General features: G+C 47.8%; 5 protein-coding genes and 1 non-coding gene across 17 annotated transcripts; 2 read left to right on the top strand and 4 right to left on the bottom strand.

Moving 5' to 3' along the window:
- The first annotated feature begins 4,651 nt into the window (after window positions 1-4,651).
- On the top strand, window positions 4,652-104,972 carry SIN3A (SIN3 transcription regulator family member A). Of its 7 annotated transcripts, none has more exons than XM_066278240.1 (22): window positions 8,653-8,896; window positions 31,559-31,639; window positions 41,921-42,141; window positions 49,039-49,218; window positions 54,002-54,108; window positions 55,593-55,875; window positions 56,863-57,114; window positions 57,743-57,895; window positions 58,035-58,193; window positions 60,889-60,978; window positions 64,690-64,808; window positions 65,843-66,053; window positions 66,903-67,019; window positions 70,920-71,158; window positions 74,803-74,986; window positions 76,241-76,814; window positions 79,743-79,912; window positions 84,162-84,335; window positions 85,459-85,551; window positions 87,065-87,159; window positions 100,581-100,788; window positions 103,622-104,972. In XM_066278240.1, exons 3-22 carry the CDS (start codon window positions 41,953-41,955, stop codon window positions 103,850-103,852), a joined length of 3,828 nt encoding a protein of 1,275 aa, XP_066134337.1. In that variant the 5' UTR covers window positions 8,653-8,896; window positions 31,559-31,639; window positions 41,921-41,952; the 3' UTR covers window positions 103,853-104,972. The 7 variants fall into 7 exon arrangements, with proteins under 7 accessions (XP_066134339.1, XP_066134340.1, XP_066134337.1 ...); XM_066278239.1 differs by lacking the exon at window positions 31,559-31,639 and adding an exon at window positions 31,378-31,509; XM_066278242.1 differs by lacking the exons at window positions 8,653-8,896; window positions 31,559-31,639 and adding an exon at window positions 4,652-4,731.
- Window positions 72,042-72,149, bottom strand: LOC136337010 (U6 spliceosomal RNA). The gene has a single exon (XR_010731732.1). It is a non-coding gene; the product is annotated as a U6 spliceosomal RNA (small nuclear RNA).
- A 1,825-nt stretch (window positions 104,973-106,797) lies between the features above and the next one.
- On the top strand, window positions 106,798-120,225 carry MAN2C1 (mannosidase alpha class 2C member 1). 4 transcript variants are annotated; one of them, XM_066278244.1, is made up of 26 exons: window positions 106,799-107,220; window positions 107,451-107,576; window positions 108,259-108,382; window positions 110,064-110,134; window positions 112,310-112,487; window positions 112,775-112,964; window positions 114,421-114,527; window positions 114,713-114,823; window positions 115,165-115,257; window positions 115,384-115,500; window positions 115,718-115,813; window positions 115,919-116,064; window positions 116,420-116,543; window positions 116,871-116,992; window positions 117,110-117,195; window positions 117,310-117,465; window positions 117,646-117,743; window positions 117,910-118,004; window positions 118,225-118,329; window positions 118,423-118,579; window positions 118,671-118,814; window positions 119,179-119,288; window positions 119,391-119,470; window positions 119,593-119,741; window positions 119,831-119,940; window positions 120,019-120,225. In XM_066278244.1, exons 1-26 carry the CDS (start codon window positions 106,835-106,837, stop codon window positions 120,143-120,145), a joined length of 3,408 nt encoding a protein of 1,135 aa, XP_066134341.1. In that variant the 5' UTR covers window positions 106,799-106,834; the 3' UTR covers window positions 120,146-120,225. The 4 variants fall into 4 exon arrangements, 2 of the variants coding, with proteins under 2 accessions (XP_066134342.1, XP_066134341.1); XR_010731463.1 differs by lacking the exon at window positions 119,593-119,741 and having other exon boundaries at window positions 106,798-107,220; XM_066278245.1 differs by lacking the exon at window positions 107,451-107,576 and having other exon boundaries at window positions 106,798-107,220.
- Window positions 120,226-120,601: 376 nt separating this feature from the next.
- On the bottom strand, window positions 120,602-128,536 carry NEIL1 (nei like DNA glycosylase 1). The gene is given in 12 exon segments (XM_066278233.1): window positions 120,602-120,852; window positions 121,006-121,097; window positions 121,099-121,189; window positions 121,332-121,394; window positions 121,557-121,584; window positions 121,931-122,058; window positions 122,430-122,529; window positions 122,767-122,830; window positions 122,921-123,040; window positions 126,431-126,887; window positions 127,719-127,890; window positions 128,432-128,536. Coding segments are annotated over 11 exon segments (1,332 nt in total). The 5' UTR covers window positions 127,837-127,890; window positions 128,432-128,536; the 3' UTR covers window positions 120,602-120,781.
- A 17,705-nt stretch (window positions 128,537-146,241) lies between these two features.
- Window positions 146,242-151,456, bottom strand: COMMD4 (COMM domain containing 4). Of its 2 annotated transcripts, XM_066278231.1 has the most exons (8): window positions 151,376-151,456; window positions 149,045-149,116; window positions 148,785-148,850; window positions 148,540-148,579; window positions 148,213-148,332; window positions 147,981-148,061; window positions 146,884-147,060; window positions 146,242-146,781 (listed from the first exon to the last, which is right to left on the bottom strand). In XM_066278231.1, the coding sequence occupies exons 1-8, from the start codon at window positions 151,376-151,378 to the stop codon at window positions 146,741-146,743; spliced, it is 600 nt and encodes a 199-aa protein (XP_066134328.1). In that variant the 5' UTR covers window positions 151,379-151,456; the 3' UTR covers window positions 146,242-146,740. The 2 variants fall into 2 exon arrangements, with proteins under 2 accessions (XP_066134328.1, XP_066134329.1); XM_066278232.1 differs by lacking the exon at window positions 146,884-147,060.
- A 31,648-nt stretch (window positions 151,457-183,104) lies between these two features.
- C4H15orf39 (chromosome 4 C15orf39 homolog) lies at window positions 183,105-194,015 on the bottom strand. Of its 2 annotated transcripts, none has more exons than XM_066278227.1 (3): window positions 193,857-194,015; window positions 186,839-189,474; window positions 183,105-184,510 (listed from the first exon to the last, which is right to left on the bottom strand). In XM_066278227.1, exons 2-3 carry the CDS (start codon window positions 189,420-189,422, stop codon window positions 184,272-184,274), a joined length of 2,823 nt encoding a protein of 940 aa, XP_066134324.1. In that variant the 5' UTR covers window positions 189,423-189,474; window positions 193,857-194,015; the 3' UTR covers window positions 183,105-184,271. The 2 variants fall into 2 exon arrangements, with proteins under 2 accessions (XP_066134324.1, XP_066134325.1); XM_066278228.1 differs by having other exon boundaries at window positions 184,374-184,510; window positions 186,787-189,474.
- Between the last annotated feature and the right edge of the window lie 10,263 nt (window positions 194,016-204,278).

Here is a 204,278-nt window from a genome sequence, read left to right as displayed (position 1 = left end):
AAAATGCTGGGCATATTTTGTTTTTAATCTCACAGCCCACTGCAGTAGGTATTCTTACTCTTAGTGTACAGGTGAGAAAAGCAGAAGGATAAATAAACGACCTGTTAAAGACATTTAGCTAAGAAGTGGGTAAACAGGGATTCTGAACAATAGCTTGAGCTTTTCCCCTTAAACCTGTCAGGCACTTCCAGTTGGGACTGGGGAGCAAGCTTCAGACCCCCATTATCTTGATGTTCTCTAACTGGCAATGGTAGGTCTGAAGCAGGAAGAGGCTCTGTCAGCAGGGCACTGACATCTTCCTGGCTCGGACATCTTCCTGAACAAAGTCACTGAAGTTCAGGGCTTCACTGTCTCAGTAATCCTGACCATCAGCACCTTGAGTCTTTTCTGTGAATGAGGGTGGGGGATGTGAGTGTGAGATGTCTGGGTCTGTGAGACACAGGGTGTCTGATGGTGTGACAGTTTTGAGTTTATGGGAGCTGAGGAAGACACATGTATGTGTGCCTGGATGACAAATCTTGCTTCTTCAAGGATAATCTTTTTGGAAGGGCCAGAAATCATTTAGAACTGCCTGGAGGAGACAAACTGCTCTTGGAATTAAGGAAGAAATGGATGGAGCACAAAGGGAGGCTCTCCTCCAGAAGCCCCAGTCTAGACAATGGGCCTTAGTGTATGTGAAGACAGCACAGGGGGGATTGTTCCAAGTTCAGAGTTTGGGCCCAGACACACTTGCCTTGGTTACTTGGGCAAGTCACTCTACAACTTGGAGCCACAGTTTTCTCAATTACAAATAGGATAGTCATCCCTAACACAGAGGAGGCCTCCTGGGAATCAGAACCTGGTTTCCCAATGTTGACTTCTCCAAGGAAGGCCCTCACCCTCATCCACTCACTGGTTTGTCCTCATGGAGAGGGTACAGGAAAGAAGGGTAGGATGGATGCAGCCTTCAATGCTGCTGGACGGCCAGTGTTGCCAAACCACATATTTATTCCTTTTCCCAAAGATTCTAGCACTTGCTGTGCTATGCAGGCATTGATAAACAGAAGCAATTGCTAGTCTCCTTCCAAGAGGCCTCCTGTGCTCAATTGTTGTGGTGAATTAGAGTGGTTTGTCCTAGAGAGGAACCAGGGTGGTGCACTTAGGAAAGTAGAGAGTATCAGTGAAGCCTGGTTTTCTTGGGTGGGAATAGCTATTCTAGTTGTAAATTCTCAGTAAGTCATTTCATCCACAGTATAGCATGTGCCGTCCAGGCTTATAGTCAAATAATTGGGCCTTTGGCCTTCACAAGAGCTCAGAACCTCACCAGGTGTATTAAATATCATTGCACTTGACCTTCATAACAGGGCAAAGATTGCTATGTTATCCTGTTGTACAGAGCAGGAGGCTGACCCAGAGACCGTGAAAGACCAAGTGGGATTCATGAGACTCAATTTTTTTTTTCTTCTTTTTCTGAAGTTGGAAACGGGGAGGCAGTCAGACAGACTCCCGCATGCACCTGACCAGGATCCACCCAGCATGCCCACCAGGGGGCGATGCTCTGCCCATCTTGGGGCACCACTCTGCTGCAATCAGAGCCATTCTAGCGCCTGAGGCAGAGGCCACAGAGTGATCCTCAGTGCCTGGCAAACTTTGCTCCAATGGAGCCTTGGCTGCGGCAGGGGAAGAGAGAGACAGAGAGGAAGGAGAGGGGGAGGGGTGGAGAAGCAGATGGGCGCTTCTCCTGTGTGCCCTGGCTGGGAATTGAACCCAGGACTCCCGCACGCCAGGCCAACGCTCTACCACTGAGCCAACCGGCCAGGGCCTGAGACTTGATTTTTAATGTTCTTTCTGCTCTTATCACTCTGCCTCATGTCCTGTTCCCAGAGTATCTGGTGTGCCTTCATCTAGGCCACAGCCTTTTGGGAAATGGAGCAAGAATCTGCTATCAGGTGATCCCTATTCTGATAAAGTAAAACCTGGTCCTCACCCTACAGAGCCCCCAATTCTGAGAACAAATCTTGACCTCCATGGCCCTGCCAGGCACTGGGTCTCTCACTGAATACACAGTCCTTATCTCCTGGCCTTTCCCCAACATACCCTTTCCCTCAGTGATTCTGTCAACCAAGCTCTCACCCGGATTCTAGTCCCCACTGCACCTGTACTACCCACTGCCCTTTCCAAATCAGTATCTTTTTCCACCTGCTCTCTCTCTCTCCTGAGTGTTGAGCTTCCTTCTCCATTGGACGTCCGGCCTTGCAGACTCTTTATTTCAAAATTCATTCATTCATTCATTTTAGAGAGGGGAAAGAGAGAGAAGGGGAGAGGAGCAGGAAGCATCAATTCCCATATGTGCCTTGACCAGGCAAACCCAGGGTATCGAACTGGCAACCTCAGCATTCCACGTTGACGCTTTATCCACTGTGCCACCACAGGTCAGATCCCTGTGGACTCTTGAGTGAGGGAAGGGTCCTTAGAGCCTGTCTTTCTACTTCAATTTCTACCCCATTTCACAGGGGTAAAAAGAGACCCAGAGGGAGGAAGGAACTTGCATAAGGATACACCACCAGTCACTGGCCATGTTAAATCTAGAATTTAACATGATTACCTAACCACGAGTCTCAAGTTCTTCTCCCTCTTCACACACCAGGCCACTGACTCCTTCTCTTCTGTTACCCACACTGAATCAGACACCCAGTTCCCTTCGGTCAACGCTTTACCCACTGTGCCACCACAGGTCAGGCCCTTCAGACTTTCTCAAACATGTCTCTTCTTTTTCATTCTTGCTTATCTATTGCTACTGCCCTGGTTATATCTTTATTACATCTCAACTGAATTGTTGGGACAGCCTGACAGCAGGCCCCCAATTAAAAAAAAATTTATTGTGTTTATTTGAGCCAAACTGATGATATACACTGGGGAGAGCAAGATAGTAAATGTTCCCCAGCAGGCCCATATTGTGCCCAAAGGACTCTAGGGCCCTTCACGTTCTGGACACATGTCCTCATCTACACTGCCCACCTTTACTGGGTGCCTCAAACTATAGGTCTTTCTTCCTTTGTGCCGTGGCCTCAAGCTCAGCTCTGTTGAGCACAGACATGTGAGGTAGCCTCTGCCCCTCAGAAACTCCTTTTGGTTGAAAGTTATGACAAACACTGCAAATAATTCGAAGAAGAATCTGAGTCAGAGCTTTGGCTTGAGGGCTGCTGAAGGTATGGAAGGCTTTCTGGATTAGGTGGCTGAGAGAAAGAAAATAAACCTCTTGGTTTTCACTGCCTAGCTCTCCCACCAGAAGATGTACCTCTGCAGTCTCCAAACCCAGTATTACAACAACAGCTTTTGTGCCTCCCCTCGCTGCCTGTAGGTACCCCTCACTTAACCTGCCCTCAGAACCCACCCAGATGCTGGAATATTGAGTATCTTAAACCATAGTTTTGGGCCTGTGGTTTTATAACCATACTGCCTGCACATTGTTATGCACGCCTAAGACTTAATCAGATATTAAAGTACTCTGCTGTTCAGTTTGTACTTTCTAATCCTGATTTTCATGACTACAGCCCCACTTGAAGGTCCTTACTCCTTTGTGCCCTTCTTGAAAATGCCTTGCCCTTCATTTCTGCCTGATAAAATCATTTGAGACCCACCTTGAGCCCTGACCCAGTAGCTCAGTTGGATAGAGCCTCATCCCAATATTCCAAGGTTGTGGGTTCCAGCCCTGTCCAGGGCACATACAAAAATCAAACAATGAATGCATAAGTGGAACGAGTCAGTGTTTCTCTCCCTCTCTCTAAATCAAATTTTAAAAAAAATTTTTAGAGACCCAACTTGAATACCACCTCCTCTATGAAGACGATTCCTCTAGAATATCTCTGCTCTGAACTCCTATGGATACCTATTTATATATATATTTCTTGCCTTGCTGTAGTTTTTTTTGATTTTTTGTTTTGTGGCGGTTTTTTTGTTTTGTTTTGTTTTTACTTATTAATGTTAAAGAGAGGGACATCGATCTGTTGTTCTACTTATTTTTGCACTCATTAGTTGATTTATGTATGTTTCCTGACCGAGGATCAAACTGGCAACCTTGGCCTTTCTGAGCCAACTGAGCTAGCTGGACAGAGCCTGCTCTGGCCCTTTCTGTGGCTTCTCGGCTGGGTCTGGAACCCTTGGGGGACACAGACTCGGCCTTCACCCAGCCTCTGCAATCGCACCCAGGAGCAAGTGCAGTATGAGTGTGTCTGTCTGAGCCACGGTAGGTGCTTGGAACGAGTTCCTGTTGCTCTCAGCACAGGACTTCCTGCTTATTCGTATTTAGTCAGACACGGTTAGGTTACACCGCTAGGGTAGTCGGGACATTCCAGCGGGTCCCTAAGGTGTCCTTACCGCCTCCCTCCGCCCAGTTCCGAATAGGGTGCGCGAGTGAAGGAAGCGGGTTTGGGAAAGCCCTGCTGGCTCCTCCTCCGCGCCTCTGCTGCAGACCAAGTCCCAGAGGATCTCACCCCGACCCCAGGGACTCCAGCAACTCCAGATGGCGGTGCCGGAGAGACAGGGCACTCGGCCACAGAAACGCCTCCCGTGCGCAGCGAGTTTACCTATTTATTATTATTATTATTATTTTGGACAGAGGGCGCGTTCAATGAAGGGAAGAGGCGGGGCGAGTGGAGGAGGCGGGCCGAGCGTGATTGACGCGGGCGCCGGGGAGCCAATGGCCCGTGGGGGGCGTTCTCCCCATTCAGGACTCCTCGCTTGGCTCGCAAGGTATGTTAAACAGCTGCTTTTAATTTGGTCTCCCCGATCTCCGATGTTTGGGGGGCTGGTTCTCTGGCCGGTCGGTCCTGCCGGCCCGCCACGGTGCGGGCGCCGCGGGCCTGGGCAGATCTAGGGGAGGCTCAGGGTCCGAGGGAGGCAAGGCCAAGCTGGGAAGGAGCTCTGAGCGCCTTCGCTCGCCAGTGTGCGTTCCCCGCCGGGCCGGATCCGTGGGGAGGGGTCGACCGGCCCGGGGTCGCCGGCACGCAGGCGTGCTATCTAGGTTATTTCACCGAACCGTCGGTTTCGGTAGGTTGTGGCGGGGAACTGGGTAAGTGGCGGGCAGGAGGGGATTACCGCTTGCTCCAGAAAGACCTTAAAAATTATTGTAAAGATTAAAAAGGGGACAATTCCGCACACTGACTGGAGCCGAGCCCGGGCTGCGGCGCGCGGGCTCGGCAGGGGCAGCGGCCCGAGCCCCGGCGCCAGAGCGAGTTGAGATCTGGAGTTTGCTATCGAGCCGGGTCCGCGGCTTCCCGGCTGACCACGCAAGGCGAGTACGGCCGCCGCCGCGGGGTTTCATATACGGAAACTGGCGGAGGGCGGTGGGCGCGCTCCAGAGCCGCGGGTGCCGCGGGCCCGTGGTTGTTATGGACTCTGGGGGCGGGGGCTGCGCGGGCCTGCGGGAGGGGTGGCCGGGGGCGGGGAGGCCGCCGGAAAGCGCCTCCTGCGCCGGTTCTGGCTCTCCCAACTCCCTAGCCGTGGCAGTAGAACAGGCATTGGGCGCTGGAACCCGCCAGGCCGCGAGCCCGCGCCAGCTGAGTCGGAGGCGGTGGAAAAGCTCCAGCAACTCGGTGGCTTCAACCCGTGCTCCAGCTGATCCCACAAACAAGGAGCAGCCTCCTTCCCCGCCCACCCCAACGCGGCTGCGAGGGGGCGGGGGCGCCGCGTGTTAGCGCGCCCACGAAGGGGTGGCCTGAAAGGGGCAGTGAAGGTCGGAAACTGGGAAAACAGTCCCCACGCTCGGACTCGGGAAAAGGAAATGCATCAGCGGGCGGGGAGGGGCCCGGGGGCGCGCCTGTCAGTCGCGATGGCGGCCGCCGGCTGGTAGGCGAGCGCCGGCGCTACCCGCTGCGGTTGGGTGGAGCACCTCCGAGGTGCAGGGGCGGGGCCCACCGAGCGCCCGGCCGCTCCTGCCTCTGCTCCTCGGCCTGCCCTGTTTACTATCTACTCCGAAGACCGCCTGAGCAACCGGCGCGGAGGAGAGATGAGGGGCGGGGCCTTGTACTCGCTCTTCAACCCACACCGGGCTCCTCCAGAGGGCCCGCCTTCTCTTGTCTTCCACTGGCTGGGGCAGACTCCTTTTTTTCCTTCTCGGTTATTGATGGGATGACCTTCTCTCGAGCTCCGCCTATCGGACGCTGGGCCGGAGTTTAAGTTTTAGGATTTTTTTCTTTCTGGGCAAAGGATGGATACTCTCGGCTTACGCGAGGAGTAAAGTCCCGCCCCCCACTTCTGATTGGTGGGGTAGGTAGCCCCGCCTCCTGCGTAGCGAGCCTGATGAGGGAAGTCCATCCCCGTTCCCTCTCCTGAGTGGTGTGCGCGCTCCGCACATGGGTGAGGCTCGCCTTGCTATCTCCCGCCGGGAAGTCTTGGGCTTGAAGTCCTTGGCAAGGCGGGGCCAGGAGAGCCGAGAAGACACACAATGATCCATTCCTCCAAAGTTCACGGTTTTGTAGCCTTTATGATGAAGTTAGGGGGTGATGGTGGAGTGGATTTGGGGGGCTTAGCAACAGGTCTTCTGCAGGGGTTGGGAGGAGGAAACGGGATCAGCTCTTTCGGACCAAGTACTAAAGTTCTGACCCTGCGCCCTGACTATTCCTGCTCTCCTTGACTTGATAAAGTTCGCCGTGAGAACGCTGCGGACGCTGCCAGTGTGGTTTATTCCAAGCGTAAGGCAGCCACTGTCTTTAGTTGTGTTTACCTAAAACCTTTAAGCAACCTAGGATTGGTCTGAATGCCTTGGGCAAGATCCAGGATAGCTTATCCCGTTGACAGAGAAGTCGGGGGTGGCTGAATTCTGCTTGGGTTCGAAATGGTTCATGTCAGGTGGGAGCGCAATGTGACACGCAGTTCACGGAGCGGGGTCTACCCAGCGTTAACGGTAGTCCTTGGTCACTTACGCAGAAGTGCCGCTTCCTCGAAACTTTCTAAGGGTTTGGCCCGGGGTTTGCGTTCGTCGGTGTAACTTTTATTTTAGAGCTCTGGATTGGGACAGGGCTTGGTCCCGGAGAAGCTGCTCCCATTTGTCCGCTGCTCGTGGGATTCACAGCTGCCTTGTCCTTGCGGCCCAAAGCCATTCTTCGAGTCTGGCCCACCTGTTGCCAGCGCTCCTTCCTTGCCGTCTCCGTCTAATTGCGTAGGGAGGACACGTTAGGACTTAGGTTCCCTGAGGCTTGGCACTTGTAGAGTGGACTCTTGGAGTAACCTTTTTGCTGGAGAGAGCGGGAAAACTCTAGTCCCGCCCCTTCCTCTCTAGGCGCTCAGTGAGCGTCCTCCAAAGCTAGCATCAGTTCTCCGCCCTATTTGGTGAATAAATAAAAGCAACCTAGGCACTTCAAGCACGTTGTGTTCAAAGCAGTACAGTATAACCGACAGAGGGCATAGGGACTGCCGTGAACCCTTGTTGTCCAAGGAGGAGGTGAAGAGCCGTTCTTACTATCTTTTGTCCCCAGCTCTAATTTTTATCCTTTTCCTGAAGTTTGGGTGAAGGGTTATTTATGCCATGGACTGTTTAATCTATTTCCTCAGTTCTTCCAGTCTGAGGATGCCTCTAGATCTAACCACCTGGAGATCGCGAGTGCCTTATGCTTCACGATCTGCCTTTCGTAGGCTTGTCAGGGCCCTGGCTGTTAGGGCCCTGCCTTCATTTTGATTATCTCCGCTCTTTTAAGACTACTTATTCAGGTTTTGGGAGTGTCGGTGTTTTAAGTGTAATGCGGATTAGCAGACCCCTGGGGCTATTTCTCGGGCTTTGGTCTCCAGGTCTTAACTGTGCACCCTACTTACTGAAAGAAATTGTCGGTAGCTCCGGATATTTGTGTTTAAGGAGGCAGCGTGCGGAAATGTAAATTGCAAAGAGAACGGGATAGGAAGGATGAGGTTCTTTTTTTCTGTAAGAGGTAGTCATCCATAGTGGTAATGCTGCTGCCTCTCCCCTTCAAATCCAACGGATAGGATCTCGACTGTGGAGCTAAGTGGCACCTCCTGTTTCGGGCTCTGGAACTCTGCCCTCAGTCTCTAGTGTAAACATTCCACAAAAGGACTGCTAAGGTTCAGCCTCCTCGCGTGGGGCGGAGTCAGCTCCTTCCTAGACAGGCATACCGGCCAATAGGGGTTCCTACCGGGCGCGAGCTATCCAATCCAATGACTGTGGGCGGGGCCTGTCTTGGCAGTGTGGTAGGAGGAGCCTCTCTCACGGACATTTTACCCCGCATTGGTTACTTACCTTCCTAGGGCACTGGGAGAGCCAGGGGTAGCCTTCCAATGCGACGATCGACGAGGGCGAGAGCTGACTTGTTGGGTCTGTGGCTGAGACGGCACGGGGCATCGGGGAGTCCTCCAATGAGACGTGAAAAGCTTTCCCGCTTCTTCCAATAGTGTTGCGGCTTGGGGGTGGGATTCAGCAATTCATCTCCAATAGGCGAGGTTGAGTTCGGGAAGCTCCCCGCCAATAGGGGCGTGGAGAAAGTGAGCGGCTTCCCCTCCCCTCCTTGCCGAGGGGGGTGGGGCGGGCAGACGGCAGGCACTGTGCAATGATTGGCTAAACCTTTGACAGGCGGGTTATCCGGCCTGTAGCGGAGCGTAGTTCAGTCTTTCCTCTGAGGGGTGGGCCGGCGGAGTGGGCGGGATTTCCCGGGTAACAGAGAAGCGGCCGCGGCGGTAGAGGTGGTGGAGACGGTTTCTCCATCTTCCCCCTCCCCTTCCCCTTCAGAGTTTCCCTCCCTCTCCTTCCTAGTCTGGGCGCCGGGGCCTGCGACCGCTTCGTTCGCGACGAGAAGGCTGCTGGTCCTCTTCAGCGAGCCTGCGCCCTGCGCCATTCGCGGGGCCTCCCTGCTGAGCCTGAGGCTCACGCTGGGAGGGACACGCAGTAAGGAGCTGCCAAAGCAGCTTTGCGGTGAGAGCACGCCAGGCCGGGGAGTCTGGTGGCGGGTAACGCGGGACTTGAGGGTGTGTATTTTTAAGCGGGGGACTGACCTCCTTGGCTTCCCGTAGAGCCGGCGGGCGGGAGGCGTGTGGCTGTGTGAGGGGTGGGGGGGCGGAGCGGGGTTGCTCCGTGAGGGAGGGGGAGGAGAGCTTAGTGCCGGTGCGCGCGGAGAGGGCGGGCTCTCGCGCCGCTGCTCAGGGGCGGGGTCGGCGCGCGCGTGCGATTGTGGAGAGAGGGGCGGGGCTGCTCCTCCACAGAGTGCTGTGTGTGGGTGACTCCCTGCCGTCCTTCCCGGGGGGGCGGGGCCTCGTCTGGGTGCCCGGACACCGTTCTGCTGGGGTATGGATCGAGAGGGGGGTCTCCCGCGCGTGTCTTCGGAGCGTGGCAGGGAGGGGGCGTGAAGTCTGCCTTCCTCCGCCTTCTCGGGATCCGGTTGGCCCGAGAGGCCGTACGGAGCCATGATGCCACGCCTCCTGGCCATTCTTCCCCTCCCCCCGGTTTCCGCCTCCTTGGCAAGTGAGGCGGGGCTCGGAAAAGCCCGCTGTCGGTTCAGGCTTGGAGTCGCGGCGCCTAGATTTGCCCCGCCCTACGTCTTCGGGGGTGGGAGGAGCCCCCGCCGACCTAAGCTGTGGTAGTGTCCCAGGATCTACTCTGTTGGCTTCGCGGTGCCTTTTGCTTGGGGCAAGAGGGTCTAATGCTGGAGTTGTTGTCTCTTCCTTGGTCCTTGAAGTGGGAATGGCACTGTGCAGCTTGAAGAGTGGGAGCATGGGTCGTCGCCACCCTCTTGGTTGTAATTTTGGGGGTGAGGTGCTCAAGGTCCCTTAGTTGAAGTCTGCGGTCGAATGCTGCTCGTCTGTGACCATGGTGGGACGAGGGACCGAGAAAGTCGTCAGAGATTATAAATGTAGTCGGGGACAGCCGTTTCTGGAGTTCCCCTGATGTTCAGTTACCGCGGTTCTAAGGGGTGTGGGCCTTCCTTTGAGCCATAGCGGTGGTGGGTGGTTAGATTCAAGCCGCTGTTTTGGTGCCTTGGGACTTCAAACACTAGTAACCATGGAAAGGCTGTGGAAGCTTCTGCTCTTCACAAGACTCAGATTTAGAAAAAGAAGGTTGGATTTTATATTAAAATTGTCTGTAAAACGTGATTTATTTAAAAACTTATACATTATATAAAATACTGTGCTTCATTTTTAAATACTTGATTTGTACGGTGGTTTTTCTGTATAAGCTATAATTCCACCAAGAAATAAGTTGCATTTTAAGTAACTATACGTGTTCTTGAAAAGTCTTCTGGTTTTATGTAATTCTGTACAATATCTCGATCCATTTCTATTTATAATCTGTAAAATAAAATGTTTTTTTGCCTTGTTTTATTACAGAAAGTAGGGTGAAGTTGAGGATTAGTATAGCATTGTTTGTGACATGTAGTGGTGTCCCTCCAACGTTTATTGGGATTTCCTTAGGACATTTCAGGTTTAATGAACCATTTTAATTGAGATTTTTGCTCTGACTTGATATAATCTCTTTTCTTAATAAATCCAGTGTTTTTGATAATTTTATGAGAAAATAAACATTGAATGAAATGTTTATTTACTAACATCCAAGCAAGCCCTCTGGTAAACTGTCTGAACTTGTTAAATTCTAGATTTGTTTTGCTGAGTTGGAATGAGAGCATGGTGCACTGTGCTAGACACATGTAGAGAGAGTAAACTTCACCTTCTCAGCTAAGGATGTAGGAGTGGCAACTGTAGCATTTTAGTTGAGTTAATGGTGGTTGTAATATAATTGGTCTGGAGACTAAAAACCTGGGTGTTTTTTCTGATGCTGTTAGTTGACAAAGATAGTGGGGATAGTGGAGGATTTATCCCTCAGGAAAGAGGTTAACACATGGTTATTCCCACTTATTTGTTGTGCTGTATGCTGGGAAAGGGAAGGCCTGATTCTTGCCTTTAGAGAATATGTTGTTTATTGATGCACGGGGGTCTCAAGTCCTTGCATAGGCTTTAAGGATTCAAGTAAGAACCTGGATGGATTGTCCTGGGAGTTTTCATAAATGCTTCTTGCCTGTCCCAGTATCAGTATTATATACTATGTACTTTGTCACAATTAAAGATCCTAGATAGATTGCATTTTGTAATTAAGAAGGTAAGATTTATAATTAAAGAGTAAGATTTCTTTTTTAAGGCAGGAGGTGTGTAGTAATTGGATAAGGTTCCTGGAAAGCATAATTCTCTTCATGTCATCAGTGCAGACCAGATACTGGAGAACTGTAAAGCAGATGTGAGTTTTAGTTGAAGTTTAATCTTTTATTTTTATATGAATAAATTTTTATTTTAATGGGGTGACATCAATAAATCAGGGTACATATATTCAAAGAAAACATTTTCAGGTTATCTTGTCATTTAGTTCTATTGCATACCCATCACCCAAAGAGAGATCGTCCTCCGTCACCCTCTCCCTCATTCCCTCCTCCCACCCCCGTAACCACCACACTCCTGTCCATGTCTCTTAGTCTCGCTTTTATGTCCCACCAATGTATGGAATCCTGCAGTTCTTGTTTTTTTCTGATTCACTTATTTCACTCCGCATAATGTTATCAAGATTCCACCATTCTGCTGTAAGTGATCCGATATCATCATTTCTTCTAGCTGAATAGTATACCATGGTGTATATGTGCCCCATCTTCTTTATCCAGTCTTCTATTTTTTTTTACAGTGATTAAAAGCCTTTAAGCAAACTCTTGGCCAATACAGCAAGAATCCATAAAAGAGTAGTGTCCTTAACATGTTCACCAAGTCCAAGTTGGCCCCATCACCATGCCAAATCCCTGAAAAATGCAACCCAACCACAGTTCAGTCTGTTGGGAGCTGTCACAGGGAGCAGGAGTCCAGGAAAAGTCCACATCCAGGAAAAGTCTGCATGGCACTGGAATTGTCACCGTTCTATACTTTGCAGCTCATGTCCAAGTTCCAATGACCGCTGCTTCTAGCTGGTAATGATTCAGGTAGACTGGAATGAAGTTTAATCTTTTCATGCTGAATGTTCACAGCATTCAGTAATTTAGTACAGTGCCTTAAAAAGGCTTTCTCATTAACTCCCAACCAAGAGTTTTAAGTCGCTTGCTGTAGTTCTTACAAAAATGATAGTTACATGCTTTTTCAAACAAACTGTACCCTCTGTCTTCTTAAATGATATAAGAATTCAACATTTATTGAGCCCTTACCATGTCCCAGGAACTGCTTAGGTACTGTACATTTATTAACCCATTTTAATCTTCTTGGCAATGCTGTACAGTGGAACTGTCGAATCCGTGTTTTAAAGATGAGTGGCATGCAGAGGTCAGGCATATGAATAGTGGTCAAGCCAGAATCTTGATGCAGGCATTCTGGTTCCAGAGTTCATGCTCTTATTTTTTTTCCTTTTAATTTATTTATTGATTTTAGAGAGAGAGAAACGCCCATCTCTTCATGTATGTGCCCCGACCTGGGATCAAACCTACAACCTTTGTGCATCAGGTGCACTCCATTCACCTGAGCTGTCCAGCCAGGGCAGAGTTCATGCTCTTAACTCGACACTTCAGCTGCGTCTAGTCTAAGGATAGTAAACAGAAGAAACATTGTTTTTTTTTAATTGTTATTAAAAAATATATAGATACATAACTATATATCTGTATATATATGAAACTTAAAGCTTAGTATCCTAACCATTTTTAGAAGCATTAAGTATGTTCACATTGTTCAATCATCACCACCATCCACTTCTAGAATTTTTTCATCTTCCCAAACTGAAATTCTGTCCCCATTAAACCAGTGGTCCCCAACCCCCGGGCCGCGGACCGGTACCAGTCCGCAGAGAAAGAATAAATAACTTACATTATTTCCATTTTATTTATATTTAAGACTGAACGATGTTTTATTTTTAAAAAATGACCAGATTCTCTTTGTTACATCCACCTCAGACTCTCTTGATGGTCACGTGATACATTTATCCGTCCCACCCTAAAGGCTGTGAAAATATTTTCTGACATTAAACCGGTCCGTGGCCCAAAAAAGGTTGGGGTCCACTGCATTAAACAATACACAACTCAGCCTGGCCTGTGGTGGCGCAGTGGATAAAGCGTTGACCTGGAAATGCTGAGTTCGTGGGTTCGAAACCCTGGGCTTGCCTGGTCAAGGCACATATGGGAGTTGATGCTTACAGCTCCTCACCCCCTTCTATCTCTCTGTCTCTTCTCTCTCTGTCTCTCCCTCTCCTCTCTAAAAATGAATAAATAAATAAATTAAAAAAAAACAACAAAAAAAAATACACAACTCTTCCACCAGCTCCTGACAACCACTTTTCTACTTTACATCTCTGAAGATGACTACTTTAGCTACATCATAGAAGTGACCTCTTACAATATTTGTCAGTTATGTCTGGCTTATTTCACTTGGAATAATGTCTTTAAGGTTTGTCCATGTGTCAGAATTACACTGATGGTGAATAATCTGTTGTATTTATATACCACATTTTGTTCAGACATCGACGGATATTTGAGTTTTGGTCCCTGGCCAGTTGGTTCAGTGCATAGAGCGTTGGTCTGGTGTGCAGACACCCCAGATTTGATCCTCAGTCAGGGCACAGATGTGAAGCAACTATCTGCTTCTTTCCCCCTCCCCTCCCCCTCCTCTCACTCTTCCCTTCTCCCAGCCGTGGCTCAATTGGTTCAAGGGCAGGCCCTGGGTGCTGAGGATGGCTCAGTTGATTTGAGCATCAGCCTCAGACTGGGGTTGTTGGGTGGGTCCCAGTCTGGGCACATGCAGAAGTCTCATCTATTTCCCCTCTTTTCCCTTACAATAATAATTATTATAATAATGCTACTTTGAACATGGGTGTATAAATATCTCTTCAAGTACCTGCTTTGAATTCTTTTGGATATACCCAGGAGTGGGGTTGCTGGATCATATGGCAGTTCTATGTTTAACTTTTTTTTTTTTTTTTAAGGTTTTTTTTTTAATTTTTATTTATTCAATTTTTTAGAGAGGAGAGGGAGAGAGAGAGAGAGGAGAGAGGGAGAGGAGAGACAGAGAGAGAGAAGGGGGAGGACTGGAAGCATCAACTCCCATATGTGCCTTGACCAGGCAAGCCCAGGGTTTCAAACCGGCGACCTCAGCATTTCCAGGTTGACGCTTTATCCACTGGGCCACCACAGGTCAGGCTCTATGTTTAACTTTTTGAGGAATTGGCAGTGTGCTTTTGAAAGCAACTTTGAAGGAAAAGATCGGGACTCAGATTATAAAGGTGAACCAAGTCAACACTCATTTATTGACCACCTTCTTAAATAGCTCTACACTGACAGACTCTTTGTCTCATAGAAATTTACATTGTTAGAGGGATAGACAAATATACACACAATTTTACTATACATCAGTGTAGGTTGAGTGCCATAGGAGTCAGGTACAAAGAGCTGTAAGGAATCCAGAGGAAGGAGAGTCAGTCCACTGTTGAGTGGAGGGTGAGGGGACAGTGAATGAGAAAAGGGAGGATGGAATCTGAAATCATAGATCTAGTTGAATCCAGTGATTAAATGACCTTAGACATCTCACTCAAAGTATGCCAGAGAGTACTTTGAAATGTTAGAAGGGATGGCATCATGTTGAAATTGGCAAGTGGATGGTAGTCTCTCTTGCAGACTTTGTGAATCTTCTTCTCTTCAGCTTGCAGACTTAACTGCTGCTGCTTTGGAAGGTTAGGACTCACAATGGAGAACTTACAGCGTTGGCATGTATGTTATTGTTACAGTGTCATTAATAGGGTCAACTATTATTTCCTAAATCTTTTCCTTCACATGGTGGTTCACATTTCTGCTGACAAATGAGTAGTAGCAGTAACATCTTGGAGTTTTTAGTCTATTTTTTTGTTGTTACCGTTTAAGTGATTCTGCATATTTGATTTCTGTTGAGGTTTAAGGTCAGTTAATGAAATTCATCCAGCAGCATACTTGGGTAGTCTGTGAATTAGGGTTTTGCCATTATTAAATTACATTATTTCCAAATATTTCAAGCAGTTATATTTTCCTGACATTTTTCCTTTAAAGTGTGACATCTAGCTCTGGTCAGATAGCTAGTTTGGGTAGCATTTTGTCAGTATGCCTAAGTTAAGGGTTCAATCCTTGGTCAGGGCACATACAAGAGTCAACCAATGAGTGCACAACTACATGGGACAACAAACTGATACTTCTCTTTCTCTCCTCTCTCTAAAAATCAGTAAAAAAAAAAAAAAGTGAATTCTAATTGTTTTTAGACAATTACCTAATGGTCTTTGAACAACACATTAAAAAAGAACCACAAAATCTTGGCTTCCTTTAATTATGTGACTTTCTTTTTGGGTTTCTTTCTCCAGAAGACATGCCCAGTGGGATTTGTTGTCAGTTACGGTCAGATGCAGATAGTTTTCAGGGCAGCCACCTGATACTGATGACCCTCAGGGAGCAGTGTACCAGAGGTGCACAGTCTGTCTAGATTGGGACTTAACTTTCCTGATAGCCTCAGTGGTTAGGACAGTGCTGGGACCAGCAGATGATAAATAACTAGTTTACAAACCGAACTTGAATGGCACTTTAAAGTTTGTTGCCTAGAAACTGCTTCTGTTCAGTACAGTTGGCTTCAAAGTTAAGCATTTATTGGTAGCAATTTCTAATTGATATATCTCTTTTTTGCCCCGGTCTTTTTTTACTTTTGTACTTCACCCCTTTCTGGCTTATGTGCCTGCATGTCATTTGTATTTATGGGCATAATGGCAGTGATGCTTCCCTAGACCTGCTAGTATCCTCCAGAGCTAGGCTTGCTGACTTGCAGGCTGTTGAAGTCTGTACAGGTCCATGGTCCCTTATCTGCAGCTCTGAAATGCATGACTTTTTTATTGTTGATGGGTTGGTAAGTTTCTACAACCAACTTAGGGGCACAACTGAATCTAGGCCAGTGATGAGCAATCTTTTGAGCTTGGTGTGTCAAAATTTGCCAAAAAACCGAGCATAACTCGGGTGGTGTGTCACTTCAAGAAAAACCCCCATAATTTTGCAATATTTATAGTTTAAGTAACAAAAATGTGTAATTGTAATATAGAACTGTATTTAATAAACCAAAAACTAATTATTTAACTTACCTGCTTAGTGACTTCTTTGTTCATCTGTCAGTCGGTTTCTTTTGTTGGTCTTGATATTATTTAACTTGTGTGGGGTGCCGTGAACTAAGATAAGTGAGGGGGAATTCTTTAATCTGCCTATCAGTGACTGTTTTGTTGCTGAATTTCATTGGCTAAATCTTCAATTGAAGGTTGGTATTTTGTACACTTCAAGCCCAAGCAAGTGTTACTAACTTCATCTGTCAATCTGTTTCTTTTGTTGATTTTGATATTATGTAATGCTGAGAATAAGGTCTCACAAAAGTATGTAGAGGGAAAAATTGTGAGTAAAACCATTGCTATATTTTTCAGGGTGCTAAAAGTGTCTGGTAATCGGTTCCAGGCACTCCAAATTTCCTGTTCGTAGTGGCACTCCTCTAGATTCTCTAAGCAGCACCTTTCCAGATTCTCAAGCTTTGACCTCAAGTCGACAAACACCTGAGCCCAGATGCTGTCTGAAATTCTGCAAGTTGCATCCAATGTAAATTAGATAGCTGCCGCTATTTCTAATGGCGAGAAACGGCACCCTCGCCTCTCCCAGCCTCCCCCTCACTTATCTCAGTAATGATGGTCAATTAGAAGTCCACGACACCCCAGAACAGTAGATTGAATGATGGTTGCTATGGTTATGTGGTTGCTGGTAATGGTGATCACAGGGCCCCCAGAGATGTGTCCCCTGGCATTCCGCTACATTCCGCTGCCCCCTACTCCGCCGGCCGGAAGTGAGGTCAAAGATCCCCCAACGGCCTAACCGGAAATCCCAGAACTAGACACTCTGTGCCAGAGTTCTGTTGTTTTGGCCTCAAGCCTCTGGCACAGAGTGTCTATACTACAGCAAACGTTTTATCCTTGGCTATTATACCTGGCCGTGCAGGAGCCTAGGATGAAACGTCCTTCTCGGCATGAGACCCCATACTTCTCTGGTATGCGCTGCATGCGGCCATGTGTCATCAAAAATGGCTACGCATGTCAGTGCTGACACGTGTGCCATAGGTTTGCCATCACAGATCTAGACTGTCCCACTTGGTGCAGAAATGTGAATATGCTTGATTTTGGAGAGCTTCTGTGTGCGCTTTCTAAAATCCAAACAAAGTTGATAACTCAAATTTCTATCCCTGACTAGGGTCCTCTCTATAGACTAACATACCCACTTCTTCATATTTCCTTTTGGATATCTACTAGATATCTTAGACTTCTTTCTGTACCTTTTCTTGTTTTGTTTTTAAAGATTTTATTTATTGACTTTAGAGAGAGGAGAGAGGAAAGGATGGGAGGAGTGGAAAGTATCAACTCATAGTTGCTTCTTATCTGTGCCTTGACCGGGAAGCCCAGGGTTTCAAACTAGCAACCTCAGTATTCCAGGTCGGCGCTTTATCCACTTTGCCACTATAGGCCAGGCTCTGTCTTTTTTATATAAGGTCAGTTGTCAAATCCTGTTTGCTCTGTATCCAGAATTTGGTCATTTAATTTCTTCTAACCCCAGCCTGACCAGGCGGTGGCGCAGTGGATAGAGCGTCGGATTGGGATGCAGAGGACCCCGGGTTCGAGACCCTGTGGTCGCCAGCTTGAGCGCGGGCTCATCTGGTTTGAGGAAAAGCCCACCAGCTTGAACCCAAGGTCGTTGGCTCCAGCAAGGGGTTACTCGGTCTGCTGAAGGCCCGCGGTCAAGGCACATATGAGAAAGCAATCAATGAACAACTAAGGTGTTGCAACGCGCAATGAAAAACTAATGATTGATGCTTCTCGTCTCTCTCTGTTCCTGTCTGTCTGTCCCTGTCTATCCCTCTCTCTGACTCACTCTCTGTCTCTGTAAAAAATAAATAAATAAATAAAAATTAAAAAAATTAATTTCTTCTAACCCCAGCGACAGCAATGGGTACCACAAATATCTCTAGGTTGGATTATATCAGTATCACCTTAACTGTTCTCTCTCCTTTGCCACTCTTTGGTGTACTTCTTTTATTTTTCAATCACAGTTTACATTTAATACATATTTTCTTCAGTCTATTAACACTGTAATCCATGTGTTTCTTATAAAACCTATGTTTTTTATTTTTTTATTTTTTATTTTTTACAGAGACAGAGAGCGAGTCAGAGAGAGGGATAGACAGGGACAGACAGACAGGAACGGAGAGAGATGAGAAGCATCAATCATCAGTTTTTCATTGTGACACCTTAGTTGTTCATTAATTGCTTTCTCATACATGCCTTGACTGTGGGGCTACAGCAGACCCAGTAACCCCTTACTCAAGCCAGTGACCTTGGGTGCAAGCTGGTGAGCCTCACTCGAACCAGATGAGCCCATGCTCAAGCTGATGACCTCGGGGTCTCGAACCTGGGTCCTCTGCATCCCAGTTCGACGCTCTATCCACTGCGCCGCCGCCTGGTCAGGCTAAAACCTATGTTTTTTATAAGACCATGTTATTTCCCTGCTTTAAATTCTCTAGTGGCTTTCCATTTCATTCTGACTATTAAATTAGAGTCCTTAATATGACTTAATGAGAACAAACATGATATGCTTCCTACCTTCTACCCTGAACCCCATTAATTCTCTGAGTTCATATTCTATTAGTCTGTCTTCCATTCATTGTAAGTACCCTGTCTTTTTGTTGTTCTTGGAAAGTGTCTAGCATGTGTACACATCAGGGTCATTGCACTTGCTGGACCCTCTATAACAGGCGTCCCCAAACTTTTTACACAGGGGGCCAGTTCATGTCCCTCAGACCGTTGGAGGGCCGGACTATAAAAAAAAACAACTATGAACAAATCCCTATGCACACTGCACTTATCTTATTTTAAAGTAAAAAACCAAAACGGGAACAAATACAATATTTAAAATAAAGAACAAGTAAATTTAAATCAACAAACTGATCAGTATTTCCATGGGAAGTAGGCTCTTTTCACTGACCACCAGTGAAAGAGGTGCCCCTTCCAGAAGTGCAGCGGGGGCCGGATAAATGGCCTCAGGGGGCCGCATGTGGCCCGCGGGCCGTAGTTTGGGGACCCCTGCTCTATAATGCTTCATCACTGATTCCCACGTGGCTAGCTCCTCATTGTCTTTACTCAGAGTTAACTTATCAGTAAGGTATTCTTTGGTCACTCTTACATAACATTTTTAAAACCTCTGCTTTAACTTAACAGTTGTCACTGATAATACTTGATTATCTTATCCTTTCTCTCACTAGAACGTAAACTCCTGATGGAGGAAGTTTTTTGTTTTGTTTACTGCTATAGTGACAGCTTGGGTACAATGTTTGGCACATCGTATGTGCTCAATAAATATTAGAGAGTGCATGCCATGCATGAAGGGTTTGGTTTCTACTACAGACACAGCAGTATGCTGAGCACAGTGGAGAATACAAAGGTGATTAGAGGAGTGTATGCCCCAGGTCTTTGTATGGGCAGATATCATATATAGCTAATACGATAAAGGCAGTATGAGGTGAGTGATAGATACATCTACCTAGCCCAGGGGTCGGGAAACTATGGCTAGTGAGCCAGATGTGGCTCTTTTGATTGTTGCATCTGGCTCGCAGACAAATCTTTAATAAAAAAAAATGTTAAAAATATAAAACATTCTCAAGTATTTACAATCCATTCATTTCCTACCGCTCATGTTCATGGTTGCGGGTGGCTGGAGCCAATCACAGCTGTCCTCCGGGACAACACCAAATTTTATTGGATAATGTGTAACATACACTGATCGTTGTGAGGTCAGGAAGTAAACTTCCCTCTTTTTAATCAAGTAGTCAGCTAGTTAATTGCAGAAACCCTTTTTTTTTTTCCAGAGAGAGAGAGGAATAGACAGGGACAGACAGAACAGAGAGAGATGAGAAGCATCAATCATTAGTTTTTCATTGTGCGTTGCAACACCTTAGTTGTTCTTTGATTTCTCATATATGCCTTGACCGCGGGCCTTGAGCAGACTGAGTAACCCCTTGCTGGAGCCAGCAACCTTGGGTTCAAGCTGGTGGGCTTTTTGCTCAAACCAGATGAGCCCGTGCTCAATCTGGCAACTTCGGGGTCTCGAACCTGGGTGCTCTGCATCCCAGTCCAACGCTTTATCCACTGCGCCACCACCTGGTCAGGCCAGAAACCCTTTTGATGAAGAAGATGACTAGAAGAAAAAAAGATGAGTATTGTACTTTTCAGCAGGAGTGGACAGAGGAATTCACCTTTGTGGAGAGAGCAGGTTCTGCAGGGTGTCTAATATGCAATGATAAAATTGCATCAGTGAAACAAATATAAAGCAGCACTTCCACACATGCCATACTACATTTGCTTTGAAATATCCAGCAGGGGACAGCAGGAAGAAAGCATGTCAAGAGCTACTGTGCAGAGTGCAAGCTAGTCAGCAGCAATTCCGTGTTTGGACCCAACAAGGTGACTGGAATTGGGCTAGCTTTGCTGGTGGTTTAGGAATTGTGAGAAATGAAAAGCCATTTACAGATGGGGAGTATGCCAAAACATTCATGCTTGATGTTGCCAGTGAACTTTTTGATGACTTTTCGGATAAAGACAAGATAATCAAATGAATACAAGACATGCCTCTGTCGGCAAGAACTGTTCACGATCGAACTATCATGATGGCAAATCAAATTGAGGCAACACAAGTGAAGGACATAAATGCAGCACCATTCTTTTCTCTTGCTTTGGAAGTGTCAACAGACGTAAGCCATTTATCCCAGTTCGGTGTGATTGCAAGGTATGCTGTTGGTGACACACTATGTGAGTAAAGTCTTGCTGTTTTGCCTATGAAAGAGATAACAAGAGGGGAGGATTTATACAAGTCTCTCACTGAGTTTGCTAAAGAAAATATCTACCGATGGATAAACTTATTTCGGTGTGTACTGATGTTGCACCGTGCATGGTGAGGAAAAACAGAGGATTCGTAGCGCTTCTTCATGAACATGAAAAGAGACCCATCCTAAGTTTTCATTGCATCCTACATCAGGAGGCGTTTTGTGCTCAGATGTGTGGCGAGCAGCTTGGTGAGGTGATGTCACTGGTCATTTGGGTGGTCAACTTGATTGTTGCCCGAGCTTTAAATGATCGCCAGTTTAAAACACTGCTGGATGAAATTTGGAATAATTATCCTGGTCTGCTTCTGCACAGCAGTGTGCGTTGGTTGTCAAGAGGGACGGTACTCGGCTGTTTTATGGCAGAGAGAAATCCAGACTTTTCTTGAAATGAAAAACGTCGAGCATCCTGAGTTAGCTAACACCTGAGTAGTGGCTCCTGAAGTTCTACTATCTCGTGGACATGACTGAACATCTGAACCAGCTCAATGTGAAAATGCAAGGCGTTGGAAATACAGTCTTATCCCTTCAACAAGCAGTGTTTGCATTTGAAAACAAGCTGGAACTCTTCATCGTGGACATTGAAACAGGTCATTTACTACACTTTGAAAAACTGAGAGTTTAAAGATACATGCACAGCAAGTGACCCTGCTCAACATCTTGATCTCCAGCAGCTAGCAGGTTTCACATCTAATCTCCTGCATTCATTCAAAGCACACTTTTGAGAATTTCATGAGCGCACTCGTCTTTCTAAGTTAATGACCCATCCACAAGAGTGTGCAGTGTACAGCGCCGACCCGAGTTACATCCCTGGTGTCTCCGTCAGAGATTTGAGCTACAAGCTGCTGACCTGAAGGCCTCCGACATGTGGGTAAATAAGTTCAAGTCACTGAATGAAGAATTTGAAAGACTTGCCGGACAGCAAGCAAACACAAGTGGGGAGAAATGAAAAAACTTCAACCCGCGGACCAGCTGATTGTCAAAACTTGGAATGTGCTTCCCGTCACACACCACACACTGCAGCTGCACTGACAATGTTTGGCTCTATGTATGCATGTGAGCAATCTTTGTCACATCCATAGAACATTAAGACCAACCTACGATCACGTTTAACAGATGGAAGTCTCAACATCTGCATGAAACTTAACCTCACCACATATCAACCAGACTACCAAGCCATCAGCAAAACCGTGCAGCACTAGAAGTCACATTAATGGTAAGAAGTAATTTATTCATCATTGGTTAGCAACAGCATAACAACGTTATTAAAAAGAATTTAGAGACTTGTTGTACTTTAAACTTTTATGTAAGACCAACACATAAAACGCACGCATTTACTTGTATTTAGTATTAAACATATTGTATGGATCTCACAGAATTACATTTTAAAATATGTGGCGTTCATGGCTCTCTCAGCCAAAAAGGTTCCTGACCCCTGATCTAGCCTCTTAAGAACCTCCTCAGATCCTGCTTTTGTTTTTGTGTTTGTTTCTTTTTTTTAAGAGAGATAGGGAGAGACAGCAAGGAAGAGAGATAAGAAGCATTAACTCGCAGTTACAGCATTTTAGTTCATTGATTGCTTTTCATATGTGCCTTGACCTGGGGCTTCTGCCAAGCCAGTGACCCCTTGCTCAAGCTGGCAAGCAGGTGCTCAAGCCAGCAACCTCAAGGTTTCAAATCCAGAACCTCAGCATCCCAGCTCAATGCTCTAGCCACTGCTCCACCACCAGTCAGGCTCCGGTCCTCTTCTTTATAGCTTTAGCCAGCATATATTTTGTTACACTTAGTCTGTTTTATACCATTCTCAATTAATTTATAGAAATCTCATACAAACTAAATCTTTTTTTTTTTTAATTCAGTGAGAGGAGTGGAGGCAGAGAGACAGACTGCTCCAACATGTGCCCCAACTGGGATCCACCAAGCAAGCCCACTAAGGGGTGATGCTCTGCCCATCTGTGGTTTTCTTAGAGCCTTAGGCAGAGACCGAGGAGCCATCCTCAGCGCCCCAGGCCAACTAGTTCCAATCGAGCCATGGCTGAAGGAGGGGGAGAAAGAGAGAGAAGCAAGAGCGGAAGGAGTGGAGAAGCAGATGGGCACTTCTCCTGTGTGCCTCGACCAGGTTAAACCTGGGACTTCCACATGCCCGGCCATTGCTCTACCACTGAGCCAGGCACCCAGGGCACAAACTAAATCTAAATGTCTTTGAGAATAGGGTTACACATGATTTCCTTGTTTTATATTTCCTCTGTGATTACTACTTAAATGTTCTTAAAGTTTTCATTTTGAAATAATTATAGGCTTCAAAAAAGTTGCAAAAACCTGACCAGGTGGTGGCGCAGTGGCTAGAGCATTGGACTGGGACACAGAGGACTCAGGTTCAAAACCCTGAGGGTGCTGGCTTGAGCAAGGGGTCACTTGCTCTACTGTAGGCCTCCAGTCAAGGCACATAAGAGAAGGCAGTCAATGAACAACTAAGGTGCTACAATGAAGAATTGATGCTTCCCATCTCTCTCCCTTCTTGTCTGTATGTCCCTATCTGTATGTCTCTGTCTCTGTCACAAAAATAAAGTTGCAAAAATAATACAAAGAATTGCTATATAACCTTCACCCAGATTTCTCAAATGTATCTTACACAAAACTATTGTACACTGTTCTAAGTCAGAAAGTATACATCAATACAATTAATAATACCTTTTGAATTATACTGGTTCCCTGTTCATTTATTTTTTCTTTCTTTCTTTCTTTCCTTCTTTCTTTCTTTCTCTTTCTTTCTTTCTTTCTTTCTTTCTTTCTTTCTTTCTCTCTCTCTCTCTCTTTCCTTTCTCTCTCTCTCTTTCTCTCTCTCTCTTTCTCTCTCTTCCTCTCCTCCCCTCCCCTCCATTTCTTATTTCCTTCCTTACTTCCCTATTTAGAGTAAGTGGGAGAGAGACAGGACAGAAACATCAGCATTGATCTGTTCCTGTATATGCCCTCACCAGGGATTGAACCCACAACCTTTGTATATATAGGGACGGCACTCTTAACCAACTGACCTGTCTGGTCAGGGCTGTTCATTTCCAACCTATGTATATAACATCAATGTCCATTGGAACCAGTTTTAGTTTTTGAATGCTTTTTTTTTTTTTTTTTTTTTTTTTGAGTTTTTTTAAATTTTTTTTTTTGTTTTTTATAATTTTATTTTTTTAATGGGGTGACATCAATAAATCAGGATACATATATTCAAAGATAACAAGTCCAGGTTATCTTGTCGTTCAATTATGTTGCATACCCACCACCCAAAGTCAGATTGTCCTCTGTCACCTTCTATCTTGTTTTCTTTGTGCCCCTCCCACCCCCTATCCCTCTCCCATTCCCCCCTCCCCCCCGTAACCACCACACTCTTATCAATGTCTCTTAGTTTGAATGCTTTTTTAATCAGTACTACTTATAAAAATTTTTATTTCACGACTTACTTTCTTTAATGGAAGGCTTCAAAATAACAAAGAGAAAATGTACTTTTTTAAATGGAATAAACTCACTTTAGTTATTATTATCATTTATACATCTGAGCTATATTATGAGATCTTAATGGTGTTAAGGCTTCCTACATCTTGAGACATTTTTGTATTTCATCATATTCATCATTATTCCCAACTGTGCTAAAACGACTAAAATAAGAGAATTGAAGAATGATGGAATTGCCTTATAAGGATGTTGCAATAGTAAAATAAATCATAGCTATTACACTTCAGTTTTCTTACTGCTTTTTGCCCAAAGCATTACAGTGTCTTTCAAGAAAGTATAAAAGAAGTTGTGTTGTACTATCTTAAACATTATATAAGATGTTAACCTCTGGGAATCTACTGAGGAATATATAAACATTCTTTATACTACCATTTTTTAAAACTTTATTGAACATATTTGATAATCCATATTTTTCACTTTCCTCCTATAATGGTAAAGAGAAGAAAACTAACAGGAAGACATCTCACAAGTATTAGAGGAACTAGTGGATGAATACAATGCAGTACATAGCAGCACTGTAGACTGTAATGTTGATGGTAAGTGATTGTTGAAGTCAAGTCACAGATTATGAGTCATCAGATGAAGATCTCCTAGATGAATTTTCTCAAACTGAAGAATTTATGAGTAGACAATATATTTGGAGGGAAAGAAAATAAGGGTGTCTTCATATTTCTTCACGAGTGACTCATTTACGTACTGTCATTCAGCAGGAAGGACTTCAGAATGCAATATTTTCGATAATAAGCAAACTATTTCAATTTGCTAAAGGATCTAAAATAGTGTTCTTTCATCTTTTAAGATGTTAGTGTACCGAAACTTACTTGGTGGATTCAGATGGACTCTTAGGGTGAGAGGAGGGGAGATAGTAAGGCAGACTCCCACATGTGTCCCAATTGGGATCCACCCAGCAAGCAACCCCTGGCTGGGGCCAATACCCAAGTACTGAGCTATTTTTATTGCCTGAGGCTGAGGGGCCATACTCAAACCAGTCAAGCCACTGGCTATGGGAGGAGAAGAGGGAAAGAAATGGGGTGAGATTGAGAGAAGGGGGTGAGAAGCAGATAGTTGTGTTTCATGTGTGCCCTGACAGAGAATCAAACCTGGGACATCCGTACACCAAACTGATGCTCTATCTATCCATTAAGTCACCAGCCAGGGCCTCAGATGGTTTTATAAGTGGACTCAGGTGTGTGTACAGAGGTGCTTGGAAGAGGGAACATGACATAGAAATGAAAAATAATCATTGGATTGATTAATTGATACTGGTCTAAAACAGAATATTTACAGTGTGGATTAAAGAAGCTGATTGCCCTCTTTTTAACCAAATGAGGAACTGAGTTTCCAGTGTATTGGTGTTTGATAATGCAAGAGCAAAGAAAAAAAGAGACCCCAAAGTGATAATAAGCTAGAAATTTATTAGAGATGTACCTGAAATGGGAATCAGAATTTATAAAATCACAGTTGATGACTTATCAGTTACATTTTAATGAATATTGCCTATTATGGCTATTTAGATCTTCAAAAGCAGGAAAACTTGGAATAATAATTTGAATTTGCTGTTTAAATTCTTACTAAAATGTTTAATAATTGTTTTTCACCAAAATGGTCAACAATTATAAGTTTTACATGTCATAAAGAAAGCAGTGACAACCAAGATGATTGTCCTGAACCACCTTGGTAAATATTGTCATACCACAGCTCACAAAAAGTATATGCCAAATGAGGTGATCATTATATTAGTTGGGGGTCTCTCAACCTGGGCATCATTAATATTTGGGGCCAAATAATTCTTTGTAGGGAGCTGTCCTTTGGTTAGTAGGATGTTGGCAACATCCTTGGGTCTCTCTATTCATAAAATGCCAGTAGCACCCCTCTTTCCCCAGTTGACAACCAAACATGTCTTCTGACATAGCCAGACATGCCTCAGAGTAAATACCTCCCCATCTCATTAGGATATAAAACTGAGTTCAGGGGAGGCATGGGTATTATTAGATCTTGTGTTTTGAGAATAATTTTTCTTTTTTTTTTTTTCTTTTTTTTTTTTCTGAAGTTGGAAACGGGGAGGCAGTCAGACAGACTCCCGCATGTGCCTGACCGGGATCCACCCGGCATGCCCACCAGGGGGCGATGCTCTGCCTATCTGGGGCGTCGCTCTGCCGCAATCAGAGCCATTCTAGCACCTGAGGCGGAGGCCACAGAGCCATCCTCAACACCTGGGCAAACTTTGCTCCAGTGGAGCCTTGGCTGCAGGAGGGGAAGAGAGAGACAGAGAGGAAGGAGAGGGGGAGGGGTGGAGAAGCAGATGGGCACTTCTCCTGTGTGCCCTGGCTGGGAATCGAACCCGCGACTCCCGCACGTCAGGCCGATGCTCTACCACTGAGTTAACCGGCCAGGGCCGAGAATAATTTTTCTTTTAGAAGAGTGGGTTAATTTTGTTGAGCTATTGTTCTGAGTAACGTGGGATATTTAAATAGTTTGCCCTTTGCATTTATTTTGGAGTAGTTTTTATATTCTAGCAGTTAAATCCAGAAGTGAGGTTTTAGACAGATTTTGAAGTAGACTATGGTGGGCAGTTACACTGGGTTGAAGTAATTGCATTCACTTAATGCTTTGATAAAATTTATTTAGCTTTGGAGGAAAAACTCTTCCCATTTTTTCCAAAAGTGTTTGGGACATTTTTTATTTTTTTTAAGACTTTATTTTAGAGAGGAAAAAGAAAGGAGGAGGAGCAGGAAGCATCAGCTCCTATATGTATGTGCTTTGACCAGGCAAGCCCAGGGTTTCAAACCGGTGACCTCAGCATTTCCAGGTCGATGCTTTATCCACTGTGCCACCACAGGTTAGACTCTTAGAACACATTTTACATAGATTTATGTTATACCACCAATAAGGGAGAATAATTTCATAATTTTTTTTAAGGGAGAGAGAATGAGACAGACAGAAAGGGAGAGAGATAAGTATCCACTCAGTTGCCTCACTTTAGTTGTTCATTGATTGCTTCTCATATGTGCTTTGATGAGTAGGTGGGTAAGATAACTCCAGCTGAGCCAGTGACCTTGGGCCCAGGCAAGTAACCTTGGGATCATGTTGATCCAACACTCAAGCTGATGACCTCGAGGTTTCGAACTTGGGCCCTCAGCATCCCAGGTTGATGCTCTATGCACTGTACTACCACTGGTCAGGCAGGATTTTATTATATAAATAAATAAACTTTAAAATGTGTCTAATTCAGGATGACTTCAACCCACAATTAAGAGGCACTAAGGGCCAACCATAAATTAAATGCATTTCAAAAAAGAAAGTATACTGTTTATACTTAAAAGCATCCAGAATAGGGTAGTTCCATACACTATTATTCTGAGCTCATCTTGACTAAAATAATTCTACTGTCTCCATTTAAGCCAGTTTATAAAATTTAATCTAAATGATAAGATTCTCTTAAATTTTCAAAATTGATTTTAGAGAGAGAGGAAGGGGGGAGAGGGAACCATTTATTTGTTGTTTCATTTTTATATGCATTCATTGGTTGATTCTTGGGGATCTCAAATCTGCAACCTTGGCTTGTGGGGAGTCTAACCAGCTGAGCTGCGGAGCTGATAAGATTCTTGAAACTTGGAATTTTCCATTTGGATTTTAATAATCATGGGAAAATGTCTGGATTTCTAAGAGAGTAACTATTGTGATTTAGGACATTTCAGGTTGTAAAACTAGAAAAGTATTTTATGTTTTTCTTATTTTGAAAAGAATTAGCTTTTACCTCTGCCCGTCTGACATCTGTCTGAAATCTGTCCCCTTCACTTCCCAGTTCAGCCCCACTCCAGAAGCTGGCCCTACAGGGTCAGATCTGCCCTCTCTGCTTGCTTTACTTGGACATTATGAGTCTTTTACAGGATGACTTTGGAGCTGTTCCCACTTTATATTATCACACATGGCCAGGTGACTTTTTCTTAGGTGACTTTTTAATGTTCTGTTGACATTGTTCACATAAGTCTTTCGCACTAGTTCCAATCCCTCAAAGTGCTTTTTTAAAAATTGTTTTCATAGATGAGTTCTGATCATAGTATAAGGTCCAAATCTGAAACAGTGGCACATGAAAATCATATCAGCAGATATTCGAATACTTTATTGTCTGGATTATACTGTACCTCTCTGCAAGCAGGATATGATAGTCTGTCCCATTCTTCTCCAGATTGGTCATGCTCTAAGAAGTTTAGCCGCTTGTTCCTTGAGCTTGCTATGTGACCTTGAACAAGTTATTTAATTTCTTTGAGTGTCAGTTTCCCACAAAGTAGGACTATTGTGAGGAGCACATCAACTGGTAGGAGTCATGTCAGCGTGGTTGTTGTGAGGTCGGCAAGTCTGTCCAATCACTGCTAGAGCCCCAGCGCTAAACACAGGGCTTGCGCATATAGACACTGGGGAATTATACTATGTCAGATAGATGAATTGGCAAAGATTGTAAATAACTATTTGTCACATATGTCTATAGTTACTGTGATATTTTAATTTCATCCTGTAAAATCCATGTCCAAATTCATCCCTAATTTTCAAGAAACAACACCATTTATAGTCTTGCAGTATATACTTCCCTGCTCTTGTCCAAATTTGTAGCACTGTACCTCTTGTAAACTGATTTGTATTGTTAACATTTCCTTCCAATATATATATATTATTTGTTTGTTTGTTTATTTATTTATTTTTTACAGCAACAGAGTCAGAGAGAGGGATAGATAGGGACAGACAGGAACAGAGAGAAATGAGAAGAATCAATCATCAGTTTTTCGTTGCGACACCTTAGTTGTTCATTGATTGCTTTCTCATAAGTGCCTTGACCATGGGTCTACAGCAGACCGAGTAACCCCTTGCTCGAGCCAGCGACCTTGGGTCCAAGCTGGTGAGCTTTGCTCAAACCAGATGAGCCCGTGCTGAAGCTGGTGACCTCAGGGTCTTGAACCTGGGTCCTCCGCATCCCAGTCTGACGCTCTATCTACTGCACCACTGCCTGATCAGGCTCCTTCCAATATTTTAACAATTTTTAAATACACAGTACTGACAGAATTTTATAATGAACACCTGTATATGCGACCACTTAGATTTTACCATTACCGTTTTACAATACTTACTTTATCATATATCCATCTATCTACCACTCCCATCTGTTAATCCAAACTAGTTTCATATTCTCTAGAATCCTTTATTTTATTTAAAGCTTTTTCCTTTTGATGCAAAATTTGCACATAGTAAAATGCACAGATTTTAAGGAGTACCTTGTGTTGTTGTGTAGAGATCACACTGTATACATTCTGTAGCTTGTTCTTTTCACTTAGTATGTCTTAGCTTTCCTTGTAAATAAACCCTAACCTTTCTAATTGCTACATAGTTTTCCTAATACAGATGTGTCAAGTTTATGTAGCTGTTGATAGACATTTAGATTTTTCATACTATGCTGCAGTAAATATACTTGGCAGATAGGTAAGATAGAGACCTAGAAATGAAATTGCTGGGTTAAAAGGTATGCACATTTTAAATTTAATTAAAAATTTTAATACATGCTTGCAAGTCGCCAAATAGTCTGTACTGACTAAACTTCAACCAAAGAGCTACCCACTTACCCACACTGCACATCATCATTCTTTTAGCCAGTTCCTTTGGGGCAAGTATGTATCATTTTACTCTCTCTATATATATTTTTACTACTAGTAAGGCTGTATAGGGTCTTGCTACCTAGTTTTTAAGCTTTTATAGAACAAGGGCCAAGATCATCTGCCACCTTCATATCTGCTCACTGAATATTTGCTAATTGAATGAATGAGTACTGCTAAAGCCTTACTGTTTTATCGGTTTGTGGCTGAAGAGGGATGAATGAGCTAAGTGTGAGAGAGTTAAAGAAAGCTAAAGTTACTTGAACATGTGTGCCTTAACTAAGTGAAGGGGGACTCCAATCCTTCTTCCTTCATTTTTTTCTCTTCTGTGAGAGGTGGGTGAAGAGTCCAGGCTCTGGAGGCACAGTGCATGGATTTGTTTCTTAGCTCTGCCTATAAGCTGTGAAGCCTTGCACAATTCACTTAATTAAAACAGAGAACCTTGCTTGGGATTAAATTAATATTTGTAAATTGTGTAGAATGGTGCTTAGCACTCAGTATATGCTAACTATTGTTATTGTTAACTATTATGTTACTCTTCCCTTTTAGTGTATACAGTGTTTGAATGTCAGATGTGTTAGGACTGGGGAATGCAGACAAATTTTAAAGGGACCCTATCTTGAAAAAGCTTATAGACTTGAGCCTTGTTTAGGGAGTAGGGAGACATTTAACAGAACTAGACGAGAAGGTGGAGACTGGGAAAGACAATTAGTAAGTGAAATTACCCCTCAACCAAAAATGAAGAATTATGTAGGCAAGACTAAGGAATTTGGATTGTTATTTTAAGTTATGAGAAGCCAGTAATGAATCAACAGGATTGGATTTGCATTTGAGAGTGACTGTTTTGAAAGCAGCCTAGAGAGAGACTGGAAGGGGTTGGCAACAACTGAGGTGAGGGGTTATGAGAGCCTGAAATAAGGGGGTAGCTGTGTGTTTAGAGAAGAAGCAGTTTATTTGAGAACCATTTAGGCAGTATAACTAAGACTGGTGATTGTCAAAGGAGTCAAGTATGGTCCAGAGGAAGTACAAATCCTATGCAACCTCTTCGGTGTTGTGGAGATGGTCTGGAAGGCAAACTCTTTAGAGCAGGGGTCAGGAACCTTTTTGGCTGAGAGAGCCATGAATGCCACATATTTTAAAATGTAATTCCGTGAGAGCCATACAACGACCCGTGTATGTTACGCATTATCCAATAAAAATTTGGTGTTGCCCCGGAGGACAGCTGTGATTGGCTCCAGCCACCCGCAACCATAAACATGAGTGGTAGGAAATAAATGGATTGTAATAAATGAGAATGTTTTATATTTTTTTTTGTTTGTTTTTTAACTTTATTTATTCGTTTTAGAGAGGAGAGAGAGAGAGAAGGGAGGAGCAGAAAGCATCAACTCCCATATGTGCCTTGACCAAGCAAGCCCAGGGTTTTGAACCAGCGACCTCAGAATTCCAGGTCGAAGCTTTATCCACTGCGCCACCACAGGTCAGGCGAGAATGTTTTATATTTTTAACATTTTTTTTTTTTATTAAAGATTTGTCTGCGAGTCAGATGCAGCCATCAAAAGAGCCACATCTGGCTCTCAAGCCATAGGTTCCTGACTCCTGCTTTAGAGGCAAGTGAAATTAAATACTTTGTAAAATCGTAATCATTTTATAAAGGAAATTATATTTTAATAGCAAAAAGGGCATGATCTGAGAATAAAGCATTTAATACAGTGGTTCTCAAAGGGTGCTCCCTAGAAGATTTTCAGGTGCACCTCATGGTATTCCAGAGAGATATGTGCCTGTTGGGGACCAAAAAACCAACAGGATTTTTGGAATTTAGATTTTTAGGGGACAGAGATGTGGGGAATTTGCTGTAAGCTGACAGTCTACACAACCCCCCACCTCACTTGCCTGATTAGGTTGCAAAAGGCTGTTAAGCTGTGGTGCTGGATTGTTTACACTACCCCCATGTTCCCCGGGAAGACTGAAGGCAAGTTTCTTCTATCCTTTGGTGTAAAGTTAAGATGATATGTATGGTGGGGATTTTGGATTAATGATTAAACATAAGGAATTGTCTCTTGAAACCTTTTGGATTTCTGTGAAAGAAGAATATGTGGCAATATCTAAAAAAGCTTTGTACATTTTACTACAATTTTCAATATCCTATTTATGTGAATTAGGATTTTTTACCCTCAAGACAATTAAGAGTAAAAAGAGAGGAATTCTTCAATGCATTGATGAGAAAATGAGAGTTTGCCTTTCAGATATATGCCCAAACATTGAAGAAATCTCTAGGACACATCAGGCTCATGTTTCTTATAAACACAAGAATGAAAAAAATTAACATATCTGCGCCAGTACCTGCTGAATTCAATAAATCTTACTAAGAATGTATCTATATATATATAAAAAGATAATTTTTTTGTCATTTTTAAAATTTTTAACTCTTTTTTACGAATTCTAAAAAGCGTAACTCAAAAAATGTAACATAAAAATGTTTTTTAAAGTCAAAATTTAATTTTGTCGTATTTATTTCGTTTACCATAAAAGCACACTTGGACTTTATATTTTTTTCTTTAATATTTGACTTGATTATTATAATCTATTTCTCAGGAATATGTATATAGTGCGCCTACAATTATTTGTAGAATTTTAAATGCGCCCTGACTTCAAAAAGTTTGAGAACCACTGATTTAATACTACTTAACCTATAAAAAGCTCATCATCCTTTTTCCCCCCTTTTTTCATTTTTCTGTAAATGGTCCAAATACCAGCATTTAAAAATCACTAATGTAGTCTAATCAACTCCTTTTGCAGATCAGGAAACAGGACCAAAGTTAGAGAGCTTTGAGTCAGAGTTTGGATTAGAATCCAGATATTGACAGGTACTCGTCTTTTTATCCATAGTCCAGTGCTGTGCTCTTCTGATCTAAATTTGGTTTTCCAGCCCTAACTGGTTAGTTCAATTGGTAGGACATTGTCCCAGGTTGCCAAGTTTGTGGGTTCGATCCCTGGTCAGGGCACATACAAAAATCAACCAATGAAATAACCTGTAGTGGCGCAGTGGATAAAGTGACGATGCGGAACGTTGAGGTGGTTTTGAAACCCTGGGCTTGCTGGGTCAAGGCATATATTATAAGCAACTGTAGGGGGACCTTGGGTTAAGACAGTCTTGACATACAATGTTTTGAGTTACAACGCTCCCTCCCATTAAAACTTTTTTTTCTGTGACAGAGCAGGACAGATAGGGACAGACAGAAAGGAAGGGAGAGAGATGAGAAGCATCAGTTCTTCCTTGCAGCACCTTAGTTGTTCATTGATTGCTTTCTCATATGTGCCTTGACTAGGGGGGCTACAGCAAACCAAGTGATCCTTTGCTCAAGCCAGCAACTCCATGCTTAAGCTGGTGAGCCTGCGCTCAAGCCAGCAACCTTGGGGTTTCAAACCTAGGTCCTACGCATCCCAGTCTCATGCTTTATGCCAGGAGTCGGGAACCGATGGCTTGTGAGCTAGATGTGGCTCTTTTGATGTCTGCATCTGGCTCGCAGACAAATCTTTAATAAAAAAATGTTAAAAATATAAAACATTCTCATGTATTACAATCCATTCATTTCCTACTTCTCATGTTCATGGTTATGAGTGGCTGGAGCCAATCACAGCTGTCTTCCAGTACAACACCAAATTTTTATTGGATAATGCGTAAGGTACACGGGTCGTATGGCTCTCACGGAATTACATTTTAAAATATGTGGCGTTCATGGCTCTCTCAGCCAAAAAATGTTCCCGACCCCTGCTCTAGAGTATGATTTTACAACTGTGTTAGGATAGGTAAGTGACTGAGGCTACAGTGTGTTTTGATTTACTCCAAAATTTAGGTTTCGTCACTGTCTTAGGAACTGAACTGTGTTATAACCCGAGGCCCCCCTGTGCTATGTGTTGATGCTTCCCGCTCCTCTCCTCTCTCAAATCAATAAATAAAATTGTATTTTTTTGTTTTGTTTTGATTCTGTTTTTGTGACAGAGAGAGGGACAGACAGGCAGGAACGGGGAGAGAGATGAGAAGCATCAATTCTTTGTTATGACTCCTTAGTCTCCTTAGTTGTTCATTGATTGCTTTCTCATATGTGACTTGATGGGGGGGGATTACAGCAGAACGAGTGACCCTTTGCTCAAGCCAGTTATCCTGTGCTCAAGCTGGTGAGCCCCCACTCTAGCCAGATGAGCCCACGCTCAAGCCAGCAACCTCAGAGTTTCGAACCTGGGTCCTCCGCATTCCAGTCCAACACTCTGTGCACTGCCCTGCCTGGTCAGGCAATAAATAAAATCTTAAAAAAACAAACCAGCCTTGGCCAGTTGGCTCAGTGGTAGAGCATTGGCCTGGCTTGCAGGAGTCCCGGGTTCGATTCCCAGCCAGGGCACACAGGAGAAGTGCCCATCTGCTTCTCCACCCCTCCCCCTCTCCTTCCTCTCTGTCTCTCTCTTCCCTTCCTGCAGCCAAGACTCCATCGGAGCAAAAAGTTGGCCCGGGCGCTGAGTATGGCTCCGTGGTCTCTGCCTCAGGCGCTAGAATAGCTCTGGTTGCAACAGAGCGATGCCCCGGATGGGCAGAGCATCGCCGCCTGGTGAGCATGCCAGGTGGATCCCAGTCAGGCGCATGCGGGAGTCTGTGTGACTGCCTCCCCGTTTCCAACTTCAGAAAAATACAAAAAAAAAAAAAAAGAGCCTACAATCAAGACTTCTTTGTACAGCAAGGCTATTGTTTAAAACTGAAGGAGGACAGAGACCACCACGTTGTTGTAGAGAAAGGAGGAGACTATGTTGTCGCAGGGCGGAGAGGCCACGTGGAGGAGAGGAAACAGCCCAAACGGAGGCATGCAGAGGGGACTGAGTGAGGCTGGTGAAGCCTTGGATTCTAGAAAAACCCAGAAAGATTCTCCTGGTTGTGGCACAGGAAAACATGTGAGTGGGTTTTGGTGTCCTGTGTGTTTGTTTTTACTCGTTGGCCGGTAGGAGTCTAGAATAAAGGAAACCCGCCCACTGAAAAAAAAAAAAACAAAAAAAAAAACTGAAGGAGTAATAAAAAGCTTCCCAGACAAAACACAAAAACTCAAGGAATTCATTACAACCAAACCAATGCTGCAAGAAATCTTAAGGGGCCTGTTGTAAACAGAACAAAGGGGGGGAGATTCTAGTAAAAGAGAAATGTAGATTTAAAGAATAAAATGTAAATAAACAACTACATATCAATAATAACCTTAAATGTAAGTGGATTAAATGCTGCAATCGAAAGACAGGGTAGCTGTGTGGATAAGAAAACAGCACCTGTACATATGCTGTCTACAAGAGACCCACGTCAAAACAAAAGATAATACATAGACTAAAAGGGATGGAAAAAAATATTTCATGAAAATGAAAATGAAAAAAAAAGCTGGGGTAGCAATACTTATATCTGACAAAATATACTTTAAAACAAAGCCTATGGTAAGGGATAAAGAAGGTCACTACATAATGATAAAAGGAGCAATCCAGCTGGAAGATATAACCATTATAAATATCTATGCACCTAATATAGGAGCACCTAAATATATAAAGCTGATTTTGATGGACATAAAGGGTGAGATCAACAGCAATACTATAATAGCAGGGGGTTTCAGTACCCCACTAATATCACTGGATAGATTCTCCAGACAGAAAATTAACAAAGAGTGCCTGACCTGTGGTGGCGCAGTGGATAAAGTGTCGACCTGGAAATGCTGAGGTCGCCGGTTTGAAACCCTGGGCTTGCCTGGTCAAGGCACATATGGGAGTTGATGCTTCCAGCTCCTCCCCACTTCTCTCTCTCTGTTTCTCTCTCTCCCCCTCTCTCTCCTCTCTAAAAATGAATAAATAAAAAAAAAATTAAAAAATAAATAAATAAAAGAAAAAAGAAAATTAACAAAGAAACAGCAGACTTAAAGGACACACTAGATCAACTGGATTCAGTAGATATCTTCAGAACCTTTCACCCTAAAGCAGCAGATATACATTCTTTTCAAGTGCTCATGGTACATTCTCTAGAATAGACCCCATGTTAGGACACAAACCGAGTCTCAATAAATTTAAGAAGATTGAAATCATATCAAGCATTTTCTAGGATCACAATAACATGAAACTAGAAATCAACTACAATAGAAAACCTGAAAAACACTCAAACACTTAGAAGCTAAAAAGCATGTTATTAAATAATGATTGGGTTAACAATGAGATCAAGGAAGAAATCAATTTCCTTGAAACAAATGAAAATGAGCATACAACTCAAAAATCTATGGGACACAGCAAACGCAATCCTGAGAGGGAATTTCATAGTATTACAGGCATACCTTAAGAAGCTAGAAAAAGCTCAAAGAAGCAATTTAAACCTGCATCTAAAAGAACTAGAAATAGAACAGCAAATAAAGCCCAAAGTAAGTAGAAGGAAGGAAATAATAAAGATCAGAGTGGAAATAAATGACATAGAGACTAGAAAAACAATGCAGAGTTTCAATGAATCCAAGAGCTCTTTCTTTGAAAAGGTAAACAAGACTGATGAACCTTTAACCAGACTCACCAAGAAAAAAAGAGAGAGGACTCAAAATTAGAAATGAGAGTTGAGATGTAACAACTGACAACAGAAATTCAAAGGATTGTAAGAAAATACTATGAAGAATTATACGCCAAAAATTAGACAACCTAGGTCAGGCATGGCCAAGTTTTTGCCCCCAGGCCATGTTAGAAAGGAAACTTTTCACAGGCCAAACGAAATATTAAAATTAAAAAAGGTGACAGAAGACAAATGGACTTTGGGTGACGGGAATACAGCATAATCAAATGTCAAAATAACCTGGAGATTTTTCTCTGAACATATGTACCCTGATTTATCGATGTAACCCCATTAAAATTAATTTAAAAAAATAAAAATTAAATAAAGTGGAAATAGGAAAAAAACGATTCATTTAAGTAAACAAATTTTTATGTAATTTGTTTATGAATAAATGAAAAAAATTTTAATATGCAATATTTTAATAAAAATATATTTTAATAAAAGTATAATTACATACCATCTAAATATCCAAACCGTATCACAATCAATCGAAACAATAATTAATAGAATGAGCTGGAAGGGGTTATATCACAAATAAAACAATTATTTTGTTTTACAGACGGCCTGCACACGTTTTCAGTTATCAACTGCAGCGATTGTCTATGCTACAATGCCACTTGATTCAGCACACTTGACCACAAACATAACAAATTGTTTAACCTTGAGTGCGCGCTGGCAAACTCCGCCTAAAAGAATGTGGGTTTCACATCACCTGGAAACGTCAAACGGTTCACATCGAGTACAGACGAGTACAAAAGTTGTAAATTTTTATAATGGAATTTTTTTAAAAATAAAGAAGTATCGCGAATCCATTCGACCAGTTATTAAAAGTTAACCCTAGATTAGTCACACACGGAATTCTTTTCCGTGTATTGCTGTCTTCTTAAATATCTCAATTTCCAATAATCAAAGACACTTCTGCTTCTGAGTAGCTGAGATTTTATAGTAGTGGAGAATATTAAAAATTTAATGGCAGGCTACATAAACTCATTATGTGGGTCGAATGTTGGCCTTGCCTGACCTAGGTGAAACGGACAAATTCTTTGAAACATACAATCTTTCAAATATCAATTTGGAAGAATCAGAAAACCTAAGTATAGACGGATTACAACAAATGAGATTGAAACAGCAAAAAACTCCCAACAAACAGAAGCCCTGGGCGAATTCTACCAAATATTCAAAGAAGAACTAACTCCTATCCTTCTCAAGCTATTTCAAGAATATTAAAGAGGAGGGAAAACTTCCAAGCTCCTTTTATGAGGCGAGCATAATTCTGATTCCAAAACCAGGCAAAGTCAATACAAAGAAAGAAAACTATAGGCCAATATCCCTGATGAATTTAGATACTAAAATTAAAATAGTAGCAAACTAGATCCAGCAATACATGGAAAAAATCATCCATCATGATCAAGTGGAATTTATTTTGGGGAGGCAAGGCTGGGAAATATTTGCAAATCGATCCATTTGATTCATCACATAAATAAAAGGAAAGATAAAAATCACACGATATCAGTAGATGCAGAAAAAGCATTTGATAAAGTCCAGCACCCATTTATGATCAAAACTCTCAGCAAAGTGGGAATACAGGGAACATACCTCAACATGATAAAGGCCATCTATGATAGACCCACAACTCACATCATACTCAATGAGCAAAAGTTAAAAGTAATCCCCTTAAGATCAGGAACAAGGCCTGACCTGTGGTGGCACAGTGGATAAAGTGTCAACCTGGAAACGCTGAGGTTGCCGGTTCAAAACCCTGGGCTTGCCTGGTCAAGGCACATATGGGAGTTGATGCTTTCTGCTCCTCCCCCCTTCTCTCTCTCTCTCTCTCTCCCCTCTCTATAATGAATAAATAAAATCTTTAAAAAAAAAAAAAGATCAGGAACAAGGCAGGTGTGCCCCCTTTCACCATTCTTTTTTAATTTTTCATTTTAGAGAGGTGAGGGAGAGACAGAGAGGAGAGACAGAGAGAGAGAAGGGGGGAGGAGCTGGAAGCATAACTGGACCTGATAAAGGAATTCAGCAAGGTGGCAGGATATAATATTAATATTCAGAAATCAGAGACATTTTTATTCACCAACAATGAACTGTCTGAAAGAGAAATTAAGAAAACAATCCTCTTCACTATTGCAACCAAAAAAAATAAAACCTAGGAAAAATTTATTCAAGGAGATTAAAAACTGTACTCAGAAAATTATAAAACATTGATAAAAGAAATCAAGGAAGATACAAACAAGTGGAAGCATATATCGTGGTCATGGGTAGGAAGAATAAATATCATTAGAATGTCTACTATCCGAAGCCATATATAAGTTCAATGCAATTCCTATTAAAATACCAACGGCTTACTTCAAAAATATAGAACAAATATTCCAAAAATTTATACGGAACCAAAAAAGAATACAAAATAGCATCAGCAATCTTGAAAAAGAAGAATAGAGTGGGTGATATCACACTTCCTGATATCAAGTTATACTACAAGGCCATTGTACACAAAACAGCTTGGTACTGGCATAAGAGCAGGCATATAGATCAATGGAGCAGAACAGAGAACCCAGAAATAAACCTACACCTTTATGAATAACTGATATTTGACAAAGGAGGTAAGAGCATACAATGGAGTAAAGACAGCCTCTTCAACAAATAGTGTTGGGAAAATTGGACAGCTACCTGCAAAAAAATGAAACTAGACCACCAGCTTACCCATTCTCAAAAATAAAATTCAAAAGGATAAAATACTTAAATGTAGGTCGGTAAACCTAATCATCTTGGAAGAAAACATTGGCAGTAAGCTCTCTGACATCTCTTGCAGCAATATATTTGCTGATTTATCTCCATGGTTAAGGGAGATAAAGGACAGGAGGAAGAAATATGACTATATCAAACTAAAAAGCTTTTGCACAGCTAAAGACAATATGAACATAACAAAACCACAGAATGGGAGAACATATTCAACAATACGTCTGATAAGGAGTTAATAAACAAAATTTATAAAGAACTTGTAAAACTCAACACCAGGAAGATAATCCAATTAAAAATGGGCAAAAGAAATGAATAGACACTTCTCCAAAGAGGACATACAGATGGCCAGTAGGCAGATGAAAAAATATTCAACATCACTAGTTATTAGAGAAATGCAAATTAAACCACAATGAGATTAACAGCTCACACCTGTCATAATGACGCTCATTAACAGAACAACACATAATAAGCGCTGGTGAGGGTTTGGAGCAGCAGTTTTCAACCTGTGGGTCGCAACCCCAGTGGGGGGTCGAACAACCAAAACACGGGTCACCTAAAGCCATCAGAAATACATATTTTATTTAAAAATGTATAATATGTATTTTATTTAAAAATGTATAATAAATACGTATTTTATTTAAAAATGTATTGTATAATATATATTTTCCGATGGCTTTAGGCGACCCCTGTGTTTTGGTCGTTCTATCCCCACCGGGGTTGCAACCCACAGGTTGAGAACCGCTGGTTTGGAGAAAAGGGAACACCGCTGCACTGCTGGTGGGAATGCAGACTGGTGCAGCGACTGTGGAAAACAGTATAGAGATTCTTCAAAAAATTAAAAATGGAACTGCCTTTTCACCCAGCAATCCCACTTTTGAAATATACCCCAAGAACACCACATCACTGATTCAAAAGAAGAAATGCACTCCCATGTTTATGGCAGCATTGTTTACAATAGCCAGGATATGAAAACAGACCAAGTGCCTGTCAGTGGATGAGTGGATTAAATAGCAGTGGTACATATACACAATGGAATACTATGGGACCATGAAAAAGGATGAAATCTTACTTTTTGCAACAACATAGATGGACCTGGAAACTATTATTTTAAGTGAAATAAACCAGGCAGAGAAAGAAAATCTCATATGACCTCACTCATTTGTGGAATCCAATGAACAATGTGAACTGAGGAATGGAATAGAGAGAGGCGGGATCAAAGGGACCAGAGGGAAATTCCACAGAGGAAAAGGAGATGATAGGATGGGATCAGAGAAGGGAAAGAGATGGTTGAAATTGTATACACATGACAGCATTATAGAGAGCAGAAAAGCAAATAATGGAGGGATGGAGGGGAGTGCGTTGAGGGATGGGGGCAAATGGGATGTGGGGAACATGAGTGGGGGGATTCCTTTGGGGGGACTGTAGAATCTATGTAAACAATAAATTATTTTAAAAAAAGAAGTCTTGGTTGTAGGCACTTGTTTTGCATTACTTTGAATATTTCTTGCCATTTTCTTCTGGCCTCAAGAGTGTCTGTTGAAAAGTTGGATGTCTGGCCCTGGCTGGTTGGCTCAGCGGTAGAGCGTCGGCCTAGCGTGCGGAGGACCTGGGTTCGAATACCGGCCAGGGCACACAGGAGAAGCGCCCATTTGCTTCTCCACTCCTCCGCCGCACTTTCCTCTCTGTCTCTCTCTTCCCCTCCCGCAGCCAAGGCTCCATTGGAGCAAAGATGGCCCGGGCGCTGGGGATGGCTCTGTGGCCGCTGCCTCAGGCGCTAGAGTGGCTCTGGTCGCAACATGGCGACGCCCAGGATGGGCAGAGCATTGCCCCCTGGTGGGCAGAGCATCGCCCCCTGGTGGGCGTGCCGGGTGGATCCCGGTCGGGCGCATGCAGGAGTCTGTCTGACTGTCTCTCCCTGTTTCCAGCTTCAGAAAAATGAAAAAAAAAAAAAGAAAAAAAAGAAAAGAAAAGTTGGATGTCAGCCTTCTGGGGTATATAGTAGTAGATTTTGAGAGGAGTTAGGAAGAAGCACTTGAATTTTTTTTATAGCATTTGAGGATGTAATAAATATTAGGAATGATGGCATTTGAGGAAAAAACTAGAGTATAAAGAGAAGAAAGATGTATTTGTGTTTTTGAATTAGAGGTTAATTTTCAACTCTGCAATACCAAAGTAATTTCAATTACTAATGTTTATTTATTTACTTTTTAGTTAGAAGGAAGGATATAGACATATTCTATATTTTAAGAGAAAGTGAGGAAGAGAAGGAGATGGTTGCTTCTTATGTGTGCCCTGACTTAGGATTGGGTCGATACTATCCACTGATAAAATTTTTATTTAAATTTTGTCTTTCAGTTAATGATAACCTATTTATATGTGGTGTGTGTGCACAAGCATGTACTTACACTATCTGAGATCATTCCCATGATGAAATAGATAAATGGGTTCTGGGAGGGGAGCGTATATTAAATCTAGGGACTGGTCCTATATTGTGTACATGGCATGGAGTTTTAATTGGTGTGCATGTTGTTTGTTATTTCTGCAGGTTGTTAGTGCATCCCCGAGCATGAATACAGAATGAAGCGGCGTTTGGATGACCAGGAATCACCAGTGTATGCGGCTCAGCAGCGGCGAATCCCTGGTAGCACAGAGGCTTTTCCTCACCAGCACCGCGTGCTCGCCCCTGCCCCTCCTGTGTATGAGGCTGTGGCAGAGACCATGCAGTCAGCCACGGGCATTCAGTACTCCGTCACTCCCAGCTATCAGGTGAGCTGGTGCCGCGAGGCACTGTTCCAGGGCTGACATGAAGGTTTCATCCATTTAGAGTCGTTTTTGTTAAGTGTCCAGTTAGATATACAGTATTTATAGGATATGTGCAAGTTACGAAAATTATGAAAACAAGGTACGCTTTTGCATATTCACCACATACGTTTTTTAAAAAGAAGGTTATGACCTTGATGCTTACTGTGTATTCCTCCCTAACCCCCTTTTTCTTTTTTACTTCCTTCAGAGGTAGTCATGATCTGAACTTTGCATTTATCATTTCCTTGACTTTATGTTTTGTGAGTCATTTAGTTTATATTCCTAGAGAAAATAAATTGTTTAGTTTGGGTATTTCTGAATTTTTATGTACTCTCTTTACAAAAATTACAGGATCAGGGAACGTGCAGATACTCCCATATTTTCAGACACTTGTGTAGTGCATTTTCACCAATGAAATAAATGTAGGTTTTGCATCTCATTTGCATAATCAAACAACTTTCTTTGACTTGTTTGATTTTTCTGATGTTCTTGTTTAATAAAAAATATCAAGTGCTTCTTTTTTTTATCGCTTCATAGTCATTTTGAAATATCCCCTAATTTTTGTGAACAGTATAAATGAAAATGTATATTTTTTTTCCTTGACTCCTTTTTACTTTACTCAATGTGGTTCCCAAGACTTAGCCATAATTTTGTGTGTAACTTAGTCATTCATTTGCAGTCTGTTTTACATGAATATATCCAATTTATTTATTCTCTTGATGGTCAATCAGCCTGTTTCTAGATTTATGCTATTATAAAGGTGCTTCTGTGAACATTCTAGGTTGTTCTGTAGTTCAGTAGTACCCACAGTGGTGATTTGTGACAAGGTAAGCTTTCACCAGAATCTAAATGAATGTGCAACTTTCTTCAAGGGAGTCTTGCTGTATAGGGGGAAACAGCAGCTGAGTTACACAGTGTGTTTATTGGTAAAATAATTGGTTTGCATTTGTCTTCTTGCAGACCACTCAGCAGGTTTGAGGGCACTTGAGGAAAAGTTGCACACATATCTAGGAGATGAATTGCTGGATCCTAGGGTGTGGTGTGCACAGGTGATCTCAAATCAGCTTTCATAGTTGTGCCAATTTTGTGTTTCCGCCAGCATTGTATATTACTCTTGTTCTACAGCCTGACCAACTATAGCCTTCATTCATCTCTTGTCTGTTCACTCTGTTTTGCAAAAATGGAAGAAATTTAACTTTTTGCCTTTTTAAATTTTGAAAGTAAATAACACCATTAAAAAAAATAAAGATATCCTGGCCAGGTAGCTCAGTTGATTAGAGCATTGTCCTCATAGATAGTCAAGGTTGTGGGTTTGACCCCTGGTCAGGGCACATACAAGTGTCGAACAATGAATACATAAATGAGTGAGGCAACAAACCGATGTCTGTTCTCTTTCCCTCCCTCGTCTCTCTTCCCTTCTCCCCCTCTCTGAAATCATTAAAAAAAAAAAAAAAAAAAAAAAAGATATGAGATTACCTTTTCTTCTGGTCCCTCAGACTTTATCCCACTGGAGTATATCTTGGGTTTCCAAAATCTTGTATGCATATACAAGCACTGCTATATTTACTTGCCTAGCTATCTAGGCAAGTATTCTCTTTTTATACAATTTGGATCATATAATAAATACTGTTTTATTTTCCCTTTTCACTTAATATATAGTAGACAAGTTTCCACTCAAATATATATGTATAGATCCAGGTGATTTTATTTTTTTATTTAAAATTTTTTTAATTATTATTATTATTTTTTACAGACAGAGAGAGAGTCAGAGAGAGGGATAGATAGGGACAGACAGACAGAAACAGAGAGAGATGAGAAGCATCAATCATCAGTTTTTTGTTGTGACACCTTAGTTGTTCATTGATTGCTTTCTCATATGTGCCTTGACCGTGGGCCTTCAGTAGACTGAGTAACCTCTTGCTGGAGCCAGTTACCTTGGACTGAAGCTGATGAACCATGCTCAAACCAGATGAGCCCATGCTCAAGCTGGCGACCTCGGGGTCTCGAACCTGGGTCCTCCGCATCCCAGTCCAATTCTCTATCCACTGCGCCACCGCATGGTCAGGCAAATTTTTTTTTTTTTTCCCATTGATTTGAGAAAGAGAAACATTGATCTGTTCTTCTACTTATATATGCATATATTGGTTGTATTTTGCTTTTCAGTTTTTAATCAAGAGAGACAGAGGGGAGAGAGATGAGAAGCATCAACGTGTAGTTATGTCACTATTTGTTCATCAATTGCTTCTCATACATGCTTTGACGGGGGGCAGGGGGGCTCAAGCCAAGCCAGCGACTATGGGATCATGCAGATGATTTCCACACTCAAGCTGGCAAGCTTGGGCTCAAGCTGACAACTTGGAGTTTTAAACCTGGGACCACAGCATCCCAGGTCGACACTCTATCCACTGCGCCAGCATCAGTCAGGCAGTTGATTTTTTTTAATTGATTGATTTTAGACAGAGGAAGGAAGAGACAGAGAGAGAAGCAGTCATCCATTATTCCATTTAGTTGTGTGTTCGTCATTTCCCGTATGTGCCCTGACTGGGCATCCAACCCTCAACCTTGGTATTTTAGGACGATGTTCTAACCAACTCAGCTAACCAGCCAGGGCCCCATTGGTTGATTGCTTTTTTTTTTTTTTACAGAGACGGAGAGTCAGAGAGAGGGATAGACAGGGATAGACAGACAGGAACGAAGAGATGAGAAGAATCAATCATTAGTTTTTGTTGCACATTGTGACACCTTAGTTGTTCATTGATTGCTTTCTCATATGTGCCTTGACCGTGGGCCTTCAGCAGACCAAGTAACCCCTTTTCGAGCCAGGGACCTTGGGTCCAAGCTGGTGAGCTTTTGCTCAAACCAGATGAGCCCTCGCTCAAGCTGGCGACCTCGGGGTCTTGAACCTGGGTCCTCCACGTCCCAATCTGACGCTCTATCCAATGTGCTACCACCTGGTCAGGCGATTGATTGCTTTTTAAAAAAATTTTTTCCATTGATTTGAGAGAGAGAGAGAGAAGCATCAACTTGCTGTTCCTCTTAGTTCCATTTAGTTGTTCACTCATTATTTTCCTCTCAAATATGCCCTAACCAGAGGTCAAACACATGACCTTTGCACACTAGGACTGTGCTCTCTCTATACACTGAACCACCCAATCAGGGTTAGAGCTAAGTAAAGTTTTTTAAAAATCACTGCATTAAAAAATAAAAAGAATTAGCCTGATCAGGTGGTGCAATGGATAGAATGTCAGCCTGGAACTCAGAGGACCCAAGTTTAAAACCCTGAGGTCTCCGGCTTGTGTGCAGGCTTACCAGCTTGAGTGCTGGGTCGCTGGCTTGAGTGTGGGATCATAGACTTGACCCAGTGGTCAGTCGCTGGCTTGAGCAAAGCATCACTGGCTAGGCTAGAGTCCTTGCTCCTGATCAAGGCACATATGAGAAAGCAATCAATGAACAACTAAGGAGCTGCAGCGAAGAGTTGATGTTTCTCATCTCTCTCCCTTCCTGTCTGTCCCTATTTGTCCTTCTCTGTCATTGTCTCTGTCTCTGTCTCCCATTACAAAAAAAAATTTTTTTAATAAAAATTAAAAATAATTTTTAATCACTGCATTTATAGTATTTCACCCTAGGTCATTTGAAGCATATTTTTTTTTTGAAGTATAATTTATTTAACTGGTCTGGAGAGGCCTTCTTCAACATAACCTGTTAATGACTTTTAAAAAGGTATGACTGACCCTGGCTGGATCATAACCTGGTTGGTTGGAGCATCTTCCTGAAATGTAGAGGTTGCTAGTTTGATACCCAGTTCAGGGCACATACAGGAACAGATGGATGTTCCTGTCTCTCTCAAATCTATAAAATAAACATATGAAAAAATAAAACGTTATGACTGGTACTGGGAATATAAATTGGTATTTTATATATATAATTTTTTTATCTTGAAAGAGAGGGAGAGACAGTAAGGAAGAGAGATAAGAAGCATCAACTTATAGTTGCAACATTTTAGTTGTTCATTGATTGCTTCTCATACATGCCTTTACTGGGAGGCTCCAGCCAAACTGCTCAAGCCAGTGACCTTGGGCTCAAATCAGCAACCATGAGACCTTGCTTAAACCTGAGACCTCGAGATTTCAAACCTGGGACTTCAGCATCCTAAGTTGATGCTCTATCCACTGTGCCACCACTGGTCAGGTGGTATAATATTTTCTTGAGAGCAGTTTGAAAGTTTGTGTCAGATTCTTTAGTTATAACAAAACAAAAGGAAAGCCACTTAAAGTAGGTTAGGTAATTCTTCAGGTTTGTTACTCTTCTTCAGTAGTCCCCCTTGAAGCAGTATAATGTCTTCACAGACTTCATGTAGTGAGGACTGCTGCAGATCATTTCTTTACATGAGGACTTAGTAGAGAGAAAGGTTGCTTGTTTTTCTTGACTGATTACTTATCTGAACAGGTTCAAGATTGTTTACACGAGATAAGTTTCATTTGTTATAATGGACTATAATTTGCTTATATAAAAATCAGCTATCTTGCCTGACCAGGCGGTGGCACAGCAGATAGAGCGTTGGACTAGGATGTTGAGGACCCAGGCTCGAGACCCCGAGGTCGCCAGCTTGAGTGTGGGTTCATCTGGTTTGAGCAAAAGCTCACCAGCTTGAGCCCAAGGTTGCTGGCTTGAGCAAGGGATTACTCGGTCTGCTGAAGGCCCGCGGTCAAGGCACATATGAGAAAGCAATCAGTGAACAACTAATGTGTCGCAATGTGCAACGAAAAACTAATGATTGATGCTTCTCATCTCTCTGTTCCTGTCTATGCCTTTCTCTGACTCTCTCTCTGTCTCTGTAAAAAAAAAAAAGAAAAGCCTGACTTGTGGTGGCGCAGTGGATAAAGCGTTGACCTAGAATGCTGAGGTCACCAGTTCAAAACCTTGGGCTTGCCTGGTCAAGGCATATATGGGAGTTGATGCTTCTTGCTCCTCCTCCTTTCTCTCTCACTCTCACTCTCTCCTCTCTAAAATGAATAAATAAAAATTAAAAATAAAATCAGCTATCTCAAATAATTATAAGCTCCAATTAAGTCTTAATTTAATGCATGTTAGATTTAGAAGCTCAGAATAATAAATTTTCTGTGAGATATATTAGAGCTTTTAGAATTGTCTAAATAGTTTCTTTTTACTTCTAATGTGTATTTTATTATTTCTGTGGATGTACAAGTAATTGCTCAATTTCTCTTTCTCCCCTCTGCCAGGGTATTCTTTATAAATTGTTAGGGACTTGGAGGGGGTATCTTTTTTTTTCTTCATATTTTTCTGAAGTGAGAAGTGGGGAGGCAGAGAGACAGACTCCCACATGTGCTTGATGGGATCCACCCAGAATGCCCACTAGGGGATGATGCTCTGTTGCAACCTGAGCTGTTCTAGCTCCTGAGGCGGAGGCCATGGAGCCGTCCTCAGTGCCTGGGCCAACTTTGCTCCAGTGGAGCCTTGGCTGCAGGAAGGGAAGAGAGAGAGAGAGAGAAAAGAGAGGGGAAAGGGTAGAGAAGCAGATAGGTAGTTCTCCTGTGTGCTCTGTCTGGGAATTGAACCCGGGACTTACACATGCCAGGCCAATGCTCTACTGCTGAGCTAACCAGCCAGGGTGGGGGGTGGGGGAGTCTCTTTTTTTTTTTTTTTTTTTTTTTTAAAGGTTTTCTTTTTTTTTTTTTTTTTAGAGGCAGAGATAGACAGGGACAGACAGACAGGAACAGAGAGAGATGAGAAGCATCAATCATCAGTTTCTCGTTGCGCCTTGCGACTTCTTAGTTGTTCATTGATTGCTTTCTCACACGTGCCTTGACCATGGGCCTTCAGCAGACCAAGTAACCCCCTGCTGGAGCCAGCGACCTTGGGTCCAAGCTGGCGAGCTCTTTGCTCAAGCCAGATGAGCCCGCGTGCGACCTCTGGGGTCTCGAACCTGGGTACTTCCGCATCCCAGTCCGACGCTCTATCCACTGCGCCACCGCCTGGTCAGGCGGGGGGTCTCTTTTAAGTGTAGTATACAACTTACATTGTTTAGAGAAAGTTTTTATGTTTTTACTCTTCTTTATTTTGGAGATGTGGCAAATCAAATGTAGTTGTCCTAATTCTGAAATAGGAAAATTTTAAAAGGCTTTGGAAATCTTATATAGTATTTCTTGAAATAGAAATAGGAGGAAAGGGGCTTGTGTTTTGATGTCACCCGTAAACTTATAAGGGGATGAGAGCAGGAAAGAATGAATATGAGTGAGAAAATAGAAAAGATATCTGAGGTCAAACCACCAACAATTTGGAAGAAATTTTTGTTTTATTTTAGAAGTAGCAAATGATAATAAGCAAAATAAACAAAGTAAAAATCTCTAACTTACCACCACAAGATAAAATGCCAACATAGTACTTAGTATTATCAGTACTATTTAAAATGTAGTTCACAGATGGCTGCAATACATAGTTTCTTACTAACCTGTATTAAGGTAAGTAGAAATTTATTATGTAGAAACTTTTACAGAAACTAGATATTGTAATTATATCTCTGTAAAGTACAATAATTAAAATTATGTCTTATGTATATTTTATTTTACTTTTCTAGTAGTTCATTTTATAGAAGTAGTGGCCTGTGATGGATTGAAATTTAAGACAAAATAAAAACTGGTGCTTACTCACAGATAATTTGAAAAGTGTACTTGGCTATATAACAGAATGCAAGGAATTTTGTTATGAATGGGCTTTAATTCCAATTCCATCTTGTGGGAAATTTGGGTTTCTAATTATCTTTGTGCATGCATGTTCTTTAACCACGTCTGGGGAAGAATGCACAAGTCTTGAACTTTCATGTATCTATTCTGTCCACCTCAGGTTTCAGCTGTGCCACAGGGCTCCAGTGGTAGTCATGGACCCACCATAGCGGCGGTTCATAGCAGCCATCACCACCCAACAGCTGTGCAGCCCCACGGTGGCCCGGTGGTCCCGAGTCATGCTCATCCAGCCCCACCCGTTGCACCAGTGCAGGGACAGCAGCAGTTTCAGAGGCTCAAGGTGGTATTCAGCTCTTTTCCTTTGATCAAAAAGTTTCTCTCATAGCAGGCAAAATTGGCTAGTCTGTTATTAGTGGTATTACAACTTTTACAACACTGGCCTAGGGCTTGAGTCACAAGAAATTTTACTTTGTTTTTGTTTTGAAACCTGCTTAGATTCCCCACCTTAACACCAGTGCCTGATCCAGAGAATGCATTCAAGAAGCATTTCTGGAATTTATGAATGCATTGTGCTCAGATGGATCAGGATTGAGGGGCCATTTTCATATGAAATCAACGGAGTTCATTTTTTGGATGCCTCCTTTGAACACTTAGTTCTTAATTCTCGCCATGATGTAAAGTGTGGTTGAGAATACGACTCAGTGCTATCCTCTGGTTAAATCTTTTTATTCCTGTTTATGGACATTGGCATCTTCATAAAACACATACTCTTTTGGAAGGAACCTTTATAAACTTTGGGAACAAGTATAATTTTGAATGAAGTGTTAATATTTTCATCTATTCTGTTTGAATATATGCCATAGGTTTTCAGTGCTTTGAAATTCATGAGGTATCTGTGCAGAAGTGAACTTTGTGTTCTAGCTAACCTGTCTCCTTGAGTCCTGTTTTTTAAAATGTGTGCTTGATGCACAAGTATTCCAGACTTCAGTTTTTCTCTTTTTACATTTATATAAAACTTAAAGAACTATAAAGAGATGAGATGTTGTATCTTTGTTTGGATTCAGTTCTGTCAGCCTAATTATATATATATCGAGTACCTTGCAGGTAGGAATGAACAAGTATACCCTTGAAGGACATCATGTGTGGCAAATATCTTACCCTTCTGCTTCCTTGATTCCAAGCCCCATTCTCCCTGACCCTTCCCTCCTTGATTTGGATTCTCCAGAGCTCGTTTGCTATTGGCCTAAGGGAAGTACATGCCACATAACTAGAAAGCATACAGAAGCTGAGCTGCGTGGAAGGACTTTGTAAAATTTACTTTGTTTATATTACCTTAAGTAACAAAGAGTTGGCTATATTTAAGCATAGTCTTTAAAGAGAGTACAAATTATTTGGGCCTGGAACTTTACTCTGGGCTCAGTCTTTTAGGAAATGTGTTATTAGCTATATAGTTTTCATTATAATATTTTTACTCCCTGCCTGTAGGTTGATGTCTGTACCAAAATATATTTTGCTATAGATTTAACACTTCACCAAGCCCTGAAAATACTGTTTTTAAATTTGGTTTCATGTGATTTAATTCCATATTAGTACTGTATTCAGCGGGTAATCCCTAATGTTACCTACCAGAGAGCTTATATACGTGGTATTACAGCTTTTGTCAGGCAGCTCTTTCAAGCACAGGACCTGTCTTATTACCTTCCTCACTCAGGTAGACATAGACTGTGCTTTATCTGTTTTACAGAAAGTATAAAGGAAGCAAGAAGGGGCTTTGGAATTGGGTCAAGTTAGGACTTCTCACTCTGTTCTTTCAGTTACAAGCTCTTGAATGTGATTCCTGAACACTGTGACTTGTTGCATTTTATTTCCAAAGAGGAGAGGTAAAGTGCTTTTTGTGTCTTCATGTAATTTCTTTCCATTTTCTCACATTGCCTGCTATTTTTGATCAGTCTTAAAAGGCTTTACAAGATTAGAATCCACTTCAGTAAACTGTTTCTATTCTGCAATAAGGGAGTGTCCAGTGAAAAGGCATAGGCTATTTCAAGTATCAGCACTGTGCACTGTTTTGTCTTTGGCATATTGATGACCAGGAGGATTTGAATAATTTGAGGTTTGCTTGGTGTGATTAAGATGTTTATTGAATGACAGCAACATAGATATTTGGCACATATTTTGTGTCCCCCCCACCCCCATAAGATTAGGAACTTCAGGAAGTTAAGGACTTCAATTAAACACCTGTTGAAGCCAGGAAAATGCATCAGCAGAGTCTGAAGGTCTCCCCACTGCTTACATTGTAGCTTCTAAATGGTTCATGTGGTTGTTTTTTAAGTTGCTGTTCCCAGAACTGCAGACTTGCTTTTGAACTATATCTTCCCCTGGTGGGCAAACTGCAGCTCACGAGCCACATATGGCTTTTTGGCCCCTTGAATGTGGCTCTTCCACAAAATACCATGTGCTTGATAAGGAATGTACCTACCTATGTAGTTTAAATCTGAAAACTTTGGCTCTCAAAAGAAATTTCAATCGTACTGTTGATATTTGGCTCTGTTGACTAATTAGTTTGCCGACCACTGCGTAGGTAATGGGAGAATTTCCTCACTATTTTCACATGCGGCTATCTCATGATATGGGTGTCAAGCTGGTTTGATAAAACATTCAGTAGTGTTATTTTCTAACTAATTTTTCAATAGGAATTCCCTATGACATGTTCCTTTTCTTCCAAACATGCACACATCACATGTCATTTTTCTTTTTAGGTTTCTGCACTTTTTCTCTCTCTAGTAATTATATTACACTAGAGTGTGTTTGTTTCTTTTGTTTGGTGTTTGTTTCTTTTTAACAAATCCTCCTTTGTCCCATGATTGTGAATGCAACTTTAAAATATCTTCCAAAGTCTTTGTTCCTTTGGTAACCTCAGTGAGTTTTATGTTCCATCAGCTTATTATTGATGAAACATTTCAATATGGAAAGTTCTGAATATGAATTAAATAGTTTATTGAATTGCAACAGAAACAATCATGTTATCTGTAAAGAAAAACCAACCATCAAATAAGGGGGTGTAAGTATATAATCTGTGCTTTAGCAACACCGAAACACCTTGACTATGGCTGAATGGAACTCTTTATTTATTTTTTACATAGAGAGAGGGACAGATAGGGACAGACAGACAGGAATAGAGAGAGATGAGAAGCATCTCATTAGTTTTTCGTTGCGACACCTTAGTTCACTGATTGCTTTCTCATATGTGCCTTGACCGTGGGCCTTCAGCAGACCGAGTAACCCCTTGCTTGAGCCAGTGACCTTGGGTCCAAGCTGATGAGCTTTGCTCAAACCAGATGAGCCCGCGCTCAAGCTGGCAACCTCGGGGTCTCGAACCTGGGTCTTCTGCATCCCAGTCCGACGCTCTATCCACTGCGCCACCGCCTGGTCATGCTGGGCAACTCTTGAAATGTCATTTAATGGTTTACTTGAACATAAATGTTTTATTTTACAATGTTTATTGCAAGAGTAGAGCTTATCAAATCAATCAGATGTTTATTTTTGAGACTTACCTGAACTTGATATTTTGTATAATTTAAAATAAACCCAGAGTATACAAGAAACACCTAGTAGGTAATTTCCATGGATATCTCTTGAGTAACTAAAATTCAGTTGTAAATCAGAATCAACTTTTTCACCCTTTAAACTGTTCCTCTTTGTGAATGCCCAAATAATTTATAATTTAGTGAGTACTTCTTTTTTATGTTTCATATTCAGTCAGTCCCCAGTACCTGTCATATCTGGGTCCTAAAAAGCATTTGAATCTTTGCAGTTCTCCCTGTTCCCTTGGTCAGTACTCTTAATTCAGGCCATGATTATTCACTTGCGAGTTAGCCTTAGTGCATAACTGGTTTTCCTGCCTCCTTTCAGTCTGTCCCTTGTACAGTTTGTCTCAGCACTGTAAACAACTCAAATACACTAAAATGCAGATAATAAAAATCTGAATTCTTTTCTAACAAGTTTTAAAGGCCTTTTGGGGTCAGGTCCTGTTTCCTCTTCTGTCTCATTTCTTGTTGCTCTTCCTGCTGCCATTCCTCCACTTCACCACAAGTCCTCTAGCCATAGCAAACTGTTAGCCATTTTCCATGCGCACTGATGGTGTCCTGTACTGGGTTTTGCCCATGCTGTCTCCTCTGATTTTCTTCATAGGTTTTCATTTGTGCTGACTTGTACTCATTTTTAGGACTTAGTTTATAGTTACTTCCTGAAAAAAGAGAAGCCTTTGTGTCCTTCTCATGTGCTGTCTGGGTGTTGAGTGATTTCCCACTTATCCCACTTTGTTAGGCTTTTTAGCTAGATGTGAGTGAACATCTTTAGAGCAGGGACTGTGACTTACTTGTCATTGATTCCTTAGGACCCTTCGTTGGGCCTGGTATAGCATATAGTAGCTTTAGTGGGTATTTGTGAAATGAATAAATGAATTCGTGAATGAGGTATTACTGTGTATTCTTCGGTAATCATTCTCTCTAAAACTAAAGCAAGGCTACAGATTTTTTTTTTTTTTTTTTGTATTTTTCTGAAGCTGGAAACGGGGAGAGACAGTCAGACAGACTCCCGCATGCGCCCGACCGGGATCCACCTGGCATGCCCACCAGGGGAGACACTCTGCCCACCAGGGGGCGATGCTCTGCCCCTCCGGGGTGTCGCTCTGCCGAGACCAGAGCCACTCTAGCGCCTGGGGCAGAGGCCAAGGAGCCATCTCCAGCGCCCGGGCCATCTTTGCTCCAATGGAGCCTTGGCTGCGGGAGGGGAAGAGAGAGACAGAGAGGAAGGAGGGGTGGGGGTGGAGAAGCAAATGGGCACTTCTCCTATGTGCCCTGGCCGGGAATCGAACCCGGGTCCCCCGCATGCCAGGTCGATGCTCTACCGCTGAGCCAACTGGCCAGGGCCGCAAGGCTACAGATTTTGAGTTGATCTTTATTTGAAGCTTGAGTTTTATTATTGGTATGCATAGTAATTTTTAATACTTTAATGTATATTTACTATATGTTTCTATTTCATTTACTATGTTAATTTTACTTAGGCATAAGTCATTTGTGTTTTTATAATTCCTGGTTTATTTTCTTTTTTATAACCTATCTCAGGTGGAGGATGCACTCTCCTATCTTGACCAGGTGAAGCTGCAGTTTGGTAGTCAGCCTCAGGTCTACAATGATTTCCTTGACATCATGAAGGAATTTAAATCACAAAGGTAAAAGATATATGTGGTGGTACTCAAGCTTTGTGCTTGGAATGTTAATTTTGAAAGGAGGACATAGCTTATTTTTGTCTCCTGAAAGATAATGGAAGTTTGGGGGTTTTATTTTCAGGGCCATGATTTAATTAACACTGCTCACACAATTAGGGATCAGGAAAGGTGCAGATACTCCTGTACTTTCAACCTTTTGTATAATGTATTTTCACCAGTAAATAAAAGTTGGGTTTGCATCTCATTTGCATAATCAACTTTCTTTGACTTCTTTTCTTTTTTTCTTTTTTTTTTTAACAGAGACAGACAGAGAGTCAGAGAGAGGGATAGACAGGGACAGACAGACAGGAACAGAGAGAGATGAGAAGCATCAATCATCAGTTTTTTGTTGAACACCTTAGTTGTTCATTGATTGCTTTCTTATATGTGCCTTGACCGTGGGCCTTCAGCAGACCGAGTAGTGACCCCTTGCTCAAGGCAGCAACCTTGGGTCCAAGCTGGTGAGCTTTTTACTCAAGCCAGATGAGCCTGCGTTCAAGCTGGTGACCTCGGGATCTCGAACCTGGGTCCTCCACATCCCAGTCTGACACTCTATCCACTGCGCCACTGCCTGGTCAGGCACTTCTTTGCTTTTCTGATGTTCTTGTTTAATAAAAAATAAATCAAATGCTTCTTTTTTTATTATTGCTTTATATTCATTTTGAAATAACCCCTAATTTTTGTGAGCAGTATATATGTATTGATTAGACAGAATGACAGACAGGAAGGGAGAGAGATGAGAAGCATCAGTTCTTTGTTGCAGTTCCTTAGTTGTTCATTGATTGATTTCTCATATGTGCCTTGACAGGGTGTGGGGGCTGTAGCAGAGTGAGTGAGCAAGTGACCCCTTGCACAAGCCAGCGACCTTGGGCTCAAGCTGGGGAGCCTTGCTCAAACCAGAGGAGCCCACGCTCAAGCCAGTGACCTTGGGGTTTTGAACCTGGGTCCTCTGCATTCCAGTCCAATGCTCTATCCACTGTGCCACCGCCTGGTCAGGCAGTTTTTCTTAACTAAAATTTTCTCCAGGAAGTAAACTGGTAATGATTAAGTTACTTGCTCTTTGATATAGGATAGACTAATATTCTGGCATGGTTCACTATTATGAGAGTTGCTAACTGATTGCAGCACTGTAGACACATGCTGATTTATACTGCTGTGTCATGGATTGGGTCTTGGATAGGAATCGCAGCTTTATATTTACTGAGTGTCTGCTTGTAGAACTGTTACCATGAATGTAGAATGTTCAAAATTGTGACCAAGCTCTTTGAACATGAAATAAATATTTATCTTTGAAATTTCAGATTTCTTTGTATATTCTTAATTTTGTAATACGCAGGTTGATTTTTATCTGCTTATCTGTTTAGAGAACATAGTGCAATGTGAATTTTTTTCTTACTGAGTTTTTCAAGCTTGTCACTTTAATTTTGTTTGGTTTTCTTTTCTATCAGCATCGACACTCCAGGAGTGATAAGTCGAGTGTCCCAGCTGTTTAAAGGCCACCCAGACCTGATCATGGGCTTCAATACCTTTTTGCCCCCTGGCTACAAGATTGAGGTGCAAACCAATGACATGGTGAATGTGACAACTCCTGGCCAGGTCCATCAGATTCCCACCCATGGTATCCAGCCCCAGCCTCAGCCACCACCCCAACATCCTTCCCAGCCTTCAGCCCAGTCAGCCCCAGCTCCTGCCCAGCCAGCTCCTCAGCCCCCACCTGCCAAAGTCAGCAAGGTGAGCACTTGGAAAACTTTGCATCACATAAAATGCATCCTTAGAAAGCACCCTCCTTTGACATTTCCCCTTTATATAAGACTAAATACACATGATATAGTGATTTCATCAGCAAAGGTGCAGAGTCCCATCCTGTAAAATGGTTCATACTTACCACATGTTTAGATCTCTGTTTAAAATAAGACGTCAACAACCTCCAAAGACTCCTGTCCCCAACTTCTTGCTTATTGGACCTAGGAGCATCCCAGTAGGCAGCACCTTTGCTTGTGTAGAGGAACTTCAACAACACAGGCAGAAATGGTTGTATTATGATCAGATTATGCTACTGCCTGCATGGCCTCATTTTATAGAAGTTCCTCCATTTACCAGGTTAAGTCATATCAAGCAGAAGAACTAGATGATAATGGGGATAGTTGGTCTAGAACTGCACTGTCTGATAGAGTAACCACTAGCCACATATGGTGATATTTAAATTTAATTTATAAAAATTCAGTCTTTCAGCTGTACCAGCTCTATTTTGAGTACTCAGTAGCCTCATGGCTAGTGGGCGTCATCTAGGACAGTGTAAATAAAGACTCCATCATCTCAGAGTTCTGTGGGACAAAATTTGTGTAGAAGACTGATGTGGAGTTGCTATAACATTGAGTTGTCTCTTTTGACACTAAAAGTATTTATAGAATGAGGGGTTTTTTTCTATTCAGTTTGTGACTTTTGAGCTAGTGTACTTAAAATTGCATATGAAAAATTATTCCGTGTCTACTTTTTAGGCTGTACTTAGAATTTTGAGATTGAAATATTTGTATTAAAATTATGAGCCCTCTACACTTTCTACCCCTGCCCAGTTGATTTCAGTTGGGCTGAATTGGCCTGGCCAGAGTGAATAAAGGATATGTCAATCAGACACCTTGTTTCTCTTTAGTGCAGACTTTCTTTCCTATGTCAAACCATCTGTGTTCCTGAGGAGAATAAAGACTTTTTTCTTTTTAGCCTTCCCAACTACAAGCACATACTCCCGCCAGCCAGCAGACCCCCCCACTCCCACCATATGCATCCCCACGCTCTCCACCTGTCCAACCTCATACACCAGTGACAATCTCGTTGGGAACGGCCCCATCCTTGCAGAACAATCAGCCTGTGGAGTTTAATCATGCCATCAACTATGTTAATAAGATCAAGAACAGGTTCCAGGGCCAGCCAGACATCTATAAAGCGTTCCTGGAGATTTTGCACACATACCAGGTAAGAGAGCTGCCCTTCCAACTTGCCTTAACCAGGTTGCCCTCTGAGGACATCCAGTCCATGAAGTTGAATAAGTATTATTTGTGTCCTCTAATTCTTACTGGGAATGAACCACTTAGAAACTGTAATAAGTATTTATAAAGCATTTGATTGCCTGACTTTAATCACCTTATAGAAGATAGTCAGGAGTTTTAAAGTTACTGCCCTGTGAAATGAACACTTATTATGTGGGAAGTTTAGAGGGTAACTTGTGTGTAGTGTACTTAACCTACAATAGAAGCAGGAGAAAGTTCTCTAATGTTTTGTTTTTTATCAGTTGATCATGGTCCCCTGTGCATTCACGTATTAACTGCCCTAGTTTTTAAAGGAATTGTCAGCCACTGTCTTCCACTCCTTCCTCAACTTAAAGCTTACAGTCAAAACAGTTGCTAAGAATATAGACTCCTTTCTTAAATGCAGCCCAAGTAGATAACATACAGTTATCCTATTAGACATCTAAAAAAATGTGCAAAAGTAAGTATCCAAAATAAAAGTTGTGCCCCTCAGGACCTCATGTTGCAACGGTAGCACTTCTGACTCCAAAACAGTTTCCCTCCAGTATCATCTCCTTCTGTTTGCAATCTATCAGAAAGAGCAGCGAAATGCCAAGGAAGCTGGAGGAAACTACACTCCAGCACTGACTGAGCAGGAGGTATATGCCCAGGTGGCTCGACTTTTTAAAAATCAGGAAGATCTGTTGTCAGAGTTCGGACAGTTTTTACCAGATGCCAACAGTTCTGTGGTAAGTTTTATTTAGAAGAATTACCCTATTTAGAATTATTCTCTTAGATAAGTAAGTAAGCTGGCATCGGAAGGGCATTTTTTTCTAAATGATACTGGCTTGCTTTGGTGAGCATTACTCTTTCATGTGTCTTAATTAGCTTTTAAGCAAAACAACTGCGGAGAAGGTTGATTCCGTGAGGAATGACCATGGAGGCACTGTGAAGAAGCCACAGCTGAACAACAAGCCGCAGAGGCCCAACCAGAATGGCTGCCAGATCCGGAGGCACTCCGGCACGGGAGCCACCCCTCCCGTGAAGGTGAGAGCAAGCAATGGCTGCTCCCTGACCTTCAGGAGCAGTTCTGGTGGACAGTGCTCCAGGGTGGGTTGTGTGTCTTAGCTAAGCATGTGGACAGTTGGGTCCTGGATATTGGGAGTGAGGGCATATGTCACAAAAATTCAGTGCTAAGCTTCTTACCTGGCTCTGTAAAGAGTGTAATACCACTAACAACTGAAGTCATATGCTTTTTTTTTTTTTTTTTTTTACAGGGACTGAGAGTCAGAGGGAGGGATAGATAGGGACAGATAGACAGAAACAGAGATGAGAAGCATCAATCATCAGTTTTTCCTTGCAACACCTTAGTTGTTCATTGATTGCTTTCTCATATGTGCCTTGACCGCAGGCCCTCAGCAGACCAAGTAACCCCTTGCTCAAGGCAGCAACCTTGGGTCCAAGCTGGTGAGCTCTTTGCTCAAACCAGATGAGCCTGCGCTCAAGCAGGCGACCTTGGGGTCTTGAACCTGGGTCCTCCACATCCCAGTCCGACGCTGTATCCGCTGTGCCACTGCTTGGTCAGGCAGTCATGCTGTTTTGAGATTTTCTTTTTTCCTTTTTCCTCAGCCCTTCTACCCTTTTTATTTTTATTAAAATTTCTCTGTTTTCTCCCTCTCTCTCTCTCTTTTTAAGTGGGAGGAGGGGAGATAGTAAGACAGACTTCCTCATGTGTCCCGACCAGGATCCACCTAGCAACTCCTGTCGAGGGCCGAATCAACTGAGCTATTTTTAGCACCTGAGGCTGATATTCAGCCCAACCAAGCTATCCTCAGCACCTGCAGTTGATGCTCAAACCAGTCAAGCCACTGGCTCGGAAGAGGGAGAGAGGGAGAGAGGGAAGGGAAGAGAAGAGAAGCAGCTCTGTGTGCCTCGACTAGGAATCGAACTTGCGATGTCCATATGCTGGGCCAACACTCTATCCACTGAGCAAACTGGCCAGAGCCTGGAATTTCTAATAATAAGAAATGTCTGGAGGGCTACAGCAGATGGAATGACCCCTTGCTCAAACCAGGTGAGCCCACGCTCAAGGTGGCCACCTCGGGGTTTCAAACCTGGATCCTCTACGTCCCAGGCTGATGCTCTATCCACTGCACCATTGCCTGGTTAGGCTTGTTGACACTTTTGAAGGACTATATTTTGGTGTGTAATGGTTTCTCCTTTGAGAGCAAGTTGAACATAGTAATATTTTCTATTTTTTCACTTTAGTAAAAAGTATTTATATGGGTAGCAAGAATCAGTCAGCAAATCTGCTCCACTTGTGAGTTGGTCTTCTCCCGCTTGTGCTTACCCACAGGTGAAAATACTACATGAGGGTTAGAATTCCTTCCCTACTTCCTGCTGTGGCAGCATGAGCAGTTCGTCTGGCTCCTCAGGAAGAGCGCTCTAGCTGCTTCTCCCAGAGTTTATGCGTTTCTTCACATACAGTCGCAATGTGGTTTTTTAAATGTAAATTCTTGCCAGACAGTTATGTCATGGCCTATTTGTTCTCTTTGAGAGATCAGTCTTAAATTGATCTGAGTGGGTGTTGCTGACAAGGTAGTTATTTTCTGTTAAGAAAATAAACTATGGCCTGACCAGGTGGTGGCGCAGTGGATAGAGCGTCAGACTGGGATTGGAGGATCCAGGTTCGAGACTCCGAGGTCACCAGCATGAGCACGGGCTCATCTGGTTTGAGCAAAGCTCACCAGCTTGGACCCAAGGTCATTGACTTGAGCAGGAGGTTTTATTCGGTCTGCTGAAGGCCCACGGTCAAGGCAAATATGAGAACAACTAAGATGTCGCAACGAAAAACGGATGATTGATGCTTCTCATCTCTCTTCGTTCCTGTCTGTCTGTCCCTATCTATCCCTCTGTCTGACTCTCGCTCTGACTCTGAAAAATAAATAGATAAACTGTTCCTTTTATGAGTTTTTATATTGAACTATAATTAAAGGTTAAAGATGGATTTCTGTCTACTCTAAGCAGTCTACTCCAACTCTTTCTATAAACAAGGACTTCTGCCTCCACAGTGAAGAAGATAGGGCAGTGGCATTAGGTTCCAAATAAAACTACCTTTGACCCATGGAAAAAGTGAGAATATTAATTCTGTGACTGTTTGTAAAGAGAATATTTGGGGAGAATGATCTGAATCTCCAGAAAATAACGACTGGAAACTGAAATAGAGGACAGATGGCAGTCTGGTATATGTATAGCTAGTCAGTGTCAACAGTGCCCTCATTTGCTGCAAATAATTATCAGTGGTTAATAAGGAAACTGTTGAATACATGGAAATATGTAATACTCAGAGGAATCCACTGTTTGAATCTTTTTTTAGTGAGAGGGAGGGAGGGACAGATAGGGACAGACAGGCTGGAAGAGAGAGAGAGATGAAAAACATCAGTTCTTCATTGCAGCATTTTAGTTGTTCATTGATTACTTTCTCATCTTTGCCTTGACTGGGGGACTCCAGCAGAGTGAGTGACCCCTTGTTCAAACCAGTGACCTTTGGGCTCAAGTTAGCAACCATAGAGTCATGTCTATGATCCCACGCTCAAGTAGGATGAGCCCGCACTCAAGCCAGCAACCTTGGGAATATGAACCTGGTCCTCATTATCTCAGTCCAACGCTCTATCCACTGTGCCACCGCCTGGTTAGATCATCCTTTGAATCCTAACATGTTTGTATTTTTCATGTTTTGCAGAAGAAACCCAAACTACTCAGTGTAAAGGATTCTTCTATGGCAGATGCCAGCAAGCATGGTGTAGGAAGCGAGTCATTATTTTTTGATAAGGTGAGTAAATGAAAGAATTAGATTTAATAATGGCCATTAGTGCCAAAAGAAAAAACCCCATCCTCAGGATTTTCTCTATCGGCATCAAGCTGATTTAGACTTTCTACTGTTTAACATACTTTACAAGTTGTAGGTCCTTTCAGTCTACTGGATTAGCACAGCTAGAGAATTGGTAACATTGTCTGCTTTGGTTTGTGAAGTAATTTGCAGCAAAATGCAGCATTTTCCACTATGGAAGACAGCTTTAACAAAATGGATGACATTAAACACTCTTAGAAAGATGTTTGGAGCTCCCTGTAGCAGGTGTCCAGCTCTGTACAATGGGGAGTGGGGACTGTTTGTGCACCAGTTGTTGAGGACTTATTTGCTGTATCACATACAAGGTTCCTGAGGGTTCTGACTTAGCTGTAGGCTCTCAAAGCTCCTCCATGTGGTTCTAGTGAGTAGTCTGAGATGGTGATCACTGGTGTCAGCTATGTTTTAGGGTGTGTTGGTTTGACCTTTCTCCTGTGTCTGACTTCAACCTTGGAGTCAACTTGATAATTATCAAACTACTTCATCAGGGTAGTTGGCAACTGTCAAAACTTTTCACTGGCAGGAGCCAGTTTGGGTTGATCTGCTGCTGATTTATTCTGTCTTGCAATTTGTGGTTTTTGCAAAAGGGCAAATGATTTAGCATCTCCATGATTGGTGCCTCCTGATCTCTCTCTAGCCTGCTTGCCTGTGTGAGCTGTTCTGCAACATAGTCAAGTCCCTGGCTCTGACTTGAATCATTTCTGAGAGCTGCCTGGTCACTTGCAGCTTTTAAGGGAGATATAGAAGTCCAGGTCACAACCAAAAAATGGCAAAGAAAGGGTGAGGGTGGGGCTAAATAAGCTCCAATTTTAAAGAGTGATGGTATTTTCTTTTTTTGAGTACTTTTATAGAGTTGCATACTGAATTAGGTATATCAGATGAAATATCTGAAATTCACTGTAAAATTCATTAGTGGAGAAATGAGTATAGATGAAACCACATTCACTATATATTGGTCATTAAGGCTAGGTGAGTACATGCGGTTCATTAGACTATTCTGTCTACTTTGTGTATATTTAAAAGCTAATAAAAATTAAAAGTAAGTAAATATGGGCCCTGCCGGTTGGCTCAGTGGTAGAGCGTCGGCCTGGCGTGCAGGAGTCCCAGGTTTGATTTACGGCCAGGGCACACAGGAGAAGCGCCCATCTGCTTCTCCACCCCTCCCCCTCTCCTTCCTCTCTGTCTCTCTCTTCCCCTCCCGCAGCCAGGGCTCCATTGGAGCAAAGTTGACCCGGGCGCTGAGGATGGCTCTTTGGCCTCTGCCTCAGGCGCTAGAATGGTTCTGGTTGCAACAGAGCAATGCCCCAGATGGGCAGAGCATCGCCCCCTGGTGGGCATGCCAGGTGGATCCTGGTCAGGCACATGCGGGAGTCTGTCTGACTGCCTCCCTGTTTCCAACTTCAGAAAAATACAAAAAATAAAATAAAATAAAATAAATATGGTGCATAGTACAACAATAAAGTGTTCTTTCATCCCTGGCTTTGAAAGTACATATTTCATATAGTGTCTACTGATTAATGGTTATGGAAAATACATGGGAGCCTAGAGAAGGGGTTGTTGATAAACCGCTTCTGAAATTGAAACTTCAGCTTGCTTATCTAGCTATCTACCATTGAACATTTAAGGTTTTTGGATATTAAAATGCTCAGTATTGCCTGACCTTAGGTGGCACAGTAGATAAAGCATCGACCCAAAATGCTGAGGTCACTGTTTTCAAACCCTGGGTTTGCCTCGTCAAGGCACGTAGGAGAAGCAACTGCTATGAGTTGATGCTTCCTGCCCTCCTCTGCCCCCTTTAAGAAATTCAGTAAATAAAATCTAAAAAAATAAACATTTAAAAATACTTAATATACTGCTCACAAAAATTAGGGGGTAAGGGAACATGCAGATACTATAGTACTTTCAGCCTTTTTGTTTAGTGTATTTTCACCAGTGAAATAAAAGTTGGTTTTGCATCTCATTTGCATAATTGAACAACTTTCTTTGACTTGTTTGCTTTTCTGATGTTCTTGTTTAATAAAAGAAAAAATCAAGTGCTTTTTTTTTTTTTTTTTAAGATAAATCTGGAAACGGGGAGAGACAGTCAGACAGACTCCCGCATGCGCCGGACCGGGATCCACCCGGCACGCCCACCAGGGTGCGATGCTCTGCCCCTCCGGGGTGTCGCTCTGCCGTGACCAGAACCACTCTAGTGCCTGGGGCAGAGGCCAAGGAGCCATCCCCAGCGCCCAGGCCATCTTTGCTCCAATGGAGCCTCGGCTGTGGGAGGGGAAGAGAGACAGAGAGGAAGGAGGGGGTGGGGGTGTAGAAGCAAATGGGTGCTTCTCCTATGTGCCCTGGCCGGGAATCGAACCCGGGTCCCCCGCACGCCAGGCCGACGCTCTACCGCTGAGCCAACTGGCCAGGGCCTCAAGTGCTTTTTTTTAAATCACTTCATATTCATTTTGAAATATCCTCTAACTTTTGTGAGTGTATTATAAATGGAAGAAGGAAAAGGATTGGGTCCAAGTACACAAGTATTTTATTTAGAAGGATTACGCCCTAGCAGGTTGCTCAGTGAATAGAGCATTGTCCCAGCATATGGACCTTCCGGGTTGGATTCCCAGTCAGGACACACAGAAGAAGCCACCATCTGCTTCTCTCCCCCTCCCTGTTCTTCTCTCCCTCTTCCTTTCCTGCAGCCAGTGGCTCACTTGGTTTGAGCATCGGCCTTGGGTACTGAGGATGGCTCTGTTGGTCCAAATGCATTAGCCTCAGGCACCAAAAGATAGCTTGTTTGCGAGCATCTGCCCCACACAGGGTTGCCCAGTGGATCCCAGTCAGGGCACTTGTGGGAGTCTTTCTATTTCGCCTTCTTTCATCTAAAAAAAAAAAAAGATCATTAAATAAGTTGAGTTTGAAAATAGTGTTGACAAGATTCTTGCTGTAAATGTCTGTTAGGAGAGGAAACAAAAGCTTGGGTAACTCTGACTTTGGTTTGGAGAATCAAGCAGATGAGAAGGTAAATATCTTATTGTATTTCCCCATGTATAAGATGCACACTTTCCTGAAAAATTTGGGGTCTAAAAACTGGGTGTGTCTTATACAGTGGTTGTAGATTTTTTTAATTGCATTTCCCGCTTTTTCGTACTTGAGTAGTTGTATGAATTTTGTGATGAATAAAACTTGAGTTCAGTGACTTTATCGAATACATTTTTTCCCAAAAAAATTTCGGCCCTATATTTAAGGTATGTCTTATACATGGGAGCGTCTTATACATAGGGAAATACAGTACTTCCGTATCTCCTTTTGAATCTCATTTTATTATGGAAAATTCTAGGCATAGGTGAAATTGTAAGAGAGCAGTCGGCTGACCCTCACTTGCTAGTCAGCTGGTGCTGGCCCTGGGCTGCTGTCATGTTGGTCTCGTCATCCCCCCAAGCCACTTGCACACAAGTCCCAGCTGTTATACTACTTCATAAGCATTTTATTAAGTATCCTTTGAAAATAAAACCTTTTTCCAAATGTAATCATTACATCTGAAAAACTAACAATTCCTTAGTATTATCAGATAACTTCAGATTTTCCTAATTATTTAAAACTGATCCAGGATCTCCTTATTCCCCACTTAACCACTCTTCTGGTTGTCTCCATAAGGTTCGAAAGGCTCTGCGCAGTGCAGAGGCCTATGAGAATTTCCTGCGCTGTCTTGTCATCTTTAACCAGGAGGTGATATCTCGGGCTGAGCTTGTGCAGTTAGTCTCTCCTTTCCTGGGGTGAGTACAGCTGAGGGCTTAGCCCAGATGCATGGGATGGATGTGCACTAAAATTTAGTTTCTGAGGGTTTATAATATGCAAGATTAATTTGGTTGTGGTGGGTCAGTTGGCTCATAAACTGCCAATCAACGATCTTCTGGGAAATCTTCTATTTCAACTCTAGAGATGAAAAAACAGCATCAGCCAGGACTCCTCCTGATCCCCTGATCAGTGTCGGAGAGGTCAGTCTCTTTCAGGGTTCTAGAATCTTGACTGTATTTGACAGCGTAGGAGTGACCTGAATACTAAGGCAATATCCTTGATTAGAAGAATGGTTGGTTTTGTGTGATTTCAATGCACTGTTTCCTCACCATGTTAAGTGACCTTAGAGCACTCTAAAGAAAAGAGAAAGCTAGCCCTGGCCGGGTAGCTCAGTCAGTTAGAACATTATCCTAATTCACAAAGGTTGCGGGTTTGATCCCCAGTCAGGGCACATACAGGAACAGACTAATGTTTATGACTTTCTCTTTCTCTCCTTTCTCTCTAAAATCAATTTAAAAGGGAGAGGGATGGGCACAGATGTTCAGAAGCAATACCATATTTCCCCATGTATAAGATGCTTTCATGTATAAGAGACACCTTAAATTTGGGGGCCAAAATTTGAAAAAAAAAATTACATAAAGTTATTGAACTAAGTTCTCTTCATCACAAATTTCATACAACTCCTAGTCGGTGTCAATACTCCCATCCATTAGGTTGTCTTCATCTGTGTCTGATGATGAATGACTGTCTTCGTATATTGCCCCGTCCTCAGTTCCATCTATGGCATTTGAAATGCCATACTCTACAACCATTGTATAAGACGCACCCAGTCTTTAGACCCCAGGTTTTTTTGGAAAAGGGTGCATCTTCTACATGGGAAAATACGGTAATTGCCATTGGAATATGTTTCTGGCAGCAGAGTTCTGACCCAGCACCAGATAGTGGCAGTCATACCTCAGGATAACTGTGTCGTGCTTCTAATAGCTCACCAGTTTTTGTTTTGATTTTTCAGGAAATTCCCTGAATTGTTTAATTGGTTTAAAAACTTTCTGGGCTATAAGGAGTCTGTACATTTGGAAACCTTTCCAAAGGAACGAGCCACAGAGGGCATTGCCATGGAGATAGATTATGCCTCTTGTAAACGGCTGGGTTCCAGCTACCGAGCCCTCCCAAAGAGTTACCAGCAACCCAAGTGTACAGGACGGACTCCACTCTGTAAAGAGGTAAAGCCTTCCCCAGAAAGGAACAACCTGGATCTTCAACTTTCTCTAGAAGGGAATGGTCCTAGGTATCAAGAATTTACATCAGTGAGGACATTAAGACCCTTCTGGCCCTGGCCAGTTGGCTCAGTGGTAGAGCATTGACCCTTCCTGTGGATGTCCTGGGATCAGTTCCCAGCCAGGGCACACAGGAGAAGCACCCATCTGCTTCTCCACCCTTCCCCCTCTCCTTTCTGTCTGTCTCTCTCTTCCCCTCCCACAGCCAGAGCTCCATGGGAGCAAAGTTGGCCCGGGCACTGAGGACGGCTCCATGGCCTCCGCCTCAGGCACTAGAATGGCTCCGGTTATAACCAAACAACGCCCCAGATGGGCAGAGCATCGCCCTCTAGTGGGCACGCTGGGTGGATCCCTGTCGGGTACATGCAGGAGTCTGTTTCTCTGCCCCCCCACTTCTCACTTCAGAAAAATACAAAAAAGCCTGGCCTGTGGTGGTGCAGTGGATCAAGCATCCTAGAATGCTGGGGTCTCAGGTTCAAAACCCTGGGCTTGCGTGGTCAAGGCACATGTGGGAGTTGATGCTTCCTGCCCCTCCCCCCTTCTCTCTCTCTCTCTCTCTCTCTCTCTTCTCTTCTCTAAAATGAATAAATAAATAAAAATAAAAAATACAAAAAAAATATCCTTCTGGTCTTATTTCAAAAAATGTTTTACAGTTATATTCAGAACCTTTTGTGTCCTCTAATATCTTGTAAACTTGCTAAAGGTGAAACCTGTAATGTTCATCTTACAAGCTTTGTAAGCTTTGTTATAAAGCTTTGTTAACTTTTGTTTAAATTTCTCTTCTTTTACACATAGGTTTTAAATGATACCTGGGTTTCCTTCCCTTCCTGGTCTGAGGACTCCACCTTTGTTAGTTCCAAGAAAACTCAATATGAAGAACATATCTATCGTTGTGAAGATGAGCGATTTGAGGTACAGGCTTCTTTACCATTTGTAGTTCGGGAAAATGAGAAGTGCTAAACATGTTAAATGATAAGATATCTTAAATACCTACCTGTCAGGGCTTGCTTTTAAGACTGAAGAGCCAGAGGTTCATATTCTTTTGTGGTAAATGCTTGTGGTTGTGCTTACCAGTCATTAATAAGAGTTTGTCAAATATCAGGTCTACCGGAAAGTTCTGTTCGTTTCTATCACAACAAGTTTCGACATGTAAGCACGTTTATTTGGCGCATGTGTGCCTCTCTATTTTTATCACTTAATGTATACATACTGATGTAGCAAATTAACTAAAACAAAGTTGATTCACGTTAGTCTTATGTGTGAAGCAATAGTGTACCCATAGCTACTGATAAAGTTCATTTACACCACTGTAATTTTTACAAATTTCAACAAGGAAGAAATGCTACAGAAGCATGTAGAAATTTGTTGAAAGTGTTTGGTGAAGATACAGTTTCTGATAGGACATGCAGAAGATGGTTCAAAAAATTCAAAACAGGTGATATCGACCTTTCTGATAAGCCACGTTCTGGGCGACCATCTTTGATGGATGACAATGTTGTTAAGACCATGTTGGAGCAAAATCCTTTTCTGTGAACATCGGAGATCGCAGAAAGGCTTAATTCAGCTCAGCAAACCATTTCAGACCATATTCGGAAGACAGGATTGGTGTGGAAATATTCAAGATGGGTGCCACATGAATTAAGTCAGAAGAATTTGGATGATCGAGTCATCATTCGCACATCTCTGCTTGCTCAGAACAAAATCGAGCCCTTCTTGAACCGGATGATAACTGGGGATGAAAAGTGGATTACCTATGAAAACATCTGAAGGGAAAGGGCATATTGTGAACCCGGAAAACCTAGCCCTTCCACCTCTAAACCAAATTTGACTCTGAATAAGAGAATGTTGTGTATATGGTGGGACATTCGAGAACCAGTACATTATGAGCTTTTAAAACCGAACGAAAAGCTCAATTCGGAGAAGTATTGTCAGCAGCTGGATAATTTAAAGACAGCAGTCCAAGAAAAGAGGCCGGCGATGTTCAATAGGAAGAACATCATACTGCATCATGATAATGCCAGGCCACATGCTGCTTTGGGGACTTGTCAAAAAATTGCAGAACTAGGCTGGGAAATTCTGTCTCATCCACCATATTCCCCGGACTTAGCACCCTCCGACTAGCACTTGTTTTTGTCCTTACAAAATTTTTTGAAGGGCAAAAAATTCAAAAATGAAGAAGATATCAAACAAGCACTGGTTCAATTTTTTGCATCAAAAGATAAAACATCTTTCAAAAATGGGATATACAAATTGCCCTTACACTGGCAAGAAATCATTAATAATGGTAATTATATTATTCAATAAAGTTTATTGACGGTAAGAAAAATTTGTATTTTGTTTTATTCCAAAAACGGACAGAACTTTCCGGTAGACCGTATATGTTAGTAATATTTTTATGGCAAATGTGACTTACCTAGGCCACCTTACCCCTTTTAACTGAAATTATCTATTGACAGCTGAGCCTGACCTGTGGTGGCGCAATGGATAAAGCGTCGACCTGGAAATGCTGAGGTCGCCGGTTCGAAACCCTGGGCTTGCCTGGTCAAGGCACATATGGGAGTTGATGTTTCCAGCTCCTCCCCCCTTCTCTCTCTCTCCTCTCTCTCCCTCTCTGTCTCTCTCCCCCTCTCTCCTCTCTAAAAATGAATAAATAAAATAAAATTAAAAAGAGAAATCAATACAAGACAGCTGAAAAATAATTTGAATTTCTAATGCCATTTTAAAGATTATGTTTTACATGGTATGTAAACTTAGGCTGGACTGTAAGGCTGGACTGTCTTAAAGTTGCTTGAACTTATTTTAAAGTGTATTGTTGTTCTTCGCAGGTGGGTAGAAACCAGCTCTGTGAGAACAAAAATTCTTTCATATTTCTGATGTTGATGTGGCTCCCTTTGAAAGAAAGATAAATTAGGGACTTTATTTTAAAGTAGCTGGTAGAGAAGGGCTCAGGTGAATATATGAGCTGGAAGAATCTCTGTGCCAGGAGTAGGAATGCTGTAAATGGGTTCTGAATGCTCCATATTCACTGATACTGTCCACAAGAAAATGGTAATATATATGTCTAAAGAAGTCATATTGCATGTATGTTATTTAATGTGTTTATTATCTAAAACTGGCCCTACTTATCCTTGTGGGTACAGCAGTGTGTCAGTCCACACTGACTTAGCCCTCTGCCAGTTTGCCCCTGCTCTCATTCTACTCTCTGGTGTGTTCTGCATAAAGAGCCACTGGCAGGTAACTGGCCATCTCTGCCCAGAGTTGCTGAGGAGCTTCAGCCATTTGCAGGAAACTCAATCATGAGAGATGTTAGCTTCTGTGGAAAGTTGTATCAGCCTAAAGGAAGCATTTCTTTGTTACTTCTGTTTGTAAGCTTAGTCGAGTTAGAAAGCAGAGGTTGTCATCTGTTTTGCTAGAATGTTCTTGTTCTCAACTGGTATGCATACAAATGAGAGGCAACATTCTCATTTCTCATTTGTGATTATAGGAGTGAAGGTGACAGAAGTGTGGTGTGTATGTGTTTAGGCTTGGGCGAGATGGGTTAGTTTTAAAATGTTCCTTTATATATCAGAATAGGTGAGGGATCTTATAATGCAGTCAACCTTCAAGACTTGGTGGCTTAAAGAAACAGATTTATTACTTGATCTTGGTACATGTACATTGAGGTTTAGCAGGGGGTTCTGCTCATTTGAATTACTTGGAGAGGCTCTCGCCAGTGGTTCAATGGAAAGCGCATTGATCCAGCATATGGACGTCCTGGGTTCAATTCCTGGTCAAGGCATACATGAGAAGCAACCATCTGCTTCTCCCTCTCCTTTCTCTCCCCCTTTTCTTCCTCTTCTCCTCTCGCAGCCAGTGGCTCGGTTGGTTTGAGCATGGCCCTAGGCGCTGAGGATAGTTTGGTTGATTCAAGCATCGGCACCAGACAGGGATTGCCAGGTAGATCCTGGTCAGGGCACGTGTGGGAGTCTACCCCACTATCTCTCATCCTCTCACCTAAAAAAAAAAAAAAATAAATAATAATAATAATAATAATTACTTGAGGAACCAGGGTGACAGAATGCCACTGTCTTGATTATTGCCCATCACTGGAGGCAAAAAGATTGCTCAGAAGGGTCTTGCATCATTAACAGATCTTGCCTGGAAGGGATAAACATTACTCTGACCCACATGTTCACAACTCAATTGCCAGAACTAGTTATATGGCCCTATCTAATCACAAGGGAGCCAGGAAGTAAAATTCATCTTTTGTCCAAAACCAGGGAGAAGGAATCTGTCATAGTTGACAAAGTGACTACCACAGTCCCAAAACTAGAAAACTTAGGGAAACTTGTACAGATATAGGGTCCTAGGCCCTTTGAACTGCTCATTTACTTGGTTTTCTGTTTCTCATTTAGAGAATCTTGTGTTAAGACTAGGAAAAAGGTTAACAAACAGGCTGCCAGTCATTTCCTCATCCAGGTCAGACCAGCAGTCCCTTACCAGAAAATAAGTGCCTCCAATCTGTGTTTGGTGGTCCTGGGCCAAGCACACTGGTGGTGGTGGGAGTAGTGACTACCACCGACACATTGGGTATTGTGTTTGCTGTGTGCCAGGCATTGCGCAGAACCCTTCATGTGGATTGTATCATTTAATCCAGAAAGCAGCCTTATGAGAGTGGTGCAGCTATTCCTGTGTTACTGGAGAGAAAACAGGCTCCTGTGGCTCTTAGGGCAGAGCCAGGGTTCCATTCCAGGGAGTTTGCTCTTCACCTCTAACTCCTGGCTTCTGCTCTGTTCTGGTTTGGTCCTGAGCACACTTTGTTTTTTCCTTTAGCTTGATGTAGTTTTAGAGACCAATCTGGCAACGATCCGGGTTCTGGAAGCAATACAGAAGAAGCTTTCCCGCTTGTCTGCCGAGGAACAAGCCAAGTTCCGCTTGGACAACACCCTTGGGGGCACGTCAGAAGTCATCCATCGAAAAGCACTCCAGAGGATATATGCTGACAAAGCAGCTGACATCATTGACGGTCTGAGGAAGAACCCCTCCATTGCCGTCCCCATTGTCCTTAAAAGGTATCTGAGCCCATGTGCTCTTCGTGTTCTAACATGCTTCAGGACAGAGTTGGTGCCCCACTAGATAAAGCTCATTTTTTACTTTGTTATCCCATGAGACCTCCGTTTATTTCCATTCTAGTTGTTGGAAATCAAGTACAGCGTGGGATAATGGAACTTCTTTAGGATATATATATATATATATATATATATATATATATATATCCTGACAAGGTGGTGGCACACTGGATAGAGCATCATCCTGGGACGCTAAGAACCCAGGTTTAAAACACCAAGTGCGCCGGCTTGAGCATAGGATCATAGACATGACCCAAAGGTTGCTGTCTTGAAGCCCAAGGTTGCTGGCTTTAGCCAGGGGTCCTTGGCTTGGCTGGAACCCTCCAGTCAAGGCATGTATGAGAAGCAATCAATGCACAACTAAATTGCTACCACTATGAGTTGATGCTTCTCATCTCTCTCCCTTTCTGTCTCTCACTTAAAAAAATAAAATAAAAAATATAGCCTGACCAAGCTGTGGTGCAGTGGATAGAGCATTATCCTAGGATGCTGAGGACCCAGGTTTGAAATTCCAAGGTTGCCAGCTTGAGCACTGGCTCATCTGGTTTGAGTTCAGGCTTACCCGCTTGAGTGCGGGGTTGCCAGCTTGAGCATAGGATCATAGACATGACCCCATGGTTGCTGGCTTGAGCACAAAGGTCGGTCGCTGGCTTAAAGCCCAAGGTTGCTGGCGTGAGTCAAAGGTCAGTGGCTCAGCTGAAGCCCCCTGGTCAAGGTGCATATGAGAAGCAATCAATGAACAACTAAGGTGCTACAACTATGAGTTTATGCTTCTCATTCTCTCTCCCTTCCTGTCTCTCTGTCATGCAAAAAGAAGTATGTGTATATATAGATGGAATGGTCCACAAATTTACACATCATCCTCGTGCAGGAACACTGCAAACCTTCTCTGTATTGTTCCAATTTTTAGTATATATGCTGCCGAAACAAGCATGCTGATGAGGCACTTTTTTTTTTTTTTTTAATGTGAGAGGAGGGGAAATAGACTCTCCTGCATGTGGCCTGACCAGGATCCACCTGGCAACCCCATCTGGGATCAATGCTCAAATCAGCCGATCTATCCTCAGCACCTGAGGCTGATGCTCAGACCAACTGAGCCATCCTCACTGTCCAGGGCCAGCACTCAAACCACTCGAGCCACTGGCTACAAGAGGGGAAGAGACAGAGAAGGGGGAGAGGAAGGAGGGGGAGAGAATGAAATGATCTCTTTACCTGTGTGCCCTGACCAGGGATCAAACCCAGACTTCCACGTGCCAGGCTGATGCTCTATCCACTGAGCCAACTGGCCAGGGCCTGGCAGGGATTCTTTGTAACCAACAGTAGAGGACACCCAGGAGAATGCATGCAGCTTTGTGTTTGAGGCCATGTTTTAAAGTACAAAACAGAGAAGAAAACCACTAATGTGCCTGCTATTTAGTGCTAACTGTTGTAATATCTTTGGGTTTTGTGAGGGATTTTTTTTTTCTTCAATTTTTTCACTGATTTGAGAGAGAGAGGAAGGGGAGGGGGAGAGAGAGAGGGAAGCATCAACTCATTGTTCCACTTAGTTCCATTTAGTTGTGGACTCATGGGATATCTTGAATATGTGCCCTGACCGGGGATTGAACCAACCACCATAGCGCACTAGGACGATGTTTTATCCACTGACCCCGACCAGGGCTACACCATCTTTGGTTTTAAGTAGAGTCACCCTTTGTCTTTGTTAAAATGAATAAGTATTATTTTATAATACCTATTACAAGATGTATATTTACATTCCTACCAAGAATTTTTTCTCCTAATTGTTTCTTATTCCTTACCTAATAAGCCTTCAGCCTGAGGTGTAGAGGGGCTGTTTTGCCCATCTGAGGTCAGGCATCAAGGAGGAGCCAGAGCCAGGCTACGCCCTAGGTTCCTCCAAGTCCATAGCACTCTGGACCACACTGTGAATCCCAGCTAAGAACTCAGTATCTATCACCTGGTAGAAAGGAACTTCTGTCTTCTGCACAGAGGTCCAGTTTTATTTTATTTTTTATTTTTTTTAAAGAAAGTTGTTCAATTTTTTTTCTTTTTTTTTTTAAGATTTTATTTATTTATTATAGAGAGGGGAGAGAGAGAGAAAGAAGGGGGGAGGAACAGGAAGCATCAACTCCCATATGTGCCTTGACTAGGCAAGCCCAGGGTTTTGAACCGGTAACCTCAGTGTTTCCAGGTTGACGCTTTATCCACTGCGCCACCACAGGTCAGGCCAGAGGTCCAGTTTTAGTGTTTCTCCCTGGTCTTCCCTTTAAATACTGCCACAGGTTATTTGTCTTTTTGTCAGGAGCAATTTAACATTTGGCTTTGGGATGTGAACTATTCTCCAGTTTCTATGTTGGGTGTTTATTGTTTTTGTTTTGTTTTTTTGTTTGTTTTAACAAGAGAGATGGGAAGGGAGAGAGATAAGAAGCATCAACTTGTAGTTGTATTACTTTAGTTGTTCCTTGATTGCTTCTCATACATGCCTAGACCAGGGGGCTCCAGCCAAGCCAGGGACCATAGGGTCATGTCAATGAGCCCATGCTCGAGCTGGTAACCTCAGAGTTTCAGACCTGGGATCTTAGCATCATCGACACTCTATCCACTGCACCAACACCATATTGAGTCAGGCCCATGTTGGTTTTTTTAAATTTTTTTTTGTATTTTTCTGAAGCTGGAAATGGGGAGAGACAGTCAGACAGACTCCCACATGCGCCCAACCAGGATCCACCCGGCACGCCCACCAGGGGCGACGCTCTGCCCACCAGGGGGCGATGCTCTGCCGTGACCAGAGCCACTCTAGTGCCTGGGGCAGAGGCCAAGGAGCCATCCCCAGCGCCCGGGCCATCTTTGCTCCAATGGAGCCTTGGCTGCGGGAGGAGAAGAGAGAGACAGAGAGGGAGGGGGGGTGGAGAAGCAAATGGGCACTTCTCCTATGTGCACTGGCTGGGAATCGAACCCGGGTCCCCCGCACGCCAGGCCGACACTCTACCGCTGAGCCAACCGGCCAGGGCCACCATGTTGGTTTTGATTTTACTCTCCTCTCTTCTAGAGGGTTAGGATTAGTTATTCTCATCAGAACTTCCCAAACTATTTCCAAAGGAACATTGCTGTGTAAGCTCTCTGCTCTTGTATTTTTGCATTTATGTTAGCATAGTAAACGTTCTTAGAGGTTCTGTAGCAATGACACTTGTTTAACTTTGTTTTAGATGGCCAAGGACAAGAACCTCCTTTATATAGGGGTATTCTGTAGAATGCTGGTTGAGAAATAACTATTTTAAGTAGGATTTCTGACTTTGGACTTTGGGACAAATTACTTCCTCAAAGTCTTGAATGAGAAATTTCCTCATGTAATGAGGTTAAAGACTGGTTTGAGTAACATTTATCCCGAGTTGCCAATAATTTTGACAACCCTATTGTCAAAAGCCTATTACATCTTTTGACTTTTGAAATAAAGTAAGGGTGACATATTTTTCACTTCCAAACTCTTATAAGAGTAGGTGCTATTACCCCATTTCATTGGTAAAGAAATAGTCTTCCAGAGTCTTTGACTTCCCACCTTGTTTCCACCCCACCTCCACACCCTATAGGTTGAAGATGAAAGAGGAAGAATGGCGAGAAGCTCAGAGGGGCTTTAACAAGGTGTGGAGAGAGCAAAATGAGAAGTACTACTTGAAGTCTCTAGACCACCAGGGCATCAACTTTAAACAGAACGACACCAAGGTCCTGAGGTCTAAAAGCTTACTCAACGAGATTGAGAGTATCTATGATGAGGTGAGTTGGAGGTCTCTGCACCTGTAGAGGACTCCAGTCTTTGTATTATACATAGCTTTGATTTCTCGAAATTACCATTGTTATATGAAAGCAAGACCCTCTAAGATGTGTTGGTTCTTGCTTTGTAGCTGTTGTAGACTTCTCTTCTCAATTCTACCATTTTAATCCTGCCTGACCCTCACCTTTCTACCTAAGTTCTCGTCTGCTTTCAGTTGACAACGCTGCCTCTCCCCCATTCGTTGTCCTCAAGCCGTGCCTTATATACTCAATTAGACTGTCTCAGCTTCCCTCCACTTAAACTCTTCTCACTGATCCCCAAACGCTAAGCCTCGTTTATTCAGTGTACCTACAAGGATTATGAGTAGTGTAGGAGTGAGGATACAGAGATGAATAAGGAAGTAATGCTGCTTTCTTTGTGCACATAGTCTTTGGTGATGGATAGAAATATAAGCGCAGTGTGGTTGAGAATTCCTAGGAGGGATATAGTCTTGTAATTTAAAAAGCTTTTTAGTCCCTGGCCGGTTGGCTCAGCGTAGAGTGTCAGCCTGGCGTGCAGGGGACCCGGGATCTATTCCCAGCCAGGGCACATAGGAGAAGCACCCATTTGCTTCTCCACCCCCCTCTTCCTCTCTGTCTCTCTCTTCCCCTCCCGCAGCCAAGGCTCCATTGGAGCAAAGATGGCCCAGGCGCTGGAGATGGCTCCTTGGCCTCTGCCCCAGGCACTAGAGTGGCTCTGGTCACGGCAGAGTGACACCCCGGAGGGGCAGAGCATCGTACCCTGGTGGGCGTGCCGGGTGGATCCTGGTTGGGCGCATGCGGGAGTCTGTCTGACTGTCTCTCCCCATTTCCAGCTTCAGAAAAAATACAAAAAAAAAAAAAAAAAGCTTTTTATTGTAAAAATGTCAAATACACAAAAGGGGAGAGAATAGTAAAGTGAGCTCTTATGTAAACTTAAATAATCATGTTTATTTTGCTGATGTTGTTACAGCTAACATCTCCTGTACTCCCTCCGCAGATGCACTTAAATACTAATTCAGAATTTTAGAAGATGGTCCCAATTTTGTCCCATTGTCCCCTATAAGTCTTCAAAAGTCTAGAAGGCACCAATATTTTGTTCTTAAACAATATCTTTCCCATTACCTTATTGTTTCTGGAAGTATTAGACTGGGAATGGGAGGTGCTCAGGTGTGTCTCATAGGTCTGTGTGCTGATGCTCTGGACGTGGCACTTACTCTTCTCTGTCTCTCCTGGTAGAGGCAAGAGCAGGCAACGGAAGAAAATGCCGGCGTGCCTGCCGGCCCGCACCTCTCACTGGCCTATGAAGACAAGCAGATCCTGGAAGATGCAGCTGCCCTGATCATCCATCATGTGAAGCGGCAGGCCGGCATTCAGAAGGAAGACAAATACAAGATCAAGCAGATCATGCACCACTTCATCCCAGACCTGCTATTTGCTCAGAGGGGTGATCTCTCAGATGTGGAGGAAGAGGAAGAAGAAGAGATGGATGTTGATGAAGCCACGGGGGCAGCCAAGAAGCACAATGGTGTTGGAGGCAGTCCCCCTAAGTCCAAACTACTGTTTAGTAACACAACAGCGCAGAAACTGAGAGGGATGGATGAAGTGTACAACCTCTTTTATGTCAACAACAACTGGTACATCTTTATGCGACTGCACCAGATTCTGTGCTTGAGGCTCCTGCGGATTTGCTCCCAAGCAGAGCGACAGATCGAGGAGGAAAACCGGGAGAGGGAGTGGGAGCGGGAAGTGCTGGGCATCAAGCGAGACAAGAGCGACAGCCCTGCCATCCAGCTCCGTCTCAAAGAGCCAAGTAAGTACCTGCACTGCTGGTTACAGACAGTGTGCTCACTTTGGGGGGGTGGGTAGGGGTGGTGACCTCTGGCCTAGTCAGGCTTGTACTGTTCCCTTTAGTATGTGGAGTGCAGGGATGCCTTAGGAGCTCAGATTCGAGTTCTGCAACTTACTGCTTATGTGACCTTACTTAAACTCTCTGAACCTATTTACCTGTAAAATGGAGGTGCTTCTTGTCACTTTGTGGGGTCTTGGGGAGAATTGGAGAAAATATGCAAACTACCCTGTGCAGTGCTTGGATCGTGAACACCCAGTGACTGGTGACTGCATACCAGGGAAGGGGTGTCCTTTGCCATCAGCTTCCCAAATGGCAGATCTCTGGGTTATTGCTAGGTGTTTCAAAGGACAGAGAGGTACTAAAAGGGTGCACAGTTGGTTCCACTCCATGACAACATAAATTTCTAGTTGTTAGTGCCTAAGATTGATGCAGATTATCTGGTGTATTCGGGCAGAATTTCTCTTGAACCGCAGGTTCATGGCTTATCCCTAATAAATAGAGGTTGTAGAAATGAGATTGGAACTGACGAGGTGGTGTGAGACAGCAAGCAGAACAGGTAAGACAGGAGTGGAGACAGAACTGGGGAAAGGAGAGCAAATGGGGGTACGGAAACAGGCGTGCACTGTAATTCTCTGCCACCTAACTTCTGGGTGACTGTTCATTTCATAAGTATACTTTTCACAAAAATTAGGGGATAGGCCTGACCTGTGGTGGCGCAGTGGATAAAGCGTCGACCTGGAAATGCTGAGGTCGCCGGTTCGAAACCCTGGGCTTGCCTGGTCAAGGCACATATGGGAGTTGATGCTTCCTGCTCCTCCCCCCTTCTCTCTCTCTCTCTCCTTTCTAAAATAAATAAAAAATAAAAAATATATTTAAAAAATTAGGGGATATTTTATCATATGAGTAACATTTATCATATGAGTAAAATATCCCCTAATTTTCGTGAGCAGTATACTTGAGCTGTCCAAAACTTTTTCATGAAGCCTTTTTTCTGTGCTCTTGAAGAAATAGCTAGTCTGGAGCGAATTATCTATTTTTTAATTTTTTTTTTTAACTGTTGCTGATTTAAGAAGCCCATGTGTGGCCCTAGCCTTCAGTCTGTTGAAGAGCTAATGACGTTGGGAATTAATTCTGAAAACCATGATCTGGATTAATACTAGCTTGAGGGAGACTACTTTTGGACCTTAGTATGATAATTCCATCTGCTTGGGGTAGAAATAAGAGAAAATGGCTTAATCCTGGCTTGACCACTGACCTCCCTTGGCTTGGGATTTAACATCGTTTGGTCGTGAGAGATAGTGCCAATTTCACTGAGCTGCGTGCCCAAGTCTGTGGTGTGCACCCAGAGCTTTCTTCTGGCGGAACTGCTCATGCCGTGTGTGGCTCCAGCCAAGGTGCTGCTCTGTCTGATGAAACTCAAGCCAGTTACTGCCTTTCAACAGTAACTGTCCTGTTTTACCCGTCTTGACAGGGTCTGTCACACTGCAGACAAATGGACACAGACTCAGCTTTTGCTTTTAGCCTTTTTGCTTCTGTACAGACTTTACAAGCTGGTAACCAAATGTCAGTGACAAAGAGTTCCTTGTGTGACTTATTTTCATTTTAGTGAGTTTTGTGTTTTTTTGTTTTTAATTCAGTGAGAGGAAGGGAGGCAGAGACAGATTCCTACATGCACCCTGACTGGGATACACTCGGCAAGCTCACTAGAGGGTGATGCTTTGCCCATCTGGGGCATTGCTCAGTTGCTGAGCAACTGAGTTCTTCTTAGCACCCCGGAGACCATGGAGCCATCCTCAGCACCTGGGGCCAACACTCCAGTTGAGCCATGGCTACAGGATGGGTAGAGAGAGAGAGGAAGAGAGAAGCAAGAGGAGGAGGGATGGAGAAGCAGATGGGTGCTTCTACTATGTGCCCTGACTGGGAATTGAACCCAGGACATCCATGCTGTGCTGGTGCTCTACCACTGAACCAGCCTGCCAGGGCCCATTTTAGTGAGTTTTTTATTGAAGCATAACACGTATATTGAAAAGTATACAAATCTGAATTGTATAGCTCAGTGAATTTTTACAAAGTGAGCACATCTGTGTATACCAGTACCTGGATCAGGAAACAGAACACAACCAATACCCCAGTCACCCCTATGGCCATGGTCAGATCGTTATGTTTTTGAGCCCCATGTAAATGTATGGGTCTTATTTTCGTGAGCTGTGGCAGTGTCCTTTCTCTGCTGCTGTGCATTCTGTAAGCTGCCAGCATCTCTGTAACAACTGGAGAGGTGCCAGCTGGTGGCAGAAGTGATCCCTGTACAGCTACAGGTCTCTGTGCAGTTTGTGAAGTACAGCGTTGGGAATCCATTTTTAAACAAAAAGCTTTGACAAGTGCCAGTGACTTTACTATTCATAGATGATTTATTTCATTTGCTCACCTTTTTCTGTTCTTGGGAGGTTTCCCAGTGCTAGAGTGTGGCTCTGCTCTGTTGGCCTCATTCCATTGCCTTCTGTGCTTCAGGGACATAGTTCTGTGAGCAGGGGATTCTTGCTAGCAGGAGGTGGATTCCTCTCAGCAGGAGAGCAGCACTTTTTGTAGAAACTTCTTCCCTGGGATATTTTGTTCTCCTATCATGCAGAGAACAGCCTGTCAGTACGTGTCTTTCTGACACTGTCAAAATGGTAGGAACTGCTGGTGAAGTTGCAGAGTCACTGTGCTCTGATTGACAGTGCTAACTAATTGTAGCCTCCTGTCAGACTGGGTCTCTGCAGGTCAAAGGGCATGTTTTGATACCTAGAGTTTGTTCTTTCAGTGCTCCTTAGGCTAGCTGTGGGACCCACCCTGCCTCTCCTTATCTTTCCCTAGCAAGGTGAGGCCTCACTTGTCCCATCTCTCCCACAGTGGATGTTGATGTAGAGGACTATTACCCAGCTTTCCTGGACATGGTGCGGAGCCTGCTGGATGGCAACATCGACTCATCCCAATACGAGGATTCCCTGCGAGAGATGTTCACCATCCATGCCTACATTGCCTTCACCATGGACAAGCTCATCCAGAGCATCGTTAGACAGGTGAGACCCGGTGGGGCAGGAAAGTATCCTTGGCTACATGTGGGCCAGGCGCAGGAAAGGGTCTAAGGATGTCTGTGTGTGAATCCTTCTGCAGAGGGGAGGCTGTACTGTGGGGTTCTTGTGAACAGGGTGGCAGTACTTCAGCCATGTGATGACTCCTCTGCTCTACTCAGTGTACCTCACGGTTGGGTGAACCTCCCTCAGACCAGATGTGCGGCTTTCTTGCTGATCTGTTGGGCCTATGTTGGGCCTGACCCTGCTCTCTGCCCTGCTGGCCCAGCTCTGCCTTTGCTCTCCCATAGGTGCTCGGAATTCAGCACGCTTTCCTCACTTAATATTTGAAGTTCTTTTTTATAGGAAAGGTTTAATATATTTTATAATATATTGCCCTTCACTGTCTGAGGTTCCCTCTGAGTTAGGTTTATGGTTTATTCCTATGGCACCCTAGGAGTTTGTAACTATGTTTGGTTTTGCCAGCAGTGATAATTTTATAGCAAAGAGCATGCAGTAGTGTGGTTTCTATTCCTTTGCTTTGAGTTCTGAACTCCCAAAGAGTCTATAGTTGGTGCACTACTTTCTTTAAAGTGAAAACTTAAGTCCTGGCCAGACTAGATAGCTCGGTTGGTTGGAGCATCATCCCAAAGCACAGAGGTTGCTGGTTCGATTCTTGGTCAGGGCACATACAGGAACTGCTCAATGTTCCTGTCTCTCTCAGTGTGTCACTCCTCGCTTCTTTCTCTTAAAACAAAACAAAACCTTGTTAAAAGAAACTTGTACTTCTAGAGTCACACTGGCACTATGGAAGGAAAAGTTTGTTGCTCAGGTGTTTCTTGGGGTGAAACATGGACTCCTTTGTAGAATACCCATGCTTTTATGGGAGAGGACGCATGGCTCTCGTCTCTCTCGCCGATCTTCTCAGAGAAGAACACTTCACATAACTGAATTCTGGTGTCTTCACGAAAGTTGTCACGCCGACTGTTTTTTCCCTGAAGTTGAATTTACTAGGCCTTGCCTTAAGATGTTCAGATGGTGACTGGTAAAAATCGATGTATGGAGCCTGCTCTGTGGTGGCGCAGTGGATGTCGACCTGGAATGCTGAGGTTGCCGGTTTGAAACCCTGGGCTTGCCTGGTCAAAGCACATATGGGAGTTGATGCTTCCTGCTCCCCCCTCTTCTCTCTCTCTCTCTCTTTTTTCTCTCCCTCTCCCCCCCCCCCATCTAAAATGAAAAAAAAATAATTGCATGCCTATTTTTAAAAAAAGAAAGAAAAATCATTGTATGGATACAATTAGCTATGCTCATAATTTTTTTTTTTTTTTTTAAATATTTTTTAGGTGAGCTGCGGAATTTTTTTTTTTTTTTTTTAATTCATTTTAGAGAGGAGAGAGAAAGGGAGAGGGAGAGACAGAGAGGGAGAGAGAGAGAAGGGGGGAGGAGCTGGAAGCATCAACTCCCATATGTGCCTTGACCAGGCAAGCCCAGGGTTTCGAACCGGCGACCTCAGCATTTCCAGGTCGACGCTTTATCCACTGCGCCACCACAGGTCAGGCCTATGCTCATAATTTTTGTGAGACTAATCCTGCTAACATCCCTTAAAAGTTGCTCTGTGCTCATGTTCTGATTACAGGCTTGCTGATGCTACAGCTGATAGTAAGCCAGCACAGCTTTTTTTTTTTTTTTTTTAATTTTTTAAATATTTTCTTTAAAAATATATATATTTTCTTTATTGATTTTACAGACAGGGGTGAGGTGGGGTACAAGAAATATCCGCTCATAGTTGCTACACTTCAGTTGTTCATTGCTTGCTTATGCTTGTTTTAGGTATCTTGACCAGCAAGCCCAGGGTTTCGAACCATGGACCTGAGTGTTCAGGTTAATGCTCTATCCACTGGGCTACCATAGGCCAGGCCTGCCAGCATGACAATAAAACTTTTTATAAGCTGAGATTAGTTTTTTGAAACAGTGGATGTAATTAGTACATTTATTAGAACCACTTAGTTACAATTTTGAGCCATTAATACAGTGTTCAGCCTTTTTGTTGTTGCTGTTGTTTTTAGGAAAAAAGTTTCATCTAGAAACCCAGATTTAGTATTTTTAAAATGCATGTTCATGATTCTCATCTTAACCCCTTAATTGGAGGCATATCTTCTCTCATTTACCTTACTTCATTTAGTATTCTCCCAGACTTCATTTATCTAAGCTTTCCAAGCTAGTTGAGGAAAGTTTTGTTTGGCAGTCTCATAGATATCTAGTAGAGAACTTTGTATGCCCAGGCCACACATAGGTGTAGGACTGGGACACTTTCCCCTGGCCTGCATGCCTTCTTTCTGAACACCTGCTTCATTCTCGTGCTTTTCTCTGCATAAGGACATTGGGTCTACCACACTCCTCAGGCTTGGCTTCCCATAGTAGTGCTTCTGGCCACACATGACCTGCTGTTTCCATTCAGGTGCTCCTCTGTCTACCAGGCACACGCAGAGTGTCATTTCAGATTAGCAGCAGTGAGAATCTGACCAGCCTGGCTTGGGGGTAGAGTGCCTAACTGTCCCTGGATTATAATGCTGCCCTTTTAAATGACTAGAAGGGGCTAGATGTCCAGGAAGACGGTGTGAGTGGGGAGTTAGTGGCCTGATCTACTTCGACAAGAAGGTGTAAAGCACCAGTTCTATGAGGTAGAGACCAACTTTGGGTAGCCTTTCTTTACACTGCTGTTTTCTCTGAAACGTTAAGCTTTTCTGTGTTATCTTATTGTCATAGCATTATTTTAGTGGTTCATTAGAATCTGTTGTCTGGACTAATTGTAATTTATTTCATCTTCTCCAATTGCTGGTTTTTCTACCGCCATCAAATCACTCACCTTCAGACTGGCACTGTGATCATTTACCCACAGATACACGCATACTTGTCACTTAAGACTTTTCTAAATATCAAAAATAAGTAGTTGTAGTTACTAGCACTCAAAAAGAATATATCTTCCTAAAAATAGAATGGCTTAGTGGTTATGAAAATTTTAAAATAGATAAATTGATATTGCAGTTAACTTTTTGCTTTCTGTTTAATGGACAGTTCCATTTGAGAGAATTTTTAAGTCACAAAAGTTATCATAGGCAATCACGATAGGCGTGTTGAAAATGAGTTAATTTATATTATATACAATTTAAGTACAAAACTTCCTGTCAGATGTAGAAAAATAGGTGGTGTGTTAGAAAGAACATTGGCCCTCAGTGTCCTTGAGTCCTAACTTCGCTCCTTCACTGAATGCCCCTGGCAGTTAATTCAGGAACAATTTCTTAGATACATTTCAGATTTTCTATTAGGGCTGGGGATATAGATCTGCATCTCACCTTCATGCTTATCTAAGGTGAGACATGCCTTCTTCTCACCTGGGCACACAGTTTTCCTGTCTAACATTTACATTTGCTTCATACAGCAGGACACCCCTCTCCAGCCTCTTCTCAGGGTAGTTGTGTGGAGCAATTAAAAATATGTATGAATGCAAATTGTGAATGGTAAAGAAATGCTGTAAAATAGGAAGCCATGAGAATTTTCTTTCATATAAAAATGTCTTTTAAGTTCCTTAAAACTTTAAGTGAAGCCCTGGCCAGTTGGCACAGTGGTAGAGCATCGGCCTGGCGTGTAGAAGTCCCGGGTTCGATTCCCGGCCAGGACACACAGGAGAAGCACCCATCTGCTTTTCCACCCCTCCCCCTTTCCTTCCTCTCTGTCTCTCTCTTCCCCTCCCGCAGCCAAGGCTCCATTGAAGCAAAGATGGCCCGGGCGCTGGGATGGCTCTGTGACCTCTGCCTCAGGCGCTAGAGTGGCTCTGGTCGCAACATAGCGACGCCTCGAATGGGCAGAACATCGCCCCCTGGTGGGCAGAGCGTCCAGGGGGCGATGCTGGGTGGATCCCAGTTGGGCGCATGCGGGAGTCTGTCTCTCCCCGTTTCCAGCTTTAGAAAAATACAAAATAAATAAATAAATAAAGTTAACAAAAAAAAAACTTTAAGTGAATAGCATATTAATAACTATTGCCTATGGTTTTGCTTTTAAATAAATATGAAAATTTTACTCATGGACTAGTGATAATGGTTGAAGATTCAGCAAGAAAACTTTAAAGTGTTTTTGTGTGACCAATTTCCAAAAAGCCTCGTTTTGAGCTGAGTGACCGAACTGTCAAAGAAAGGGCAAGTATGCGGCAGGGAGGAGTGTTTTCTTGGTTCACTGTCGACTCGCCTTTGCTTGATTCCAGCTGCAGCACATCGTGAGCGATGAGATCTGTGTGCAGGTGACTGACCTGTACCTGGCAGAAAACAGCAACGGGGCCACTGGGGGCCAGCTGAACACGCAGACATCTAGGAGTGTCTTGGAGTCAGCATATCAGAGGAAGGCCGAGCAGCTCATGTCAGATGAGAACTGTTTTAAGGTGAGAGTTGTGTAGTCAAGGACTGTGCTGGTGACAGTGTAAGTTGTTGGGACTGTCTCTCCACCAGAAGTCAAAGACAGACCAGGGGGCTTTGACCTAGTGATTCCACTCCTGGAGCTCCTTAGAGTTCCTGTGTGTTCACTGGAGGAAACACACAAATAGAAAAGTGGAGGGAATTTTTCCCCAGGGAGGGTTCTCCCAAGGACAACCTCCTCTTTCTTGCCTTAAAAAAATTATTTTATATGATTCTCACAATTTTTTATTCTGCTTCTTTCTTTGAATGTCTTTAATATGATAGTGCTTTGCAAGTATATTGTTTAAAAATGTAATTCTTGATTGTTGTAGGAAAGATAAGAAATGCGAAGAAAAGAAAAATTGCCTGCAATTCTTCCCAGATATAACTATTGATGACATTTCTAGACTTTTCTGTGCTTTATATGTATTTTGAAAGAGATCATATTAGGCAGGGTGTGCTGTAAGTTACATTGCTCAGTTACCAATACCTCTTGAGTCTTTTCAGCATCTTTTTGTGACTTTTTGGGATTTCATGCCTGTCTTATTTGACACCTGGGTTGTTTCCAGTTTTCCACCATTGATTGTAGTAGCTAATTTGAGAAACGTATTGCTGAGGCCCTGGCCAGTGGCTCAGTGATAGAGCGTCAGGCCAGCATATGGACATTCTGGCTTCAGTCTCCAGTCAGCACACATGAGAAGTGACCGTCTGCTTCTCCATTCCTCCCTCTCCCCCTTCTCTCTCTCTCTTTTTCTCTCACAGCCAGTGGCTCTATGGGTTCAAGCAGCAGCCCTCAGCACCTGAGGACAGCTTGGTTGATTCAGTCGAGCATTGGCCTCAGATGGGGGTTGTGAAGTGGATCTCGTTCAGAGGGCGTGTGGTAGTCTGTCATTCTATCTCCCCTCTTCTCACTTGAAAAAAAAGAAAGAAAATTATAACAAAAAGTTTTGCCTTTTAATTGCCTACCTCCTAAGCTTTTGAGTAGCTTCCTCCTCTCTTCCATTGGAGCAGTTGTATGACCTTTTTGCCTTCACCGCCCAGCCCTTGAGAAGAAGCTGGGTTGTAGCTTTGGGGTGGTCTTTTGTTTATTCTTGGGTTTCTTTTTTGCAGCTTATGTTCATTCAGAGCCAAGGCCAGGTTCAGCTGACTATTGAGCTTTTGGACACTGAAGAGGAGAACTCAGATGACCCTGTAGAAGCAGAGGTATGACAAGTGTGCTGAGGGAGGTGTCATGTCCTGAGGGACTGCCCATTGATGGTCTTCTAGAACGCGGAGACAGCCATGGGCTTGTTTAAGGGTCAGCACCTGAGGCTTAAAGTGCCTGTCACTCCAGCCACATCTCCAGCTAAAGAGAGGCGCTGCCTGGCGTTAGCTGTTTTGGGTTGGTGGTGGTATGGTCTAGCTCCTAGTAAAGCCATCTCCTCTAAGGAACCCTCCTGGTTGCCACCTTAACTATTTTTCTCCTCAAGTGTAAGAAACAACAAGTGAAGCACCATCTGCCTGGCCTCACCTTGAGTCTTTGTGTTGCGTGTACTTTTTATTGGGTAGATGAAGCCAGGCGCTCTCACCACAGCTATGGTTGTCATAGCTGTTCTGACTGTTATAGCTGTAATGCTAGTGTGGGGTACTTGCCATGTGTGTGATGTTGAGGACATGGAGGGGAGACTGCCGTTTTGTGGGAATATTGACTCATGGTTGCCAACTCATTAGATTTTTTTAGAGATGCCAGAAGTCCAGATTTTAATTGCAAAAGAATAATTTTCATAGATTTGCCACTAATATTTTAGTCTGGAACAAAAATACTCTCTCTTTAAGGAAATAGAACTTGTCAGTGAGCCGTCTTCTACACATTTATAACTTCTGGTAACTTTTAAATATATCAGAGGAGCTTTAGCTTTTGCTCTTTAACAGCAATTTCCAACCAGTGAGCCACAAGAATTGTTAAAACACGCAGTACCTGACTCTTTAGTCAGGGGCACTGACCTCTTTGCCCTCAGATTGTCAAATTAAAAAATGACAACAGCCAACATTACAGCCTTTTGGTGTGAGTGAATCAAAATTATACCTATTTTTTGTTTCAGCTTGGCAAAAAAAAAAATACCTTTTTTTTTTTTTTTAATTTTTCCTAAGTTGGAAACGGAGAGGCAGTCAGACAGACTCCCGCATGTGCCAGACCGGGATCCACCCGGCACGCCCACCAGGGGGCGATGCTCTGCCCATTGGGGGTGTGACTCTGTTGCACCCAGAGCTATTCTAGCGCCTGAGGCAGAGGCCATAGAGCCATCCTCAGCGCCCGGGCCATCTTTGCTCCAATGGAGCCTTGGCTGCGGGAGGGGAAGAGAGAGACAGAGAGGAAGGAGAGGGGGAGGGGTGGAGAAGCAAATGGGCGCTTCTGTGTGCCCTGGCCGGTAATCAAACCTGAGACTCCTGCATGCCAGGCCAACGGTCTACCACAGAGCCAACCGGCCAGGGCCAAAAATACATTTTTTTGGTGTGCAAACTTAGTAACTAATTAGCTTATGTGCTATGAGATGAAAAAGGTTGAAAATCATTGTTCTGGCAGAATTTTAAAGCTGTGTTTCCATACCAAGTAACAACATGTCATTATGGGAAGAGAATTTTTTATCTAGACATTTTAGTTATAGAATTTGTTGACATGGATGGAGTTTAGGCTTTGTGTTCTTTGCCCACCCCTGTTTTGTGTTTGTGATACCAGCGTTGGTCAGACTATGTGGAGCGCTACATGAATTCTGACACTACCTCTCCTGAGCTTCGTGAGCACCTGGCACGGAAACCAGTATTTCTCCCAAGGTGAGTGAGCCAAGTCATGTGTCGGCAGGATACACCGGTGCGTGTGCAGCAGCGCAGAGTTAAATGGCTTTCAGGTTCTTGTTTGTCATTCTATTAATCTTTCTGTCTGCTGGGGATACTGGTCAAGGTTTGTGTTGCTGTTAAACCAGAAGCTTGCCTAGGACTTGTGCAGAGCATTAGGGAAGTGAGAGTTTTAGAGAATCTGCAACAACTTACTTGCCTTGTGTCAGAGGGGGGAATGTGTAAAAAGCTGAGTCAGCAAAGGGAAGAGGCACCTGTGAAAAGATCAGAGCAAGCCAGGCAAAAGTGTCCCAGAATCTTCTTCTACTAGAGTCACACAGGACACTCTGGGTTCCTCCAGCAACAAACTGTGACCATCTTCCAAGTTCTGTCAACCAAGGAAGCTCATTAGGTTCTGTCTCAGTGCCATAGTTCTTTATTGGTGCTAGTCATGTAGGAACCCTCTGTTTGTCATGTACCAAAATTCCAGATTCCCAGAAGGAAAGCACAGACCATATATTTTGTGCAAAGTTTATATACAGTGAGGCCACTCTTGTCATTTATGGAATGGTACAAACTCTCCCAAAGTCCAAGGTCCCAAGCTGAGGTTCTGAAGCCTTTTGGCCTTGAGCCCCTTCACTCTTAGATACTGAGCCACCTCCCAGAGCTTTTATTTACATGGACTGTGTCTAGTAAGATTTACCACATTGGAAATTAAAACTGAGAATTGTCTAAAAGAGTTATGGATTCTGTTTAAAAACAATAATACTGCCTGACCTGTGGTGGCGCAGTGGATAAAGCGTTGACCTGGAACACTGAGGTCTCCGGTTTGAAACCCTGGGCTTGCCTGGTTAGGGCACATATGGGAGTTGATGCTTCCTGATCCGCCCCACTTCTTTCTCTCTCTCTCTCCCTCCCTCTTTCTCTCTCTCTAAAAGTGAATAAACTCTAAAAAATAAATAAGTAATTTTAACAAACCAACAATACTAAACCTATTAGATCTTATCATAAATAATTGTTTAATGAAAGGCTATCCGAAAACAAAAATTAGGGGAAAGAGTGGCATTGCATTACAATTTTAAACTTGTTTGGTGTCTGGCTTTATAAGAGAAAAACCGGCTCCTTATTCAATCTACTGCATTCTTTTTTTTTTTTTTCCCCTTTTTAAATTAATTTTACTAGGGTGACATCAATAAATCAGGGTACATATGTTCAAAGAAAACATGTCCAGGTTATCTTGTCAATCAATTATGTTGCTTACCCATCACCCAAAGTCAGATTGTCCTCTGTCACCTTCTATCTAGTTTTCTTTGTGCCCCTCCCCCTCCCCCTTTCCCTCTCCCTCTCCCTCTCCCCCTCCTGTAACCACCACACTCTTATCAATGTCTCTTAGTCTCGCCTTTTTTTTTTTTTTTTTTTTTTTTTTGGTATCTTTCTGAAGCTGGAAATGGGGAGAGACAGTCAGACAGACTCCCGCATGTGCCGGACCGGGATCCACCCAGCACACCCACCAGGGGGCGACGCTCTGCCCACCAGGGGGCGACGCTCTGCCCCTCCAGGGCGTCGCTCTGCTGCGACCAGAGCCACTCTAGCGCCTGGGGCAGAGGCCAAGGAGCCATCCCCAGCGCCCGGGCCATCCTTGCTCCAATGGAGCCTCGGCTGCGGGAGGGGAAGAGAGAGAGAGGAAGGAGAGGGGGAGGGATGGAGAAGCAGATGGGCACCTCTCCTGTGTGCCCTGGCCAGGAATCGAACCCGGGATCTCTGCACGCCAGGCCGATGCTCTACCACTGAGCAAACCGGCCAGGGCTAGTCTCACTTTTATATCCCACCTACGTATGGAATAATGCAATTCCTGGTTTTTTCTGATTTACTTATTTCACTTCGTATAATGTTATCAAGATCCCACCATTTTGCTGTAAATGATCCCATGTCATCATTTTTTATGGCTGAGTAGTATTCCATAGTATATATGTGCCACATCTTCTTTATCCAGTCTTCTGTTGAAGGGCTTTTTGGTTGTTTCCATGTCCTGGCCACTGTGAACAATGCTGCAATGAACATGGGGCTGCATGTGTCTTTACGTATCAATGTTTCTGAGTTTTGGGGGTATATACCCAGTAGAGGGATTGCTGGGTCATAAGGTAGTTCTATTTTCAGTTTTTTGAGGAACCACCATACTTTCTTCCATAATGGTTGTACTACTTTACATTCCTACCAACAGTGAATGAGGGTTCCTTTTTCTCCACAGCCTCTCCAACATTTGCTATTACCTGTCTTGTTAATAATAGCTAATCTAACAGGTGTGAGGTGGTATCTCATTGCAGTTTTGATTTGCATTTCTCTAATAACTAAAGAAGATGAGTATCTTTTCATATATCTATTGGCCATTTGTTTTTCTTCCTGGGAGAAGTGTCTGTTCATGTCCTCTTCCCATTTTTTTATTGGATTGTTTGTTGTTGAGTTTTATGAGTTCTTTGTATATTTTGCATATTAGGCCCTTATCTGAGCAGTTGTTTGAAAATATTTACCATTTAGTTGGCTGTCTATTTTGTTATCAGTTTCTCTTGCTGAGCAAAAACTTCTTAGTCTAATGTAGTCCCATTCATTAATTTTTGCCTTCACTTCTCTTGCCTTTGGAGTCAAATTCATAATGCTCTTTAAAACCAAGGTCCATGAGTTTAAAACCTATGTCTTCTTCTATGTACTTTATTGTTTCAGGTCTTATATTTAGATCTTTGATCCATTTTGAATTAATTTTAGTACAAGGGGACAAACTGTAGTCCAGTTTCATTCTTTTGCATGTGGCTTTCCAGTTTTCCCACCATTTGTTGAAGAGGCTTTCTTTTCTGTATTGTGTGTTGTTGGCCCCTTTATCAAAAATTATTTGACCATATATATGTGGGTTTTTTTCTGGACTTTCTATTCTGTTCCATTGGTCTGAGTGTCTATTTTTCTGCCAATACCATGCTGTTTTGATTGTCGTGGCCCTATAATATAGTTTGAAGTCAGGTATTGTAATGCCCCCAGCTTCATTTTTTTTCTTTAAGATTGCTTTGGCTATTCGGGGGTTTTTATAGTTCCATATAAATCTGATGATTTTTTGTTCCATTTCTTTAAAAAATGTCATTGGAATTTTGATGGGAATTGCATTAAATTTGTATATTGCTTTGGGTAATATGGCCATCTTGATTATATTTATTCTTCCTAACCAAGAACAAGGAATATTCTTCCATCTCATTGTATCTTTTTCGATTTCCCTTAACAATGGTTTGTAGTTTTCATTATATAAGTCCTTTACATTCTTTGTTATGTTTATTCCTAGGTATTTTGTTGTTGTTGTAATCGTGAAGGGGATTATTTTTTTGAGTTCTCAAATGTTTCATTGTTGGCATAGAGAAAGGCTATGGACTTTTGTATGTTAATTTTGTATCCTGCGACCTTACTGTATTGGCTTATTGTTTCTAGTAGTCTTTTTGTGGATTCTTTGGGGTTTTCGATGTATAGGATCATATCATCTGCAAAAAGTGATACCTTTATTTCTTCTTTTCCGATATGGATGCCTTTTATTTCTTTGTCTTGTCTGATTGCTGTGGCTAGAACCTCTAGTACCACATTAAATAACAGTGGAGAGAGTGGACAACCCTGTCTTGTTCCTGATCTAAGGGGGAAAGCTTTCAGTTTAGTGCCATTTAATATGATGTTAGCTGATGGTTTATCATATATGGCCTTTATCATGTTGAGATATTTTCCTTCTATACCCATTTTGTTGAGAGTCTTAAACATAAAATTGTGTTGTATTTTATCGAATGCCTTTTCTGCATCTATTGATAAGATCATGTTGTTTTTGGTTTTTGTTTTGTTGATACGGTATATTACGTTAACCGTTTTACGTATGTTGAACCATCCTTGAGATTCTGGGATGAATCCCACTTGATCATGATGTATTATTTTTTTAATATGTTGTTGTATTCGATTTGCTAGTATTTTGTTTAGTATTTTAGCATCTGTATTCATTAGATATATTGGTCTGTAGTTTTCTTTTTTTGTGCCATCCTTGCGAGGTTTCGGTATGAGGGTTATGTTGGCCTCATAAAATGTGTTTGGAGCCTGACCTGTGGTGGCGCAGTGGATCAAGCATCGACCTGGAATACTGGGGTCGCTGGTTCAAAACCCTGGGCTTGCCTGGTCAAGGCACATATGGGAGTTGATGCTTCCTGATCCTCCCCCCTTCTCTCTCTGTCTCTCTTCTCTAAAATGAATAAATAAATAAATTTTTAAAAAATGTGTTTGGAAGTATTGTTTCTTCTTCAGTTTTTTGGAAGACTTTCAGTAGAATAGGAACCAAGTCTTCTTTGAATGTTTGATAAAATTCGCTAGTATAGCCGTCTGGGCCTGGACTTTTATTTTTGGGGAGGTTTTTTTTTTTTTTTTTTTTTTTTTTTAATTTTATTTATTCATTTTTAGAGAGGAGAGAGAGAGAGAGGAGAGAGAGAGGGGGGAGGAGCTGGAAGCATCAACTCCCATATGTGCCTTGACCAGGCAAGCCCAGGGTTTCGAACCGGCGACCTCAGCATTTCCAGGTCGATGCTTTATCCACTGCGCCACCAGAGGTCAGGCTTGGGGAGGTTTTTAATAGTTTTTTCTATTTCTTCTCTAGGTCTGTTTAGGCTTTCTGCTTCTTCTTGACTCAGTCTAGGAAGGTTGTATTGTTCTAGGAATTTATCCATTTCTTCTAGGTTGTTGAATTTAGTAGCATAAAGTTTTTCATAGTATTCTACAATAATTCTTTGTATATCTACGATGTCCGTGGTGATTTCTCCTCTTTCATTTTGGATTTTGTTTATATGAGTTCTTTCTCTTTTTTTCCTTGGTAAGTCTTGCCAGGGTTTTTTCAATTTTGTTGATCTTTTCTTTCTTTTTTTTTTTTTTTTTTGTATTTTTCGGAAGCTGGAAACGGGGAGAGACAGTCAGACAGACTCCCACATGCGCCCGACCGGGATCCACCTGGCACGCCCACCAGGGGGCGATGCTCTGCCCCTCCGGGGCGTCGCTCTGCCGCGACCAGAGCCACTCCAGCACCTGGGGCAGAGGCCAAGGAGCCATCCCCAGCGCCCGGGCCATCTTTGCTCCAATGGAGCCTTGGCTGCAGGAAGGAAAGAGAGAGACAGAGAGGAAGGAGGGGGAAGGGGTGGAGAAGCAGATGGGCGCCTCTCCTGTGTGCCCTTGCCGGGAATCGAACCCGGGGCCTCTGCACGCCAGGCCGACGCTCTACCACTGAACCAACCGGCCAGGGCCTTGTTGATCTTTTCAAAGAACCAACTCCTTGTTCTATTAATTTTTTCTATAGTTTTTCTGTTCTCTATTTCATTTATTTCTGCTCTGATTTATATTATTTCCTTTCTTCGGATGGTTTTGGGTTGTCTTTGTTCTTCTTTTTCCAGTTCCTTAAGGTGTGAAGTTAAGTGGATCACTTGGGCTCTCTCTTGTTTGTTCATATAGGCCTGAAGTGATATGAACTTCCCTCTCATCACTGCTTTTGCTGCATTTCATAGATTCTGATATGTCGTATTGTCATTTTCATTTGTCTGTATATATCTTTTGATCTCTGCGCTTATTTCTTATTTAACCCATTCATTTTTTAAGAGTATGTTGTTTAGTTTCCACATTTTTGTGGGGGGGGTTTCTTCTTTTTTGCAGTTGAATTCTAGTTTCAAGGCTTTATGATCAGAAAATATGCTTGGTACAACTTCGATTTTTCTGAATTTGCTGATGTTGTTTTTGTGGCCCAATATATGATCAATTCTTGAGAATGATCCGTGTACACTGGAGAAAAATGTATACTCTGTCACTTTGAGATGAAATGTCCTGTAGATGTCTATCATATCCAGGTGCTCTAGTGTTTTGTTGAAGGCCATTATGTCTTTATTATATCTTTATTGATTCTCTGTTTGGATGACCGATCTAGAGCCGTCAGCGGTGTATTGAGGTCTCCAAGTATGATTGTATTTTTTCAGTTTTTGTTTTAAGGTCAATAAGTAGCTGTCTTATATATTTTGGTGCTCCTTGGTTTGGTGCATATATATTAAGAATTGTTATATCTTCTTTTTTTTTTTTTTTGAAGCTGGAAACGGAGAGACAGCCAGACAGACTCCCGAATACTCCCGACCGGGATCCACCTGGCACGCCCACCAGGGGCTGCGCTCTGCCCACCAGGGGGCAATGCTCTACCCCTCCGGGGCGTTGCCCTGCCGCGACCAGAGCCACTCTAGCACCTGGGGCAGAGGCCAAGGAGCCATCCCAGCGCCCGGGCCATCTTTGCTCCAATGGAGCCCTGGCTGCGGGAGGGAAAGAGAGAGACAGAGAGGAAGGGGGGGGGTGGAGAAGCAAATGGGCGCTTCTCCTATGTGCCCTGGCCGGGAATCGAACCCAGGTCCCCCGCACGCCAGGCCGACGCTCGACCGCTGAGCCAACCGGCCGGGGCCAAGAATTGTTATATCTTCTTGATTCAGTGTCCCCTTAATCATTATGAAATGACCATTTTTGTCACTGAGTACTTTTGCTGTCTTATAGTCAGCATTATCAGATATGAGTATTGCTACGCCTGCTTTTTTTTGGATCTTATTTGCTTGGAGTATTGTTTTCCAGCCTTTCACTTTGAATTTGTTTTTATCCTTGTTACTTAGATGAGTTTCTTGTATGCAGCATACAGTTGGATTTTCTTTTTTAATCCATTCTCCTACTCTGTGCCTTTTTATTGGTGAGTTTAATCCGTTTACATTTAGTGTAATTATTGACACTTGTGAATTCCCTATTGCCATTTTATAGATTGCTTTCTGTTAATTTTGTGTCTTATTTGATCCTTCTCATTCGTTTTTCTATCTTTTGTTTTTATTTGGTTGTATTCCATACTTCTTTCCTCTGTTGCTATCTTTTTTAAACCATGTGCTTCTGTAGTGGTTTTTCAATGGTGGTTACCTTTAAGTAATGAAAAGGGTTCCTACCCTGTTCATTGTAGTGCACTATCTTGTGAGTACTTTTGCACTCCATCGTCCTTTGCTACTGTTTTTTTTGTTTGTTTGTTTGTTTTTTTGTTTTTTGTTTTTTGTTTTTTTTTACAGAAGCAGAGATAGACAGGGACAGACAGACAGGAACGGAGAGAGATGAGAAGCATCAATCATCAGTTTTTCGTTGCGCGTTGCGACTTCTTAGTTGTTCATTGATTGCTTTCTCACATGTGCCTTGACCGCGGGCCTTCAGCAGACCAAGTAACCCCCTGCTGGAGCCAGCGACCTTGGGTCCAAGCTAGTGAACTCTTTGCTCAAGCCAGATGAGCCCACGCTCAAGCTGGTGACCTCGAGGTCTCGAACCTGGGTCCTTTCACATCCCAGTCCGACACTCTATCCACTGCGCCACCACCTGGCCAGGCTCGTCCTTTGCTACTGTTAATCTCCATCCTCTCCCCTCCCCTTTTTTTTGTTGTTGTCACAGTTTAAATTTGGTTTTATTGTGTTCTTGATGGAGCTTTTACTTGTGGTTTTGGGTTTTTTTGTTTTGTTTTGTTTTTTGTTCTTTGTATCTGGTTGGAGAACCCCCTTTAGTAATTCCTGGAGTGGGGGTTTTCTGATAAATTCCCTCATCTTTTCTGTATCTGTGAATGTTTTTATTTCTCCTTCATATTTGAAGGATAGCTTTAATGGGTATAGTATTCATGGCTGAAAGTTCCTCTCTTTCAGGACTTTAAATATTGGGGTCTACTCTCTTCTAGCTTGTAGAGTTTCTGTTGAGAAATCAAATGATAATCTAATGGGCCTTCCTTTATATGTTGTATTCTTTTCTGTGGCTGCCTTGAGAATTTTTTCTTTGTCATTGGTTTGTGCCAATTTCATTATGATGTGCCTTGGAGTAGGTTTGTTGGGGTTAAGAAAACCCGGAGTTCTGTTTACTTCCTGAATTTGAGGCTTTAATTCTTTCCACAGGCTTGGGAAGTTCTCATCTATTATTTGTTTATGTTCTCCATTCCATTTTCTCTCTCTTCTCCCTCTGATATACCTATTATTCTTATGTTATTCTTTTTGATGGAGTCAGACAATTCCTGTAGGGCTATCTCATTTTTTTTTAATTTTTGAGTCTCTTTCTTCTCTCTATTGTGCCTCAAGTTGCTTGTCTTCTATTTCACTAATCCTACCTTCTATCTGGCCTGTTCTATTAGCTAAGCTTGTTACCTCGTTTTTCAGCTCATGAATTGAGTTTTTAATCTCTATTTGATTTGTTTTTATAGTTTCAATTTCCTTGGTAATATATTCTTTGTGTTCATTGAGTTGTTTTCTAAGCTCCCTAAATTGCCTTTCTGTGTTTTCTTGTATATCTCTGAGTATTTTTAGGATTTCTATTTTAAATTCTCTGTCATTTAGCTCCAAGGTTTCCAATATATTAAATTTTTTCTCCATAGATTTTTCCTCATCTATCTGTGTTACCATTCTTTCTTTTGTATTCATGATATTTGATTTTCTCTTAATGGCATCTGAGGGTGGTTTTGTTGATAGTATTAATGAGATTTAATAAAGAATAAAAAGTTAAAAAAATTAAAAAGAATTTAAAAAAAATTTATTTCCCCCCCTCTTTTTTCCTTCTCTTCACCTCTCCCCTTCTTCTTGAGAAAATCTTGTGGTGAACTGTGAATTATATTGTGCTAAATAGAACAAACAATACCTATAATAGAGGGCCTGAGTTGGGGAGAAGTAATAAAGGGGCAAAAAAGGGGGTATGGACCCACAAAATGCAAATAAGGAAAAAATTTGGGTCAAGAATAAAATGATTTGCTTTTAGGTGTTGGTTGACTAAGAGATATGATGAGATGAATAAGAGGGAAACAGGAAAAAGGGGGGAAATTTTTAAAAATTACTATTGTATTTAGTGGAATAAGAACTAGATAAAATGGAGAGCCAGGGTTGGGAGCACTGCTAGTGAGTTAAAAAAGCAAAATAAAAAAACTCCAAAGCGCCACAAACATAAGTTTGAGTCCCAGATAAAATAATTTGTTCGTTATTGAGGATTGAATGAGAGGAGACGTAAAGGAGAAAGGAAGAAACTAATATAGAAGGAGAAAAGAAAGAGAGGGAAAAAAAGAGGGAACCACTAAAAGAAGAAAAAAGAAAAAAAAGGAGAGAGAGAGAGAGAGTTAAGGGTTTTGGAATGCAACCCTCATAGAGAGAAAGGAAGAAGACAGAAAAGATAATGGGAGATGTAACACTTATGGGTAGTGTAGTTCAAGGAGAGGAGAAAGTAAGACCGGCAGAGAATTAAATGACCAAATTGGAAGAGGAAAAAGTAATCAAGACATGAAGATAAGAGAAACAAACGAACAAATATAATAAAATGGGATAGTTTATAAAGTCTGTGGATTATTCTTGATTTTGAGAGGTTATCTTCTTGCTCCTTCTTTTCTCTCCCTCTTCCTGGTCGGTGATTCTGTACCCCGAGTTCTGCCCCTTTGGCACGCTCAGGTAGAGGTTTGCAGTTGATAAGTCTCTATGGCAATGTCATATATTGGGCTTCAGTCTCGTTGGCAGTTGAGGTTCATTAGCATTTGTAGGCTCCGACAGTGAGAGAGTCCGTGTTCCCGGAGCCTCTCTCCTAGTCTTTCCTTTCTGAATTAGTAGCCTGATGATCTAGCTATGGGGTTGTTGCTGCCTCTGCCTGGAGAGCAAGAGGCTCAAAGAGCTGGCAAATCCCCACTGTATTCCCACTCCGTGCAGGACTCTGGGTAATGCTCAATCAGTCAGAGCTGCTAGCATAATCAGGCGGGGCTTCCGCCCACACAAAGACCTCTGACTCTGCCCCTCTGTCCGGTAACATGGGCGCATGGAGGAATCTCTCGCTCACTATTTGCGCTCACCAACCAGGATATGGAGCAAGCCGCCTCTCACTCCGAATGAGACCCCCACCCGCACGGAAAAGTCTCAGCGTTGGAATTAGCTCTCGCTCCCTCCCCGTGCGCGGCTTTTTCAGTGTGCTGGGGCGGCCCGAGATTCTGCTTTCGGCCCACACAAAGGCCCCTGACTCTGCCCCTCTGTCCGGGAACATGGGCACCCACTCCCGGGGCACTTGGAGGAATCTCTCGCCCACTCTCCGTGCGTGCTGACCAGGAGATCAGGCCAGCTGCCTCTCACTCTGAGTGAGACCCCCACCCACATGGAAAAGTTCCTGCATTGGAATTAGCTCTCGCTCCCTCCCTGTGCGCCGGCTTTTTCAAGGCGCTGGGGCGCCCCAAGATTCTGCTTTCGGCCCACACATAAGGCCTCTGACTCTGCCCCGCTGCCAGGTAACATGGGCGGCCACTCCCGGGGCTCTAGGAGGAATCTCTCGCCCACTATCAGTGCGCGCTGACCAGGAGATCGGGGCGGATGGCTGTCCCGAGTGCCTTTCTTTATCTGGATTTGGCACGAGCGTTAGCTTGTATTGACTGGGTTGCCACAAGCACAGTTTTTCCTCGGCTTGGATGTCCGTGCCACAGCCTGGTTCGGCCGTTTGTGCCATGGCCTGGATCTATTCACCCCCTTTGCCCGCTTTAGTTCCTATACTCTCAGTTCCCAGTGAAAGCAGTCCTTATTTAGGTTAGTGAGGAAGGCGGAGTGTTTCCCCCTCCTTATTTCCTTCGGGGTTTGATTATATATTTAGCCAATTTTTCGCTCGACCATACCTTCACATGTATTGCGGAACATCTGGAGGCTCCAAGGATAGATTTTTCTGTTTCTGGTTGAAGATCTTGTTGAGTTTTTGGGGAGATTTATCGGTATCACTCCTTATAGCGCCATTACTCTGACGTCATTCTGCTGCATTCTTTTGTTTGTGTGAAGTAGGGGAGAAAATCTAGCGTTACTCAGATATGCAGTCAGAAAAAATTTCATGTCCTTTTATATAATTGTGGCTATTCTTTGATCTGACAACAAAACTCTTTAGGTAGTAGTCCATTCAAGGTCACTTGCAGTATCAATAAAAATACCAATGATCTTTTCATACAGTTATGTCAGACCCTTGGTTTATCTAGTCATTTCAATTTTTTTATGCATGATTTAAAAACTTGATGCAATTGGTCATTTGGAAAATAATTCACTAAGTTACACAGACCTACCAACTGTTTACACATTTTCATTTTACAGTATGCAAAAAAATTACATTTTTTAATATTGCCATTGACCTCATCAAACACATCATTAAGTAATGGGAATCTGTCAGCTCATGGTGGCAAGAACCAGTTTACCAAGCTCAGTTTCACTTGAAAGTTTAAATACTATTATTGGCAACAAAAATGTGCAGTTATTTTCCTTAAAGTGCCAAGTTCCCATGTTCATTTTCGAGAAAATATGTACCCAGTATCCTAGACTGACTAGTCAGTTGTACTTTGAAGTAAAATTTGTGAACCATTTGCAATGTAAGCAGAACTTAAGTGACCTTTCTTCAAGGGTTCTGTTGCATGTCAACACACAGAAGTGCTTCCTGTGTGGTCCCCATTGCACCACACAGCATACTAAAACAATGTGAATTGAGGTGATCGGCTTTAAATTTTTTATTATGATTTTAGAGAGAGGAAGGGAGAGACAGACAGAGGCAGGAACATCGATCTGTTCCTGTTTATGCCCTGATTGGGGATTGACAGGATCAAACCAGCAACCTTTGCACTTCTGGATGGTGTTCTAATCAACCAAGCTATCCTGTCAGGGCAAGGGCTTTATTTTTTAAATGTTACTTCTTCATTAAGGACATTCTTTTATTTCATTGTATTTTTTACTCTTTTTTTTTAATTGGATTTACTGGGATCAAAGACTTTTAATTTTATTTTTAGAGAGCGAGCCAGGGAGACAGGAAGGGAGAGAGAGGGAGGAGAGAGATGAGAAGCATCAACTCATAGTTGCTCCACATTAGTTGCTCATTGATTGCTCCTCGTATGTACCTTGAGGGGTGGGGGATGTGGAGCTCAAGCTGAGCCAGTGACCTTGGGATCTTGTCAGTGATCCTGTTTCACTAAAGCTGAAAACCTCGGGGTTTCGAACCAGGGACTTCAGCATTCTGGGTTGACTCTCTCCACAGCACAACCACAGGTCAGGCTCAAAGACATTCTTATTTTTTATGTGAGAGCAAGAGAGAAGGGAGAGAGATTAGAAGCATTAACTCAACTCATAGTTGCATCACATTAGTTGTTCATTGATTTTTTTTCTGGTAAGCACCTTGACGGGGTGGGGGCGGCTCAAATCAAGCCAGTGACCTCTTGCTCAAGCCAGAGACCTTGAGATCATGTCAGGGAGCCTGCACTCAAGCCAGCGACCTCAGGGTTTCAAACCTGGAACCTCAGCATCCTAGATTGATGCTCTGTCCACTGCACCACCAGCAGTCAGGCCAAAGGCATTCTTAAGTGAAGCCATCTTTCTTTTTAATTGCAGTGCATAGCCAGAGAAGAATACAAGGATGTCTAAGGGTAGTTGGGTGCCACCACCAGCATTTTATCCACCATTACTTTTGCACTGCAAGTGCAAATATTAATGCAGTTAAAAATAAAGCAAGTAATGTTTTAGTAGTATTATGAAAGTAGTTTTGATTTTACAGACCTCCTGAAAAGGGTTTTGGGACTGCCAAAGGTCCTTCCTTGGACCAGAGAACTTGCTGTCCTACAGAAATAGATGTATACAAAGATATTCACTGAAACAGTGCTTTTAATAAAATAACATTGCCAACGGTATAATTGCTTAGTTAACAACCTTTCTCTGCTTATTGCTGGAGAATTAATACCTACCTGGTATTAACAACTACCAGGGTATCCGTTGGTGTTTATTTCCTTTCCTATGTATGTAGAATAGTATTTAGTTATGTACTATCTTTGGAAGACTTGAACAAATAGGGCATTCAAATAAGTTTCTGTGCTCTGGTTACGATGCAGAAAACCTAACTGATTCCTGTTAAGGAAAGATTCAATTCAGGCACATTCCTCTGCAGCCAGTGAAGAGAATGAATGTGTCAAATCTATGTGTAGTGAAATTTTAAAAATCTTTATAAGAATTGGTGAAAAACTGAGAATAAAAGAGTGTGATCTGATTTTGTTGTGAACAAATTCCAGAAGGAGGACCATAGCAATGATTACATACATTATTTCAGAGAGACCATTGAAGCTGCAAACAGGCTTCTTCTGCCTGGGCAAGTGGGATTTGAAGAATCAAGGGTAAAAAGTGGTTGACTCTTTCTGCTTTTTATCCTGTTTATCCCTGCAGGTGAAAGGTTTTTTTACAATTAAACCATTTATACATGTTTTGTATGTGTGTCACTAAAATTGTGACAAGTGCAATGAAGGAATGTAATAAAGAAACCTCATGGGGGTGTCATGGGAATCTGTATGGACCAGCTCTTATCTTTCAGGGCTTTCTGCTTTGTAGGAACTTGCGGCGAATCCGGAAGTGTCAACGTGGTCGAGAACAGCAGGAAAAGGAAGGAAAAGACGGAAACAGCAAGAAGAGCATGGAAAACGTGGATAGCCTGGACAAGCTGGAGTGCAGGTTTAAGCTCAACTCCTACAAGATGGTGTATGTAATTAAGTCTGAAGACTACATGTATCGAAGGACCGCCTTGCTCCGGGCACATCAGGTGAGAACCTCTCTCAAACCAGTACCCGCTTACTCCACAGGCTTCTGTGTTTTTTTCCTTTATGAAAACCTCCATTTGGGTTTGAGAACTGTTGAGCGAGCCAGTTTATTGGGTTATTGAGCTACAGACTGTGTGACTTAAACCACAGCAATGTATGGTCTCAAGAGTTCAGAAAGGTAGAAGTCCAGGGTTCAAAGTGTTGGCAAAATGGGTTTGAAATGTCAGAGGGTGTGGAGGAGAAGGTTTTGCTTGCCTCCTCTAGGCTCTGGTGGCTGGCTGGACCCGGAGGTGCTCCTTGGCTTGCAGATATCTGCCTTCATCTTCACATGGCATTGTCCCTGTGTGCGTGTCTCTGTCAAAATTTCCCCCACTTACACTGCATTATGGGTTCATTTGCTAACAGCGTGACCTCACCTGCAGACTAATGATTTCTGCAGCAACCTTATTTTCAAACAAGGTCACATTCTGAGGTGTATTGAGAGTTAGGACTTGAGCATATGAATTTGGAGGTGGGGGACAAATAAACCCATAACAGCTGGTGGCACTTTCCAGCGAAGCTCCAGCATTTACTTTTAGGTGGTGGTGCTTGTGTGAAGCCTGTTTACAGGTGCCGCCCACGTTGTGAAAGCTCCCTGGTGCACTTATGTTCCGGGTGCTGAGCCAGGCCCTAGGACTGCAACACCAAGTAGAGCGTGTGCGGCAGTGTGATGTGCGCCGTCAAGGAAAGAAGCTGGGTGAAATGAGCACAAGTGATAGTCATGCAAGCCCAGCTTTTGTTGGGAGAGACCTCTTTAAGGTATTGCTTGAGGCCTGAGCAGTGAGTGATAAGGATCCCTCCTGGTGAAGAGTGTAGGTTGATACTTTCTGGCACAGGAAACTAGTGCAAGGCTGGGAAGGAGGAACGCCTGAGAAACTAAAGCCATCAGTGTGGCTTGAGCCTTAATGTGAAATGTGTGCAGATAGAAGGGTAGGTTGAGGCCTCATTGCTTAGTCTTGTAGGCCATGGTTTGGATTGTCTTTGAAGTACATTGGGGCATGTTGACAAAGGTGGCTTGGACGGCTGTGAGAAGACTGGGACTCTGGACACAAAGCTGGAAGGGCAGAGGCCACTCGAGACTACTCTAGTCCAAAGGTGAGATGATGTCCCGGGCTAACCAAGAGGTAGCAGTGGAACTAAGGATTAGACAGACTGGAAATAAAATGTTGGAGACACAGTTGTCAGGTAATGATCAGATTCCCATTTGAGGAAAGAAAAGGAAAACATCAAGGATGGTGCATGGCAATTTCCGTTGAGTTTATTTGTTTTGCTTAAGTGGGAAGTTTCGGGATACATCTGTTAATAAGATGAGATTACCATGTTTCAGGGGCAAATCAAGTACTTTTTATTTTTTGATCAAGCACTGTTTTGAAACTGGTTAAGTTTGAAAGGACAATAAAACTTTGAAGTGGGGCCCTGGCTGACCAGCTCAGTGGGTAGAGCATCAGCCTGGCATGCGGATATTCTGGGTTTGATCCCCGGTCAGGGAATACATGTGAGAAGCCACTGTCTGCTTCTCTTCCTCTCCCTCTCCTCCTCTCTCTCTCTTCCTTTCCCGCAGCCAGTGGCCCGACTGGTTTGAGCATTGGCCACGGACACTGAGGTCAGCTTGGCAGTTGCTGGGTGGATCCAGGTCAGGGTGCGTGCAAGGTGCATGTCCACGCTGGAGTCTGTGTCACTATCTCCCCTCCTCTCATAAAGGGCGAGAGGAAGGAAATTAAAAAAAAAAACAACATTCAAGTGGAAGAAGCTAGGCAGATTGGGGGGGGAGGGGTTAATTGATTTTGGAGAGAGGTTGAAGCACAGATTTGTTGTTCCGCTTATGCATTCATTGGTTGATGCTGGTATGTGCTTTTGACCAGTAATCGATCTGTATCCTTGGCATATCAGGATGATTCTCTGCCTAACTGAGCTACCCAGCCAGGGCTGGATGGACAGTTTAATTCACTTCTCTCATGGTGCTGTGTGCTGTATATCTGTGTCTCTGATTATTTGGAGAGTTGGTCAACCCCACATTTCATCCTTTTACCCTACTCTGCCTTGAACATGGCACCAATAAATATTTTCAGGATTCATAGGTAGGGACATAAACTTCCACTGCAGATCTGCTGTACCTGGCACTCTGCTGGGCAGGGTGGGGTAATGCTGTGAGGGAGAGTGGGTTTTGATTTTTTTTTTTTTTTTTTTTTTTTTTTAGAGAGGGGAGGGGGAGATGGGGGGAGGAGCAAGAAGCATCAACTCCCATATGTGCCTTGACCAGGCAAGCCCAATGTTTTGAACCGGCAACCTCAGTGTTCCAGGTCGATGCTTTATCCACCGTACCACCACAGGCCAGGCTGGAGAGTGGGTTTTGAGCCGTTGACTTTGTGTCTTGTTACTTAGTGGTGGGTTGCCATGTACTGATAGCAATGACTGACAGCCATAGCTCATGTCTCACTTGTTGCTAATTTTGAACTATAGATTGATGGAAACAAGGAAATCTGTATTTTTATCAAGTTCCCAGGTGATACTAAAGAATGCTAAAATTAAGCTTGTTCTGCCCAGACCCTATGTTGGCCTTTCTCTGGTGGCTGAGTGGGTTCTGACTCTTTATATAAGCTCTATGTTCTAACCCTCTTTCAGTTCTCTTCTTTAAACACAGATTCCTCTTGCCCTCCACCCCCCGATAGGAACTTGAGCCCACATCTTTCCTTTGCTCTTTAAGGGGTTAATTGGGATTTGTATTTGAAGGGGTTTTTTTGGTTCTAGTTCACATTTTTTTGTTTGTTTTTTTCTTTTGCTTGTTTTATTTTGCAGTCCCATGAGCGTGTAAGCAAGAGGCTACATCAGAGATTCCAGGCTTGGGTAGATAAATGGACCAAGGAGCATGTGCCCCGTGAAATGGCAGCGGAGACCAGCAAGTGGCTCATGGGTGAAGGGTTGGAGGGCCTGGTGCCCTGTACCACCACCTGTGACACAGAGACTCTGCATTTTGTGAGCATTAACAAGTACCGTGTCAAATACGGCACAGTGTTCAAAACCCCATAACTGCACAGCCAGAGCAGACAACTTGAGGGTGGTGTGTGTGGGGTCCACGTGCCCTCACACCCACTGAAGAAATGAGGAAGATGCCTTTCAAGCCTCACCGGCCTCTCTGGGACATGGCACCTGATTTGTGTGTGCAGCCTGGCACCAAGTGGGCTACATGTAATTAACATGGGTACCTTACAAAGCCGGATCTGGGACTTTCCCAGGGGTTGGGTCATGTCCTCCTGCGCTGGAGGGAAAGACATCCGTGCAGAGACACGTGGCTTGCTCGCACACACCAGCAGAGCTAAGACTGGGGTCTCCCAGGGCCTGTTCACACCTCGGCTAGATGAGCATACATTGACAGACATCCTGGGGAAGGACTCCTGCTCAGATGGGTTGTTACTCTGACGGTCTCTGCTCCTCTTCTCCCCTCAAAAGGGGAACAAAACTGGATTTTATTTTTTCCTGGTCACTCAAGCACATCTAGAGCATCTGTTAGATTTTTATCTGGGACTCACAGTTTGGCTTTGGGAGTGATCATCTTGTGGTTTTGAGTCCTGATGAGTCCCTTGCTTGCCTCCCTTTTACTCCTTCCTGGTTATCAACCTCAACAAGCTCACATCGGTCCTTTTTAGCTCCCATGGGACTGTTTTGTACCTGCTTCTTTACAAGTCTGCCCTAGTGCCATCCACCAGCTTTACTCTCTTCACACACACAATTTTAACTTGGTTTCCCTTTTTTTGTAAATAATGTATATACTGTCAATTTTTTTATTAAAAGAAATATGCTTTGATGTGCTAGCATAACTGCTCTACCTTCTTGTGTATCATAGTTCTGTGTGGCTTCAGATCCTAGTACCTTGAACAGGTGTGCAAGACAGCTATTACACTTCTTACCAAAGGGAGTTCCCATTGTAGTAATTCTGTGTAAAATTTGTCTTTCTCTTGCTCCAACTTTTTTTTTTCTTTTTCTTTTTTTGTAAATAAATAAAGCTTGGTTCTTAAGGAATAAACTTGCAACCCAAGTCCCTTTTCCTCACCAGAGAACTACTGTGGAACAGGGATTTGGGCTCAGTTCCTTATCCACGGTTTACCAGCATGCTTTTTGCTTTAGTTTAGTAGTCAATTGCTCTTATCTCAAGTCAAAATATTCCAAATTTTTGAAGGAGAATACTTTATTCTTTTAGTACATGTGTTTCTCTGGGTAAGTTGTCTAGCTATATAGTTTGTATTTCTCTGTGTTTTTTTGTTCCTTAATCTTTATCGGAATGGGGCAAAGAATTCAGACACCAAACCAGTATTTGGAAAGAAGAGTATATAAGGCATGTATGGTATAAGTGGGGGGTTGGGAGGGAAATTACTTCCTGGAAATGAAATACATATTTTTTAATTACATAAATTTAAACTGGTAGGCATTTAAACATGAGTGATTACGGTTTTTATATGTTTATATGAAAATCTGTTGGATTTTCCTCCAGGAGCCATTTACCTTAATAATAGTTGTCAAGTAACCAACAGTGTTTCCTATGGTTTTGTTTACTTTTTTGATTTATACTGCCCCCCCCCCACACACACACACACACACCAAAAACTAACAGATTTTTGGCTCTGGACTTCCAACATACATCATGGACTTCTCTGACGTTTTTGTTTGCATATGGCAGTGGGATGAAAAGGTGACACAAGAGACTGAACCCAGAAATTCAGGGTGGCAAAAGAGCCTCTGGCAGGAGGTTGTAGGGTGAAGCTGGGGCAGGACCTGACTTGGAGATAGAGTGATACTTACTGGCTGTGGAGGGGAGAGCTCCGAGTTCCCCAGTGGTATCTCACCTATTCCCCACTGCTTCTTCAAGAATGATCAGGATGGGGCCCCAGCTGTTGCTGTCCCTGCACAGGGTCGCGTTCAGGGGACCTGCTTGCCGGCCAAGAACAGGATTTCAGGGTGAGTTCAGGAGAAAACCCCATCCCAGCATTGCAACCAAAAAGAAGTGGCTACTTCACCTACAGGCAGGGTTTTTTGTGTTTTTTTTTTTTGTGTGTATTTTTCTGAAGCTGGAAACGGGGAGAGACAGACAGACTCCCACATGCGCCTGACCGGGATCCACCTGGCACGCCCACCAGGGGTGGAGCTCTTCCCACCAGGGGGCGATGCTCTGCCCCTCCGGGGCATCGGGGCATCGCTCTGCCGAGACCAGAGCCACTCTAACGCCTGGGGCAGAGGCCAAGGAGCCATCCCCAGTGCCTGGGCCAGGGCCATCTTTGCTCCAATGGAGCCTTGGCTGCAGGAGGGGAAGAGAGAGACAGAGAGGAAGAAGGGGGTGGGGGGTGGAGAAGCAAATGGGCGCTTCTCCTATGTGCCCTGGCCGGGAATCGAACCCGGGTCCCCCGCACGCCAGGCCAACGCTCTACCGCTGAGCCAACCGGCCTGGGCCACAGGCAGGGTTTTTTCACAAGCAGTTTCTATCCCTCGGGTGGCCTGACACCCAGCCTGTAGTACAGCCGGTTTTTTATTCTAAATTATGTTGGATATTGTGTCCTCAGTTACTTGTGATTTGCATTTGAAGTGTAAATTTGATTTGGTCAGTATTTTCCTTAAGATACAAGGGCTAGTGCTGTGTATATATTTTTCTTAGTTGTGGTTGTATAGACAAGAACTCTCCGAGGATCCTAGGAGGGGGAAAGCTGCCAGTGGGTTGCTAGGGTGACGTGACAGTGCAATTAGAGGTGTCTGGCGTTGCACCTCTCTGCGCTCCAGCCCTGTCTGTAACTGTAACAAGACCCCTGTCTATCGGGGTCTTGGATGCCATGACTAACGGGCCATCTCAAATCAAACTAGTTCCAGCGTCCTTGGTGACGACCGACAGCCGTACACACACAGCGGGTGGTGGAGGAAGTGGAGGTCGCCCGGTACACGACCCTGCCTTAGCCCTGCATTCTCGGAGTTCCGGCTCTCGCGTTAACAGTGGCCACGCCGGGACTAGAGGGCCGGGCTCCCACCGCGATGCCGAGACTGCGATCTGCTGCAGCCGCGTTTCACGGTTCCATGTCTGTCCCGGTAGTTTGGAAAAACCGAGTGCCATCCGACCCGGTGACCTGCCCGCCCGCGGAGCCAGAATGCCCCGGAAGCGCCTGCGCGCGGCTCACAGTTCCGGGCAGCGTGCTTCCGACAGCAGCGTGCTTCCGACAGCAGGGGTGCTGCATAAAGGAGGCCCGCAAGCTTAGACCCGGAACCTTGGGACAGCCGCACTGGTGGGGCCGGGACCTTCCGGGGGAGGGCCACGCGGCGGCCATGGCGGCGCCGGCTTTGAAGCATCGGCGCACGGCGCTGGAGCGGATAGAGAAGTTCGTGTCGCCTCTCTACTTCACCGACTGCAACCTGCGCGGCAGGTGTGGCCCTGTCCAGGCGCCGGCTGCCGTGCCCGCGTCCCACCGTCCTTCCCGGGCGGGCTCAGCCGGGGCCACAGCACCGCCCTCGGCGGACGGCCCGGCCTGGGGGAGAGCGGGAGGGCGGGACGCCGCGCGTGGGGCAGCGGGGCGGCGGTCGCGCGTCCCACCCGCCGGCTGCCCATGGCAGAGACCAGGCTCCGAGCGTGCGCCCACCGGCTCCTCCTGCCCAGGCTCTTCGGGGACAGCTGCCCAGTGGCCGCGCTTTCCAGCTTTTTGACGCCCGAGAGGCTTCCTTATCAGGTGGCGGTCCAGCAGGACTTCCGCCCTGCACAGGTCGGCGACAGCTTCGGACCCACGTGGGTAACGCCCAGGACCAGGGCGGGGCCGGGGAACGTCTCTGGACTCTCAGGCTACCGGCCACACCTCCGTGGTCTGTCAGCCCTTGGCCCTGAACAGCCAGTTGGGGCTGCGCAGCACCCTCTGTTGGCTTCACGGAAGAGTTCCTAACCCCTTTCTCCCGGGGTCTGGACGCCCAGTAGGAAATTCGGCATTCAAGGGCAGCTCATAAAGCCTGACTCCTCTGCCTTATTCCCCCACCTTCTGCATACGCTTTTTTTCTTCCTTCCTTCCTTCCTCCCTCCCTCCGTCCCTCCCTCCCTTCCTTTCTCCTTTCTTTTCTTCCTTCCTCCCTCCCTCCCTCCCTCCTTCCCTCCTTCCCTCCTTCCCTTGACTGGGGAGCTACAACTCTGGGGGGGGGGGGGCTGCAGCAGAACAAGTGACCCCTTGCTCAAGCCAGCGACCCCGCACTCAGGCTGGTGAGCCCGCACTCCAGCTGGCAACCTCAGAGTCTTGAACCTAGGTCCTTTACATCCCAGTCCGATGCTCTATCCACTGTGCCTGGTTAGGCCACCTTGCTCCTTTCTTGTCAGTCAACTCTGAATACCTTGTGATGCACAGAGAAAGGCTTAAGCCCCTACAGACTCTTCATCGAAGAACAGGGCTTCCACCCTGAGGCCCGTCCAACTGCCTCTCTTGCAGGTGGTGGACCTGTTGGTTCCGGGTGGAGCTGACCATCCCAGAGGCATGGGTAGGTCAGGAAGTTCACCTTCGCTGGGAAAGTGATGGAGAAGGCCTGGTGTGGCGTGATGGGGAACCAGTCCAGGTAAGGGGCCTTGAACTGGGTACAGGCATGGCCACCTTTCAGCTCTGGGCTCTATCTGCAGGGCAGTATCAGGATTTCAGGATTGGGGAAGTTGCTGCTTCAGTCCCTCTAATATAGGGTAGGTTAAATGGATGGCTTTTGGGTCACAACATAATTTAGTCCTAAACCAACCCTGCCATTCAGTTGCCTACCTTCTCATTCTGGGCTGAAAATAGTTACTAATCAAGTACCATAATAAGTACAGCAGATCCATTTATTAACCCTCTGCTAGGTGCCAGACTGCTAGCTTTGCAGACCACATCACTTTTTATTTTTAGTTTTTATTGCTTGTTTTTATTATGTATAATATTTACTATGGGGAAAACTTTCAAACAGTTCTGAATAATATAAAGAAATTTTTTTTTTTTTTTTCAGAGACAGAGTCAGAGAGAGGGATAGACACGGACAGACAGGAACGGAGAGATGAGAAGCACCAATCATTAGTTTTTTGTTGTGCGTTGCAACACCTTAGTTGTTCATTGATTGCTTTCTCATATGTGCCTTGACTGCAGGCCCTCAGCAGACCTAGTAACCCCTTGTTCGAGCCAGCAACCTTGGGCTCAAGCTGGTGAGCCTTTTGCTCAAACCAGATGAGCCAGCACCCAAGCTAGCAACCTTGGGGTCTCGAACCTGGGTCTTCCCACGTTCCAGTCCGACGCTTTATCCACTGCGCCACCGCCTGGTCAGGCGGAAAAAAAAATTTTAAGTGAGAAGAAGGGAGATAGTAAGACAGACTCTCACATGCACCTGGCTAGGATCCACCTGACAACCCCTGTCTGGGCTGCTGCTTGAATCAACTGAGCTATTTTTACCACCTGAGTCTGACATGGACCAACTGAGCCATCCTCACTGCCCAAGTCCAATGCTTGAACCAGTTGAGCCACTGGTTGCTGGAGGGGAAGAGGGAGAGAAAGGGGAGGTGGAGGGAAGAAGCAGATGGTCCCTTCTACCATGTGCCCCGAGTAGGAATTGAACCTGGGACACCCATAGGCCAGGCCAACACTACCCACTTAGCCACCAGCCAGGGCCTAAAGTAAAAATTAAACCCCTCTTCCCCAGATAGAACCACTACTAAGTGTCTTGTTTATGCATCTAACAATATATTCATAATCCTATGTGCTGGATTTTTTTAACCCTTTATAGATTAAGAAGCTTGAAACATGTAGAGGTTAGTTCACTTATTCAGTTCGCACAACTTCCAATTGGACTTTCAAGGTAGGGCTATTGTCCTACCTTTATGACAGAGCCCTCTCTCCATTGGCTCAGTGGATGTCTCTTGAGTGCCCTCTCCGGGTTAGGCCCTATACTAAGCACTGGGGATATAGCAGGGAGTGAGAGAAACTTGTCCCTGACTTTATAGAGTTTCTCTTTAGATATCTCAGGAGTACAGAGGCCACCAGAAGCCATACCAAGTCTCCTGATGCCTGCTGAAGACCCTTTCCATAAGACCAGGGGCTTTTCTGCTGGTACCATTTGATAAGTCATGGTGCTGGCTGCCATCAGGATTGGGGCACCTGGTACCAGAAGTCCCTGAGTTATCAATCTTGGCCTTGTCTGGAAAAGAGAAGACAAAGCTAGAGACAGGTAGGGGGTCTTGAACTGTTCAAAAGCCTCAGGCCCTCTTTCATTCCATTTCCATCAGGGTTTGACCAAAGAGGGGGATAAGACCAGCTATGTCCTGACTGACAGGCTAGGAGAAGGAGACCCCCGGAGGTGAGTGAATCCCTGTGCCCTGGTTGACCAAGGGCTGTGGAGGAAGGGACATCAGTGGGGGAGGACACATTAGTGGAAGGTAGGGTCTGGAATGATCTTAGATACACACTCACTTCTAGTACACTCTAGTTCACTTCTAGTACATCCTCAAATCTCAAAGGTTTGTATTGTTTTGTTTTTAGCAAGAAAGAGGGAGAGGCCTGACCTGTGGTGGTGCAGTGGATAAAGCGTCGACCTAGAAATGCTGAGGTCGCCGGTTCGAAACCCTGGGCTTGCCTGGTCAAGGCACATATGGGAGTTGATGCTCCTAGCTCCTCCCCACCTTCTCTCTCTGTCTCTCTCTCCTCTCTCTCTCCTCTGTCTCTTTCTCCCTTTCTCTCTCCTCTCTAAAATGAATAAGAAAAGAAAAAGAGAGAGAGAGAGAGGCAGACAGGAAGGGAGAGAGATGAGAAGCATCAACTCATAGTTGCAGCATTTTAGTTGTCCATTGATTGCTTTCTCATATGTGCCTTGACCGGGGGGCTACAGCAGAACAAGTGAGCCCTTCCTTAAGCCAGCGACTTTAGGCATAAGCCAACAACCTTTGGGCTCAAGCCAGCTACCATGATCCCATACTCAAGCTGGTGACCTCAGGGTTTTGAACCGGGTCCGCAGCATCCCAGGTCAGTGCTCTGTCCACTGCACCACCACCTGGCAGGCTCAAAGTTTATTTTTTAACTTTTTCTTTTTGTTTTTTTTACAGAGACAGAGAGAGAGAGTCAAAGCGAGGGATAGACAGGGACAGACAGACAGGAACGGAGAGATGAGAAGCATCAATCATTAGTTTTTCATTGCACATTGCAACACCTTAGTTGTTCATTGATTGCTCTACCATGTGCCTTGACTGCGGGCCTTCAGCAGATCGAGTAACCCCTTGCTTGAGCCAGCAACCTCGGGCTCAAGCTTGAGCTTTTGCTCAAACCAGATGAGCCCGCACTCAAGCTGCCAACCTTGGGGTCTCAAACCTGGGTCTTCCGCATCCCAGTCCGATGCTCTATCCACTGTGCCACCGCCTGGTCAGGCAAAGTTTATTTTTTAAAAGCAGGATTTTTGTTTCCTGGCTATAAAAAGAATTTGCCTTCTTACAAGAAAAGCACAAAGAAGTAAATACCTCCACTTATCCCACACCTAGAGATGACTATTCTTCACATCTTATAACATTTATAGAACACTGTGTCTGATGCTTTCAGACTCTGGGACTGTGCTGGAGACTGATGTGGGCCTCTACCGCAAGGGGACTTACACATGCGTAGACGATTACAAAACCAAATAGGGCTCTAAGAAGACACTGAGGGCTCACTGTGAGGACTTTGTTCCAGACCTAGCAGTGGGTGGGAAGGGGTCAGGAATGGCCCTGATGCCCAACATGCTACCCCAAAGAACAGCCTGCCCTCTGTTAACCAGTGGGTATCTGCTGTGGGAGGTCTACACATGTTTTTATAATATTTTTAATATTTTTCTGAAGTTGGAAACGGGAAGGCAGTCAGACAGACTCCCACATGCGCCCAACCGGGATCCACTCGGCATGCCCACCAGGGAGCGATGCTCTGCCCATCTGGGGCATTGCTCTTTCGAGACCAGAGCCATTCTAGCGCCTGAGGCTGAGGCCATGGAGCCATCCTCAGCGCCCAGGCCAACTTTGCTCCAATGGAGCCTTGGCTGCAAAGGGGAAGAGAGAGAGAGGAAGGAAAGGGGGAGGGATGGAGAAGCAGATGGGCGCTTCTCCTGTGTGCCCTGGCCGGAAATCAAACCCGGGACTCCTGCACGCCAAGCCGATGCTCTACCACTGAGCCAACCGGCCAGGGCCTCCACACATGTTTTTAATATGCAAAGAGTTCTGAGACTGAGGCAGTGCTTTGTAAAGCCAGCTTTGGGAACAGGAGGCTGAATGGCAATGTGGCTCCCACGGTCCCAGTCTGGGCTGCTTGTTCTTGTTAGCCATGGTAGAGCTCTCATCACCACGTGGGCTCAGGCTGGTACTCCTACTGGGAATCTCTTGCACACAGACTTGACCTATTGTGGGATCCTGGAGGTCAATGGGGAGGGTCATCTGGATGCCTCCTCCATCCTCCCTCCCCATTCCCCCAGAGGTTTCTGCCAGTCTGTTGGCCTAAGACTGCTTACCCACACTTGTAGCCTGACCCTGTATGTGGAAGTTGCCTGCAACGGGCTCCTGGGGGCTGGAAAGAGCACCCTGATCGCTGCCCCAGATCCAGAGAAGAGGTTCCAGGTGAGCCGGGCTGAGCTGGCCTTGTTCCACCGGGATGTCCACAAGCTCCTGGTGGATCTGGAGCTGCTGCTGGGCATGGCCAAGGTACTGGACACTCTACCCCTCCTGGTCACTCTCTAGAACTTCAGCCAGGTTGTTTCTTGGGTCAGATTGTCAGGAATGCAGGATAAGGAGTGTTTCTGGCTGCCCTAGAGTTGGCAGGCTCCCCTGTGTAAAGGGGAGAAGGGACATAGTCCTGAGCAAGGGAACCAGCATGAATGGGTAAAGTAGGTAGGGAAGAGCTCGGCTGAGGACCCTTGGAGATCAGCTGGGCCTAGTTCTGGGGATTCCGCCTGCTAGAGATGGGGATTAAGAGACAGACCCTGCTGCAGGGCCTCGGGGAAGACGATCAGCGCAGCTTCCAGGCCCTGTACACAGCCAACGCAATTGTGAACGTCTGTGACCCTGCCCAACCCGAAACCTTCCCGGTGGCCCAGGACCTGGCCTCCAGGTTCTTTGGCCAACATGGCGGTGAAAGCCAGCATACCATCCATGCCATGGGGCACTGCCACATCGACACAGGTAGGGGGGCAGCTAGCCAGGTTGGCTGGGGCAGGCAGGAGTTACCACAAAGCCCTGGCTGTGCTCTGGGTCCTCAGCGAGTTCTTGCCCCTCTCGGGCCTCAGCCTCTCTACTTGTAAAATGGGGAAGCGGCTGAACTGTGGGCTTTGCTAGGCATAGTTTCATTTATTCTTTCAACAAAATCTGATGCCCCATGTGACCCACACTGGATACTGGAGGGCACTTTTTTTTTTTTTTTTTTTTTCATTTTAGAGGGGCGGGGGAGCAGGAAGCATCAACTCCCATATGTGCCTTGACCAGACAAGTGCAGGGTTTTGAACCGGTGACCTCAGTAATCCAGGTTGACACTTTATCCACGGTGCCATCACAGGTCAGGCCTGGAGGGCATGTTTATAGAGACTGATGATCAAAATGGACACAGTTGGGACCATGATGGAGGGAAGTATGGGGGACTGGAGAGCCCAGAAGAGGCATTTAACCCAACTGGGTTGAGGGAATTCAAGCAGGGCTTTTCGGAGGAGGTGGCCATGAGCTGAGTGAGGACGACTAAGAGTTTTTTTGAGTGCCCCTGTCATCAGAGATGATCAATGTGGAAGTCATAGAGGGGTTTTCTTGGAAGGGTCCAGGGTTCAGTTCTGAACCTAATGAATTTACAGTATCTATGAGACTTACAGGAAATCCACTTTTTTTTTCTAAATGAGAGGAGGGAAGATAGACCCCCACATGCACCCTGACCAGGATCCACCCAGTAACCCCGTCTGGGGCCGATGCTGAAATCAGCCAAGCTATCCTCAGTACCCGCAGCCAACACTCAAACCAGTCGAGCCACTGGCTGTGAGAAGGGGAAGAGAGAGGAGGAGGAGGGATGCCCTAACCAGGGATCAAACCTGGGACATCCTCACACTGGGCCAACGCTCTATCCACTGGGCCAACTGGCCAGGGCCAAAATCCACAATTTTTCATGAGCTCCCAAAGGTGCTGATTCTGATGCAGCTAAAGCTTCTGGATAACAGGATAACAGAGTGAGGACTTTCTCTGATATGCCAATGTGTTGGGTGGAGGGTGGTGGCTCTGGCCTGGTGATCAAGGAGCTGAGGTGCTTCATCTAGGACTACTGACCAGGCAAGGTCCATCTTGGTGAGTTGTGCCCTCTGTTCTGGGATAGCCATCTGATAGGATTCTCTCTGGGGGCATCTAACCCTCATGGATGAGGCTAGTCCAGGGTTTGGAGCCTCCCTTTCCTACCCCTGCTTCCACCTCACAGGGGTGATCTGAAGAGAGCAATGCCACAGGGCTTTGTGGGCAAAGTGGCTGGGATAGGAATAGGACTAGGGAGACCCTAGAGGCCCAGGCTGGGCCTGCTCGGGCTGCTGGAGGACAGAGGTGGCTCTGGATGTCTGTGTAGAGCTGAGGATTTTGGTGTCCTCCCTCCACCCTCTACCACCTCCCCATCCAGCCTGGCTATGGCCCTTCAAGGAGACCGTGCGGAAGTGCGCCCGGAGCTGGGCAACAGCCATGCAGCTCATGGAGCAGAACCCTGAGTTCACTTTTGTCTGCTCTCAGGTCAGAGGGGTGTCCATGTGGGCACACCCAGAAGCCCAGCAGGTCCAAGAGTGGGGTTCTGAGGGCCACCCCAGCCCAAGGGACAGGGTTCTTCCCCACCCTCCACTGCCCACTGGGCCCAGATACTTGACCCTAGATGGGGTTCTGATCACTTCTGGTGTAACTCCTGCCCCTGTGCCTCGCAGGCACAGCAGCTCGAGTGGGTGAAGAGCCACTACCCTGGCCTGTACGCCCGGCTTCAGGAGTTCGCCTGCCGTGGTCAGTTTGTGCCCGTGGGGGGCACCTGGGTGGAGATGGTAAGTGCAGTCTGCACACCCTCAGCGTAGGGCCACAGTGTCATGGATTCCCCTCCTCGGTGTTCTGCAGGCCCTTAACAACCCCTCTGTGACAAGGCCTGGGACTCCTAGAGGGAGGAGGGTCTTAAGTACTGTGGGGTGCTATCTGCATGACCCATTTCAAACTCACCTCCAGCAGGTAGATGGTCAGATGTGAAGCCAGGGGATGGATGCTTCCTGGGTGCTAGCCATAAGCCCTGGGTCAGGGCCCAGGGTTCTCCTGATGGGGTAGGGCAGCCTGAGCTCCTGCATCTTCCCCAGCTGATGCTGACCCTGGCTGACCCCTCTTCCCTCACCGCCAGGATGGGAACCTGCCCAGTGGGGAGGCCATGGTGAGGCAGTTCCTGCAGGGCCAGAACTTCTTCCTGCAGGAGTTTGGGAAGACATGCTCTGAGGTAGGCTGGGGGCTGCTGTGCCTTCCAGCAGGTGAGACTGGAGCCTGATCTGGAGAGAGGGGGGCTGCGGCAGGGCTATTCCAACAGGATCCCTGTTCCCATGCCCCAGAGGCCCTTTTCCCACAGTTCTGGCTGCCAGACACATTTGGCTACTCAGCACAGCTTCCCCAGATCATGCGCGGCTGTGGTATCAGGCATTTCCTGACCCAAAAACTGAGTTGGAACTTGGTGAACACATTCCCGGTGAGCAGACTCAAGGGGATCACGTTTGAGTGGGCCTGGGTCCCACCTGGCCCATTCATCTCTCCCCAGGCTTATTTAGAGTTCCTGGACAGACCCCCACCCAGAGAGGGCATGCCTCCTCCAGGGTCACACAAGGGGTATGGTAGGACCAGAAGGCACAACTCTGCCTCAGCCCTCACATGAGCCTCTCTCTGCCTGTGCCTCTGCCTGCCTGCAGCACCATACCTTCTTCTGGGAAGGGCTGGATGGCTCCCGTGTGCTGGCCCACTTCCCACCTGGTGACTCATACGGGATGGAGGGCACTGTGGAGGAGGTGAGAAAGCACCTGGTGGTCAAGGTGGGGGCAAGGAGGTAGGCTGGAGAAGACTGGGTGTCCCGTCCTAGGCTGAACCATACTGACCTGCCTCTGACTGTCCAGGTGCTAAAGACCGTGGCCAAAAACCGGGACAAAGGGCGGACCAACCACAGTGCCTTCCTCTTCGGCTTTGGGGATGGGGGCGGTGGCCCCACCCAGACCATGGTGGACCGCTTGAAGCGTCTATATAATACAGATGGGCTGCCCAGGTCAGGCCTGGCCCACCACAGCCCTCACTGAGCTGCTCACTCAGCCCTTGCCCTGAGCCCTTCTTTCTGCTCAGACATTGGAAACCCTTTCCAATGGGCCTGTCCTGCTCCACTTCTGGACTATGGGCTTCTCCCAGCTTCTGCCTTGGGGATGGGGTGGCGGGGGAGCTGAGGCTGGAAACAGGCTTAAAGTCACCTGAGAGAACTCTCCTGGGATTTCCAGAGCTGGCTTTGTGGAGACAGCATTCTGGGGACAGCTCCTTTGGGGGCTGGATCTCATGTCTTCTCTGGGTTGGATGAAGGGTGAGCCACATGGCCCCCAAGGCTGGGAGACACAGCATGCAGTCTCCCTCAGGGTACAGCTGTCTTCTCCGGTGCGACTCTTCTCTGCACTGGACAACGACTCAGGGCAGCTGTGCACATGGGTTGGGGAGCTCTTCCTGGAGCTGCATAATGGCACCTACACCACCCATGCCCAGGTCAGGAGCTATTTCCTCAGCCGAGCAGGGAAGGTGTGCCCTTGATCCGTAGGGGTTATGAAGGAATCGGGATAGAGCCCGCCCAGATCAGGGGCAGGAGGCTTGTGCTCCAAGGAGGAACTGAACTGAGAGAAGTGTAAGGGAAGGTGGGGTCAGGCCTGGAGGAGGGTGCATAGAGTGCAAGAGGCATTTGGGACATCACTCACCAGAGGCTTTATCCAGGAGGCCCCAGGCAGCCATCGGGCCGTGAGCCAGGGTGGGCTCTGGAAGGTGTGCTGGCTTGAGCGGACTTGGGACACCCTTCTCACCCCCGCTTTCCGGGTTTAGATCAAGAAGGGGAACCGGGAGTGTGAACGCATCCTGCACGATGTGGAGCTGCTCAGCAGCCTGGCCCTGGCTCGCAGTGCCCAGTTCCTGTACCCAGCAGCAGAGCTACAGGACCTCTGGAGGTCAGCTTGGCCCTGCCCTGTCACCACTCGCCTCTCCCCAGATGCTTCTGTGGCTGCCCCTCAGTCTTCACTCTCCCCACCCTCCTGGCCTTCCTCATCCCTGCCCTTGACCTGCAGGCTACTGCTTCTGAACCAGTTTCATGACGTGGTCACTGGGAGCTGCATTCAACTGGTGGCAGAGGAAGCCATGTGCCACTACGAAGGTTAGGCTGAGAACGCTCCAACACCGGGGCCGAGCCTGAAGTGTCTTCCACCTGCAGGACAGTCAGGTCATCACAGACCCATTGCCCTCTTGTGACCAACCGGTTTCTCCTCAGACATCCGTTCCCATGGCAACACACTTCTCAGCTCTGCGGCCAAAGCCCTGTGTGCAGGGGAACCAGGTCCCGAGGGCCTCCTCATCATCAACACGCTGCCCTGGAATCGAACAGAAGTGCTGGCCCTGCCCAGGCCTGGCGGGGCCCACAACCTAGGTATGCTCTGGGAACATGGGTCCCTACTGCTTACTGCAAGAGGGATGGAGGCCAGACTGAGAGTTGGGAACACTACCCTGGGGTGTCCCAAGCTGGAGAGTAGCAGGAGTAACCCCCCATCCCGGAGCGAGGCTCCCGGAAGTCAGAGAGGCTGCACTGATGCCCAGGCCTCATCTCCAGCCCTGGTGAAAGTGCCCAGCATGGGTTATGCTCCTGCTCCTGCCCCCACCTCACAACAGCCTCTGCTGCCCCAACAGCCTGTGTTTGTTGTGCAAGAGGTGAGTGCCAAGAAGTTGGGGTGGGGCAGGGCTGCCCAGGAACATCCTTAACTCAGGGGTCCTGAGCTACCCAGGCTGGAGCCAGTAATGAAGTGGGGCAAGGGGGGCGCTGCTGTTAGTGTGGGAAGCCCCTGCCAACTCAGTTTCAAGGACCCTTTCTGCCAAGACTGATGGTTCTGTGACTCTGGACAACGGCATCATCCGCGTGAGACTGGACCCGACTGGTCGCCTGACGTCCCTGGTGCTGGTGGCCTCTGGCAGGTGCCAGCTTCTCATTGCCCTCTTCCATGGTCTGGCAGGTGGATCCTAGACCCCCATCCCCACTGTTCCCTGGCCACAGCACTGCCCACAACAGCCCAGCAGTGGCTCTGGACTGGGGAGCCCCTGTCCCTACCTACCCTGGCCTCCCCCCCCACACATCGAGCACCTGGAGAGACTGAGGCCATCCAGTTGTGAAGCACCAATCCCCATCTCCTTCCAGGGAGGCTATTGCTGAGGGCGCCGTGGGGAACCAGTTTGTGCTGTTTGACGACATCCCCCTATACTGGGATGCATGGGATGTCATGGATTACCACCTGGAGACACGGTGCGGGTGGGCAGGGTGTTGGGGAGCATACAAGCCTATTGGGGTCCCTCTATCAGCTGATCCTGGCTTACTGCCTCCCACCTTTGCCCCCAGGAAGCCAGTGCTGGGTCAGGCGGGGACCCTGGCAGTGGGCACTGAAGGTGGCCTGAGGGGCAGTGCATGGTTCCTACTGCAGATCAGCCCTAACAGTCGGCTCAGCCAGGAGGTCGTGCTGGACATGGGCTGCCCCTATGTCCGCTTCCACACTGAGGTAGCAGGGGATGGGGGGTGGCCGTCTCTCCAGGTATGTCTAGTAGGGAGGGCCAGCCCAGGCCTCTCCCCTCACCTGTACCCTACTCCAGGTACACTGGCATGAAGCCCACAAATTCCTGAAGGTGGAGGTCCCTGCCCGTGTTCGGAGCCCCCAGGCCACCTATGAGATCCAGTTTGGGCACCTACAGCGGCCTACCCACTACAACACCTCTTGGGACTGGGCTCGATTTGAGGTCTGACGTGGGTGCAGGGGGTGGCGTAGGGTTGGATTCTCCCTGGCAGGGTAGGGGGTACTAGTTGTGTGGAATCGGGACAGTGTAGGGAGGAGCAGTATTTGCTGGTTCCTAACACATGTACCAGGCATTGTGTTAAATGCTTTGTTGTTTAGTTTGATGCCTGTGTCTATTTGGTGAGCCAAGTACTATTCTCCCCACTTCACAGGTGAGGGACTAAGCATAGGCAGAGTGGGTGGTGTGTCCAGGCCTCCTCCTGTGAGAGCTGGAGTTTGGTCCTGGGGGCCCAGAGCTGGCCCTCACTTCATGATGGGAGCAAAAGGAGCAGGCAGGGCCACCAAGCGGATCTGGGATGTGCCCCCAGGTGTGGGCGCACCGCTGGATGGACCTGTCAGAGCATGGCTTTGGGCTGGCCCTGCTCAATGACTGCAAGTACGGTGCATCAGTCAGGGGCAGCGTCCTCAGCCTCTCGCTGTGAGTGGTGTGCCCGCAGGCCTGAGGCCAGTGTGGGGTGGCATGGGGGTGTGGGTCTTCTGAAACAAACTCCAGCCTGGCCCATTTTCCCCCTCCCTGCAGCCTGCGGGCGCCTAAGTCCCCCGATGCCACCGCTGACATAGGGCGCCATGAGTTCACATATGCACTGATGCCGCACAAGGGTGAGTGCTACCTCGCCCCTTTGCCCCTGTCTGAGCCTGGGTTTCTCCAGCGGTTGGTGGGAAAAACAGCCCTGTGCCCCTACCCACTTCTGCACCACGCATCCCTTCCTGGCCTGTGCCAGGCTCCTTCCAGGATGCAGGCGTCATCCAAGCAGCCTACAGCCTCAACTTCCCGCTGCTGGTGCTGCCTACCCTGGGCCCAGTGCCCACGGCCTCCTGGAGCGCCTTCTATGTGTCCTCACCTGCTGTGGTGCTAGAGACGGTCAAGCAGGCAAGGGCTGGGTCTGGGTCAAGCTGGGCCAGGGTGGGTGGTGTCTGAGGTCTGCCACAGCCCCACCCACCATCCCCTCCCCTCGGCAGGCCGAGACCAGCCCCCAGGGCCACACGCTGGTGCTCAGGCTGTATGAGGCCCACGGTAGCCACGTGGACTGCTGGCTGTACACGTGGCTGCCAGTTCAGGAGGCTGTCCTGTGAGTGGGGTGCCAGGTGTAGGGTGGGGGGGGGGGTCTTGCTCTCACTGGATCCTCATGGTCCCTCCTGTTCCACAGCTGCAACCTCCTGGAGCAGCGAGACCCTGCTGGCCACCTGCCCCTTAGGGATGCCCGCCTGAAGTTGACCTTTACTCCCTTCCAAGTGCAGTCCCTGTTGCTTGTGCTGCAGCCACCACCGAGTTGAGCCCTGACAGTGGGCACTGTTCATGGAAGGCTCTGGGGCTGCCTTCCCAGACAATTGAACAATAAATCCTTGGTTCAGGACCCTGCTGGTGACTCCCACTCTCTCCCCTTTGGGTCCATCCTCACGCTGTGGGGGGAGATTTTTTTCCCAAGCATCTGGGGGAAGGGGCAAAATCTAAGGTGTCTGTGTGTACAGGATCTGGGTTGCAGCCCCCATGAGAAGGGGGGGGGTATCAATCACCACAAGGGGAGAGCATGGACACAAAGCCCCCTTGGAGGAGAGCACCAGGGTCAGGGTCTCTGCCGCATCTCCAAGGGGCTGTCCCTATAGAGAGCCAGGCTTTGGGGGCTGGGGTGGGCTCAGCTTGCGTTAGTGATCATGTGGCTGTTTGGTACTCAGAGCCAGGCAACAGGCCCTCCTAACCTGGCCATGCCAGACCTCTAGAGCTAGCCCAAAAAGTGTATCAATTTTTTATTTTATTTTTTAAATACAGCATCTTTCATATGAGCTTAAAAAATGGTAATGGTGGCCTACAATTAAAAACCGTTGGGAACAGCCACAGGGCCACAGGTATCCAGCCCCCCAATCCAGGACAAGGCAATGGGAAGGGGAGATGCCAACAAGGAGGTCATCCTCCTAAGAGGCTGAAGTCCCCTCAGGCTCCACAGATGGGGAATCTATCTCAATTTTGGGGGGTCTGCAGCCACCTAAGGACAGGTGAGGTTGCAGCTCAGATCACAGGTGAGGACCTCACCTCTGCCCACCTGTAATTCCTGCCCATGCTGCCCCCCAATTCTTCTGGAAAGACTCTTTTGGGGTGCCCCTCCCACCCCCAGGGGAGGGTACTGAGGAAGGCCCACCTGAGCTTGCCCCTCGCCCCTTCCTTTTCCCTTTCCCAGTGACTCGGGGGACTTTTGGATCCTGTTGGAGGCTGGGCCCCTCCAGCTGCTGTCGTTTGCTTATGAAGGCCTCTCTGTGCCCTTTGTGTCCTGAAAGAGACTTTGCTTGGGGGTGGAGAGTCCTCGGTGGAGGATACACAAGTTCCTGGGGTGCTCAGAGAGTTCAGGCTGGTTAGAACCCACCATGCCCCCCACTGTCAACCGAAGTCAGTTGCCCAAAAGCTGGGCCTGAGGAGATACGGCCAGGGCAGGGGAGTGCAGGGGACGTTAGGAGCAGGGAGCCATACCTCCGTCTTGTCCTCGGGACATCCGCTGTGCTCCCTGGGATTTCTTCTTATGGGACTTACGCCCTGAAGGACACTGATGCTGGGGTTGCAAGGTTCTGTGGCCTTGAGCCCTTTCTGTGGCATTCTACCCTCCCATTCTGGGGCGACTCTTGGAGTTGGGATGGGGACCAGGGACTACTGCAACCCTCTCTGCTCTCTTAGCTTACTCTATTAGGAGTAGCTTACCTTTGGGTGCCAGAGGTCCAGGATCCCCCTAAAGTGGAATGGGAAGAATTCAGAAATCAGCCTGGATGGGGCAGGGGTTGCTTTTCCCTAGAAGAGATAGGACTCACACCTGTCTTTTTCAGTCTGCACTGTTCCTACCCTAGGAAGCTTCTCTGACTGCCTTCACCCTGCTTTGGGCTGCTCCACTAGCTGGATCCATTGGGTTCAGAGAAGGGGCGGGGTTTAGCAGTGGAAAGGCTTAGACACTCAGGGACAGTGTGACACTTGGGAACCCAGATAGAAAGCCCATCTCCTGCCCGGTTATGACCCCAGGTGTCTGCTACACCTGCCTCTTTGGGATCTCTGTTTGCCTGAGTAAGCATTAGGGCCCAAACCTGGAACCAGATGGTGCGACCCTGCCGGTCCCGCAGGGAGCTCATGCCCGCCATTCTGTAACACTGCAGCCAGGTTCGAAAGGCCACAAAGTCCTCATCCCCACTCTCCTGCCCGTAACCCTTGCCCCCTGTGGACAGAGGAGCCAGGCAAAGGTCAGAGGTCAGACTCAGGCTGGGAAGAAGGGGGAGCCTGATGGACTAGGTCAGGGGCCAAGGCTCTCCCTTCTCCAGCTGTGACCTCGGCTGCTGTCTTCCCCGCTAGGCCATCGCTTGCCCATCCTGGAGTGGACCGAGTATTTGTCTTGCCTGTCTCATGGGAAGCTTGGAGGACATAGGCAACTGACAAATGAGGAGGCCAAGTCCTTCTAGCAACAGCAAGGTCTACAAACTCCCATTCCCCAGGCAGGGAACCAGGCCCAGGGAGTGGCAGCAACTGTCCCAGCGTTCTCTAATACGCTGAAGTAGAGGCAGTTGGCCATCTCTGCTTCCCAGTTCTCACCCAACTGGACTACTTCCTTGGGCACTGAGTGGCACAACTCCAGCAGGTCTGGGTTCTGCAGTTTGGCCCTTATCTTCTGGCTCATTGTCAGCTCCGGGCTCTGGAGAAGGGGCAGGGGCAGGGCCTGGCCGTCAGCGTGAGGTAGGGCCACTCAGAAGGCAGTGGACCCCACCAGGAACAGAACTTCCTGAGCTTGGCAGGACACAGCTCATCCCCCTCCTCCCCGGTGCACATGCCATTGTAGAGAAGGAAAAACTAAGGATCTGCTTGGGTTATGCTGGAGACACCCAGCCCACCTAGCCAGCAGCCCTCCCTCACTGGCACCCTGCATCCTCACCAGCCTCTGTCGCTTCAGAGCCTCCAGAACAGTGCGGGCCTTCTCAAACGGGGGTATCCTCAGCCTGCCGTGGATGGGAAGGGAGCCACGCTCAGTAGTGGGGATGTGGGCACCCACCCACACCAGCCCCCATGCCCATGGCCTGCCTGCTGACCTGTATAGAATTTCTGCCCGCAGATAGTTGCCAATGCCGTTGAAGAACCTCTGGTCCAAGAGGGCCTCACAGATGGGCCTGTCAAACACCTTGTTCTCTAGGTTTCGTAACACATTCTCCCTGGAGGGGACATGGCCTGAGCACATGAGACCCATTCTCTCATCCCCCACCGCACCATGGGATGGGGGAGGGGCTGGGAGAACCTGTTCTGGGTGCAAGGGAAGGAAACTGGGAGTCCCAGTGCTCTCCTAGCATAAGTGCTGTTTTGGCAGTGGGAACCTGTTTTCCTGTTTGTTAAATGAGAACAATATAAGGTTTTACTTCATTACAGAAGGTAAAAAATGGCCCTGGCAGGTTTGCTTAGTGGTAGAGCATCCCAGGCTCAATTCCCAGTCCGGGCACACAGAAGTGACCATCTGTTTTCCCACCCCCTTTCTCTTGCACTCCTGCAGCCATGGCTCGATTGATTTGAGCAAGTTGGCCCTGGGTGCTGAGGACGGCTTTCTGGCCTCTGTGTTGAGTGCTAAAATAGCTCATGCACCATATGGGCAGAGCATCACCCACTTGTGAACTTGCTGGGTTGATCCCAAGCAAGGTACATGCAATAGTCTGTCTCTCTGCCTTCCCTGCTCTCACTTAAAAAAAAAAAAAAAAAAAGTGAAAAATTCCAACCAAAAGCAGCGACTTCAAGGGGCCACACATTAGCCTGCATCTGTTGTATGGGTGTCACCAGAGTGCCTCAGACTCCAGGCATTTTTGAGAGCAAGGTGAAGGCAGGACTTCAGGTGTGCCTGCAGTCTAGTGCTCCCTGTCTAGACACCTGGATGGTTAGACAGGAAGGGTTGATATGGAAGGATCAATTTTTTTGTGTGTGTATTTTTCTGAAGTTGGAAACGGGGAGGCAGTCAGACAGACTCCCGCATGCGCCCAACCGGGATCCACCCGGCATGCCCACCAGGAAGCGATGCTCTGCCCATCTGGGGCGTCGCTCTGTTGCAACCAGAGCCATTCTAGTGCCTGAGGCAGAGGCCATAGAGCCATACTCAGTGCCCGGGCCAACTTTGCTCCAATGGAGCCTTGGCTGTGGGAGGGGAAGAGAGAGACAGAGAGGAAGGAGAGGGGGAGGGGTGGAGAAGCAGATGGGCACTTCTCCTGTGTGCCCTGGCCGGGAATCGAACCGGGGACTCCTGCACGCCAGGCCGACGCTCTACCACTGAGCCAACCGGCCAGAGCTTTTTAAAATTTTTTTTTAATGTTTATTTTATTGATTTTAGAGAGACGGGAACATCAACCTGTTCCTGTATGTGCCCTGACCAGGGATCAAACTGGCAACTTCTGTGCTTTGAGATGATCCTCTAACCAACTGAGCTATCTGGTCAGGGTGGAAGGGTCAATTCTCCTCAAGACCTAAAGATTTTAAGGAGGCTGGTACCAGCTCTGTGCAGCGGTGGGGGGGGGGGGAGTTCTGGCTAGTGAAGGCCCCACCTCGAGGGGTCACAGATCTGCCCTTAACCCTGGGAAGAACTGCATCTTGTTTCCTTGTGGAAAAGGGTCCTGGCAGGACGGACTCAGTGATGGGCCTAAGGGGCATAAGTAAAGTTCAGAGTGGGAGGTCTGCCTGGGTGGCCAGCTCCCTGGGGGAGCAGATCCCCACAGACTCCCTAGCTGTAGGGCCAAGACACCTGAGATGCTCCTCATCTGAGAGGAACTGCAGAGCCAGTGGGCAGAGCTCACCAGTGCACACACCCAGGAGAGGCGAGTGGAGGAGGCAGGACCACACATGTTCCCCTGGGGGTACACTTGGGGTCAGGCCCAGGAAGGCCAGGAGTCAAATGCCTCCTGTGGTGCTAAATGTGCCCAACCCACCCCAGTGGGCAGCTAAGTTTCCTAAGGACCAAGAAAGGCAGGGTCCTCCAAATGTGCTCCAGGCCTTTGTTTCTGATTCTGGTCAGTTTGAATGCTTTTCCTCTAGAGCTCAGATGTCACCTCTTAAAGTGGTCCTTCCTTGTGCCCCCCACTCCCTGGCCAAAAGTCATGCTCTCATGTGACTATATGGATTCATCTAGGTTGTTTCCTCACCGCCCTACCCTGTCTGACCTTCAGTTCTGAAAGCAGGGACCCCTTCCACCTTGATCACTACTGTGCCCCCAACACCTAGATCAAGACCTTGCACAAAGCCGACTCCTATATTTCCTTTCCAAAAGAAGGGAAGTGACTGACACTGTGCCGTCTTATTTGACCTGCATCACATCCCAGGTAGGGCTGTCACCCCTCCCACAGGTGGGAGACAGTCACAGAGATTGTGGGACACAGACTAGTGGGCAGGCAGAATGTGGGAGACCACAAAACCTGATTCAGAAACCAGGTCACTAGGCAGTCCCAGGCCACCACCTTGAAACACTTCATCCAGCTCATCCTAAAGCCCTCCACCTTTCTTCTTAGCCTACCAACAGCACCAAGAAGCAGTATGGGGTGCCTCCAGCCTCACCTCTCACAGTGACTGGCTGTGTCCTCAGGCATACCTACCTGCTCACTGCTTCCCCCACCACCTCCCACATGGGTTTTGAGTTTCCACATCCATTAGTTCAAGGAGCTGGCCCTGGCCGGTTGGCTCAGTGGTAGAGCATCGGCCTGGCGTGCAGGAGTCCTGGGTTCGATTTCCAGCCAGGGCACACAGGAGAAGCGCCCATCTGCTTCTCCACCCCTCCCCCTCTCCTTCCTCTCTGTCTCTCTCTTCCCCTCCCACAGCCAAGGCTCCATTGGAGCAAAGTTGGCCCGGGCGCTGGGGATCGCTCTATGGCAACGATTCTTTTTTTTTATTTTTTTATTTTTTTTTTTAAATTACACACATTTGTAAGGTTTTTTTTTTTATTTTAATTTTTATTTATTTATTTTTTAGAGAGGAGAGAGAGAGAGGGAGAGAGACAGAAAGGAGAGAGAGACAGAGAGAGAGAAGGGGGTAGGAGCTGGAAGCATCAACTCCCATATGTGCCTTGACCAGGCAAGCCCAGGGTTTCGAACCAGCGACCTCAGCATTTCCAGGTCGATGCTTTAATCCACTGCGCCACCACAGGTCAGGCCTATGGCAACGATTCTTAACCTGTGGGTTGTGACCCCGGCAGGGGTCGAACGACCAAAACACAGGGGTCACAACCCACAGGTTGAGAATTGCTTCTCTATGGCCTCTGCCTCAGGCGCTAGAATGGCTCTGATTACAACAGAGCAGCGCCCCAGATGGGCAGAGCATCGCCCCCAGGTGGGCATGCCGGGTGGATCCCGGTCGGGCACATGCGGGAGTCTGACTGCCTCCCCGTTTCCAACTTCAGAAAAATACCGAAGGAAAAAAAAAAAAGGAGCTGTCCCCAGGGAACTAAACTGTCTTGGTCTACAAAGGAAGGGACTGAGGCTCAGGAGGGACAGGGACTGGCCCCTCGTTGGCCAACAAGGCATTAACAGCCAGGCCCAGAGCCCAGGGCTGTGCTTTGCACACCTGGGGCTGGCTCTACCCACCTGAACTGTTCGTACTCCAGCAAGACACATGGCCCACGGCCTGCCTGCCACTCGCCCCTGATGTCCCAGTGGCCGAAGCGGCGGATGTCCACAAAGCAGAGGGTGAGTCGGGGTCCAGGAGGAGCGGTGTAAAAGCGCAGATGGGCATGTGGTGGTAGCACATCACTGGGTGCCAGTTGGAAGGAGCCGGACATGCCGAAGTGGAAGATGAGGGCCAGCGGCTCCCGTAAGGGCTGGGCCCCAGGCAGGGGGCTTAGTGTCAGGCGAAGCTCCTTGCCACGGGCTGAGGCAGAGATGTAGTAGGCACTGCTCTCAAAGGGCACCTCAGGGTTGCGGCTGACAGGTGACTTCTCCACACACCCGCCAAACACCAGCCCCCTGCATGCCTCGTTCACAAAGTGGCTGGCCAGGTGCAACTCAGGGCTCTCAGGCATCCTGTGCTGGGAATGGGCCGGCCCTGTGGGGGAGGATGATTGCAGGTTGGGTCAGGTGTGCACCTTGTGAGGTAGGATTTATCACCTCCAGGTTACAGAGGAGGGCCTGAGGATCAGAGAGTACCGTGGACAGCTGCGTTTGGCAAGAAATTCTTCTGGCCTGGCCACAGCCCTGGCCGGTTGGCTCAGTGGTAGAGCGTCGGCCTGGCGTGAAGGAGTTCCGGGTTCGATTCCTGGCCAGGGCACATAGGAGAAGCGCCCATCTGCTTCTCCACCCCTCCCCCTCTCCCTCCTCTCTGTCTCTCTCTTCCCCTCCCGCAGCCAAGGCTCCATTGGAGCAAAAGATGGCCCGGGCGCTGGGGATGGCTCCTTGGCCTCTGCCCCAGGCGCTAGAGTGGCTCTGGTCACCACAGAGCGACGCCCGGATGGGCAGAGCATCGCCCCCTGGTGGGTGTGCCGGGTGGATCCCGGTCCGGCGCATGCGGGAGTCTGTCTGACTGCCTCCCCATTTCCAGCTTCAGAAAAATACAAATAAATAAATAAATAAATAAAATAAAATAAAATGCTGGGCAGGCCCAGGGCATTAGGGAGCTCAGGCTGGGGAAGCTGACTGCATGCTAACACCTTCCACCACAGGCTTCCAGGAACCCTTGCTGCTTTTAGAATAAAGGCAGGATCCTTCCTCGGTCCACACTGTCACTTCATTTCTTCCCAGGCTCCCCACCATCTGCTCCAAGCGCCGGGATCTTCCCTTCCTCAGGCCTTGACTCTGCTGTCCTCTTAGTCTGGGAACGCTTGAGCCGCCCGCCTTGACCACCTTTCCAGAGGAGCCTCCCCACCTCCCTCAGACACACGTTTTCTTCGCTGCACTCCCGAGTCCGAAGTGGTTATGGTCTGGTGTCTGCCTCCACCTCCACTTCCTCCCCAGTGGAACTCAGCTCGGTCGCCACCCCGCGTCAGTGCCGACCCCATCTGTTGCCTCCATCGCTGAAGGGAGGGTCTGGTCCCAGCTAGGAGCTGGGAAAACTAACGCCCAGAGCCCCAGCTCGTCCTGAGAACGAGCCAAGGCCAGAGCGAGGGCAGGTGGAAGGGGGGGGGGTGCAGGTGTCTCCAGGGACGCGCGCTGCAGCCAGGTGGCCGAGGTTGCGAGGGAGGAAGAAAAGGGCTCCAGGCTAAGGTTCAGGACGGAGCAGGGCACGCCCGAGTCGCGCCGAGGTCGGAGGGGAGCACACTGCGCCTCCTCTCCGTACCCCTGCCCACCCAGCGCGAGAGGGCAGCTTGCCACCTGCTTCTGCCCCAGCCGCGCCAAGATCGCAGGCGCAGATGTGGCTGGGCAAAGGGGGGCCGTTCGGCCAGGGCAGGCTCCTTTCACTCCCCAGCCTTCGCGCTGTCCGGGACCTGGCACCCGATACAGTTCGATCCAGAGTCCTAGTCACGCGAAGGCCAAGCCTTCTCCAGCTGGCTTCCCCGGACCCCACAATCACCCCCGCAGGCTGTGCGCGGTGCACACGATTCCCTTCCTCCACGGGCCCCCCAACCGCATCCTATCTCATTCCGCGGTACCCACCCCCGACGTCGTCTTCGCCCGGCCCCCGCGCTCCGCGACTCTGTCCGCCGACCAGCCGCCACTAAGGATGGAAGTCCGCACGGAAGAGCACGCCGAGAGCCGCGGCTCCGACCCCGGCGCCTGCTGGGAAGTGTAGTTCCAGATGGGGGCCCCAGGCTGAGGGGCTCCGCGTGGCGGAAAAGGCTTTGGGGCAGTCACCTGGCGGAATTGGGATCCGGGCTCAGGTCCGCGGTCCTGCTGTCTCTGTGGCTAGGGAGGTACCAGGCTAGTGGCAGGGTCGGGACTGAAACGCAACCGCGTCCTAAAGCCCAGGCTCCTTCTAGATGTGCTCAGGGAGCGCTCAGGTGCGCGATAAACCCTGGGGACCCAGTGGTGGCCCTGCGCATCAGCGCGCAGTCACATGGAACTTATAAACAGAAACGGCATAACCACCTGCGGGCAGCCAAGCAAAACAAAACAAGTGGAGAAGCAGAACCCACATCAGACGGTTCTGTGAGGGACTGTCTCTCCACAGGGATGTTTAGGCTTAGCCCTCAGAGCCAGCGGGGATCGGAGCCATCAGAACCGCCATCGTGGCGGTGGGCAAGGGCACGAGACGCTGCACACACTGATTGCAGGATGAGATGTGTCCCGCGGGAGGCTGCATCTTCGCTGACACCTTTACGGGTTTGGACAAGCAGTTGAATCTCATTCAATGGGATTGAGATGATTCCTGGATGGAGCCAAAGAACCCAGGCAGATAGAGGAGCGAGTCCTCGGTCTGGAGCAGCTTCGCTGAGAGAACCTAGTCTTAATGACAGTAGAGGGAGCTCCTCCTAGAGACTGGCATTGCCCTAGTGCCACTTGCTGGAGCTGCTGGAAGAGGACTCTTGGCTTATGAGCCCATGTCCCAGGCTCCTACACGACTTGCTGGGCCAGTCGAGAGCAGGGGTGGGGGTTCGGGGTGGTGGTGTGGTGGGCCATCCCTGCCCACCTTGCGGAGGTCATACCTCTGCAAGGAAGAGGCGCTGTCACAGCTGCTACACATGCTGCCACAGCTAGTATTGCAGGGGCCCCAACCCTGTACCCAGCTGGCCATGGGCAAGGAGCACCCCCTCCAGGCATAATGATCCCACCTCCTCATATGAAGTCTCTCGTGGCCCTGACCCGGCGGTGGCGCAGTGGATAGAGCATCGGGCTGGGATGCGGAGGACCCAGGTTCGAGACCCCGAGGTTGCCAGCTTGAGCACGAGCTCATCTGGTTTGAGCAAAGCTCACCAGCTTGGACCCAAGGTCGCTGGCGAGCAAGGGGTTACTTGGTCTGCTGAAAGCCCCACGGTCAAGGCACATATGAGAAAGCAATCAATGAACAACTAAGGTGTTGCAACGGAAAACTAATGATTGATGCTTCTCATCTCTCTCTGTTCCTGTCTGTCCCTGTCTATCCCTCTCTCTCACTCTCTCTGTCACTGTAAAAAAATAAAAAGTTTCTAATGGGGACCCCCTCTGGAAAAATAACTTCAATGGGCACATACCCTCCAGGAATACAAGGACTTTTTTTTTTTTAATTCAGTGAGAGGAGGGGAGGCAGAGAGACAGACTCCCACATGTGCTCCCCTTGGGATCCACCAGGCAAGTCCACTAGGGGGAGATGCTCTGCCTATCTGTGGCGTTGCTCCTTTGCTCAGCCACAGAGCTCTTCTTAGAGCCTGAGGTGGAGGCCATGGAGATGTCCTCAGCACCCAAGGCCAACTTGCTCCAATTGGGCCATGGCTGCGGGAGAGGAAGAGAGAAGGAGAAAGAGAAGCAACAGGGAGAGGGGTGGAGAAGCAGATGGGCACTTCTTCTGTGTGCCCTGAGATTCAAACCCAGGACATCAGCTTGCCCGGCTTAGGCTCTACCACTGAGCCAATTGGCCAGGGCCAAGGACTTCTTTGACCATTGGCTACACAGAGAAGTAGCTCCACAGAGTCATGGACCCAGACCTGTTTGTTGTTACACTGGAGTCTCATCAGATTGCCTTGATTCCTTTACAGGGCACCCTCCCCAGGCAGTGTACCTGCCAAGGTCCTAGACTCATTTCCACCCTCTTTAGCTCCGTTTCCCAAACAACTATACATGTCCTTTTACCTCCTTGTGGCCTGTGAAACAAGTTTATGATAAACTCTTAATATTATTTTTTAAATAAATAAATAAAGACAACACACCAGGTGGACAGGAGGCCAGTGCAAAGTCCTGGAGGAGATGTAGGGCCAGTAGCTGCGGCCCCAATCACAGCCGCCTGGCCCGTGCAGGTTCCCATTTAATTCATACAGACAGTAACGAAACAACAGAGCCAAGAATTTCTGGGCCGTTCTTTTTTTTTTTTTTTTTTTTTTTTTTTTAATTTTTTTTTTTTTTTTATTCATTTTAGAGAGGAGGGGGGGAGAGAGAGAGAGAGAGAAGGGGGAGGAGCAGGAAGCATCAACTCCCATATGTGCCTTGACCAGGCAAGCCAAGGTTTTGAACCGGCAACCTCAGTGTTTCCAGGTTGACGCTTTATCCACTGCGCCACCACAGGTCAGGCTCTGGGCCGTTCTTTATTCCTGCTCGCAACCAATGTGTGAGAAAATACACACAGCGGGGAAACACTTCCCTTTCCACTCAGGGCTCCCAAAGCCACTGACTTTCTCCGTTTTTTTTTTTCCTAGAATAAAAGGCCCAATAGTCTCATTCAGTCCCCTCTATGCACCTCCATTTTGGCTGCCTCTTTCCCTGCAACCACATAGCCTTTCTCTCCTCCCTGCAACAATGTGGTCTTTCTTTTTCAAAATGGCCTCCTAGTCCCTCCTCCAGCACACATTAGCATAACTAAGCCCCTTCCCAAGCAGGAAGGTAATCAGCCACCCCACAAGGGCAGCGCCATCTTTAACAATAAAAGTGAGCAAAACCAGGCCCTAGCCGGTTGGCTCAGTGGTAGAGCGTCGGCCTGGTGTGCGGAAGTCCCAGGTTCGATTCCCGGCCAGGGCACACAGGAGAGGCGCCCATCTGCTTCTCCACCGCTCCCCCTCTTTTTCCTCTCTGTCTCTCTCTTCCCCTCCCGCAGCCAAGGCTCCATTGGAGCAAAAGATGGCCCGGGCGCTGGGGATGGCTCCTTGGCCTCTGCCCCAGGCGCTAGAGTGGCTCTGGTCAGGACAGAGCGACACCCCGGATGGGCAGAGCATCACCCCCTGGTGGGCATGCCTGGTGGATCCCGGTCGGGTGCATGTGGAAGTCTGTCTGACTGCCTCCCCGTTTCCAGCTTCAGAAAAATACAAAACAAACAAACAAACAAAAACAAGTAAAAAAGTGAGCAAAACCAGAAAATACAGATCACAAACTTATTTTCCCAACAGGAGGGAAAGTGAAGGAAGACCTGTGTGTCTGGCGTGTAGCTGGCAGAGTACAGGAGGGTAAGGACAGACGACACAGCAAGTTCAGGTCCGGTTAGGCCTCAGGAAGTCTCTGTAAGAAGTTTGCATTTCATCTGTCAATGTGAGAAACATTAAACCTATAAGAATTTTTATGAGTTTATTTGAGCCAAACTCTCAGCAGTTGCCGGGAAGCAAAATCTCGATGGGTTGAGAAAATGCTCCAAAAAATGGCGGTTTCATCACGTATTTTATATATCAGAATCAAAGGGGAAGCCCTAAGGGAGCTACATGAAATTGATTGGTGATAGATTAGGGAGACAGGAGAAAGCAAAATGGGGAAATCTCTGGGAATAGATAAAAAGTAAAAGGAATAGATATATAGTTACATAGGCTGGCAAAGTTAACAGTTGACAATTAACATGATAAAAACATGAAGGGGTTTGTTGGTCCCAGCTCTAGTGAAATACCTACCCTGAGGGGGCAGGAAAAGATTACCCACATGTTATCAGGGATATTATTGTAGATACAAAAAAGACAACAGACAGGCTCAATTAAGGTAAGCATTGACCTTTGTTAGAGAAAAATACCTCCCTAGGACATGACTACCCACCATGAACTGCTTCTAGTTCAGAGTTCAGACTATCCTGTGTGGTTACTTTAGGTCTGAGCCTGCAGGGCCACCATGCAAGCCACCCTGAGCTTGTCAGGTGTAGCATGTGGCCCCTTTTTTGTCCACTCCTCTTAACTATATCTGAATCATAGTCAGGATTTGCTGCCTTCATACTAGAATTTCTGCCTCCTCTCCCCTTCCTCTACTAATTCATTTATTTTGGCAGAAATAGTTTTTTTTGTTTTTTATTTTTTTACAGAGCGAGACAGACAGACAGGGACAGACAGGAAGGGAGAAAGATAAGAAGGATCAGCTTGTGGTTGCAGCTCCTTAGTTGTTCATTGATTGCTATCTCATATGTGCCTTAACAGGGGAGGGGCTTTAGCTGAGCCAGTTGCTCAAGCCAGCAACCTGGGCTTCAAGCGGGTGACTCCACACTCAAGCTGGTGAGCCTGTGCTCAAGCTGGCGACGTTGGGATCCTGAACCTGAGACCTCAGCATCCCAGGTCAACACTCTATCTGCTGTGCCACCACTGGTCAAGCACCATTATTTCTTTCAATACTTTTTCGTCCCACCCTCTTTCTCTTCACCCTCTGGGACTCTGTGATGACACTAAGAATGAGATGACGCTCAAACTTCATATGTGCAGGCTTTATTAGAGAAGAAAGACCTGCCAGGGCACTCCTCCTGGAAGAAGGGCCCCAAAACAGACTGAGGCAAAACTTTATAAGGTTGGGGATAGCCTCGAGCAAGGGTGTGCTGGTATGTTTGGCTTTCTGGAATACTCGTCTTTGGGGTGATTGACCAGCTTCCTGGAATTCCTTTGTTCCAGTGGTGACTGTCCGGTAATTAAGGGTGGGGTCAGGCAGCCAAGTGGAACATCAAGAGGGCAGTTTGGAATACACATATCTATCATTTCTCAGCTCTGTGGTTACATATAAAAGAAAGGCAGTTATTAATTTTATAATATACGGTGAGGGTGATGAGGAGAAAGAGGAGAAAAAAATTGGAAAATTATTGCTTTTTCTGGAGAGAACTCAAGAAAAGAACCTTGCCAAGCCAAGTTCCCCATCCAGTTAAGGAGGTCGTCAATTTCCGTGCTATGAGGTCTGAACCAAGCAATGTCTCCGAAAACCTGAGTGAGGAAGTAAAATAATTTTGCAAGGTAATAATTGTTAGCTGCTTGCTGCGAGTGCCAAGTGGACAGAGTGACATGGTGATACATGGTTTCCTAGATGAGTCTCATGAGACGTACTGGTCTGGTTCCTCTCGAATGGGAGGACATGTGGAGATTTTTAGAGACAGGGAACCTGTTGGTATAAGTTTTAGAAGGACTGAGTATGTGTGGTTTAAAAGGAAGGGGGTTTGGAGAACATTCAGGAGGAAACTTCTTGGACTGAGGGGCGGCTTCTTCCTGCTGTCATCCCTACCTATTTGATATTTCCCTCGTGAAGTTCTCCTTGGGGGATTGGGGATAGGAGTGTAGGAGCATTTGATTGTAGGTAATCCTAGTGATTTCTCTTATCCAGACCTGTAGGAACTTGATAAAGAAGGGCGCAAGTATTTGGAGATTAGGAATGCAGAGATAAGGAGGGTTGTATAGGGGTGTGTGTGTGTGTGTGTGTGTGTGTGTGTGTGTGAAAGTTCTTCCATGGTAAAGTTAGATATTTTTCCTGGCAGCCCTGGAGAGCAGTTAGCTTGAGCTAAAAGAAATGTTTCATGTCCGTTTGTAGGCTCTTCTTCAGCCAAGAAGACCCAGTGAACTTGTCCCCTTACTATGTGAAGTGTAAAATGACTGAGAAGTGTTAAGAGGTGGATGCTATTCATTCTCCTAGTTCTCCAGGGATATGGGAGAGCTTTAGGGTTAGGGGACCTCTAGGGGTTGAAAGATAGAATTTAGGAGGTTTGCTGATATAGAGTTTCAGATTTTTCTGTTTCGCGAGGGCAGGTTTCAGGGTTGGTGTGTAGGATTAGGTAGATTTTTCCAATTTTCTGATTGGCGAAGGTCTGCATGTGGTTTTTGGATTTTTTTTGTTTTTTTTTTAAACTTTTTTTTTAGGACTTTATTACTTTTTCAGAGAGGAGAGAGAGAGCGAGGGAAAGAGGAATAGAGAGCGAGAGAGAGAAGGGGGAGGAGCAGGAAGCATCAACTCCCATATATGCCTTGACCAGGCAAGCCCAGGGTTTCGAACCAGCGACCTCAGCATTTCCAGGTCAACGCTTTATCCACTGCGCCGCCACAGGTCAGGCCTGCATGTGGTTTTGTTTATTCATTTTTTTTTTTTTTAGAGAGGAGAGAGACAGAGAGGGAGAGAGAGGAGAGAGAGAAGGGGGGAGGAGCTGGAAGCATCAACTCCCATATGTGCCTTGACCAGGCAAGCCCAGGGTTTCGAACCGGCGACCTCAGCATTTCCAGGTCGATGCTTTATCCACTGTGCCACCACAGGTCAGGCCTGCATGTGGTTTTGTAAGAAACTAGTGAACAAACGTAAGAGGCAGGGTCCAAAAGTTAGAGAAATAAATAAGAGAGTGAGTGGACTAGTGAAAGGAAATAGTCAAGACACCCAGTTTGTGTGAAACCACTGATTCCATGAATACAAATTCGCTGGGCTTCAGAGAGAGAGAGAGAGAGTAGGAATAAGACTGGAAAATGGGCCTGACCAGGTGGTGACGCAGTGGATAGAGCATCAGACTGGGATGCGGAAGGACACAGGTTCGAGACCCCGAGGTCGCCAGCTTGAGCGCGGGCTCATCTGGCTTGAGCAAAGAGCTCACCAGCTTAGACCCAAGGTCGCTGGCTCCAGCAGGAGGTTACTCAGTCTGCTGAAGGCCCTCGGTTAAGGCACATGTGAGAAAGCAATCAATGAACAACTAAGAAGTCGCAATGCGCAACGAGAAACTGATGATTGATGCTTCTCATCTCTCTCCATTCCTGTCTGTCTGTCCCTGTCTATCTCTGCCTCTGTAAAAAAAAAAAAAAAAAAAAAAGGACTGGAAAATGCCCCTAGACCTATTTTTGTAGAGATTTCTTTTTTTTTTTTTTTTAATATTTTTTATTTATTTATTCATTTTAGAGACGAGAGGGAGAGACAGAGAGGAGAGACAGAGAGGAGAGACAGAGAGAGAGAAGGTCGGAGGAGCTGGAAGCATCAACTCCCATATGTGCCTTGACCAGGCAAGCCCAGGGTTTTGAACCGGCGACCTCAGCATTTCCAGGTCAACACTTTATCCACTGCGCCACCACATGTCAGACTGTAGAGATTTCTAAAGCAATAAGAAGAGGTATTACTTGTACAGCTTATTTGGTTCTTAGATTGATGGGTAATGTACTAGGAATTAAAAAAGGCTCATGGGGTAGGATTAGGTTGATACTTGGGGTGAGATAGATTAGGGTACAGGTTTCTGTCTAATTAGTAGGGAGACACATATAGGTGTTGGTCCCACACAAGGAGAAAGCCCCTGATTGGGTGAGGCAGGCTGAGAGGTGGATAGAGAATAGAAGGACAAAGGGTCGGGGTTTTTTTCTCTGTTTCTGAGCTCCAGATGGTCAGGGTGGAGGAAAGAGTTGTCCCAATAACTGAGGAGAGTAGAGGATTGTTAGCTAGGGTGACTAATTAAACATTCTTTGAAAACCCGTTTTCTGATTGTTCAAATTCTTTTTTCTCAGTACAAACCTCCTACAACCTGCACAAACTTTATAAACCTTCAACTTTCATAAACTTTCTTATCCAGAAGTAACTGGCCTTCATAACAACTTGCTTTTCCTTTTTCTTTCAAAAATATTTTCATACCTTATACATTCTATTATTAAAATCATATAATTCTTTTCTAGTCAGAACTCTTGATTTAAAAATCTTTAATCTTTAGTGATAATTAAGTTGACTTTCTTTTTACCCTAGTTTCCCTTTTCCCAAAGTTTGATTAAAAGAGTACTTAGTTTTTTGGGGTTTTTTGTTTGTTTGTTTTTTGTTTTGTTTTTTACAGGGACAGAGAGAGAGTCAGAGAGAGGGATAGATAGGGACAGACAGTCAGGAATGGAGAGAGATGAGAAGCCTCAATCATCAGTTTTTCATTGTGACACCTTAGTTGTTCATTGATTGCTCTCATATGTGCCTTGACTGGGGAACTTCAGCAGACTGAGTAACTCCTTGCTGGAGCCAGTGACCTTGGGTCCAAGCTGCTAAGCTTTTTGCTCAAGCCAGATGAGCCCACGCTCAAGCTGGTGACCTCAGGGTCTCGAACCTGGGTCCTTCTGCATCCCAGTCCGATACTCTACCCACTGCACCACCGCCTGGTCAGGCAAGAGTCCTTAGTTTTTTCATATATTTGCCATACATAGACCAACCAGCTTCCAGTTTATGGTTGGAGTAAGGCATGCCGTTTTTCTATTTTAGCAGCAGTGGGAGTTGTCAGGATCACGGTATGTGGACCTGTCCACATGAAAGTTAGTTTTTGGGTGATGTAATGCTGGAAGTGCCTCTTGGACAGTCTTTGAACAGTTTGCTGAATAACCTGTAAATCCTGTAAGTATTTAGGGAAAGGGTGGTTACATTTCTATACTTTGCAGTTAAGAGTTTAAGTCCTAGTGACCACTACTTCTAGCTGGAATTAGTAGCAGGTCCCAGCCTACAATAGGCATGGGGCATTGAGATAAGAGGAATAAAGGAGACACTATACATTAAATAAAGTAACAAACTCAGACTGTCAATACCCACAGTAGAGATCTTCGAGGGATAAATAAAACTTAAATATTCAGGCAAGGCATAGTAGATGGCCCTTGTATTTACAAGAAATGAGATTAGCTTATCTGCTACTTGGAAGAAATACCTAAGGTTCGTGAACGATGTCCTTGGGCCTTCAGTGGCAATTCCCAGCATGCGGGGCCAGGTCAGGTCACAGGTAGCTGGAGCAGGGCTAGAAGAGACTGAACCCTCCATCCATGGAGCAAGGGGGCAGCTTACCTTCTCGTGTCCCTCTTTCCACAGCACAGGTGTGTCCCTTGATGGGGCCGGGAAGCCTGGCAGGCTTCAGTTCAATGACCTTTCTTCCACTCTTGAAGTAGGACCCTGATGGAATCCTATGAAGCCCTTTAGGGTGCTGGAGCCTTTAAGAGAGTATGCCACCCCTGGCCGGTTGGCTCAGTGGTAGAGCATCGGCTTGGTGTGCAGAGGTCCCGGGTTTGATTTCCGGCCAGGGCACATAGGAGAGGCGCCCATCTGCTTCTTCACCCCTCCCCCTCTCCTTCCTCTTTGTCTCTCTCTTCCCCTCCCGCAGCCAACGCTCCATTGGAGCAAAGATGGCCTGGGCGCTGGGGATGGCTCCTCGGCCTCTGCCCCAGGCGCTAGAGTGGCTCTGGTCGCAACAGAGCGACGCCCCAGAGGGGCAGAGCATTGCCCCTTGGTGGGCAGAGCGTCGCCCCCTGGTGGGCGTGCCGGGTGGATCCTGGTCGGGCGCATGCGGGAGTCTGTCTGACTGTCTCTCCCTGTTACCAGCTTCAGAAAAATACAAAAAAAAAAAAAAAAAAAAAAAGAGTATGCCAAAAGCTGGTACTTCCTGACCTCTTTTGGGCCTTATTTGCCTTTTCTGTTACTTCCTTGGTCATTATAGACCTTAAAAGCCATGCTCAGAAGATCTCACTGAGGGGCTTGACTAAGAGAGCAAAATTCAGTGTTTAAAGAAGCCTATTACACTGAGGAGAGAAAGGATTTGATATGTGGTGGTAGGTGGTTGGAGACTGCGGAGGGTCTGAGTTCGATCTAGGGTGAGACTTCAGGTGGTGGGCGTTAAGGCGATGCCTAGATAGACTACGGACTGAGAATGAGATTGAGCCTTAGCAGAGAAGATGTGATATCCCTTTACAGTGAGGAAGTTAAGAAGGGTGGCAGTGTATCTCCTTGAGGCAGGCAGGGAGGGGCTGCAGAGGAGTAGATTATTTACATATTGTAAGAGAGTACTAGTTTTGAGATTGCATGCTGCTAAATTCTGAGCCAGTGCCTGCCCAAACAGGTGTGGGCTGTTTTTGATCCCCTGGGGTAAGACAATCCACGTAAATTGCTGGGCTGCATTAGTGTCCGGGTCAGTTTAAATAAAGGTAAATGCAAACAGAAAGTAAGAGTCAGAGTGTAGAGGAATGGTAAAGAAGGCATTCTTGAGGTTTAGGATTGTGAAATGAGTGGAGTTTGAGAAAATGTGTGACAGTAACTTGTAGAGATTAGGGACTACTGGATGGAGAGCAATTATTACCTCATTGATTAGGTGTAAGGCTTGTACAAGGTGATAAGCCCCTGAAGGTTTTTGAACAGGAAAGATGGAGGTATTGCAGGGATTGTCCATGGGGATGAGTAAGCCTGGTTTAAAAGGTGGGTAATTATTGGTTTAAGGCCTTGGAAACAGACACAGTTACAGTCAACAAAGATTTTACAAATTATGAATTAAGGGCCTAACCTGTGGTGGTACAGTGGATAAAGCGTCCACTTGGCAATGCTGAGGTTGCCGGTTCAAAACCCTGGGCTTGCCTAGTCAAGGCACATATGGGAGTTGATGCTTCCAGCTCCTCCCCTCATCTCTCTCTGTCTCTCCTCTCTCTCTCTGTCTCTCCCTCTCCTCTCTAAAATGAATAAATAAAAAATTAAAAAAAATTCAAATTATGAATTAAGGAATTTATTTATTTTTTATTTTATTTTATTTTTTTGTATTTTTATGAAGTTGGAAACGGGGAGGCAGTCAGACAGACTCCCGCATGCACCCAACCAGGATCCACCCGGCATGCCCACCAGGGAGCAATGCTCTGCCCATCTGGGCCATTGCTCTGTTGCAACCAGAGCCATTCTAGCACCTAAGGCAGAGGCCATGGAGCCATCCTCAGCACCCGGGCCAACTTTGCTCCACTGGAGCCTTGGCTGCGGGAGGGGAAGAGAGAGACAGAGAGGAAGGAGAGGGGGAGGGGTGGAGAAGCAAATAGGCGCTTCTCCTGTTTGCTTTGGCCAGGAATCAAACCTGGGACTCCTGCATGCCAGGCCGACATTCTACCATTGAGTCAACCGGCTAGGGCCACAAATTATGAATTAAGAAATTTTTTTTGTTGTTGTATTTTTCTGAAGCTGGAAACGAGGAGAGACAGTCAGACAGACTCCCGCATGCGCCCGACCGGGATCCACCCGGCACGCCCACCAGGGGCGACGCTCTGCCCCTCCAGGGCATTGCTCTGCCGCGACCAGAGCCACTCTAGTGCCTGGAGCAGAGGCCAAGGAGCCATCCCCAGCGCCTGGGCCATCTTTGCTCCACTGGAGCCTGGGCTGCGGGAGGGGAAGAGAGAGACAGAGAGGAAGGGGGGGGGGGTGGAGAAGCAAATGGGCGCTTCTCCTATGTGCCCTGGCCGGGAATTGAACCCGGGTCCCCCGCACGCCAGGCCGACGCTCTACCGCTGAGCCAACCGGCTAGGGCAATGAATTAAGGAATTTAAATGAGCGTGCTTTACTTGTTTAATTTAAATTATACTAGAGATATTTTCTGACAAAGAGAAAGATGGATTACTTACTCACATAGCTTAATATACAATTCTATTTTTTAAGTTTTTTTTGAGATAGCAAGGAGTTGCCAGCATAGAGGGGAGGAAGAGAGAAAGCAGACAGATGGACAGTGTGAGCAGCTGGATGGAAAAGAAAGAAGGTCAGAATCTGCAGGAGGAGGAGGAGGAGGAGGTTAAAAAGTATTGGTGTGGCGCCACATGGTCAGAGGAGTCAAAAGGATTTAGAGCTCTGAGGAGAGGGGAGGGGGGGAGGAGGAAAGAGGCACAGTAACAGTTTGTAAGGAGGGAGGAGGGGTTGGAGAAGAGACAGGCAATGCAGCCGGAGCCACAGCTTTTAAAGAGGGAGGAGGGGATAAAGAACACAGTGGAGAAGGGAGGGGCCCCTGCCCAGCAGGGGAGGAGAAAGAGAGACTGGATTTGCAGGTGAATGAGAAGGAAGAGACTCTAATGAAAGAGATTTGCAGAGGGACCAAAGAGGGGTCCTGAGAGAGGGGTGCCCTGGGAGAGGCAGGAGAAGGAGAGAGTTGGGAGTCCACAGACAAGGTAAAATTAGGAGTGGAGGTTTTAGGTGAGGTTTCTCTGGCCAAAAACAGCCTGCGCATAGAACAAGTGGTACAGAAATTAAGGACAGGAGAGAAGGGAGAAGAAAGGCCTGCACACGTAAGGAATCTCTGATGCCCTCCCCGTCCAGTGGTAGAAATTGTCAAGATCTCTTAGGATATTGTAATGGTAGTAGAAAGCAACCTGCCTGGCGCCTAGACTTTCGAGGAAGTCTGTAGAAGCTAGCCACTCGGAGTAGAAACCTCCCAAACTGTGAACCTCAGAGAGTAGGGTGAGTCCCGAAGGCGTACAGGAGTCCCAAAGGAGTAGAGGAGTAGTCTCTGAGGTCTGAGATTCAGAGGAGCCCATGTTCCAAGGGGAGCCTGGCTGGTCGGTTTGGACTGAGAGGAGCCCACAGTAGAGGAGACTGGTGATAGAAGGGGGCGTCCCCATCTTCAGTCACAGTTCCGAGAGGAGAAAATCTCCGTAGAAAGAGAGTCTCAGACAAGAGGTCATCACCCCAAGGCCGAGATCCTGGGACGTAGGAGAGTGGCCTGGCTAGATGCGCCTAGACTTCTGGAGAAGTCCAAGGAGTAGAGGCAGACCACCTGTAGATATGGGGACCGAAGTCAAAACCGTCTGACCAGGAAGGGGTGTTTTTAGAGAGAAATTTGGGAGCCAACCAGGGAAGGGGAGAGAAACTCCTTACCTTCCTGGTCTGGCAGGGTTCAGGACAGGGTCAGACTGCTGGTCACTCAACCGCGCTCACACAGCTGAACAGAAGTTTGGCCGGCAAGGAGATTGTCCAGGCAGCTGGTGTCCCGTCCTGGGTTTCAGCACCAGATGTAAGAATGAGACGGCACTCGATCACCAGGTGTGCAGGCTTTATTAGAGGAGAAAGACCGGCCGGGTACTTCTCCAAAAGAAGGGCCCCCAAAACAGACTGAGGTAAAACTTTATAGGGTTGGGGATAGCCTCGAGCAAGGGTGTGCTGGTATGTTCGGCTTTCTGGAATACTCCTCTTTGGGGTGATTGACCAGCTTCCTGGAATTCCTTTGTTCCAGGGGCGATTGTCCGGTAATTAAGGGTGGGGTCAGGCAGCCAAGTGGAACAGCAAAAGGGCAGTTGTAATTCATGTATCTATCAGACACAAATATTGAATCTTTTGCAATAGTCCTACAGGTCCCAAGGTTCTGTTTTTTGTTCGTTTCTCTTCCAAGTTATTTTCTCTTTGTTGTTGGGTCATTTCTATTGACCTTTCTTTTGCTGTTAAGTCCATCCATTGAGATTTTTACTTTCATTATTTTAACTTTCACTTCTAAAATCCCTATCTGGTTCTTTAAATCTATTTTTTTTGTTGTTGTATTCTTCCGAAGTGAGAAGCAGGGGGGAGGCAGACAAACAGACTCCCACATGCGACCGACCGGGATCCACCCGGCATTTCCACAAGGGGCCGATGCTCGGTCCCTCTGGGTCGTTGCTCCGCTGCAATGGGAGTCATTCTAGAGCCTGAGGCAGAGGTCATAGAGCCATCCTCAGTGCCCGGGCCAACTTTTGCTCCAATGGAGCCTCGGCTGTGGGAGGGGAAGAGAGAGACAGAGAGGAAGGAGAGGGGGAGGGGTGGAGAAGCAGATGGGTGCTTCTCCTGTGTGCCCTGGCTGGGAATCGAACCCGGGACTTCCACACACTGGGCCGGTGCTGTACCACTCACTGCCAACCTGCCAGGCCTAAATTTTCTATTTCTTTGCTGAGACTTGAAGCATTTTTATGATGGCTGCTTTAACAATCTTTTGCTTTAACAATCTTTGACAGACTTCCAACATCTGAGTCATCTTAGTGTTGCCATCAGCTGTCTTCTCTAATCCAAGTTGAGATTTTTCTTGGTTCTTGATATGATAATTGAATCCTAGACATCTTGATTATTATGAGACTCTGGATCTTGATGGTCTCTCTTGAAAATGTTTTTATTGATTGATTTGAAAAAGAGATTTGTTGTTCTACTTATGTATGCAATATTGTTCTTTTTTGAGAGTGAGACAGGAACATAGAGCTGCTCCTGACCAGGGAATTGAACTAGCAACCTTTTTTTTTTTTTTTTTTTTCCTGAAGCTGGAAATGGGGAGAGACAGACAGACTCCTGCATGCGCCCGACCAGGATCCACCCGGCACGCCCACCAGGGGGCGACGCTCTGCCCACCAGGGGGCGATGCTCTGCCCCTCCGGGGCGTCGCTCTGCCGCGACCAGAGCCACTCTAGTGCCTGGGGCAGAGGCCAAGGAGCCATCCCTTGCGCCCGGGCCATCTTTGCTCCAATGGAGCCTTGGCTGCGGGAGGGGAAGAGAGAGACAAAGAGGAAGGAGGGGGTGGGGGTGGAGAAGCAGATGGGCGCTTCTCCTATGTGCCCTGGCAGGGAATCGAACCCAGGTCCCCCGCATGCCAGGTTGACGCTCTACCGCTGAGCCAACTGGCCAGGGCCCAGCAACCTTTGCATTCAGGAATGACACTCCAATCGAGTTGTCCAGCTGGGGCTTAATTTTTATTATTAGAGAGACAGAGAGAAGAAGGGAGAGAGAGGGGAGGGGGAAGAGAAGCATTTGTTGTTCTACTCAGTTGTGTAATTTTTGGTTGCTTCCTGTGTGCCCTGACCAGGGATCGAACCTGCAACCTTGTTTTGGGACGACACTCTTTTTTTTTTTTTTTTTTCATTTTACAGAAAGGAGCGAGTAGTACAAGACATAGTTGCTTTGTTCTAGCTTTTTCATTGGTTGCTTGTCATATGTGCCTTGACTGGGCAAGTCCAGGGTTTTGAACCTACAACCTCAGTGTTCCAGGTTAGCGCTCTATCCACTGCACCACCACAGGTCAGGCTGGGACAACACTCTTAACCGACTAACTGGCCAGAGCCATTGTTTGATCCTTGTATATGCCATGACCTTTGGCATATTGGGACACTAACCAACTGAGGTAGCCGGCCAGAGCCTTCAGCTGTCTATTTTAAAGCAGGCCTCCTCTGACACAGCACAGGGGGGAAGGGAAGCTGCTTTCTTGCTGCTTCAGAGTCTAGTCTCCTCCACAGCTTCTGGTGGAAAAGGAGCTGTGTGTCTGGTGAAGTATATCTGCTGTCTGGCTGGATCACCCCTTTCCTGGTCCTTTGATGGGAGAGAGCAGGTTTTTGTTGGGGCTTTGTCTTTTTTTTTTTTTTAATTTATTCATTTTAGAGAGGAGAGGGAGAGACAGAGGAGAGACAGAGAGAGAGAAGGGGGGAGGAGCTGGAAGCATCAACTCCCACATGTGCCTTGACCAGGCAAGCCCAGGGTTTCGAACCGGTGACCTCAGCACTTCCAGGTCGACGCTTTATCCCACTGCGCCACCACAGGTCAGGCTGTTTTGTCTTGAGTATTGTTGTTTCCAGGTTGCTGGCCTCCCCAGCACCCAGGCCACAGGAAGCAGAAGGGAAACCTAAGGAGTACTGTGCAGTGGACCCCACATCCTGAGGACCCTCACCAGTCTGCCTTCTTCTCCCTAGCTTTGTCTTTATTTAAAAATAAAAAATTAATTTATTGATTTTAGAGACAGGGAGAAAGGTGAAAACATTGATCTGTTCCTGTATGTGCTGACTGGGGGTCCAACTGGCAACATTTGCGTATGGAGACAATGTTCTAACCAAATGAACTATCGGCCAGGGCCTAATTATTTTTACATGTCAAGTCTGAGAAATTTAGCTGTACTTAGTAGAGGAATCAGGAAAAGCACTCTATTGTTTCAGGAGCAGGTCAGGAACAGAGTCCGTCCTTATCCTTGTGATGCTTAAACTGTAGTCTTCGGCTGACTCCTTTTTTCTTTTTTTATGACAGAGACAGAGTCAGAGAGAGGGAAATATAGGGACAGACAGGAAGGGAGAGAGATGAGAAACATCAATTCTTTGTTGCAGCACCTTAGTTGTTCAATGATTGCTTTATTATATGTGCCTTGAGCAGGGGGGTTACAGCAGACCGAGTGACCCCCTGCTCAAGCTGGTGAGCCTTGCTCAAACCAGATGAGCCTGCACTCAAGCCGGGGACCTTGGGGTTTTGAACCTGGGTCCTCTGCACCACTGACTGGTCAGGCAAGGCTATTTGTCTTAGTCTGCTCAGGCTGCTATGACAAAACACCACAAACTAGGAGGCTTTAACAACGGACATCTACTTCTTAGCTCCACAACTTTTGGAAGTCCAAGATAAAGGAGCTGGCAAACCCAGCTCCTGGTGAGTCCTCTCTTGCCCTGTGGGCAGCTGTCTCTTGCTGTGTTCTCAGGAGGCCTTTTCTTGGGACACGTGTGGGGAGTGTCTCTGTCCTCTTCTTATAAGGGCGCTAAACAGGGTATCACATATGGGTCCCACTCTCTTGACCTCATCTAAACATCATTACCTCCCAAAGACCCAATCTCCTAAAAACATCTCACTGAAAGTTAGGGCTTCAACGTATGAATTTGAGGGGGGGGCCATCCAGTCCATAACCACTCTTATAAATTATTATTATTATTATTTTTGACGAGAGAGAGTAAGAGAGGGATAGATAGGGACAGACAGACAGGAATGAAGAGATGAGAAGCAACATTAGTTTTTCGTTCAACTTTGCAACACCTTAGTTGTTCATTGATTGCTTTCTCATATGTGCCTTGACCGTGGGCCTTCAGCAGACCAAGTAACCCCTTGCTCGAGGCAGCGACCTTGGGTCCAAGCTGGTGAGCTTTAGCTCAAACCAGATGAGCCCACGCTCAAGCTGGCGACCACGGGGGTCTCGAACCTGGGTCCTCTGCATCCCAGTCCAACGCTCTATCCCCTGCTCCACCACCTGGTCAGGCCATAACCATTCTTGTAGTGAATGGTGGAGGCCATGGGCCCTTCCTACTTCCTAAGGAAGATGGCAGGAAGACAGTGTTCTCTCCTTTCTCCACTTGGGGCATCTGGCATGGAGGGGCCACTGCTTGCCGGCAGCCTAAGCACCAGGCCACACAGAAGAGCCACAGGTGTCACAGAACTGGGAGCTAGAACCCTGCTCTCCCACTTACAGACAGGCTATCCACTCTGGTCCTCCATCTACCTCCCCAACCCCAACCAGCCTAAATCAGCAGCTAGAAAGAGATGAGTCAGGAGGGGCCCACCTGTCCCATGGTTTCTCTCTCTCACAAAAACCTCTGATCTGAATTTGAAAAGAAACAATGTACACATTCCTTAACACTTGTTTATTCCTCCTGCTTGGGGAAACCACCCACAAGTATCTCCCATGGGGAGGGAGGGTATAAGGCCAAGGGTCACAGCTATCATGGCCATTCACATGCAGGTTCTCACTGAATTTGGGCAGACAGAAGAGAAACAGCAGAGCCTGACCAGGCAGTGGCACAGTGAATAGAGCATTGGACTGGGATGCGGAGGACCCAGGTTCGAGACCCCCAGGTCGCCAGCTTGAGCGCAGGCTCATCTGGTTTGAGCAAAAGCTCACCAGCTAAGAAAAAAAAAAAAAAAAAAGCTCACCAGCTTGAGCCCAAGGTCGCTGGCCCAAACAAAGGGTCACTCGGTCTGCTGTAGCCTCCGGTCAAGGCACATATAAGAAATCAATCAATGAACAACTAAGGAGCCACAACAAAGAATTGATGTTTCTCATCTCTCCCTTCCTGTCTGTCTGTCCCTATCTCTCTGTCTCTGCCACACACACACACACACACACACACACAAATAAAATTAAAAAAAAAAAAAAAGAAAGAAACAGCAGAGCCAGAGGATGATGGGCAATTCTGTTTATTGGTGTCTCACCAAGATAGGCAAGCCACAAGAAAGCCAAGAGAAGAACAGAAACCTGCTTTTACTCTGGAGGGCAAGGGATCAGGGAGGAAAAAGAAATCCTACCGCACCTCTCAGTGGGGGGGGGGGGGCACAGATTCTCTTCCCCTTCTGCTCTTTCCTTTCAAAACTTTTTGGTGTGAAAACCTCTGCTCCAGCACACATTAGCAAAACAATGGCCCTTCCCAAGCAAGAAGGTAATTGGCAATTTCACAGACCACATATACCTGGCGCTACCCAGACCCCAATGCAAACTGTAAGCGAGCAAACATAAAAATCATACTTTACAAACTTATTTGACCAACAGAAGGCAATGCTGGAGAAGCCCTCAGGATCCTCACACTGAGTTCTCAGTGGGTCCTGGACCTGGGGTCCTGAAGAGAGGTTCAGGCGGCAGCAACTGAACATGGCGAGGGCAGCTCCACAGGGGCCACTCTTCCCTCAGCCCAGGGTGCTCATCAGGCTCTGGGCCTGCTTCAGTTCTGCAGGGCAGAGAGGAAGGCAGCTAGGTAGCAGCCGGGTGGTATCCAGGAGGGGGGCCTCTAATCCCCCACCCTGCACCTCCAGGTACAGCTGAGTCTCACCCGCCAGGAGGACCTGGAATTTGTCTGCTGAGAGGGACATGGAGAGGGGCTGGGCCGGGGCATCTGGGGCAGCGGCCACCTCCAGCTGCAGGTGCACCATAGGCTCCTCCGCAGACTGCAGCAGGCTGGAGCTCAGGGTGTAGTCCACCCGCCAGCCAGTGCCTGCCAGCCTGTTCACTGCAAAATGGGCAAGCGCTCGCGCTCAGGTGGGCCAGGCAGCCCTCAGCTCACCCCTGGCTCAGCTCTCAACCCTTCAAGGCTGTGTGGCCTTTGAGCTCTTGTGCTCCTGACCTCTGGCCCATGGTAGGTGCCCAGTAACTGGGAGCTCACTCTCCACAGCGGATCTTAGAGGAAAGAAACCTGGTTATAGGCCCTGGCCATTTGGCTCAGCGGTAGAGCGTTGGCCTGGCGTGCGGGGGACCCAGGTTCGATTCCCGGCCAGGGCACATAGAAGCGCCCATTTGCTTCTCCACCGTCCCCCTCCTTCCTCTCTGTCTCTCTCTTCCCCTCCCGCAGCCAAGGCTCCATTGGAGCAAAGATGGCCCGGGCGCAAGGGATGGCTCCTTGGCCTCTGCCCCAGGTGCTAGAGTGGCTCTGGTCGCAGCAGAGCAACGCCCCGGAGGGGCAGGGCATCGCCCCTGGTGGGCGTGCCGGGTGGATCCCGGTCGGGCGCATGCGGGAGTCTATCTGAATGTCTCTCCCCATTTCCAGCTTCAGAAAAATACAAAAATACAAAAAAAAAAGAAAGAAACCTGGTTATAGCCAGGAGTCCAGCTCTGTGACTGTGACGTGGGCCCAGGAGTAAGTCTTTTTTTTAAAAAAATATTTATTTATTCATTTTTTTTTTAAATAAGAGAGAGAGAGAGAGAGAGAGAGGGGGAAGGGGGGGAGGAGCAGGAAGCATCAACTCCCATATGTGCCTTGACTGGGCAAGCCCAGGGTTTTGAACCGGCGACCTCAGCATTCCAGGTGGACACTTAATCCACTGCGCCACCACAGGTCAGGCCAGGAGTAAGTCTTTGGAGGACAAGCACCTCCCATGCTACGTGAACCTTCTAGGATGGACCCCACCCAACTGTGGCAGGCTCCACACTCACCACGCAGGCTGCAGGCCCGCAGGTGCTCCTGCAGGGGGCTCTGCTTCTCCTCATAACAGCGACACAGGCTGGCTGCGTGCTCTGGGGGCAGAATGAAGGTCCCCTGAGGTCGGAGGTGGGTGCTAGGGCTACTGAGAGGGCAGGTCTTGGACTCCTGGACCAGACAGGGCAGGGCAGATCTCAGGGCCATGTGGCCTGGCCTGCTGCCCTGGGCCTGCCAGGGGCCACATACCTTTAGGCAGCCCCAGCTGCTGCAATTCACTGGACAAGGACTCGCCATCCACGTTATGCTTGGCCGCACTGGAGAGGATGAAGCTTAGCACTGCCACGGTGGCCTTCACATCACCGGACTCTGGGGAGACCCATGAGTGGGACAGGGGTGTCACTGTGGCCCAGCCACCTCCTTCTTGCCCAACTATCCTCCGCTCAGAGCCCCAGGCCTCCCTGAGCCACAAGCATTGCCACTGCTGCAGAAGACACTGGGGGCAAGGGCCTCTGTACCAGGCTCCAAACCAAGTAGCCAGAGTTGCCTGAGGTCCAGACTCAGTGGGGTACTCACCAAACCTGGCGTCGGTGGTGAGCTTCAGGACCTTCTCATACTGTTGGGGAAGGAGGCCCTTAGGAGTGCCAGAACCCTGCTCGCCACCCCACCCCACCCACACCCACACACAGCCTGGATCCTGTGGGAAGTATCCAGGGTGGGCAAGAGGTGATCACGCATCTCCCTGCTCTGGGTACTCTCAGGGCAGAGGGGATCACAAGGTCATAGGATAGTGGGGTACTAGGCTAGGGCCAGGCACTCACGTCAATTCCCTGTCCCAGAAGCTCCTTCAGCACCTGGCCACACAGCAGCCTCAGCTTCACAGAGGACTGGAAGGAAGGCCTGACATCAGCCAGACTGGCCTGCCCCGCCTCCATGCTGGGTCTGGCTCTGAGGGTCAGCCCTGTGATCAGTCACACAGCATGCCAGGATGGGCCAGGCCCCAGGACCTCATAGTCCTCCACTCCCAGAGCTTCCCTTCCCCAATCCCTTTGTCCTCCCAAGAAAACCCTGTGCACTCAACAATCTTGGCGAGTGTGCTGATCTCTGCCAGGACCCAGTCGGGACAGTCCAGATCACCGCAGAACCGGAACCTCTGCACAAGGGTAAGGCAAGCAGTCACGCTGGGGGAAGGCCTGAGGTGTGGCCATGTGTCTCCCAACACTGTCGTTCCTTAGGGACCCCTGCCGCAGGGGCCAAGATAGATGCCCCCTGGCCACTTGATCTCCCTGGTTACCAGGCTGTTTAGAGAACCCTCACCCTGACCCATCCTGCCACCAAACCTTGTTCTGATGCCTATACCAGATAATCTGTTCAGCAAACATTCACTGGGTGCCATCTCTGTGGCTGATCCCATGGAACAAAACAAAGTCCCTGGCCTCACAGCTAGTGATCTCTCTCACATCCTTCTTCCCCTCCCTGCCTGAGCCACACTGACCTCCCTGCTGTTACTGTTACACCGGGCACACTCCCACCCTCATCTCTGTGGTCTGTTTGCTCTCACTTCATTCAGATCTCTTCCAAATGACACCTCTTCTGATGGGCCTTTTCTGAACATACTTTCTTTTTTTTTAGATAGGAGAGAATGAGGGTGGGGGTGGGGGAAGCAGGAAGTATCAACTCATAGCAGTTGCTTCCTGTATGTGCCTTGACTGGGCAAGCCCAGGGTTTTGAACCAGCAACTTCAGCATTCCAGGTCTACACTTTATCCACTGTGCCACCACAGGCCAGGCCCATACTTCCTACTTATTCATTTACTTAATTTTTAAGAGAGAAAGAGGGGAGAGAAGCAGGAAGCATCAACTCATAGTTGCTTCCTGTATGTGCCTTTGATTGGGCAAGCCCAGGGTTTGGAACCAGCAACCTCAGTGTTCCAGGTTGATGCTTTATCCACTGCACCACCTCAGGTCAGGCAGGCCCATATTTTCTAAAATAGCCCCTTGCACAAGAAAATATCAGAGGCCAGTGGGTGTGTTCATTATCTTGACCCACGTAATGTTTTCATGAGCCCATACTGTCAAAATGTATATTTACAAGTGTGTGGTTCTCAATAAAGCTGTTAAAGAAATAGTCACTCTTTACTATCATGTCCTGGCCTCTTATGCTTCTTCCTTGATCAGCACAGCCATGATCACAGCATACAACATGTTTTATTACTTACTCTCTTCTCTGTTAGAATGCAAATCCACCCTGCCCATCATATCTTGCCAATATCCTCCATTCCTCAGTGTCCTGTTTGCCAGGCAAAGCTCTAACCCACAGAAACACACATTCATTCTTCCACACTTCTGCCTGGGCTGGAAATAAACTCCACAAACCCAGGCTCTTCCCACTGAAGTCTGCTTCCCTTCCCGAGTTTCCCACCCCACTGAGCACAGCCACATGGGAACCAAACTCAGCCAGTTCCCTGCCCTTTTCTCTCATGCACTTAGCTCCTAATCCCTGACTGCCTCTTCCCGCCCGGCTTCCTATCTCCGCCCTAACTCAGGTCACGGCAGTCTCCTGGGGAGCTGCTGCACCAGCCTGGGCTCTCTGCTCCCCTCTTGCTCTCTCCATAAGGTGGCCTAAAGGATCCTCCCAGCTTCCCAGTGTCCTCTTCTTAAAGTCCAAACTCCTATACGTGGCTCTCAAGACCCAGCAAGCTTTGGTCTTCGCTTACCGGTACAGCTTATCTTCTTATTACTCATCATTTCCCACCCTTCCAGCCCCGCCACCTAACACTTCAGACTCCGGTACACAGCTGCCGTGCACTGAGCCAGGCTTCTTCCCTGTCCCGCCCCTAGACCTCACTGCTAACACTGCGCCGGGTGCAGGTAGGTCCCTTCCAAGTCTCACCACAACAGCTACACGAAGCCGTAGCCTGCGCCCTCCCTCCCGCGCCTAGCGCGCAAAGAGCACGTGCACGCGAGCGCTTAGCAGCTGCCGCAGTAGGGACGCGGGGACGGGATGAGAAGTCCTACCCTGAAGCCTATCCCCTTCCGGTTCTGGGAGGAGAGAAGGGGCTTCTCAGCTAGGATATCAGACTGCGCCTCCTCCCAGGACGCTCCTGTCCGAGCCCCACAGAAGCCAGAGTGGGCACGCAAGGGGAGGTTCTGCGGAGCAGAGGACGGCCTGGAAGGACCATGCTCTGGACCCGGCCAGACTCGCTCAGGGGCGGGACTTCCTCCCCGCTACGGAAGCGCCCGGAAACATCCACGCCTGGCTGCACTGTGGGCGGCGCGGGCTTCTCGACCCCTGCCCCTCGGCGTGCACGGTGGCACCTCCGCCAGCCCCTCGCGCCCGCGCTGAGGGGACTAGGAGACCCAGGAACCCTGCCTACAGCCGGCACCGCTGCCTGGCTTCCCCCAGCCCTCACCATGGCGCTAGGGAAACCCGCCCGGACGCTCTCCTTCCTGCCTCTCTGGGTCAACTGCGGCGGCGGCAGATCACGTGATGCTAGGGCGGGGCTCTAACTGGGCGTGGCCCTCCTGGGTGGTGCGTGGCTTTCACTCGGCGGGGGCGGGGGTGGGCCAAGGTGGGGTGGCTCGCTCCAGCGGGGCGGAATGCTGGCGCTTCCTGGTTTCCCCAGAAACCCCCTGGAAATGGCCTGCACCACCTCCGGTTTAAGGGAGGGACCCAAAGCAGTGGAGGGTAGGACGTGGCAGCCATTTAACTTGTTCGCGTTCAGGGAGCAGAACCCTGGATCGGCATGCGCTTCCTGGCCCCCCCCCCCCCTTGGTTGGGCCACTGTGGGTCCACAATCTCCGGGTTAGTACGGCCCTGTGCGTGAGTGTGTGCTGGGGTGACAGCTGGGTTTTTACAGCGTCATTCCACGGCAGTATATACGGTCTACCGGAAAGCCCTGTCCGTTTTTTGGAATAAAACAAAATACAAATTTTTCTTACCATCAGTAAACTTTATTGAATAATATAATTGCCATTATTATTAATGATTTCTTGCCAGCGTGAGGGCAATTTGTATATCTCATTTTTGAAAAATGTTTTATCTTTTGATGCAAAAAATTGAACCAGTGCTTGTTTGATATCTTCTTCAGTTTTGAATTTTTTCTTCAAAAAATTGTGTAAGGACAAAAACAAGTGATAGTTGGAGGGTGCTAAGTCCAGGGAATATGGTGGATGCCACAGAATTTCCCAGCCTAGTTCTGCAATTTTTTTTTTTTTTTTTTTTTTGTATTTTTCTGAAGCTGGAAACGGGGAGAGACAGACTCCGGCATGCACCCGACCGGGATCCACCTGGCACGCCCACCAGGGGCGATGCTCTGCCCACCAGGGGGCAATACTCTGCCCCTCTGGAGCATCGCTCTGCCGAGACCAGAGCTACTCTAGCGCCTGGGGTAGAGGCCAAGGAGCCATCCTTGCTCCAATGGAGCCTCGGCTGCAGGAGGGGAAGAGAGAGACAGAGAGGAAGGAGGGGGGGGGGTGGAGAAGCAAATGGGCGCTTCTCCTATGTGCCCTGGCCGGGAATCAAACCCGGGTCCCCCGCACGCCAGGTCAACGCTCTACTGCTGAGCCAACCGGCCAGGGCCAAGTTCTGCAATTTTTTGACAAGTCCCCAAAGCAGCATATGGCCTGGCATTATCATGATGCAGTATGATGTTCTTCCTATTGAACATCGCCGGCCTCTTTTCTTGGACTGCTGTCTTTAAATTATCCAGCTACTGACAATACTTCTCCGAATTGAGCTTTTCGTTCGGTTTTAAAAGCTCATAATGTATTGGTCCTCGAATGTCCCACCATATACACAACATTCTCTTATTCAGAGTCAAATTTGGTTTAGAGGTAGAAGGGCTAGGTTTTCCGGGTTCACAATATGCCCTTTTCCTTCAGATGTTCTCGTAGATAATCCACTTTTCATCCCCAGTTATCATCCGGTTCAAGAAGGGCTTGATTTTGTTCCGAGCAAGCAGAGATGTGCATATGACGACTCGTCATCCAAATTCTTCTGACTTAATTCATGTGGCACCCATCTTGAATATTTCCACACCAATCCTGTCTTCCGAATATGGTCCGAAATGGTTTGCTGAGCTGAATTAAGCCTTTCTGCAATCTCCGATGTTGTCAGAAAAGGATCTTGCTCCAACATGGTCTTTTTTGTTTGTTTGTTTTTTTATTTTATTTATTTTTTATTCATTTTAGAAAGGAGACGGAGAGAGAGAGAGAGAGAAGGGGGGAGGAGCAGGAAGCATCAACTCCCATATGTGCCTTGACCAGGCAAGCCCAGGGTTTCAAACCGGTGACCTCAGCATTTCCAGGTCGATGCTTTATCCACTGCACCACCACAGGTCAGGCCAACATGGTCTTAACAACATCGTCATCCATCAAAGATGGTCACCCAGAACGTGGCTTATCAGAAAGGTCGAAATCACCTGTTTCGAATTTTTCGAACCATCTTCTGCATGTCCTATCAGAAACTGTACCTTCACCAAACACTTTCAACAAATTTCTACATGCTTCTGTAGCATTTCTTCCTTGTTGAAATTCATAAAAATTACAGTGGCGTAAATGAACTTTATCAGTAGCCATGGGTACTCTATCGCTTCACACATAAGACTAACGTGAATCAACTGTTTTAATTTGCTACGTCAGTATGTATACATTAAGTGATAAAAATAGAGAGGCACAGCCCTGGCCGGTTGGCTCAGTGGTAGAGCATCGGCCTAGCGTGCGGAGGACCTGGGTTCGATTCCCGGCCAGGGCAGACAGGAGAAGCGCCCATTTGCTTCTCCATCCCTCCGCCGTGCTTTCCTCTCTGTCTCTCTCTTCCCCTCCCGCAGCCAAGGCTCCATTGGAGCAAAGATGGCCCGGGCGCTGGGGATGGCTCTGTGGCCTTTGCTTCAGGCGCTAGAGTGGCTCTGGTCGCAACATGGCGATGCCCAGGATGGGCAGAGCATCGACCCCTGGTGGGCAGAGCGTTGCCCCATGGTGGGCGTGCCGGGTGGATCCCGGTCGGGCGCATGCGGGAGTCTGTCTGACTGTCTCTTCCTGTTTCCAGCTTCAGAAAAATGAAAAAAAAAAATAGAGAGGCACACATGCGCCAAATAAACATGTGCTTACGTGTCGAAACTTGTGATAGAAACGAACAGAACTTTCCGGTAGATCTTATACAAACAGAAAGCTGCCTAATGTAAGTACAGAGCTGTAATGCTGGTGGCTGAGGCCAGGCAGGTTCGCATTAGATTCGGGCAGACAGAAAAACTGGGGAGCTGAAAAGTATGAGGCCATAACCGTTTATTGGAGGCTTGCAAAGATAGGTGAGCAAATAAACAAAAGTGAAAGAACTAATAAAGGAAAATCTGCTATTCGCAGTAAGGGCAAGGGAGCAAGGAAAACCGCACCTCAGCCCCTCAGGGTGGCAAGAGAGCAAACTGGAAAAAATCCCTGCGCAAGGTAAGCGCCCATAGCCTTATATAAGCTAAGCACCCACTTGCCTCTCCCACATGCTCACGTGGTAAAAAATAGTGCTTGCAGCTGGTAAACCCCAGGAGCAAGGCTAACACAGCTGTCCCACCAGAGCTTAGTGAGTTTTCATACACAGGGCTCGCAGGTGACTGGTGCCCCCAGCATTCCCTCCAAGTACCTGGGCACTGTTTCTCCTTTTGATCCCCCCCCCCCCTTAGTGGCGTAGGGCAGTAACAACATGCTCAGGAGCACTCCTTCCCCAGGCCTTACCAACGTTCGATATTTTATCTTAAATTTCCCTGATATAAGGGGAGAAAAATATGTGGTTTTAAATTTTATTAGTTGTGAATTGGAACAAGTAGATGATCTAGGAAAACTAAGTTTCCAATATTCATGTGAAGAGGTAAAAACCAACAACGCCCCCCCCCCAAAAAAAAACCCCAGTAGCAACAATAATACACAAGAGAGTAGACTAATAACCAGTCAAGAAGTGCAACAGCTGGTCTTGGTGTGTGTATTTCATTGTGTATCAATAGCTATAAGAAAAAATATGGGCCTGACCTGTGGTGGCGCAGTGGATAAAGTGTCGACCTGGAAATGCTGAGGTCGCTGGTTCAAAACCCTGGGCTTGCCTGGTCAAGGCACATATGGGAGTTGATGCTTCCAGCTCCTCCCCCCTTCTCTTTCTCTGTCTTTTCTCTCTCTCTCTCTCTCTCTCTCCTCTCTAAAATGAATAAATAAAAAAAAAGAAAAAATATAATAGAATTGGAAAACCATTTTTATTAAAATGGAGGAAAAAAATTAGGAATAGATGGAAACTGCCTTAAATTGATTGTAATGCCGGTGGCTAAGGCCAGGCAGGTCCACATTGGATTCTGGTAGACGGTAGAGAGACTGCAGAGCCAGAAAGGGTAGAGACATTACTATTTAATAGATTCTCACAATGGCGTTGGACCAAACAGGCATGGCCCCTCGCAGTGGTGGGCAGGCAGTCCACCATCCACAGTGCCCTATCCATGATCCCCCTGAGCGCAAGCACCCCACAACCTTACATAGACCATACACACGTGATGCTGCCATGTGCTCACGCACCTATCAGGCAGAGTGCTTGCAGCCGGTAAACCAGTGAGCAAGCCTAACACAGCTGTCCCACAGTTGATAGAATTTTAGAAAAACAAAACAGCAAATGGCAAACTAACAGTCAAATGATTTAAATTTGGAAATAAGGCAAAAGGGTGGGTGGCATGTCTTTGAATTGTCATACTGGAGCAATGTCTAATACTTGTTTTGAAAATAAAGATTTGACTATAGCAGTGGTTCTCAAATATTACATCAGGGTCACCTGCAAGGCTGTTAAATCGCTGAGCTCCCCCCCCTCAAAGTTTCTAAATAGGTCTGAGGGAGGGGGACCTGAAAATTTGCATCTCCAATATGTTCCCAGGTGATGATGATGCTTCTGGTTTATGTACCTGAGAGATAATATGTTAATTACAGATATCTGTCCAGTAGAAAAGATAACCCCAAAGATTACAGACTACTAATTAAAGATTAATTGCCCTGTAGGACATGAACAAGTTTTGTCTAACTGAGCACACATTTCAAATGCCTTTCCAAGTGCACTATACTTTTTCTCAAAATGTTCTTTGAACCACCTTTACCATGTTACTGTTCACTCATTAATTTAAAAAATACTTGGCAGACATTTCTTCATTATTTGTATGAAAGTCATGAGTTTCATTTTTTTTGCAAATTAACCTTTGATACAGTATACTGAGTGTTAACCTTAATATAAAAGGCCAAAGTGAGAGGCAACAAGCATTTATTTGAAATAAAAAAGAATAGCTATTCAGCCTGACCAGGCGGTGGCACAGTGGATAGAGCATCGGACTGGGATGCAGAGGACCCAGGTTTGAGACCCCGAGGTCCCCAGCTTGAGTGTGGACTCATCTGGTTTGAGCGAAAGCTCACCAGCTTGGACCTAAGGTCGCTGGCTTGAGCAAGGGGTTACTCGGTCTGCTGTAGCCCCCTGGTCAAGGCACATATGAGAAAGCAATCAATGAACAACTAAGGTGTCCCAATGAAAAACTAATGATTGATGCTTCTCATCTCTCTCCGTTCCTGCCTGTCTGTCCCTATCTATCCCTCTCTCTGACTCTCTCTCTGTCTCTGTAAAAAAAAAAAAATTTTTTTTTAAAGAAAAAAAAAAGAAGAGCTATTCAGGAATCACTAACTCAGGCATAAATCCAAATAGTGTTCCTATTAGGATACAAAGGGAAAATGTATTTATTTATTTATTTTTAAATTTTATTTTATTTATTCATTTTAGAGAGGAGAGAGAGAGACAGAGAGGGAGAGAGAGACAGAGAGAGAAGGTGGGGAGAGCTGGAAGTATCAACTCCCATATGTGCTTTGACCAGGCAAGCCCAGGGTTTCGAACCGGCGACCTCAGCATTTCCAGGTCGACGCTTTATCCACTGCGCCACCACAGGTCAGGCAGGAAAATGTATTTATGAGAACAGGAAGGGAAACTAGTGTATCAAGAGAAGGAAGGCAGGCCATGGCCGGTTGGCTCAGTAGAGCGTCGGCCTGGCGTGCAGGAGTCCCGGGTTCGATTCCCGGCCAGGGCACACAGGAGAAGCGCCCATCTGCTTCTCCACCCCTCCCCCTCTCCTTTCTCTCTGTCTCTCTCTTCCCCTCCCGCAGCCGAGGCTCCATTGGAGCAAAGTTGGCCCAGGCACTGAGGATGGCTCTGTGGCCTCTGCCTCAGACGCTAGAATGGTTCTGGTTGCAACAGAGCATCGCCCCCTGGTGGGCATGCCGGGTGGATCCAGGTCGGACACATGCGGGAGTCTGTCTGACTGCCTCCCTGTTTCCAACTTCAGAATAATAAAAAATTTTAAAAAAATAATAAAAAAAAAGAGAAGGAAGGCATTTCTATTGATGCAGATAAGCTGACAAAAGTGTTTTTAATTTTCAGTTGGGTGGTCATCAGTCTAGTCTTCATAATATATGCTTTCTTGTAATTCTCATAAATGGGGATAATAATAATGTTGTTTTAGGCCCAGCCAAAGTTTACTACTTTGCTTTGTTTTAATATTCCAAAGGGCCTGACCAGGTGGTGGCGCAGTGGATAGAGCGTTGGACTGGGATGCAGAAGGACCGAGGTTCGAGACCCTGAGGTCGCCAGCTTGAGCGCGGGCTCATCTGGCTTGAGCAAAGAGCTCACCAGCTTGGACCCAAGGTTGCTGGCTCCAGCAGGGGGTTACTTGGTCTGCTGAAGGCCCACGGTCAAGGCACATATGAGAAAGCAATCAATGAACAACTAAGAAGTCGCAACGCACAACGAGAAACTGATGATTGATGCTTCTCATCTCTCTCCATTCCTGTCTGTCTGTCCCTGTCTATCTCTGCCTCTGTAAAAAAAAAAAAAAAAAAAAAAAAAGAATTAATATTCCAAAGGTTTGAGGTATAAGATGTTCAAGGCAGTTCCTCTTGGGTGGTTGCTCTTCTGGCTCTATTTTATTTTATTTTATTTTTACAGAGACAGAGAGAGTCAGAGAGAGGGATAGACAGGGACAGACAGACAGGAACAGACAGTTTTTTGTTGTGCATTGCGACACCTTAGTTGTTCATTGATTGCTTTCTCATATGTGCCTTGACCGCGGGCCTTCAGCAAACTGAATGACTACTTGCTTGAACCAGCGACCTTAGGTCCAAGCTGGTGAGTTTTTGCTCAAAGCAGATAAGCTCGTGCTCAAGCTGGCAACCTTGAGGTCTTGAACCTGGGTCTTCTGCATCCCAGTCTGACACTCTATCCACTGCGCCACCGCCTGGTCAGGCTATTTTATTTTATTTTATTTTAATTTTTTAGTGAGAGAGAGAGAGAGAGAGAGAGAGGAACAGACAGAAAAGGAAAGAGATGAGAAGAATCAATTCTTTGTTGTGGTTCCTTAGTTGTTCATTGATTACTTTCTCATATATGCCTTGACCGGGGAGCTCCAGCAGAGCAAATGACCCCTTGCTGAAGCCAGTGACCTATGGGCTTAAGCCATCGACCATGGGGTCATGTCTATGATTCCATACTCAAGCCAGCCACCCCAGGGTGTTTTTCTTTTTTTAATTTTTTTTATTTATAGGTTTAAATTATTTTATTTATTTATTCATTTTAGAGGAGAGAGAGAGAAAGAGAGAGAGAGAGAGAGAGAGAGAGAGAAGGGGGGAGGAGCAGGAAGCATCAACTCCCGTATGTGCCTTGCCCGGGCAAGCCCAGGGTTTCGAACCGGCGACCTCAGCGGTCCAGGTCGATGCTTTATCCACTGCACCACCACAGGTCAGGCCGCCACCCCAGGGTTTTAAACTTGGATCCTCAGTATCTCAGGCTGATGCTCTATCCACTGTGCCACCACCTGGTCAGGCCTGGCTCTATTTTAAAGTGGCTTCATTTATTACTAATTTTTTTTACACTAGTATACTAGCCCTGAACAGCAGTTTACAGATACTAGTATACTTTATTTATTTATTTATCTATTTATTTATTTTTATTGTGTGACAGAGACAAAGAGGGACAGAGAGAGGGACAGACAGGAAGGGAGAGAGATGAGAAACATCAACTCTTCGTTGAGGCACCTTAGTTGTTCATTGATTACCCTCTGTATGCACCTTGACTGGGAGGCTAATGCAGAGCGAGTGACCCCTTGCTTGGGCCCAAGCTGGTGAGCCTTGCCCAAACCAGATGAGCCACGCTCAAGCTGGCAACTTTGGGGTTTCGAACCCATATCCTCCGCATCCCAGTTAGCTGCGCCACCACCTGGTCAGGTATTGTATACTTTATTACAATGGGTATTCCTGTTAAAGTCAGGAGCAGTAATGTGCTGTCATTACTATGATCCAGTGTTGTTCAGAGGTTCTTAGGCCAGCAAAAACAGTACTGCTGGAACCTAGAGGGCAGAGGCCAGGGGTGCTGTAAACATTCTACAATGCACAGGACATCATCCTATAATTTGAGTGAATTATACAGCTCAAAATGTCAACAGTGCTGCTATTGAAAAACTCTGTTCTTGGCCCTGGCCGGTTGGCTCAGGGGTAGAGCGTCGGCCTGGCGTGCAGAAGTCCCGGGTTCGATTCCTGGCCAGGGCACACAGGAGAGGCACCCATCTGCTTCTCCACCCCTCCCCCTCTCCTTCCTCTCTGTCTCTCTCTTCCCCTCCCGCAGCGAGGCTCCATTGGAGCAAAGATGGCCCGGGCTCTGGGGATGGCTCCTTGGCCTCTGCCCCAGGCGCTAGAGTGGCTCTGGTCGCAGCAGAGGGATGCCCCGGAGGGGCAGAACATCGCCCCCTGGTGGGCAGAGCGTCGCCCCCTGGTGGGTGTGCCGGGTGGATCCTGGTCGGGCACATGCGGGAGTCTGTCTGACTCTTTCTTCCCGTTTCCAGCTTCAGAAAAATACAAAAAAAAAAAAAAGAAAAACTCTGTTCTAGACAAATAAGAATCTGTTAGCATAATGTTGCAAAAGAATAAACTAGTATTTGTAGATGACAGTCTATCTAAGAAATCTTTTTTTAAAATTTTTGCTAGAGAGAGAGAGACAAAGACAGGAAGGGACAGAGATGAGAAGCATCCAACTAGTAGTTGTAGCACTTTAGTTGTTTATTGCTTCTCATGTGCCTTGACCCATAGCAGTTGGGCTCTAGCTGAAGCAGTGACCCCTTGCTCAAGCCAGTGACCTTGGACTTCAAGCCAGATGAGCCCATGCTCAAGCCAACAACCTCAGGGTTTTTAACCTGAGACCTCAGCATCCTAGGTCGGTGCTCTATTCACTGCACCACCATTGGTCAGGCACCAATTTGTGCTTTTTTTTTTTTTTTTTTTTTTTTTTGTATTTTTCTGAAGCTGGAAATGGGGAGAGACAGTCAGATAGACTCCCGCATGTGCCCGACCGGGATCCACCCGGCACGCCCACCAGGGGCAACGCTCTGCCCCTCGACCAGAGCCACTCTAGTGCCTGGGGCAGAGGCCAAGGAGCCATCCCCAGCACCCGGGCCATCTTTGCTTCAATGGAGCCTTGGCTGCGGGAGGGGAGGAGAGAGACAGAGAGGAAGGGGGGTGTGGAGAAGCAAATGGGCGCTTCTCCTATGTGCCCTGGCCGGGAATCGAACCCGGGTCCCCCGCATGCCAGGCTGACGCTCTACCGCTGAGCCAACCGGCCAGGGCCCCAATTTGTGCTTCTTAATCCCTTCACAGAGCAGGACTTCAGTGGGACTCTGGTGCTCACTGAGTCTGCCCCTTGAGTGTGTTGCTTGTGGAAGTGTTTGACTGGTGGTGCTTCCATGAAGTCTGAAGCTGTCTACAGAGTGCACTGGCTCTTGGGCCTCCCAGGAGGTGCAGGCCAAGGTCTGCTGTTAACCTGTGTACTACCCAGGGCTACCCAGCATGAGATACAAAGTGATCTGCAGATGGCTGCTACTCATGCTAGGCTTAAAGGCGCCCAAGTGAGGCCAAGCTGTAAACCCAGGCTGGCTACTGCTAGTGCCAAGGCTGGGGCCACTTAGTGAGAGGTACAAGGCATATTGAGGACAGATACTGCTTATTTGACAGATTTTATTTTATTTTTTTGAGGGAGGGGGAGGGACAGACAGACAGATGGACAGGCAGGGACAGGCAGGAGGGGAGAGAGATGAGAAGCATCAATTTGTTGCGGCACTTTAGTTCCTTGATTGCTTTCTCTGTGTGCCTGACTGGGAGGCTTCAGCCGAGCCAGTGCACCTTGCTCAAGCCAGCAACCTCGGGGTTTCGAACCTGTACCCTCAGCATCCCACGTCAACACTATCCACTGCACCACTGCCTGGTCGGGCTGTTTGACAGATTTTAGAAAAATATGATGGGCCCTGGCCGGTTGGCTCAGCGGTAGAGCGTCAGCCTGGCGTGCGGGGGACCTGGGTTCGATTCCCGGCCAGGGCACATAGGAGAAGCGCCCATTTGCTTCTCCACCCCCCCCCCTTCCTCTCTGTCTCTCTCTTCCCCTCCTGCAGCCAAGGCTCCATTGGAGCAAAGATGGCCCAGGCGCTGGGGATGGCTCCTTGGCCTCTGCCCCAGGCGCTAGAGTGGCTCTGGTCTCGGCAGAGCGAAGCCCCGGAGGGGCAGAGCATCGCCCCCTGGTGGGCGTGCCAGGTGGATCCCGGTCGGGCGCATGCGGGAGTCTGGCTGGCTGTCTCTCCCCATTTCCAGCTTCAGAAAAATACAAAAAAAAAAAAGAAAAAGAAAAGAAAAATATGATGCATGAGCCAAGACAATCCATTTGTATGGAAAAGCCACTGGAAATAGTTCGAATGAGTCTGAAACTTGGGTGCAGTCTCAGAATCACCAGGTCAAGCAAAAATTCTGAGCCAAGTTGATGCAGACTGAGATATGGTGCCTGCCTGCTGGCTAAGTGTTGGGAGGGTTCAGAAAAGAAACAATGGGCTCTTCCAGCACTTCTGTCTGGGAGAAAGCTGCCTCCCGGCTCTCAGCTTAATGCCAGATACTTCAGTTCCAGTATGCCCTCGTGCTTTTCAAGCTGCTGCCTCAGTGCTGGAACCCAGAAGTGAGTCAGAGGAAGTTGATGCACAGGCCTTTTTCTTCAGTTTCCAGGAACTGCCTTGGACTCCATCTGCCTCCGTCTCACTCAGCCACAATCCCTGCTGGTGTTTACAGCCAGAAGTTGTAGGGACTTCTCTTCCTGGCACTGAAGCTCTAGGATGAGGGGCGTGGTGTGGGGCTGGGACCCCTGGCTCCTCAGGGGGGGATCTCTACAGCCAAGATATTCCTCCTGACTTATCCACTACATGTGTGGCATCAACCCCTTCTGTATCTTCACCCCTCCTACCAGTCTCAAGATGGCTTAATTCCCCAGTCGTAGGACTTTTGTTCAGCCAAATTTCAGGCAGTTCTGAATGATGGTTGTTCCATAGTTCAGTTGGAGTTTCAGTGTGGTTGAGTACCGCATTTACCTACCCCACCATCTTGCCTAGAAGAACCCACTGTGACTATTTTCTATCAATTTGTACTTAACTTCTTCAATTTTTAAATTTATTCCCCCAACACCCTTCCCATCTAGAAACCACCAATTCTTCTCTGTATCTGTGAGCTTGTTTTGTATTATTTATTCTGATTTTTTTAGATTCCACATGTAGCCTGACCTGTGGTGGTACAGTGGATAAAGCATCAACCTGGAATGGTGAGGTCACCAGTTTGAAACCCTGTGCTTGCCCGGTCAAGGCACATACAGGACACAACTATAATTTGATGTTTCCTGCTCCTCCCTACCCCTTTCTCTCTCTCTCTCCTCTCTCTAAAATCAATAAAATCTTAAGTAAAAAAGATTCCACATGTAAGTGAAATCATACAATATTTGTTTTTCTCTGTCAGATTTATTTTACTTAGCATAATATCCTTGAGGCCCACTTAAGTCAGATCCCTATCTCCATTCTGAGTTCACTGGTTCAGTCTTGACAAACAGATGTCAGTGCTATGGGGAGGAGCTGAACCCAGTCTGGGACAGCCAACAAAGTTGGGTCATGAATTGGCCAGAAGATTGACCCAGAGCAGAAGGATCCACAGGTCCAGGGCCCAGGAGCTACAGGCTGAGTGTCCATCCAGGGGCTGGAAGGTGACCAGGGAAATGACTCAAGGCTCCAAGGGAAAAGTGTGGTGGATAAAGCTTGCCTTGGTGTGGCAGCCATGGGGATGGTTAGGCACAGGATCCCCAGGGCTGGGATTGGGTAATGCCCAGGAGCAGGGGGCCTGAGCACCTCTAATGAGGTATACTCAAGGTTCCAGTCTCCCCTGCAAGGAAACACACACACAAGAGCCCCCTGCTCCAGGCCAGGTTATGAACCTGGAAGATGCCTTGTCTAAGCCACTAATGCTGTAGCCCAGGTGCCATCCGTCCTCAAATGGAGGAAGAGTTGGCAGGAAAGGCAGGGCTAGGAGACACCACCACAGCCTCCTCTTCCCTCCCACCCCTACCAGATGTGAATGAAGAGATGTCTTCTGCAGCACGCAGCTGCCCAGGTTCTCTAGCACCTGGAAGGGGAGGAGAAAGCCTCAGACGAGTAAGGTCCCATTGTGCCTCTTCCTGCAGGATGACCTTGGAAGCTGCTTTCTCTGGGGCCAAGAGGTTCACAGGGGAAGGGCCAGGGTAAGAGGTCCCAACCCTGGAGCCAGAGCTACCGCTGGAGAGGATAGCCTATGGAGTCTTGGTATTGGTTGGTATGTCCTGTCCTCCTGACTCTGCTCTTGTCCCCTGTGCACAATGTGCTCCCAGGTCAGATTCTGTGGGAGGCAGAGAGGCTACACCTGTTTCTGAGCTGCTCTGCAGGTTTAAGCAGGCCTACATCACAAGCAGGGTGCTGATACAGGGATTACCAATGTGATGGGCAGTTTCTTGGGCCTCAGGTGCTCCAGGTTTGTGCAGGGCTCAAAACCAGATGGGGATGGGTTGGAGCTGGCACCCTTCAGGCTGCCCTGGACAAGCCCTGAGCTCTGCTTGGTCATGGGGACTCAGACCTGGGGCAACCCCACATGAAGCCTCAGTCTCATGGGGATGTTGATATTGCCTTGGAAGTCAAATTAGGTAAGCAAAGACAACCACAGTTCTCAGCAGGTACAGGGCCAAAGGAAGCAGAACTCTGGGGTGTCCTGGAAGATGAGGCTGGGCAATTGAGGGCCCTGCCTTGTGGGAATTGCCAGTATCTGGGTCCTTGTCTAGACCTTCATATGCCATCTCCTAAAACCCCACCATAGGGACACTTCCTACCAGGCTTGTAGTATAGATTCAAACCTATAGGAGCTCCCACCAAAAGTTCTGAAGTGAGGGACATTGAAAGTGGAGGACAGCCCTTTAGGAAAAGGTTCTTGGGCGTAGGGAAGGTTTGAGCTGGGCCCCAGGATGGACAGAACAGGAATCTTCAGAAGGACTGCCAGGGAACCCAGGAGGGACAAAGTAGGGAGAGGGGCATGTCCTAGAAGACAGCAGGCATCCTTCCACTAACCACCAGGCTCAATGAGGCCAGGTGTATGTGCTAGGAGAATAAAGTATCCATGTACTGGTATACCTAGTCTGCCACAATGTGCCAGAGGTCTGAGCTGGGGGGCAGAATGTGCCCCTGGACCTTCACCTATCTCTGCACCCAGACTGACCTCAGGCTGTAGGGAACAGGTTTGGAGAGGCCTCAGCCAGTGGATATCAGTAGCAGTGAAAGCCCAGGCACCTCCCCAGCTAGGAAGGAGCTTGAGAAGCTGGCAAGGCCTAGGCTGGGTAGGGTCCCAGCCCCTAGGCCTAGCAGCCCAACCCAACCCCATGGAGCTAAGAAGACTTATTAGAAACAAACTGTGGGTTTCATGGAGGACAGCATGCTTCTGAACTGAGGAAAAATTCTGATAAGAAGGAGGCCTCTAAGCTTGGCATTCACTGGGCATGACCACCTAGGAAAGGGCTGGTCTTGACTCTGCCATTGAGAGCTGGGCCATGAAAAACCTGACTGGTGGTAACACAGTTGCATAGAGGGTCAGCCCAAAATACTGAGGCCCCTGGTTTGAAACCCCAAGGTCTCCAGTTTGAGCGTGGGTTTGTCAGCTTGAGCAATGGCTCATCAGCTTGAATGCACAGTCTCTGGCTTGAGTGCAGGATTGTCGATATGATCGCAAGGTCACTGACTTGAGCCCCCCCCCCAAGGCATATATAAAAAGCAATCAATGAACAACTAAATTGAAGCAACTACGAGTTGATGCTTCTCATCTCTCTCCTCCATTGCTCTCTTCTTTCTTATTCCTCTCTCTCAAAAAAAAATAAATCAATAGATGAATAAGTTTTTCCTTAAAAAGGAACACACACATACACACACACACACAAATGAGCTGAGCCATTGGGGAACCTTCCCACTTCTCTGCCCTAGTTGACCCTTTTTGTGAGGAAAGCAGGGATAACTGCATCTCACATGGACACCAGGTCAAAAGAAAGTCACCAGTTTCACAGGGAGACAGATGAATACATTCTAGGGAGGGACAGACAAGGGCAGCATTGTGTGTGCTTGGGGCAAGGTAGGAGATATGGGGAAAGATGCATTCTTTGAGGGCCAAGGAGAAAGGGACACAGGCAGAGAGTGTTACATCCCAGGAGACAGACCACAGCAAACCCAAAGTGAATTTTACAAGTTTTATTGCAAACCTGCGTAGGGACTGCAGGCAACCCACGCAAGGGAACATTGCAGTGCCGAGCCTCTAAAATGGCTCCTTTTTTTTTGTATGTTTCTGAAGCTGGAAACGGGGATAGACAGTCAGACAGACTCCCACATGCGCCTGACCGTGATCCACCCGGAACGCCCACCAGGGGGCGACGCTCTGCCCACCAGGGGGTGATGCTCTGCCCCTCCGGGGCGTCGCTCTGCCACTCCAGTGCCCGGGGCAGAGGCCAAGGAGCCATCCCCAGCGCCCGGGCCATCTTTGCTCCAATGGAGCCTCGCTGCGGGAGGGGAAGAGAGAGACAGAGAGGAAGGAGAGGGGGAGGGGTGGAGAAGCAGATGGGCGCTTCTCCTGTGTGCCCTGGCTGGGAATCGAACCTGGGACTTCTGCACAACAGGCTGACACTCTACCACTGAGCCAAAAAAAAAAATGGCTCCTTTTTATAGGGTGGCTATCTAGGCTGAGCAAGCAAGCAACGTTTACAAGGGTGGGAGAGGTGCGATTAGCTGACTTTATTCTTGGCTAAGTCTCTAGGGTAGGGCTTCCTGGATGTTGGGTACACAGAGTTCAGTGGAAAATATTGCTACATTTCTAACGGTTGCTTATCTTTTTTCCTCCAGCCATGTACTGGATGTACTCAGTTTTCATGGCTGGTGGCCTGCACCACTTCTCCTAAGATGTCACATTCTCCCCTTTTCTTCTTACTAGTTCAAACCATTGAACTTTGGTATTGCTCATCCGAACTGGGTATAATCTGGTAGGGCTGAGCTAAAACCATAAGTCTTACAGTATCTATTCTTTCTCGAACAAATGATACTAAATGATTGACAATGATTGGTCCACAGGTGAGGATGAGTAGCAGTATTAAAACTGGCCCAGCTAGCCCTGGCTGGTTGGCTCAGTGGTAGAGCGTCGGCCTGGCATGCGGAAGTCCCGGGTTCGATTCCCGGCCAGTGCACACAGGAGAGGCGCCCATCTGCTTCTCCACCTCTCCCCCTCTCCTTCCTCTCTGTCTCTCTCTTCCCCTCCCGCAGCCGAGGCTCCATTGGAGCAAAGATGGCCCGGGCGCTGGGGATGGCTCCTTGGCCTCTGCCCCAGGCACTAGAGTGGCTCTGGTCGCAGCAGAGCGATGCCCGAGGAGCAGAGCATCGGCTCCTGGTGGGCGTGCCGGGTGGATCCCGGTCGGGCGCATGCGGGAGTCTGTCTGTCTCTCCCCGGTTTTAGCTTCAGAAAAATACAAAAAAAAAAAAAAAAGAGAGGCTTGCGAGCCTGGGGTGGGGGGTAACTTCTTGATGGTGAAGAAGGTTCCTGGATCTGAGCCCGTGACATATAATCTTAGGCCCCACGTTTTCCCTGTATTCCAACTTGGGTCTTGGGGTTTCTTTTTTTTTTTTTTTTTTTTTTTTTTTTTTTTTTTGTATTTTTCTGAATCTGGAAATGGGAAGAGACAGTCAGACAGACTGCCGCATGCGCCCGACCAGGATCCACCCGGCACGCCCACCAGGGGCGACCGACGCTCTGCCCACCAGGGGGCGATGCTCTGCTCCTCCGGGGCGTCGCTCTGCTGCAACCAGAGCCACTCTAGCGCCTGGGGCAGAGGCCAAGGAGCCATCCCCAGCGCCCGGGCCATGTTTGCTCCAAGGGAGCCTTGGCTGCGGGAGGGGAAGAGAGAGACAGAGAGGAAGGAGGGGGGGGTGGAGAAGCAAATGGGCGCTTCTCCTATGTGCCCTGGCTGGGAATCGAACCTGGGTCCCCCGCACTCCAGGCCGACGCTCTACCGCTGAGCCAACTGGCCAGGGCCGGGTCTTGGGGTTTCTTAATAGTAATGATGGTGGGGTTACAGTTATCTTTAGCACAATTATCAAGCCTTTATAGTAAGGAGAACACCTAGTACAGAGAAGGGCAAAGGGGAGGAGGCCTACCTAATCATCACTTATTTCCTCTCTTAATTTAGTTAAAGTTTCTTTTAGGGTTCTATTTATTCTCTCTACTTGTCCTGAACTCTGTGGCCTGTATATGCAATGAAGTTTCCAGTTAATACCTAGAGCTTTGGCTAAATTTTGAGAAACTGAGGCTATGAAAGCCGGACCATTGTCTGACCCCAGAGCAAAGGGAAGGCCAAATCGAGGGATAATCTCAGAGGTGAGGTACTTGAGCACAGTGGTAGCAGTTTCATGCTTTGTAGGGAAGGCTTCAACCCATTCTGAATAAGTATTAATAAAGACTAGTATGTACTTGTATCTATATCTTCCTTTCTTTCTTTCTTTTTTTTTATTTTTTATTTATTTATTTTTTTAGAGAGGCAGAGATAGACAGGGACAGACAGACAGGAACGGAGAGAGATGAGAAGCATCAATCATCAGTTTCTCGTTGCGCGTTGCGACTTCTTAGTTGTTCATTGATTGCTTTCTCACGTGTGCCTTGACCGTGGGCCTTCAGCAGACCAAGTAACCCCCTGCTGGAGCCAGCGACCTTGGGTCCAAGCTGGTGAGCTCTTTGCTCAAGCCAGATGAGCTCGCGCTCAAGCTGGCGACCTCGGGGTCTCAAACCTGGGTCCTTCCGCATCCCAGTCCGACGCTCTATCCACTGCGCCACCACTTGGTCAGGCTATCTTCCTTTCTTTATTTCAGTAAAGTCTACTTCCTAAATTTCACCTGGAGAGTGTCCCCATTGTCTTTCCTTAGGTATATTCTTCCATTGGTGTGGGTTTACTTTTGCACATGCAAGGCATCTGGATATTTCTGATTCTACAAGACTACTTAAGTCAGGTATGTAATAGTGCCTTCGTAGCATGGAAGTGAGCTTGTTAATACCTAGGTAGGTTCCTTGATGTATTTCCTGAATTAAAGTTGTTCCTATAGCCTTAGGTATAAACAGTCTCTGATCAGGTAGCTGCTTCCATCCACTAGGTAAGTCTCTACAGTGTAATTTATTTCCTAATTGAATTTTTTTTTCTAAATAATGAGGCTTTTCCAGGTAAAAGTCTTTCTGGAAGTAAGGGAAGGATAGTAACTGGTTCCCCAGGTTTTTTCTTTTTTTAAATTTTTATTTTATTTATTCATTTTAGAGAGGAGAGAGAGAGGGAGAGAGAGAGAGAGAGAGAGGAGAGAGAGAGACAGGGGGGAGGAGCTGGAAGCATCAACTCCCATATGTTCCTTGACCAGGCAAGCCCAGGGTTTCGAACCGGCGGCCTCAGCATTTCCAGGTCGACGCTTTATCCATTGCGCCACCACAGGTCAGGCTCTTTTTTTTTTTTAATGGCTCAGCCTTTAAATTTTTTTTAATTTTTATTCTTGTATATATTTTTAATTTATTTATTCATTTTAGAGAGGAGAGAGAGAGACAGAGAGAGAGAGAAGGGAGGGAGGAGCTGGAAGCATCAACTCCCATATGTGCCTTGACCAGGCAAGCCCAGGGTTTCGAACCAGCGACCTCAGCATTTCCAGGTCGACTCTTTATCCACTGCGCCACCACAGGTCAGGCCTGGTTCCCCAGGTTTTAAAGCAACTGCTTTTGCTGTATCATCCACTAGGTTATTTCCTTTTGCTATTGGATCTGACCCCTTTTGATGTCCTTTACAATGTATAATAGCTACTTTAGCTGGTAGCCAAATGGCTTCGAGGAGTGCTAAAATTTCTTATTTTTAATTTCTTTCCCTCCAGAAGTAAGAAGGCCTCTCTCCTTATATAAAGCTACCCATGTATATGTGCAGCAGTAAAAGCATACCTGCTGTCTGTGTAGATGTTGATAGTTTTCCCTTTGGTCAATCTTAAGGCTTGAGTGAGAGCAGTAAGTTCAGCCCTCTGGGCAGAAGTTCCTTGTAGAAGAAACTAGGCCCATATTACCTTGTCCTCTGTTGTTATAGCTGCTCCAGCTCTTCGGACCCTCTGGTCGAGGAAGCTACTCCCATTGGTGAAGAGAGTAGTTTCTGCATTCAACAATGGGAAGTCCTGAAGATCTGGGCGGAGACTGGAAATAGTGTCAAGAAGTTCAAGGCAATCATGATCAGGGTCGGGCTGTTCCTCTGTCTCGGGCAGCAGGGTTGCCAGGTTGAGGGCTACTGACTTGGAGAACATTACATGAGGAGGGTTCAAAAGGAGTACTTGGTATTGAGTTAACCTAGCGTTAGAAATCCATCAATCCGGTGGGGACCTTAGAAGGGCTTCAGTGGTATGACCTCCATGTATTTGGAGGTCCTGCCAGAGAGTCAACTTCTGAGTTTCTTTGACTAGCGCCGCCATGGCAGCTATGGCTCTCATGCATGTGGGCCATCCTGTGGCTACAAGGTCTAGGCGCTTGGATAGGTAAGCAACGGGCCGCTTTCAAGGTCTAAGAGTCTGTGTGAGTACTCCTTTTGCTACCCCATGTTTTTCAACTACAAATAACTGGAATGGCTTATTCAAATCAGGAAGTGCCAGAGCAGGGGCTGAGACCAAAGCTTCCTTCAGGGCTTGGAAAGCAGCTTCCTCAGTTGTTGTCCATATAAGGTCTGCACTTTTACTCCCGGTTGCTGTATATAGGGGTTTTGCTAATTCAGCAAACCCTAATATCCACAGTCTGCAATATCCGATAGCCCCTAGAAATTCTCGAACTTGTCTTTTTGTGGACAGGGTTGGGATATCAAGAATTGCCTGAATTCTTTTATTTTTATTTATTTTTATTTTATTTTTTATTTTTTATTTTTTTCCATTTTTCTGAAGCTGGAAACAGGGAGAGACAGTCAGACAGACTCCCGCATGCGCCCGACCGGGATCCACCCGGCACGCCCACCAGGGGCGCGACGCTCTGCCCACCAGGGGGCGATGCTCTGCCCATCCTGGGCGTCGCCATGTTGCGACCAGAGCCACTCTAGCGCCTGGGGCAGAGGCCACAGAGCCATCCCCAGCGCCCGGGCCATCTTTGCTCCAATGGAGCCTTGGCTGCAGGAGGGGACGAGAGAGACAGAGAGGAAAGCGCGGCGGAGGGGTGGAGAAGCAAATGGGCGCTTCTCCTGTGTGCCCTGGCCGGGAATCGAACCCGGGTCCTCCGCACGCTAGGCCGACGCTCTACCGCTGAGCCAACCGGCCAGGGCGCCTGAATTCTTTTAGATGATAAAGTCCTCTTACCTTCTCTGAGGTCATACCCGAGATACGTGGCTGTCCAAACGTTTACTTGGGCCTTCTTGCAGGAGACATGATACCTGAGCTGGTCGAGGGTGTGGAGCAAGTCTCTGGTGGCTTCTTTGCAGGTTTCCTCAGAGTCTGCTGCAGGAGAAGGTCATCTACATATTGGAGTAGTGTGACCTGTGGATGTGATTCTCGAAAAGGTTGTAAATCCTTGCTTAAGCCTCATCAAATAATGTTGGGGAGTTTTTAAACCCCTGAGGCAATCTTGTCTACGTTAGCTGTCCAGAAAATCCCCCTTCTGGATCAGTCCATTCAAAAGCAAAAATAGGCTGACTCCTTTCAGCTAAAGGGATGGAGAAAAAAGCATCTTTTAAGTTGAGGACCGTATAGTAAGTGCGGCCCGGAGGTAAAAGACTCAGAAGAGTGTAGGGATTCGGAACCCTCGGGTGAATTGTTTCAACCTGGAGATTGACTTCTCGGAGGTCCTGGACTAGTCTATAGTCCTCTGTCTCTGGCTTTTTAAAAAAAAAAAATATATATATATTTTAAAGATTTTATTTATTCATTTTAGAGAAGGTGGGAGAGAGGGGGGAGGAGCAGGAAGCATCAACTCCCATATATGCCTTGACTGGGCAAGCCCAGGGTTTCGAACCGGCGACCTCAGCATTCCAGGTCGACGCTTTATCCACTGAGCCACCACAGGTCAGGCTGTCCCTGGCTTTTTGACAGGGAGTAATGGAGTATTCCAAGGAGAGTGACACGACTTTAGAATGTCTGCTTTTAAGAGTCTATTTATATGCTTTGAAATCCCTTTTTTAGCTTTCTGCGGGATTGGGTGTTGCCGGACTTGTATGGACAGTGCTGTGCTCGCTAGCTGAACGTGGACAGGGGGCTGATGACTAGCTAGTCCAGGTGAATTTGTTTCTGCCCAAACGCCCGGTACTTCGAGTAATTCCTGTAAAAAGCTGGAGGGAACTGCTTGGGCGGTTCCTCTATTAACAAGTATTCCTCTGACAAGGGTACTGTTACTAATATGGATGGGGTTGAAGCTGGATCTAAAGTTAATGTAGTAGCCTCCCCATGGAATGAGATGGTAGCATGTAGTTTGTGTAGGAGGTCTCTTCCAAGGAGAGGATAAGGACACTCTGGCATTACTAGGAACGAATGAGAGATAGTTCCCTTCCCAAGGTCAGTGAGCCTTACCTTCATCCATGGGTATGACTTAGCTTTTCCCGTTGCTCTAACAATGGCGGTCTTCTTTGAAGAGAGTGGTCCTGTAGCTTCTTGTAGTACCGAATAAGTGGCCACCGTGTCCACAAGGAATTTGGAGGGCTTCCCATCAATGGACAGTGTTTCCATGGGTTCCTGGGGGCCTAACGGTATGGAACCCCGGCCCCCTCAGTCTTTTTTTTTTTTTTTTTTTTAAAGAATTTTATTTATTGAGTTTTTTGTTTATTTGTTTTGGGTTTCTTTTTTTTTTTTTCTTTTCTTTTTTTTTTAAATTTTATTTATTCATTTTTGGAGAGGAGAGAGAGAGGGAGAGAGAGAAACAGAGAGAGAGAAGGGGGGAGGAGCTGGAAGCATCAACTCCCATATGTGCCTTGACCAGGCAAGCCCAGGGCCTCTAACCGGCGACCTCAGCATTTCCAGGTCGATGCTCTATCCACTGCGCCACCACAGGTCAGGCCCCCCTCAGTCTTGATCCTTGAAGAGGACCTCAGCTTTCTGTCCCTTTTTCTCCTTTTCTTAGGACACTTATTTTTCTAATGCCCAGTCTCCTGGCAATAAACACATTGATTCTTGTCTAGAGGCGGTCTAATATTCTGCCCTTTCCTTTGTGGCTTTCCTTTAGTGGGTTTCTTTTGTTGGGCTGCGATTAGTATTTTTGCCACCTTTTCTGCACCTCGTATCTCTGGATCCTCCCTGTTCATATAAACTTTCTGACTAACTTCTAAAAGCTTGCTTCTATTTTCTCCTTCAAACCCTTCTAACTTTTGTAACTTCTTTCTAATGTCTGGGGCTGCTTGGGAGACAAAGGCTACGTTTATGAGCCTCCTATTCTCTGGGGCATCCAGGTCTAATGGAGTATATGTTCTATAGGCTTCTAAAAGCCTTTCAAGGAAAGTGGAAGGAGATTCATCCTTTCCCTGGATGATTTTGCTGACTTTACTAAAATTAGTTGGCTTCCTTGCTGTTGCCCAGAGACCCCTGAGCAGGAAATCATGATACTTGCATAAAGCCTCCTGTCCCCTAGAAGTGTTGGGGTCCCAGTCGGGGGGGGGGGAGTCAAAGGGAGAACTTCCTCTAATTCTTGCCTTTGGCCTGACTGGGAGGTGGCGCAGTGGATAGAGCATCAGACTGGGATGCGGAAGGACCCAGGTTCGAGACCTCGAGGTTGCCAGCTTGAGTGCAGACTCATCTGGTTTGAGCTAAGCTCACCAACTTGGACCCAAGGTCTCTGGGTCAAGCAAGGGGTTACTCGGTCTGCTGAAGGCCCACGGTCAAGGCACATATGAGAAGGCAATCAATGAACAACTAAGGTGTTGCAATGCGCAATGAAAAACTAATGATTGGCCCTGGCCGGTTGGCTCAGTGGTAGAGCATCGGCCTGGCGTGTGGGAGTCCCAGGTTCGATTCCCGGCTAGGGCACACAGAAGTGCCTATCTGCTTCTCCACCCCTCCCCCTCTCCTTCCTCTCTGTCTCTCTCTTCCCTCCCGCAGCCAAGGCTCCACTGGAGCAAAGTTGGCCCGGGCGCTGAGGATGGCTCCATGGCCTCTGCCTCAGGCGCTAGAATGGCTCTGGCTGCGACAGAGCAACGTCCCAGATGGCCAGAGTATCGCCCCCTGGTGGGAATGCCGGATGGATCCCGGCCGGGCGAATGTGGGAGTCTGTCTGACTGCCTCTCCGTTTCCAACTTCAGAAAAAAAAGGAAAAAAAATTAAAAAAAAAAAAGAAAAACTAATGATTGATGCTTTTCATCTCTCTCCATTCCTGTCTGTCTGTCTCTGTCTATCCCTCTCTCTGACTCACTCTTTGTCTCTGTAAAAAATAAATAAATAAAAATTAAAATAAAAAAATTAAAATTAAAATAATTCTTGCCTTCGACTAAGGCTATGTAGATCTCCATCCCCTAATGCTGCTTTAGCAGCCTCTTGGTAGATTCTTTCCCTTTCCTCAGAAGTGAAGAGAGTATAAAGAACCTATTGACAATCATCCCAAGTAGGATGATGGGTATGGAAAATGGTTTCAAGGAGAGAAATTAGACTCTGGGGTTTCTCTGAAAACGGGGGGTTCTGATGTTTCCAGTTATATAAATCACTAGTAGAGCCTGACCTGTGGTGGCGCAGTGGATAAAGCGTCGACCTGGAAATGCTGAGGTCGCCGGTTCGAAACCCTGGGCTTGCCTGGTCAAGGCACATATGGGAGTTGATGCTTCCAGCTCCTCCCCTTGTCTCTCTCTCCTCTCTCTCTGTCTCTCTTTCTCTCTCCTCTCTAAAATGAATAAATAAAAATAAAAAATAAAAGAATGAAAAAAAAATGGTTCTATAAATCACTAGTAGAGAAGGGGACATAAATTAATCTAGCCAGGCCCCTAGGATCCCCCCCCTGCAGCTTCTCAGAGGTGAAACAAAGGTGCCGGCTTTGGAGCTGGTAGCATACTAGGATGACTATAATTGGCCCCTGTACAGGTACGGGGTGGGCTTTTTCCCAAGAGGGGGCCAGTCCCGGTTGTGGGTTTGCTGCGGGGGGTAGCCCCGTGGCTTTAGGTGGGTCCTCGGCTTCCTCTGGATACAGAGGAGGAATGGAATCTAGTAAGGACTCAGCAGCCCCTGGATCTTCGAGTATTACTGGATAAAGTCTGTGGGCAGGCTGTGGCTGTTCTCTCAAAGTTTTTTGTTTTTGGGAAGGAAGCCTCCCTTTGTCTTCGTTCGGGTTTGCCAATAGGACAGTTTTTCCTCCTGCCCAGAATTTATCTCTCTTAATATAGTTCTTAAAATTTTTCTTAACATAACCTGGTCTCCCTGTGGCTATGTCAATCCACACATCTATATATGGCATCTGGTCAGGGTGCGGGACCCGATAGACATTTACCCTGACAGCAAAGAGTGTGGGTAAATTGAAAGTGCCCTCCAAGGGCCACCCTACACCAAAGGTTGGCCATTCTAGTTCACAAAGAGTCCGCAACGTGGTGGAATCAACAGGAGTCCCATAGTCTCGTGCCCTGAGAGAGAAATCAGAAAAGTTATCAAGCAAGCACTGAAGAGGCGTTAGGGCAGTAGATTGCCCCTGACCCATGGCCCTTGACTCTCGAAGGAATCCTGTGAGGAAGCAATGGGCGAAACAGACAAACAAACCAAATATGCACACAAAACAAACAAAACTTCTAAACCGAAACCAAAAGGGAGAAGGCAGCATCCTGCGTTCCCCGACCAGGTGGGGAGAAATCAGGTGGCGTCCTGCCTGCTCCACTACACCCTTTTCTCTAGCCAGAGCTCTGTTTCTAGATATTCAAAGAGGAAGCTTCCTTACCAGACAGTCTCGAGACCCCCGAATGTTTCAAATCAGCCAAATTCAGTTTTCAAACGGCAACTGCCGGAGGCTGGCCAGCTAACAACGTCTGCTGCAGCCTACTCCATGAGGAGGGGTCTTACATGGCCTATCTCGCTGGGGCCTCCATATGTTATATCCCAGGAGACAGACCACAGCAAACCCAAGTGAATTTTACAAGTTTTATTACAAACCTGCGCAGGGACTGCAGGCAACCCACGCAAGGGAACACTGCAGTCTCAAGCCTCTAAAATGGCTCCTTTTCTTTTTTGTATTTTTCTGAAGCTGGAAACGGGAAGAGACAGTCAGACAGACTCCCGCATGCGCCCGACCAGGATCCACCTGGCACGCCCACCAGGGGCGAAGCTCTGCCCACCAGGGGACGATGCTCTGCCCCTCTGGGGCGTTGCTCTGTTGCGACCAGAGCCACTCTAGTGCCTGGGGCAGAGGCCAAGGAGTCATCCCCAGCGCCCGGGCCATCTTTGCTCCAATGGAGCCTCGGCTGCAGGAGGGGAAGAGAGAGACAGAGAGGAAGGAGAGGGGGAGGGGTGGAGAAGCAGATGGGTGCTTCTCCTGTGTGCCCTGGCCGGGAATTGAACCCGGGTCCCCTGCACGCTGGGCCGACGCTCTACCACTGAGCCAACCGGCCAGGGCCTAAAATGGCTCCTTTTTATAGGGTGGCTATCTAGGTTGAGCAAGCAAGCAACGTTTACAAGGGCAGAAGAGGTGCAATTAGCTGACCTTATTCTTGGCCAAGTCTCTAGGATAGGGCTTCCTGGATGTTGGGTACATAGAGTTCAGTGGAAAATATTGCTACATTTCTAACGGTTGTTTATCTTTTGCCTCCAGCCATGTACTGGATGTACTCAGTTTTCATGGCTGGTGGCCTGCACCGCTTGTCCTAAGATGTCACAGAGAGGAACCCTCAGACATCATTTTGCCTCAGGCCTTCTTCTACCACCCACAAACCAGGCTTCTCCCAATTCTTGGCTATGGCACTAGTCTCTGACTATGACATTCCGGCTGTACTGTCAGAAACTAACAGAACCTGAATCTGTCAGCTGTGTGTGCATAGGTGAGGAGTGTGAGATGGACATGGAGAGGAGCATGGAAGCCCTGGGGTCAAGCCTGGGGCCTCCAACATGGTACCTGCCATGGTCATGGGCAGGCCATGCTGGAACGACCTGGCCTCCAGCTTGAATGTACTCAGTGTCAACCATTAGCAACAATTCAATGCAAACAAGAACCCCCAATTTGGGGTGAGGTAAGGAAGAAAACATTATGCAGTACAAACAGCATAGCTGTGAAAACAGCACAATTGTGTCCCTTGCTGGTTCGCTCAGTGGTAGAGTGTCAGCCCAGTGTGTGGATGTCCTGGGATCGATTACCGGTGAGGGCACACAGAAGTGCCCATCTACTTCACCACCCTTCCCCCTCTCACTTCTCTCTCTCTCTCTTCTCCTCCCCTCCTGCAGCCAAAGCTTGATTAGAGCGGGTTGGCCCAGGGCGCTGAGGATGGCTCCTTGGCCTCCGCTTCAGGCACTAAAACAAAACAAACAAACAAACAAAAATGGCTCCAGCTACAATGGATCAAGGGCCCCAGATGGGCAGAGCATCACCCCCTAGTGGGCTTATTAAGTAGATTCCAATCTGGGCACATGTGGGAGTCTGTCTCTGCCTCCCCTCCCCTCACTAAAAAAAAAAAAAGAAAGAAAACAGCCTGATTGTGAGGCAGCCCCAGGTTTAAGTAGCCCCAGGGCCAGATCCTGCTCTGACTAGACAGGTCTGCTCTTTTTCTCAATGTTTTTTTCCGTTGCTTTGTCTACACTTTGCCATGCTGTTCTGTTCTGTACCATGCTGCTTGCCCTGCACTCCTCTGCTCCCCTTCCACCATACATCAAAGGTAGTTCAGTTCTGCCAGTAAGGCGCACACCCCACTCTTCTCTGGAAATGGAAAGTGCCTTCAAGAAGTCAGAGTGGAGTTGGCTTATATAGACAGAAGTTCCCACCCCTAGTCCCTGATTGGTCACAGTTTGATTGGTCCAAAAGGCACTTTCTGGGTTGGTCAGAATGAAGCCGCTCTGATTGGTCAGTGAACATGTTGACATAGCTCCGATTGGATGGGGGAAGCCTCAATCCTATTTGCTGAAATAGGATTCTAGGAACTCCTTTATAAGGGCTGGCTCAGATGGCAGACAGGCACACAGCCAAGTAATTCAATGCAAGCTTTTCCTTGAAATGCAGTTTTTGAGAGAGGCCACTGTGTAGAAGTGGCTGCTAGACTCATAGAGGGGTTTTCTGCTTGAGGGTAGAACTGGGCTTGGTCTAGGGCAGCCCCACCTTCTGGTCAGACTCCTGAGTTGAGGTTCCACCCACAGGTTAGAAAAAGGGAGCTGTAGTTTTCCTAGAATCCACACTTCCTCTTGTCAAAGGGGCACCGTATAAAGGGATGAAGAAATATTTGGCATGCCTTCTAGCTGGCTGTGGTCTCCCCGAAGTGGTCTCCACCACCACCACCCCTGGGGGAGTGAGGATGGGAGTCTCGGCAGCTGTGGCAGGAGGAGAGCCAGGTCTTTGGGGCAGAACACCCCTGCAGGAACATGGCAGGAGCTGTCCGCATTGGGTTCTCAGGACCGAGTTCCTCTATCCAGGTGGCCTTGGAGACACTCCTGCTGCCCTCCTCGGCCCAGCAAGCCAAGACTTGGTGCCAAGCAGCTTCTGTGTTTTTTTTTTTTTTTTTAATTTATTTATTCATTTTTAGAGAGGAGAGAGAGAGACAGAGAGGGAGAGAGAGGAGAGACAGAGAGAGAAAAGGGGGGAGGAGCTGGAAGCATCAACTCCCATATGTGCCTTGACCAGGCAAGCCCAGGGTTTTGAACCGTCGACCTCAGCATTTCCAGGTCAACGCTTTATCCACTGTGCCACCACAGGTCAGGAAGCTTCTGTGTTTGAGGGGAACATTTTGAGGGTCATCATACGCTGTTCAGGAGGTTAAGTGTCCACCCCATGGAAGGGCCAGAAGTCAGTAAGGAGGGGGCTTTAGGTCAGGGCTAGTCCAAGGCCTGGATGTGGCCACCCCCCAACAGTCAGAGGCTGTGGTAGACACAAAGCCCCCACAGGTGAGGGCGAAGGATTGGGCTGTTTACCTGCAGTCCATGATACTAGGCTCCCGAGGGGTCCTTGGGAGGGAGAACAGTGAGAGAGGAAGTGGTGTGGAGCCTCAGCATTTCCTCTGCAGTGGTGGGCTCAACTGGAGGTCTAGAGCACCCTTCAGAGGGTGGGCCTGTGGGCCACAGAGAACAGGGCTGCCTGCTGGGACTTCAGGGAAGGCAAGTATGTTGTGTTGTACAGAGCACAGCATCAGCTGAAGTATACTGAAAGAGACCAGGAGCATGGGCCCATAGGTGCCCATGCAGCCAGCAGAGGGGTAAGCTATGTCCAGGCCAAGCAGCACTTGCAGGTCTGGAAGGTACCACACAGGCCACAATGGGAAAGGACTTGGCCCCCAGAAGCCAGGGACCAGGGATGCCCAGTGGGCTGGAAGGCAGTGCTGGGAAAGCCCCAGGAATATCCAGCGAGGACCAGTCTTTTAGCAGCTGGGGACCTTTGCTGCTCAAGGGACTTGATGCTGGTGGGGGTGGGGGTGGGGGTGGTAGGCAGGGCTGGGGAAGACTTGGCCTTGGTAAGCCAGGTCTTGGTGTGTCCTCAGGGCTACAGGTGGCAAGTAAAAGTGGTAGGGCAGGCTGGACATGACTACCCTTGCTCTCCCACTGGGGGAGGTGCCAAGCCTCATGGCAAGGCAGACAAGTCCCAGGTCTGAGGGGGACCCAGGTCTTCTTGAGTAGGGGCAGTATCTAGGGTCTTGCCAACTCAGGGCAGCCAGGAGCTTAGACTGCACTTGAGGACACTTCAGGAGAAAGGGCCAAGATTAGCAGACAAGAAATGGGTAGAGGGCCCTGTCCATAGAAGTGAGGGTCTGGAGGTTTGTAAGATTTGGTGCTCCAGGCTTGGAGCACCAAGCTCTGAACTACAGGTAGGAGAGGAGGTAGGGACTACAGCGAGGGTTTGCAGAGGACCTGCCTGGCCCCGTCACACTGCTCTCAGATGGAAAGGCTCTGTTGATGACTTTATCCAGTGTCTGGTAGAGAAAGCAAGGGACCCCCTGGCAGGCCTGGTCCCCTTGTGGTTCTTCCAAAGGGTTTAGGAGCTCAACACCCATGTCCCAGAAGCCTCCCTCCTGCCCTGAGAAGACGCTGGGTCACTCTAGGACAGGGGCAGGGACACTGGAGACAGTGACCAGACCAGGCTAACGTAGGGATGTCAGGTGAGGCAGGAGTCTCTGAGGGGCAGGGTCTAGAATGCTCAGGGCTGGTGTCCTTATAGACAGCAGCATAGCTGAGCAGCTCCCCATCTTCCTGCCAGCTCCAGTCCAGGGGCTGTGACTAGCTGATAAGGAGACAGGAGGGGCCCTGCAATGCTTTCTCCTGCCCTGGGGCCTCCCCTTGGGGGTGGGGACAGGGGGGAGCTACTGGGACAAGGCCTGGAGGAGAGGGACCAGGCAGAAGCCAGGGCCCAGTGCCCACGGGCTAGGGTACCTTCAAGCTTTCCTACCCACATTTGCCTTGGGCTTGCTCCACATGGCCCTGGCCTTGGGGCAGCAGTGGGCCACCTCATGGTGGGGGGTGGAGGACTGTGGGGTCAGAAGAGGCATATTTGGTCAGGTCAGAGTTGGGCTCCGCTCCATCCCCCTGAGGGGCAGTGGGAAATCCAGCCCATTTGCCTTGACTCCTCCATGAAAACCAGGGGTGCTGATAATCGCCCCCAGGCACAGCCTGGCTCTCCTCCTCCCAGAGCTGGCCTCTCAGTACCCCCCTTTTCAGGCTTACCTCCTAGCTAGTTGGGCCCCTCAGCCTTTTGTACTGGGCCAGGGTGACATGTGGGCAGCCAGGCGGCAGGGTCTTACTCCAGCTGGACACTTGAATGCCACCCTATTAACTCAGGGCAAGTCACCCACACATTGCCCAGCACTGCCACCTGTGAGGCAGAGAGCAAGTCTGGCCAGAGAAGGTGTGGGCTCGGCGGCAGAGGCAAAGCAGAGCCAGGTGCAGCTGGCCCAGACCCTTGGGACTGGCTCAGGTCGTGACACAGCCTCTGACAAGATGTGACCATCAGCAAGTTCCTGGTCCTCCACTTCCGCATCTGTATCCTAGAGGGAGTGGCCTGTGTTGCTCAAGAAACAATTCCTGAACACCTCAGAGTCACTTTGGCAAGTTGGTTAAAACCCAGACCCCCGGGCTCTGCCTAGGCCAGTTCCCAATGTGTCTGAGAAGCCTGCCTGGGCCCCACCCCGCCCAGGAACCTTGGGTGATTACAGGGGCATTGCAGGGCCAGAGCCACGTTTAGTCACAGCTGAGTGAGCCCCTCTCATCTACTTGAGGGGTGAGGGGCATCAGCTCCCCCCCCCAAACACCATCCTTAGACATCAGCAATCTTACCATGGAAAGGGCTTTGTGAAAACCTGTGAAGGCTGGCAGCATTGCCCCCTCAGACAGGGGACCTGGGCAGCTGTTCCTGCCCTCCCACCTTAGGCTGGGGCTCCTCTGGACACTATCATAGCTCTGCTTAGCAGAGTCATCAGGGCAGGTCTAAGTCTCTCCCCTAGACTGGCACTCCCAGGGCAAGGTCCTGCTGTGGGGAGCAGCCACCTCCCCCACCATGTCCAGCTCTACACGACTCTAACCCAGCCTCAGCATCATAATGGTCCTCTAGGACACAATGGACAGATGGACTCAGGTGCTGAGCAGCCCTGCTTAGGCCAAGGCCTCAGACCTTGCCCCGTAACCACGGTAACATTAGCAAGCTGTTTGCCTGTCAGGGAGCAGGGGTACAATAGTTGTGCAAGGAAGGATGGATGAGGCAGGGAGCAAGAAGGGAAGGAAAGAAAAAAGTTAAACTGCTAAATCCAGCTGGGCCCCAGCAGCGAGGTGGGTGAGGCTGCCTTGGCCTGGGGATTGAGTGATTCTACCTGTTATAATCCTGTCTTTCCTCCTACATAGTAGTTTTAATTTTTTTTCTTTTTTTAAGTGAGAAGAGGGGAGATAGAAGAGACTCTCACATGCACTTTGACCAGAATCCTCCTGGCAACCCTGTCTAGGGATGATGCTTGAATCAACCAAGCTATTTTTAGTGTCTGAGGCTGACATGCTTGGACCAACTCAACTGTGCCTGTCTGACGCTTGAATCAATTGAGCCACTGGCTGCAAGGGGAAGAGGGTGAGGAAGGGGAAGCATATTGTTTCTTGTGTGTGCCCACAGGGGATTGAACCTGGGACTCCTGCATGCCAGGCCAATGCTCTATGCACTGAGCCAACCAGCCAGAGCCAGTAGCCTTAATACTAAGTCTACATTTTGTTTGTTTTTTTTTTTTTTCCATTTTTCTGAAGCTGGAAACAGGGAGAGACAGTCAGACAGACTCCCACATGCGCCCGACCGGGATCCACCCGGCACGCCCACCAGGGGCGACGCTCTGCCCACCAGGGAGCGATGCTCTGCCCATCCTGGGCGTCGCCATGTTGCGACCAGAGCCACTCTAGCGCCTGGGGCATAGGCCACAGAGCCATCCCCAGCGCCCGGGCCATCTTTGCTCCAATGGAGCCTTGGCTGCGGGAGGGGAAGAGAGAGACAGAGAGGGAAAGCGCGGCGGAGGGGTGGAGAAGCAAATGGGCGCTTCTCCTGTGTGCCCTGGCTGGGAATCGAACCCGGGTCCTCCGCACGCTAGGCCGACGCTCTACTGCTGAGCCAACCGGCCAGGGCCTACATTTTGTTCCTTATACACAACATGGACCACAGACCTAACCTCCAGGTCCCAGGGCAGAACGAGTTGATGTGCAACAAGCTGAACTTGGAACTGTACCTTCCAGCCCCACCTTTCCTCTCATGTCCCCTGTACCCCAGAGACACAAGGGCATTTCCCTTTCCCAAACACTGCTCTAGGCCTCTGTACATGCTGTTCAACTCACACCGCACATCACACCCACTGTTACCTACCTCACCTGGCTGGTCTTCAAGGCCCCTTTCAGGTAGCAACTCTGCTGGGACTCCCAACACCTTCTCATCCCCAGACTGAGCCAGGCCCTTCCTGAGCTTCCACAGCATCTCCCCTAGGGTGTCACTATTGTGACCAGTGTCAAGGTTGCCTGTCTCCCGGCCTGTCCATTGCTGGGTGTGAGTGACGTCCGTCTAAACCCTGGTCCAGTTCAAGGCCAGGCTCCAGCTGTAGGGTCACCATGTAGCTGTGTACAGGAGAGATGGTGGGACTGAGCCCAGTGAAACAAACTGTCAGGGGCAATGCCAGGCAGGTCTAACCAGCATCTACTGGCCTGGCCCCTGGAGCAGATGGGGTAGAAGCCACATCCAGGAAACCCCCTCAGCAGCTCTGAAAACACACCTCTGCAGAATAGAGCTCAGCTAGTGTGGGATAAGCTGTCTGTCAGGGGGCTCAGTCACCAGCATGGGGAGTAAGAACAGTTCTTTCCTACTTAAATCTTGGTGACCACATCATTGGTCCTAAGAGAATGGGGTATGTGCCAGAGTCTGGTGACCAGCATTTCACCTGACAATGGGCTACAGACCAGCAACCACTAGGACCCAGAAGGGTCTCAGGGGACTTTCCTGAGCTGGCCCAGTGGGTATGTGACAAGATTGCCGGAGAGCCTTCTGGGCTGAGAGCAGGGACAGCTGCAGCCTTCCTGTGAAGGGCTAAGCACTAGTGATGACATCAAACCTACAACCCCCAAACACACACCCAGGTCTCAGATCTAAAAACAACCCAGACACTTTAATGTTTCATGGCCTGCATCCAGGGACCACAGCCTTATTACAAAGCTAAACCTGGCCAAGGGTCCAGCTTGCCAGCCTCTGGGCTCAGGTGAGGAGCAAGGAGGTGACCCATAGCAGGCCTGGCTGATAGGGCTCCAAGGTCCTCAGTCCATATATTCAGAGACCTTCACGTACTGAGCCACCACTCAGCCCATCCCTTGTCGTCCCTGCAGCTGCTTGGCTTCCGGCAAACACGCCTGTCCTGGGACAGCACACTGAGTGAGGTTGGTAGCTCACAGAAGTCCATGGTGTCAATTCAGGACAGACCTGGAACTTGGCAAAAGGGGTAGGAGAGGCAGGCCCAGAACCAGGATGCAGCCCTGGGCTGTCCCCCTGTAGCAGGGGAAGAGAAGGGCCGGCTGCCTCCCTCAGGGAGCTACACGCTGAGGTTTAGGGCCCCATCCTAAACGCTGGGGCCATAGCCCCAGGCTTTCCTGGGGAATAACTCTAGAAAGTGGGAGTCGTATACACTGCACACTGTACCACTCCAAGATGACCAAGTTCTATTACACATTAAGACTTTCTGGAGGAAGGTTCCGCCTGCCTCAGCCTCATTTCCCAGGCACTGGCTGGGAGCTGGGACCCTGTCCCGGGGAGGAGCAGACAGCAAACCATAACTGGTGTGTCAGGTATCACTCCCACAACAACCCTGTGAGGTAGGCTGCGTTGTTTTAGAAACGGGGAACTAGAGCTAGAGAGGAAGTGACTTGCCCAATATTATACAGCAAGGAGCATAGGAGCTGGGATCCAAGCGCAAGTAGGTGGGGCTCCAAAGCCCACACATCTCCTCTAAGGACGAAACAGGAAGTAGCCCTCTCTAAAAAGGATCTCAAGTTAAAAGCTCAGGGACTCTCAGCCCAGCCTGGTGGTGGGAGGGCAGGGTGAGAACTAGAGGAACTCCAAGAACATGTCCATTCTTGGTCTGGGCAGCAGGGCTGGTGGAAGGGAGGGGTAGAGAGTGATTACCAGCACCAGCTACCCCTGCTACAGGTGATGGCTCTGGCCACCCGACTGCCATGGGTAGGACTAGGGCTGAGTTGCTCCTGAGGCCTTGTGGGTCCAAGTGGGCAGTGGCAGGCCGTTAAACCAGGCAGTTTCCAGCAGGCTTCAGCAGCGGGTCCTCAGTGAGGGGCTAGGTGGGCTGGCACCAGGGGCAGGTGAGGCACCATGGGACCCTCCCCCATCAGTTGCCTCTGCTTTCTCCAGGCCAGGAGTTGGTGGCTTCTTCCCCAGCTTCCTGGCCTTGGGGATGGATGACTTCTGAGCTGGGGAGAGCCTCTCTTGCTCATGTCTGGCCGCAGAGGATTCTGAGGAGGGTACAAATCCAGCCTCAGGGTCAAACTCACCTGGAAAATAAACACATAATTATGCTACAGGCCCCAACATCCTCAGGCCCTATCTCCTGGCCTCCCAAGCCATCTAGACCAGTGGTTCCACTCAGTCCCAGGCCAGAAGGGCACCAGCAGGGTCACAGAAATCATGACTCTTCTTCCCTGCACACGCCCGCTGGCCAGACCATTAAGCTGAAAGGGTGTGATTCTCCCAAGTAACACCAGAGCTCTATACAATGAGGGCACCCAGCAGAAGCTGTCTGGTGCAAAGACAAGAGAAGAGGGGCCTGACAAAGGCCCGTGCTGCAGAGTGCCATCATTCCTGCCACACAGCCGCCAAAGCGGGAGTGTAGGCTCAGCAGAGAAAAGCTATGCCTGGAGGGACAAGGATGGAGGAAGCAGTGGGGGGCATGGGATGGGCTCCTGACCAAAAGCACAACTACTTGAAAGACAGGCTGTCAGGTGAGCCCTATCTTAAGGACAACACAGAAGGGTGGCACCCCAAAGATGGGAAGAACCCAAAGGTCAGGGAAAGAATGGGCACAGGGATGCTAAAATCTAGGAAGCCAGAGGAGAACTGGGCCCCAAACATTGTCTCACCAGATCCCAGCCTCTTTCAAGCCTGGTCAGAGCAGAAGGGGACTGTAAAGTGCCCAGGCCCTACTGTCCAGCAGGCAGCCCAGGAAAAGCAGAGCTATGTCTGGGCCCCAGGTAGTCAACTGCACACGGAGCAGGTAGGGTTAGGGCAGCCCTTACGTGATGCACAACTACCCCACCTCCTCCATACTCTCAGAAAAGAACACCCCCCTAACATTCTTTGCAGTCCATTAGGTGAAATGCCCCAACTTCTTAAGTGTTCAGGTGGTCAGCCGTGCTCATCACTCAGACGCTAAACATGTCAACCCCTTCTCCACCTGACTTGGAGCCTGGACTAGGTAAGAGCCCAGGGCAAGGCTGCCAGGACGGGAAGGGGACAGAGATGCAGCCAGAGGCTTGGCGATAAGAAGGCAGGGAGCGCCCTGGCTGGTTGGCTCAGCGGTAGAGCGTCGGCCTAGTGTGCGGAGGACCCGGGTTCGATTCCCGGCCAGGGCACACAGGAGAAGCGCCCATTTGCTTCTCCACCCCTCTGCCGCGCTTTCCTCTCTGTCTCTCTCTTCCCCTTCCGCAGCCAAGGCTCCATTGGAGCAAAGATGGCCCGGGCGCTGGGGATGGCTCCGTGGCCTCTGCCTCAGGCGCTAGAGTGGTTCTGGTCGCAACATGGTGACGCCCAGGATGGGCAGAGCATCGCCCCCTGGTGGGCAGAGCGTAGCCCCATGGTGGGTGTGCCGGGTGGATCCCGGTCGGGCGCATGCGGGAGTCTGTCTGACTGTCTCTCCGTTTCCAGCTTCAGAAAAATGAAAAAAAAAAAAAAAGAAGGAGGCAGGGAGCAAGGAGAAAAGAGAATGGGCCCTGATGGTGGAAGAAGCAGTGGACACCACTGAGCATCGTTAACAAAGCCCAGGAGGAAGTGACATGATGTACACGCCATGTGACATGGTAGGAGGCCCCAGGGTGAGGTCGAGCTACCCAAACTGGTCAGATGCTGCCGCAGGATGCACAGAGCATGCTGGAGAGCATGTGTACCAGTTAGGGAAAAGCAAACTGCAAACCATGATCCCGCCTTCCCAGGACACTTCCACGCATGCAAATATACCCAAGAGGAAAAACCAGGCATTCAGAAGGCACCAGTGTTGGGGGAAGGGGAGACCCCTGCTGGGTTTTGGGAATGAGGCAACAGGTAAATGGAAGTGCCTTCACTGGGTTGGGAAATGAGCATAGGAGAAAGCTCAGGAATGCAGCTTGGGAGGAGTTAAGGGTCAGAGAGACACCAGGTGCCAAAGTCCAGCACACAGTGGGTTATTTGGGGCCGGAGCTCAGAAGAGGGGAGGCTGAGCAGGACAAACAAGGGAAATGACTTCAGACAACACACAGGAGCTGGGCAGAGCCCAGAGCAGCCTGCCTCAAAGTGAGAAGGCAGAGCAGAGGGCACAGACCCAGGAAGGCGCAGTGCCAGGGTATCCAAGAAAGCATGTCCATGCAGATGGAGTAGCTGGCACACTCAGAGGCTTACAGAAGCTATAAAGACTCTCACTGATGCTGGGGATGAAAACTTGGGGAAGGGGAAGGTCCGTAGAACCCACCCTAGAAGGCTAGCCACCCCACAAGCCTGGGTTCTAGGGCCTCCCTGCCCTTTCCAGAGGCCCAGGAATCCCTCCGCCCCCTGGCTGTGAGCACCAGCAGGGCCCACACACCTGTCACTCGTTCACACAGCTCCGGCGGCAACTGGGGCTGCCCCGTGCTCACCCAGCTGGCGGCGTACACAGTCATGCCACTGCAGGCCCAGCAAGTCAGGGTATATGTCAGGCAGCTGGCGCAGCGCCAGCAGCTTCAGCATGCGGGAGGTGCAGCCACGCAGGGCCCGCTCCCGCAGTGCCCGCTCCTCCGATAGCGTGGTGGGCCGCAGCTCCACGCGGTGCTCTTGCAGCACGTGGTCCACAGAAGCGGGCGGCAGCCTTGGGAAGAGCCGCTCCTTCACCAGGTGGATGGGCACGAAGATGGCACCAGCCCGTACCACGTGGGGGAAGGGGCACCGCTGCGTGTACACAAAGCGTTGTAGCTGGGACAGCAGCTTGCCCAGCAGCCCCTGCACACCCTGGCCATCCTGCCATGCTGCCTGGCCCCAGGGCCCGGCCATCTCAAGCCATTCGCGCAGCTTCTCAGGTGGGGAGTGGGCCACCGAGCCCGAGATGGCATCACACAGGGACTCATGCAGTCCTGCAAAGTGCTGTTCTGGGGAGTCTGCTGTGTCCGGGGCAGAGGCTGGAGTTGGAGCCCAGGCTGGAGCAGGAGATAGAGCTGAAGTCGGGGCTGGGGCAGCCACTGATACAGCTAGAGGGCTGGGTAGTGCCAGGTCAAAGCAGGCCATGGGCAAGGGCTGGGTAAGAATCTGTAGTCCAATAGGCACAGAAGTAGGGGTGGTTGCGGGCTGGTCAGAGGCAGGGACCGAGGTGGGCACTGATGGGACCACAGCTGCAGGCAAGGGTGCTGGCCGGAGGATCTTGAATTTTCGGAACATGAAGGCCACGGAGCTGTGGAAGTTGGTCTTAGGGGTGGCCTCTGGCACACCAGGAAGCTCAGAGTGCACGTCAGGACTTGGGATCTTGGTAGTAGGAGCTTCTGCCACAGGTTTCTTCACACTCAAGTCCAGTGCCACCTCATCCCTAAGTGAACAGTGCACCTTTAAAAGGGGCTCCTGGGCAGGCGGGGTGCCCCTGGAGTCTTTGTCATGGCTGTCTTTGGGGGCTGGCTCAGGCTCTGATGTGGCCTCGGGTGTCTGCACATTCAGATAGTCACGGTAGGGGGCCAGGCTGAAGACATTGTCAATAATGGGCATGGGCGGTGAGCCAGGGGGCAGCACACCCTGGTTCTGCGGAAGAGGCTGTTGCTCCTGGGCACATGGTGGGAGTACTGGTGGGGTGCGGGGAACTGGACTATCTACAATGACAATGGGTGCCCCAGAGTGCTCACTGAGTTGGGGCTGGAGCTGCTCTTTCCTGCAGCTGGGCAGCCACATGGTCCCCTCGGCTTCCTGTGCCAGCTTCTCTATGGGCCGCACAGGCTCTGGGCACGGCTGACTGGTGGGCATCGGCTGGCATGCTTGCTGGAAGGCACTGGGCTGTGGCACAGACTGAACACTGTTCTGGGAAGGTGGTGTCCCTCTGAGCCCTGGGGACACTCCATAGAGAGAAAGGTCATCCCGTGCATAAGTAAAGCCCAGCATCTGGGGGGCAAAGTCCAGTGGGCATCGTGGAGCGAGAGGTGGCTCCAGCTTGGGGCCTGGTGAGGGTGCTGGGAGGGGTACAGAGGGGTAGGAATAAGTGTCCAGCCCCGCTGGGGGTATACAGGGTGTCTGAGCTGTCTGCTGCCTCAGGTAGGAACTGCTCAGCCCACCAGCAGGGTATCCAATTCCCTTGTGGGCTCCCAGAGGCTGCAGTGGGGTCACTGAGCTGTAGCTGCTCTGCTTCTCTGGGTGCTGACAGGCTGGAGGGCAAGACAGGGCCTGTGGAGGGTGGGGCAGTGGGTAGTGAGAGGGCACTGTATCCTGGTAGGCTGGCCCCAGGGGCTGGGCCAGCTGGGTCCAAGGACTGGAGGGTACCTCAGACAATGCCTGCTTGGGGTCCCCAGAGTAAAGCCCTCCATACTTGGAGGCCAGGAAGCCTGTGCTATGGATGGTCTGATACTTATCTAGGAATGCCTGGCATGGGGAGAAGCTCCCTGAGGAATCTGTGCCAGATCCCCCAACAGGCACCCCACGCAAGAAGGTGCCACCCAGGGGCTGGCCCTTGCCAGAAGCCTGGGTCACAGAACAAGGTGGTTTGGTTGGGGGTAACAGGGGCCCAGTCACCAATGTCCAATCAACATCCAGTGACCTCTTTGCTGCCCCTTCCCCCAGGCAAGTTGAGAGTCCATAATACAGAGGGCTGCGATAGACAGGTTTGGGTGCTGCCAGAGGTGGAACCGGGCAGGAGTGAGCTTGGGGACTAAAGGGCAGGAGGTCAACAGGGCCTGAATCCTGCACCTTCTCAGACCTTCCTGCTGGTGGGCGATAGAGCAGGCAGCTGGTCAATAGGTTGTCTTCCTGAAGTGGGGGTCCTGCCAGGCTGGTGGGATATAAGGGTGGGTATGGGGTCCAGGATGTCAACCGCTCAGACCCCGCTTTGGGAGCACCCCCCATGGGGCAGGAGTAGTAGGCACCCTTGTAGTTGCAGGGGTCCTGGTTAGCAGCAGAGGGGGCCAAGCTGTGCCCAGGTCCAGAGTCAGCCTCTAGACGGGGCAGCTTGCCGTACATCACAGGCCCCAGGGTGCCCAGTGGCCGCTTCTCTGCCATCACAGTGAAAAGGCTTCAAGCCCTCCGGGGCCCCAGCTACTCAACTGCTGACCTGAGAGAGAGAAGGAGAGAGGCACGGGCCATCAGAAGAATAGGCTATAGGCAAACAGTAGAGGGCTGCTGATCTCACTGGCTTACTGCCACATCTAAGAACTAGGCACATAGTAGATGCTCAATAAAGACTCTATGAATGAATAGAGGCATAAACCATACAACACAGAGGTTCCCAATTATATATTTTCCCTTTGTATAGTACCCCTACATATACTCCCTCACCTCCACTCCAGGAGTCCTCCCACCCCCCGTCTACTTTCTTCAACATGATTCCCAAGACCCCTTTCTTGGGCTTTCAGATTTTGCAGGGCACAACTAGAGCATTACTTTGTTGGTTACTTCCCTCCCCCATATACAGGTGAGACCCACTCAACTCCAAGTAACTGATGAAAGAGAAGGCATGAGAGGCAAGGTTCTGACCTTCCAGGACAAGCACTTACTATTCCAAGATCCCACAGTGATCTCAAGATGCCCACTGCAGCTAAGATGTGGAACCAGGCACTGTCTACAAATTCCAATTTCCTGTGACCCTTTTTTTATATCTGTTTCGGAAGAGGGCTGACTGTATAAGTAAAGCAGCCCCCCACACACCAAAGGAGCCAAGACCAAAGAACAAGGCAGACAAGTCTAGCTTGTCAGTTAATAAGTTTAATTGGAAACTCATGTACAAAAACGCAGTCCTGGACGGTAGCAAGACAAAGTGGATCCCCGTACTTTCCACCTCCCTCCCCAGACCACGTGCTTATATCTCCTAAGCAGTGAGAATGTGTGGGTGACCAAAGGGATCAGGTGCCAGGAGGCTCTGGTGCTAGAGCAGGTTAAAAAACAGGTAACATCGAAGGTGACTTGTCCTAGAGAGAGAACAAGTTAAAATCCTGTGATCTGTCCAGAGGTCTGTGTACATACTCCAGAGCTTCCCTGGGTCCAGGTTCACTCAGATGTGAAGATGACAGATTACCTTTAAGAGGGAATCACTCGCCTGACCTGTGGTGGTGCAGTGGATAAAGCGTCGACCTGGAAATGCTGAGGTCGCCAGTTCGAAACCCTGGGCTTGCCTGGTCAAGGCACATATGGGAGTTGATGCTTCCTGCTGCTCCTCCCCTTCTCTCTCTGTTCCTCTCCTCTCTCTCCCCCCACCTCCTTTCTAAAATGAATAAATAAAATTTTAAAAAAAAAAGAGGAAATAACTTATGTTCTGCACAAGATCTGACTTGCCAGTCTTATTTTAAAAAATGGCAGAGCCAGGCCTGGAACCCAGGCCCTAGGCCCAGAGTGACACAGATACTAGGCTTGGTTCCAGAGGATGGCCCCCCAGGAGATGTGACCCTGGGGAGAGAGGTGGTCAGGTGCATCACTTTGTACAAGCCCCTCCTCTCCCCCCTCCCACCCGAGCCCTCACCCTCCAACAGGAGCACCAAGGCTGTCCTGCAGGTGGCGCTGTGGCGCCAGCAGGAAGGACCCAAAACTGTAGGGGGGAGGAGAGCCTGTGTCCACCCCCAGCCCTTAAGCAGTAGTTGGCTGTTACAAGACACAGGGTGGGAGCATAGCACCAGGACAAGCAGGTAGGGAGGGGGAGGATATAAATGTCCAGGCAGGGAGCCTCTAGGGGCCAGGGGCCACAGAGTGCTACGTGGCAACTACCCCCATTGTATTGATGCTAAAACTGAGTGCCAGAGGCCCTGGCCGGTTGGCTCAGCGGTAGAGCGTTGGCCAGGCGTGCGGGGGACCTGGGTTCGATTCCCGGCCAGGGCACATAGGAGAGGCGCCCATTTGCTTCTCCACTCCCCCCCTTCCTCTCTGTCTCTCTCTTCCCCTCCTGCAGCCGCCGAGGCTCCATTGGAGCAAGGATGGCCCGGGCGCTAGGGATGGCTCCTTGGCCTCTGCCCCAGGTGCTAGAGTGGCTCTGGTTGCGGCAGAGCGACGCCCCTGAGGGGCAGAGCATCGCCCCCTGGTGGGCAGAGCGTGGCCCCCGGTGGGCGTGCCGGGTGGATCCCGGTCCGGCGCATGTGGGAGTCTGTCTGACTGTCTCTCCCTGTTTCCAGCTTCAGAAAAATACAAAAAAAAAAACACACACACACACACACAAAAAAACTGAGTGCCAGAGAAAGACCAAAACCCTAGCAAAGCCACGCATAGAATGGGACCCAGGCCCAGAGAGGGAAGTGTGGGTTTCCTCAAGGCAGACGGGTCATCGAGCTAGTCTGCTAGGGCCACATTGACCTGCCTCTACCTCCCCCCAGTGCTCTGTTTCTTGAAATCCTCAGATGGCTTAGAAAAAAAATAAATCAGCTCAATCTTGCTATGAGCTAGGTGAAACAGTTTTCCATCACCAACAAGACAAGAACAGGCCCCACTCCCATCCCTCTCCTCCATTCTGGCTGGTAGCCAATGACAGCCGCAGGCTCAGTTATATCAGGATATTTCGGGAACAGGAAAAGCCAAAGGTAGTATGGAGGCCAGTGCTATCCCAGACCAGGCTAACTGCACCAAGGATGCCAGGTGGGATGCGCAGAAAGTTGGCTCAGCTCCTGGCCAGAAACTGACATCTCAGGCCAGCCTAAAGAACGGATTCTACAGAGAACACAGAAGCGGGCATCAGGACCACAGTAACAACAGCAGTGCCCTAAGCCAGAGACCTGCATCCTAGGGGAACTCAGCTTTGCAAGAAAGGGTTGTATGGTTGTGGGGTGCTGCCCCTCCCCCCTGCCCTTGGGAGCTCTGGAGTAATTAAGTGCTGGCTCAGTCTCACCCTCTCATGTTCTTTGGGGTCTCCTCCATACCCACCCCTAGTCCCAGGCATCCTTGTATTCTGGGCTCTGCCCACTGTGTGCCCTTTGCCCTAGAGACTTCCTGAGACAACACCCAGGGACCCCACCAAGAGACATGAGGCCCTGGGACTCTTAGGAATCTTTAGGAGAGAGGGGTCTCCAGGGAGCCAGCAGAGGACTATGAAGAGTATGGAGATGACCTAACCTCATGCCAGTAGGAGACGGAGAGCCCAGCATACACTCCCCTCAACTGAGGCCCCTCTCCACTCAAGACAGGAGCCTCCTTCCCTGACACTCACATACTGAGGAGGCAAGCAATTGCTTGGAGAATGGTGGGGCCCCCAGGGGTCACGTCACCCTTTGGGCCACCACACTGTTTGCTAGCTGAGGGTAGAGGAGAGCTGGGAGGACCCATCTTTACCCAAGGCCCAGGACAGGGTCCAGAAAAGTCCACCTTCGCGCTGTGCCACCCTGGCCCTAAGCAGCAAGGAAGGCAAACTGCTCCGTGGTCCTATTCCCTCTTTCACCTCTGGGGGCAGGGGTGGGTGGTGGTGGTGGTGGTGGCGGGTCTCTTGATGGAGGTTAGGAAAAACCAGGAAGAGTGATCCTGTGCAGCTGTGGCCAGCATCTGGTCTCTCTCAAAAGACTGAATAGGGCCTCCTCCCGTGTTCTCACACTTCCCCCAACTGAGGTTCTGGGATCCTGCTATCCTTAGAACCGAACCTGGGCAGCCCAGGCTACAGTGGAGGGAAAAGGGTTGCGGGATCGGCCTCCACCCGCTTTCCTGTCCATACCTATGGTGCCTGGGGTCCTCCGCCGACCTGGCTTTGGGGCTTCCGGGTGTCCCCACGCCCTGCCCGGCGGCACTGGGGCGCGTGTGCACCCTAGCAGGCTGATATACAGACTGCCGCCACTCATGCAATACAGTGCCTGCAAGTATTGATACATGCACGGCTCACATTTGCACACACGCCCCTCCAGAACTGCGTTCTCTCCTCGCTCGGACCCCGGCAAACGTGTGCACGTCGGTAGGCTAGCGCACCGAGCCCCACCGACCGACACCCAAAGACCGGCGGGAGATCCGGAGTAGGGGGCGGCCCGGACACAGAATCCAGGCAGCCACCGCCTCGGGGCCATCCTGCCAGCATGGGCTGCGGCCAGAGGGCGAGTCAAGCCGTAGCAAGGAAACGCCAGGGCCGTCCCGTCGCAGCAGGGCGCGTCCAGGGCCCCGCGGCGTTTCAGCGCCCCCCAGCCCCCACCCTGCAGCTCCTCCCGGAGAGTCCACGGCAGCCAGGCCCGCTGGAGGCCCGAGAGTTCGGCCCACGTTCCTTCTCGCCCTCCTCATGCCAGGTCCCCTTCGGAGCTCCGAGCACGACCAGCCCCGGTGCCTCGAAGTCCGGGGAGGGTCGGAGCACGGGCGCGGCCCGGGCCCCGCAGCCAGTCCGCGGGGAGCCGGCGGCAGCAGCAGCCACACCGCCTTGGCTCCGGCCCGCGCTCTGTTCCCAGGCGGGCCGGTAGGGGCGCCCTGGGGCAGCGCCGCCCACCCCTTCTCCACGCGCCTCCCGCAAACTCGGCCCAAGTTTCCGCGCCCATTGAGCGGATGAACTCCTACCTGTGGGGTGTCTGGCGGCGGCCCGCTGCTGCCACCCGGCCGCATCCTCCAGTGCCGCCGAGACCGTGGGTCTCCGTCCGGCCGGGCCCTGCGCGGGAACTCGCCTCGCCTTGAGCACCGAGCCCGGAGCAGACCTCCTCGCAGCCGTTCGCGCCGCCGCCGGGGTCCGTCTGCAGTCCCAGGCGGGGCGGGGCGGGGGCGGGGCGGGGCGGGGGCGGGGCGGCCAGAGCCGTTGGGGCCGAGCCCGGCAGCGCTTCTGGGAGCCTGCGCTCCCCTGGGCCCAGGGTGCGGAGGGCCCGCGTGCGCCACCTCTCCGAACGCTTGGGCGAGCGCTTTGCACTCTCTGTGCCCACCGCACTCCGCGAACCCAAGCGGGTCGCGCCCAGTACATGCCTTCGTTCGGCTACTATGTTAGATCACTCATTCATTGTCGCTTTCTACCTACGTGGCCTAGTGCATGCCACTTGACCTTGTGAAGCTTCAGTTTCCTTATGTTAGTGTTTCCTTATTACAGTGCTGATGTTGTAAGGCTCAGAAGAGATTGTATTAAAATATCGGGCACACAGTGGATCCTCTGGCTCCCTTGGCCAGTACTAGTGGCATTAGGGGGCTGAAGCAAGGTTCCTTAGTCTCACCAGTGAGGACAAATTCAAGACAGATGTATCTCAACTCCTGTTAGGGCACCACACCTGTTGAAGGAAAGGGGTGATTTCCCCATCCCTATAGTGAGCCAGGAATGAGAGTACTGGTGGAGAGTGGGGTGGTGGTGGGGCGGAAGCATTGCTAAGTGGCGGAAGTGGGTACCTCTGAACCTTTTTGGCAAATCTCCTTCAATAAGACAGACCTGAGGCCCTGGTCGGTTTGCTCAGTGGTAGAGTGTCGGCCTGGCGTGCGGAAGTTCCGGGTTCGATTCCCGGCCAGGGCACACAGGAGGCGCCCATCTGCTTCTCCACCCCTCCCCCTCTCTTTCCTCTCTGTCACTCTCTTCTCCTCCCGCAGCCAAGGCTCCATTGGAGCAAAGATGGCCCGGGCGCTGGGGATGGCTCTATGGCCTCTGCCTCAGGCACTAGACTGGCTCTGGTCGCAACAGAGCGACGCCCCGGATGGGCAGAGCATCGCCCCTGGTGGGCGTGCCAGGTGGATCCCGGTGGGGCGCATGCGGGGGTCTGTCTGACTGCCTCCCCGTTTCCAGCTTCAGAAAAATACCAAAAAAGAAAAAAGAAAAAAAAAAAAAGACATACCTGAGCATGTGTAGCCTGGGAGCTGGGATGGAGTGAGCATTCCCAGCCAGGAATGACACGTTGCCGAGAAAGAGAGAGAGAGAGAGAGAGAGACTACAGAGGTGAAAGGGTATCCCCCTTTGCCTCACTCTCCGGGCCACCTCATTTGGAATAAGAAGCCCTTTGCTGCTTTGAAGGAACCTGGTCAGTTCCTGCACTGCTCAAGAACTGAGGACAGGTGTGTGCAGTGGAGGAGGATGGTACAGGTGGACATGCTAAAGATCAGAACAAGTTCATGGGGCAAAACCACCCAGGCCACCTGCTCAGATCCCAAATATCAGGGCTGCCTGAGGCCCCAGGTTCCAAGAGTCAGGAAGCTGCTAGAGCAGCTGGAGCTGAGGAGGAGGGCTGGACACTGCCGGTAGGAAGAAGTGGAGGTCACCTGGGAGGAGGGGAGAGGGTGTCACTTAGTTGAGGGTGGGAGGGTCCTTAGAAATCTTCTGGAGCCTGACCAGGTGGTGGCGCAGTGGATAGAGCGTCGGACTGGGATGTAGAAGGACCCAGGTTCGAGACCCCGAGGTCGCCAGCTTGAGCACGGGCTCATCTGGCTTGAGCAAAAAGCTCACCAGCTTGGACCCAAGGTTGCTGGCTCCAGCAAGGGGTTACTCAGTCTGCTGAAGGCTCGCGGTCAAGGCACATATGAGAGGGCAATCAATGAACAACTAAGAAGTCGCAACGCACAACGAAAAACTAATGATTGATGCCTCTCATCTCTCCATTCCTGTCTGTCTGTCCCTGTCTATCTCTGCCTATGTAAAATAAATAAATAAATAAATAAAATGAATAAAGCCTTAAAAATATTTTTTTAAAAAAAGAAATCTTCTGGAGCCTGACCTGTGGTGGAGCAGTGGATAAAGCGTCTACCAGAAACGCTGAGATCTCTAGTTCAAAACCCTGGACTTGCCTGGTCAAGGCACATATGGGAGTTGATGCTTCCTGCTCCTTCCTCCTTTCTCTCTCTCTCTCTCTCTCTCTCTCTCTCTCTATCTCTCTTCTCTAAAATGAATAAATAAAGAAAAAGAAAAAGAAAAAAAGAAAAAAGAAAAAGAAATCTTCTGGAGAGATCTGGGGAACAGAGACTCAGAGAGAGCTGAGGCTTTCCCAAACTCACACCACAGGCTGGGGATCTTCCTGCTGCCACACCTTAACATACGGAAAGTGCATCTGTGTGCTGGCCATGGCCAATCTCCAGTCATGGGCTGTTTGTTCTCCCCTACGTACTTTTTTTTTTTTTTTTTTTTTTTCTGAAGCTGGAAACCGGAGAGACAGTCAGACAGACTCCCGCATGCTCCCGACCAGGATCCCGACCAGGATCCACCCGGCTCGCCCACCAGAGGGCGACGCTCTGCCCACCAGGGGGCGATGTTCTGCCCCTCCGGGGCATCGCTCCGCCGAGATCAGAGCCACTCTAGCGCCTGGGGCAGAGGCCAAGGAGCCATCCCCAGCACCCGGGCCATGTTTGCTCCAATGGAGCCTCGGCTGCAGGAGGGGAAGAGAGAGACAGGGAGGAAGGAGGGGGGGTGGAGAAGCAAATGGGCGCTTCCCCTATGTGCCCTGGCCGGGAATCGAACCCGGGTCCCCCGCACGCCAGGCTGACGCTCTACCGCTGAGCCAACCAGCCAGGGCCCCCCTATGTACTTTTTTTCCTCACCAACTCTGTCTTCCCCTCCCTTCCCCTTCCTCCAGTAAGCCACCTCTTGCCCCACTTTTGCCCAAGGAGGGCAGTGCTCTCAACTTTTAGTGTTTAAGACTCTCAGGTTTTGTGCTCAGGTGGCCTGGTGTTCTCTCCAATCCCTCTGAGCCTGAGTGAGACCTACTGAGGCCAGGATGAGCCTGCTAAGACTCACCGCTACTGAGTCTTGTCTTAATTCAGTGATATTCACAAGAGCAGCAGCTCACTCAATCAGTGTCTCATCTATTCCTTTACGGCATCACTTAAACACCTTGGAATATTACAAGAAAGGACACAGGGTGGGGGACTTGGCAGCCACTTTGTAACTCTGAGCCTCAATTCCTGACCTGCAAAATGGGAACTGGGAGATCTCTCTCTTAGGCTGAGGTGAGTGCCAAACAAAATCAGTGTGGGAAATTGCCTATACAATTTCTTTAAAAAACTCTGTAAGAGTGTCAGCTGACTGTCAGTGACCGAAAGCCTTGACCTTTGCCCTTTTCTTCTCTACTCCAAGGGTCAAGTGCAGAACCTACAGAGAGGGGTGGCATATCAAGCTTTTATTGGATGAGGAAGGGAATTAATACAAGGTAGCTGTCCTGGGAGCCCCGTGTGTTTATTAAACTGTGGTCTTAGAGAGGAGAAATAGTACTGGGGTTGGAAGGAACACTCTGTCCTGTGTGGGCTTCCTGGTCAGAGTGAACAAAGAACAGTAGCATAGAAGAGTCTGGAAAGGAAGTTTGACATTCACCCCACACACACACACACACACACCACACCACACCAGGTATGCACAGGCACACATTCCTCCTCCACCCCACCCAGACAAAGATTATTGCTCCCGGCTCCCTGGCAGTATGAGGGAAAAGGTCAGCTCCCCAAACCTCAGCTTGTTCATGTGGCCACACCTGCTGTTTACAAAACCCTTTCCTTCCTTGGAGGAGCTCCTTCTCACCCCAGAGGAGGGAGGCATGGCACCCGACAGGTGGAGAAACAGAGAAGTATGGCACCTTTCCCCAAGACACATAGCAATGCTCTCTCCCTGGTCCTCTCAGACCCAGTTGTAGACATTGCCTCCTCCATGGAGGCTCCCCAGACTGCTATTACAGCATGCTCTGCCCATTCCATTTCCTCATTCCTCCCCTCTTCCCACCCAACGGAAAAATATCTCAGCCTCGGTAAGTGGGCAAGGTGAAGAGCTCCTACTGGAGGCACTGGAGGAGTGTGGCCCTGGGCCAGTTCCTTGATACACATTATATCAATTAATTCTTACAATGGCCACAGGAGGCAGGAGTTTGAAAAAACAAGTAAATGGAAGTTGGACCTCCTGAGCTATGGGACCTTAGGCAAGCCGCTTGACCTATCAGTTTGCTGCTCCATCAAACGGGCATGATTAGAAACGTCCCCAGGCTTGTGTGGATCTGAATGTTCACAGCTTTCTTTATAGTAAACTCTCAACCAATGGTAACTCTAGAGGAACTGCCCTGCACCCCCACCCCTTAACCAAGCAGTGGAGGAGCTTGGATACCCATCCCCAAACCCTGGTAAGAGAAGGTTTAAGCATAACTGATAGTTGGGAACCTGCTATCCAAGCACGCAGAGCCTGAGGGTTGAGCTGTACCAGTGGCCAGCAGCCCAGGCTCAGACAGGGCCTTGGGGGTGTTGCCGGGTCAGGGGGTCAGATCTGAGTGAGGGAGCCAAAGGGGCACTGGCACACAAGAGCTTCCTTCTGCAGGGAAGGAAGATTTGCCACTGTGGTGAGCAGAAAGTAGGGAGCCCCCCACCCCACACACCTCCAGAGGAAATCAGTCTCAGGGGGGGATCCCAAAGACAAAGAAAAGAGTATGAGCCTCTCTGGAGGACTGTGCCTGCCAGCCTACTGGCCACGGGGCAGGGGAGCCCACACACAATAGTTTGGGGTGCCTTACCATAAAAAATGGGAGCTCTCTGATTAACATTCAGTGAGGGTTGACTGTCCTTCCCATCTTTCTTTCCACCAGATATTGAGGACTCCCAGGCTGCGTGCTGGCAGTAAGAGAGACCCAGCTGCTGTTTCCCAGTACAGCGAGAGGGGCAGATAGAAAACAGCCCAGGGCACGCCTGTATGCTCCTGTGGGAATGGAGGTGGGGGGTGGGAGGGTCTGCTGAAGAAGCCTCAGGAATAGGGGCTGGGCCTTGAATCAGGGGAGGGTCCCTCATTGTGGTGATGCCAGAGCTCAGCCACTGGGGAGTCTGGCTTGGTACTGGAGGCAATAGCAAACATTCCCTCCTTACTTCCGAAGAAGTCCTTCCAATGCCCATATCTGACGCTGTCAATGCCGCCACCCCTCCTGGCTTGGAGCCTCCCATGGCGCCCCAGTGCTTCTCTCTGGCTTCTGCCTATCTCCCTTATTGTCACTGTGGTCCCCAGAGCCAGCCAGAGGTCCTTGCTGGGTCACACCCCCATGCTTTGGAATGTGCCCTCCTTCAGCCTTGGCTGCTTGTCCAGCTCTTTCTTTGATAACTTCTGTCAACCTTCAAGACTCAGCTTAGGCCCCTTCCTCCAGAAAGCCTTCCAGGGCTCCAGGCTGTGTTCAGTCACCTCTTTGGAGGCCCCATAGCATTCCAAACTCATCTCTGTGCTAAGATTGCCTGATTACAAGCCTGGCTCCCTTCTAGATTGTGGAGGGCTCTCCTCCAGGGCAGGGCCTGGGTCTGCCTGAGCATTGGAAGCCTAGTGCCCAGCATGGGGCTGATTAGGCCATGGTTGTGAAGTGCAGGGTTCATGCCAAAGGAGGGCTCTGCACATCTGAAAGGAGAGGCAGGCAGAAAACCCTCCCAGGATGCATGATGAGGAAACTGAAAGGGACCTCGGCTTCCCAAAGCTCCCCTACAGCCCCTGCACTCACCCCCTCAGCCTCTTGGGACCCACAGAACCAAAATCCAGACCCGCACTGGCCGGCTGCCAGCCTTTATTTCAACATGGGAAAACCGAGGCCTAGAAAGGGGCAGCCACATGCCCAGGGTCTGGGCCCAGCAGACCTAGAACCTGGACCTCCTAAAGACCTGTCCTGCCCACACGCCAGCCTCCTTCTTGTGACACTGCCACTCCCTCCCGTCCCACCCCCCAGACCCAGGATGGAAACACTTCTGGCTGAGCTCCACCTGCATGTCCCATGCTGCCTACAAACCCGACCTTGGGGGTCCCCAGCTCGGGGCTGGTGGAGTGAAGAGAAGAGGAGGAGGAGGCCCCATGGAAAAGGGAGAGGCTGATGCATTTCCCCTCCTTATTGCAGCAGGCTGCTCCCCAACCCTGAGCCTGGACTGCTGCCAGCCTTCCTAATCACCTCCTTTCCTTTCCCCAACCAGTGTATCTCTCTGGGGGTCTCCTCCCCCGGCCTCTGTGTCCTAGGCCAGCAGCACAGCTGTTCCCAGGATGGTGGTTTGGGCCTGGACAGGCTGTACCCACAGCCCTGAATCCTGCCCAGTGACCGCCTTGCTTCAGTTGGCCTTTGGCCTCCATTAGGAATTACCTTCCCCCAGTTCCCCAATTCAAAGGTCGTGGGGGGTTGCCAATCCAGCTCCTGCTGGTCCAGTCCGGGCCCCTTCCCCCTCCTACCATGGATAGGTGGGGTGGACTGTCCATGGAAGCCTTCCTGAGGCTGTTTGGGCAGTAGGGTCTGGGTCAGGTGGCTGGTGCTGCCCCTCGTTAGCAGCCTGCTGGGGTTTCCAGCACGCAGGGCTGATTGTCAAGCAACAGCATCAGAGGGCTCAGGTCTGGTGTGGGGCTGTCACAGCAGCTGCTGATGAGGGGGAGGCATGCAGCCAAGCCAGCTGACGCCAGGGTCATGGTGGGGCGGCCTTGTGCTCCCGGAGGTGTAGGAGAAGCCTCAGACACTCCTTGTCACCAGCTCAGTTCCCAGCCCTGCCCCGGGAAAGGGTTCTCCAGGGTCCTCCACACAAACTCCACACTCAGAGCCCTCAGGTTTTAGGGAGGCTGTGTGGGGGCAGAGAGAGTTGGGACTGTGGTGTTGAGGACTTGCTGACTGCCACTCTGTGGTCTGAGGTGCAGATCAGGTGTCAGGTTTCTAGTGTCCAGGGCTAAGGTGCTGGGTCTGAAGCCTGCTCTGCCTCCCTGTGGTTGTGTGACCCTGGACATGCTGACGGCCTGTCTGAGCCTGGCTGGCCTTATCTATAAATCCCTGTAAGGCACAGCACAGTATAGAAAGTGCTTGGTAAATAGAAAAACGAATTGAAAATATATACAAATTAAAAAAACAAAGGAAAAAAAGAAGAAAGTGCTTGGTCAGCGCTTGGCGCAGGCCTCCTTTCCAGACCTCTCACTCACTTCCTCCAGGTCCTGCTGTGTACTCAGCCCCAAGCTGCCCTCATCGCAAGGGCTGCAACAGCTAACTTTACAGTGCGGACAGCTCACACATGGGCTGTCCATCATAGCCAGGTGACCTAGGAACGTGCCATCTTCACGTCCAAAAATAGCCTTGTGCCCCCACCCTGCCCCTTGTCCTCTGGTCCTGCTGACTTGATAATTTTTAAATTTAACACTGACAATAGTGGACCAGGCACTATTTTCAATACACACTTTATACATATTAATGTGTTTGATTTATTCAATCCATTCAATGGATCAGGTCACTTAATCCATGTATTTTATTAACCTATTGAATGGACTAAGTGAGGGAATGCTGAGGTGGACCGGGGGAGCTGCAGTGGGACAAGGGTGCTGGGGTGCTGCTGGGTTGGGTATCAGCCCTGCCTCCCACTGCAGAGCCAGCCTGGGCTGGTGTCACCACAGGCAGGTCCGAGTTTCTGGAAGAGCAGTGATGGCTAATTAAAACTTTGGCTTGGGGCCTGACCAGGCGGTGGCGCAGTGGATAGAGCGTCGGACTGGGATGCAGAGAACCCAGGTTCAAGACTCCAAGGTCGCCAGCTTGAGCGCGGGCTCATCTGGTTTGAGCAAAAGCCCACCAGCTTGAACCCAAGGTCGCTGGCTCTAGCAAGGGGTTACTCGGTCTGCTGAAGGCCCGCGGTCAAGGCACATATGAGAAAGCAATCAATGAACAATTAAGGTGTTGCAACGCGCAATGAAAACTAATGATTGATGCTTCTCATCTCTCTCCATTCCTGTCTGTCTGTCCCTGTCTATCCCTCTCTCTGACTCACTCTCTGTCTCTGTAAAAAATAAATAAATTAAAACAACAACAACAAAAAACCTTTGGCTTGGGTAGGCCCTCTTGGGGCCGGGATTGCCTCAGTCAGTTTCCTTGGGGAGAGCCCCTAATTGGACCTCCGGGCCCTCATAATGATGATGCAAGCTCACCAGGCAGAGGATAACAGGCAAGGAGGGAGGGGAAAGGAGAAAGGAAACTGGCTGGCAAAATAATAATAATAACTCCCCTCCCATTGTGAGGGTAGTGAAGTGGTAGTTCCCCAGATTGTCACTTTGTTGCTGTGTGATTTTGGATGAGTTGCTTGGCTTCTCTGAGCCTCCATTTCCTCATTGGAAAGAGGAGATCATAAAACCTACATTAAGTGAATGGTTGCTGTGGAAGGGTACATGTGAACAGTACTTAGCACAATGCCTGGTTCAGAAGTAGGGACTCATAAAATTAGAGCAGTTATTATCATGTTATAAAATCACTATTACGGCCCTGGCCAGTTGGCTCAGTGATAGAGTGTTGGCCCGGCATGTGGAAGTCCCAGGTTTGATTCCCAGTCAGGACACACAGATGAAGCAACCATTTGCTTCTCCATCCCTCCCCTTCTCCTTTCCCTTCTTCCTTTCTCTCTCTCTTTCTCTCTCTCCCCCTCCCACAGCCATGGCTTGGTTGGAGCAGGTTGGCCCCAGATGCTGAGGATGGCTCCATGGCCTCACCTCAGGCACTAGAAATAGCTCGGTTGCTGAGCAATCGAACAATGCTTCCAAATGAGCAGAGCATCACCCCATAGGGGGCTTACTGGGTGGATCCCAATTAGAGCACGTGCAGCAGCCTGTCTCTTTGCCTCCCCACTTCTCACTTAAGAAAAAAAAAATCACTGTTACAACCAATGGTTTTCCATACCATAAGCTCATTCATCATCCAGTTCTGAGAGCATCATAGGGGAGAGGAGGATGGAACAAGCATTTGGTCCAGGGAGGTATTGAGCCTTACAACCTTCTCTCCTGATGACCTGAGTCTGGGTCCTGGGCCCTGTGAGCAGCGTGGAGGAGTGGAAACAGGTGCTGGGGTGCTGTGGAAATAGGAAGCAGAAAGGACCAGAGCCTGCAGAGTGGATAGGTCCTAACTCGTTAGAAAGGAGTAGAGCTGCCTGGCAGGGGAGCAGCCTTACTAAAGGCCCAGAGACCAGAGACAGTGCAGTGTGCATTCCGAAGCCATAGGCAGACAGCAGGGCTAGACTTGGGTGGGCCAGTGTGAGTCACAGCCACACTCTACCTTGCTGAGCCCTGGGGTTTGGCCCTAAGTGACCAAGTTCCCCCTAGCTGCAGAGTAGGCTATGAAGAGGGGGAAATGGAAGAGGGAAAAGGGTGTTTCCTGTTTCCTTTTTGATTGTAGCTAAGTGGACCTTACTCACTCTCCTGCCCTCCATCTGGGCAGGAATAAGGTCCATCTCCCTGAAATTTCCAGCCCCTTAGGGGGGTCACACAGACCTGTTCTCAGAGGGACAGAGTCCAGACCAATATCCTGACTAGGGTTGGCATGGGGTGAGCCCCAGACCCCACCGAGATGACCCAATTCAGTGACATTACTTCTGTCCTCATAGGCCGCCTTCAATGGCACCCAACCTACATTGGCCTGGGCTGCAGCAGGTCTGGAGACTCCAGGACTGGGCAGTGGCCGTCCTCCTCTTCCTTAGTCCTTCCCCAGAGCAGAGCACTGTGCCGTCCAAGCACTCAGTGAGCTCTTCCAACACGTGTGACCTCAGAACACAAGTCTTTTCAGGCCACAGCCAGGCAGGGCCAAGGTGTGGGGGACACCAGGATGCTTCTCTTTATTTATTTTCAAGTAAAAATGCTTCCTTGTCCTGGCCTGTTGGCTCAGTGGATAGAGCGTCAGCCTGATGTGCAGACGTCCTGGGTTCAATTCTCATCAGGGCACATAGGAAAAGCAACCATCTGCTTCTCTCCCCCTCCCCTTTCACTCCTTTTTCTCCCACAGCCAGTGACTTGGTTGGTTTCAGCATCGGTCTCAGGCACTAAGGACAGCTCAATTGATTTGAGCATCAGCCCCAGACAGGGGTTGCAGGGTAGATCCTGGTATGGGCAATATAGGAGTCTGTCTCTATTTCCCCACCTCTCACTTAAAGAAATGAAAAAGCTTTCTTTATTCCATATAGCCAATACAGTGACTTCTAAGTACATCTGTTTGTAAATCTCTCCATTGTTCAAAGTGTCATGCCTGTGATGTTAAAGACTCACTTCCACGTGTCACCAGGAAGCAGCTTTCTGTGGGTGTCGTCATGTGTCATACCTGCTCC

This window comes from Saccopteryx bilineata, chromosome 4 (genome assembly GCF_036850765.1).
Source record: "Saccopteryx bilineata isolate mSacBil1 chromosome 4, mSacBil1_pri_phased_curated, whole genome shotgun sequence".
Lineage (NCBI taxonomy): Eukaryota > Metazoa > Chordata > Mammalia > Chiroptera > Emballonuridae > Saccopteryx > Saccopteryx bilineata.
The sequence above is the reverse complement of the archived record's forward strand: the minus strand, read 5'-3'. Positions and strand labels throughout refer to the sequence as shown.

Bases quoted from the DNA above. Each gene is read 5' to 3' on its own strand.
- SIN3A (XM_066278242.1), top strand. From the start codon at position 41,953: ATGAAGCGGCGTTTGGATGACCAGGAATCACCAGTGTATGCGGCTCAG. The intron at 42,142-49,038 runs GTGAGCTGGTGC...TGTCCACCTCAG, and splicing joins CCGTCACTCCCAGCTATCAG to GTTTCAGCTGTGCCACAGGG. The intron at 67,020-70,919 runs GTACAGGCTTCT...TTTTTCCTTTAG, and splicing joins GTGAAGATGAGCGATTTGAG to CTTGATGTAGTTTTAGAGAC.
- MAN2C1 (XM_066278244.1), top strand. From the start codon at position 106,835: ATGCCGAGACTGCGATCTGCTGCAGCCGCGTTTCACGGTTCCATGTCT. The intron at 116,993-117,109 runs GTCAGCTTGGCC...CTTGACCTGCAG, and splicing joins GAGCTACAGGACCTCTGGAG to GCTACTGCTTCTGAACCAGT. The intron at 117,196-117,309 runs GTTAGGCTGAGA...GTTTCTCCTCAG, and splicing joins AGCCATGTGCCACTACGAAG to ACATCCGTTCCCATGGCAAC.
- COMMD4 (XM_066278231.1), bottom strand. The intron at 148,333-148,539 runs GTGAGTACCCCA...GGGTCTCCCCAG, and splicing joins CACCACCGACGCCAGGTTTG to AGTCCGGTGATGTGAAGGCC. The intron at 147,061-147,980 runs GTGAGTGTGGAG...CCCATTTTGCAG, and splicing joins GCGGGCCTGCAGCCTGCGTG to TGAACAGGCTGGCAGGCACT.
- C4H15orf39 (XM_066278227.1), bottom strand. From the start codon at position 189,422: ATGGCAGAGAAGCGGCCACTGGGCACCCTGGGGCCTGTGATGTACGGC. The intron at 184,511-186,838 runs GTGAGCACGGGG...TTTATTTTCCAG, and splicing joins CTGTGTACGCCGCCAGCTGG to GTGAGTTTGACCCTGAGGCT.